Genomic DNA, 288,358 nt, shown 5'->3' with positions numbered 1-288,358 from the left:
CAGAAAAAAAGGATGCCCAGTTTAGTGCCAGACTATATTTCAATCAGGCAGCTCTGATGGCATTCTAAAACTGGAAAGTACAGTTTGAATGCGTTGTGAATAATACCATATTGTCATCATTGAATTACAGCTACTATTTTTACTTGAGGACTAGGAATACTAGGAACATAAAATAATTTTATAGCCAGTTAGCTTTGAGGTTGAAGGAGATGACAATTCATCACACCAGAGGTCTTTAGTGCATGCCACAAAGAAAAATGATAATATGTGTAGAAATGAAGGCTTACCATTTATTAGTCTGTGAAGAGAAAGATTTGAATATAGAGGACACAGTGGTCTGTATAGCATTACAGGCCTTGTGACATGAAGACAGGTAGGCTGTGCTTTTGAGGACACACAGGTCACTAGGGACATGAACCCTAGTCCACCTCTATATTCGAGTCAGAAAAATTCTATTGAGACTACTTTTTCAGGGAGGGAATATTATCTAAGCAGAACACAGTCATTTCAGCTGTTAGATAAAAAACTTGTATTTTATGAGCCTAGAAAGAAATGAGTTGAATGTTATCATAAGATAACATGCGGTCCCCAGGCCCCCGAGGGTACTTATATCTCATATCCCAGAACAAGCTCAGAAACCCTCAGCCTGCTTGATAATTGTCAAAGCTATTTTAATTTGAGCCATAACCAATTATTTATGTAAAAATATACTGTAAAGATGATAGTTGGAGAGCAAAAACATGAAAATGTTTTTTTTTCAGGCTTGTTGAGATTAATGAACCCTCAAAAATGTCATTAACTTTGCAGAATGAGTAGCAAGTCTAAACAGCTCTGCATTTAAAAATGCCTTGGTTTTCTTCTCAGAAGAATGAATTAAGTTGCTACTCAAGACTGAGTCAGAAATGTACTACAGGAAGGTGGTTGGTACATTCCCTCCTGCATGGCTAACCCTAGAGTTACCTTAATCTTGCTATGAAGCCTTTTTACCCTAGTTGTGTTCCTTGTCTTTAATTTGAGACCTTTATTCCCAGCATGGGAGTAGGAAGAACAAATGTCCAATAAGGTTCATTATTCCATTCCCTTTGGCATTGTGTTGGGTTTCACTATTTTTTTAAACTCAGGGATACATACTCTGCCTATTATGCTATATAGCCAGAGCCCTACTAGAATGTGGTTTCTAATCTCTCCCAAACCTGCTTAGTGGGGGCGTAAAGAACCTGAGAGGACCTTCCAGGGTCACAAAAGGGACTGGGGGCTGGAAAATAAAAATGGTTCGGAAGCGGTATTACATCAGAGGGGAAAAGAAAAGACAGTGGCTTCTAGGTTGTGGTTTTTAAGAAGGTGCAGAATTTATGGACAGAAGCTGGTGACTAGCTTTTGTTTGATCTTTCCTGAGAAGAGAATAAGAGTAAATGGCCTTAAGCAATGACTCCAAGGGTTCAGAAACTGGGCTGAGAAAAAGCTGCCAGTCTACGACACTCAGCAGAAGAAAATGAACGAGAAGTAGTCGTGGAAAGACAGAGAGGGGAAATACCTTGAACAAATTAGAAAAAGAAAACCAAAAATCCCTGAAAAAGAGGCATTAGGTGTGTGTCCACACGCTTTCAAGGGGATGATTGCTGCAGTGAGGATTCTGCTGTCCTGTTGGTCACTGGGAGACAAAAGGGCACTGCCAGGTAGAGGCAGTAATTCTGAAAGCTGCTGATGCCATTTGTCCCTCCCTTCCTTTTGCCCTTGTTCTGATTTAGTTCCTGGTGTGTGTGTGTGTGTGTGTGTGTGTGTGTGTGTGTGTGTGTGTGTGTGTTAGATAGAGGGAGGAATTTGAAACAGTCCTCCCTTGTTGAAAGGAAGCCCTCAAATAGAACAAGTCTATCTCTCAGAAAAATTTCCATCCTGGGAAACCCCTTTAAAGCAGGGATTTGGGCAATGATGAGAAAGGTGCCTTTAGACCTGCCCTGTAATGAGATGTTACAAGCCATTAATTTTACGAAATTCTAAAGAAACCACAGCCAGGCCATAAAAGGGGGGGGGGGGGGAAGAACAGATCTTCTAGGAATCATTGAGAGAAAATACTGACTTTCTAAGTTCAGTGAATGAATTTCACCGAGCCTCCCTTTTTCCTCTCTCTGTTGTATTTGAAGCAATTGTATTTACTTTTTTTCTCCCCCCCCCCAAGCTCTTCTAAAAATGCTTTAGTTCTAAGGTTTTCAAGGGATTATGGAGCCAGAAACTCCAAAAGGGCAAGAGGTCAAGGCAGAAGTAGTCCCCCAAAGCTTTTAATAGCTCTTCATTGTTCTGAAGATTAAGTCCTTAGTTTACAAGAGGCCTCAGAATGTGCCCTTCCCCTGACCCTCCTCCCAGCACTCTCTGCACCCCCGATTCTCCCAGATCTTTGACCAGGCCTGCTTCTCCCACCACTGGCCTCGCAACAGCCTGTCTCCTCTGCTGCAAACTCCTTTCGCCAGGCTAACACCTACCCAGGTATTGGTTTAGCTCAGGCTTCTCTTTCTCCAGAAATACGAGACCTCGTTTCACACGTTCCTCCTCCCGTCTGGCTTTCACCCCCGTCAATGTACTTCCACAGTGCCTTTTATATTGTGGCAGCCATCATGCTCTATAGTAATTGTGATGCCTATTTACTTCACTTAGTAATCTTCATTAGATTATAAACTCTCCATGATCTTCCCGAAGAAGACTCATACCATAAACTAGCTTTTGTGGAAAGATTATTTGAAACTCGGAGGCTCCGTTTCAGCTGTGGCAGTAGGTGAGAGATATGTATGGGGGCAGGACTGTACGTTAATTTTTTTCTTCCATCTTTGAGTATTCTTTAAAAACTGCTGTAAAATACAACCACGTATTTTTTAAGTGAAACTTTTAGTTTCATTGAGTACCTCGTTTAGTTTTTTGTTTAAAGTCTATCCTGAGGATTTATTTGAAAGCTTAGTTGCTATCAAAAGCCCTTGTCTTTTCAGGGTCATTGCTTGGTTACTCTCACAGAAACACCTAGACCGTGAAATACCTTTTGTGAAATGTGAAATGAAATGGTGGTGATACCTCTAAAGAAAGTGTCTAGTGCTTAGAACACATGCAAGTCATCCTTGAAGGCCTCTTCCCTCTGAACTGCAATTTCATTGTGAGAGGCAAAACACGTTATTGACTACTTTTCTTTTGTCTCATAACCAAGACATCTTACCCAATGGCATAATGTTTTTATTCCATTACACTTCATAACATTTGCTAATGTTTTTCAGTAAGTTACACACATACTGGTTTTAGAGTGATAAAAGGAAAAAATGTTACGCTTTCAGCTAGGAATGGTAATACAATCTACTTTTGAATTCCATAAGTGGTGTTATTGTTGTAAGTGGCACATGGTATTACAGAGCAGTGCCTCCTATGTCATAATTTACCTTACATAAGTATTTTCAATGTTTTCTCACAATCACTGTCTTCCTCTGTGCTAAGACAGTAGCCCCTAGCCTCATGTGGTTATTGAGCACCTGAAATGGGGCCAATCTGAATGAAATGAGCTGTAAATATAAAACACAAGCTACACTTAAAGAGTTAGTAAAATTTTGCAAAATAATTTCATTTGTTTAAAATATATATTTGTAGTGCAGTTACTAGAAATCTTAAAATCACATACATGGCTTGCATTGTATTTCTTTTGGGCAATGCTGGTCTGGACAGAGTCTAAATATTGAGGATTTTTGTTTTCTCTTTCTAGAAAAGGAGGTATTTAGTCACTGTGGCAAGTGAAACTTGGTGACTGGTCGACTTATAGGAATGGGATCCCCAAAGGCAATTAAATATATCTAATGTCTTGGGATTAAACCACTCCTCTTTAGATTTTATGTAAATTGAATAAAATAATATGTAGAAAGGAGGTAACCTAAATAATATTGTCATCTAAAGAAAAGAGTGCAGGTAAAAACTGTCAGAAATGAAGACTGTCAGGGAAAATTTTTGAAATTATTTTCAACATGATTTATAACAGTATGTGGCTCAGTTATCTGTGGATTTGATTAAAGTATCAGAGAATGGGCTTCTTTTGGTTTATGTGAAGGCTTGTTATGCCAGAAACAGTTTTTACCCAGCTATAAGAATTATATAACCATCCTACTAAATGGTATATAATATTTTGTATTTAATTAATTTACCAGCTTTTATATAATCATCCTATTCTTGGACTTTGGGTTGCTTCTATTTTTCCTCTATTATTAATGTTGTGGTCATAAATATCTATAAAACTCTTTGCATATTTCAGGTAATTTCTAAGAATGTCAGACTGATTTTAAAGGAGATAGTACACGACGGCCAGGGGGGGACCGCAAAAGCTCACAGGGCCCCCAAAAACAAAATACTAAAAATCCCCCTCCCGTTAGAAACACATCAAGCGATAGAGAAAAAAAAAATTAGCGCGTGCCCCACAAAAAAATAAAAAAGTCTTTTGGGTTGAAACCCTACACCCACACAGCGCTCCCTTCTCCCTCTGTCCCAACTCCGGGTACCGTAAATCAGGAAAAGAGCACACGTCTGTGTTGCAGGCCGCTGGCACCGTCAGCTGTGTCACCGTGCAGGCAGGATCTCGAGTTAATCCAAAGTACTGTGGTACCCTCTCATGGTCCACTGGCAAGAGTCCTTTGTACCCAGGTTCCAGTCAAAGTCTCTGTTGCTTTTCAGGCCCCGCGGCCAAAGGGGGCACCCCAAAGCCGCGTGGGCCTCTTCTACCAAAGCTGCAGGAGTCCGCACTCCACCAAAAGTATGTGGCTGTCTTCTTCACCTGGCTGCAGGGATCTCCATTCTGGCAAAGCTGCGTGGTTTTTCCCTTTCACCTGGGAAAGAGGGGTTCCGCACTCCGCCATAACCACGTGGCTCCCTCTTTCACCCCACTAACAGGGGGTCCTCACTCTGCTGAAACCGCATGGCTCTCTCTCATCTGCCCAAGCAGGGACCCTTCATGTCTTGGAGCCATTTTTTTTTTTCTGATTTTAAAGGGGGAGGTAGAAGAGGGTAAAGGGGGAATAAATGGTGATGGAAGGAGACTGAACTTGGGGTGGTGAACACACAATAAAATATACAGATGATGTGTAATAGAAATGTACACATGAAACCATATAATTTAATTAACCAATGTCACCCCAACAGATTCAATAAAAATAAAAATAAAAATAAATAAAAATAAAAACAATTACAAAAAAAAGGAGATAGTATATTTATGTAAGAATAAAAACATCATGTAAGTTTTTTGGCTGAACCTGAAGAATTACTGAAATAGGGGAGAGGTGAGGACAAGTGGTTTCCTCTTCTGTCTTGCATTTCTAGCACTGAAAAGATAAACTGGGCAAAGGTTTACTAAATATTGATATAAGCTCTCCTATTATGAGAGTATTGGCAATAAAAATAGTAATAAAACCAACAGAGATTTTGGATATTTCAAATTCTAGATCCTGTTACACTTAAATCTGGGAGGTAGATTTTTAGCCCCATTGAATAATTTTATCTAAAGCAGTTCAAGGAGCTATGAGTGTGCCCTGCAGCTGTATAAAGACTCATACAATTGACCAATGTCACATGTGAATTAGCTTAAATCTGCACATTGAGTTTGGAAAGAGACCATTATTTGTATTTCAGACCCTTTAGTTCCATTAAAAAAAGTCTTGGAAGAAAGGTTTTATTTTGCCCATGACTGTGTGTTTGTTCAAGTTTTACTTTCAGAGCAGATGTTTAAAGTCCCAATAGCTGCGTTTACATTTTGTGAATGTATTTATTGACTTAATCACACAGAGCTTCTGTTACCAGTAGTGGGTTAGAAATTGCAACTCATTCCAAATAAAGTTGGGCGGAAATAGGAAGGCAACCCCAAATTAAGGCACAGCAACTTAATAATCATCTCTTTTAAAATATGACTTTTCATTATCATAATGTTACAAACTCCATTTGTAACCAGAGTCCCAGAGTTCAAGAACAAATGTTCAGAGCTGCTGCAGAAGTGCTCGTTCATATGCAGAGAACAGCACAGAGAATGTATATTCAGTGAGACTGATTTGTGTAGTTTATGGAGCTGTTAATTTTAATAGAGTTGCCCTTATTCTGAAGAACACCTGCTACCTGAATAATCCAGTTATCAAATCACCTCTCTCAAGAATTAGTTTCCACTTATACTTGTTGGTTTAGAGAAATGCTTGAGCGCTACTTGTACATAAATATGTTTATAAGTTACAATTACGGTGGTATTTGGTTGAACATTTAAAAGGTCTTGGGTACTTTACACACCGTAACTGTTGCCCCTGCATTGGGCATTGCATATGCTAACGATGGTGTGCTGGTAATGTGACACTGCAGGTGCGGAAGGACAGGTATTCCATGTGGAGTCAAAGCACATGGGCTTGGGTGCTGGCTATGTTTCTTTGCCAAGTCACATAACTTCTGAAAGATAACAAGTTTCCTTGTTGAGAAAGTGTGTGCAAGAGTAGATGTCCTGATTGTTCATAAATCTTGATCTACCCAATTTGTTCATCTTTCCTAATCCTCAGTCAAATGAAGTGAAACTTTTAAGTGACATCCTCAGTCCCACCCACCTTGGCCAATATCTCCTTTTATGCTCCCCGTTTATCCATTCCCACAGCCTCAGCTATTCTGATGGTATCTAATTCTCTTTCACTTGGACTTCCCTCCAGAGCTCTAAACCTGTGTTACTTCCAACTGGAAGTTTCTGCTTGGATTTTTTGACAGGCATCCTCAAACTCACTCTGTTCAATTCCAAGCTCATCATTTCCACCAGTCCTTTGCTTTTCTTATTAATTCTTCATGTGTTTATTGAGTATACACTTTATGAAGGTACTGGACTAGCTCCTGGAAATGCAAAGTAAATAACATAGTCTCTTCCTTCACTAAGATCACAGACTAACAGAAGTAAATATAATTTAAACAAATAAACTCAACAATGTGTAATAGATATTTCCTTCCTTAACTTTTGAAAATTAACTGTCCTCCTTGATTTCCTTTCCCTCATTTTTGCACATTCCCAGTCAATAACCTCTTCTTAATTTGCCTTCCTAACCATCTCTCAAGCTAATCTCCATCGCTAATATAACTATTTTAGTTCAAGCTTTCAGAGTTTATTGGACTATAGTCTTCTAATTGTCCTCCAAACCTCCAGATCTGTCTCCTTCAAATGCATTATCAATATTCTTACCATAGTCATCAGCCTATCTTGTATGTTTATTCCAGACTAAAACTCTTCAGTAGTTCTGCATCACCTATAAGATTAAGCTTCAATTTCTTAGCAGGACATTAATTTTCCTTCTTTTGACCAAATGTTTGTTTCATGCTTTGTACCCCTGAAACACTGGACTACTTATGTTTAGTTGATATCCTCTATAACATGCCATTTATCACATCCAAGTTGCACTTCTTTTCTTCTGCCAAAAATACTTTTTCTAATTCCTATGACAGCAGCCTTTGGTTATGTCTTCTCATTCTTTATACTCAGCTAATATGAATCTTTTCTTACCTGACCTAGGGTGATTTAAGTGGCTTTCTCTATGATTTTAATTATCACATAATGTTGAAATTCTCCATTTATGTGTCAGCATCAGATTACAAATTTATTGAGATTAGGGATTGTGTCTTAGTCCTTGCATTCTGTGTGTGTGTGGTACATGGTAGGTGTTCATGATAGGTGTTTGCAAATTGACTCAGAAGATGTTGTTCCTGACTGTTCTCCAACTTTGTTTCCTGCTATTTACTTCCCGCTCTGTTGTTTTACCTCTTTGAATGTATATTTCTTTGAATGGTCCATGGTCTAGCTTCTAGGCTGTTTATAGGATGATGCCCTTCCATAGCCTGGAATACTTTTCCTCCTGCTTCTCTTTGTGGATTTTATTTGTTTTTTAAATACGACAGCTTGACTTCAGCATCTCCTCCTCTAAGAAGCTCCCATTCCTCTTCCCCAACACTCCTATTTTATTAGATGACAAGGTTGACTTTTGTTTTCTTAAAACATCCTCTCCTTGGATTGAGCATGAGCCTGTGAACCAGAGTATCATGGTTTGATTCCCAGTCAGGGCACATGCCTGGGTTGCAGGCCAGTTCCCAGCAGGGGACACACGAGAGGCAACCATACACTGATATTTCTCTCCCTCCCTCTTTCCCTTCCCCTCTAAAGATAAATAAATAAATTAAAATCTTAAAAAAAAACACCCTCTCCTATCACAGCACTATTTGTACCGATTGTCCTTCCAGGTTTCCTTGTCTTTCTCCCCTACTAGATTGAGACACCCAGTGTCTATCACTGTGCCTAGCATGTAGTAGACACTCTACAAAGCATTCTTCATGAAGTTAGAGCATGTTTTCCTTCTTGCATTAAAAGGAGGAAGAGAGAATTAATATTTTGAGAACCTACCATATGCCTGTCCCTATGCCAGGTGTTCATATAATATTTGAAGAAAAACAATTGGAGGTGAGAAACTTTGCAAACAGAAAGCATTCACAGTTTCATAATGTGAGCTCTGTGCTTACTCATAGGCTTGTGGATCTGCGTTGTATTCCCCATGTATGTTATGAAAGGAAGTGACTCTCATTGGAAAATGTGTGAAGCTATTGGGGAAGTCCACAGTTAATTAGTTTGTTTTATAATATTCTCTTTTATATTAGAGGAGAAATTCCATTAAAAAGACTATAAAGTGCTTCTTAAACTGGGGCAAGCATCCTCTTGGGGCTGTGAAGCCACAGAATAAACAGACACATCTTCCTGGCATGTTAACATTTTCTCATTGCTGCAAATAATTCTAATTAAAGATGGTGGAGGAAGCCATTTTAATGCTACTTTTCTCCCTGGCACTAATAGAAACAAACAAACAAAAAGACAACTGCAAACTCACCCTCTCCAAGTCCCCCAAAGAATAAAAATCAGGAAATAAAACTTTATGTTCAAGTAAAAACAAGAAGGACAAACAATAATGAAGGATGTCAGCCAAATGTAGTGAAATTTGGATCAAATATGCAAGACCACTGAGAGCCAAAATAAATCTCTGACCTTGGGTAGAATAGATTTCTATAAACATAAATGTCGCAGACAAGAAAGGCCCATTCAGTGATCCTTCTATTAAAGTGAATATAAATAGGGTCCTGAAAGGTCTATAGAAGTGGGAACATTTCTGTAGAATTCAATTTCTATACCCCAAGGTCAGGTCTAGTTCCACATTCAAGACCCCAAGGGAGTGGTTCAAAAAGGGGAGCCCCATAGGCTAGCTCTCCTGGTTAGCTCTGACCTAGAATCTCAGCTGTGGGAAATGGCTGGATGTGAGGTTGGGTAAAGGAATGAATAAGGGAAGCTAATATAAGAGAGTCTGTAATTCAAGGTCACTTGCAGTAAGCCAGGCCAGCCTTGTCAATATCTAAAGTAGAGAGGAGATATGTACCCAGGGAAGAGACACATCAGACATAGGAAGACGTTGTTTGGAAGCAAGCCACATTTGAAGCTTCAATTACAAAAATAAATGCATGAATACAAATAGTAACAAAATTACAGGGAGCTTTCACAGTATATAATGGATGATATGACATTGTGCGTGGCTCTGGGAAAGTTTCCCTGAGAAAGCAGTTTGAGTTGAGAACTGATGTATTAGTCAGTGAGGCAAATGAAGGAGGACATTCTTGTTACATGTACAAGCCAGTTCAAAATCTTTATGGCAGATGAGAGCATCATGTGGTTGAGAAGTAGAGAAGGCACATGTGACTGGAGTACAGGGAGTGGGAGTGGGGTGGAAAGAGGAGAGTAATGAGAGGTAAGACTAGAGGAAAAGAGGGTTGGCTATGTAGAACTTCAGCATTTTTGTTAATGATTCCTAAGAAGAAGCAGAGGCAATTGAAAGATTTAACAAGAGTTATAATGTTTAGATTTACATTTTAAACATCCCTTTGACTGTAATTAAGACAGTTGATTCAGGAGCAGAGGATTGTGTGAAGGTAGGGAGACCAGTTAGGAAACTATTGCAGTGTAACAGGCGAGAGATGATGATACCAGTGACAGTGGAGGCGGAGGTTAAGGGGCAAGTGTGAAGTGTTGTGAAATGTATAGGAGGTGTATAGACTTAACATGGTGATGGGATGGGTTTTAGGACACGTAGGGCAGAAAGCACTAATTGTTCCTAGTATCTGATTTTTTTCTTTTTTCTTGAGATAATACCACCTACCCCACAGGTGTCAGAGACATACACATGACCACCTAGCTAGTGTCTACATTTTCAGGCTCTCTTTTACTTAGATGTGACCATGAACTCAATTTGGGCCAATATCCAGGTTGTCTCCTAAAAGAGAAGGCTACTCCCCTTGGGCTATCAACATCTTCCATGGGCTGGAACACTGACAGGGTACTGATGATCCAGTTGTTACCCATGCAGACTTGTACATCATTTTAAGAGCTGGCAAAAGAAAAATAAGATAGAAAACACTAGGTTCCTGAATGACCTTATGGGGCATAGCCTCCCACTGGCTCTATTCTACTCACTTTTGCATTTTTGTGCATGAGAGAGGTCATTTTTTGTCTTGGTTGAGCCACTATATTTTTAGATCTCTTTGTTTCAGCAACTTAGTCTAATTATTCCAGCTGGTGGGAGAGACAGAACTGGATGAATGGTGATGTCATTGACTAAGATGAGAAACATTTATCATATCTTTCAGCTTTGAGCCATTTACATATTTGATTAAATATTATTTTTATATCTTAATTTGAGTAATTGATAAAAAAATGTTTCAAAGCTAGATGCTTCTCCCAGTGTTGTCACAGCTTCATTCCTTTTATAAGATTAAACTTTGCCAGTTATAATTTTATCTAATTGTGCCATCACCCAGCTCATATTTTTCACACTATTGGGTATAATGAAAAGCAAATCTGACTTGCTGAACCTTAGGTGTATTCATTTCTATACCCTTGAGCTGACCTATCACTGTTGATACACAAGCAAAAAAGAACAAACAAGGCAAGAGAAATCTCAATGGAGAGGTGAAGAGAAAAGAAAGAAAATGAGGTTAATTTAGCTTGAGTTTATTTTCTACTTCATCTATGAGGGTCTTTAGATATTATCGGTTCGATTTTAAAGAAAGTTTTATGGGCTCTACACTTAACAATCCATTTAATAGTTTTGTGTGGGATATAAGCCACACTCAATATTTAGAAGGCATTTTTTCTTTTGAAAATCAAGACGGCCACGTGCAGATTTTTAACTCCTTGTTTTCTACAGTGTCTCAAAGATTGCTAAAAATATTGTATTAAAATACTTTCTATATTATTGATCCAGGGGCATAATTATTAGAAGCTAGAACCAAGTAAAATAAAAGGTATATTATTATGAAAATTATCACTACCTTACAAAATTACATTGATCTCACTTGGAGTAAGATGGAACATTTTCCATAAGTTCAAATAGAGATACATAAAAAATCTCAATGCTTCTTGCAGTAATCTTAACTTAAAAAATATTTTATAGCTCCTATTTTAACAATTCCACTTCTTCATGCTTATCTGTAGGGAATTCATTAGCAGTATTATATAAGGGCAACTATTTCTATTTAACAGATGAGGTGGTAAAATTAAGTAACAAAGCTTTTCTAGGTTTATATGTTAATAAGACACTAAAGGGGGTGAATGCTTGAAGGAGAAGGTGGAGGGGGATAAAGGGGAGAAAAAATGGGACAACTGTAATAGCATAATCAATAAAATATACTTTAAAAAGACACTAATAAGGAATTTACTCTAAATGTTGTAATGTTCAGTCCAGAATGCCTTCCACAAGACCATGCTTTCTAATGGTAAATTCTGGAAGTTCATTATCAAATTAGGAGGTATTATAATCTATTTGAAATGATGCTGGTGAATGAACTAATTGCATCTAAATAGTGTTTTCTGTAGGTACTTTCAAATCATTCAGTGTTATTTTAAACCTTGGAAAATCAATTCAAGAAATGATTATTTTTCTACTAGGAAGCAAGCTGACTTTAGAGTGTACAGTGATCCATAAATCTATAAGCTTGATGCAAACAAAATGACTTAGAAGATAGATTTGGCAATTAGAAAGAGAGAATTTAGTTGTTATTTCCAAAGCTATTTGTAATGGGCTTGGACTCATTCAACCAACAAAGTTTTTTTGCCAGCCACTATTCACAGTCCACAACAGTGAGTAAGACAAAGTCTCTGCCTTTGTACAACTTTCCTGCTAGTAAGGGAGATACACAAAAAGTATACATAATGAAATGCCATCCATGCAAACAAGAAAAGACATAAAGCTGAATAAACAGATGAAGAAGGCAGTGGTCTTGGGATAAAAATATCAGCCTTAAGAGCTCATATTTAACTGAGACTCTAATGAAAGGAATGAATAACCTAAAAATTGCCGTGCCACCACTGAAAGCTGATGCAAAGGTAGAGATGAGTTTTGCCGCTCGCTAAGAGCAGTAAAAATGCTGGTGTGTCTGAGCAGTGATTTGGTGGGGGGAGTATGAGACTGAGGTTGTTGAAGAGCTAGCCAAGGCCAGATCATGTATTACCAGACAGGCCTGAGTGGGGACTCTGGGTTTTATACTAAACGTAATAGAAAGATTTGAGTATGAGAGTATGTGACCTGATTTATGTTTTTAAAGATCATTCTGCTTGCATGTGGTGAACAGACTTGAAGTGGGAGTGGAGCTTGTATGGAGGCAGGGAAGCTGTTGCCATGATGTAGAAAAGAGGTGATGGTGTCTTAGAGGCAGGGCAGTTATTGTGGAGATTGTGAGAGGAATTTGAATGGGGGCATATTTTGAAGTAGAGCTCATACAAGTTGCCCTGAATTAGATGTGAGGTATAAAAGCAAGATAAATAAAGGAAAAACAAAGTTTCTGCTCTGGGCAACTGGATGAATGGTGATGCCGTCCACTAGCTGTAGAAAGCTGACTGGGAAGAGGAATGGGCAGAAAAATAGTTTGTTTAAGACATGTTAAATTTGAGATGCTTTTCAGACAATCAATGTAGGCATCACGTAGGCAATTGGTACACAAGTCAAGTTCCTGGCAGAGTTAGGAGCTTCAGATACCAGTTTGTGAATCAGTAGGTGAGCCCACATAGAAATGTAATGACAGAATGTATCTGAAGACTGATCTCAGGCACTCCACTATTCAGAGGTCAGGAAGATGAGGAAAATCCAGAAAAGGATAAAAATAAAGATTGGTTAGTGAGGTAGGGAGAAAAAAGAGAATGTGAATCCATCAAGAAGGAGGATGTCCCATTACATTTTTAAAATTCAATTTGCTCTCCTACTCTCAAAGGTAACAATTTCCCACCTTCTTCTCTATCTTCAAATCACCTATGTTCCTTCCTTACCCACCCCACCTCACTATCAGCTTATAACCTTGACCTACTTCACAGGGAAAATAGAGCTATTCAAGAGAACTTCATGATCTTCCCATCAACAAATGTGTATCTACTCTGCCTTCCCTGCTGTTCAATAAGTGAACTTCCTCTAAGATGGACCCATCTACTGATACACTGAGTCAGATTTCCTCTTTTCTATCCAAGGACTCTGTTCTTGTAATTATTCTCTATCTCTGTTTCTGTCTCTACCCCTCTCTCTCTCACACACACACACTTAGCATCATCATCATCATCACCATCAATCATTCCCCTGTTGCTCGTATCATCCCTTTTAGCATAGAAGCGTGCTGTACTATCTCCCATGTTAAACAAAAATAAAAGTAAAACCAACAAAAACACAACTAGAGTCCTTCCTTTCTCCCATGTCCCCTCCCACTTTTTGCTCTGTTTCTATTCTCATCTCTAGGTAAGTTGTCTGCATTTGTTATTTCAACGTCCTCATCTCCTGTTCTTTCTCTTTGAAGAAAAAGTTATGCTATAATATTTGATATATACAAAAGACAAATTTTAACATATATGATATATGAAGCATGATACCAAACATCTAAAAACCTAGTGCACAATTTAATAACTAAAATTATTAATATTGTAGTATCTACCTGTTTGCACCTTCCCTATTTTGCCCTATACCCCATTCAAAGTAAGCTTTATCCTGTAGTTTTTGTTTATAATTATCTTCCCATTTTTTCATTTTATCTTATACATATTCATAGGTAGTTATATGTGTATTAATGTATACATTAATAGATATATGTGTAGACATATGTATATTAATAAATATATCATTAATAGATATATGAATAGATTAATATGCTTATTCATATATCTATTACATGTGCATTTGTATATATTTATATACATATGAATATACATATATCCACATGTATATTCATATATATATTTACATGTATATTCATGTATATTTAGTTTTGTTTACTTTTGAGCTTTATGAAGATGTTACAAACTATGTGGAGTCTTAATGTACCCTGTGTGTTTTCAGTTTATTGTTATGTTTCTAAGATTCATCCAGGTAGCAGGATTTTTCCCATTTCACTATTATATAATATTCTATTGTGTGACTATTCCACAGCATATTTACCCATTTCCTTATTGTTGTATATTTGGGTTGTATATATGCAATGTATGGCATATCTTATATATTAATTATATTATAATTATAATATAACCTTGACCTACTTCACATTGCATTATATACATATGCAATATATGTGTATGTGTACATGTATTTCTACACCTAATGATTAAAGGACACTTTTTTTACATAATCATCATCATTGTCATGCAGCTAAACCAACTTAACAAGACTCTTCTCCACTAGGATTCTACCTTGAGCTATGCCTGTGGTCCACTTAGTCTTGTTTTTTCAAGAATGCTACTGGGTCAATTTAGCAAGAATCCCCCACCCTCAGTATCTGATCCAATTCTCCATCCCTGTCCCCAGTGTCTTACCATCCTGGCCTGCCTTCAGCAAGAATCCTGTGAAATTGATTTAGCCAAAATCCCCTTGCCTCTTACTAATTTTCTACCCACTGATCCCTACCCTGTGTTCAGGGTTGAGTCCAATCTCTCTTCCCTATTGCAAAATGCCAGTGCAGTAGTCCTCTTCTTGGATAAAGTTTTCCTTGTTTCTTTAACAACAAGGAATAATTTTTTCTCTTTAACACAGTCCACATTCTCTTAACACAGTGCTATTTGGTTTAGAAGTCAATAACAAAAATATAAAGTTTTAAGTCCCCAATAAGTTTGGACATGTAAAGCATATATACATATATTCTCACATACCTCAAATAACTCACAGATCAAAGAAAAAATCATAATAAAAATTTAAAACTTGGAGCTGATTAATAAAATGCCGCATATTAAAAGCTGGGAATGTGAAAACAATACTTGGAGGAAAACATTAAGTAAATCATAGGGAAATGCCATTTTTTGAAAATCAATGGTCATCAAATGTTAGTAATTGCATATGATTTATGGTTTTCAATTTCTAAAAGTTTTATTAGTTTTTTTTAATCTGCTTCGTCATTTTTATGACCCCTCACCACCTGCTTACTTTATGCTTTCATCTATTTCTTAGTTTTTAGACATGTAGTTTTTTCCTTATGTTTTTAATGGTTAATCTCAATATCTGAAGTCTTTAATAGAGTCAAACTATTGCTTATTGTTTTGGTTGGTTCTTGCTCATGGTGTTTGGTGATTTTTTAATTTAATTTTAATTTAAATTTAATTTAATGCAATCTCATATTTGTTTGATCTTAATTTGTGGGAGTGCTGTGGGTCTAAGCTGGGGCTGCTTTCCACCAGTAGGAACTGTGTTTGCTTCTGCCCATAGCCTGGGGCATTCTCAGCCTGGAACCACTTCAGTCCCTTTGAGGCATTTGGATTGACGTGAGGGGCTGAAGTACTTTGCAAGATGTGGGTACAACCAGCCCAAGTCTTATTCTGAGATAGTATTGATGGTATCAGCATTTGTTTGCCTTTAGCATACCCTATTCTTGTTCTTATTTGGCATTCATAGTTTTAGCTCTTGGGTGGTTTTGTCTTGTTTGTGTTTTGGCAGTGGTGGTACAGATGCTTGGGTATTTTTCTTAGTTCCTGCAAAGCCAGCAGTTCTTTATGCAGTATGTATGTATTATTCATGAGCTACTTGGTTTGTAGCAAAATGGCTTTTTCAGAAAATCTGGTTTACCACTCTGTGGAAGCCATCATTCTATCTTAAAGCCACTCCAATCAGGCTTTCTTCACCATCATTTCAGTAAAACTAAACTTGTCACATTCATCAGTAACTTCTGGATTGCTGAATCCAATGATCAGTCCTTATTTCTCTCCATCTTTTAGCAGCTCTGGAATGACAACTTTTAACATCCCTTAACATAACCTATTGAACATCTGGGCTTTGAATTGCTTGATGTTCTGAGATACTTCGTTTGTATTACAGTGAATAAGAAGGCGGCTAAGGAGCTCTTCAATAATGGCTCACTCTGGGGGCTAATCCTACTCAGGCTTACTGCAGCACAGGGTTCAGGAATTCAAAAGAACAAATGTAGTACTAACAATAAATCAAAAGAAATATGCATTAATAAAAAGCCACTATAGTCATAGAATTTCTCTTTCCCCTTAGCTAACACATAACAAAGAAGATTAAACTTTTTTGACAATCTTCGCCCAGAAGTAGAGGAGTCAGAGAAAAAGATAATTACTATTCCTTTGTAATGGTTCTGGTAAAATTTCAGAAACTTATAAAAGTATTGCAGACCTATCAACATCAGTGGTGTTGGAGATGATACTAATTACTCTGGTGTTTCGTGCCACTGTTTTATTATTGCTGTAGTTCCCCAGAGGCCTTTCTACCCTAATCCTAATGCATATTTTATTATGTCACTGAGTGAATGAAACAACCCCTGATGAAATTTTACAATTCCCAGAAAAGGCAAGCTCTTGCAATAAATATTATCAAAGACTGATGCCTACATCAGGATTCAGGATAACATTTGTTTGTCCTGTAAATCCTCTATGTCAGGATGGATGCAAATTTTGAGATTATATTATGTCATTGGTTCATTGTTTGAATGTAAGGTGAATTGGTTCACTGTATTGAATGAAATTGCATATATTTGAATACCTATTAATTTCTGGTGCTGTCTATTGACTTTGTTTAAACTAGCAACATTGCTTTTATAACTCATGAATTAAATATAAAGTAGTATCAAGCCCCAAACCTAATTGCTTTATAAATTGATTTATATATATGATTATGTGCCTACTATATGTTTGAAACTTGCTAGGGTCAGAACACACAAATGTGAGTAAAAGTATCTAGATGACTTGGTCTCTCTTGTTTTGTAACTTTATTTTTTAATACAAATTAAAAAGAAGCAAATATCCTATCTCTTATGAACCAATGTCAAATTCATATCTCCACTAAAATAAATAAACTTTTGGAGCTTGCACATATCTGTGTGAATTATTTGATTGGGAGTATGTTTAAAAAAATTCTTGTGGCCCTGGCTGGTGTAGCTCAGTGGATTGAGCACAGGCCTGGGAATCAAGCAACCACGGTTTGATTCCCAGTCAGGGCACATGCCTAGGTTGCAGGCCAGTTCCCAGCAGGGGACACACAAGAGGCAGCCATACATTGATATTTCTCTCCCTCTCTCCTTCCCTTCCACTCTAAAGATAAATAAATAAAATCTTAAAAAAAAATTCTTGCCCTGGCTGGTGTGGCTCACTGGATCGAGCGCCAGCCTGCAAACCAAAGGGTCACCCTTTGAATTCCTCTTGGTCAGGGCATGTGCCTCGGTTGCGAGCTGGTCCCCAATGTGGGGAGCATGAGAGACAACCACACGTTGATGTTTGTTGCTCTTTCTCCTCTGTCTAAAAAGAAAATAAATTTTTTAAAATAAACAATAAAAATAAACAAAATTCAACTCAGTAAATTTGGAAATCTAATTGACTTTATTAAATGGTTCATGAATTTGGCAACATACATCTAGTAAATAGAAGTGAGTTCCATGAAGTTGTACAAAATGGGAGGTTTTTATAGGAAAAACTGGGTGGGACATAAAAGTTATCACTAAAAGGAAGGAAAGAGTTGTTTCAGGGTTGGGGGAAGGGTAGCAGGGATCTTATCAGACAGATTGCCTCACTAGGGTTGACCAGAAAATTCCAGACTGATTGGTTTAAGGTTACATTTCTGGGAGGGACTGAAACTGCTAGTTGTGTCTTAGTCTGCTGTCTTGAGGGCAAGTGACTCCAAGCCTGTTTTGTGTTTGTTTTTTTTAAAAGATTTTATTTATTTTTAGAGAGGGGGAAGGGAAGGAAAAAGAGAGGGAGAGGACATCAGTGTGTGGTTGCATCTTGTGCATGCTGCACTGGGGACCTGGCCCATAGCCCAGGCCTGTGCCCTGACCCAGAATCAATCTGGCAGCCCTTTGGTTCACAGGCAGGTACTCAGTCTACTGAGCCATGCCAGGCAGGGCCCAACAGCCTGTTTTTTTTGCTGTTGTTTGTTTTTGTTTTTTTATAGTCAGTTAAAAATCAGTAGCATAGATGATTAAGGTTCTTTAGGGAAGAATAAAACAGTGATCAGTGATATAAAAAGAACATTACAACTGGACATGTATAGAAGTTGTGAACCCTAAAATAGCCCATGTGTGATAGAGAGGACAGCTATATTTGTTCTATCGCTTGTATTCGTGAGGCTAGTTTTTAATAGTAGCCGTCACTCCCTTTGAACTACCCAAACCAAGAGGCTTTTGCACAGATGACTCGATGATTTTTTTTTTGTGGCATAGGCGGATGAGTTTACATTACTTGGATTTTAAAACATTACTATTTTTATCATGATAATTAGATGTTTTATAGTCAGAGAAATTTGTTAAAAATCAGTGTCATGTTCAGATATAATTTTTGAAAAATATAGCATAGCTCCACTTATGTTTTTGAATTCCTTTAAGATTGTGATACTGAATGAAAACTGATACAGGAAATCTACTTTTTCCTTCTTGTAGAAAGCAAGTAATAGATAACCTAAAACATGCTGTAAGACCTTTTATTTTAAAAAGCACTCTTATCTGTGATTATAATTTGTCATTTTATCTTTTTGCTTTTAAAAGGTTTAAATCTTTGAGGTGAAGGCCAGATCAGGTTGTGGTATTTCTGTGAGCAGGTGTGTGTGTGCACAAGCCTAAGTCAGAGGGGAGGATGATAAGATACAAAGACACATCTTTTGAAAGAAGGCTGAGTAACATTGCTAGTTATTTTATTATATTGTGTTAAATAAGCAGTATAGAATCTAGTTATTTCAATGCTAGGGATGAAGCAGTTTCTTAAAGAAAGGAAGCTTGTGTATTTACCTGACAAAGGAGTGAAGCGGGTCTTTTTTTCTATTGTTATGTATGGGGAATGTGAAGGCCAGCATAGTTTGTAGGTCATGTCTAAAATGCAAATGGGTCACTGCTAGCTGTAGCCTATCTCACCTGTCCACAGGCCTCTATGTGGTGAGAATATAGCTGTTATAGTTAGATGTTAATAGAAAGATAAGAAGAGATTAATGAATAGAATTTTGAGAACTTTTCTAGTTTTGTTGGTTATGGAACACTCTTTGTTGTGTAGAAAGAAGTAGGATCATTCATTGTACGAAGCATGGATAACAGCCACCCTTGTGATATCCTTTTGGTGCATCAGAAACTGGAGTCCAGGCTCATGGTAGGTGCTTTGGAGTGGAAATCTTGGACAAGGAGGCTCCTTTTTCTTCCAAGAGCCAAAAGTGATACTAATGTCAATGACTAATGCTTCAAACACAGATTCTTGACAAGATTCTTAATTTCCATGTTAGAACTACATGTATATCTTTGTTTTACATAGAAATTTTGGTGAATATATTAAAATAGTTAATTGACATATGTATTTAAGTTATTTAAAATTTTAGCACCTTGTATTAGCCATACTTTTGGGGGATGCAGGTTGCATGGGTGGACCTAATACATTTAAGTGTTTTGAATCAGATGTGCCTGTAGCAGAGAAGACAGTACTAAAATGATTAAACTGGGCTCCTGTAAAATCAAATAACATAAAAAAGGGTGACCTAGTTCACTTCAGTAATTCTTATATTGAATGCTCTCTGTTGTGAGGCACTGGCCCAGCATAGCAGGGGATCTATAATGTCCTTGAGAGCCCACTTCACTCTGGTGGGGAAACTCCTGTGAGTCCGTATCTGCAGTGCAGGGGATAGTGCCCCGTGTACAGAAGGAAGTGCAGTGTGCTCAGGTTCACTGAGTGCGAAGCAATTATTCCTTACAGGAAGAATTGGAGAAAAGTTTATTGAACAGGTGGAATTTTAGTTTGCCTTTAAAAGTTAAGTAGGATTTCAGAAGGCAAAAATAGAAAATAGGTATCCCAAATTGTAGGTGCAGGTAACAGTGAACACATTCTAGAAAGCAGAAAGAGTGAATAGTGTGTGTGCTAGAGTGGCAAGTGTATGGGAGACATAGTGGGAGATCAGACAAAGTAGTAGGTTCAGATCGACCACAGAGGGCTCTGAAAGTCATACTAAGGAGTTTTTCCCTTTATTCAGTAGCAGGAGTCATTGAAGATTTGGGGGCACTGAATTTATAGGACCAGATTTGTGTTTCAGGAAAATAACTGTTGGCAGTGAGAGCTCAGTTCCACAAACATGTATTGAGTGCTTGTGATGGGAATATAAAGATGACAAGGATATCCTACTCTTAGAGAACTTGATCTAGTGTTTTGGAAAACTATGGATTGGAGAAGGATGAGATTGGCAGCAGAGAGATCAATTTATAGGCTTCCATAACAGTCTCATTGAGAGAGAACATTTTATAGTAGGGCAATAGCAAGGGGAATGGAAAGTATGGGGCAGGATCAAGAGACATTTCAGGGAAGTATCAACAGGACATAAGCTGAGTAGAAGTTGTAGGTAAGGGGGTAGATTGTTTCAAAAAGCACTCTAAAGTTTCTAAGTAGGTAATGAAGAGAAGGATGGTTCTTCTATCTATTAAGGTAGGAAGATGCGCAGGCTTAGAGATGGAAGGGCAAATTGAGATCTTGTTTGGATCTACTCAGTTTGAGGTGCCAATGGTACATCTATGAAGAGAGGTGTAAAAGGAATTTAGAAAGGCAAGTCTGAGAGGTATAAAGAATGAGAACAAGAATTAGTCTGCAAGATGCTGATGGAGGAGGTTGTTGAAATTGTCAGTGACTGAGATCTCCTGTTGGAAGACTACAGAAGAGCATAGAGTTAAAAGAGGAGAGGGTTAGAAAAACGGGTCATCAATGAGTTGTGGGAAGATTAGTGATATAAGAGGAGACAGGATATTGAAAGAAAACTTGAGAAAGAGAGTATTAACAATGATGGTTGGTTAGCAATGGAGAATGCAGTATAGAGGTCAAGTAGAATGAAGGGTAAGGAAAGCTCATGGATTTTTCAAATTAGAAAGTTATTGGCCACCTCTGGAGAATGGTTTTAGTAGAGGGGTGGGCTCAGTAGTTTCATTAGATTGCAGTGAAATGAGGAGTAAATGTGAGATGAAGCTACAGGGAAATAGATTTCTTTTCACCCACTTATTCCATAAATATTTATTGAACATTTGCCTCTCATTTGTGAAGTGAGGGCGTGAGGAGAGATGGGATAGTTATTTAAAGGGAAATCAGGGTCAAAGAAAGATTATTTTTTAATGGGAAGGCCTCTAGCTAAGGAAAAGAGGCAGTGCAGAAGGAGAGACCAAGGTTAAATGATAAGGGAGCAATAATAAAGCCAAGAGGAAGACATGAGCTCATAGCACATGTGGAGAGATTTACTTTGGCCTACAGTGGAGTGTTCAGGTGGGTGGGGAAAAGTGAAATTCAGAGCTCTCAGTTTAATCCACACTAACAATTGCTTTCTTTGAAGCTGCTATTGTTTGTGATAATGTTTGTGAAATGGCATAATAATAGTATTTTCCTTTGGAGGTGGATCGTCATGTTTTTCAGGTGATTGGAGCTCTCCAGACAGCAGTTGAAATACGACTAGGGGTTCAGTGTTATTAGGGCTCCACCTAGTCATTTAAGTCGGTCTTACGAAATAGAGCTGGGTGTAATTTCCAGGTGTGCAGTCACACAGAAACCGTCTTGCAAGCAATAATTTACTTGCTATGTAGATCATAATGGCCCTTCTCCGGAAATGACTGCTGTCCGGGCCCACTGGTGGTCATGTGAAATAATAGCAGTGTCAGCTTCTGAATGTGTAATGATATACATAATATTTCAACATTTTTGAAAGCATAAGGAATGATCTATGTTTTTATTCATAAACCAGTGAGATGTTTGGAGCATTGAAATGCCTCGCAGAAGAGGAGTTTCCCTTTGTTTACATCTTGAGGCAAGGGTGACTATTTTCCCGTGTGGCTGCAGAACATGCTTGCGGGGGATTAGTTGAGAGTGGGATGAAAGGAAGCTGGGTGTATTGTAAAGAATATGTCCACTTTGACTTAATTTGCATCAAAACCGCTTTTGCTGTTAAGGTGTTACTTCACGAGTAATCATTTTAGGGAGAGTCATCAAGCAGCACGAGAAATGTGTTCCTGAGAGGGTTTAGAGCTCTGAAGGACAGAGCAGAATTGACAAGAAGACTTAGCCTTGATTTAATGTGTTATAAAAGTTGCTTGCTAAAATAAATGGGCATGGGTTGAGAGGAAATTCTGTTTGCATTATTGACAAGAACTGGTTTGACATTCATGTATCCCAAATAATAACCGTCTACACATAAGCAAGAATAAATTAAAAACAAAAACACTCTAGAAATTCTATATTGTGAAACAATTTCCCTCACAGAGGAATGTAATTTAAAACAGAGACATTCCTTTTTGACTGTTAAGAAATAAACAAACTTTGGCCAGGTGGCTCAGGTAGTTGGAGTGCTGTCTGTACCTAAAAGGGTTGCAGGTTCAATCCGGGTCAGAGCACATACCTAGCTTGTGGCTTCTATTCCTGGTTGCGGTGCATACATGAGGCATACATGTGGTGCACACATGAGGCATACATGTGGTGCATACATGAGGCATACATGTGGTGCACACATGAGGCATACATGCAATGCACAAATGATTGAGGTCTCTTCCACATCAATTTTTTTCTCTTTCACTCTCTTCCCCTTCCTCTCTCTCTCTAAAAATCAATAAAAACATTTCTTTGGGTGGGGATAAAAAAGTAAAATAAACGATCTCTCTCTCTCTCATATGCCCCTGCCCTTCCCCCTCAACTCCCCCCAGATGTGTTTTCTTTGCCTTACTCTCTCCTAAGCTTCCTGGGCCCTTATTTTGCTTCTGCAATAAAAAAGAGGAAAGAAATAAACAAGCTATACTTTTGACCATTTATTGTACTTGAATTATATATTTTCATCTAAAGTACTGACCCATTCATTTCCTTCCCTTCATATGGCTATTTTTATTGTTTGGTTCTTGCTACATCATCAAAAATCTTATGTATTTCTCATTGGACATGAATTAATAATGCTGTACCTGCAACACAAAGAACTATTAAAGTGATAAAGAAGACAATGAGTGGATTTCAGTTCTCCAATAAAAACAAATATCTCCTCTTTGTCCTCCCTGCTAGACTACTGAATGCTGAAAAATCTACAGGCTTTCTGCAAAGAGGGTCACAATAGCAGTCTATTAAATAAATAAGTTAATTAAACCTTGACATTCTAAAACAATTCTGAAAAGTTCTAATTAATTTTTAAACAATATTGAAATACCTCATTAAAATATTGTAACCCAGTCAATCCCACAACACAGTATGCCACAGTAGGCTGGTGGCTCTTCTAATGGCAGCGACACAGCTCATTGCTCTGGATAGCAAGCATGAGAGCGTGCCGGGGAAAGAAGAACCAAACCACTGAGGTTTTGCAGACGTGATCCGCACATTTAATGGCTTTATTGACTCTCTGAGCATTTGCTTTATTTCTTCCTGGATAGTATGTTAAGCCACAGAAATTCATGTATTCAATTGCAGTATATATATATATATATATATATATATATATATATATACACACACACACACACACTATTTATTTGTAGTATATATATATATACACACACCCTATATACTATTTATTTATTTATTTATTTATAAGCCAGTGCTTACATAACGTTATGGAATTGACTCTTTTCACTGGAGAGATGTTTCAATTTAATAAAATAGGTTTGAATTTTTCCCATGGAATTCTTTAGCGATGCCCCAGTCCTCCTGTGACTTGACTGCATAGTGTAGACAAAACCACTCCTTAATTACTGGTAATCATTCCTCTCATTACTTTGTTGTTGTCACCGCTGCTGCTGTCGGCGTGAGTTCTGGGTGTTTGAATGAAACTCTGTAGCTGAATCCTGCTGAAGCCTAGAAGCCTGAACTCAAGAACAGTAATTTTTCTAGAATGTGTAGCTTCCCTTGAGACTATCTTGTTTCATCTGCAGCAGAGTTTTTCACCACCTGTTTGAGATTTCCTGATGTGCTTATTAAAGAAGGCAGATCCGAGGGCCCTATTCCAACCAATTGCGTCAAATTCTCTGGGTATGTCTGCAAAGTTGCATTTCTAACAAGATTCGGGACTTTATAAAGTCTGAGAACTTGACCTATGAGATCTTGACACAGAGCAAAAACCAAAAACCCTCCCTAAGTGCTGTCTGTCATCTCTTGCCATTCCCACACACTAACATTTATCAGAAGGGAAAGGCATGCATTTCAGGATCCTCTGTCTTTTTATGATTTTGCCCAGAATTGCTCACCTGACAATTCTTATAGGTCCATTTGCATCAGGGAGTTCTGCAGAAACAGTAAGCTCCATGAGGACTATGACACTGTATTTTCACAGTTGTATTCTTAGTCATTAGCATAGTGCCAGCAGCCAGCAGTTGCTCAGTAAATACTGAGATGCATCAGTGCTTAGACATCGTAATACTCGTTTGCCTAAGAAAGATGTAATCATCTTCTGCTGTTTTGTCTGGATGTGGTTTTAACATGAACCTAGTTTGTGCCACTCAGGATCCAGATATACTGACCCTGGACCCTGTTCCTTAGTTTGTTAAGATACATTCCTTGAATGAGAACCACCACCTAACAACAACAAAAAAATTCTGGACATTCTTGAAGAAGTGCTTATTTTTTTAAATATTAGTAATGGTTATTGCTGAAATTGGCAGTGACTATAACTTGTCACCATGTCCCCTCTCCACTGTCAGAGCCTCTAAAGATGAGGCCCAGACATGCAGTCTCTTTAAAATCTGCAGAGAAGACCCTGATATTCAGCCAGGGTTGAACCACTACTTATACTGCATGCAAAATAATGTCTTTTGTGATTATCGATTACATGTATATTCTGTAAACTATTTGGTATTGTGGAAAAACTAAGTTTTACCTCTGGCACTAACTTTGTGCCTGTGGCCATTTATTTATTACTCACGGGCTTTAATTTTGTTATCTTTAAAGTGGGGTGTTGAGTAGATAATCTCTCTGATTCTTGACAACTGTACAGTTCCATACCCTCATAATTGTAAACCAAGATAAAATCAGAGGCCAGAATAGGGTTGCACGCACAGGTGGTGTGTGTACCTGGTGGCAGCTGTCATTTATTTTTTCTAAATAAGTTATTCTAAATTGGTGCTTGCACTGGGAATGCCTGTCAGGTTTAGTTTATTATGCTAAATAGTACCTTCTTGGATAAGCTAATTTAGCTCCCAAAGTCACATGGATTAGCAACTGCCAGAGTGAGAACATCTGATGGAATCACATTTTATACTCTAAAGCTTAATTTGGGTGAGCAAACATTTCCTGAGTCCCAACTGGTATATCATGCACTGTGCTGAGTTCTGAGATCTAAAGAGTATCATGTGATGTAGCCCCTGATTGCTAACAAGAATAATGCAGAAATAGGGAGGGTGTAAACAGGGTGATTGCCCATAATGGAAAACTGGTGACTTTTAATTTTCTTGCTTTTACCTGAGATCACTATATTTCAAGGTCTTTCCTTCGGTACAGCCAGATCTAATCATAACCTAGGCCTAGGAGTGTGAAGAATAGAGATTGCACAGGTCAGTCTCTTTTTCAAGAAGATTGGACATTGAGAAGTGGCTGTGACTGGAAGTGGGTTTTAGAATAAACAAAGAATAGAAAGATTTGGAGAAACATTCATTTCTTTGTATCTTACGGTTGGAAATCATGGAGATGTAGGTACTATGCCATCTGAGCAGGCAGTAGTGACTTTCTAAGTATGCACTGACGTGGTTTATTCAGAAAGGAAAATAACCCAGGTTTTCTAGACTCACCAAAAACCTGCCAAGATACTCCTCTGCACTGCGCCCAGCTCAAGTCCAGCCTTCAATGTGCTGTTTGCAGATTGGACTAATCTAGTATGAGGTTAACTAGATGGAAGATCTAAAGATCCAGCAACTGCTTAGGTGAGCCACTGCTAGGTTACCTTGGCATCCCAACGAAACTCTAGAAAGCGTGGAGACTTGCTCGCCTTAACTTGAAAAATCGTTTATGACTAATTTTTACCCACTCTTGGACACAAAGTTGTTAGTGCCCGTGGGATGCCCTGGCGAAGAGACTTCATTTGGTTTGAAAATAAGATGATGAAAATCATGACAGCACCTAACCTTCACTGTGTGCATGCTGTATGCTAGGCACTGAGCTAACGCTTGGCATTCATTGTCCTGGTTAATTGTAACAGTAATCCCTTATTATAATTTTACAGAGAAGAAACCCAAGGCACAAAGATGTTTAGTAAATTGCCCCGTTTCAAATAGCTAGGAAGTGGTGAATCTAGGAATTCAGCGTATAAACTAGTGAGGCGCCTTCTGATGGTAAGTAAAAGGTATACACCAAAGTTTGCTTAATAAGAAAAAAGGGAGGAAGGAACACACACTCAAAAAAAACAACACCAAAAAAAAAAAAAAAAGAAAAGAAGAAGAAAGAAGGAGGAAAACACAAAAAGAAAGCCGGAAAGGGGGGAGGGGGAAGGTACGAAAATAAGAGCTGCGGGAAGGGGGGGTAAGATAGGAATAAAAATTAAAAGGAATGGAAACAGGGAAAAAAAACTAAGGGGGAGGGGGGGGGGGGGGGGGGGGATGGGGGGGTACAAGAGAAAGGACACAGGGCTCTCCGATGTGACCCATTGATGGGACTGGGATTGGATTTCTGGCAGGAGCCTCTCTCCCCCTCTCTGCTCCTTAGTTCTTCTCCTTTCTGTATGTCTTTGTTGAGTCTTTCTTCAACTGTTCTTGGCTCCTTGCCTTAGAACTGTCAACATCACTGCAGGAGAGTGGTTAAACTCCCAACGTGGGAGTGAGACAAGACCTTTGCAATAACTTATCAAATGGCCTTGAGCAGGTCACTGAGTCTGTATTTAGCGGTACTTCCTGCACTTGGCTGGGTCTGACTTAATATAAAGTGAGCATGGATCTCAGATAATTGTTTCCGTAATTAAACAGCATCCATGATTTCCCCCCACACATATAGTTCTTTTTAAAATTATATATCAGGAAGACCTTCCGAGTTTATATTCCAGCATAATCTATGCTGCTCGATTCTTCCCAGAGATGGACTGAGTAAATGCATTCACTTGATGCCTAAAGATGTGATTATTTATGTAAAGAGTTTTTTTCTTTGCCTTATTGAAAGACACAACTTGACAGTGATTCCCCAAATACCTTCAGGATGAAATTTCAGGCCCCCCCAAAAAAGGCTGAGACAAGGCAGACATTTGGGGATGTGATTGACGTAGGCAGCATTTTTGGATTATTCTTTACTGGAATTACCCTGGGTCATCCTGAGGAGGTCATTCACTTGAATAGAGAATACTGTATTTACTGGAACTTTCCAGATAATTACCTTGCTTTCTGCCTCACTTAGGGCAGTCAAGATTATTCTGTGTAACAAACACCCTCAAATGCCAGTGGCTTCAAACAACAAAGGCTCATATTTTGCTCATGTAACACATTTATCTCAGGGCAGTAGAGAGGCTCCGCTCACTTTATTACTCTAATCCCTCAGGCTTTGCCATACCAAACGTTCCTAGTTGCCAGAGGAAAAGAGTGCTCTGGAGAATCTGACACTGCCATTTTAATGCTCTCATGTGTTCAACTGGTTCATTGGCCAGAGATAGAAACATGGGCCCCTTCCAACCACGTGGGAGGGAAGGAGCGCCATGAGCTCAGAGGAACGGGAATTTTGTTTGATTAATAGCACAAACGACTGTCCTGCATTCTAATAACTTTCCTGTGCGGGCAGAATTCTAGAATACAATAAAAAGCAGATATTTCCATGATATTTCCTAAGAGCCAGGTACCATCTTTATCACCTTGTGTGCACGATGTCCTAGTTAATCCTCACAGCAACCCTTTTGTTATTACCATTCGAAAGATGAGAAGACAGGCATATGGGACTCAATTGTAATTTGTCCAAGATCCCACTACAGTGTGGGATTTGATCTCAGGCAGGAGAGTCCATGCTGTTAACCACAAAACCATGTCCTCTACCTGGATTATTTACAAATAATTCGGTCTTATTGATACATGTCTAATTAATGACACATTTGCTACAGAAATTTGGAATTTGTAGGCAAACCAGAAGGGTGAAATGTAACTGTCGCTAGTACTTCATAAGTCCACCAAAACAGAAGTAGTCCAGGCCTGAGAGCATTTATTATGGGAAACAGTTCTCTATTTTAGTACAGTTTGGAATTTCAAAGCATGCCTGGTATCCTGATGGCAAGCTCTAATTTAGACGGATTTGTTTAGAAGAAATAAATGATAGCTTATTTATGGAGATCAATGTGCAATCTGCCTTTAAAACACATTTGCTTAAAAACTAGTGAAGGTAACATGTAGGGCTGTTAACTTTAAATGATGAGAATAATGAGGGTGCGAACGGAGCTGGGAGAACCTTACTGTGCTGTAGAAGGGTCCACCAACAGCCTCGCAAGCGTGGTGCATTTGGTGAAGGGGAGGGGTGCGAGCACCAGGACCAGACCCTGGTTGACCTAAGCAGGAAATAGAGTGATCGAATGGAACTGGTGTAGCTGGCAGAGCTGCTGGGTGGAGAACCAGCCCCAGGAAAGAGGCAGAACGAAGTGGAGCCTGTCTCTGAGAAACACAGCCTATGTCACGGGCACCAGTCCTGTAATGGTATCACTGCCACCAGTGCTGAGGACTGAATGCGACAGCTTGTCCTGCTGGCATGGATGCCACTGCTACACCTGGACACTAGGCATTGATGCTGCCTGCTTCTTTGTGCCAACTGCTCCACATTCAAAGTCCCAAGAGGCTTCAGCTGTTTGGCCCGGCCTGGGCCAGGTGCTATGCTCTTGTTGCCAGAAAGTCAGTCTCCTTTGAAGTTGTGTAGTGGGTGGGAGACTCTTCCTTCTTCATACATGGGGCGTTCTCCAAACAGAGAAGGGGAGCTCAGATGCTGAGCAGCCAGTAGGGGAAGAAAGGGGTGGAGGGAAGACAAATGTCCACTATAACTCATTGGGTTTGACTTTTTGCAGTACGTTTTTACATGATTTATCAGAAAACATTATCCTTGTTCCCGTGTCCATTTCGTTGTGTTCTTTCACAGACATGTATGACTAAGAGATTTTAAGGTCGTTTATATAGTGAATTAAAAATAATGATTGGTTCCCTAAAACACATGAAACCTTTTTCTAGGCACTGAGTTACAGAAACATTGACCCTGTCTCATTATTACTCAGACTGAATTGGGGAGGAGTAAGGAAGTGGTATCTCAAATTGGGATGAAGAGAGAATTCACAGAGACCGACAAGAAAAGCCTTCAATGGAAAAGGGGGTTTGAGCTGACAAGCAGACATGCAGAGATGGACAGACATTTCTTATGGAGGAAAAGACCAGAAAAGAAACGAGGATTGTATTTAGAGAACAGATCGTTTGGTTGAGGGCCATGGAGGTAAGGCAGGAAAGATGCGTTACGTTTAGATCGTGGATGTTTTAAAATTACAGACTGAAGTCTGAGTTTTGGTTTATAGGCACTGGGGAGCTATTGAGGGTTTTTGAGCAGAGGGAGTGACAAAAATTCTATTATGACTTAGAAAAACCAATCTAGCAATGATACATAAAATGAATAGATACAAAAGAAAACCAGAATCAGAGAAATTATTTGAGATATAATCCAGGGCAAAGATATCAAAGCCCTCAAAGAAATCAGTAGCATTGAGAATAGAGAAAGGAATGTATGTGAGAAATATTACACCTATTATACTTAAGGAAGTAATTGTTTTTGTATGTGGTCACTAGAATTAGAAAGAGTTTCTTAATATAAGCCAAGTATAGCCAGCTCTCGAGAGAGATTAGCAAGCAGGACCAGCCCTTTCCTGACTACTGCTTTAGGATGTTATCACCCCCTTTCTGGGTCTTGCTATCCCCATCTGGCTGTAAAAAATAATACTTCTGAAGTAATATTGGGATTTTTTCTAAAATAGTAACAAATTGCTACCAATATTTGATTGCCTATCACATGCCAAACATTTTTCATGCCTATTTCCAATCTTTACCACAACTTCGACAGAAAGTATTGACATCACTTTAAATATAAAGAAACTGGACATTAGAAAAATAGTTGGCAGAACTAACATTTAAATCAGTCTTTTTACCAGTAGCCAATATTTTTTTCTTGCTCTTCAAGCTGCTTTTCAATGAATTTCAACAACAACAAAAATCAGTAAAATGAAAATTAAATATATGAGAAAATTAAGGTTAACACTTAAGAGAAATGAAAGCAACATAAATCCACACATGGGCGACTTTCATAGTCACCTAAATCAAGTAAATCCTCCTATAGTTTAGCTTGCCTGCTAAAGCTCATCAGAAAGAAGGCATGCAGTCCGTCGTCTCAATGTACCTGTGTCTACATCATCTGAATCTCACAGTCCTGTATTGTTCATCTATGAGCCTTTCTCCTTCCTGCTGAGATGTGTCGGGAAGGAGTTAGGTGTATTGGCCACTCAGACACCTTCCCTTATTGCTAATTGTTACAGGTCACTTCTTAAATACTAGTGAAATTAGAGGAGAAAGCATGAGATAACTCACCTGAAGGAAAGAGAAGAGGGACACTAAAAGGGAAGGCTGGCTGGGTCTGAGAGTGCTGGCAGTGAGACCTGTCCTTGCTGTGGTGTTTTTACCCGGTGTCCTCAGTGTTGGTAGAACCGTGAGGTCTGAGACTGAGAAGGACCAATAATAGCCTGACCTGCTCATATCATTCGGAATACAACGCTGTTACTGCTGGTGGAATCCACGCAGGGGCTGCTGCTACCTGTGGCCTTTCCTTTCCGGAAGAATGGTGAGGACAGACTTTGTATGTCTAAAACAAGTTTCTCAAGTTGGACTGTCTGCTTGACAACCTTTGGGTTCCTGAGAGATAATCTTCTGTGCAGTCTCTGTGTGTTCTGCTAGGTCTCAGCCCCGTAATTGCTGACAGTGTTCCTTGAAAAGCTGACGCCACTGCTTACAGACACCCCGTCTCCACAGCTTTATGGACCATCTGTCACTTTCACACAATTAGTTTTACCCTTTCTTTCTGATTTTAGTTGATCTAGTTTACAAAGTTCTTTACTATTTACCAGTCTTTTCTTATTCAATCAGTCAACCACCAAATGCTTACTGATGTTCCTGATGAGTGCCTCACACAGTGCTGGGCACCTGCAGGAAAATGCAGAGAGCTCAGCAGGTTCTTCCCTTCCACCTAACTTTAAATTTTATTTTTCAATTACAGTTGACATTCAATATTGTTTGGTAGTAGTTTCAGGTGTACAGCTTTGGGATAGCTACTGATGTAATTTACAAAATGATCTCTCTGATATTTCCAGTACCCACCTGGCTCCATGTATATAAGTATTATGATATTATTGACTATATTCTCTATGCTGTACCTTATACCTCTGGGACTGTTTTGTAACTTACAATTTATACTTATTGGTCTGTGTTGGCTTTCTTCTCACCCTTCACCTGCTTAGTACATTTCGGTTTATGAATCTTGTCTCACCCTTAAGACAAGTTTTGCCTACGGCCATCCACCTTGAACATGCACAATCTTGTCTGATCTCGAAAGCTAAGCAAGGTTGGGTCTGGTTAGTACTTGGATGGGAGACAAGTTGTGCACAAAGAGCTCTAATAAAGATAAAAGTTTTAACTTGGAAAGGAAGCTGAAATGGTATGAAAAAATAAGCTTAATGAAACAGTGCTGTTATTTTTAATGCTTCCTACCAACAAATGTTTTCTGTTGTTGAGAAATCTATTTAGTATTACTTAAGTTGCTTGTACTTTTTAAATGAATCATATGTATATGTTTTCATTGTCTGCTGAATTGAGGAGTACAATTGGCTCTCTAAATTATTCACTTTGCATCTTCTTTCCAAGAAAGAAAGTATATAGTGATATAATATAACTTAAACCATCACATTCCTTGCAATGTGCTACATAGAATAAAATAAAACAAAAAAATTTTCTTGACATTTTAACATTGCTTTTTTCATCTTAGATATTCAAACCCAGAGAAAACTCCACAAATCCAGAAACCTTTTTTGTACGGACTCGCCGTTTTCACTATCAGTAGAACCCTGATTCTTATTACAAAGGACTTTGCTATTGAGGAGTATGACAATCATCAAGTATTTAAAACTATTTTAGGGAAAAAACTACATAAACTTGAGGAGGTACCCTGTTAATCTATTAATGTGGAGTTATAGACTGAGAGTTGTCAATACAGTCAGTGTTAGGTAACAGTCTTTGAAAGTGAGAAGCCTCTGCACAGCAGGCAGCAAAATAAATTACCCTGAACCTTTAAGCAATGAGATGTGTTAAAAAATCCTTCTCTGTTCTGGGGCTCCTAAACACTTGGAATGCCTGATTTCTTCCAGGAGTGGAAAGAAAGTGGCTCATACCAAAGCCAAGTCCAGATTCTCCAAGGACACATGCACTTCCCGTAAAGCAGCACCTTTTCTCACCACTTGATGGAGTCTTTGCTGCTTATACGCTGAGCAACAAACCATAGGAAACTAATGGTGTTTTAAATAGAAAACAGCAGTGCATTAGGATTGGTTAATAGGTTCCTGGCAAAATTTCAACTTAACACATACGCAAGTCTATCTGTGTGTGCTCAGCAAGTCTTCTTTCAAGCTTTTCTAATGGTGTCACTCTATACTATAACTTTACTTTGACAGCTGGTAAACAGATAAGCATGTCCTGGGAGCAGGGAGTGTGGAGTCAAGCCAGAAGCAATTTCCAAAAGAGGCAGGTCAAAGACAGGAACATATTAACACAGCAAACATTAAACTTTTCTTCTCCTCTGTTCTTTATGGGAATATTAGTAACATAGCAAAACATGATGCAAAAGCATCATTTGTTACAATTCAAACTCATAGACTTTAGTTAGTAATTGAGTGTTAGAAATAAATTAAGGAGGTCAGGGAGTGGAGGGATTGGGCAAAAAGGAAAAAGGACTCACGGACATGACAATGGTGTGGTGACTGCAGCAGTGAGGGAGGAACAAGGGGACTAAATAGTAACAGGAAAAATACAGCACAAATTTTTAAAATGAAGTAAATTATTTTTTTAAAGTTTTAAGGGAAATATCCAAGGGCCAAGCAATAGTTTGAAGATATTACCTTCCTTGCTCTGTGTTAGATCAATATTTCTGTTGGCAACAGTTGAGTTGGTAGAAGATTCATATAACAAGCAGACAATCATCTACTTTATTTCTACTGGCCATAGGAAACTACAGTAGGAGATGTTTGTATTTCGCTGTGTGCCAAAAAGGTGTGATCTTATGAAGCAGATTACTAAGCATTGTATCCACAAAATTGCATGTATGAAATTGCTGTGTGCATGAGAAATTGCTACAGGTGTGTTCTTTCCACAGAGAGTACTGTAGCTTTTCTGCTTTTTTTCAGCAGCCAGATTGAGATGGCCCACTCCAGAGAATACTTTTTTCCAATCCTTGCAAAAGATACATTTGAGGAAAATCAGGTTTTAATGTCAATGAATAAAAATAGCTTGAACCTTGGGAATTCTTGGAACAGAGAAAATGGAATGAAGGTCTTACTTATTTTTTGTTTGTTTTTGATTAGCACATAAATGCAGCAGAAATGTAGGAGGGCCAGAACCTAATTTTGAGTTTATAGCAGATAGCCGCTGAAGGTAATGGTAAGAGCACTGTACCTAGAGTCAAAATGTAGGACCAAGATCCAGTTTGGCCACTAATCATTGAGCTTTGTGGAGAAATTCTAATAGCACTTGCCAGCAAATGGAACAAATAAGCCTTCCCTTATAGGTTCAAGATGTTATACAACTGCCAAATATTTTGATAGCTTCTTAACATGCAAAACTTGATCCACACTCAATATCTCTGGTTTTGACTTTCCTATTTCTGTTAGTGACATTGGTATTTCCCTCAGCCAAAGCGTCTCTAACCACAACTATTTTGTATAGCACCCACTGGCCTGGGATACTCTTTATTTGCCTAAACTAAAGAAATTAAAGTTGACTAAGTTTTTATCGTTTCATTGAAAAGCTATCTTTTCAAGAAATATTTTTTCATTGTTCTTCGAGTACATTTATCTCCATACCAAACGCCCCCCATGCCCTCTGTGGCCCACCCATTCCTGCCTCCCACCCTTGAGCCTACCCCATTTGGCTTTGTCTGTACACAGAATGTTCAAGGTAAAACGGAGTGAGCTTGTTTTCATTTGTTTTTTGCGCAACTATTTATGGATTGCCTTCTAAGCACAAGACACTTTGTTCTGCACTGTGGTAGCTGGATGAGGACATGAAGAAGACTGTCCTGGCCCTCAGTGAGCTGGCTGCCTTAGTCAACGTTCAGTGCTCCAAGCTGACCCTGATTGCAGCACAGCTCTCAGAAGAACACACATGTAGATGCGTCAGCTCACAGCAGCCCATGCTCCAGAAAGGGCATTCACCTATCCAAATTTCACGTATCTCTCTAGGTAACAAGTCTTGCCTCTTTTGTAAAACATACACACACACACACACACACACACACACACACACACACACACACCCCAAATTCTTTTTCACCAAATATTTCCCAAATCTAATGATTTTACTGAATACTTGAGGGGGTCACAGTGTTATGAGCACATTGTACATTCACAGGTTTCTTCTCAAATTCCTTTCCTTACCCCATGGGGAGCAGTTTTATGACATCCTGGATACACAGCGGACTCTACACCACCAGCGGCTCGCCAAAGTACTTTCTCCAAACAATAAGTGTTCTTCTAAAGAGGCTTCTAGAGATTAAAAGGTTCTCCTTATTTGATTTTATGAGTTGCAGACAAAGTTTACGTAGCAAAAGCTCTTTTTCCATCTACATTTTCTTTCCTCTAATAATGTTTCGACCCCCCTTAGCAATGTGGCAATGAACTGATGACATATATGAAACAGATAACCAGTAATTGGCCCTTCAAGAGCTATATGCAAAATGGTGATCTTAATGAAAGAAGAAGAAAGCCTCAGTAAATTTCTCAGACCGCAAGGGCACCATTGAGTATAATTTTGAAACAATGTTTACACGCAGTCAGCAAAATGAACCACAGCACACTATAGTGCCGTGTGCCCTTGGCGATCCTTTCCTGATGAAAGGAAAATTAAAATGAGAAGAATAACCAGGTCCGTCACTCATTAACTGTTTGTACACGTGGCTAATGGCCTGTACTGAAGTCTCTAACCAGCTGGTATCATTCTCTACACAGTATGGTATAAGAAGCAGGCCCTTTACTTCCTCCTCAAGTTTGTAGTGCTTTTGCCAAATGAGATGTCTTAAAGATGACAGTGGCTGCTATAAGGACCTGGGGGGGTTACCGTTCTTATCACACCCAGTCTATGCTAATTAAAATTATAGAAAATGATTTGAAAACATATAGGTATATGTTTAAACTGACAGCATGTGATTCCCATTTTTAAAACTATTTCATGGTAAATAATTGTTGTGTTTCAGAAGGGCAAGAATTGAAGTGGACTATACTATTTTTGAAAATAGTCCTGTGAGTGAAATAATACAATTCTCCCTCTGAAACAGACAAACTATATTATATTCCAATGAGACCATTTCTTGCATGATAAAATACTTGCTGTTTTTATATTTGTAAAATGCATAAATTTATTCTATAGTCATTATCAACTATGGTTTATAACAGGCAAGAGTCAATGAAGAAAATTCTAAGGCATTGCTATTTTGAGAGTGATTCTATAATAATGGGCCACGAAATCTTCCACTTGATAGATAGACGAAAGCAAAGCATGGGAATAGAAATCTTAGCCTTGGCTATGCTTATATTTTGTAAATTCCTTCCTAAACTAGTCTGTATCATTATTGAGAAAAATATGTTTGATTTGGCAACAGAAAGTATTTCCTCTCATTAAGTGAGGAAAATTCTATATATCACAATAATCTGAAAACATATAGATTCTATTCAAAACACTCAAAGCCTAAGAAATTGAGGAACCTTATTGAAAAATTAATCAAACCCAGAATTTGTGTTTCTATGGATAGCAGGTGGTTGAGATTTGTTATTTATTTATTTATTTATTTATTTATTTATTTATTTATTTAAATTGATGGTCTTAGGGAAGGTCCCAGGTGATGGTGGAGTAGGTGGAAGCTAAACTAAACTCCTTCAGGACCAAACTGAAATTACAGCTGGATTATGGAAAAGTTATCCTGAATAACTAACTAAAGACTAACTGGAGAGAAGCCTTGTAACCAAGGATTTACAGAAGAAATCACATCGAAACTGGTAGGAAGGGCAGAGATGCAAAAAGGGCTAGCACTGCTCCCACGGGCAGTGGCTGAAGTTCCACAGGGATAGCTCAGCTCTAGGAGGTTCTCCTTGAAAAGCATGGGATCTAAACCCCCAAGTCAGGTCCCCAGCCCAGAGCATCAGAGCAGGAAAGAAGTACCCACATAACATCAGGCTGTGAAAAGCACCAGGATTTCTGTCTACCAGAGAGAGACAGGAGTCCTCTAGAGACACAGGCACCCTCTTAAAGGACCAACACACAAAATTTTGTTTGCAGCCACTCACTGTGGGCTCCAGTAGAGGGAGGGTGGATCAAACCAGAGTTGTGTGAAGACAATCAGGTCTGTGGCTCTGGGGAGCTGAAGAGATGGCTGCCAGCATCCCTGTGCTGAGTCATTTTTGATGCCTTCTTCTTGGGTGAAACACTTCACTTCCTGGGCATGAACCTGGGCAAAAGCAATGGCCTTATTCTTTGGACTCCATCTTGCACTCCCCTGTGGAGTGAGTTTTACCAAGCATTTAAAAAACACCTAAACTCCTCAAACTATTCCAAAAAATTCAAGAGGAAGGAAGACTCCCAAGCTAATTTTATGAGGCTGGCATTATCCTAATTCCAAAACTAGATAAAGACACTACAAAAAAATAAAATTATAGACCAACATCCCTGATGAACACAGATGCTAAAATTCTCAACAAAATATCAGCAGACTGGATTCAGCAATACGTTAAACATATTATACTTCATGATCAACTAGGATTTATTCTGGGATGCAGAGTTGGTATATATCCACAAATCAATATACGTGATACACCACAGAAAAAAATGAAGGATAAAAACCATATGATTATACCAACAAATGCAGAAAAATCATTTGATAAAATTCAGCACCCATTTATGCTAAAAACTCAGCAAAGTGGGAATAGAGGAAACATACCTCAATGTAATAAAGGCCATGTGTGACAAATCCACATCATCATACTCAATGGACAAATAAATACAAGCATTTTTCTTAAGGATGGGAACAAGATAGGGGTGTCCACTTTTACCACCCCTTTCTTGTTCCCATCCTTAAGAAAAATGCTTGTACATATGAATAATTTGTCCACTAAATTATTCAACATAGTTCTGGAAGTCTTAGCTATAGCAATCAGACAAGAAGAAGAAAAAAAAGGCATTCGAATTGGAAACGAAGAAGTAAAACTATCATTTTTTGCAGATGACATAATACTGTATATAGGGAACCCTAAACATTCCACCAAAAAACTACTGGAATGCATAAATGAATTCAAGTAAAGTAGCAAGATACAAAACAAATATCCAGAAATCAATTGTATTTTTATATACCAATAACGAACCATCAGAAAGGGAAACTAGGAAAACAATCCCATCCACAATTACTTCAAAAAACAATAATAAAATACCTAGAAATAAATTTAACCAAGGATGTAAAAGACCTGTACTTTGAAAATTCTATTCTTTTTATTCTTCTGTGCAGATTCAACATTTTATCTGCTATGATTTTCCTTCTAGGCTAAAGATCTTCCTTTAACATAAATACAAATCTTTTGCCAATTAATTCTCTCACCTTTTGCTGGTGTGAAAAAAGTGTTTTATTTTTATTTTTGAAAGGTTTTACTTCTAGATATAGAATTTATTGTAACAGTACTTGCTTTTTACTTTAGCACTTTCAAACTCATTGTCTTAGATCTCTGATAAAAGCCTACAGTCATTCATTCTTATCTTTCTTTTTTTTGTACATATATTATCTTTCTTTGGCTGCTTTTAAGGTACTATTTTCCATTAATTTGATTAGGATGGTTTCTGGTGTAATTTTTAATGTTTATTTTGCTTGTGGTTTGTTGAGATTATTGGCTCTGCAGGTTTATAGTTCTCATTAAATATGGAAAAATTTCATCCATTATTTCTTCAAGTATTTTTTTCTAACCTTTGCCCCCTTTCTGGAAGTGTATAATTAGATATGTATCAGACTACTTGATATTATGATGTCCTTTGATATTCTGCCCATAAATATGATACATTTCTGCCCTTTCAAACTCTGATCTCTTGGCTCCTATACCCAGTGAAATCACTTCCCATAAAGATCACAGTCTTATGCTCTGATGATATATATATATATATATATATATATATATATATATATATATTCTAGTAATTTATGGCAGCAAGGTAATTCCCACAGTGGTTATTCCTTCATGGGCAGAAGCAGAAGTTCCCTCTGCTTTATTTTTAATTCATAAAGTTCTCTAAAAAATTGTCATTGTTTGCAGATGACATGATAATATATGTAGAAAATCCTATAGACTCCACCAAAAAACTATTTGACCTAATAAGTAAATGTGGCAAAACAGTGGGATACAGAGTCAATATTAAAAAATCAAAGGCATTCTTGTACACCAACAATAAAATATCAGAAATAGAAATCAGTAAAAAAATCCCATTTGATATAGCAACAAGAAAAAAATAGCTAGGAATAAGCCTAACCGAGGAGGTAAAACACCTGTACTCAGAAAACTATACAACACTGAAGAAAGAAATTAAGGAAGACAGAGAGACAAATGGAAGCATGTACCATGTTCATGGATTAGAATAATTAACATCAGCAAAATGTCCATACTACCCAAAGCAATTTATAGAATTCAATGCAATCCCTATTAAAGTATCAGTGACATACTTCACAGATATAGAACAAACATTTCAAAAATTTGTATGGAACCATAAATGACCGCAAATAGCTGTAATCATTTTGAGAAAGAAGAACACAGTAGGAAGGATCACAATACCTGATACCAAACTGTATTACAAGGCCGCTGCAATCAAAACAGCCTGGTACTGGCATAAGAGCAGACACATAGGCCAATGGAACAGAATAGAGAGCCCAGAAATAAACCCATGTCTCTATGCTCAATGAATATTTGACAAAGGGGGCAGAGGCATAAAATGGAGTAAAAATAGCCTCTTCAACAAGTGGTGTTGGGAGAGCTGGATGGCTACATGCAAAAAAATGAAACTTAATCACCAACTTATGCCATACACAAACATAAATTCAAGGTGAATAAAAGACTTAAATATAAGTCATGACACCATAAAAGTCCTAGAGGAGAACAAAGGCAGGAAAATCTCAGATATTCCATGCAGCAATATTTTCACTGATATGTCTTCCAGAGCAAAGAACATAAAGGGAAGAATAAACAAGTGGGACTTCATTAAAACAAAAAGCTTCCATATGGCTAAAGAAAACAGCATTAAAATGAAAAGAGAGCCAAGTATATGGGAAAACATATTTGCCAATGATAAGGGTTTGAACACCAAAATATATAAAGAACTCACATGACTCCACTCCAAGAAGACAAAGAACCCAGTTAAAAACTGGGCAAAGGACACTTCTCCAAGTAAGACATACAGAGGGCCTAGAAACATATGAAAAGATGCTAAGCATCGCTAGCCATCGGAGGGATGACAATTAAAACCACAATGAGCTACCACTTCACACCACTGAGAATGGCCAATATAAACCAATCAACAAACAAGTGTTGGAGAGGATGTGGAGAAAAGGGAACCCTAGTGCACTGTTAGTGGGAATGCAGACTGGTGCAGCCACTGTGGAAAACAGTATGGAGTTTCCTCAGAAAACTAAAAATAGAACTGCCTTTTAGCGTGGCAGTTTTAGTTCTAGGGTTATACCCTAAGAACCCTGAAACACCAATCCAAAAGAACCTATGCACCCCAATGTTCATAGCAGCATAATTTACAATAGCCAAGTGCTAGAAGCAACCTAAGTGCCCATTAAGCAAATGAATGGATGAAAAAACTATGATACATTTACACAATGAAATACTATGAGGCAGAAAGAAAGAAAGAAAGAAAGAAAGAAAGAAAGAAAGAAAGAAAGAAAGAAAGAAAGAAAGAAAGAAAGAAAGAAAGAATGAAAGAGCTCCTACCCTTTGCAACAGCATGGATGAAACTAGAGACCATTATGCTGAGTGAAATAAGCCAGACAATGAAAGACAAATACCATATGATCTTATCTTTAAGTGGAACCTAATCAACAAAGCAAACAAGAAAGCAAAATATAAATAGAAACATTGAAATTAAGAACAAATTGACAGCAACCAGAGGGGAAATGGGAGGAAATAAAGCGGGGGAAAGGGAGATGGGTTTTCAGTAACATCTACAAAGGACATGTGGACGAAACCAAAGGCAGGTGGGATCAAGGGTGGGAAGTAGAGAGGACTGGAAGGGGGGGAATGGAGGGGATAAAATGGAGACAACTGTACTCAAACAACAATTAAAAAAATAAAACTATTGATGTACACTGAAAAAAATTCAGCCTTGTTTTTTTCCCTTCTCTTGGGTCTCTTCACTTAGTCCTCTTTACCTTTGCCCACAGCTTCTCTTTCAAATGTATATTTTTACTATTTTGTCTGGACCCCAGCCACATATATCTAATGCTAACATTACACCTCTACTTAGGGATCTGACTTATATCTATCCAGAAACAAACTCATCACCAGTCTTCCAAACTCATTCCATGCCTGTTGTGTTCAATCCCAGTGGCTGGTACAGTCATCTGCCTTGTTGTTCAACCCAGACATTATTCTGAGCTCCTCTTTTCGCTTCTCATAGCTGTGGTCAAATTGTATCACTTTCACTGACCAAATACCTATTGTGTCAATATGTTTCTCTCCATCTCCACTGGCATTTCATTTTCTTAGTCCGAGCTGCAATCGTCTCTTACTTCAGTACTCTGACTGGTATCCTGGAATGATTTGTATTTTCCTCCCTTCATTCTCACACTGCAGCCAGACTCGATTTTGAAAGATACGCATTATTCCCCTGCCTAGAACTCTTCAATGGCTTCCCACTGATGTTACAGTACAGAGAAAAATCCTAATCTACAATGCCCCACATAAAACCTTCTAGCTATTATTCCTGCCCTCTCTCTTCCCACTGTTTCTTTTGCTCACTTCTTCTTTCCAATTCTGTTAGACTTTTACCAGGTCCACTAATGTACATGCTTTCTTCTTCTTAGTAGGCTTCATATGTACTGTTCCTTCTGATTTGAACACTCCTCCTCCTAAACTTTTACCTATTTAATTCCTGCCTTTCAACATTTAACACAAGCCTTCCTTAACTCTTGAAACAGTACTTTATGCTTTTATAGTATGCTTTTATGCTTCTACCTCTTCTTTACAGTACCTTAACACAATTGTAACTCAATGATTTATTGTAAATTATTTGGTTATATTATTCTCTTACTAGAATATAAGCTCCATGGTAGCAAGGATGTGTCTATCTTATTTCTTGTTAGCTCTGAAGCTTAGCACAGTGTTTTGAATACAGTGGGTACTTAGTGTTTTTGGAGTAAAAAATCTTTGAGAGGATTACTGGTGTAGTCTTGCTTTCACAGAGAGGGATATGCAGTCTGAAACAGAGCACCCAAACTTGTATAACTAATTCAGACCTGATATTGACCAAGTTAGTGGTCAATGAGAGTCTCTTTTGGAAGAGAGTAGAGAGGATCAAGGACAACTGGGTGAAGCAAAGACATTCTGTGCACAGGATGTTTTTAACAACTCCGTGAGTTTTGGTTAAAAGCCAGGAGGTTGATGGAGTAATGAATCAAGATCTAACCCTGGAAGAAAGGCAGCTGATACAATAAAGATAAAAGAATGAGGATTTTCTTCTGATTGTTGTGCTCCATTAACCATGTTCAAAATGGGTGGCATTGGTATGGACACAAAGCAGATGCTAAGATAACAGATAAAGGAAGAAAAGTAAAACCAGACATACATGGTGGAAAGCTAAGGACTGTATAGTTTTTAGTTCATATAGGGTACCTTGGACTCTGTTTATTCCTCGCTTTCTGGCTTATTGGTTTAGGGCAACAGAGCATTCTCAAAAGCAACCTACTGTCTTGCTACTGGAAAAGGGATTTCTAAAAAATGTACCACTGGACTTGGGTCATGTTAAACCAGAGACATATGTAGAGTGAAATATGTAATTTGTAAGCAGCAGCTTTTATTGTGGGCTACTCTGTAGCATTTGGGACAGGCAGAAGCTGTCCCAGATCATCATGCATAGGAGGGTAAGTGTCTACAGTGGAAAGAAACAAGTTGTAGGACCTGAAAGTTTTATAATTCAGTTGATAAATATTTATTGAGTACACCATATGTGCCAGGTATTAGTGACTCCATAGTGATCTAGACATATAAATAAATATGCATCTCAGATAACAAAAAATGGTGTCAAATTTTATAAATATCAATAATAATCTAAGTGCACAAATTAATTTAACTTATGAAAAGGATGTCAGCAAAGGCCATCTTGTGCTGAATCTGTGGTCTGCTCAAAATTGATGGATACACCTAAGAACCTGTAAGAGAAGAAGACATAGTAATATACTACAAAGTACATATGTTCATGAATATAATAATTATTAGCCTTGTTTATGCACATTGATACCAGAGGAGAAATGTAAGAAAAACCTCCCCTGCTTATGGCTTGCATGACAGAGCTCTCTATTGCAGGAAAAGGAATAGATTTCACTTTAAATGCCAACTTTGGTTTAATAGGATATAGCTGACTGGACTTCTGTGCTGAAAAACATTCTGAGGCTGTGTCTAGACTTAAGGTATAGAGTACTGTGATTGAAGTATTTGACATAAGTCCAGGAAGTCATCATGGAAGCTCTCATGTCGCAAACTGGTGACAGAACTCACCCTCGCACAACTCATTGAAATAGATTATTTTATTAATTTATTCAGCAGGCAATTATTGAATGGTTAGATGTGCCTGGCATTATGCTAAACACTAGAGATATAAAGATAAAAGTGTGTAAACCTTGTACTTAAAGAACTTATATTCAAGTAGAATAAACTTACAATGTTATTGCATTTTAAAAAATGCCATGCCTCTCTGTTTGAACAGTATAGTGAAATGCTATCTTTTATTTCTGTTTTTTCTTCATCAAATCCTAGAGAATAAAATCTGCTCAATTTAATTAATACTGAAGGTAGGCTGAAAACTGTCATCTTTGACTCATTTGGGTTCCAAAATGAAAAGAAATCTTAAAAAATGTACAAATCATAGTGAATTGTCACCCAATAGGGAATATTCATTTTAGCATATGGGCTACACTGAACTAACAATTAACTTTGGCACATATTCCAAACCCCACAGCAGCAGCAGCACAACCGTAAAATACATCATTGTGGTGTGGCAGCTGTTCAGAATAAAGTAGAAAATAGCCCAGAAAAAACTGTTGTATTTAGAGTGTTTCTGTGCATGTATAATGATCTCTCTGCACTGCTTTGCTTTATTTTCCTCTTTCCTCTTCTCCTCCCACTGTCAACTCCCCTGACCCCACTGGTCAGACTAGATTTCTTGTTCTCATTGAGGATCATCCTGTTGTTCTCTTTGTAGGGTGACTGGGTTCTGTTGCATCAGTGACAGTGAAAGAGAGAAGTTCTCACTCTCCCCTTTTGTGACTGTTTAAACCTTTTCTGATCTTCAATACACCACATACTTGGTAACCTATGCTCATTTAGCTTGTACTATTTTTCTTCCCTTTATCAACTGTCCAGACGAAAATATGGCAATTGTCTTGCTCCTGACCTGTAGAGGTATAAACCTCATTGGATGTTCTCCAAAGGCAAATGAATGAATCTATGTGAAGTGATCATTAGACTAACGTTCAGATGTCTCTTGAAGGTTATGAAATTGACAAGTGTCTAACTAAGCACCAGAGAAGTTTTGCCTAACCTACTTCATGGGCCCTACTGAACTTCAATTCACTTGAGACCTTCTTCCTCTTCAACTCTGTAAAGATGCTTAGGGTAATGGAATAGGATGAGTGAGGATTGTTGAGCAGCATTAAAAGAAATTGAAGTAGCTTTTTAATCTCATGGACCCGTGTAAAACTCTGACATTGACTATGTTCTGACATTTAAAAATGGGCTATACCATTATGCCAGCAGTTAATTAAATTTGAATCTGCAACGTTGCTAACTTCCATACTCTGTATTTCAAATATCCCACCCATGTCTTATATGGTGACACCCCTATATACTGTCATTGCCTCAAAAGATATGGTAAAATTCTTATTCTTACTGGACTACAAATTATTCAAGAGAAAATCAGGGTCTTGCTCTAGTGCCACACTATTAGCAAGAAGCAAGTGCTCAAGCAGTTTTAGTTGAACGAACAAGAACGTACAAATCAATTTTAATTTAAAATAGTACAAAAATATAACAGGCACCATTTCTACAACCTTCTTCCTACAGAACATCATAGAGGAATTAGCAAAGTCAGTGGTGTCAATTTTCCACAAACTGTTGAGAATTCTTTTTAAGTTTGTGATCCTGTGTGTAGCTTTTAGGTTCTGTCTTCTACTCAATTTCTACATTTTCTTTCCTCACCTGCCCCGCCGTACACCGTTATGACATACTATAGAGGTTGATGTGGGAAGAGATGGCAACTCTCCTTCCTCAAAGGATTATGCTAACCTGCAAGATGCAGATGAATCCTAGAGGCATGGATTTCTTTAGGAAGACATTGCTTGTGACATCATATGGATCTTCTTCATTCAATGAACATGGCCTTTGGGGAGGGGCACAGAGAGAATGACTTTTCCTTAACCACAAATAGAAAGCATATGTTGAGAAATGTGACTTGCCTCATAAATAAGTGTAACAGGTAATTAATTGCATGAAAAACTCAGAAATGGCACAATTGTACTGCCAGACCTATTCTTTGCTTTACCTCTTCTTGTTTGCTTTCCATTACCTAGGTGCCACCTTTTATGCAAGGAATTTGTGCTTTATGTTTCTCTCCTTTGGTACACCTTTTAAAATGTAGTTAATACAAATATGGATAAATTATACAATTTCATTCTAAAATGTATAGCGTATTACACTAATTCGCACTACGACATTAAAGATATCTGTTATGAGAGGATTTCGAGTGGGACACATTGCATCTTTCTGAATATCAGGAACAAGGCTGAGTTAATTGGTGAAAGCATTTATGGGGAGGGATGGGTGAAAAAAAACGAGTTCAAGAAGTCTGGAAAAAATACATACAACCTATGTGACTAATGGATGTATGCATGTATTTGTGTGTAGGAGGATGTTCATCATAGTGGCAACAGCACTTAAACAATCAACTGGGTAAATATGGAAACAGCCTTGAGCCAACACTGCTTACTCGAGTGTTGGGAGAGTCCTGCTGTACATAAATGGCAATGACCATCTATTGTAATGTGGTTTTGGAAGGCTACCGTTGGGTCTGTTTCGAGGTGCACGTGTTTCTTTATAATTCAAGCTATTTTACAAAATATCACTGATTTTAAAAACAATCTTTTCTTTATCAATCACCTTTTATTTTCTTGTAATAGAAGCTTTCAGAGCTCCTGTGTTCTGTAAGGAAGGGCATTAGCATTCACTGAGTATCATGTGACAGACACTGTGCTGAGCATGTCATGTCCTCTCATTTACTCCTACAGCAGCCCTGAGAGAGCCCTGCCCACTTTGCACATGAGGAAACAGACACAGTAGACTTGCCCCGGGTCACAGAGGGAGTGGGGGAGCAGTGCCTGGCCAAGGCTCTCTGACTCCACCTTGGCCATGCAGGAAGCAGAATTTGATCTAATCTGTCTGAAGCCTATTTTTTTCCAGGCTATGAGTTTTCAAACCTTCTATATTCCATAAAAACACACACCATTTCTGATGACTGAAATGGAGTGTTCAACTTCCTCTTCCTTGCAACCATTGTATAGCTTTGGGTTTCATAGGTTTGGGCCATCTTACCACCACATTTTTCCCTGGGTGAAGCTCTCTGTGTATGGACCACATTTTCTGGTCCTTTCTCTCTTAATTTCCTCTGGACCTTCTCTAACTCCACTATATTTTTTTCTTAAGATTGTGTCTACTCGAACTGCAAAAAAAAAGTATTGATACATGGGATAATGAATTTTGTCTTGTTTCTTGTACTTGACCATGATGCTCAGGATACTGTTACATTTTTGGATTCAGCAGCAATTCCAGCAATTTTAAGGGGAGAACATAAAAGTTTACAGATGATACTCAGCAACCTCAGGTCCATCTCAGGCCTTAGGTGCTTAAGCATGTATCTTTATAAGCACCTCTAGGTGGGGAACTATCTGAGCCTTTTATGTGACAGTCACATTTATCCATTTGCCCTCCTACTCCCTCCTCTGCCCCTATCTCCAACCAGTCTGCACCCCTCTGAGCATCTTTCAAGCAAGAAAGAAAAAGGAAATAAAAGTTGCAGAAAGGCACAGCATTCAGATTCAGTATGGGAGCCCACTGCTCCCATCTTTAACTGCACATTTTTCCTACTAACTAGATGCAAGTAGGCAGAATGCATATGCAGAAGCTTATTTCACTTTAGATTCCAATCTTTGCAGCTGCTGCCAGGGTCAATAGAACTTGGCTTTGATGTCTGTATATACCACAAGGCAGCCTGCATAAGATATGAATATTCTCACAGCAGCTTTTAATAAAAGATGTTAGCTTAAATTGATCACTCCAAAAAAAGAACCTTGATTTTTTTTCACTCACTGTACAAAATCAGGGATGACAGAGTCAAAATTATATTGTATAATACTTAGTTTGGGAAATAAGAAACCAGTACCTAGGTCCCGCTTAATTTTTTTTTGCTTTGTTAAGCATTAAAACTTTGTCAAGTATTTTCATGCTTCTGAGTTTCCATATTCCCCATCTTTCAAATGGAGATAATGGCACGGTATATGGTTGTTGTGAGGACTGAACTATGTGTGTAAAACACCTCTGTTACAGTGAGTACCCACTTCCCTTCTCCCTCACTTGCTAGGGCTGGGGTTGCTGATCTGTAGCCCATTGTGCCCAGCACTAATTCCTGATGGGCCTCAGCTTACAGGTGGAGTTCATTAGTACACCAAACTGGGCAGGAGGTTGGCAGGAAACTGGGAAAGGTCAGACAGAGTAGGGGGCTTGAGACAGGATGGCCCACTCTTACTGTATAAGCTAGAATTTGGTAAGAATGGCACACCATAGAGCCTTTTATAAAAAGCACTGTAACGTGATATTTTAATATGACCACAAACCTCAAATTTTGTTGTTTTTTTAGTGCATTTGGATATCAAAGGTAAGTCTAGTCACTTAGAGCCCAGGAACAGGAATGAAGCAGTTAGAACTGGATCTTGATATTTTATTGTATCTTTCAGACACCAAGCCTTGCACATACATGCTCATAGTCTAATAAGACAGTGAGAGATGTCAGTCTTATGACATTTTGGGGGCTTTAGTTCGCTTTCCAAATGGTAAGTCTATAACCTATCAGTCCCCAGTAAAAGAGCTGGGAAGTCACATTGTGTTTAGCATCCCAATGAAGGTGACCCAGCACTGCTATTTTAGAGGGGACAGGGATGTCCTGAAAAATATTATGAATAATCTTTATTTTTGTCATGAGATGGATAGTTCTAGAGGCCAGTAGTTGTACTGGATACAAGTCAAGTCTAGAGCCACACAGACCTAAGTTTGAAGCCTGATCCCCCACTTACTAGCAGGGCGACTGCAAGCAAAGATTAGACCGTAAGGTTCACATTGCCCCTGGCAACCCCAGCTGTTCATTTTCAGAAGAGAGTTGATTATGGTTACTATGGCAAGGGCTTTTGTGAGTATTAAATGAGACAATGCAACTGAAACATGACACCTAATACATAGTAAGTGTTCAAATCGCTATTTTAATTATTATTATTTTTCCCAAGGGAATACTGTTTACAAATGTTCACTTTCCCTAGAACTTTTCCCCTAACTCTGACTCAATGATTTACTATTGTTAGATTGATGAGAAGCGCTGATGCCTAGTGGTTAATTTCTGCTGATCAGGCCTACAGTTGGAATTCTTTTCAACAGCTTTCATTAGTGGGTTGATGAGTCTGATAAAGCATGTTCACAGAGAGTATTAATATTTTTGTTTCACATGTGTAGGAATTATTTGAACCCAAGTCTTTATGGGGCTATCACTATGGAGCTTGCTATCTTCCCCCACCCAAAATAATCATAAATAATGTCTTCCCAATTGAACAGGCTATTTTAATAACTATCATGTGGGAGCTTCTGTTAAAACAAAAGGCCACACATAATGTAGTTAAAGTGTGGCTGCTGAATTCAAATTACATCTCTTTTCTCTGATCTACATTGGCTATTCTGCATGTAATTAAAGGTACTTAATGCATATAAAGTTTTTCATAATTAAGGGGGTTTATGTGGCCTATTCAATAACACAACGGGAAAGTAAACAAAGTGTTTCATTTCTTGGTGCTGAATTTTTTATGACTGTGCATATTTACTGCATTGTGCAGGGTGTGGGTAAAAATGGAAGAGTGAGTAACTTTATTTCAGCCAATAAATAAACCCCACACCAAAACCACTTACTTTCAGCACCTTCATGCAATTTTTTAACTTCTTAAGAGTAAATGCTCAGTATCAGTAACTTTGGATATTAAGCATCAGTTCAGCCAGTCCAATTGATTTTATGTTATTCTGTGTTCAAATGTAAGGAATAGGATTTTTAGGAAGGGGAGAGATGGGTATGGAACTCCAGAGTCAACAACCTCTACAAATGAAGGTGTTTGCTTTGTGATTTTTTTAAGAAGAAATACCAGGCTCTTACTTAAAGGACAATAAATATGGTATGTCATAGTCTGAGTATTAAGTGTTAACTTAGTCTAAGAAACCTTCCTATAGGCTATTAAGAAATACATGATCTTTCAAAGTCTAGGAACACCTAAATGTTTGGTTAGTAAAGACTAATTGCTGATGAAGTGTTTTTTGGGTCCTTCTTTCAAGTGGCTGATTTTTCCCACCTACTTTCAAGGAGAGATTGCTTATTTCTCCTTCTCTTTAAAGTTATAAAAGAATCCCCCAGGAGAAACATCATGTAGCTATCGATACTTCATTACCCCAGTTGACCCCAAACATCTTGTTTAGTTTCTATCCTTTCGTCTCAGCATATGACTTTGACACATGTCTTAACTCAATTTTTTCCTTTTTGATAAAGTTCTCCACTGTCAGGTTTCTTGGTTGTTTCATGACAATTGAATGTTCTCTCTGGTCCCCTTCTTTCTGTGACACCTGGTGTGCTCTTCAGTTAGTTCCTTACAGTTGAGTCTTGCTACTCAAAGTGTGATCTGTAGACCAGCAGTAGGGACATCCTCAGGGGCCTGTTAGAAATGCAGAATCCCAGGCCCTGCCCCAGATTTACTGAATCAGAATCTGCATTTGCTCAGAATTCTCAAGTGATTCATGTGCAAATGAAAGTTTGAGCAGTGCTGGCTTTAATAAATGTTCTTCCTGACTAATCATAATAATAATAATGTGCATCTAAATCAGAAAGAAGTAAAACTGTCATTACTTGCAGATGATGCAGATGGCATGATGCTATATAGAGAAAACCCTAACGACTCCAACAAAAACTGTTAGCATTAACAAGCAAATTCTGTAAGTTGCAGGATATAAATTCAATATGGAGAATCTGTGGTGTTTCTATGTACATATGACAATATCAGAAAGAAAAATCAAGAAAATGTCTCCATTTACAATTGCATCAAAAAATACCTAAGAACAAATTTAACCAAGGAGGTAAAATACCTGTACACTGAAAATTATAAGACACTGATAAAAGAAAGTCAAGACACAAATAAATGTAAAGATACTCTGTGCTCATGGATTAAAGGGATTGTTTTAATGTCCATACTAATCAAGCAATCTGTAGATTCAGTGTGATCCATATCAAAATTCCAATGTCATTTTATTTATGGACTTAAAACAAAAAATTCTAAAATTTGTATGGAACCACAAAAGCTCAGATAACCAAAGCAATGTTGAGAAAGAACACACCTGGAGATATTAGCATCTCCCTGATTTCAAACTATACCACAAAGCTATAATAATCTAAAACAGTATCATATTAATATGAAAACAGATTTACAGATCAATTGAATATAACTGAGAACCAGAAATAAATCCACACATATGTGGACAATGAATTTATGATGAAGGTGTCAAGAACATACAATGGGAAAGAAGAGTGTCTTCAATAGTAGTGTTGGGAAAACTGAACAGCCACATGCAAAAGGATACAACTAAACCACTTTTACACCAAAAAACAAACAAACAAACCCAACCATCAGAATGGATTGAAGACTCAAATGTAAGACCTGAAAACATAAAATTCCTAGAACAAAACACAGGTGATAATCTCCTTAACATTGGTTTTAACGATGTTTTGTGGGTTTGATGCAAAAGGCAAGGAAACAAAGCAAAAATAACCAAATGGATCTACACCCAACTAAAAAGTTTCTGCACAGTAAAGAACACAATCATCAAAATGAAAAAGCAAGTTACTAAATGGGAAAATATTTTTTTGTAAATCATACATCCAACAAGGGGTTAATACCCAAAATATGTAAAAAACTCATACAACTCACTTCCAGCCAAGATGAAGGCATAGGTGGAAACACTATACCTCCTCGCACAACCAAGTTTAAAGATAACAAAGTTTTAGTAACAAAAATGCAGCCAAAACACAGAAAATTGAACTGTATGGAAGTCCGACAACAATGAACCGTTCATCCAGAGTGGTAAGGGGGCAGAGTCAGCAGCTCTCGGAGAGGGGTTGGACAGGAAAGATCCGCCTGACCAGCCCAGGAGCTCGGGCGTAGGGTGGCAACAGGCAGACCCAGTGAGGGTGCAAGGCGGCTGGCTGACTGTGGTTGCACATTCGCATGCAGGTAAACCAAGTGAAGGAGCAAGCAGTAAGACAGATCACGCAGGCTAGGGCCCCAGCAATGGGAATTAAAGTCTAAAAGCACCAACTGGAAAAACTTCCTGAGTCGAGGTGCCAAGAGAAGCTCCCAGGCTCACAGAGAGTTTGCTGGAGAGACCCACAGGGTCCTGGAGGGTGCACACGCTCACACACTTTGGAGCCGGTACCAGGGGGGCCAGGTTTGCTCTTGGGAAGCCACAGAGGGGACCAAGATCTGAGAGAGAGCAGAACAAATGTCATTGCTCCTCTCTGACCCTGCCCCCACATACAGCATCACAACCCAGCCACTGGGCCACCCCACCATGGTGAACACCTAAGGCTCCACCCCTCATACTTAACAGGCAAGAACAGACCAAAACATTATGGCTCAAGAACAGATCAAAGCCCCAGAGCCAATACTTCCAAGCGACTAACAAATAGCTAAAACACAGTTCAAAACACTGGTGATCAGGATGCTCACAGAACTGGTTGACTTTAGTCACAAATTAGAGGAACAAATAAATGCTAAACTAATTGAAATGAAGGGAAATGTACAGGAAACCAATAGTGATGGAAAGGAAACTGGGACTCAAATCAAGGGAGTGGACCAGAAGGAAAAAAATGACCAAACAGAAGGGAATGAAGAAACAAGAATTCAAAAAAATGAGGAGAGGTTTACAAACCTCCAGGACATCTTTAAATGTTCCAACATCCAAATTATAAGGGTACCAGAAGGGGAAGAGCAAGAGCAAGTGGAAAAGTTATTTGAACAAATAATAAAGGAAAACTTCCCCAATCTGGCAAAGGAAATAGACTTCCAGGAAGTCCAGGAAGCTCAGAGAGTCCCAAAGAAGTTGGACCCAAGGAGAAACACACCAAGGCACATCATCATTACGTTAGCCAAGATTAAAATGAAGAAGAGAACCCTAGAAGCAGCAAGAGATAAAGGGACAATCACCTACAAAGGAGTTCCCATCAGACTGTCAGCTGATTTCTCAGAAGAGACCTTCCAGGCAAGAAGGGGATGGAAAGAAGTATTCCAAGTCATGAAATGCAAGGACCTACATCCGAGGTTGCTCTATCCAGCAAAGCTTTCATTTAGAATGGAAGGACAGATAAAGTGCTTCTCAGATAGGTCAAGTTCAAGGAATTCATCATCACCAAGCCCTTATTATATGAAATGTTAAAGGGACTTATCTAAGAAAAAGAAGATAAAAAAGATGAACAGTGAAAGGACACCAAACTCACAGTTTTTAAGAACCACACCTAAAACAAAAGCAAACTAAGAGGACAGCTAGATCAGGAATGGAACCATAGAAATGGAGATCACATGGAGGGTTAGCAACAGGGGAGTGGGAGGAGGAGAGGGGGGAGAAGGTACAGAAAATAAATAGCATAGATGGTAGGTAGAAGATAGATAGGGGGGAGCGCAAGAATAGTATGGGAAATATAGAATCTAAAGAACTTATGACACATGGACATGAACTAAAGGGGGGAATAGTGTGGGAGGGGGTATGCAGGGTGGAGGGGAATGAAGGGGGTGGAAACAGGACAACTATAATGGCATAATCAATAAAATATATTTTAAAAAACCTCATACAACTCAAAAACAACCCAATTAAAAACAGGCAGAGGATCTGAACCTTTTTTCAAGAAAGACATGTAGATGGCCAACAGGTATGTGAAAAGATGCTTAACATCACTAATTATTAGAAAAATACAAATCAAAACTATAATTAGGTGTCATCTCATGCATGTTGGAATGGCTATTATCAAAAAGACAAGAAACAAGTGATGGAGAAGATGTAGAGAAAAGGGAATCTTCATACACTGTTAATGGAAATGTGAATGGGTGTAGCTGCTGTGGAAACAGTATGGAGATTTCTGAAAAAATTAAAAATAGCTATCTGGAAGCTATTCCACTTCTGGGTATTTACCTGAAGAATATGAAAACACTATATTGAAAAGATATCTGCACCTCCATGTTCATTGCAGCATTATTTACAATAGTCAGGTTATGGACACAACCTAAGTGTCTATCATTGGATAAATAGATAAAGAAATTGTTATATATATGTATATATATATATAAATAATTTGATGTATGTATGATATGCACAACACATACATGTATGATATATAATGTAATATGTTATACATCACAATATATTTATTGGACTATATTATAATTATAAAATATATTATATTATAATTATTACATTATATATCATATACAATACAATATATGATGTATTGTGTTATGTATCATATATATTACTCAACCAATAAACAAGAATTAAATCTTGCCATTTGCAACAACATGGATGGACCTCCAGGGCATTATGTTAAATGAAATCAGTCAGGCAGAGAAGACGAATATTGTATATGTCAGTTATATGTGGAATCTAAAAACAAAAACCAAACTCATAGATACAGAGAACAGATTGGTATTAGAAGTGGGGGCTCGGGGGTGTGCAAAATAAGTAAAGAGGTCAATCGTATGCTAAAGGATGGTAACTAGACTTAGTAGTAATCACTTTGTAGTATGTACAGAGATCAGAAGGTTGTAAACCTCAAAGTTATATAATGTTATATATATACTGATTTTACCCTCAATTAAAAATTTGGAGAAAGCCCGAAAACAGAAGGAGACAAGGAGATTTGTGAAGGTTATGGATCTATTTATTACCATGATTGTGCTGATGGTTCCATGGGTGTATGCTTATACCCAAATTGATCACATCATATATACTTTACATATATGCAGTTTTTCTTTTTTTAAGAGTATTATAAAATTATTTTATTGATTATGTGATTATAGTTGTCCCAATTTTTCCCACTTTGACCCCTATACCCAGCACCCCAACTCCCTAAGGCAATTCCACACCATTGTTCATGTCCATGGGTCCATATATGCAGTTTTTCTATATCAGTTACATGTCAATAAGACTAAAAAAAAAACAAGAAAATAGAAGAGAAATAAAAAAAATTGTTTTTCCTTTATGCACTGTCATTGTTCCTGGGATATACAAACAAGCGTTTTTCTGCTGTGACTTCCTATATTACTTGGATTGCAAATCCTCAAATAAAATTGTGTATGTACTTTTCTGCCTCTGTTTTCAAAACTCCTTTGTTGACTCTTGCATTAATACTATGTATGTAGATTCTATGATTTGTTCTGACACTATAGAGCATTTTGTAGTTTTCAAAGTTTGTTCACACAGATTTTATTTGATAACATATGAACTTATAAGGTAACAAGGTAGGCAATATAATGTATAGAAGTTATTTTGTAAATTTCTATTTGTGATTTTCTAACATTAGGAATGAAAAATGTTATCAGCAGCTCTTTTTCTCCTATCTTGAGAAAAAAATAGAAGCCAAACCTTTTTGGGCTATCCGAAGTCAGGTAGTGTTATTCTAGCTCAAAATGTACCATGACTCAAAATCATGTTTTACTGCTCAGTATGATCAATTCTATTTTCATTCATAAACCTTGTCTACTTAGTTAGCATAAAGCAATTCGGCCTATGAGAAATCACCTTTCAGACAAGATTTTTGAGATAAGTGCGCCAATGAAGAATAAGCACTGCATTTTTGATACTGTAGCCTATGGGGCAAGCAGCCACTGAGCACTGCTTCCGCTTAGATGGACAGGAGTCACACAAAGGAAAAAAGTCCAACATTGCCACACTTGCCTTGAGACCCTGTGCAACTTTCTTTCTCTGAGAGAAGGTATATACAGCAAAATCCACAGCAGAACCATGGCCCAAGAACTGTTGGTTTTGCCTCTCCTGAAAATGCATTTACACTGGGGGACACTGTCCCAGATCCTAAGAGTGTTACACTCAGGAGTTAGGGGTGAATGGGCCAGAGGTGTTGCAGGTGCATTTGGTTCCATTTTTGTCTTTGATCCATTCACTCAGCATTCGTACTTCTTTTTAAGAGTCCTGTTAGAGAACACTTAACTTAACAATGTGGGCGAGCTTGTGAGAAGGGGAGTATTGTTGAGGTTAGTCCATTAAAAGCATTCTTCAATGGCCTCCTGTTCCAGAGAAGCTGAGACCCAGGAAAGCTGGCGACTGTTTCCCACATGCACCACCTCCTCTGCTCCTTCAGGGAAGAGGAATCCTTGTCCCTTCTCAGGCTGGTACCTCCGCAAGGACCTTGCTATGAAATCATCCCCTCTCTTCCTGCGCCATTCCCATCTACATGTAAACATACCTTAATCTCAGCCTCTGAATTCTGTAAAAGCCTTCATTGATCTCCTCATCATTTTCCAACAACCATCCTATTTCTTTGCTTACTTTCACATAAAACTTATCAAAAGAGTTGTCTACAGGCAAGGACTCCAGTTTCTTCCCTGCTCTCCCTCCCTTTCCCCACACCAACTGGAATTGTATCTGCACTGCTTTATGAAACAGCTTTTGATCCAAGTTTCCAAAAACTTACATCTTGCTCCCCCACTGGGGAATTATTCTTTTTCTCACCTTGCTCTTCTTCAGCAGCTCCTGTTCAAAAGCTGCTGAAGCACATCTACCTCCTTTTCTTTTTGAAATACTTTCTTCTGCTGCTTTCATGATACCATGCTCTCCTTGTTTGCCTTCTGTCTGTATGATGTCTCTCACTTCCTCTCGCCTCCTCTTGCCTCCTCTTCTGCCCAGTCTTTGACAGATAGAGTCGGAAGGCTGGATTGCCCCCAGGGTGCATTTTCTCTTTCTGCACTTTCCTAGGTAATTTCATCTAGTCCCATAGTTTCAAAGAGCATAAACATGCTGTTAACTCCTAATTGTATATCTCTGACCCTGAGCACTCTATCCTGCTTCAGACTTCTTTACCCACTTTTTATGCCAACAGATCTGCTCTTGTCTGCCTATCTTCTCACCTCTCAGAAGGACTCCAGTCTCTTCATCTCCACTGCATCACTTTATTCAAGCTACTGTTCTTCTTCCAAAGAGCCACTTAACTTGCTTTTATGCTTTAGCTATTGCCCTAAACACAGTTAAGCTTTCTTTAACATAAGCCATCCTCCACAGAGGAGTCTGTTTAAAACAACTTCTATTCCTGAAATCAAGCACTGCACTAAGCAGAAAACAAACTGCTATTTAAAATTTCAAAGCACAGATACTGATGATTTAATAGTACTTTTCTTCTTATCATCTCACTTTATTTAATGTACTAATGTAGCCAATTTTAGTTTATTCAGTACATCACAAGAGCAAATATTAGGTTAGCCTAATGGTCAGTGTGCTATTTTGGATGTTGGCTGTGTTGACCTCAGTCTTTTGACTCTCACATTTTGATTCTTTTATTTTGACCCAATTTAAACCTGAGCATATTTTGATGGTTTTTAAATACTAATATAAAAAACAGACTTATACCAACAACAATAAATTTGAGTCGATATAGTGTTTTAGGGGGAAGGGGATAAGTTCTATTAACTTAATTTCATTTTTTTATAGCAGTGTTAAACTGTTGATAGTTTTGCCCTTTTTATTCTACTAAATTTATTTTACTCAGAATACAACATTTTCTGTGTCAGTTTTAAAATAAAGATTTGATTCATTTGATTATATTTTATTATATTCATTTAATTAATTGATTATATTTTGTCTATGTTAAGATTCATTAATTTCATTGAATTTTTTGTGTCATTATTTTTGCCCACCCCAGTGTTCCCACATCAAATTTTGCTAGACAATATCATTGTTTTACCAATTTTTTGGTCAATAAATTACTAAAATGAGAATTTTTAGCTATTGTCAACTCTATTGTCTATAAATGATTTCTCTAAAAGCTTAATTTTTCCTAAAATTATTTTCTGAAGTTTTTAGGGTTACTAACAATATGTGTTTTTCAGACTATTTTTTTCTTATTGCAAAAAAAGGAAAACACAACTTCATATATGTGTATATATATGTATATCAGCATATCTTTATCATTGTTAGTTTATTTTGCCATAATAATTTGTAGCCAGTCTAATTTTACTTTGGGTCAAATTGTATTTTGTGTTAAATGTCCTCAGAGTCAAAATGTCAGGGTTAAAATATTCTGCTCTAATTTTAATTGTTGCTTATTTTTCTCTTCATCATGATATCAATGTTAGTTAGAGCTGTAGCAGTTCAAAATTATTGGGAAAAACATGTTGGACTCCAAAGAAAAATTCCAAAAACCCTAAAAACATTTTGGGGCAGAAAATGTAAATTTAAGAAGAAGAACAATTTTTTTTTGGTTTAGGCAAACCATGTTATATAAAGTTGACTTCTGATTCCTTATCTTGGAGCTCTTACCTCCCCTGGCAATCCAGCTGGCTCATTCTCTCTCTCTCTCTCTCTCAAGCAGTAGCAGTGACTGCCTCTTGGCATGAAACTTCACAATAAAATATTCCACTGTGTTCTATAGGACGCACTTTGCTTTTTGGTAGCTTGGTGTAAGTGACAAAGAAATGTATATATCTTCCAGTACCAATTCTTGAAGTGGTTTGGACTTTTCCTGATTACTCTTTAAAATTAGTCAAAACAGATAAATTTGGCTCTCTGGATTGGAGTTGACTTTATTTCCCATTTTATTTTGTTTATTATTATTTTTGAGAATCAGGAAGGCTAAATGTTATGTACCATAGAAAGCTATCTGGTTCTGTAGATGTGTCGTGACAACTACAACAACAATAATAAAATAGTTATTTATATGACACTATCTGTTGGGAACTATTCTAATTGCTTTAAATATGCTAATTTACCTGATCTATCTAACAACTCTCTGAGGTTGGTTCCATTTTCCCATTTTACAGATGAGAAAACTGAGGCATAGAGTGGTTAACTAACTTGAACGAGTATAGTAAAGATCTGACACAACTGCATAATTTTCTATTTTTAAAAAGACTTTGCATTCTGTTTATAATTGAAAGCCAATTTTTGATTTCCCACCTTAGGAAATGGGGTGAACCTCTAACTCCCCATTTATATATCCTTGCTCTGCATCAATAGATAGTAAAATTTGAAGTATTTGATGAAACTGGATTCAGCTCTTCAGCGTGTTTGGCAGCTACCGAATCCAACAGGAATCCTGAAGTGCTTTCTCCACATCAAACTGAGAACACTCCCCCATTCTACTTGCTCCTTGTTCCTCACATGCTTCTGAGTTCAGTTCTTTTTTTGGGCACATGCATGTTATTTCATGTAACCAGTAAACCTGGTCATATTATTGTTTGTTAGGACAAGCTGCATTCAACTGAGATTTATTAAATGCTAGGTTTTCTCTTACTTGGACAGGGGAAATTACATTCCCGCCTCCCATTCTTGCTTTTCTCTGTCTGACAACACTGATTTTTCTCACTAGCCTACCCTATTCCCACTCTGACCTTATACCTGCTTCTCTGTTGGGTGGTGTTCAGCTTCCTATTTAATCTCTGCAGGAAACCAAGATACATCTTCAAATTTCAGTCGAATGTTGTTAGTACAGCCTGTGTATAATGATCTCTTGCTCTGGTTTCTGCTTCAGAAATTTTATTACTTCTGCCCCCTGTCTGTAGCCTATGACACCTCTCTGAAGTTCCCTGGTGGTTCTTCACTCTCTCCATTTGGTATCAGAGCAGTCTGGGTAGGCTGTACCCTGCAGTCTCTGGCAGCTGTAGGCATTTTTACTCAATGAGCGTGTATGCAGGACCAATCACATGTCAGCTGTTCAGGGCTTGGAGAAACCATGGGGATCACCTTCAATCACCTATCTTATACTTAAAGCTCAGAAGGGTTAAAGGATCTGCCCACGTCACTCAGTTTGTCAGCGCTGGGCCTGGAATAGACCGAGATCTGAGAAACAGTGCTCCGTCAACACCATGCTTTGTTACACTTTTGAAGTTTTGGTCATACCCAGGCATTTATAATTTTCTTTAGTTTACCCTAAAAGTTTCAAATGTTAGTAAGTGTCCCTTAGCCTTTATAACCTACGAGCAAGGATGTCTTGTTCAAAATGGACCCAGATTCCTGCCTTATGTTTCCAATCAGAATTCATGACACGTGTTTGAGTACTAACAAAAGTCCCCATCCGTTTGCCTCTTTCTACTTCTGTAGCTACATATTTACATTTTATCATAGTTTAGTTTGCCCCCATAAGGTAAGGAGGGAGCAGAACACTTTAGCACAAGGACAAGAGATCAGGAATATTTAGTCTATACAAACTGCGTGGAAGAGGTTCCGATTAAGCATATATATGTACACATACTTGGTCATTTTCTCAATAGAGAGCAGTGCTTGGAAATATTCTGATCAATATGCTACCAGAGCCTGAATTGGTTCCAGTAGTTGGAGAGATAAAGAAATTACAAATGAGTGGAATTATTTTAAGTGAAATAAATTCTGGTAAATCATTAAAGTGATATTCTTCTTTCTACAATAGTTATTTCAGATGTGGAGAGGTATATGTTAATAGTCTATGACTACAAAGAGACCAGAAGTCCTTTGTTTCCTCCTGGAACTAAAGGAAAGTCTACAATGTTAATTTTAGGAGCTTGACATTCTTTGCTCCATTACCAGGCTTGGCTCTAAGCCAGGGTATGGAGCATTGAGGGATATAATTTTTCTATTCTTTGAAGAAAGCTCTTCATTTAGTCAGAATCACCCTAAATGGAAAAAAACACACTAACCTCTTCAACTTTATTTTTAAATGTAGATAAATAATATCTCGGCAGCTCAGAGCCCCCTGAGAAAGTGGCTTGTTTACATGGGAAGCTAACTGGGGCTTGAGAGTATGGCAGGAAGCAGTACCATGGTGAAGCATTTGAAACCAAAACCCGGTAGTTGGTTAACTCGGTTCACTTCTGTAATTTAGTCTTCTGGGGAAGTTTCACTTTTCCTCTCTTTACAAACTCAGCTAACTTCTTCAATTGCTGAGAAGGAAAACTATTTGATTTTTATATTGATGAAATGACAGGACTACTTTTAATTGGAAATGTCAAAAAAGAATGAATAAATTCTGATTTTTATTTAAAATAATTGTGTGCCCAATTATTGTTATGAAATTAAAAACCAACCTCTACTTGGAGACTGATTTAAATTGTTTTCAAAAATGAAATAATAATACCCCTTCAAAATAGAAAGTTGTCTCATGGCAGATTCTCTCTCTGACTCACTGTGATCATCTCAGTTTGATTCACTGCATTGAAAAGAACTCTTGCAGCCCTGGCTGGTGTGGCTCAGTGGATTGAGCGCAGGCTGTGAACTAAAGGGTTGCCAGTTTGATTCCCAGTCAGGGAACATGCCTGGGTTGCAGGCCAAGTCCCCCAGTGGGGGCCACATGAGAGGCAACCATACATTGATGTTCCTGTCCCTTTCTCCCTCCCTTCTTCTCTCTCTCTAAAAGTAAATAAATAAAAAATTAAAAAGAAAATAACTCTTGCACACTAGTGTTTTTTCCTCTTTATTTCAGAAGCCCCTAAATTTTAAAATTATCTTTAAAACTCAGAATACAAAATTAACATTATTTAAAAATATTTCTGATTTAATACTTAGCAGAGTATTTGCTTTAAATCAAAGTATGTAAGTATGCTAGGAAAGAATGAATCACCTTTGCTATCTTTTGCTATCTTTTATTCCATAAAACCATAAGAGAGATCTATGCCTGAGAAAGAAATTTTTATTGGACTGTACTTTAGTATTGTTGACAAATTTTAATGTGTATTTGACTAGTGTATTAATATTCCATAAAATGCCTCGATGTTTTCAAATAGGTTGTGGCAGAGTGTGTAAACACACAGAATATTCTCATATTTGCATATGCTTCAGGAAGCAGAATTCCCTTTGACAATAATAGGCATTATTTGGAAAATACAATTTCAGGATACTGGTGTTTGATTTTAAGCATTCAAAATACCAATTTGTTTTGAATTTGTGGGTATGTTGTGTGTGTATACATGTGTGTGTGCAAAGGGGGAACCAAAGTAGATTTTTTTTATGATATCAAGGGACTCACTTAGTCTTTACAAATATGTATTTTAGGCAAACTGAATTGATGCCACCTAAGTCAGAGCCCCATTAGGATCTACAGAACAAATCATTACCCAAGTCAGTGACTGTGATAAGGGCCTTGTCCTAAGTGGTCAGATGGTCTTATTAAGTGTGATACTTAGCAGAGAGCATTTCTTCGTGATTGATTTCTCTGCCAAATAGTTCTAGTTAAAGCAAATTTTTTGATAATATTGGCATTTTACTCCAATACTCGCCTTAGAGATGTGATACCAGCCTAAGTAAATATTGACCCAAAAATTGTGAGTTATTTGTTAAACTGTTATAAACCTAGCTACATACTCTTTTGCAAAATTACAAACTGATGTATTCTTTAAACATAAGAAATGTAATGTAGGAATGCACTGCCAAAACTTGGCTTTTTAGATAATGCACCCAAACTTAGTTTTAAATATACAAAATATAGCATTAGTACTACAGTTGCTAACAGTAATTTAAATATACCAGATATGACCTGCATGCTTGTCAAACTTCTGCAATTCATAACAGTTTCCCTTATGCTTTGCATATTAACTACATCTTGATTTACATCATTTCAAGCATTATTTTCTAAAGTATCAGCTGGAGAAACTTGACTGCTTAAACTCTTATTTGTTTTCTGTTCTACTTTTTGTATGTCGCTAAGTACTTAAACTATGAATCAGATATAGTTCCTAATATGAAATATAGTAGCTTATGGAGTAATAATATTTCCTAAAAAATTGGACAGAATTTTTAAAGTGACATTGAAGAAACATAGGACTGAGAAAGATTAGTGCAAAAGCCATATGAAATTTTTTGGCCAGTTGTTTTTCCAAACTTGTGCAGTTCTGGTGTGGGTTTTCTGGAAGCAATGTGTGACGTAGTAATAATTGAATTATACTTATTGGCTGGCTCTACTGATAAGATTTGAGAACAAGGTTTAATGCAAATTAGTAAGAAAGTTAAAACTAGCTGATTGAAAAAATCTTTAACTGTGACCATATTTACCTATATTTCTCCGGTGTGATTTACTATTTCCTTGACACACTGAATTTCTCCATCCTAAGTTTTCCTTTCTTCACATGCTAGGCCCAGTTTCTACTCATCTTCCAAAGTCTAGCTCCAAAGCCACCTTTTTAATTCGAAGGTTTTCCTGGTTTGTTCAGCTGAATGTGAACTTGTCTTCTCACATTTCCTACAGACTTTGTTATGCTTCCCCTGAGCCTCCTTGAGTTCTTTCTGTTACAGTATTTGTGCATTCCTGCTCCTACGCTATGGATTTCCATCACTACAGGAGTTGTTTCTTATTCATCTTTGTGTTCTTGCTGACGTCTCACAGTGTAAGTGCTCGGTGAAATGTGATCAGTTCTATTCAATACTCAGAAAACTGTTTGGAGGTTAAAGTTAACTTAAAGAGAAGTCTTTAGTCAGGACGTGTATTTTAATGGCTCTCTGTCAGTGAACAGTATCACAGGTTGCCTGAGCCTCTGAGTTTCAGAGCTTTTGGAGATGAGATATGTGAATGCACTTTCGCTCATGTTAGAGGCTGGAAAGGCACCAGAGGCTGAAGCCAAGGCAGGAAGAGGTAAGGCTGATCCTTTACTTTCTCTCAGTTCTCACTACAAGATAAAAGTGAGTGGCAGCGGCATGGGGGCTCAAAGTGAGTGGTGAGAATAGGGAAGGAAAAGGGAACTTTTTTATTGAGAACCTATGATGTGTCAAATATTTCACATATGTTATTTAACATAATACATTCTCACATTTATGGAAAGTTTTCATGAATTTTGTAAATGATTTTATATTATGATCTCATTTGATCTTTTAGCTCTGACATAGTATATGGATTATATCCTTTCTTTAACAAAAACTAAGAAATACGAAGGTAAAATAATTTGTTCAAAGTGATGTATTGAATTAATAAGTAGGACTCAAATATAAGCTTTCTATTTCTTGTTTAACTCCCTTTCTACAACATATTTATATGTTATAAACCCAACAATATCATATCAAATGTAATATGCAACATCCGGCACAAATAATGCCCCTTTCTATTACAAAGTCATAAACATGTAATTCTGTAACATAACAATATCACATTCAAGCACACCATGTAACATTTTAGGTGAAATGTTCAAATTAAAACTGTAAATTATTTTTACCCTACCAACCCCACTCCAGCAGGCATTACTCCTTCTGGACCCTGTATTATCTTATCATATCTATAACATATTATTACATTCTATGTACTTTAATATATATTAATGTACATTTTATAGACATTAATAATACTGCATTGGCCAAAAAGTTTGTTTGGCTCTTTCCTCACCACGGTTCTAGTAACACTTAGTCGTCTTTAGCTCCATTTGAAACAATTTTGTTACATTGTATTGTGACGGCTGTCATATCAGCATGCATTAAAAAACACTAAAATTGGTGAATTTTTGTGTAGGCATTATAATGTTGAAGATGGAAGGAAATAAGCAACACTTTTGGCATATCCTGCTTTTTTATTTCAAGAAAGGTAAAAACACAACTGAAACACATACAAAAAATTTGTGCAGTGTATGGAGAAGGTGCTATGACTGGTCGAACATGTCAAAAGTGGTTTGGGAAGTTTCTTGATACTATTGATATTTTGGTCAAATAATTCTTTACTGTGGGGCTGTTTTATGCATTTGAAGATGTTTAGCAGCACCCATGGCCTCTACCCACTAGAAGCCAATAGCATAGAGGAGATAGCTGACATACTCAAAATAACCAGATCAATAAAGTTATTGGTGAAAATAAAAAAATGTGTCTTTTATTTTACAGAAAAAAACCTAAGCAGACCTTTTGGCCAACTAAATAGACTGTAATAATACATTCCATTATTGTCAGGAACTTTTTGTTTCTTCATGTGCATCAGTACTTTTTCTATTTTGTTGTGAAACTTTCATGAATTAGAATGTGAGTGGAAAAATTTTGTTCATTAAACACAGAATACATGTGATTCGAAAGTTTTGATGACATGTATATTACTAAATAAATAAGCCCAACTTACTAACTTCTCATTTGTGGTTCTAATCACAGAGTGGGGATATATGGACATTAAGAAATCCACACAAATTTCAGGAGGAATGGAGAAATGTTAGTCAGTCTTCTATTGATTTAATGTTGGCCTAAATGGAAGTGGGTTCTTCTTGGATTGGTGTCACTGGAACATAGAAAAGACACCCAAAAGCTCCTGTTTACTTGAGAACATAGGGCTATGTGATAGATCCAAGTCAGAAATGAAGGTCTCAGAAATTCTGAAGAGTTTCTGAAGAAATGAAGAAACCTAAAAGGCTTTAGTTAAGAGTTCAAGAGTTAGTTTGACCACTGGCCGATCATTTGATTTTGTAAGCTCTTCTAGCTACCTTTATTCAGGTATCCCATGAATCATGAAGCCTTGGCAATAATTGGTCGGACTGTAACCCGAGTTATTTTAAGAATGCCTGTAGCACTTGCCTGTGCACAGCTGTGCTGACCTTTCTGTAAAGCTGCTCTAGAGGATGCCTTCTCCTTGTGTCCTCACATGACACATAGAGCTAGTTCTGGACTCTTTTCTCCTCTTATAAGGGCCCTCATACCATCATGGGGGTCCCACCCTCATGGCCTCATCTAAACCTAATTAGCTCCAAAGACTCTGCCTCCAAATACCATCGCATTGGGAGTTAGGACTTCAATATATGAATTTGTGGAGGACATAAGTACTCAGGTCATAATAATATAAATTACTTCATCTGGGCTTTTTCATTCCCCTGACTGTTCTGTTTATTTTTCTTACCTGATTTTGGATTGACTAATTATTGTTATTCTACTTTCCTCAGTATATTTTTGAAATAATATATGCTGATCTATTCTTTTAAAATCACAGCATGCATACTTATAAAAGTTTAAAATTCATTAATATTCCACCATTTACTACATAATACAAAAAAACTATACTGCTTCAACTCTTGGATTATATTCTGTTACTGTCATAATTTTCTCTGGTTTTATTTAACCCCGCAAGACTTTTTTATTGTTGCTTTTATATAGCTAGTGATCACTCCCTCTCTTTCTTCATTCAGTAGTTCTTCTTTCATCAAAGACCTTCCATCTGGCTCACTTTTCTTCACTCAGGAAAATATACTTACTTAATATATTTTAATGAGACCCTGTCATTGACAGCTTCTCTTTTTTTGTTTTATTGCCTAAAATTGTCTTAATTTCACCTCTTTTTCTTGAACACATTGTCACTAAATATAGAATTTTACATTGGCAGTGTTTTTCTTTCGTTGCCTCTCTCCCACAGCTTGATTCTTCCTTTCTGAGAATCTGATTGGCTATTTTAAAACTTTTCCCTCTATACCCAGTATGCTACTATTATTTAATGTTTTTCATTCTTAGTTTATCTGTGCTGCATTCCAAATAGTTTATATTGACTTGTTTTCCAGTTTGCCAGTTGTCTGTCTAGCTGTGTCTAATACAACATCGTACTTACTAAGTTGCGTGTTTCATTTATTGTATTTTTCACTTCCAGATGAAATGTTCTTTATTTTTGAAGTTTCTAGGTAATTTTTAATAATTCTTCACATTTGATTTTAAGTTTTCTTTTATTTTTGAAAAACAGTAAGCATAGTTGCACAGTTGTTTTATAATCTGGGACTAATAATTTAAATATCTGAAGACTTTGAGAGTCTATTTTTGTCCATTGATCATCTAATTATTTATTTATTTATTTATTTTTTCATCTAATTTTTTATACTGTCTTGTTTCCTTATGTAATTTGTTATTTGTAAGATACACCTTTTGGGAGGGAAATTATGTTTGATTATTTTTATAATATAGATCATTTCAATGGGAGTCTGTTGTTTACCTGTCACTTTCCCAGGAGCATCTATGGATTGACTCCACTTTAGATTGCTTGTCATACACTGAAAATTCAAAGGCAGGTGTTTTCTCCCATCTTTCTGCTCAGTGTGAAGGTGGCTTTCATAAGGGTGAGGTGGGTTGCATTCTGAGGTACAGCCCTTTGGAGTTTCAACTTTATGTAGGGAAGCTTCCTGTTTTACTTCTGAGCAGCCTCTGGGCTGGGTTCTCTGGCCCCCTTGCTCCTTGTTAATACCAAATTGGTAAATTTGCACCTTCGGTAGTATCTTCTCTGAGTTCTTAGTTTCAGTTAGAGTTTGACCTGGCATTTTTTTTTTGCTGGTTTGTCAAGTATTCAGTGGTTTTAAGAAGATGTTCTTTAAGCAAGGTATCTAGAATTTTTAGTTATTTTTGGAGAGAGAGAGAGAGAAAAAGAGAGATACAAACCTCTCACATTTTTGAAATTGGAATTAACAGGTAGACTTTTACTTACAGATTTATCTGCACAGTTTTATGTTATTACCATTATGGAAGACTATGAGGCAAACCCTTGTCTTGAGTGCTAGATTTTCCTTTCCTAGTCTTTCATTCACTCCTTTATATCTAAGCAGAATATAAAAGAAATAAACCCAAAGGTTTAATTTTTTTTACAGTGAACTTACCATGTTCCGTCTCTTTGTGAGAAATCCATTTTGTAAAAGAAAAAAATTATCAGCATTTCTCCCCCACATAGGCCAGCTCCATAGACTTTACAAGTTATTTTATCCTTGACTTGATCCAAGGAGGCAGGACTCCTGGACGAGCTGAGGTAAAACTTCAGGCATCCATTTCAAGAGATTATCTTGTTCTGTAACAAGAGCCCACTCATTCCCTGCCTCCCACTCCTAGCCCTAAAAAAGAATAAAGAATCTCATTCTCTCTCTGGTTTTCTCTCTCTCCAAATTGACATAACTGTTTAGGGTGGGTCATGCCATAAGTTGTGTGTATCCCTGCTGTCTGTTATTCTCCCATTTCTCGTTCTAAGTGACTAGTCTGAACCACTGGTGAAAGGCTCTACCTGTAATGTAGATTCCAATAGTGTACTGCACCTGCAGTTTTTATTTGTTTGATCATGATGCCTTGTGGGTAAAAATTATGTACTAAAATTGTTTTCTCTTCTATACTTCAGACCCATGAGTACAGATTTTCCCCCAGTGATTGTTACCATTCATCTTGTTAAGTTGTGGCAAAAGTCAGAGTTGTTAAGCAGTTTAATTTTGTTCTCATTAATAACCGGTGGGCAAATACGAGGAAGTAGGAGAGATGTTATCATGAGCTACCAAACTATTTTATGCACTTGTGATAAATTGACACATTTCTGGTATTTTTATTTAGTAGTATTTATTCTTAAGTTCAATAGAAAGTCTTTTACTCAACTATAACTTTAAAAACAATTTGTTCCTTATTTACAAAAGTTAATTTTTGTATTTATGTAATGGTCATTTTCAAAACTATCATTCTCCCCAACATTTATTCATTTACTCTGCTATTGCCTGAAATCTGCAGATAGAAAAGCAAGATGGGTCACTTTTTTATATTTAGGGTATGTAAATATGCTGTTCGTTTTCTAGTCTGGTTGTGAAATTGTACTTATATTTTCTAGGGGGTGAGGGAATATGGACTAACATGACAATGGAATACATAATCTATGAAACTGGAAAAAAACAAGAAGTCTCTTCAATGTGATTAGAGTATGTCATGGGTCTTTTAGAATAAAGTATTAGAAAACCCACACTGATAACCTTCAAACTCAATTCGTGTTCTCGTTTGCTTCCAGACTCTGTTTTTGAATCAATATTGATTCAGAATGTTATTTATTCTGAGCATGTGTGATTACCTAATAATTCGTGGCTGTTCTAAAGCACAAATTCACTGCTTTGTCACAGTAGTAAAGAAAAATCATCTTTTTAGAAGTGCATCTCCAATGCCCCGTAAACATGCATCTTTTAACATTGCCTATAAAATCAGTCTATTAAGAAGCACTCTGAGTGCTTGCTGTATATTTTCTTTTATCTGTTCAGAAGTTGACATTGCTTCTTTCAGATTATTACTTCTAAGGTTGACATTCTAACTAAATGTTAATGATTTGTGTTTATATAGGGTGAATTATTTCAAATAATGATGCAAACTATTTAGAAACCAACCCTGTGATTAGGAAAAAAATATCCTTAAAGCAGGAGATTTGACATTCTTGATGTAACAGAGTGATTTATCATCCCATATGTTTAGGAGTTACTCTAATGGAGAGAAAAACAACCACCGTAAGGTCATAATACCACTTTATTGTTTGATTTCAATCAGTGCTGAAAGAGTCTCATTTGCATTTTCATTAATCTTGTCATGTCCAATGTGGGGTCACGTCTCTGCCAAAGATGAGTTCTGGAATGCACATCATTTTCTGCTTGAGGAATTGCTGCCATTCAGTGATGGAGCATGGCGCCATGCCCTTCCTTTCACCCCTGCTGCATTAATGTGTACCACTGAGATGCTTCTGGAAGTGCCTCATCCTTTCCACAGCTTCAGTCAGGTACCTACCATCTCATGTCTGAAATACGACAACAATTTTAGTCTTGGTTCTTTGCCTTTAACTCTTCTATTTCTTCTCTATCAAGTGGAAACATAAACTGGTGAAAACTGTGGTATTTTCACAGAAGACCTGAGGAGCTTTGTAAATCCTACTCTACCTCCCAATAATGTGCATCGTCCTCCTAACTGCTCTCATTCCTCCTGCCCCAGGCATAGCCTTTGCTGTGGCTAACCATGTGCTTTTGTCCAGCTTTCTCATATGGCACATTCTTTCTTTGAAGCGTCTTCAAAATTTCTCTTTTTCAAAAAGTTATTCTAGACAATCTTCAAAAACAAGATGGAGGCATAAGTGGACATACTGTGCCTCCTCACACAACCAAAATTAAGGACAACAAAAAATTTAGAAATGAAAAAACAACCAGAACTGATCCAAAATTGAACTGTACAGAAGTCAGACAACCATTCATCCAGATCTGTAAGAGGGGTGGAGTTGGCAGCTGGTGGAGAGGGGTAACGGCAGGAAAAAGTGGCGGCTGGTGACCCAGTCGCACAGGTGGTGGTTGGCAGACCCCAGGTGCATAGGCAGCAGATAGCAGACCCCAGGCTTGGGGGTGCCAATGAGCAGACCCAGTGAGGCAGGCAAGGCCGCTGGCTGACCACAGTCATCACACATTCTTGTGCAGCTAAACCAGGCAAAAATGGGCAGTGAGACAAACCATGCAACCCAGAGCCCCAGCGTTGGGAAATAAAGCCTAAAAGTACCGATTGAAAACACTTGTGGGGGTTGAGGTGCTGGGAGAGATTCCCAGCCTCACAGGAGAATTTGCTGAAGAGACCCATAGGGTCTTAGAACATGCACAAGCCTGCCCACCTGGAATCAGCACCAGAAAGGCCCAGTTTGCTTGTGGAAAGCTGCAGAGGGGACTGAAATCTGAGAGAGAGAGAGCAGAGCAAGCACCATTGTCCCTCTCTGACCCCACCCCCACATATAGCTTCACAACCGAGCAACTGGGTTGCCCCGCCCTGGCGAACACCTAAGGCTCTGCCCCTCATACATAACAGGCGTGACCAGACCCCCCCACCAAATGGCTCAAACGGAAGAACAGATCAAAGCCCCAGAGCCAATACATCTAAGCAACCAAGAGATAGCCAACCCATCAGATGCACAGTTCAAAGCACTGGTAATCAGGATGCTCACAGAACTGGTTGATTTTGGTCGCAGATTAGATGAAAAAATGAAGGCTACACTAAGTGAAATGAAGAAAAATGCACAGGGAACCAATAGAGATGGGAAGAAAACTGCTACTCAAATCAATGGAGTGGATGAAAAGGGAGAAAGAAACAACCAAACAGAAAAGAATGAAGAAACAAGAATTCAAAAAAATGAGGAGAGGCTTAGGAACCTCCAGGACATCTTTAAATGTTCCAATGTCAGAATTATAGGGGTACAAGAAGGGGAAGAGGAAGAGCAATAAGTGGAAGACTTATTTGAACAAATAATAAAGGAGAACTTCCCCAATCTGGCAAAGGAAATAGACTTCCAGGAAGTCCAGGAAGCTCAGAGTCCCAAAAAAGTTGGACCCAGGGAGGAACACACCATGGCACATCATAATTATATTATTCAATATTAAAATGAAGGAGAGAATCCTAGAAGCAGCAAGAGATAAGGGGACAGTCACCTACAATTGAGTTCCCATCAGACTGTCAGCTAATTTCTCAAAAGAGACCCTACAGGCAAGAAGGGGCTGGATAGAAGTATTCCAAGTCATGAAATCCAAAGACCTACATCCAAGAGTGCTCTATCCAGCAAAGCTTTCATTTACAATGGAAGGGCAGATAAAGTGCTTCTCAGATCAAGTCCAAGGAGTTCATCATCACAAAGCCCATATTTTATGAAATGTTAAAGGGACTAATCTAAGAAAAAGATAAAAAATATGAACAGCAAAAAGATAGCAAACTCACAGTTATTAACAATCACACCTAAAACAAAAGCAAACTAAGCAAACAACTAGAACAGGAACAGAACCACAGAAAAGGAGATTACATTCAGGGTTAGCAACAGGTGAGTGGGAGAAGGAGAGAGGGGGAAAAAGGTACAGAGAATAAGTAGCATAGACGGTAGGTAGAAAATAGAAAATAGGGGAAGGGCAAGAATAGTAGGGGAAATACAGAATCTAAAGAAGTTGAGACACGTGGTCATAAACTAAAGGGGGGTATGGTGGGGGAGGGATGCTCAGGGTAGAGGGGAATGAAGGGGGGAATAGAACAACTGTAATGGCATAATGAATAAAATATGTATTTTTTAAAAGTTATTCCATAAATGCCATGCCAAGCGTAGTTATTGAAACTTTTCTAGAGTTATTGGTGTCACCTATAACCAATGTGACCATTCAACTAAAGGTGGATTGCATTGGTTCTACACTGATTTACTCTGGATATGACGATAATTTGCATATACCTTGCTATTTCTCATGGTCACTCTGAAAGCAGAAATTGGTTCCTCCATTTTTTATTTTTATTTTTTGCTGTTGTGAGGAAGGAAGAAATTTTTTCTACCCTTTAAGATCTTTTGGATAGTCTAATAATTAAATCTATATAAGATAGATTAATAAAAAAACATTTAATTACATATGTATATATAGAAACCCCACATATAGGAGAAAGTCAGACACCTCACATTACATGAGAAGTTTGGGGGCAGAAAATTAAAATGAGGTATATAAGGCACTCGGAGCTGAGGATGAGGTCAGGTGCCTTGGGACTTCAGAGGGAAGGGAGGTCATTGCAGGACAGTAAGAAGGGCAGATGTTCAGTACTTAGTAGTTGGCCTGCCAGATAGATAGGTCACATAGGTTATCTCTGATCATCTCTTATTATGGGCAAGGCCCCTAATTTAAATTCTAGGATTGGGGTGAGGGGGGCAGGCCAGATTTCTCTCAAGAAATCTCTCTCGAGCCCCAAGGGTCTCAGTTGCCTTGAGCTCAAAATAATCTACATACACAGAGACACATTTTAAGGTGACTTGTTCTGAACCCCTACACTAGTATCTATCATCTTTTAGATGATAATATGAAATTTTGGAGAGATAAAAAGTAACTTTCCTTGGGTTATAGATCTTGTAGGTGGCAGAGATGACATTTGATACAGGGTAATTTAATATCTAATTTTAATTTACCAGTATGGGTTACTGTCTTCCTTATTTTCTTTGTTTACTCTATCTGGACATTATACGTGAATGCTCAATTAGGGTTGGTTTCTTACCCTAATTATTTTTCACATCAATGCAAATTTTCACATCAATGTGATTCTGGGATTCTACTAATTTGCCTTTAACCCAGGTTGAAATCTATCTAAAATAATTACCTGGTAATTATCAAAATTGATTTTCTATTTGTATTTTTATAACTTAATTAAAGATACAAGAGTTCAAAATGACATTGACTTTTTAAAAAATTAACTTTATAAACATTTATTCAGTATCTGTCAAGTATACACCAGTAGCAAAGTAGGTAATAGCAGTAGAATAACCAAGGTCTAGTTCCTACCCTAAAGGAACTATTGTTTCAGCAGGAGAAATAGTAATGTGTATTAGTTTCCTTTTGGTGCTATAATGAATTATCACAAATACAGTGGCTTTAAATGATGCACATGTACTGGTATCTTATGATTCCAGAGGTCACACCTCAATAGACTAAAATCAAGGAGATGGCAGTGCCGCATTTCCATCTGGAGACTTAAGGGAGTGGAGTTTACTTGTTTCCCAGCCTCTACAACAGAGGTGTCAAACTCATGTTCACCAGGGGCCACATAAGCCTTGCAGTTGCCTTCAAAGGGCCAAAATAATTTTAGGACTGTATAAATGAAACTACTCCTTAACCGTTAAGGAGTTGAAATTACATTCAGTCCTTTGAAGGCAACCTTGAGGCTGATGTGGCCCCAGGTGAAAAGGAGTTTGACAGGCAGCCAGATTTCTTGGCTCATGACCCTCTTCCATCTTCAAAGCCAACAATGGCCAGCTGAGGTCTTCTCAGGTTGTTTTATTCTGACCTTGTTTCTGTGATCACATATCATTCTTTGACTATTCTGTCTTCCTCTTCTCCATTTAAGGACTCTTCTGATTACATTGGGCTCACCCAGATATCCAGGATAATCTCCCTGTCTCATGGTTCTCAATTTAATTACATCTGCAATGTCTATTTTGCTATGTAAAGTAGAATATTCCCAAGTTTGAGGAATTAGCATGTGGATATCTTTCTACCACAGCATGTAAAAAGGCCTTATGATACTAAGTGCAACTGTGCACATGCTAGAAGTATAAATATCTCTAAGAGCAATGGAATTAGCTGCTTTGGGATGGATTATATGAAAGTTCTCAGTGTTGGTCTCCAATCAAGTGGGCTCCACCCACTGGCACAGTGGCCAGTGAGATGTCTTGGTCCTTATTCTTTCCTCAAGGGTGAGCGGGGAATTTGTAAGGAGAACGGTAAGCTTATGTTAATCATTGCTAAAGCAACAAGATGGAAAAATATTATTCAGAGGGCACAGTGTGACACATCCGATTTTGGAGGGGAAACTCTGCAGTACAGAACTGCTGGCAGGTCAAGTTTGAAGTGAGGAATGGTAGAAGACGAGGCTGGTGGGGCCGGATGGTGAGAGGCCATGTGTGCCGGGCTGAGAAGTAAGAACATTATTCTCCAAGAAATGGCGAAGAACGTGGCTTCTTATTCTTAGTTGAGACTTGGAAGAAAAGGAAACCTTTCCTTGGATGAAGTGGCAGGACCTCTTTTATAGACCCACAATCATGAACACACTTGAAAAATAAAGCAAAACAAGTATTTAATTATTCTCAATTCTCCACTGGCTGTTGTTAAGACTTAATGTTATGATGTACCATTTTCTCACGCCCGGTGGAAAGTTATCTGACTTGCTGGCTCATAATAGTTCTAAGCACTAAAATACTTGTTTGCTCCACCTTAGTTCTCCTTTGACTCTTCAAATCACATTAGATTCTCTCAAGGAGAATATATTCAAGGAATAAAATAAAAATGTTTCAGATTTTTGTTTTTTATAAAAAAGTCAGTGGTAGTCACATTGTCATTTCCTTTGAGAAACAGATTGCTTTCAAAGAAAAGAGTCTTTCAAGCATGACTGGCTGCTTTATCTTGCCATTTGCATTCAACAGAGTCATGAATCTGCACCATGAATTGAATTAATTACCTGGACTCCTGTCCTTAATCTCTATGAGTTATTTCTGGTAAGAATAATTACATCATATGAGTGCAACACAAACTGTTAGCTACAATAACAAATGTGTGACTGTCTAATATGAATATTTTTTAGTGATTCTGAAGATATGCTTTTGGTGATCAAAGAGTCACGTGAACTTAAGAAGCTTCTAATGTGATCACCTAATTTTAAATCTTTCTTTTTAAAATATGAGAAATATGAATTATATTCAACTAGCTAAGCTTTATGACAGGGAAGCATTGTGGCTTTTTTCACTTGACTGGCTCCTCAGTCTGTTATTCCAGAGATGCAATTAGTGCTCTGACAAAGTGATGCCCTGTATTGATTTGAGGAAATAAAAAATTTGCATAACAATACAAATTCTGCTAGCATATGGGGCAGGCTGAAGTCATCACTCTCCAGCTGTCATTACTATATGGAATCAGCTAAATCTTACCATTTGACTGTGGTTTTAGTGTATTTTTAACTGAAATATAAAGCAGCCAGGATTTACAGTCAGAACATGTCAGCTTTTCAGACAGACTTGACAATAGCATTTTATTTACACTGCAGTCTGGTTTTTCACTTGGTGAGCTGCAAATCACACCAAAATTGAAAGCCAGCCTAGATACTTTTAAGCCAGTCTTGCCTATCTTTAATGTAAAAAGCAAATAATTATAGGGTCAGTAAAATTTCTAACCCCTTTCAACCTACCTCCTCTCCCCACTCCTCTGAGGACTTCCTCTAACATCGCTAAAGAGAAATTTACTGCCGCCTAGGGCTCAGCACAGGCTTTGGGGTCCAGGTTGTCTGCCTTACAACTCTGTCCGCCTCTTGTTAACCCAGTGGGCTAGGGTGAATTTGCTTAGCTTTCTGTGCCTCAATATTCTCATCTGTAAAATGGGATGGTAATAATTATATACATCATGGAATTATTGGGAGCATTATATAACATGATAAACATGCCACTGCTGTTGTACTGCACAGTTGGGGGGGGTGTAACTCACATTGTTCTATGTGGAATTGTGCAAAATGGCTTATCTGCGTATAAAGCACTCCCAGCTGTCTCTGGTACAAATAAACATTCACTTACTAATCCTTTTTCTTTTTCTAAGGAACTTATAATCTTCCTTCTTTCTTAAAATTCTTTGGCTTTCTTGAATGTCACTTTTCTATTTGTTTTCCTATAACTGTTTCATTTTACCACTTAACCTTTAATTGTGGTGTTTCCCAAAGCTCACACACATCCTCATGACCTGCTTTTCTCTGTTCTGCCAGGTTTGCTCTGTTATGAATCAAAGCTAGATTTAAAGACTATGTATGAATGAAGAGGCTAAGAGTGGAATTCAGAATAAATCAGGTAGACTAGTTCTCTCTAAGTCCAATTGTGCATCAGAATCATCTGATGGAAGTTTTAAAAGTACACATTTTCAGCTATACCCCAGACCTACAGAAATGTAATATTTGGTGTGGAGGGCCTAGAAACTTGTACTCCCCCCTCCAAAAAAAGGTTTGAGATATTTTAGCTTTTCAGCTAGTTTGGAGAACTGAAATCTGGACCAGCAAGAATATCAGCACTAGTGTCCCACACCAGCATGGACCAGACAAGTCAGAGTAAGCCCATGTTGAATGTCCGTCAGGAACTAGAGACACCCATCCATTTATGAGCCCCTCCATGCCCCATGTGCCACACCCTCTGCTTATCCTGACATGGCAACCACACAGTGTAGGAATTATAGTCTTGAGTTTGTACTTCTTCAACTGTGGTATTCGTGAAAGCTGGCATTGTCTCAAGAATTCATCTTTGAATCCCCACTACCTGTTTTATTGCAAGAATAAAATAAATGCTGTTAAAATGAATTATTGAAACCCAAGTTGAGATGAGAGAGTGAGTACAGTATAATAGTAGGACTTTCTGGATGCCTGTGATCAACATGAACTGGCAAAAAAAAAAAATCAAGTAAGGGAACATTAGTAAGAGGATACAGGTAATCTCATTAAGCTGAACCCTCAGCCTCAGGTCAGGACTGAAACTGGAAGCTGAGGTCCACCAGGACTTCCTTCTCTGCTTGTCTTTGTATATTTGCTTCAGTAATTTCTTTTTGAAAGCCAGCTTTCTCTGCTCTGATCTTCAAGCTTTATGTTTTGCAGTTCCGATCTCCCACTAACCAACTCATTGTTCATTCTAATTCTAAATTCCTGAGATAGAGTGGCCAGGAGTGACTGTCCCAGCTTGAGTCTTGTGTCCAAACCAGATCCAGTCGCTGACTGCCAGGGAACAGGTGTGTGAGAGAAACTTGGCGGCTAGAGACTCCCTCCTGTGCATTAGAGAGGAGGTCAGTTCCCACAGAAAGGGGGGTTAAACACCCTGAAATGTATTTGTTGCTGGGAAGCAGAGTCAGACAAGCAGTCATTAAAAAAGAAGCGGACAATGTGTCAGAGAACTTGACACTGAAGTATGTATGGACTACCGCACACAGGAAACATTTTACATACTTCCCCTTGGAGTAGGAACCAATGTTGGCTTTAGAGGGTGCGACTAACAGGATCTGCTGTGCTGCAGTGAGACTGGGTGGTGAGAATCCCAGGTAGACCATTTATCTCCTGTGTGACTGTGCGCACATTCCTTAGCCTCTCTATGCCTTCTTTTTATATATGTAAAAAGAGGCTAGTGATAGTTTCCAATCCACCTATGTAATAAGATTATTGTGTTAAGAGAAACATTGATGTGTGAGAGAAACATTGATAGATTGCCTCTCGAACACGCCCCAACCCAGGCATGTGCCCTGACTGAGGAAGCAAACTGGTGACTTTTTGCTTTGCTGGATGATGCTCAACCAATTGAGCCACACCGGTCAGGGCCCAATGTTCGTTTTTACAGAGCTCATCACTTTTTACAATACAAACTTATTGACTTCCAAATACTAATCTCAAGACTTGACCCAAGGCTCCAGTTTCTTAATGGCACTTGAATGCTGGACTTTTCAATTAGATGACACTTCAGACTTAAAAGAGCAAAATCAATCTCATGCTCTTTTTTCTTGGAACTGTTTTATAATTTCTTCCACCCATTAAGATTCCCAACTGTTTTAATAGCATCGACCTTTCCTTAAACCAACGTAAAATGCCAGAAGTTATCGACAAACAAAATTTCTAGGTCTGAAGTCCCTTGATTTGAAACCATGTTTGACTTCTGTCTTTTAAACCCCACATCTTAACACTCATCAAGTTCTATTTATATGTAATTTTATACTTATAATTAACATTGGCAGCATACTAAGTACCAGCCACTGTTTTTTAGCACTTTTACAGGTACCAGTTCATTTCATCCTCATAACAACTTTATGACTTAGAACACTCCTAACACTTTTTTTGTACCCCTCTTACCATATCTTCTTGTATTGCAGTGATGCGTGTACTTATTTTTCTCTGTGCTTACCAGTGTGTTAGCTTGTTGAAGACAGTGTGTTTCACTAGACCCTCAGTCCCCTGCAGTGTGTCAGAGAATGCAGGGCACACAACAGGTGATCAATAAAGAGTTACTGAGTTTAACAGAGTTCTAGTTTTATGCACTCAGAATGTTTCTCCTTTCTCTTTTGTTTTATTCCGGTCTTTTACAAAAAAAAATCTTTTTGGAATGAAACCCTCTTGACTCCTGTAGGCTTTGATGACACCTACTTTCTCAGAACTCTTGTAATACTGAAGGCCAATACCATGCAATTTAGTACTTTATTAATTGTTTCATATGGCACATTCATTGTTCATGTAACACAAGGCCCGGTAGATAAATATTCTCAAAAAATATTTGTTGACTGAACCGGTATGTGGATCTTGCCCACCAGTTGTAAGGTCTCCAAGGTAGGGACTGTGCCTGATCTACCGTCTGTATCCCTCAGAACTGCTTTGTGCAAGATCTGATCACTGGCTGGCTATTAGATTTCTGTCGCAAGTCTGTCCTTTCCTCCCTGTTGTTTTCCCATCTACTTGTGATTGCATTAAAGAGACTCTGAGTCCTTGGCCTGATGTCCCCATAGGGTACAGGCAAAGTTAGTTTACTGACATTGGGGGAGGGTGAGTGGAGGGGTCTTTTTTTCCAGTCCCTTTTGAAATTCCATTCTTAATTCAGTACCAAGCCTTCACCTAGGGACAAAGTCTTAGAGAAAGGGGTAACAGTACTTAGGTTGCGGGAGAAGAGTTATGAATTGGGGGTTGCAAAATGCAGACCTTCGGCCAGAGATTCTCTGATAGAAGTTATTTCTGGGTTTGCCCATGCCGTATACGTGCAGTTGGTGGGGGGCATTCCCAGAGTACCTCGTACAGTTTAAAGACGAGGGTAATTCACAGCAATCATGATGCAACAATAAATGACTAAGGCGTATTCCCAGATGGCATGGAGTATGGTAGTAGATCTTAAAAAAGCAATAAAAATGACATTTATGTATTATAATAATGATTTGTATATGGCATACAGTCAACATGACAAAGAACACCAGTGACTAATATTGCAGCTTCTTGAAGCAAAGCCTAATCTCCCAAGAAAACAGGGAGAACTGGGATAAGCAGGCATCTCTATTATACTGTGCACCCCACGAGTACTCAGCAATACTTGGCGATGACAGATGGCAAAGCGATTCTGCAGTCTGGAAGGGCTTCAAATTTCACTACTCGGTATGCACTCTATAATATTGCTACTCAGAACAGTGAGAAAATATGTGTACAGGGAGCATAGAATATGGTCCTCCACAATTCTGTTGAGTCTTGCTTCTAGCTGGAACGAGGGAGAAAGATTGACAGCTATAGCCAAGGCATAACCAAAGTCTCAGTGGACCGAAGAATGAATTCAATACTGCACAGAGCAGTGGACTAGCCAAGGAGTAGATTTTTCTGTACTCTGATTTTTTTGTATTTATTTGTCATTTCATTGGTTTATATGCTTAAGAATCTCTTTATTTTAAATGCAGGTGATTCAACAACATTTGATCCAGATTTCAAGGGACCTATTGCCGACAGGTAAGCAATTCTTTTCCTGGAAATATGTTCTTTTAACAAACAAAGAAAAGCTTGTCTTTTAGTACTATTTGCCAGTAAATGGAGAATTATGTCTACTGCAAGGAGAAAATTTTAGCCTAAATGTCACCTTATTTATCCAGGGAAATTACAGAGAATAAATCTTTCCATGAGTCATGCATATCCTCTCCTGTTCAGCAAACGAGCTGCTTTAAGTTATTAGAGCAAAGAGTTTAGATTTCTCAAAAAAGAGAAGCCAAAATGCTTTACAAGATTTAACCACTTTGTGGAGAAGTAAACACATTTGAGTAGTCATTTTATGTACCTGTTTACTGTGTGATTCACCATCGCAAATGCAGAGTTGCTATGCCAACTTCTTCATACCAGGTATTTGTGCTACTCAGTTTCTAGATGCAAAGAGCTTTTTTAGAGACAGTCACCAAGGCATCATGCATGCTTTAGGATCATTTAAAATGCTCTAGGGAAATCTGTGCTGGTTTCAACTGATGATTCTCCCTCAAGGTTGCCTGGCATTTAAAAATTATCAAATAACTCAAGGGCCTCTTTTATTTTTATTTTTTATCCTCTATTCCCAGGCTTCTTGCTAATCAAAGTGGGGGTTACAGGATAGAATAGCTAAAAATGAAGAGAAGATTATGCTGTTGGTAGCTGGTTTTAGCTTGGCTTTGACATTGATTTCTGGCAGTTACATGTCATAATAAACTGTGATGTGAAATAATGATCAGCATGCTTATCTTCATTTGCCAACCATCAGCATGTGCAGTAGCATTTACTGTTATGTCCCTATACCATCCCAGTTTTAAGCAAATGTGTGTTCAGTTTATTCTAATGCTGTAAAAACCGAGGTCGTCTGAATTGGGGTATTCATTTAAAGGTGTTCCTATGCCTTCTTTACCATAAGTCTGATATCTCTCCCATTATCTCCATGGTAACACCATGTATACATTTCGTTGTCTAGTATGCAAATAGCCTCATTAAATATGAAAGTTACTTCTACTGTACTTGCATTTATTTTACAATAAGTAATCTATGATAATTGAATATAGCTTATTGGCCAGAAGGGACCGCTAGATGGAATCCAGATTCTTCAACAGTAGTAGTGACAACAATATAAATAATAGGAGCAGCAGGAGGAGAAAGAAGAAGAAATGAGCTGTCACATTTGGACAGGTGAAATACAGATCACAGGCATGCCTTTTCTAAACAAAGAGAAGGAAGCAGAGTTAGGCCTGGCTGGCTTCATGTATGGGCCAGAAGGTGAGCGTTCTCTGTCTTCAGATATTTAGAACTTAATGATGGAACTAGGTAGCCCAGGTAAAGTCTAGACAATTGTTATAATTACTGTGAAGAGAGTAACTTACTTTTATCTGGGGCCTTTTTTGATGCTACGCACCACAAAGGCCTTCAGAGGTGAAATGGTCAGTCTGTGGCCATTCCTCCCCCACTCCTCAATCCAAGAGCAGGGGAAAGTATCGTAAACCCACAAGGGTAACTACAGAAGCTGCTAACTTTTCAGGCTACAGGGTTCTATAATGTCCTTTCTGGGAGAATACTTGGGGTGTTTAAGGAGCAAGTGAGAAACTCCAGATTTTTCCTATTACCTCCAGTAGCAAGACTAGCCTTAATAACACCTTTTGCTTATGTAATATAAGTTTCCTTCTAAGAGAGCCAAAATCTTATCAGATGTTCAGGCAGACCCTCACAACACTGTCTGCTTGCTGCCCGCCATGTTTTATATACCTCTCTAAGTTCACAAGGACGTCATTGTGTGCGTAATGATCATCCAAGTGTAGTTGTTTCTGAGAGAGGTGAAGGAATGATGGTTATGCCACATGAGAGATGAACTCAGTTTCTCGTTTGTTCTTTTATACTAAAAATTGGACATATGGAACTGTTGCACCATAACATTGACCAAAAAAGTGGGGGAATTTTAATAGTTTAAGGTATTTTTCCAGCCCCTTTTGGAAAAGTAGTTATCCAGTGTTCATGCTTTGTCTCCTATATTCAACAAGTTTTTTTCTAAACATTGGTTAATATTGGGTTGAGGTAGTATGGTTTTAATTGTTTAAGGGTCTATTTAGCACTATTCTTGGCAGTACATTAGAGTGCAAAATAAATGCACGTAGACAACTAAGAAATAAATCTCTTTTTATAAGATGCTTACATGAGAAATTCCTCTTCGTACTTGAAACTCAAAAATTTTCACTTATTAGTATACTTTCTTCTGTTAGATAAGTATACTTTCTTTTATACAATCCACTATATCTCCTTTTATATTGACTTGTAGAAAGCCCATGAGCCAATTTAATTTCAGTGCCATCAACTGCATTAGCCTTTGAGTCAAGAATTTCTTTTTAGGACTTTGAGTCTCTATTTCTATTTTAATAACTCTATTGCATCCAGGTGTTTTAAGTCATTTCATTCAAGATCTTTTTTAGAAAGAGGCAGCATCTAGGCAGACAGGTAAATAGAAATGAAAGCCTTGCTTATTTCATAATTGCCTTTTTCCCTTTCCTTATACACAAAATAGGTGGAAGACATATAATTCACACTAATCACATTGGTAGGTTTCCCAATGCTGAAAATAACTATTCTTACTGAAGGTGGAAAATCTGTCTAAAGTGTAATAAGATGCATTTATTTTTACCTGGAGCTTTTTGGGGAGGTGGTAAGCTCATTGTCCTGAAAAGGTTCAAGGAGAAAATGAAGAGGCATGTATTAGGAATGTTGTAGAGGGTATTCAGTCGCATAAAGGAGTTAGACTAAATGACCTCTGTGTGCTTTTCAACCATAAAATTCGACCATGACTTTGTGATTCAACTTTTAATACCAAAGCACAGGAGGGAGAGTTCAGCTTCTGACCTAGCAACACACATAAAGCACTGTGCTGATGCTCACCACGTGCTCTTGTGAACTGTAAAGTGTCACGGTCAAGTGGACATTTCAAATTATTGAGAACACAGTGCTGTCTCCTAAATTTATGCTGTTCTCATATTTGCTTCTTGCTGAGGTCAAGTAATTAATATGCTTCTTGTCATTGTAGAGGAGATTTAAATATCTAAAGGCAAAGCCTGTTGTGGAAAATATGCAGAAAAGGTTATAGAAAAAAGCATACAAAGTTCAAGAAAAAATGTAGATCCTATGTTGTAAAAATGTCTGGGAGAGGCTACAAATCATTTTGACTTATAAAATGATTTGACATAAGAAGCCTATATTCATAGCCCTTCTTTTGAAAACTTTTAAGTGGTCTCAAAATATGGAGGGACTATAGAAAATAAAAAAAAATAATTGCCTGAATGGCTAGTTCTTTGCAATGCAAATGTGAGCTGAAAATATATGCTCTAAACCTGGCAATATTTCACCTCATTCTGAATGGAGCAAATGGCCTAACTAATGAAATAAATTATTTAGCAGTGTGCCTTCTTTTCACAGGGAGATTTAGAAAAACACACATCTTTAAAATTTGCAGCCTGCCCCTATATTCCCCAGTATGTGAACTTCCTCTTTTTCTGTTTGTGTACCTTAAAAAGTTGCTACCTTTCAACTATTTGTAATAATGATGAAAATAATGATATAAGGTTTAAAACTATTTTAAAGTTTAAGCCCCTTAAATCAAAGGATTTAAAGAAAAATATTCATTAACTGAGTGTTTCTTATGTGCCCAGCACTGTGCTAGGTGCTAGGAGTACAAAGATGAACTAAGCAACGTTCCTGCCCAATGGAACATGCAGTCTAATAGCAAAAGGAGTTAATAAAGGCATTAGTGTGGTAAGTTCAATAATAGCATTACTGACAGGGGCTCTGGAAAAAAAAAGAATAGCATGTCTAGCATTGCTATGAGTAGCGAAAGAGGAACATGAAAAAACTTCAGAGCAGAGGTGACCCTTGAGCTGGTTTTTAAAGACATTCCAAGAAACATCAGCAGAGTGCATAGGAGTACAGAGGCCTGAGAACAATTGCCCTGGTAGTGGACTGGTGTAAGCCAAACACCCAGTGTGTGCCTGCGTGAGTGGTAGGAGGCATGGATCAGTCTCAGGAGGGGAGAAGTGGTGCTGGAGAGGTAAGAACAAGCACAGTCACCAACATATACAACATATTAGCGTGCTTGGTATTTTATTCTATAGGCTCTGAGGACACATCACAGAATTTTAAGTAAGAAATTGACAGAATCAGTTTTGCATTTTAGAAACTTTTGTTTAGCAAGCACTTAGAGAACACTATGTACAAGATCTTGTGGCAAGACCAAGGACACATGCCTCCTTGATAGGATCCCAAGCTTGAAAATTTGCCCTTGTCCCGATATGTATGTGTGTGTTGGAGGAGGGAAGGGGGCATTGTTGTGGTGAAACCAAAGGCTGCGATGCAGTGAGGTAAACACTATGTCGGGATGCAGGTTGCAATGGCAGCCCTGGGAAGAGTGTAAATTATGTGGCAAGGAGATGGTTCTGTTCCCCTGATATGATAATGCTTTGAAGAACCCGTAAGAGTTGTGCTTCATGTCGGAAGGAGCAAAGAGTAACCCAGAGAGAGCTGATGTCAGAAGGAAGAGACTCCGCTCGACTCAAGTAGAACACCACGCTTGCCTGGAAGGGCGAGGCTGGGTGGGAAAATTCCTTAGCAAGAACCCAGTTAGTGAGGAGCATTGTGTCCCAAGGCGAGGAGTTTGAATTTATTCTAAAAGGCTTCAAAAGGATGCTGAGCCCCTTTTTTTGCTTTCACTTGGGGGTTTACTTAGTTACCATATTTTGCCATGTATAACGCACATTCAAGTTTTTAGCCCAAACTTTCAGGGAAAAAATCTTTCATTTTAATTTTTTAATTCAATTTTTTACTTCTTTACATTTAGATACCTGGGGTTTTTTTTGTATTATAAAGGCATTTTAGCATTTATTTTTAACATATTGTGGTACAAGAAATTTTATGTAACAAATAATTATAAAACACAAGAACAGATACAAAGTATTTCAGGTACTACCCATGTATAATGCACATCCTTACTTTTCCCTCAGAAATTTGGGCAAAAAAGTGCTCATTATACCTGGCAAAATACATTTGTGTCCCTGTTCCTCCTTTTTCTTTTCACCTTCTCTCCAGCAGAGATTTACTCCCCACCACTCTCTTCAAACTGACATTGAGAAAGTCACCAGTGTCTCTCCTCTGGCCCAGGACAGCGGGTAACATTTTTTGTTTTAATCTTGCAGTAGCAACTGACAAAAGCGACTACCCTCTTCTTTTTTAAGTGTTTTTGTTCTCTGGACTCCCTTGACATCCTACTTATCTGGAGCTTCTCCCACCTCATTCCTTGTCTTTTTCAATCTCCGTTTCTGGCTATTCAACCTCAGCATGGTGTTCCAATGTTGGCGTGCTGGTTCTTGGCCTTCCACCCTCCTCTTTCTCTAGTCTCCTTTTAGACTAGGCCAGTGACTTTTACTGCTGTTTATATGTCAGTGACTCCCAAGCTTACATTGCTACCAATGACCTTTCCCTTGACCTCTGTATTTCTGTATTCAACTGCCTATTTGACGTCACTATTTGAATTCATAATACTTATTCAAACTTAATTTGGCCAAACAGAATGCTTGAGTTCTACTCCCACCCCAGAGCTCTAAAACTCCCCGCACAGTCTTTTCTATCAGAAAAGGAAATGGGGCCAATATCCACTTGATTTTATCCAGGTTACAGATCCTTACTTTCTGCTTCTCTCTCATCTCCCACATACACTCCAGCAGCGACGCACGTCTTTGTGGCAGCTGTGCAGTGTACCCCCAGGCCAGCTGCTGCTGCTTTCCTACTGTCGCCCTCCTCTGTGGCACCACATGTCCTGATTGTACTTTTACATTGGACTCTAGAACAATCTTTCTTCTTTTACTCCTGGTTTTCTTGAATCCACTTTCCAAACAATACCCTGAGTGAGCTTTCAGATCATAAATTACATCTTGCACTCTTCTACTTACATATTTTCAGTAACTTCCCATTGCACTCAGATTAAAACTCAAACTCAAACCAGGTCCTACATAAATGCCCTCTGTGCAAGGCACTGACTGTATCTCCCACCTTCTCTGTCTCTTGGCCTGTTGTAGTATTGCCTTCTTTCCATTTCTTGGACTTTCTGAACTTGGATCCATCTTGGCAACTGTTACTTCTCTGCTTGAAGTGCTTTCCCCCAGTCCTTTGAATGGCTGGCTCCCTCTTATCTTCCAGCTCTTAACTGCTGTTGCCTGACACCACTTCATGACAGCCTGACTTCATCCCCAGTCACTCTATCATTGTTTAATTTTATTCACTTTATTGTATTACCGGTACTGAAAACTGATGGATTTTTTTTTCCTGCTTACAAATTACATAATGTTGTATGAGAAATAAGATCCTTGTGTGTTTTGTTCATCAGTGTATCCCCTGGGTCTACAACTGCTCCTGACATATAATATGCCTTTTCTGAATGACTAAATGAACTATCATCCCAGCTTCAGAACAGGGATATACTGGAAAGTACAGGAGCTAGTTGTGTTAGAGGAAATTGGCAGTTATTTTAAAACATAGCACAGCACCCAGGGAATGACTTGTGTATGGTTTGTTGTTTTCCTTTGTTTCTTGCTTGTCCCTGTGCACCAGAGATAACAATTGCCCCTGGGTGCTAAAGATAACATTTTGCTTTTTGCTTCTGTAAGCTGCTTCTTGCTTTCCCACCAGAAGTAACGGTCTAAGTGACAGACTACCCCTCACCCTATATAAGCAATTGCTCCCCACTGATCGGGGCCCAGAATTTGGAGACTGCCTCCTCTGGGTGCGCATGCATAATAAAGGTTCCACTTCGCTTCCTCCAGTGTTCGGTCTGAGTCTTTCCCATAAGAGTTGGAAGGGAAGCAGGATGCCATGTAGGAAACTATTTCAATAATCCAGCTGAGAAATGATTAAAGTCTAGAATAAGGCAGTGGCCCTGGGAGAGAAGAAATCGAGGAGGTAATAAGAAGACAAAAATTTACAAGGCTTTAGGGCTGATTGTGTGTTGGGGGCAGAAGGAAAATTTTAGCATAACTGTGTCTAATAATTACATGGATTATGGTTACATTCACCAAAGTAGGCACATATGAGGAATGCCAGGAATGGTTAAGAAGGGCTGAGAACATTATGCATTTAGATTTTAAGTCTCTAATTTGAGATGCTTATGGCATATCCAAGTAGGAATAGTTAATAGAAAGCCAGAAATACACTTCTGAAGCTTTTTGAAATTTTGATATATTTCTTTTAACTAAAAAAGTATCCAAATAAGGGGAAACCTGAAGGAGTATTAAAGTCTAATTTTAAAATATGTAAGTGTTCTCTTCTGAGAAGTGCTCCCTGATCATCTCTGGAGTAAACTATAGGTACCTTCTTTTGTGGCCTCAGAGTGCTCTGTGCACTTATAATAGTGTATGGTGATTCACTGTTTGCTTGGCTGACTCCTTAATTAAACCATGAGCTCTGCTACATAGAGCAGCACATACTGGACCCATGAGTAACAGTCTTGATCATCTCACACACCCATTCATATTCCACCAATGAATTCCCATTTTCTAAAAATTAACTCCAAGTGCCTTAATATGATAAAATCCCTACACAAATTGTCTTAACATCTGCCTAAATGGCTCTTCCTCTCTGGGGTTGCTAAACCTTGAATGAACTCTGTTAAGTCAAACTAGCCATGCACATTTTTGCAGAGTCTGAAAATTGATTTTGTCAGTGACCTAGAATTACTCCAACTCGAGGGTGACGACTGGCACTAACAAAGCACACAGGAGAATGATGTATAAAACTAGAATGCTAATGCAATCATTTACATTGAGAAATTTAATTGTTGAGAAAGCCTAGTGTTCTTGTTGGCCCGACAAGTACATTGCTCCCTTTAGGCAAACTATACAAGAAATCTAATTATCAAAATGTTGCTGGATGAGTATATAGTGAGAAGGAAATTATGTAAGTCACATGTCTAATGGATCAGGTTTTGCTAGCCTGTTCTATCTATTAATGGAGCAGAATCCTCACATTCAATGCTCGTATTAATTTGACTTGAGGCCCAATCTAGAGAAAGCTTGGATGGCAGAGAGCTTGGAGGCTTGATCACCATGTGCACTTCTCTTTAGAGATGTTAGTGAATTTGAGAAGTTTAAAGTCAAGGCTTGCTACACCGGGAAGCTCATAATCTCCGTGAGGTGGCTATATACATGTCTGCTTTAATTATGTTTGGTTTCACAGTGTAACTCTCAGAAAGCAGTATCGTTTTCTATTCCCTAAGTTTTGGGGAAGCACCTTACTGTCACACAGACTTGTAGCCTTCCTTGCTCCAGGCTCCTGCTCTGGATCTCTATCTCCTCTTACTCTAGCCTCAGAGCACCTTCTCTCTACCAAATTCCTGAACTTTTGCTGTGGATGGTATATGGTACATGTCACTTGTGATTCTTTCTGGCCTTTGGTACTCATTTACTCTCTTGTCATCTGCTTTGTAATTCCCTTGGAGGACAGGGATCAGCATTTGTATATGTGTACATACTTAATGATGAAGCCTGGCTTTTTTCCCTATCAGTACATCACTAGTTAGAGCATGTACTCCTGGGATGTAGAGTATGGGTTTCCCCCCCTCCCCATGGTTGTGCTTTAAAATGTCAAGATACTTTTTATTTGCCTCCTCTTTCAGGCGAGTTTTTCTATGAAAAAATTAAATAAACAAAGGCATGCTATTTCCATGTCCTGAGAAGATAATGCATGGCTTTTATCACAGGGTGCCAGCTGTAGCAATTTGAACTTCATTTTTCTAGACTTGGATCACAGGTCAAGCAAATAAATGGCCATCACCTTTTAATGACTGCTCTGACATAGAGAGAATGAGGTAAACAGAATAAAAAGAACTATTTGAACTGGGATCTGCAAATCTTTGACCTGCTTTGACACGGCATACATGGCTCCACACTGTACAGCATCTTGTCCTCTGAGGTCACTTGGATTGGAAAATAGTATGAGATGTATTCCATAAGCCTTAGCAATGCAAATTGTTCAGAGAATGCTGGTACTACTTTCCTATTAGTTGAGCAGCACATTTAGAATTTGGAATGCTCAAATGACACTAATGTCATCTGAAAATGGTATAGGATTTGGGTGATATCTCAGCAAGAACTTTAAATAACAATTTTAAAGTTCTAGAATTCAAACCTGTCAGTGAAGCATCACTTATATGTGGTCACTCTTTTGCCCCCAATATGCTAGTGCTATGACCATTATTCAGCCTCTTTTGAGGGTCATCCTTGTGTGTATTCATAGGTTATATCGCCCTCCTTCCTCCCCATTCTTGTTTTCCTTTATTTCTTGAGCAAATATTTATAATACACCTCACTATGTGAAAAGAATTGTGCTAGTTGGTAATAATACAAAGAATATCCTTTGTGCTAGTTGGTAATAATACAAAGAATATCCTTTGTATTATTAGAATATCCTTTTTCTCCAGGAATGAATGAGTAATAGGAGAGACAGATGATTTGAAGAGACTTTCCAGCTCAGTGAGGGAGGTATAGCTATGGAGAAGAGAACAAAGGGTCTGGCTCTCAGTGGTGGGCATGGCTGCCATTATGAAGATTAATATTCATTAATTCTCACTCAACAAATATTTGTTGACCATGTATTACATGCCTTATTCCCTCCAGGCATTAGAGACACAGTGAGGAGAAAGATAGAGAAGGTACATGTTTTCTTGGAAAAGAGAAGGGACAGGGCAGACAACATGTGAGAAATGAACAGGAGAGTTTCATGAGATAAGTACAAGGGGGGAAAATAAAACAAGGTAAGGTGAGTGTCTAGCTGGGTATTTGTATGAGAGAATGAACAGATTTGATGGTGAAGGAAGATGTCTCTATGGAGGTGACAATGGAAATCATACTCAGATGATAAAGAGGAGCCAACTATGAAAAGATTGAGCATTTTAGATAAAGGGACAGCGAAATGTGAAGTCTCCAAGGTGGAAACTGAGGCTTAGTATGCTGAAGGAATAGAAAGAGGGACGGTGTGGCCCTGGCTGGATGGCTTGGCTGGTTAGTGTTGTCCCTACACCAAAAGGTTGTGGGTTTGAGCCCAAGTCAGGGCATGCAGGGGAGGCAACTGATCTTCTATTTCTCCTTCAGGTTGAAGTTTTTTCTTCTCTCTCACTCTCTCCCTGTCTTTTTTTTCTCCATTCTTCTCTCTGTAAAGTCAATAAATATATCCTCTGGTGAAAACTTTTAAAAATGAAAGGGCAGTGTATATGCAGCATGGTGGATGGGGACGGGGCCTGGGGAGTGGGTTGTTGGGAGACCCCTGCAAGCACATTATAGTAAATGTGATAAAAAAAAAAAGCCATGGGAAGATTTTAGTAGAGCAGTGGGTTAATCTGATATATGTTTCGAAAACCTATCCCAACTGCTGGGTGGAGAATGGCTTTTAAGAATCAGGTGCAGGAGCAGGAAATGTTTGCAGTCAACTAAGTGAAGAGTGGCCTAGACTAAGGCGATGTTAGTGGAGATGGAGAGATGTGGGTAGATTCAAGGTCTGCCGTGTGGTAGAGGCGTGATATACTTATTGATATAAGAGGTGTGAGAAAGCAAGGAGCCAAAGATAACTGTTAGGTTTATGACTTGAACACCTGAGCAGATGATGGACCTCTATGTGAAGAATGAAGAGCCTGGGGGAGAAGCATATTTTTGGTGCAGACTTCTGTTCTGTCTGTGTTGTTTGAGATGTCAAATGGGTATGCTTGTGGCGATGCTATATATGTCGGTCCTGAGCTCAGCGAAGACTAAGGTGAGGGACAGAGATTGAGAGTCAGGGGTCTTCGACATATACATAATATATGAAGTCAAGTGTCTGGATGAGGTCACGTAGGAGTGTGGAGATGCAGCCAAGGACAAAACTTAGGATTTGACATCTGGAGGTCAAGCAGAGGTAGAGGATCCAGCCAAGGCAACTGAAGGTGCACCCAGTGATTTTGGAGAAAAATCCGAAGAATAAAATGTGGAAGCTAAAAGGGGTGTTACAAGAAGAGCTTGTTTTTTATTTATCCTTACAGTTGTATTGTTTAACACTGTGTTGACTACTTTAAGAAGTCAACCAATATAAAAATTTGGCAACATGAAAGTCAGCAGTGACCTCATCCAAAGCTATCTCAGCAATGAAGTCAGCACCTGGAGGTGGCCAGTAAGTTTCGTTAGAGCATCAGGAGAATCTGGGATCAAAATAGAGTTTTCTGAAGAAAGAAGATACTAGAACTTTGTAGTGAGTGGTGCTGGAGATGACCCCCTTTTTATTGATGATGCAAGAGGAAAGGGGTAATGCATCCAGGAACATGTGGAAAGGACCCAGGGACAAAGCCAAAGGAAGGTAGTGTTGAGGGGGGAGGTGGAGGTGGGTGCAGTGGGGGAAAGTGATGGTGGGAACATGTAGTACTGCATTTGAACAGCAATAAGAAATAAAAATTTAAAAAGTAATAAGGTACAGGAACTAGTATAAAGGACACATGGACAACAACTAAGGGGGGTGGAAATGGGAGGGAGCTGGGGAGTACTTGGGGGGTGGGCTGGGATGGAAGTAAAAAACAGAAAACTGTACTTGAACGATAATTAAATAAATTAAAAAATAAAAAGTAATAAAGTAACAACAACAACAACAAAAAAGAAATAAAATCCTGAAGATGGAATCCAAAACACAATTGGACAGTCTGGGCTTTGGCGGGAACAAGGGCCCTTAATCCATATTGCGAGATGCTAAGCAGGACACAGGGTAGAGGTGCTGACTGTCAACAGTTCAGGTGATGAAAAGACAGATTCTTATGGCTTCCTCATGTAATGCCTCAGTGCTCTGGGTCATCTCCACACCATTCACTGCCATGTTCTAGTTTCTTCTTTCTTCAGAAAACTCTATTTTGATCCCAGATTCTTCTGCTCCTCTAACAAAACTTACTGGCCACCTCCAGTAAGGTGCCCACTTCATTGCTGAGACAGCTTTGGTCAGGTCGTCAGATAAGGATGGCAAGTGGTGGAAATGGTGGGAGACCCAAGTGTATGAGGACTAAGAGGAGAAGGAATTAAGCAATCATTATGGAAAGTGGGGAAGTGAACATTCATATATTATTAATCTAGAATATATACCTTATACATTTCCTATATAAAGAATATTATTCTAGTCTTAAAGAGACTTAAGGGAACCTAAAGAGTGGCCACTGTTCTGATGGAGCATAATGATTTTTAGACACAAATTAGATACCTAAATTAAGTGAACCAGAAGATTCTGAGATAGCTAGAGCTGGGGGGCCATACCCTGGGCATTCCACACATTAGGAGGATCCTGAACACTATTTAAGAAGGAAGGATCATGCCGTCAAAGGAGGCATCTTTTATGTGGCAGCTTAAAGACAAGATCACCATTACCAAGCAAAACCAATTTGTTCAGCTAGACTGGAAGGAGGAGGCTAGAAACAGCATGGAACATGGAGCTGAGAGGAAAGGGGGCTGAGCAGGTGTATGAAATATTGGCAGGATTTTGTTTCAGTTATAACAGAGAAGGCAAAGAGGTGTAGACAGATTCCAGATCATAGTTTATTCCTTCATTCATAACTCTTATCTGTTACAGATGTGGGCATACTGAAATGATTAAGACACAGACTATGCTGTCAATAAACTTAAAATGTAAACCACTGACTAATATAAAAAATGAAGGGCTCACTGAATAGAGATGCAAGCATCATTCAGGGGGACAGAGTGAAATGAGTAAAATGAATAGTTTTTTCTGATTGGAAGGATCAAGAACTATTTCTTGAAGGTGTTATTTAAGCTGGACCTTGGAGGAGGAGAATGAATTCAGTAAAGAATGAAGAGAGTCTCTCTGAGGCATGTTGCAGATTGGATTCTCCAGAAGCAGATGCTGAGATGGAGTCTGGGGTGTGAACTCTTTTTTAGGGATCAGCACCTGTGGAAGTAGGGCAAGGAACTGGGATCACACAGAGGGAGATATCAGTCTGCTACCAGACCACACAGAGCCTCAGCCTATGCTGCAGAGAGACTGGAGTGAGCACTGCTTCACCCAGGGGTCCGGAGTAACTCTGAAATGGCCACACCTTTATGAACCCGCCTGGCTCAGTCCTGGTTTATCAGCGGTCCTGCAGGCCATGAGCCAGGGTGAAGCAACTGGGGCAGATCCTGAAGATGCATGTGGCTAGTGGCTGTCTGTGACCACACTGGCCATAGTTGGGCAGCAAGTCCTTCCCTGAGGGACCCGGGTTGTGCATATCTCTGTGTGGACTGCAGCATGTAAGTGTAAGGCATTTTCCATCGAACTTCAGAGGGGCTGGAACAAAGACTGGAGCAAACACACTTTGAGCATGACGCCAAAGAGATCATTTGAAATTATGGCTTGAAAGGCATGGTAAGTGTCTGGGATTTTTTTTTTTTTCCTGTTAAGAGATTCGTTAAGGGAATGAAGTACAGCTATAGGATCACCTGATGCTCTACTTTCCGGAGAGAACTCCAGGCAGTGAACCTGGGGCAGCAAAACCTCTTTGCAGCAATTGTTACTTAATGAATTTGCTGGGGCAAGGGGAGGAGATCAGCCATACATTACATTGTGTCCATTTTTGTTTGGATCTCTTATTCTTGGCTAACACTGTCTTTCATGGTTCATCCAGCACAGACATCTGACCCTTCACCTTTACCATGGTAACAACTAAATGTATCTAGGAGACCCATATCCTCTCTTTTCTGGAGAAGCTAATACTTATCCTCATTACCATATACCTATAACAAAAAAAAACCATAGCTGTGTCAAAAGAATATATTACCACATATTCTTCTAGCATTGTTATGCTCAGTCTGTTTTGCTATTTAATGGATTTGGTTTTTACTTGCTCTAAATCAATAATTATATATAATTTACATATAAATTCTTTTGGTGTGGAGATGGGAAGGGAGACTTTTTCTTTGTATTTAGAAAGTAGAGGTAGTTTGCGGTCAGATGGAACAGGGGACCAGTACCTGGGCACAGCTGGAAAGCCCGTGGGGGTGGGAGGCAGCAGGCAGCTTCCACGGCGTGTGCCCTGGGGTGCGGTGCTCACTTTGTGAGCGGGCTGTAGAGTCTGAAATGAGGACTCTGGGGGCAATCCGAGTAGCAGCATCCCATTCTTGGGTTTCTAAGTCATTCAGAACCAGCAGAGTGGAGCCAGGTTCCGGAGCCTAAATCGAACCACAGACGATTCAAGAAACAGAGAGCATAACAGGAACCAGAAAGGCCAGGCCTGGAAGTATTTGCTTCACTCACCAACAAACCACGTTAGTTGCTTTTCCTAATGTAATGACTGTGCAGGCCTTTGAGGTCAAGGTTGTTTTCTGGTCAGCCTGTGAGAAAAACTTAGTGAAGAACTATATCACATTTTATCTGAGTATTGGCATCTAATTTAGGTCTTTCCCAGCTTGTGTACTAGTTTTTGGATGATTATTTTGCCTGGTTAGTTCAATAAAGAATCATTACATAAACAGTGGGTGTGACAGTCAGTTGAGTGACACCTGTGGGGCCTTTCTGTTCTGAGGATGGAGCTGCCAACACCCAGGCATGGCCCTCACCCGACAGGAGTCCGCCCGCACGCCCTGTGCAGGGTCTCGGAGAGAAGGAACGGTTTTGTGCTGCCAGCCTGGTAAGCCCAAATGGAGAAAGTGACAACAAACTTCACAGCTTTACATTTTAAAACTCTGGATATGATCAAATTAGATGAAAACTTCCTGACACACAGTATGTTGTCACTTTGATTTCAGTTACTTGTTGAAAATTTATCTGAGAGATCATTGTGTTTCATGATGTACAACCATAGACATCACTTTATGTGCTCTGGACTTTTGGATTTAGGTCCTTATGAAGTCATTTCATACCACAAGTCTCCTAGTTATTTGGTGAATGTCTTCAAGAACAGCTCCTTCATGTTGACAAAGTTGTGGCCCTGTGAATTATTACTTATTTTATGTTTTTGTAATTTGTTGTCTATTCTTCACAGGGTACTTTCTGTTATAGTCAAAAAACAAAGCTTAAGATCCATTCTGAATATTAGAAGAAAATAAGTTCCACTCAAAATTTGAAGTAAAAAAAAATCACACTAGAATCAATGGTCTCCATGGGTCTTATTTATTAATACTTCCTTCCTGAAAACACTCTTTTGTCATGGGAAATTATGTTACTGGGGAGACCCAAGATAGGGACTCCCCCTTCTGTTCTTGCCTTGATCACAGGGGAAGAATTCAGACGAGAGACAGCACATGTAGTGGAAATGGGATGGCAGGTTTATGAAATACACTTGAGCATGAAACTATGGGCAGGCATCCAGCTAGTCTGAATGCCCACATATAGAGAAAATAAAGTTGTTAGTAAGTTTGTTCTATATAATTGGGCACTCAGCTAATCTGAGTGTACTGACTATTGGGGTTCAGAGGTTACATACTCAAGTCAGCTTCAAGGTTCCCTTCTCCCCTCCCAGACCTTGGTATCAATACAGTTTTAAGGCTTTTCTTTCCCATCTAGTGGAAACAATACACACAGAGTTTCAAAGGCTCCCCTCCTCCTATATTATCATAGTCCTTTTGGCTACTATAGTTTTACTTACAATATTCAGAATGCCTGGCAATCTTATTGGACTGGGCTAAGGACTGCTAAATCGACGGGTGAGATGTGTCTCCCTTTTGATGCAGTCTCCTGTTTGAAGTCTTTGTTAGACTGCACTGGGCAGGGTCCCTGATATATTTCCCCTCTGGCCACTCAGTCCTAGCTGCCACCTAATATTTATACTTTATAGGCCCCTCTTGCATAGAAGGGAAAGTTTGTCCTGTGCAATAAGTAGAGAAGGTACTGTTATTTTACAGTCGTACATTTGATCTCACAACTTGTTTCTTCAGATTTGGGACACCAAAAGTACAACCACATAATCTATCTATGCATTACCCATAATGAAATTTTCTCCTGTTCAATAAAAGAAGGAATGACACTCCATCTCTTCCTTCCTAGAAGAGGTTTGATTTCCCATCATATTGTCATCACCTTCTTCTTGATGTTTGCGCATAATATTTGTGTTGGGTTTATGAATTTACTCAATGTTCTTGGTTTCCCTAAACTAGCTTACGATAGTGTTGGTGTGCTGTTTATTTGACTCTGTCATTTATTTGGATTAGTAAACCATGCCTGCTTCCCTAACTTTATATGCCATGCATATCATTTACAGTTCTATTGGGAAATTAAATTGACACACATCAACTTTAGAGAGTTGTATATACTAAATTATGTGGTGGATTATAAGAGCAATAGGATTTCCAGCTACAGAAGAGAGAGCTGAATTAAGTGCTAAAGATCAGATTTAATGCAGGAAACAGGTTTTGAACTGAGCCTGGAAAGATGGGTAAAATGAGAAAGAAAAGGACAAAATAATCTGAGTTTAGAAAGCATCAGGAGTAAAGGCAAGGAGTCTTCTTTCAGCACATGTAATACAGTCCTGCACACAAAGCTGCATTTCTAGTAAGCTTCCTGAATGTATATATGTATGTGTGGGGATAGAGATGGAGAGAGAAAGAGAGAAAGGAGTTGGGGAGAGAGAGAGAAGGGTTGGGGGGATAGGGAGAGGGGGTCTGTGTTAGGAGCTGGGCCCAATTATTGACCAAACAACTTGCTTGACTGAGCTGTACCTGCTTTGAACTGGCCCAGTCTTTCATTGGATTGATCATATTGACTAACTGTCTTGATATTGAGTTGACATAGTCTCAGCATCCTTAATGAGGAGCACGGTATTTTCTCTCAATATCTCTAATTAACTTTTGTTGCCTGAGTGTGCCCAACTGTCAGAAGTCCTTTGGCCACAATGTTACAGTCTGCGACTTAAATTTTAAGTACCTTGAAAATCAGAAGTCCGTTTACCACATGCTGAATGGTTTTTGCACATGTGTGAATGTTCAGAGTCAAATAAGATTATGTTACTTACTAGTAGAAACAGTCATAGAGAGGATTTAGTTTTAAGGAATCTATTTATTTATTTAATTAGGTAATAGATTTTTTAAATGATGCAAAAAGTACAGAAAAGGCATAGAGTCCCCAGAACCACAAAATCCTGCCTCAGAGACAGCAAAATTTATCAGTGGCTTGTATATCCTTTCAAATAAGTGTATGAATTTAAAAGTATATGTTTGTATTATGGAATTGTACACTTGAGACCTATATAATTAAAGAAAAATAAAAGTATACTTGTGTATATATATGCATATAGACCCATGTATTTGCATAGTCATTCCTTTATATAAATAAAACCATGCTATTGTAGCATTATACACCTTTTTAAACCTAACAATGTATCTGGGAAATCAATACACCATTATATACAAAGCAATCATAGGAGTTTGAAGAGGAGTATTAGAGGAAATATATTAGATTTGCAAAAGTATTATTCATACAATTTGAAGAAATAATGTTCTAAACATACTTCTCTGTCTTCTACTCACACATAAAGGTCAAGTCCACATGTCTGTCTTCTCTCAGTCCTAGCTACTTTGACAGAATTAATTGCTCTCTTGTTTGTGTTCTGTAATACTTTATACATACTCCATTTATGACCCTTTTCATGTTGAGGTTTTTTTCTTGTTCATATCTATTTACACATGAATAGATTGTGACTTCCTTAAAGCCTTCTTTCTCTGGATTCTTATTCCATAGTAGAGAGTTTGGTATATAATAGGTGCTGAAAACACATTTGCTTGATTTTAAAAGTGAACAATGTGAGTTCATTAACCTTTAGTATTTATAAAGTCTATAACTTTTTTCTTGTTTTTCTTATTTTTGGGTATTTGGCTTGAAATCCTTATCTCCCCAACAGTAACTTTTTTAACCATGGAGGAGAAAAATTATTGTGGATGAAATATCAAGCAAATAATCCATTCGGAAATATTTATACAATGCACCTTTTTATAAACTTTTATGATAAAAATAAATAGTCCTGTCCATTTGGTGTTACAAATGGCTGAGGAAAGGCCGACGTGGCCAAAATAAATCTGCAGTGTCCAACCTGAAGCAATTTCCTATAGAGCAATTGCCTGTCTCTGTGTTTGCATACACGCTTCTTGAACCTCCTCCATGATATATGTATGCATTTGTGCAGCGCTCACAAAGATTCTTCATCTCATTACTTAGAACATCATGTTTGTCTTAGTCAAGCAAAGCCTGCTTTAATAGCATCATGGATTCTGCTGCCATGCGATAAAACTACAGTGCTATATTTTCATTAATCTGTGCTCTGCTCATGTATATCATTCTCCTTCACTTGCGTTATTTAATAGAACTTTTGGTGTAAGTGCAAACAGTTGAAAGAATTATTTTTATTTGTTCATATTATGGAACTTGTGGGTCTGCTTTAACCATCCTTTCTCAAAGCATGCGCATTTCTCTTCACTCTGCTTTGAAGAGTGGAGATCATTTAAGACTCAGCTTTCAACTGCCTCATTATGTTTTTCAGAAATACAGTTCTCATATCACAACTAATCAGGAAATTCAAAGTATTTGAAATATGTTAGGGAAAACAGATGTTTGCTATTTAAAGTACTGCAGATGATTGTTATTTCTTTTTCTAGTCAAAAGATGTACATAGCCACTAAACAAATGTATTGTCTTTAAGTGCTCATCCTTCTGTGTCTCAGGGGTAGGAAGTTGCACGGCTAGAGTCAGAAATGAAACCGTTCTGCTAATGTTCTGCTTCGCTATTTATTTGCACAGTAGGAAAGCTTGGTTTAGGGAAACATCAGTAAATTTCGCTCTTCTCAGTCTAACATGAAAAATAGACAATGGAAATGGCAGTTTAGGGCAGTTTTTTTGAAATATTAGCATGTAGAATACATTTAATAGCCTTTTTTTAACCCAAAGTAAGATTAGCTGATTTTTCAGAAAGACTAAACATTATAGGCAAACATAGATAATAATATGTTAAGCAACTGAAATATGAGCCAAACTAAAAGGGCAGGAATAGGAGTAGGAAGAAATATCTAACTATATCTAATTATCCCTTAAATTTAATGATAGAATTTAAAAGATTTAGTATCAGGTGGTGCTTTTATCGAAACAGGAGCATAATAATTATCCCTTTACTTTGGAAATAAATAGCCACGTCTGTTTGGTTCAGCATTCTCTTTTGGGGTGGGTGACAGAGGCCTGGAAACCTGGAAAGGCTTAGCCAAGACCACCTAATAATTTGGTGACAAAGCTGGGGATTGAACCCAGGTCTCCAGGATATAAATCTAGAGTTCTTTCTTCTGTAATCCTCTGAAACCATTTTTTCAGTAAATCTGTCAGTTTTAATTTCATAGGTGCATTTTGTTTGTTTGTTTGTTTATTTGTTTTGATGAGTGAGGAAGCAAGCTGGGGGTGAAAGGAAAACCATATCTAAGCAACAGATATTTCATGCAGCAACATTTTTACTGGTATATTCCCTAGAGCAAGAGACTCAAAGGAAAGAATAAACAAATGTGATCTCATCAGAATAAAAAGCTTTTGCATGGCTAAAGAAAACAGTATTAAAATAAAAAGAGAACCAACTATATGCGAAAACATATTTTCCAATGATACCTCAGGCAAGGGTTTAATTTCCAAAATATGCAAAGAACTTACACGACTCCACTCTAAGAAGACAAGCAACCCAATTAAAAAGTGGGCAAGGGATTGGAATAGACATTTCTCCAAGGAGGACATACAGAGGATCCAGAGACACATGAAAGATGCTCAATATTGCTAGCTATCAGAGGGATGCAAATTAAAACCACAGTGAGATACCACTTTACACCAGTCAGAATGGCCATTATAAACAAAGCAACAAATGACAAGTGTTGGAGAGGTTGTGGAGAAAAGGGGACCCTAGTACACTGTTGGTGGGATTACAGACTGGTACAACCACTGCAGAAAACAGTATGGAATTTTCTCAGAAAACTAAAAATTAACCTGCCTTTTGACCCAGCAATTCCACTGCTAGGATTATATCCCAAGAACCCTAAAACACCAATTCAAAAGAACCTATGTACTGCAATGTTCATAGCAGCACAATTTACAATAGCCAAGAGCTGGAAGCAACCTAGGTACCCATCAGTAAATGAATGTATCCAAAAACTATGGTACATATACACAATGGAATTCTATGCAGCAGAAAGGAAGAAGGAGCTCCTTTGCAACAGCATGGATGGAACTGGAAAGCATTATGCTGAGTGAAATAAGCCAGGTGGTGAAAGACAAATACCATATGATCTCACCTTTAACAGGAAGCTAAACAACAAAACAAGCAAGCAACCAAATAAAAACAAAGACACTGAAATAGAGAACAGGGGGACAGTGCCCAGAGGGGAGAGGGGAGGGAATTTCAGGGGAAAAGGGGAGGGATTTAGAGGAACAAGTATAAAGGACACATAGACAAAAACTAAGGGGGGGGTGGAAATGGGAGGGAGGTGGATAGCACTGGGGGGGGTTGGGAGTAAAGACAGGAAATTGTACTCGAACATTTAAATTTAGAAAAAGAAAAATAAATAAATAAGTTAATTCAGTAGTTAAAGAAAAAAATGCCAGTAAATAAAAGCAAGTGACCTTTCTGAGAAATAAATGCTTTCTGTCATATTACAAAGATAAAAATAAGCATCTTATTATTATATGATGCTAAATTCTAATTTGCCATTTATCCTATATATGTATATGATAGTATATGTGTGTATGTGTCTTACTATAGCAACTGAACAATAATAAATAAGAATTATTGCTTAGAATCCCAGCCTGATTTTCTGAAACAAGGTCTCATACCACTGGCTTGTTTGTGGTGCCCTGACTTTATACCAGAAGGCTCTTAAGGAATTTGTGAATTAAATCTTTGAATGCCTGTTAAAGCTTGCCTAGTAGTTGGACAGAAAGAGACATTTCAGTACAAGTGTCTCTTGTCACTTACGCAAAACCATTATTTAAGTCACATATTTCTCTAATATTAAGCAGTTAGGAAGACACACATATAATTAAATGACCCATAGTATTTAATGAATATCAGTTTGTCATTCAAGATATTGCTCCCATTAGGAAAAGGTGGCAACTACTAATAGTTAGTCCTTGGGATATAATTTAAACATAAATGTATGTTTTTAAGCATATAGATTGGATTTGACCTCCCTCAACTTACCAGAGAAAAAATAAATATATTTTTGGCTTTTTCTTTGGCTTAGTGTTTTGGAGCACAAAATGTGGGTATTTCTTTCCATACAAACTAATGTGATGTCCCTAAAGACTTCTCATATAATATTGATATTTGCTACAGGGCAAATGAATTATAAAATCATGCTTTTAAAATATCATTTCTAGGTTTTGCATAAAGAATTCCCTTGTCATTTATTGTTATTTTCTTTTCTATGAATTCCTTTGATTGCTCTTATGGATTTTTTCCTCATCAAATATAGCTTGGGAGCATTCTCTATTATGTTTTCAAGCATCCATTTCTCTTTGCTGCTGTGGGTAGTGAGCTTTTACTGAATGTAAATATAAACTTCTCTGTAAACTCTATCCTGCTTGAGATTTAGATGTCATACATTTTTGAGTTTCCAGAATATTTAAATGACAAATAATTAACTTTCTTCTTCTGTCTATAAGTAATATCTCTTCTTTTGGCTGGAAGAGTCTAAAACCTTTGAAAAGGATCAGACAAAAATGCTGCAGAGAAGGGGACTTAGGAAACAGAAGGGAGCAGGTTTTCCAACTCAGATGCAAAAGCCGCACTTTTAGCAAACTCACTAGGAAGATGGCATGGGAAAGCTTGAAAGTGTTTTCTGAACTTTAGTAATTTATTTTATCATGTGTCTTCTTATTTAAAGATATCTTTCCTCTTCTAGGATATGTGATTATTTTACCCATTATATTTTGGAAGCCTTCTGTAATACATAATCATTTTGCCTTCTATTCCCTGTATTCCATGCTAGTGTGAGAAAGCAAGGACATGCATAATCCAGAATAGTTGAAGCTGAACCCATGGTTAGAGTTAAATGCACACACCCTCTTCTCTCTTCACTAGAAAGACAATAGGAGGGAGGCAAGAATGCACCCGTAGGCTTACCTCTTTTGGGGGTCTATGGAATAAAATTCAGGAGAATAAAGGGTAGATCTTGAGTCTTGGACCTAAGATCATTTTCCTTAATTGTTTTTAAAGGAATCGATAATGATTTTAATATATCTACAATAAAAATATTCTAATAGTGTTAAGAATTTTCTTCACATGTTGTTATCACCTCTGAGGAGTGGATTGAGAGGTACTATTGAGACCCATGCTACAAATAAAATCAAACTAAGAAGGCTTTATAACATTTTCCAGAAACCTATCAGCCTGGGGTTATGTATATAATTTTTTATCATCTAGGTTGATATGGAATCTAGAAAAGATGATATTTCCTGTCCGTAATTCATATTCAGAGATGTGTTTGTCCAAGAATTGGGGGTAGGAAGAGGAAGAAAAGATTGCATTTTTCTTTTATACAAATATTAATGTATCCCAAAACAGAAAGAAGTCTCTACAGAATCATATGGAGCTAAATATTATAAAAATCAACATAATGTACTGTTTACCAGCCTAGCATCTAAATGTCATCTTGGCTAGATTTCTGTGAGGGCCTTCTTATTTGGTAGTCTTGATGTGCTTTTGTCAACTAAGCATGCCTCTGTAAAAGATCTGCAGATTTACAGATCCAGAAAGGCCTTAAAAATGTGTAATGGGGAGGTGTGAGTCAGGGAGTGAGATTTGGACTGCATATCTGGAATGAAGAAGGCTAGATTAACTTTGAGTGCTGGCACTGAAGAACAGGAAGCAGGCTTTTGCCCTTCACTGTATTCTAGTGCTCACCTATCCAGACAGCTGCCAAGGCTACCAAGGAGACTGTGCAACAGGGGAGCCACAAAGACTGATGCTGGCCAAAGCTCTGAGCCGGAAACGAAAAGCTTAGAGTAAAATATTCAAGAGCTAGCCAAGGTGATGCTTCTGCATCGAGAGCCAGAGGGCAATACTAGTTAACCTGGTGTTTGTATCTGGCAGTGCTTTGTCTCTTCCAGGATTTCACTGATTCCAATGGTCAAGGACGTGCAGCCTCATGTCACTGTATAAAGCCTATACATGCATATCATGGAGCTCCATCTTAATATGACATATTTACCTGTGCTTTCACATAAAACCAACCCAATTATCTTGCTTAAAATTAAATATATACTCACAAAATTCAAATGTTTAAACATATATTTTACTTTTAGTTTACATGGCAGTTTTAAATGGCCTCTTTCTACTGTGCTTTTGGAAAGAGGTTTTAATATATAAAATGGGCACAGCACACCCAAACTAGAATAGGCTCTATTCTGGCACCACGTCGTGAGAAATGCTATTTACCTGGTGTTATGCACTGAATGTGTGTGTCCCCAAAAATATGTGTGTTGAGGTGAAGGTTAAGTATAGTATGGGGAATGGAAACTAATATGGATGACCCATGGACATGAACTGATAGGCAGAAATGATGGAGGAAGAGGGGTACAGGGCAGAGGTGAATAAAGGGGAGAAAAATTGGACAACTTTAATAGCATAATTAATAAAATGTATTTTTAAAAAATATGTATGTTGAAGCCCAGACCCTGAGTGGTATTTGGAGGTGGAGCTTTTGCAGGTAATGAGTTTCAGAGGAGGTCAAGAGGGTAAGTTCTTTGTGATGGGATTCGTGCCCTTAAAAAAGTGTCCAGAGGCCAGCTCGCTCTTCCGTCTCTGGGTTGTGAGGATACACAAGAAGGCAGCTGTCTGCTTGTCAGAAGAGAGCTTTCTCCAAAAGCAGACAGTGCTGGCGCCCTGATCTCAGACTCCCCAACCGCCAAAACTATGAGGAATAATTACTGATTGCTTTAGACACCCTGTCTATGGCATTTTGTTGTAGCACCTGAGTTGACTAAGACACCTGACTGCTTATTCTACCCACCAGAATGGTTTTTAAATGACGTGTACATCCTGCTCATTTAAGAATCTATCTTTAATGGTGTGTAAAAGGGGTTTTATGACAACCATAGAAACATTAGTTGAGAATAAGTGACCGAATCCAAGCAAGGAATTTGCTACATACAATTTTCTAACTAATCTGATCCATTTCAGCTATTGCTTATATGTAGGCATTAGAGCACTATGATTCTGGTATGGATTTCCAGTTTTTTTTCTCTAATGTTTGGGAAGCCTGGCTGGGAAAGGGTTTCTGTCCTGCTTCTGGATGAGTCCTCTCTAGGCCTAAATCTTTCTGTGGTCCTGGTCTTTCCTGGGTCTTCCATGAATCTGCTTTGTCCTGTACCTGCACCTGTACCCATTCCAGCTAAGTAGCCACTTTTTCCTTATCAGAGATGATTGAAAAAATGGAGCATTCACAGTCTCTCAGCCTGAAATCATATTTTGAATATGTAATATCCTAAGTTCTAACTGAGAAGATCTAATATTAGATACATGTGAGGTTCCAGACTTTACCTCTTCTATTCTTATTGCTCTTGAGATTTGCTTTACTGAATCACTAATTCCACAAATTTGTAAAATGCTGGAGGTGCCACTTCTCTCAACATAAGTAGGCTCTGCAAAGACATCTGCTCTGAAATGTCTCCTGTACACTTCACAAAGCCTACGACTATCCTCATGCATTTTTAGGGAGGGGTTTCACTGATCCCCATGGCTTTTGGTGGGTGGAAGACAGTTTTGGTTTTAATGTTACCAGAAGCAGTCCTAAGATTGCTTAAGAATCATTTACCTTATGGCTGCTGCCTATGTCTGCTTGTTGCTTCCTGGAGTTTTGCTGTTTGAACCTCATGCACCTATTTGTATGGATGTTATGTACACATAACAGGGTTATATACACATAATAGGGCTCAATGTGATGATGTACTCTGGTAGTATATAATCATTTCTTTCATAGCCACATTAAACCTACCTGGTAAAAATAAATACATTACCAGTAAGAAACAGAAAAGGGAAGGAGATACAAAAAGAGGAAAGAGGCATTCTCCAATATACTAAATCAGAGTAGGCATCCTCCTATTTTTAACCAAAATAATTTACCAGCTCCTTTGCTTTTAAATTTCAGAAGGAAGTCCACTCATTCATTTAACAAATACTTGTTAACTCTTAAGGGGACATTGTAGTAGAAGTAAAGTTATAAAGATAATTAAGTCCCAGGTTCTTCCCTTACGTTTCTCCTGTTGTAGTGGCAGAGACAAATCATGAAAACACAGTGCTGTGGCAGAAGTGTGACAACATAGGAAGGCACAGAGGAGGGAGCTGGTCCTTAACCGAGTATGACTGATGACTGCCCCATGGAGGAGGTTATGTTAAAGTTGGATCTTGATCTTTTGACTGGTCACAAGGGTGAAAAGACATTCAAGGTGGACAGAAGAGCATGATTAATTGAGCCTTATGATATTTCCATGTTTAAGGTCAAAAGCAGTTAAATAAGAGCAATTTCAGATGGTTCCCCTGAATGCAAAGCCATGAAGATTTGCAAGAACACAAGTTGTTTGTAAGAGTGGATAGAAGATAGAAAGTAATTTTGAGCAACTTAGTAAGAGCCAGACTAAGAAGTTTGGGTTTTATTTTGTAAGCAATCGAGAATTGTAAAAGTTTTGACCAATGGATTTATATGCCAAGTTATGTATTCTGTAACGTGTGGATGATATGTCAGAGAGAACAAAAGGCTGTTTGGAGGCTGTGGAATTGGTACAGATAAGAGATTGATGAGGCTTCAATCTAGTCAGTGGCAGAGAGATTGGAGAGAAAAGAAGAGAACATTGCAGGATGGAGAATAAGTAGGAATTAATCAACTGGACATGAAGGATGAGTGAGGAGTCAAGAATGACAGCCTTTTTAGATTGGGTAAGAGTGGGTGGTGGGTAGAAATAGACAAAGAAAAGAAAGTAAATTTTTGGACTTCTGGAAGCAATAGGTAATGAGTTTAAGTTTGCACATGTAAGGTTAAAAATAAGAGGCTGAAACTGAGGCAAAAAGTTAGGTTGTTCATGACTGAAGCTGTGGAAACCATGAACTAGATAGATGAGATCACCTCATATTAGCAGGTAGAGTTGGAAGATGAGGTGAGTCAGAGGAGATCCCTGCTGAGAACCAACATTAAGGTGCAGGTGGAAAAAGAACAGTCCACAAAGAAGACTGAGAAGGAGCAGAAGAGATGAAAGAGGTGTGCACATGAAAGACTTTTTCTGGAAGACCAGATAGAGAATTTCAAGGATGGAGTGGCCAATAATTATGACTTCCTGGGAGACTCATGGTTGGAGTTCATTGAAAGTAATCAGCTGTTGAAGTCTTCTGCCTTGTAAAATGAGAATCTCGATTAAATATCATTGGGAGGTTTTAGACCTCGGATGTTGGAAAAATGATGTTTCACACTACAGACTCTTTCCAGCCCTAATGCTTTTTAGTTAAGTTTCTGTATATGAATGTATATTTAATACTGATGATAATTTACAGTTCAGTCTATTCCAAAGTTCCAGTTTTCTGTTTTTTTTGTGCTTCTCTAAACACATGTTCAGAGACACACACTCCTAACTCACCCTTTTCTGTGGAGAATTCCATCTGCTTTACAGATGTTGCCTAATTCATCTTCCATCGCTCAACTCTGTGCTGTAAACCAAAGGTAAAGTGGTGTTAAGAGACCTACCAGGTGTTAACTGTGGATAGAACCTAAATTCCCCGACTGTGATTCTCAAGGCAATCTTTAGTCTCAAGGAGAAAGCCCAGACTGAGAAGGCACTATTTTTTGAGGATCTTCACCTCTGTTTACAGCACGATGAAGCAGAGAAGAGTGACTAAAAGCTGCAGCTTAACTACTTAAAATTGAAACTACTCTTCTGGGAAAACTTTTAGTGAACACAAACTGAGATGAAGCGATCGTATTAATTTTCCATCTAAATTTAAGATCCAATTTAATGGATCAAGATTCTCTAAAGCTACCACTGAGGTCAGCAGAAATAATGATCAAGAGTTAGGGATGGTTATAGGAAACTAACTATAAATGTTTAAGGAAGGGGACACTAAGTTACAGAGATCAGGTGTCCTTGGATTTTGCTCCAGTGGACAGCCTTTGTTGTTTGACTATTAGAATCACTTAAACTATAAACTACAAGTAGAGAAATTAAGTTAATTTAATAACCATCACCCACCTTTTCTCCTTTGACAAACTTATAAAATACTGCTACTACTATCATTGAACGCGTGTATTTGCTTTTAGATTTTCTCCAGACCCAACCAGATTTCAGTAAGTTTTCTCATTACGGCCTCTATTTTCCTTTTCTCATCACTATCAGTAGTTTTTTCTCTGCATTTTTTCTTCACCTGGTTTCTCTGATTTCTTCTCTTTTGCCTTTTCCCTTCTCAGCCTTCACCATACTACTTCTGATGTTCATCAGGAACCCTACTTCTTCCTCTCAGTGTTTTCTTTAAATCTCTTTTCAGCTTTTATATCTCTCTTGGTTTTGTCTTGCCTTCATTTGTCACTTTTCTCTTCCCCTTCGTGTCCTCTACCCTGTCTTTGCCCATTTCTATGCAGCTGACAAGAGCTGGAAACAACACAATTCAGTGACTTGTCATATATATTGTTAATAATAGACAGTCTACATCCAGGCGGATTCCAGGCTGGCTTTCTTTTGATGTGCCCCTTGAGGATTGAAATGAACAATGGAGCAACCCTTCATGTCCATTACAGAAAAGACAGATGTCAGCTAACCGCACTCATCGCAGAAAACTAAAAAATAGGATCTTTGATCTCCAAAAGCTCAGAGAAAAAATATTTTTATCAAGTCGATGTAATAAAAAAAATGCAACAGAGTGCTTTGAAAGCTGTAGGAGAGATAAATATAAAAGTTCGTGCTCAGATGATAGGGGTGTGTCCCCTTTCCCCTCCATGTTTAAAACCATTGAAGAGAAATTCATCACATTCATTCCAGTCCATGAGGTATCTTTCTGGAGCTGTAAACTCTCTCCGTGCTGTGACATTTATCTTCATGATATCCTGGCAATCCAAGAAAACAGACATGCATGGGGGGCTGGGGGCTGCTGAAGTGGAACTGACACTGGTTTCACTCTCTTCTGTCTTGCCAGCATCCTGGTTCAGCCCTCATTTCCCTCAGTCTCATCTCTCTGCACTCACTGCACACTTCATCCCGAGTTGTTCTCCAACCCGCTGCCAAGTAAATTGAATTAAATACTGCTTTTGATAGATTACCCTCTATTCAAGAACTTTCAGTAGTAAATGAGCTGAAATTGTGGTCAGGAGTTACCTAATTTGCAAAATGATTTGTTAGTAATAGTTTTTTTTAATCAACTACACAGTTGGCAGGATTTCCTCCAAATGAGATGATGATACATGTCACTAGAGCCATGAACTGTCCAATCCTTTAAAGTATAAAATAGTGTAGCTGTGGACTTCCCCGACGGACAAGTCCGACCTGAGGGCTGCTCAGTCATTCCATTGTACCAACCTCCCCTTGTACCGCTGTCTTTCCTCTGCCTCTCTGTTTTGTTTTGCACTGACCATCTGTCAGTTCCTAGGGCAACTTGAGTCTCCTCTGCCCTCAGAACCTTTGCATTTGTTGTTTTTTACCTGAAATGCAGCCTTCACCACCTCTTTATTTTTCTTTCTTTCCCCAGCTTTATTAGGATAATTGACATATAACATTTTGTATGTTCAAGGTGTATTAATTTAATACACATGTATTGCAAAATAATTACCACTGTAGTGTTAGCTAATCACATAATTGCCATTTCTTATTGGTGGTGAGAACATTTAAGATCTAGTCTCTTAGAAATGTTGAAGTATGTAATAGAGTGTGGTTTACTAAAATCACCATGTGGCACACTAGATCTCCAGACTTATTGCCCTCACTGAACAACATCTCTTACATCCCTCACCACCAGCCCTTTTGTAACCACTGTTCTGTTTACTTTCCACAAATTTGGCTTTTTTAGGTTCCACAAGTAAATGATATCATACACTATCCGTCTTTATCTGACATTTCTTTTAGTGTAATGCCCTCAGGGTCTAATCATGTTATCACAAATGGCAGGATTTTCTTTTTTCTGATGGCTGAATTTTATACATAATAGAATATATTATATTCATTATATATTTTATTTTATATAGGTAATATATACTTTACTGTATATTTATTATATATTACACAATATGTTTATTACATACAATAAAATATGACACAAATATGTTTCTGTTATTATAAATATAATATAACTCATAAACATAATGAGTTATATATAACTCATCTTCTTCCATTTACCTGTTGACGTATTCTTAGGTTATTTTATATTTTGGATATTGTGAATAATGCTGCAAAGAACAAGGCATGCAGACATCTCTTCAATATCCTGTTTCATTTTCTTGGGATTTATACCCAGAAGTGGGATTGCTGGATTATATAGTTCTATTTTTTAATATTATGAATTTGAATCAAAACAGTAAGGTACTCTCCACCTCTTTGGAGAGCCCTTCACTATGTACCCTATTCTTATTATTCTCTTTCATAGTATCATATCTGCTTCCTTCCTAGCAGTCATCACATGATTTGTCATCATTGTATTTGTTTATCTTTTTACTTATTTATCTTCTGTTTGCCACACTAAATTGTAGGCTCCGTGAGAGTAGGCATATTGTCTGTCTGGTTCACCATTGTTTGTATAGAACGTACCACAATACTTGGCACAGGATGGATACCAAATAAACATGTAAATGTGTTTTGGATAATTTTTAAAAAGAATAGGATTTTTAAAATAAAAATAAAAACCATGTTGGGGGTTTTTTGGGAGGGTGTAATTATTTAATATTAAAAATAAAAAATAAAAAAAAATTTATGAAAATTGTAAGTAGCTATAAGGGGTTGTTGTACTGGGGTAGTAATTTATTATAAAATTTGAAATATATATAAAAAAGGGTGTGCGAGTAAATTAAAATTTTAAAAATAAGAAATGGAATGATGGTGGGGTAGAGGAGTAAAAAAAAAAATTTTGTAAAATTATATTTTACTAAAATAAAAAAGAAAAAAGAAAGAAAAAAAAAAAATAAAAAAAAAAAGAAAAAAAAAAAGGGGGGGAAGGGGGAGGGGGGGAGGGGGGGAAGAGGAAGGTGGGGTGATTGGGAGGAATAAAGAAAAAACAGAAGAATGAGTTAAAATTTTGGTTCCACGATGCTAATATTATCTATTTTATAGTCTCTACCCAATAAAAATTTTAGCCAGCCTTCCTGTTTCTCTTTCCCATCAGCTACATTTAATTTTGCACCTTTGTTCTTGTGCCGCCTTTCGCCTAGAACGGACCTCTCTTCTCTGCCATTCTTCTCCCTAATTCAAAACTCTAACCCATCTCTTATAAAGTGTCTTACACACTCTGACTCACACAGAACTTTCTCCACTCTAAATATCTAAATCTTTCCTAATCGTGGTACTTATTTTTACCTCTGCATTTTAAACTGTTATTTTTTTAATGTCAACGTTTTAAGAGCATTTTTCTTTTTCTGATTTTGAAATTAGAGTATTTGACTTTTCTGCTTTATATGTTCCTTAGTCTTGATTTGGTTCATCTTCATCTTCTCTCTCTCTCTCCCTCCCTCCCTCTCCCTCTTTTATATGCACGGAGCTTACCATAGTAGCAAATAGTACACACCTAACCATGGGGAAAATTGCTAAAGAAGCTTTGCGAGGTCCTTGGAAGGAGAAAATTACATCTAGGTAAACCTTGGAAAATATGGGTTCTACATGAACTGACATCTCAGAATGGCAGGAAAGAGCATAATGATCGGAACTGGGACTCATTATGTGTATTACACTGCACTGCTTAGTTACTAAAAAAACTGGAAACATTCTTGGATGCAATTATATGATGGCCTAATGACTCCCAGATTCATTATTAAAATGTTATTCTGGCCCAGGCTGGTGTGGCTCAGTGGACTCAGTGCTGGCCTGAGAACCACATGTTCGCAACCCATGCCTAGGTTGTAGGCCAGGTCCCCAGCTGGGGGCGTGTGAGAGGCAACCACACACTGATGTGTCTCTCCCTCTCTTTCTCCCTCATCTCCCCTCTGTCTAAAAATAAAATAAATAGAATCTTTAAAAATAAAAATAAAATATTAGTCTGAGTATCTTGTGTTGAAATGAAAGACACTTACTGGCATATTGTATGATACTTTTTATGTCTAATGACTTCAAAAAGATTTATATTAACTGAAGAAAGACTTATATTTCACTATATAGCTTAGGACAACTGCAATTGTATATATTTGCAAAGGCTGCATTTAAATTTCAAACTCCATGCCACTGAAAAATAATGTCAAGAATGATTTAGTAGATTGAATATGAAATATAAAATTACTCAGAAATAAGGCCTAACAACTTGCTTCTTCACTGTTATTTATATTCATTCTGGAATATGTTTCTCTGGGAAATAAATCTCAGCTTGCCTTAAATTCTGTAAAAATATACAATACTCAGTTTTTCTATTTCAATCTTATAAAATGTTTAATGTTTACTAATAATAGCTACAGAGAAAACCACTCTTTCTTTGGAATAATCCATTTGGGCTGACAAGAAATTGTTAGACTAGGAAAATATTATTTTTCATGATTATTTAAATACATCTCACTAATGGCTGTGATATATTCTGTAATTTTTCTCCCTGAACATCCATTGCCAGCTATCTTTCTCTTGCCTGTTCTATTATAGAAGCTCAAAAGCCACACTCAATTTTCCTAATCACCTTTCTCCATTTGACTTATTTCACTTAGCATAATGCTCTCCAGGTCCATCCAAGCTTTCATTATTTTTTATGGCTGAATAATACATGCATACCTATTCATCTTTATCTATTTATGTGTGATAGATACTTAAGTTGCTTCTATATCTTGGCTGTTGTAAATAACGCTGCAGTGAACTTAAGGATGCATCTGTCTTTTTTAGAATTAGTGTTTTGGGTTTCTCTGGATAAATACCCAGAAGTAGGATTGCTGGGTCCTTCTTTGTCTCTTATTATATATATATAGCTTTTTTTTTAAGTATGTTTTCTCTGATATAAGTATTTTTAGAAGATCAATTCTTAACTTATCTTTTGAGGGTATCAGAAAGAAATTAGTATAATGAGATAACTTAGCAGCAATTTATTTGTAGTTGTCAAATGTAATCTGTCTTAGATTTTTGTTCCTATTATAATTGCAATTAGTGCCCATTATAAAATTTTTGAAAAAACAGAAAAAACAAAAAAAGAAAATCAATCATATGAAATCATACTACCCAGAGATAATGACCACTAATACTTTTATATATTCTTTTATCTTGTTAATAATTTCATACATTATGAACACATGATTATATTATAATATGTTCAATAACCTATTTTTTACTCACTATATCATGAACATGGTTTCATATAATTATCATTCTCAAAATTGTTTACAACTTTTGTTATAAGCAATAGAGTATTTTAAATTTTTATAAATAAGAGACTTCTACCTAGATGGAGGCGTAGGTGGAAAACCTGTGCCTTCTCACACAACCAAGTTTAAAAACAGCAAAGTTTTAGCAACAAAAATGCAGCCAAACCGCAGAAAATTGAACTATATAGAAGTCTAACAACAACGAACTCTTCAGCCAAACCAGTAAGAGGGGCAGAGCCAGCAGCAGAGCGGGGTCGGGCAGGAAAGATACACCAGATCAACTAGGGCATGCGACCCAGGTGCGCAAGCAGCCGTGGGTGGATCCCATGTGTGGACAAGTGGGTAGATCCACTGAGGGCGCAAGGCGGTGAACCCACTGAGGGATGACCGAGGTCACACATTCATGTGCAGATAAACCGGTGAAGGAGCTAGCGGTGAGAAGACTGAGCAGGCCCCAGCGATGGAAAGTGGCAGAGGGGACTGCCATTGTCCCTCTCTGACCCCACCCCTACATAAAGCATCACAAACCAGTGACCTGGGTGGCCCCACCCTGGTGAACAACTAAGGCTCCGGTCCTCATACTTCACAGGTACAAACAGATCAAAACATGGCTCAAGAACAACTCAGAGTCCCAGAGTCAATAAATTTAAGTGACGAAGAAAAGCCAAACTTTCAGATGTACAGTTCAAAACTCTGGTGATCAGGATCCTCACAGAACTGGTTGATTTTAGTCACAAATTAGAGGAACATATGAAGGCGAAACTAATTAAAATGAATGGTAATGCACAGGAAACCAATAGTAATGGAAAGGAAACTGGGACTCAAATCAAAGGAGTGGACCAGAGGAAGAAAAAAATGACCAAACAGAAAACGATGAAGAAACAAGAATTCAAAAAAATGAGGAGAGGCTTAGGAACCTTCAGGACATCTTTAAACACTCCAACATCAGAATTATAGGGGTACCAGAAGGGGAAGAAGAATAGCCATGAGTGAAAAACTTATTTGAACAAATAATAAAGGAGAACTTCCTCAATCTGGCAAAGGCAATAGACTTTTAGGAAATCCACGAAGCTCAGAGAGTCCCAAAGAAGTTGGACCCAAAAAGGAACACACCAAGGCACATCATCATTACATTACCCAAGATTAAAATGAAGGAGAGAATCCTAGAAGCAGCAAGAGATAAAGGGACAGTCATATACAAAAGAGTTCCCGTCAGACTGTCAGCGAATTTCTCAAAAGAGACCTTACAGACAAGAAGGGGCTGGAAAGAAATATTCCAAGTCATGAAATCCAAAGACCTACATCCAAGATTGCTCTATCCAGAAAAGCTTTCATTTAGAATGGAAGGACAGATAAAGTGCTTCTCAGATAAAATCAAATTCAAGGAGTTCATCATCACCAAGCCCTTATTTTATGAAATGTTAAAGGGACTTATCTAAGAAAAAGAAGATAAAAAAGATGAACAGTGAAAGGACAGCAAACTCACAGTTATTAAGAACCACACCTAAAATAAAAGCAAACTAAGAGGATAGCTAGATCAGGAGCAGAACCATAGAAATAAAGATCCCATGAAGGGTTAGCAACAGGGGAGTAGGAGAAGGAGAAGGTGGGGGGAAGGTACAGAAAATAAGTAGCATAGACGGTAGGTAGAAAAAAGATAGGGGGAGGGCAAGAATAGTATGGGAAACATAGAATGTAAAGAACTTGAAACATGTGGTCATAAACTGAAGGGGGAATGGTGGGGGAGGGGGTGTGCATGGTGGAGGGGAATGAAGGGGGAAATAGAACTAATGGTATAATCAATAAAATATATTTAAAAAATAAAAATAAAATAAATTTTTATAAATAAATTCTTTCCACATCTCTACATATTTTTATGGTATAAATTACTAGAAATTACTACAACACAAAACATGTGGCTTTCTTAGTCTCCTATCATAAGTTGGCACAATTTTTATTTTAAAATTTTGTGTAACAAATAGTAATTTCCTCACTTTAATATGGATACCTTTGATCAGTAAAATATTAACTCTTTATCATATAATTATTAGGAGACATGAGTATTTTCATTTTAATAGCTGAAATTTAATAGCCATCCAAGACATGACACTTTTTAGCACTTCATTATTTCAACAAATATTTTTGAGCACCTACTCTGTGTTTCTGTGTAGAAAGAATTCCAATGTATTCCAAGAAGTTCAAAGGGCACTCTAAATTGATCCGCATTCCCTGCAAATTTAGTTAATAACTTTGGACTGACATCCCAGCACTGTTCTAAGGTGGATCTCCTGGCATTTCTCCTACAATTTGATGCATATGTAATTTGGGTAAAAACTGTGATCCAGCTCTCACTTTACTAGCAATATGTAGAGTAGCATCCACCCACTGACAGGTTCTTGAATATTGTGCAAGTTTTACAAAGATGATGAATAACATAGTAAGACCAATTTTGTTTGACTTAGTCCCATCTTAAACAAAAGAGACATTTATATAGGCATCACTTAAACTTCTCTATGTAAAAAAAATGAGGTTATCTTTCCCCTTTATAAGTAGAAAATATAAATCACAACCACTACTTTCTCAAGGCAATGGAAACCCAAATGCAAACAGGATAGAAGAAAAAATTAACCATAGAGGAAAGAGAAGCTATAAAAATCCAATTATTCAGAAAACCTTAATAACACATGTACAATACTCAAATATCATTATATGATCTAATCAATCTGAATAACATTAATATCCTATAATTTTGAGGGTATGGAGTTATTTGGTATATTTTATTTCTCAGCACCAGTTTAAATATGCTAAGAAGCAATAATTCCACATAATTAACACTTCTTGCTCAATGATTGAATGCCAAAATCATCTTCTAAGATAGATGTAACCTTGAAGTAATCCTTAAATATTTTTAAGAGACTTGAAAAACTTGCATTAATATTGAACACTTGGAAATACAAGGTCATGTTATAAAAAGCTCATTTGTGCTTTCTTATTAAGTTTCTGATTCTAGTAACAGCAAAATTCTTCAAGGTGATCTTTAACCTCTTATTAAACTTGTAGAAATAGCCAGTGTAACTTACTCATTTCTGAAATGTCAGCTTCCACAGACACAAAAGGGCTGTATGGCCTGATCTAAATCTGTGGGAAAGGAAAAATAGAGAACTTTTAAATTTTTGTATTTTTTATTGATTTGAGAGAGAGATCAATTTGTTGTTCCACTTATTTATGCATTCATTGGTTGCTTGTTGTATGTGCCCTCACTGAGGACAGAACCCACAACCTTGGTGTATCAGGATGATGCTTTAATCAACTGAGCTACCCAGCCAGAGCCTGGGTACTTTCAGACAATGTGTATGAGAAGGGGAAGAGAAGCTAGAACAACAAGGAGGAATACAATTAACTCTTCAAATACAAGCTCTTAGAGAATGCTCCTGTCACAAAATCACCAGATTCTCCACACAACTGGTCAGGAGTGGAGGAAGAGACCTACAGTAGTTCTTAAACTTACATAGAACTTGACCCTCAAACAGCCCCAAGTGTTTTAGTCTGATTAGTCTAATTAGTCTACTTAGTCTACTTTAGTCTTATTAGTCTGCTGACTAATTAGCATCAGCTCAGGTAATCTGTCCAATTCAAGGCACACTATAGTTTGCCAAGTGTATTTTGGTGAAGATTGGAAGAGGGCCCCCCAGTGCATTGTCCTATCATAAAGCCTCTGGGAAATGAAGCAGTCATTCATTCTACATGCTGGAGCAGACTCTTGCCATAAGAACCTGAGCAGCAACAAATGACTGAATGGCATCAGGCAGGTGCCAGCAGAAAACCACAGAGGAGCGTTGCTTCTGGACTGTGGATTGTAAATGCTGCCGTATCGTAGACAGATGCACCCAGGTGACACCAAAAACTTTCAAATGAGAGGAGATTGTTCCACGAGAATCACTAGCAGTGGACAGTTCCTAAACTGACTCATTAGGCAGAATGGATGATCTGTCAGGCATAATGACTTTTAGGACTTCTGTTCTCGCCCTTATACTTGATATTAATGACCTTTCAGGAAGGTTGATATCATTCGAATTTTATCTGCCAAAAAGAAAGAAAACCAGTAAATGAATCAATTTCTGAGTGAAGGTAAAAAGCTGTCCCTGAAAAGGAAGCAAAATGACAGTTGTTAAAAAATAAGAACTAATGTGGAATTGAAACATGCACTTAACAGAGAAAATTCTCTTACTACCTCTGAATTGCATGCATCTAATGGCTTTTTTTTTTTTTTTTGATGATTTTACTGGAGACAGTAAAGTCCAGATGGCAGGCTTAAGCTTGACCAAAAATTGTGTCTCTGGATCCTCTGTATGTCTTCCTTGGAGAAGTGTCTATTCAAGTCCTTTTCCCATTTTTTAATTGGGTTAGTTGTCTTCTTAGACTGGAGTCCTGTAAGTTCTTTGTATATTTTGGAGATTAAACCCTTGTCTGAGGTATCATTGGCAATTATGTTTTCCCATACAGTTGGTTGTCTTTTTATTTTAATACTGTTTTCTTTAGCCACACAGAAGCTTTTTATTTTGATGAGATCCCATTTGTTTATTCTTTCCTTTATGTCCCTTGCTCTAGGGGACATATCAGTAAAAAAGTTGCTGCATGAAATATCTGAGATTTTCTTGCCAATGTTCTTCTCTAGGACTTTAATGGTTTCATGGCTTATATTTAAGTCTTTTATCCACCTTGAATTTATTTAAGCCAGGTGGTGAAAGACAAATACCATATGATCTCACCTTTAACAGGAAGCTAAACAGCAAAACAAGCAAGCAAGCAAAATAAAAACAATGACACTGAAATAGAGAACAGGGGGACAGCAACCAGTGGGGAGAGGGGAGGGAATTTCAGGGGAAAAGGGGAAGGATTTACAGGAACTAGTATAAAGGACACATGGACAACAACTAAGGGTGGTGGAAATGGGAGGGAGGTGGGGGGCATGAGGGATGGGCTGGGATGGGAGTAAAAGAATACTGTAGTTGAAAAATAATTAAATAAAAAAAGAAAGCTTGACCAAAAATTGAATTCCCTAGACAGAACATTTACCATATAAGGCCCCTCTGTCCCTAGAATCTGAAATTTGAAACAGCACTATGAATTTCAGCAGGGTCTGTTCATGATGTATTAGCCTATCAGCTTGAGGTGTGCTTACTAATAATTCATGGGATTTAGATGTCTGTATGTCTTTAAGCATGTAAGGCTCTGTGCTAAATGCTGCCATAGAGGACTATATGGTTTAGGTTAGAAATCAGCAAGCAAACTTTTCTCTAAAGGTCCAGGTAGTAAATATTTTAGGCTTTGTGGCCAGATGGTTTATATCACAACTGCTTGAAACAGCTGTTGCAGCACAAAAGTAGCCACATGAATATATACATGGACAAGTGTGCCTATTTAAAAATTCATTTATGGACATTGAAATTTGAATTTTGTATAATTCCCATGTCAAAATATTCTTCTTTTGTTTTTAAAACCACTTAAAAATGTAAAGTTCATCTTTAGCTGTCAAGCCATACAAAAACCAGCAGCGGCAGGCCAGATTTGGCCCATAAGCTATAGTTTGCCACTTGCTAATCCAGATTATAATAAATAAAAGGTAATTCCCTTGGGTTATAATAAATGGAAGATAACTGCTAAGATATGTACAAGCAAGTTTCTGTAAGTCTACAGAGATGAGAGGGATCTCTTTTAGTTGGAACCTTAGGTGTCATTTGAATTGGTTTAAAAGATGATATTTTAAATTTTTTTAATTTTAAAAAATTTAAAAATATTTACATTCACTTACTTGATACCCAAAATTTTTCATTCATATACCATGTGGCATCAAACAGTTTACTATGTTTATCAAGTTGTGTGTATTTTTTTATTGTGGTGAGAACACCTAATAGGAGGCCTACCCTTTTACCCAAATTTTCAGCAGTCAAGACAGTTTTGTTAAGGGTAGGCACACTATTGTATTATAGACCTTCAGAACTTACTCATCTTGCATAATTGAAAATTATACCAATTGAACATTAGCTCCCCATTTGCTCCTCCTCCAGCCATTGGCATCTACCATTCTACTTTTTGTTTCTATTGCTTGTGACCACTTTATTTTACTTTTTTGAGCTTGACTACTTTAGTTATTTTATGCATGTGGGATCATGCAGTATTTCTCCTTCTATGATTGGCTTATCTCCCTCAGCTTAATGTCCTCCAGAGTTATCCATGTTGTCGAATGCAAAATAATTGTAGTCAGGGTCTCAGATAGATATCTGCACTCCCACAGTCATTACCTGTGATAGCCAAGATATGGAAGCAGCTTAAGTGTGCATTGAAAAATAAGTGGGTTTAAAAATACAGCATATACATACAATGGAGTATCAGCCCTAAAAAAGAAGGGAATCCTACCATATGAAGAATGGGATTTTAGTAGATAGAGATCCACACTGGGGTGCTTTTGAGAATAAAAGGGCTCATTGTTCATGGTTACAGCAGGACAATAATGTAAACCCTGGCTGTTCCTTAGAAATTAGGATATCTGGTGCTGACCAGTGTAGCTCAGTTGGCTGGGTGTCACCGGCAAAGCAAAAAGTCCCAAGTCAATACCCAGTCAAGTCACATGCCTGGGTTGTGGACCCCCCTTCATGGTTAGGGCATGCCGGAGGCAACTGGTCATTATTTCTCTCTCACATGGATGTTTCTCTGCCTCTCTGTGTCCCTTGCTTCCTTTTTCTCTAAGAATAAATTAAATCTAAAAAAAAAAGAAAAGAAATTGGAACATATGGCTATTTCAGAGGCAGAATCTGAAGGGGCCATGAGCAAAGTGTCCTGAGTGCCATTATAGGAGACTTTATGGTGTATTCAACGAATAAAAAAGTTCAAGTTGGTTGAAATACATTGAGAAGAATAGAGGGAGATGAAGCTAGAAAAATAGCCTGGGACTGGAAGTAGGATTGAACTTGTAGGCTCTTAAACAGACAGGTAAGACATCTGGAGATTTTTCAAAGGTGAAGAAACACTGCAGTTTTTAAACAATAAAGTGATGTCATCCCATATCAGTGATGTCCAAAATGGGCAGAATGGTTTGGACCAGGCTGAGACTGCATGCAGGGGCCCAATTAGGAGACTGTGGCAAGAGTTTGAAGAGAAGAGAATCAGGACTGAGTCCAGGCAGTAGTAAGAGAAAAGAAGGGATGGGATGAATGGAAGCCACATCAAAGAGATGGAGTCAAAAGAACTTGTCGATTGAATATAAAAGATAAGCTAAAAAAAGGGAAAGTCAAAAGAAGCTCTGCAGATTTTACGTTGAGGTGACTAAAGGCATTCTGTATTTGTGGGTTAGAAAGAGGAGGGGAAGGGAAGTGTGCAAATGAATACATAGTTGTGATCCTATTCTTACTATACTTTGGAAAAATATATCTAAAGTATTAATGGTAGTTTTGTAGTTTGACTTTAAAACTGCTTTTATGCCAGGGTACCTCAATCTGAATAAAGGTTGTTAGTAGAGAGTGAGCAGCTTATTTTGAAAAAATTGGACTTTGATTTGGAGGGAGAGGTTTGGGGGCATATTTCTCTGCAACATGTTCTTTCTGCCTTCTTTCTGGGACCCAGGGGGCAGTAACCCACTTTTGTACAATGATTGGTACAGTGGTTCTTAGTGCTTGCTATGAAAGAAAAAAAATGAATCTACCTGAGGAAAAGGTATAACAATGACAAGCCTCTAGCTGGAATAGGATTCAGAATGATTTTCAACCAGGTGCTGTGTATCACTCAGTTGCCTTAACAGCTGTCTTGAGAGACTTGAAGATTTAACCAAATGAAATCCTTGTTTTTTAAAATAACCCATTTCTTACAGAACACATAGGATAGTTACAGATGCCCTGAAACCAAAGGCAAGGAACAATGATGAGGCGTTACAAGTTCTGAAAACTTGAATTAAGCTTCTGCTATGTTCCTGACTCACAAAATGGTGCCTAAGCTACTTTTTATATTTTGTTAAAATTCGATATTCTAAGCAAAATTGTTTTCTGAAGGGCATATGTCCATGGGAAGGGGGAGAAACAAATGGATTAATAGAGAAAATGGCCACTAATTGTAGTTACCTGAAAGTAAACACATACACACACGTGCACACATACACCTATTTTCAAAAGGAACATTTTAAAGTAACAAAGGAAATCCAATCACTAGAGGAACAAAATAAGAAACACAAATGTTTTATCTAGAATAACTTTTCTGATTTTTGAGACACTTGAATTTCCTATTTATAATTTCACTTTGTTCAACATTCTTCTTTTTCTAAATAAAATAAAATGAACCAGTCTGGCCTTGGGGTATTGTCTGCTGTTTTTCCAAAGCTGTGCACCTGAAAAGCAAAACAGACTTGACTACATTATCCTCCCTGGTCCCATCACAGACTCTCAGACACCTCAGTGTGTGAATTATTGAGAAATGCTATCCCACCACTGTGAGAGACTTCTGGGGGGAATGGTTGTGTGGGCGCCTAGCAGTCCCGGGTAGTGCAGTGTGTCCTTGGCACCAAAAAGAAGTAGAAAGGGTAGTGTAACACCCCATATGGAACCATAACTGCAGCTGGGGCCCATTCATCAGTGCCTGAAGCTGGGGAGTGTGGGTTTTATTTTTGTATCAACTTCCTTTTGTGCCCTGCTGCTTTCCTGGTGCTCATTCTATCGAAATTGGCAAAGTTTCTTTCATTCATCTTCCTAGTATGCATGTTTATCTCTTCCTGTGCTTAATACATAATGACATTACACATACATAACATTATAATACTATGTCAAATTAGGTCATTGTAAATATGCATTACAGCCCTGGCTGGTGTAGCTCAGTGGATTGAGTGTGGGCTGCGAACTAAAGGGTCTCTGCTTCGATTCCCAGTCAGGACACATGCCTGGGTTACAGGCCAGGTCTCCAGTGGGGGCCACATAACAGGCAACCACACATGGATGTTTCTCTCCCTCTCTTTCTCCCTCCCTTCCCCCTCTCTAAAAAAGTAAATAAATAAAAATTAAATATGCATTACAGTCTATATTATATATAATGTAAGTATACAACTATAAGCATGTGGATATATAACCTGGCTCGTGCGTCTGGTCTCATCCGTCTCGCCCTCCTCCTGGTCGTTATGATCACACACAAAGGCCTTGACAACAGGAAGACTTCTAATTAAAGCACTCTCGTGTTCTAGTTTTCTCTCCTTTAGCTCCTCACCTGCAGGCACTTCTTATTAGGTGCTGAGCTATTTAACAATTGTTCTAACAGAACAGAACAAGCACCTGATCTTGATTAGCATGTTTGAGAACGCAGGTGAGCCAGAGATACCTTTTTCACCCCCACGCTGATTTTCGCTTTCAACAGTTGTTAACAAAAAAACAAAACAAACCAAAAAACCCTCCTGTAACTGGGGCTCTGTTTTCTTCTTGTTTTATTATTCTTCTTATAATTTTTAAATCCAACCCAAATTCCTGGTCGAAACTGGATTTCAACAAATGATAGTTTGTGTATGCATTGGCCATAAATACCTTTCTCTGTGAAAGGTGCATTTCCTATTTGGGGTAGTAGGGATGTGTGTGGACTTTCACCTACGGCTAATTTGAATCTTTACAAAAAAATTTAATCATAACAACTAAATGAAAAAGGTTCAGCATTGGAGACCTAGATAGTTGCCTGCCTTAGTAACTACCTCTCTCGCAGGCCTCAGGTAAATTAACTCATTTTAACACCACAAACAACCTAGTGGTATTCTTAGAAAATTTACAGTGAAAGCAATAAAGGCACGATAGGGCTTTGTCAATGTAAGATATAACTGTGTCTGTTACTGTACAATTATTATTTATTATTATTACTACTACACTGCTAAAAATAGTGTGTAACTTCAACCTGCTTGTGCTAAATTAGTAGAGCATGTCCATTTGCCCTGAAGAGAAAGTTTTTGCTAAGAGATTTCTCATGTGCAGTTTTTAATCCTGTCAGACACGTTGATTTTTTTCTTTACTAATAGATTCTTCATGAAGTTTCAAATACAGAATGTTGCATTGTTTCTCACTTTCAGGGTGGAGCTTTTACTTTCCAGGCCATTTAGAAGCTGAACAAGCTATAATTTGGGGATAGGAAATACTGTAGTTGAAAACCTCAAGTATCCCTGCTGGATCCTGGCAGATCACTGAATGTCTATGAGCCAAATTTTCTCTAAACCTAATCCGATGGTATCTAGATTATAGGATGGCTGTAAAAATTAGTTCTGAGTAATAAGAATAGTTGTAACTACTTCCCATAGAAAATTCATGTAGTTAGTCCTTCATTTAACAACCCATAGAAAATTCATGTAGTTAGTCCTTCATTTAACAATAGTGTCCTTAAGTGTGTATGTAGGAAAAAATAGAGACAGGAAGGAATAGAAAAGAGCTGATTTTTAAAACTATTTTATTTATTTATCTTTAGAGGGGAAGGGAAGGAGAGAGGGAGAGAAATATCAATGTATGGTTGCCTCTTGTGCATCCCCTGCTGGGAACTGGCCTGCAACCCAGGCATGTGCCCTGACTGGGACTGGAATCAAACTACTGACCCTTTGGTTCACAGGCTTGTACTCAAACCACTGAGATACACCAGCCAGGGCTAAGAGCTGATTTTTTAAAAAATATGCATACCATAGCTTAAATCTCAGTTTCTGATAAAAGATCATTGCTTGATGTTGGTATAATCTTATCTTTAAATACATTTTTACAAATAAAAACCAGAAAGAACAAATACTAAGAATTCTGGCGGAGCTGCTTTAGTCATGAAATTATGACCCCTTGATTGCTGTAGAGTCTTTGCCTGCAGAAATACAAGTGATCTACCTTTCAGAATTATTGGATGTAAAATGCCATAGTTATATTTTGTGCAGTAAACAAGAATTCATCATGTACCTCTTTTAATTCTTTATTCTTTCTTTGTCTTTAGGGGTTGTACAGATGTTCTGTGCTGCATAATCTTCATACTGTTCATCATTGGCTACATTTTTTTAGGACTGATAGGTGAGTAAATGTAGGTATAGGAGATTTTTTAACATTTGCCAATGGAGTAACTAAGTCAATGTCATACTTTTAACATTAATCATTTTCTCCCCAAAGCCATCTTATTTTCGACTGTTATCTTTTCTGGAGAGAATGTGGCTTACCAGGACTCACTGGGTAGCAGATGCAATGAAAATAAATCACAAAATAGTTTCTCCAAGGAAAGCCCAACTTGGTTAAGTAAATACAATGATAAAGAATGAAAGAAAAGCTATGGTTTCTTTTGAATCATTTTTACTTTTGAAATTCTTTTTTTCTCTCATTTTTTTATTTAGTTATTTTTTAAGTACAGTTTTTTGTCTATTCCTCCCATCCAACCCCCCCCCGTACCACGCTCCCCACCTCCCCCCACCCCCCCAGCCCTCGTCCCTGCGTCCCTCACATTTGTTCCCCCAAATCCCTCCCCCTTTCCCCCTTAAATTTCCTTCCCTCTCCCCTCTGGTCACTGTCCCCTTGTTCTCTATTTCAGTGTCTTTGTTTTTATTCTGCTTGCTTGTTTATTTTGTTGTTTAGCTTCCTGTTAAAGGTGAGATCATATGGTATTTGTCTTTCAGCACCTGGCCTATTTCACTCAGCATAATGCTTTCCAGTTCCATCCATGTTGTTGCAAAGGGTAGTAGCTCCTTCTTTCTCTCTGCTGCATAGAATTCCATTGTGTGTATGTACCACAATTTTTTGATCCATTCATTTATTGACAGGCACCTAGGTTGTTTCCAACTCTTGGCTATTGTAAATTGTGCTGCTATGAACATTGTGGTGCATAGGTTCTTTGATGTTGATGTGTTAGTATTCTTGGGATATAATCCTAGCAGTGGAATTGCTGGGTCAAAAGGCAGGTCGATTTTTAGTTTTCTGAGAAAATTCCATACTGTTTTCCACAATGGCTGTACCAGTCTACAATCCCACCAACAGTGAACTAAGCACCCCATTTCTCCACTCCCTCTCCAACATTTGTTGTTTGTTGCTTTATTTATGATAGCCATGCTGACTGGTATAAAGTGGTATCTCATTGTGGTTTTAATTTGCATCTCTCTGATAGCTAACGATATTGAACATCTCTTCATATGTCTCTGGATATTCTGTATGTCCTCCTTGGAGAAGTGTCTGTTCAAGTCCTTTTCTCATTTTTTAATTGGGTTCTATGTCCTCCTAGAGTGGAGTCGTGTAAGTTCTTTGTATATTTTGGAGATTAAACCTTTTTCTGAGGTATCATTGGCAAATATATTTTCCCATACAGTTGGTTGTCTTGCTAATTTAATACTGTTTTCCTTAGCCATGCAGAAGCTTTTTATTTTGACGAGATCCCATTTGTTTATTCTTTCCTTTATATTCCTTGCTCTAGGGGACATATCAGTAAAAATGTTGCTGCGTAAAATATCTGAGATTTTCTTGCCGATGTTTTCCTCTAGAACTTTAATAGTGTCACGGTTTATATTTAAGTCTTTTATCCACTTTGAATTTGTTTTGGTGTATGGTGTAAGTTGGTGCAGCTAATTATGTTCATGTTACTATTTACTAATAAGAACTAGGGCCTAGATCATTTGAGATAATAGATAAGTAACTTTTTGTAAAAAAAATTTAAAAGAAGGAGAAATTATTAAGAGTTCTACCAGACTAAGAGAGAATATGCATAGGTTATATGCAAATAATACCCCATTTTATTCATGGGATTGAGCATCCATGGGTTTTCTTGTGCGTGGGGTTCCTGTAAGTAATCCCCCAGGGGTGTGGGGGGAGGGATGTATTATGATAACAGTAATAGAAAGGAGAGTCTGAAATGTAAAGAAATACTGATAAAGATGTTTAATGTAATTTCAGTCTTCTTTCAAAGAAAAGTATTTTGTGATATGATGAAATAAATCTAAAGGTCATGTAGCAGAATAAAAAAGCAGAAAAAAAATAATTTCATCAGAAAATGTATTGACAGGTAAAAAGTGCTATTGTCTTTGCCTACCAGAAAGAGAGATCCTGTTGCTTATTGTTAGGTTAAAGATTTTTCTGTGAAAGTGAAAATAAAAAGGAAAAATTACAGAGATCCTTTATTTGGATTTTTAAAAAAATTACCAAAGGAACTGTATGAATATTTTCTATAAAAAGTTTTTTTGCAATTGCATATGAATTTATTACATTTTCCCCCAGGGACTCTAAGCCCTTTCCTTTGGATGTTGACCTAGGAAGTTTGAATATTATTATTATTAGGGTGGGAGCTATATAAGTCAGATAATAGCTTTAATACCAGGAACTAATGCCTGGACTTAATGTGGATAAAATGTATTGGCAGAAAGAAGGCTGTGCCTACCTAGGGAACAATGGAAAATACTCTTCCCTGCTTTTTCAGTCCCATCTTCCACTAAAAGAAATACTTCGAGAACAGCAATTGAAAGTAATTTCCAGAAGATCATCTCAGTAATACAATGCAAAAACTACTCTGAACTGGAAAATTAAAAAAGCACAGCAGGAAGATAAGGAAGGAGAGAAGACTAAAAGAACATAAATCACAAAACTAATGTACTCTAGGGCCTTTTGGAAGGTTCCTTTGGTATTTCTTTAAACCATTTTAATGTCTAAACAGCAATGTAGTTTTAGCATAATACACCATCCGTAAATTGAATGTTATAATAAAATGAAATTTTCTATTATGCAACTAATGGCATTTTAGCTTCTCTAACTTTGGGACACATTTTCTTGTCAATGTAATTTTTTTGTTTGTTTTTACTTTTTGCTATAGAATTGAAATTGGTTGCATAAGAAAAAGAAGCTACGGGTGTCAGGCAGCTGTGGGGTTTCCTCAGATGAGTTGGCAGACTTGGGCTAGTTTCTCCACCTCAGATTTCTCATTTGTGAAATACAGAGACACTACCTACTTTGCAGAGCTATTGTGAGGAGTAAATGAAATAATATTCAGCTACGCCAATAATGCTACATAATAGTACTAGACAGTACCTTTGCTACCTGTGGTTCTGAATTTTAATAAATTGCTTTTAAATGTAATTTACTCTATTGTTTCTATGGCAACCCATAATTTTGGGTGTTATAGTTTGAATGCATACAGGAACTTCATAAGGATCTCCTACTGTGCCCAGAATCTTTTCATTAGGAGGCTTTATGGCATAATCAGATAAGTGTCTTCTCTCTATTTCGGAGCCAGTCTGCTCAATCCACAGAGAAATTCCTTCTGTCCTTACAGGAGCCCCGGACAGCCACTGCCACTCTCTGTTCTGTGGGGACAGGGGAGGCAAGGGCTGGGAGCACTACCATTATCCCTCTGGTACAAGATACGAAATGCCCCTTTCCCTTTAATGTCTCCAGATTCAGTCTGTAAATGCCTTAATTCATGCAAGGAAATTAGAGGATAAGTGTTCCTTAAAGCAAAGCTGTGTTCCATATAGAATTAATTTAGCGATTCCCCCAAATTAATCCTGAGGCCGCGCATTAAAATGAGTGGCTCACCAAGTTTACTAAATATACATACTTTGTTTACCTGAAATGCAAATAGACTTACAAGACTGTTTCGAAGATGAATTTAACTCTTTGGCTATGTCCAATGTTGGACTAAAAGAAGAATGAAGGAAAACAATTGGCAGAGGTCACCAGGAATATAAAAAAATTTTTTTAAGATTTTTTAACAAGTTACTTTATTGTTGTTCAGTTACAGTTGTCTGCATTTTCTCCCTAAAGAAATTTTTAACATGAAGGAATGTATACCTTTACCTGAGAAAAAATGTTGCTAAGTCAGTTTCACTGGTGTTACAAGTTGTTTGGCATCTTTAGCTATTTTGTTAGGTCAGGATCTTCTTAGGCTTATGTTTAATCCATGTTTTACCCTAAGACAGCTATGTTTCTCACAAATTCTGCTGAGGAAAAACCGGTTGTTGCCCTTCATGTGGAATATGGCTAGTGAGCATGCAACAAAGGCACTTGACATTTGACTGATGAAAAGCACAAACTCTATTCAAGTGGGTGAAGTGGATTATGGGTAGAAGGTAATCAAATCTCCTTGTAAGATCTAACAAACATTTATAATAATAGCCCTTTTTTGTCCTACTTCACTGATGGTTGCTATTAAATTATTCGCTAACTAGAAAAAAAGAATAGGAGTATTTCTTATGCAAATTGTCTCTTGCTATCCTTGTGCTAACATTATGTATACAATAATAGCACAATTTTAACATGCAATAATTCTTTTTTCTCTTCAAATGGATTTCCAGTTGAGTGAGTTATTTTCTTGTTGTATTCACTTAGAAAGCACTTTGAGTTCAGCTCCAAAGTTTGTTTTGTTTTTTAATTCTCCTTAGGAATGATTATCACTATTAGTTGAGACACTAGGAAGTTTAAAAAAAAAAGCAAATCAGTGCAAACTAGATTAGAACTCTGTCATGCTATGAGAAGCCCAAGCCACATGAAGAGGCCATGCATAGGGGTCTTGGTCAACAGGCTCCTCTGAGCTTCCGGGGATGGATAATTACTATCAGCCCTGTAGGGTTTTGAAATGGTTGAAGCCACAGTGAACATCTGACTGCATGAGGGATCCCAAGGGGCCCACCTAAGGCTTCACCAAATGTCCAGCTCCCAAAATCATGAGCAAAATAGAATTGTTGTATTCAGCTAATAGATTGGATGGCAGTGGGGTGGCGGGGAGGGGGTGGTTGGTGCGCAACAACAATAGATAAGCAGAGCAAAATTTAGTACCTGGTTTAACAAAACTTAAACACAGGCATGGTTCTGAAGCCAGGTTCGGAAGCACTTTGGGTTGTGAGGAGAGTGTTGAGAGAATTTAAAAGAAAGGGAGGAAAATGGAATTGGAAGGAGGAGGGAAGGGCATCTTGCTACATATTCGTAAAATGTTTGGCACACTGATGCCAATGGTAATGTGGGAGATAAGAAATGTACCTAATGAATTCAGTGATATAGCTATGAGATAATTTTTAGGAGAGGAACCGACTTTGAAGGCCTTCATCTGTACCCAGACCTCACGCGGGTGAGGCGATGAGAGCCAGACCTTGAGCCCGAGCCTCCCGAGGACCCCTGGAGAGGGTCAGCCTGCTGAATTGGATTGCGAAGGGGATGTAAGAATGTTCTTGTCAGGGGCTGGACTCTGGTAATGTTGACACATGCCTGAAAATTCTCTCCCATTCCTTCCTTTGAGAAGTCAGGGCTGTGCCGCTTCCCCTTGAATTTGGTGAGGCTTGGGGTTGCTTCTCCAAAAGAGAAATGAGCTAAAACAATGTGGCCCAGCAAAGATTCTTGACATGTAGGTAATTTATAGATCAGTAAGAAGAATTAAAGAAAGGCCATCACGGGAACCTGGAAATAGTATGACTGAAAGTCCCAAGTACAGAAAGAAGTAAGTTTATATAATTCAGTCTTAAATACTTCAGGAAATGAAGAAGAAGAAAGAAAATAGTTAAAATGGTAATTAAATGTGGTCAAACTTGACCCTATCCTTTCTGGTATTAAAGTCTATATTAATTGTTTTGGGGTAATACTGCAGTCACATGTCTACTTTTCCATTTATCGCTTAATGAAGTCCAGCCTTTCATTCTCTTCCCTGTTGTAAGTAGCCCCCAAATGCCAAGCAGAGAACAGTTTATTTCCAGTTCTAGGTGGGGAGAGATACCTTATAGTCTGCTGGAGCTCCGACACTTTAGTTGATGCCATTGGTATCATTTCTCTGCGGATTTCTCATCAGGATCGTTCCATCACTGCAGTGGTTTCTACGCTAGGATCCAAGACTGTGACTTTTTACCTCTTCACACTAAGCTCGGTGAGAGCTCCGCAGAGTGCGACTGGTATCGATAGGCAACCCCTACTCTCAGGCCCTGATGTGAAGCCAAGGTCCCAGCCCAGTTTCTGCTTTCAAGGCAGCTTCCCTTTGGGGCTTTTATATTTCATTTGGCCTACAGATCTAGTTCAGGGGCAGTCGGTTCTGTCCTAAGTTGAAATCTCAGAGAGAAAAGTTAGGGATCTTATCCTTTCCTTCTCAGAACAAATTGGTTTTCCCCATTCCAAGGGATATGAGAAAGGGAGAAACCATACTTTTAAAAAGGTGATCTTTTGAAGTACACAGATAATTCCAAGATGACGTTTTGATTCTGTCTATCCAGAGAAGCAGTTAATAGTTCCTCTAATAAACAAATCAATAAAGTTGAAAAAATTAATTTATGCTTCACCAAGCATCCTGTTGTTGTAGTTTGTGAGCTTGGTGTTATGATTCTAGATTTCACTCTAAGGAAAGCTGGTGATGGAGAGTGACTATGGCAGGAAGTCACACACTATACTTTTATTTATTTTTTGAAAGATTTTATTTATTTTTTTTGAGAGAGAGGAAGTAAGGGAGGAAAAGAGGGAGAGAAACATCAGCCCTGGCTGGTGTGGCTCAGTGGATTAAATGCCGGCCTGCAAACCAAAGGGCTGCTGGTTCAATTCCCAGTCAGGGCACATGCCTGGGTTGTAGGCCAGGCCCCCAGTAGGGGGTACACAAGAGGCAACCGCACATTCATGTTTCTTTCTCTTTCTTTCTTCCTCCCTTCCCCTTTCTAAAAATAAATAAAATAATTTTTAAAACAGAAAAAAAGCAATGTTTAAAAAAAAAGAAACATCAATGTAGGAGAGAAATATCAGCTATCTTGGCCAGTAACCCAGGAATGTGCCTTGACCGGGAATGGAACTGGTGACCCCAGGCCCTCCCTGCAGGACAACGCCCAACCCACCAAGCCACACCCGTCAGGGCACACTGTTCTTCTAGTCTGCTCAGGAACTGTCACATGAGCCAACCTATTAGATTCCAGCTCGGAAACATTGTCTTAGCAAAGTAAAATAATTTCTCCCAATAAAAATGTAAGAAATTTAAAAAACTTTGGTTCCATCATTTTTTAAATTGTTCTAGTCAACGTCTCGAAAAAAATTATTGTATTTGTAGATAATGGAGCCAGCATTAAATGTCCTTTTGCCTTCTTTAAAAATGTGTAATTGTTTACAAATTAAACCACATATCTACACTTCTTTGGGGTTTGGAAGTCTTCACTGTAAAAAGGAAGCGCTTCATTTTGACTGTTGCTTGAACAGGTTTCTTTCAGTGCTGAGTGCGATTTTTACTGTTGTATTTTGCTGATTCCAGATGATTTCAAGTGGAATATTGCTAGCATGAGAGAGACGGATTTGTGCTCAAGGACACGACCCTAACCTCACCGTTGGGTGGCAGAGGCCACCTGTGAAGTGATAAACAACATTTTTCTTATCCAGGCAACTGGGTAGAGCACTGCTTCCAAAAATGCTTCTACGGCAGCAGGGTCATCAACACAGATTTTCAAATTCGCTATCGTGTGTCCTATTATCCGCTTCATTGCATTTGTAAATTGCGTGTGTTAAAAAGCCATAAGCACAATTTGGCAGGCCTGTTCCTCACATATTAAAACAGTTAAAATGTACCTTTAAGGGATACAAAATAATGATTTGAAAGCCAACATTCCCAATCAGCAAGTGTTCAGGGAATGCCTTAGCTGCCCCAAACAGATTTGCAGTTAATTTTTAAGTGTCAGTGCAAGCAGTTGTTCTAATCACATTTTCTCCTTGACAGAGGGCCTTCTAATGGCTGCAGCTCCTCACTCAGGCCCCCGAGCATGACAGGAACATGCTCTGCAAGTGTTTGAAATGAGAGATAATACTAGATAATGGTACTTGCTCTTGGTACTTCAGTGATGCACATTTCCTTGATATGAGTGAAAGGAAAATATGCCTGAGTAAACTGTTTACCCATCTCTCCCCAGTCTTTGCTTATATGCTATGATTACCCAAACAGGAGTGTTTTACAAATAATTTTTCTTTTCTCTTTTCTTTCTTACTTACACACACGCATATGTATAACAGTGACAAAATTCAAGGGATAAAATGACCAGTCCTCATTGGTACTGACTGCTGTGTAACTTTGTCAGTTTGGTTTTATTCACCAGTAACCCAGGCAGTGTAAGTCTAGAGCTTGTGCTCTTTACTGCTGTGCAGCCTGCCTCTGTGTACTAAAGAAGGTGAACAAGGACTCTTAAGTAATGAGAGTCACTGAGAGGGCTCAGACCAGAACCCTCTGATCTGGGGCTGATGCTTTTCTCTCTCTCTTTCTACTCCCTCTACTCCCAATTACACACAGAGTTGGCTTAAAGCAGCAAGTCAAAAATGGCACTAGGGGTGTGAGAAGCAGGTGTTCTTTTGTAAGCAAAAATCACAAACAATCTGATAACTTTAGTTTTGCCTGTGTGTGTGTCATTTATGTTCAGTAATTGTTTGCAGAATTAGCCTGTATTATGTACCCACTAAAGAGAAGAGCACATCCTGGATCATAATCCACACCTATTAATACAGGTTTAGTGTTTCCTTCAGTTAGTGTTTGTAATATAGAATAAATAAAATTATGTCAGATAGTAACTCCCTTGGGCTTTTCTTGGCCAGGAAGATCTCAAAGAATTTTATGGATCATTTTTTAAAAGAGTGTGTTTATGACTCCACTGTAAGAAGACAAGTAACCCAATTAAAAAGTGGGCAAAGGGCTTGAATAGACATTTCTCCAAGGAGGACATACAGAGGATCCAGAGACACATGAAAAGATGCTCAATATCACTAGCTATCAGAGAGATGCAAATTAAAACCACAATGAGATACCACTTTATACCAGTCAGAATGGCCATAATAAACAAAGCAACAAACAAGTGTTGGAGAGGTTGTGGAGAAAAGGGGACCCTAATCCATTGTTGGTGGGATTGCAGACTGGTACAACCACTATGAAAAACAGTATGGAATTTTCTAAGAAAACTAAAAATGAATCTGCCTTTTGACCCAGCAATTCCACTGCTAGGATTATATCCTAAGAACCCTAAAACACCAATGCAAAAGAACCTATGTACTGCAATGTTCATAGCAGCACAATTTACAATAGCCAAGAGCTGGAAGCAACCTAGGTGCCCATCAGTAAATGAATGGACCAAAAAATTATGGTACATTTACACAATAGAATTCTATGCAGCAGAAAGAAAGAAGGAACTCCTACCCTTTGCAACAGCCTGGATGAAAATGGAAAACATTATGTTAAGTGAAATAAGTCAGGCATTGAAAGACAAATACCGTATGATCTCACCTTTAACAGGAAGCTAAACAACAAAGCAAGCAATAAAGAAAAACATAACCAAAGACACTGAAATAGAGAACAGGGGAACAGTGACCAGAAGGGAGAGGGGAGGGAATTTCAGGGGAAAAAGGGGAAGGATTTACAGGAACTAGTATAAAGGACATATGGACAAAAACTAAGGGGGGTGGAAATGGGAGGGAGGTGGGGAGCACTGGGGGGGTGGGCTGTAATGGGAGTAAAAGAAAACTGTACTTGAACAACAATTAAATAAAAATGAAAAATAAGATTTTTAAATGCAGAAAAATAAAAAATAAAGGGTGTTTACTAGTAGATATTACTAATGAACCCTACGTGTAGCATTTTCAGATATAATAAACTACATCCATTTTTAGGAATGATGAGAGCTCTTTTTTCATTTAAAGCAAGGGAGTGTTGCCAATTCCAGAGCTACAATTAAGCAAATAAACACTAAGATGAGTGACATTGGATACAGATGACCTTGAGTGTTTCAAGGAAAATTTGAATAGACAGAGAAGGACCTACTTGAACAAAACCTTTTCTGTGGATTGCATGGCTGGAACTGGCAGCAACATTATGCTAAAACAATCTTCCTGTAGTTCATTATAGAAAATACCTAAGATACTGCCTCTCCATCTGCATCTGGAACCATACTGCAGCCTGGGCATGTACCACATGGGTTTCCTTTCTATCCCCAGTACCCATCATCACCCACCCCTCACAAGGCCTTTGTCCAAGGGTCTTTCTGATGGAAGTCTCTTTGTGCCTCCATTTATTTTTCAGGCCCCTGCTCCTGCATTACTTCTTCAGGGACATCATGCCTTACCTCCCTCATTTGGTCATTTGCCTTGTTGTCCCACAAACTGCTCCTTGATAGTGCTTGTCAGGATTGTAATAAATATTTGTAGAATGAAGGAAGAAAAGAATGAATATATTTTTGTCATCATTATTTCCAAATACCTTTTTACCCTAAAAATACTATTTTCTAATGTGAATAAAAACTTTGAACAGGTTGTTAATAGAGGTAGACTAATATCGAATTAGAATAACTGGAATAAGAAGCAGTCAGCCCTTGTTGGTGTAGCTCAGTGGATTGAGCCTGGGCCTATGAAGCAAAGCATCACTGGTTAAATTCTCAGTCACGGCACGTGCCTGGGTTGCAGGCCAGGTCCCCAGTAGGCAGTGCACTAGAGGCAAACACACACAGATGTTTCTCTCCCACTCTTCCTCCCTCCCTTCCCCTCTCTCTAAAAATAAATAAATAAAATCTTTTTAAAAAGAGGAAGTATATTAAAATAATCAGCATAGAATCAGTCTTTTATTAAAACAACAAAGATGTAAAAAGCCTAATTTAGTGTCTTAGTTTATTTATTTGCTTATTTCTTTTCAATTCTATGTTAGTTTTTTTATAAATCTGTTTTCAAAATATACATTGTCCCATATTTTGCCTACTACTCTGACCCCTTCTGTTTCACAAACTCCAAAATTTAGAATGCATATCTTTCTGCTCTTTTTTTGCTATCCTATGTGATAGTAAATTGTGATAAAAACAAATCTGAAAATCTTATATTTCTAGTTATTTGTTGTTTGTTGTTTTTAATAAAGTCCCATATGTCTTGCTGAATATATTTAAAGTTCTACCCTTCAATAAGCTGGTCATTTGTTCAGACTATAGGCTGAGCATTTTTCATTACCTCCCCCATCTCTCTCTACCCTCTCCTTACCCTGCTCTGTCCCCTGAGAAACTGGCATATAATTTATTAGGGTTACATCAACAGGTTTTTTGTCTTGTGGCTTCTAATTTGTTTTGGTGAGAAGCATCAACAGTAGATGGAAGGCTGAGAGAATGAGTCTGTGGAGTTTGTTCATCTGACTCTTGCTGGTGCACCCTTCTACCTAAGGCTCCAAGTCCTGTCAGTCAGCATTTTCCATTTGGCTCGTTGCCCTGGATACAGACACCTCCTCCCTCCCTCACCCCTTCAGGCCTGAAAATGGCTCCAGGTTGTTGCTAGCCTCTGCACCAACTCTTCTCTGTGTCCCAAACCTCTATCCATATCTTTGTAAATATTTCTTTATTAAAGTCTCTCTAATCATTATGCATGAACAAACTGTATTCTAGATGTGACCTGCACTGATCTTGCTGTATTCTAGACAATAGTGACCTGTACTCGCAAGGTATTGCTGCCTAAACAGTGCTTTAACTAGATCTTTAGGTGGAATTCCACTGTCTCACAAAGCTGGCTGCTTCTGGGAAGCTGGGGTCAGTGTCGGCCCTCAGCTTCTGCTAATTTGTCACATAAGCATTGTTAGGAGCCAGGCCAGCCTTTGTGAGTAAAGGTCCGTGTTATGAAAACCCAGTCATAATTTCATCCCTGTGGTCACGATTACTTTTTCATAAAATTATTGAACGTGTACATTTCCATCTGATGACAAAAAGATGCCACTATAGAAGGGTCTTTACTATAAGCGGCCACATGAGACATCAGTATCTTCATATTCTGGGGTCATTTTGAGGTTGGTCCTTCCAGTTATTTAGCCAACTTTCTTGCCATTCATTATTTAATAATTTTCTTTTCTGATCTATGATAATGTGGTCCAACAATTGGCCTCTGTCAATGAATAGGTAAGTGATTCAGGTTATCTCTTCTTCCAGTCAAAGTAAGTAACTAGAAAAATGTCCCCTGATTGGTGCCAACAGATCTTCCTTAGCCACCTATAAATCTGGGACCTTTCCATGAACTCTAGGGATGTGTTAAAGCAGTGCCTCAGGAATCAACACACTGTTACTGTGAGCAGCCTTCTAGCAAAAATTTCTGCTGCCTTTTCGACCTCACAAGCACTGAATGAATATACCACGTTGGCTCAGTGATGGTGTGCTGCTGGGCACCACCAACTTTAGAGCTGATGGATCAGATAGCACTCAGTTCACGATGGGCTTCTTCTGTCACTGGGTGATCATTCAGGGTCCAGGAGCTGCTTCTCAGAAGAACAGTTATTTGCTGAAAGAACATGGATTTTCTCCAGAATCCCAGGGACCTGCAATTGTGATTCTGTAACAGGCATTTACCACAGGCCCCATACAGCATTCTGCTCTCTGACAGATATTTTAAGCACCATTGAGTCCATTCTGCCATATAGACCTAGTGGCAGAACTGCTTGTGCAGCATTATGTGAAAAGCATTTTATTTCTCTGGGTCCTGCTCAAATCCGGCAGGCAAAGACAGTAAGTGTTGAGCCTCTTTCTCAATAGCAGCAAATAAAGGTGCGGCAACTTACCTTTTACTTTGGAGGAGATACCACCACTGGGCTCCTCAGGTCTTTATTGAAAGACCATTGTATTTTCATGAGATTTATTTTTCACCCATTAACATACGTTGTTTGGCTAAGGTATGAAGATTACACACTATCCAGTAGTCTCCAGATCTTTTCGGCATGATGCCATCAATGTAAAGAATCGGTGAGGTATCCTGTGGAGTGGGATAAGAGTATTATCAAACTCTACAGACTGAATTGTGGCAAAGAGCTGGGCGGTCATACAAAGTTGAGGGAAGGTAGTGAGGATGCAGTACTCTCCCGGCCAGAGGAAGTAAATGCCCCTGGTGTTTTCTCTTTATTGCGAATGGCCAAGATTTTGTTAGATAAACTGCTGCACCCAAGGTGGCAGAGGCTGCTTTTATTTGTTTTAGAGAGAGACTATAACTTAAAAAACAGCTAAAATTAAGGTCATGGCTTGGTTAAACTTGAAAGAATTCATTATCATTCTTTCTTCAGAAACCATTTCCTTCTGCACTGACCAATCAGCATGATAATATAGTTCCCTCAGGGAGAATGTGTCAATTACAGAATAATTATTACACTAAATACTAATGTGGTCACCTCTATATCCTCAGAGTCTTTATGTGTCCATCACAGGTAAGTTCTAGTGAGTGAATGGCAATGAATAGGAAGATGATGATTAACAATTAACAATTCAGTATGAGTGACTAGGAACTTGACCTTATTCTAGACTGGTACTTTAAGATAATGCTTTAATGTTAACTTTCTTTTAAGAATTAAGGTATATAGGTATCAGATACTCTATAATTGGTTAGGCCCTAAGGAATATTTTAAATCAAGTCAAGGGCAATACATATTAAATTATACCATGAAGAAACAAAAATTACTAAAATTCTACAATTGTAGCTATAAGTTAAAAACATAAAGAGAAAAAATATTTAAATATTATGAATATTTTTTTTAAAACTCTATGGTGTTTTGTGTCATGTAAGATAAATTTATGTAGGCAAGGACAGACCATCCAGCTTATAAACAGGTGGTGTAAACTTATGGTAAAAATAAATAGAGTACAGTTCTGTAAAAAAAATAAATGTTATGAATATTTATATTGACAAGAGATGATTTGACTGTTTCCCTCCAGTATATAAGAGATTTTTGAAAACTATAGGTTGATTAGTTGTCTATTGTTGCATAGCAAATTACTCCCAAATTTGGCAGTGTGAAATAAACTTTTTACGTCAGTGCCTGTGTTCAGAACTTGAGAACAGCCTACCGCACGGCTCTGGCCCCGAGTTCATCCTGAGGCTTCAGGCAAGATGTAAAGCCGGGCTGCAGCCAGCTGAAGGCTTGCCTAAGGCCTCCAGTCAAGAGGGCTCCCGGACACCGGGTGGGCGGGAAACTTCAGTTCTCACTGACTGCTGGCAATCATGTGGGCTCTTCTGTGGGACTTTCTTGTCTCACGTCAGATGGCTTCCCCCAAAACTAGTGATCCGAAAGGGAAAACAGAGAAGCCGCGATGCCGTGCATGACCTACTCTTAGAAGTCACCCAATGTTGTTTCTGCCACATTCTATTCATTAGGAACTAGTCGCTAAGTCTAGTCCACACTCAAAGGACAGGATATTTGATAGTCACTACAGATGGTGATAAGCTGAATAATACTAAATAACATTAAAATACAAGAAAGAACTCCCTGTTAGCACATACTCCAAAAAATCAGGGAGAAAAGACAGGATGATATTTTGTCTGTATTAAAAACTATATATTTTTTGACAGTTTTGAGAGTGTGAATAAATCAGTGACTCTCAACTGAAGCAATATCACTGCCCAGGAGGTCTTTCAGAAAATTTGAGTTGACTTTTTGATTGTCACAATGTTTGGGGACACCCCTGGCTTTTAGTGGATGGAAGTCAGGGAGGGTAGATGTCTTACAGTCCCTGGACCATTCTGCACAGCTGAGAATGGCCACTTTTTCCACCCGACTGTCTCATGTTCCACTCATGTAGGTGATGTGATTTTAACTACTTGAATGTAGAACTTCTGTTTTAAAATTAGAAATGTTATTTTTTGCATAGTTTTAATAGATACCTAAAGAATATGAAGATTGTACATTTTGTTAGAATTTATTAAAATGTGTCATTTTAGAAAACGATATTGTTGACAACAGCACTTGTATTACTGAGTCCCCCACACTATACACCTGCACCCCTGCAATTATTGCTGCCACATTCAGTGATTCTATCTATAAATGTGAGCACCTGACTTATTTCCCTATGTCTTCTAGATTAATCACAAGTGAGCATTTATCTATTTATATGCATACTGCTTAATTAAAAATTGTTCTCTTATTATTTCTTATTTGCACTATAGTTAGGGCATTTTGTTCATTTTTAAAAATTATATGTATGGATGACTTATGGTATATGTGTACACTATTTCAAGATCATAAAAGGAGCACTGTTAATATTTGTTATAAAAATATTTGTGGCACATGGTAGGGTTGGAGAAGGGCTGACATACAAACCCACGATGCTATGGTACTATTAATCCCTGTATATGAGAGACCTTGACATGTGCAGGGAAATATTCCGGGACAGCTCTGTCCAGGAGAAGCATAATGTGCATTACACATGTAAGTTAAATTTTCTAGTAGCTCTACTGAAGAAATTTTTTAAAAATATGAAATTAACTGTAATCCTGTATTTTATTTAATTAACTATAACTATCCTTTTAAATATAATAAATATAAAGAATTATTAAGCTATTTTCATTCATTTTTTGTTTATGCTGGCTTTAAAATCTAATGTGCATTTTGTAGTTACAGCAGGTCTAAGTTCAGATTAGCCACATGTAAGCGCTCGGCAGACACACGTGGCTAGTGGCTACTTTATTAGACAACCCAGTTCTAGAAGTTCCATGAGTAGAGAAATTCCAAGAAAGGCAGTAAAATATAAGAGGTCCTCTAGATTCATGTGAAAAGCCCCTTAGTTTACTAATAGGCAGAATAACTCTTGCGGCACACCTTTCTTTCCTCCTGTCTTATTCCCCCAGTGGAGGTGGATGAGATGTAGACTCGCTGGAGCAGATAAAGCAAACTGAACACCCTTGACTGGGGGATGTAGCCGAGCTGGCCCGTGCAGCTTTCAGATCAGAGACTTGGTGTTCCAGCTCAAACACAGACCATCTGCAGTATGACTTCTGTGCCAGAGGCTGCATGAAGAGGTGTAGCAGCAGCTGGTAAACACAGCCACCTGTCACAATTCAACACTGCAAAATTAAGAAGGATCATTCCTCCCTCGACACTTCTATCTTTGTCTCTCTCTCCTCTGTCCCCGGCATCCTTTCCCTCCCAATCACTCTCCCACTCCAGCTAAGTACAAAGCTCTTCTTTTCAAATGACAAAGGCTCCTAAAGTACCTGTGGCGTCTCCTTTCCTGGCATATGTGCCCAACATACTGCTGATCCTCAGGTAGCTGATATCCTGTCGTTTCCCACTGTTAACAAGCTCATTCCTAATTTATCCTTTAGTGGGCAGCATTAGAGCTACTGGAGTCTAGTGGTTCAAGCACAGGCCTTAAAGAGCAACACACCTGACTTTAAGTTCTCTTTATGCCACTCAAAAGCTGTGTGATCTTGAGAAGTAAATAAAAGTCTGAGCTGCACTTACCTATGAAATTTAGTTATCTACTTTGTAGGGTTATTGCGAGACTCTGTTTTAGAGTTACTGTGAGACTCCAGTGAGATAACGGATTTAATCCACTTAGCGTGGTCACAATTGTGGGCAATTAAATAAATTGAAGCTTTTGCTAGTGTGCTATTTCCTCAATCTATAATTCTCCCCTACTCCTGGATGCCTGTCTAAATTCTAGGCATTTTTTTCAGTATTTCTCAGATCCCACTTCTTATCTAAGCCTTCTACAAACTTTATTCTTTCCTTTTTATGTGTTTCTTGAGAACGTTGAGGTAAACTCTCCTGGAATTGACTTCTAGTACAGGATACATACCTGTCCTGTCAAGTTCTTTGATTAATGGATTGATGATGCAAAGGGAAAATAAAATAATAGCAGGTGCTGCTGATGCCCCCGCCCCCCTCAGCCCCACTGAGTTGGCCAGCGGCTACAGCAGACAGTTGTACCTTCTGTAGAGTATGTAGAACATACTCTAGAACAAGTATGTTCTACCTGGTTCCTCCACAGGTCCCAGCAGGGTGGACGTAGTGCTGCCCACAACAGTATCCCCCTCATTAGCATGCCCTTTATTGGCTTCACTCCTTCTCTGGCTCCCTTTCCTCATTCCCCCTGAAGCTTCCTGGAATCCCTTCCTAAATTAACTACCATCATCAGAGTCCTTGTTTCAGTGTTTGGTTTTGGTGAAACCCAGATAAGACAGGAACTAACATTACTGAGTTCGCACTGTATGTCAACCATTCTGCTTTCACTATCTTCTTTCAAATTCTCAACATTCTTATGAGGCTTGGTATTGTTTTACCTAATTTTCAGTAACAAATTAGAAAGCCAAGACAAAACAATTGAGTGGTTTGTTCAGGGTCATAAATATATTAAGTAGCAAACCTAGCGATCCAAATGCTTAAGGGTCCGTTTCTAAATGAATAATTATATGAAAAAGCAATAGAACATTTCAGGGTAAAGTTAAACATATTATAAGAAATAAAATCAGATAAAATTAGATCTCTTTCTTTGGTTTAGCCAAAATGTGATGAACTGAGATTTAAAACAGAATTTAATAAAATAGTGTCTGGAGGCATAGATATTAAATGCTTAGATGTCATTGAAATGACTTATTTATCATCCACTTTTCTTTATTCTGGGAAATAAGAATGAGAAGATGTGGCAGTGGAGAGCTGCCTGAGTCAGATTTTATAAGAAGGTATTAGAAGATGGAACCAATTTGGCCTCCATGACATTTAAGGAAGAATTAGACAAAGGGGACTTTCCTGGGTACTTAGATACTAAAAGGAAAGGATTGGATGGATGATAAAAATTATTGAAAAAATTTCTCTACCATATTAAAATTCTCATTCAGAATTGATTTTTTATCTTTCCAAGTCACACTGTCCATTTATGTAAGGGTTATTGAATCATAACATGAACTGTCAAATCCAATAAATGTGGGTAAGGAGATAGCTGAGTAAATGTTAAAGGAACAAAGGACAAAAAAGGTATATTTTCCATGCCCAAGTATTATATGACCATACATCCCTTAGATTTTTAGAACCTGTATTAGTCAAACTGAAGAAGTCTGAAGCATTCAGTTATAATTAGGGAGTATTCCCCAATTTAGTTCATGCATGCTATGTTCTTTGGTTCTGTAGTCTAGCTGTCAAGTTAATAATTTTTGGAAATTAGAGTGATGAGCTTGTATGAGGTTGAGCCTAGTGTCTTCAGAGAAAATAGAATGGAATCTTCAGTTTTCATGAAGTTTGAAAACATTTGATATTTTTAGTAAGCTTTGAGATGATCAGACAAAATGTACTGTAGATATTTATTGTTATATTGTCTCTGAAGTCGCTACTGTTTACCTTCTTTAATGTCACATAAAATCATTTAAAAAAGCAGTCAATTGGCATTGGGCATTATAGTTTCATTTCTTTGAATTTTTAAGGACATTTAACTTATGCATAACCCAAAAGCATTACATCATATTATTTACCGTAAATTTATTAGCTCTACTATGAAGTCATTCAGTTTTGAGCCCTAGGAAAAATGACTTCCAGCCAAGCAAGCTTTTGTAGTGTGCCCTCTAATTCACATTTTAATACATGCCATTTTCTAAGTACATTACCTCATGTTTTGGCTTTAGCCCAGATGAACACTGAGAGAATAAGAGAAATGTGCCTTCTGACTGATTCATCCATATTTTATTTTATATTCATTAAGAAATTACTCTTTGGAGAAAATCAATAATCTTCTGTGACTGAGGGGAGAGGTTAGTGTGTGGCAGTGGTGCATTCTAATTTCTCAAATCAGACTGCTTTCAGCCAGTTGTTGCTGATGGAGTTCTTGTCCTTTCTTGTTTCTGCAGCCTGGGTACATGGCGACCCCAGAAGAGTGGCTTATCCGACAGACAGCAAGGGCCACTTCTGTGGCCAGAAGGGCACCCCCAATGAGTGAGTATGGCCACCTTTGCTTTGTCTGATTTTACAGTTTAAGCTAGAACCTAGAAACCACTTTTACCTTAATTTTACTGGACTTCTTAAATAAAGGGGAAGAAAAATTGGGACAACTGTAATAGCATAATCAATAAAATAAAATTTTTTAAAAGAAGGAAATTCTTAAGAAAAGCCTGCCCTCTCCTTTTCCTAGAAACAGTTTATAAGCAGTTGGGGAATTTCATATATATGACTGAAGACAAGATATCATTGTCATGCAGCATTTTATTAGATTGCATAAATATACTGATTAATGAAAACATAACAGATGAATAGAACCAGTGATTTTATCAGAAGACATATTTTTAAATGTCTTATGAAATGGCTTTGGAAGGCTGAGTTCTGAGTAGCTGCTAAAAAGCTACACATGGCAGTCGTGAGACTTGCGTTTGCCACAAATCACTCTGATGAATCACTCCCCCTTTCAGAGCGAAGAGCACACCCAGAAAGTCTTTGGAATGTGGTAGACTTTTCAAGGCAATTCAGCTTCTGCAGACACTGACCTAAAGCCCGTTAGCTGAAACAAACAAGGACAAAGTTCCACTGAATTCCTTTCTAATGTTAATCATAATAGAAGCTTCAGGTTCTGAAAACAAGGTTTTTATTTCTTTACTTTAAAATATATATATACCTTACATTGTAAGAACAATTTCCCTTCTTTCTCACTAGCCCATTTCTTCTGTCAGTACATGGGGTTGTCACTAGATCTGGTTCTTAATGACCAGTTTGGCTTCTGTAGAAGCTAGCAATGAGTGGGTAAAGGCCAAAGCCTCGATAGTTCCCCAACATTAACCACAACAGCCACTGAGGCTCGGGACACTGGGGTGTGGTCCCTATGATGCCCACCCATAACTGTGGAGATTCACTGATTTAAAAAATAGATTCAGGAAGTGGTTAACAAAATTCATGCTGTAGAATTGTTACAGGCAATCAAGAGAGAACAAAATTTTGGTGGGGGAGAAACCCTCATCAGGGCAGGATGAGTTTATAGTGGACAGACTGACTTTTACAAAAGGTTCCCGTTGCCCGATAGAGACAACTGGACTAAATTCTGACCTGGAGTGGTAATTTTTATTTTAACCTCAATAACAAAAAAATCCTAGACATTGACAACAAAATCTACATTTTGAAGAACAAATAGAGCACCAGGTGGTGAAAATCATACCTCTGTCTCTAGTTCTTTAAAATAGGTTATTTTTTAAAAGGCCCCTGTGACAGTAAGTTTTCCAGTCCTGAGCCAATGACCCACTTATTTCCAACAAACATCCTATAATCAAGAGCTGACTGTTGATTTTCCTTCATAGTTTCTTAATTTTGTATTATGACCATACCGGCCTTTAATTCTGAAAATTATACCCACCCATATCTTTTTAGGTTTTTTTATGGTTTCCTTTCTGATAGTTATATTTCTAATCCATTTGGAATTTATTTGTGTATATGGAAAAAATAGAAATAACACTTTCATTTTTTCCAGTTGTAGAATCAATTTTCTCAAAATAGTTTGATAAATAATATACTTTTCCCTACCCCCTGATTTCTGATATCACAATTATCAAATGATAAATTTATATATTGTTTTCATTTGTGAGCCATCTATACTATTATGGTATATATCTTTAAACTGTCAATTGTTTTAATTCTTAAAGTAAAAGTATATTAATTTGAAAATTAAAAAAAATATTTTATTTATTTATTTTTACAAAGAGGGGAAGGGAGGGAGAAAGAAGGAAACATCAATGTGTGGTTGCCTCTCACATGGTCCCCGCTGGGAACCTGGCCTGTGATCCAGGCATGTGCCCTGACTGGGAATCGAACTGGCAATCCTTTGGTTCACAGTCCATGTTCAATCCACTGAGCTACACAGGTTAGGGCTAATTTGAAATTTTAACAGGAAAGTTACTTTAAATTATGCTTAGAGTTTTTAATAGTAAGGGAAAATATTTATAAAAAATCAAATTTCAATCATCAAAACACTGTGGAACTGTAATAGAACTGGGAAGGAATAAATAAATCTCATTGTAAATTCTAGTATGAAGATAGGATTTTAAGTCAGTAGCTAAAAGATGTATTATTAAATAAATGGTATTGAAGTAACTGAAATGCTGTTTATAAATACAAAATAAAATTAGATATTTATCTCATACATTGCAACCAATGAATACTAAGATACTGAAGATTTTGTATATAAAATATATGACCAAAAAAAGTAACAGAAGAAAATGCAGGGGTATATTTACAGACTTGCAGAGTGAAGAGACCTCTTCTATATGACACCAATGGAGAGGTCATCCAGACAGAAACTCACCAGGAGAACACTGGACTTAACCTGTCAGAGCAGGTAGACTTAACGGGTCTGTGCACAACAATCCTCCCCACAGCAGCCAAATACACATTCTTCTCAAACACACGCAAAACAGATTCCAGAGTAGGTCACATGTTAGTCCACAAAACAAGTTTTAATACATTTAAGAAAAATCGAAATCATATCAAGTATCATTTTTTACCGTAATGGTATGAAACTAGAAATTCATTACTAGAAAAAAAAAGTTAAAATTCACCAATATGTAAAGATTTAAAAAGCATGCTAGAGAATAACCCATGGGTCAAAGAAGAAATCAAAAAGGAAATCAAAGAGTATTTTGAAAAGAGTTTTATATGTTTATTGAAAATGCAGCCTTGGTTGGTGCAGCTCAGTGGATTGAGCATAGGCCTGTGCACCCAAGTGTTGCTGGTTCAATTTCCAGTGAGGGCACATGCCTGAGCTGCTGGCTAGGTCCCCAGTGGGGAGCATGTAAGAGGCAACTACACACTGATGTTTCTCTCCCTTTCTTTTTCCTTTCTTTCCCCTTTTGTTCCCCTCTGTCTATAAATAAATAAAATCTTAAAAAATGAAAATACAGCATACCAAAACTTCTGGGATATAGCAAAGAAGTTCTAAGGAAAAATTCGTAGCGATAAATGCCTATCTCAAGAAACAAGAAAGATAGTCACATAGCCTAACTTTAAACCTTAGGAAGCTAGAAAACTAGAACAAAATAAGCCTGAAGTTATGACAAGAAAGGAAATAGCAAAGATCAGAGTGGAAATAGATGAAATAGAAACTAAGAGGAAATGGAAAAGATCAATAAAACTACAAGCTGGGTTTTTGAAAGTAAAACAAACAAACCTAGACTTATCAAAAACAGAGAGAAAAGAGCCATTACAGCTTACCATGACAATACAAAGGATCATAAAAGACTGCTATGAATGATTAAGTAAGACCTGAAACCATCAATCTCCTAGAAGAAAACACAGGTGGGAAGTTCCTTGGCATTGGTGTGGGCTCAGGGTTTGACACCAAAAGCAAAGGCAAAGTGAAAATAAACAAGTGGGACTATAGAAAATCGAAAAGCTTCTGCATAGCAATGGAAACCATTAACAAAATTAAAAGGCAACATACTGAATGAAAGTATTTACAAACTATGTATCTGATGAGTAGTTAATATAAAAATGTACAAAAACTCATACAACTTAATAACAAAATTAAAACAAAACAGTCTAATTAAAAATGGTCAGTAAAACTGAATAAACATGTTTTTAAAGACATACAGATGAGGTAACTCAAAATCACTAACTGTCATAGAAAAGGAAATCAGAACCATAAGAAGGTGTCACCTCACACTTAGAACAGCTATCACCAAAGACAGGGGTTGGTAAGGATGTGAACAGAAGAGAATCCTGTGCATTGTTGCTGGTAATGTAAATTGGTGCAGCCACTGTGGAAACAACATGGAGGTTCCCACAAAAATTAAAAACAGGCTCTGGCTAGTGTGGCTCAGGAAGTTGAGTGCCTACCTATGAACCAAAGGGTTGCTGAATCCGTTCCCAGTCAGGGCACATGCCTGGGCCGTAGGCCAGATCCCCAGTAGGAGATGCTCAAGAGGCAACTACACATTGTTTCTCTACTTCTCTTATCTCCCACCCTTCCCTCACTCTGAAAACAAATAAAAACATTTAAAAAGATTAAAAATAGAACTAACATATGATCTAGTATTTCCACATCTGGCTCTATATCCAAACAAATTGAAGTCACCATCTTGAAGAGAAACCTGCACCTCCATGTTCTTTGCACCATTATTTAACGTAGTCAAGAAAGGGCCTGTGTCCATCAACAGATAAGTGGCCAAAAAATGTGATATATAATGGAATGTTATTTAGCCATAAAAAGTAAGGAAATCCTTCCATTTGTGACAACATGGATGGGCCTTGATTGCATTATGCTAAGTGAAATTAGTCAGAGAAAGACAATTACTGTTATCTCACTTGTATGTATGATCTGAAAAAACTGAACCCATAGGGGACAGAGAACAGATTGGTGACTGCCAGATGCAGGGGTGAGGCATGTGATCAATAGATTTAGGTGGTCAAAATGTAAAACCTTTCAGTTATAAGTGTTGGGGCTGTCATGTACGGCATGGTGACTATAGTTAATGCTGCACTTTTGTATGTTTGAAAGTCGCTAAGAGAGTAGATGTTTAAAGTTCTCATCACAGTAATAAACTGTAGCTATATGAAGTGACAAATGTTAACTAAACTTATTGTGGTAATCATTTTGCTATAGACCTATATCAAATCATTATGTTGTACATCTTAAACTAATGCAATGTCATATATCAATTGCATCTCAATAAAACTGGAAACATTAAATTAGGGACTAGACAATAAAAAAAAGAAATCATGGATTTCAGTCTAGTGTGCTTGGTGCAGTGTGCTTCTTTCGGAATAAAGTAAAATGCTGACAGTCTCACTTGAAGTATTTCACTTACCCCCCTATCTCTTTCCCTAGTCACTTTCTGGTATAAGACCTTGATTTATTGTCTTGGGTACTTATCCACTGCCTGAATCATCCTGATTATAAATTTGTTAGCTTGTTTATCCCCCCCTACTAGACACAACCTTTCTTGAGATCACGGATTCTCTCTGTCTTTTCTGCTCTTTATATCCTCAGCCTCTATAACACTGGCATTGCAGTAGGTGTTCATCAAATTCACTGTTAACTTAACTAAATCAGACTAAAGGGATAGCTCACGTAAGAGAGTGATTAGGTCCCACAGAGGAGGTCAGCATGAAAACCTAACCGAATTCTCATAACAGCACTGCTAAGTGGGTATCATTATTATGGTGATCATGATTATGATTATTCTCATTTAGAAAACTAGCAAACTGAAATTCAGAAAGGTTAAAGTACTTGTTCAGGTTCAACTGACTACTAAGTGGCCAAAGGAGCCCATTCTAACTCCAAAGCCTGTGCTCTGCAGGCTGAACATTGATAGACGTGCAGTGAAATAGGTTTTTCATGTTACATGTTTGATCTAGTCCTAAACATCTTGAATGTAAACTGGTAAAAATATCATTACATAAAAATACTGTCTGTTGCCATGTATAATGTGCACCCACAATTTTAGCCCAAACTTCCAGGAAAAAATCTTTCATTTTAATTTTTTAATTCAATTATTTATTTATTTATACTTAGAAACAAAGCAGATTACTGCATTCCGGGGTATTATTTTGCATATGGATATCATCATTGCTTTCTAGAGTTACACTTTTAACACATAAGCATAAAATGAAAGAATTAAAAATATTTACACAGATACAGCATTAGTACTGCCCATGTATAATATACATCCTTATATTTCCCTCAAAAAATTGGGGAAAAAAGTGTTCGTTATACATGGCAAAATACAGTAAATAAATAAATGAGTGTGTGTTTCCATTCCAAAATGAAATGTATTTTGTCAGGATATGTAAGCAATTTAGGCACCGCAAAAGATTTAGTCCAGAAAATAGTTGGGAGACGGTAACAATTGGCGTATTTGTACTTGTTCATGCCATGATGTCATTAAAGCAACCCTCTGACTCAGCTCTCAGAGGCATTGGTAACTGAGCTTAAATCCCACATTTGGAGATGGTGTCGTAGCGCTGGGAATGTGGAGTTTGGCCATGATTTGCTTTGTTTCTCCAGGCCTAACTTAACACTGGGAGGTTTTAGAAACAGTGGGAGATTTCGAAAATGTCAAAACAGATAAAACAGAGCCCTCAAGAGAAAATGAGGTGCTTTGTTGACATGCAACTTTTTCCCACCTTTTGAGTTTCAGGGAAGTTATTCATGATACTTGGGTATGGTCCTTTTCTTTGGGATTTCCATGAAAAAGCAAGAGCTTGGTTGATTTTGATGCCACCTTCTGGCTGCTACAAAAACTTCAACTTAAAAAGATTGCATTAAAACAACTAAACATTGTCTAAGGCAGCACAATTACCCAGTATGAGCTTTTTGGGTAGAGAAACAGGAAAGATGAAGAGAGCAAAGCTCTTCCATTTAGGTTTTGCATCAATTTGGCAGCTAAGTGAAGCCAAGCTTACAAGGAAAGATGAACCAGGTCTTGTGTGAATTTTCTCTACTGCTATGTGGGTAAGTCAGTTTTGCAGGGAGGACTCTGTCCTATTCAGGGTAATGGGCTGTGTTGGCCATCAGATTTCACTACAGCATGAGCTTGGGGGAAGCTGGCTACCAGGTGCTGGCTTTCAAAATGCCGTAGAAGCTTTTGCTATCCCCAGAAGGTTAATTCAACAAAAGAAGTCTCTCTTTTGCCTGCTTTTTCTAGATGCTAGAATTCTAAGTGCACATGTATAGGAGAAGCACAGAGCTGCTGATCTGCACCGTCGATCTGTGTATCAGCTTTCAATCAATCTTCTCATTTCTTGTCAGATTTCTATTTAGCTCCGAGTCTCATGATTTCCAACAGGCAAAAGCATGTCGCTCCCTTTTTGTGGTCACTGTGGTGTCTCCATCACCCAACACACTCTCTGATGCTCTCCATCTTTCCAAATTTGTTGAATTCTCTTGTGTAATTGTGAGCGGAACCCCTCCACACACACACACACACACACACACACACACACACACACACACATCCTCAGCTGAAATGGTGACGTTTATTCCTTCTTAAAATTTTATTCTTATATTTCCATGAGTATCAAGAAAGAAGAAAGATGGGCTGAAGTGCATGGTAGGTTATTTTAAATTAGTAGTTTGCAGTTGCTTCTATTTTGTTGTTCCTAGGTGGAAAATAATTCAAGTTAAACAGTGAATTGCTTTCTCAGTCACTCCACAGAATGGGTCAGCTTCAACCACCACCATCTACTTTGTATCTAAGGAATCCGAGGTCCACTGATGTTTAAGGATATCGGTCAGACTGTAATAAAATGATGATGAATTTGTGCTGAAAAACTATGGATTTTAAGGATTCTAAGATTTTGAAAAAACTTGTGGAATTTGTTTATTCATTCTATATTTGATAACTACCTAGAATGGGCCAAGTGCCAGGCTAAGTGTTACTAAGGTAAGGATATAAAAATGAATAAGATGTAAACCTTACCCTTGAGAATAACATAATCTAATGAATAACTTTAGTTTATGTAGCATTTGCAGGTTATAAATCAATGCTACCCTGGGGGACTCTTGACACTTACTGATTTAGCATTCATGGTTTTAACCGCTCCTAAGAGACTCCAGTGATCGATGACATGCATTAATTTATTCATTTGCTCAGGTACAAATTTCAATCACATGCACCATGAGTCTAGGTGGATGACGCAGCTGCTTGGGTGGCGAAAGAGCCGAGCTGACTCTTGTGGATCCCTGAAGTAGCCTTGTGTGTATTTTGTCCCAATTTATAACCAGATCTTGAGCCATCTGGACTTGATGAGATTACCCACATGAAATCTGTTTATTCTCCCCATTATTGCCTTTAACAATGTTCTTTCAAATTCTCTCTTCTCACTTTGGCATCTCAGGTAGATTCTAGTACTTTCTGGATACTCTCTGTTGTTAGCAAATTCAATGTAGTCTACACTAAAATTTGAATTTCATGTCTTTTAATCTCCTGGCTCAGGTTTTAACTCTGCAAGGGAACTTACAGTAGAAGACAGGGCCTGGTCTATGATTTCCTTTTTCTTCCCTCTTTTATGGTTCTAGCACTTTCTTTGTGTTATGAGGAATGGAAAGAGAAGGAGTGTCTGTCACTATTTGGGCCATATGGTATTGCTCCTGCAGCTAAGATACAACTAAACTAGCTATCCATCATTCACAGCATCTAAACCCTGGTAGCAAGTGGAAATTCACCGGGCAAAGTCCTCACTGAATAGTTCTGTCATTTGAGAGGTCAGCTTAGCTTACTCTCCTCCCAACCCATTTAGTTTCATCTCTGATGATTCAGCCTCTTATTGTCAGATGTGGTACCACCAGAGTAATGCAAGCCCATGTCTATCTTCCCATAACAGGCTACATCAACACTAAGACTTTCCTGCCCCACTGGCTTTTTCAACTCTCTGTGATCTCTTTGGGTCTCATTTCTCCCGGCTAAAATGGGCAGAGAGAGCCAACTAGTAAATCTGCCACCTGACTTGGAAAATGAGATGCTGGGCTGCCCTTTCTACAGGTACCCCCAGTCTTTATGAGAGGTTCTCTCAGAGCCCTCTGCGATTTGTCATTGGGAAGAAACAATCACCCTTTTGATGAGAAAGGGATGGAAAATCCTCTTAACTCTGATCATTGTATCCTGCCAACCCCACTGTCTCCAACTCACCAAATTCTCCTCATCTTTTGCTTATGTACATGGGCAGGAAGGGGAAAGAAGTAATACAAGGGTTTGGCCCACATGTTTTGTGGGGAGCTTTCTTTGTCCTTAGATTTGGATCCTACTTGATGATTCTAAGTAGAAAAGGTATTATTCAACAGCCTATCATGTATTTTGTTATGTGTGTAGTCACATTAATTAATTGAGGACTTGATAAGGTGCTGGGAACATTCTTCTCAAATATTTAGGGGTTCTCTCAAGGTATGGTTTATATGTGATCTGTATCTGAATCTACTGGGGAGCAGAGGGCAAAAATCTGTATTCCTAGGCTGCTCACCCAGATATTTGGGCTCTTGAGGGCTGTGAACGAGTCAGGAACCATGATTTTCAACAAACACTACAAGTTTCACTGATACATACTAAAGTTGGACAAGCACTTACTTGTCTTGAGTTCACAGCAGACTGTTTTATGTTTTACTAACAGCACTGTGAGTTGGGTAAGGCTGGTATTATTCCAGTACACTGCTGAGGAAATTGAAGTTCAAAAGTGAATTGTGGCTTGCCAAATGGCAGAGTTAATGCTTCATTCACTCAATGCTAGTGAATATCAACCTGCCCTATAACTATGCTATTAACCATAATTTTGAACACAGTGGAAATGTTACTCAGTTTACTTATCTTTGTTTCAGAGTACCAAAATAATACATGTTTATTTCAGAAGATCCATAAAAGTACAAAAAATTAACTAAACAAATATAATTACACCATTCAGACATAATAATTTGTTTTTGTATATCATGTTATACCTATTTTTGCAAAGTTAAAATAAAGTCATATCTTAATACTCTTTAGTAACATGCTTCCTAAAATTAATATATTGGGAACTTCTCCATCCATTTAATAATTTTTTCAACATTATAATGACAATGCAGTGTTGTGTTTTACGGCAGTAGAATTTTTATTTAACCAATTCCCTTGTTGGACAGTTTGATTTTGTTTCAACTTTTTACTATTACCAAATATTGCTTTAAATGTTAGGCACTGTAAAGGGAAGTTGCAAAGTATATTGCAGCTATCTAAAGAAAACGAAGCCAATTTTTAAAAGGTCATATTATATAAACGTATACAGGGTCTGAAATGATATGGAACATTTCCACACTTGCTGAAAAATTATTCTATGTTGTTTTCTTAACAGGAACAAGAGCATTTTGTTTTATTTTAACATTTTAAGCTGCACCAATCCCTCTGTTTTGATAAACCTACAGTGCCCTACTACACAGGTAAGGCAAAAAAAAAGAGTCTCTCTGGTGTTGTTAGCCACTTTGACTATTCTCAGATGAAAGAATTCAGAAATTTCCTTTGTGTTGTGTCTGTGTGTTATTGAAGATGAACTTATGGACAGTGGGAAGACATGAATATGAGCTCATCTTGGTTCATATACAATCAAAAGGAAACAGTGATTAATCAATTTAGCATCACTAAAGAACCTTGTGATTACCTCATCCAACTACCTAATTTTATAAATGAGCAAACTACAGCCCAGAGAAGTGGAGGTATTTTTCTCCAGGTTAGTATTACAAAAAGTAAAGCTGGCTACTGTAAATAATAAACCTCAGTTTTTCGCTGAGTTAACACAATAAAGTTTCTTTTTGGCCACTGAACAGTATAAGGCATGGTGGTCAGTGGGGACTCGCCTGCGGCTCCTTTCATTTAGCAGCTCTGCCATTCCTTTAGTCTTCAGTATCTACGGCCAGAAGGAAAAAAAGAGAATGAACAAAGCACCCCTGCTCTTGAAAGCCTTGGATCAGAAGTGTCACACATTGCATTTCTATTCATATGCCATCGGCACATTAGATGTATATGTTCATATCTAGATGCAAAAAAAAAAAAAGGAATCAAGCAAAGTAGTTGTGGAGTTGTGGGCTGAACAGCTTCCTCTGTGCCATGGAACAAATGGAACAAGAGGCACAAATTTTAATGGCAGTTAGTAGTGTCTTCCAGAGTCTAACTGTCTGTTTTCCAGAACATCCATCTTCCCCAGGAAGACAATAAGGGTCCCATGTAGCACTGTCTTTCGCCCAAGTCCATGGTCTATGGGTGATGTGCCGTCTTTCTGTCAGGTCTTAACACTTAATGCACAATGGGGATTGGGGCTAAGAAAATTAGAATGCAAACACCCATTCAGAAATGGAGGAGTGATAAATGCACAGCAGTCTGGTGCATGGCATTAGGGGAGAGCCCTTTATTCGATCTGGACTGTGTTCTTCAAGAGGAACTTCCTCATCTATTTTATCCAGTTGTCCTTTGCTCAACCACTTGGAAGGTTATTTCTTGCTTATTAGCCTCAAGGCCATGCCACTGCTGAGCACTGGAAATTTGCCCTCTTGGGGGCCATATAGCTTTGAAACTCTCTTCCTGTTGTGCAACTTCCTAATTTTATAAATGAGCAAACTACAGCCCAGAGAAGTGGAGGTATTTTTCTCCAGGTTAGTATTACAAAAAGTAAAGCTGGCTACTGTAAATAATAAACCTGTTTTTTGCTGAGTTAACACAATAAAGTTTTTTTTTATTTTATTGAGGTGTTTAACACAACACCTCAAACATTATTTTGTCAAAGGTCTTTTCAGGTTAACTCATGAACTCTTTGTCACTACAACTACCTCAAGAACTTAGAAGCTACTGACTTGCCTCTTTTTGGTTCCATACGATAGTAAACTACACCCAAAGATTTTTCTTAGAATATGTTTTATAATTCTTTCTCTCTTTCCTCCCTCCCTTTCTTCCTTCCTTTTTTCTTCCTTCCTTCCTTCTTTCTCCCTCCCTTCTTCTATTTCACTTTTTTTGTTCTGCCCTCCCTCCAAAATTCCCTCCCTCCCTTTCCTTTCTCTCTCTCTCTCTTCTTCATCTCCTTCAAAGGTTTTCGATATCGTATTTCCTGCTGAGACTAAAACCAACTTGGCATATTGACATCTTAGTTCTGTGACCACCACCTCTACCACAGAACCTGTTTTCTACTAGAGCCACTCACTGCCAAGGTCAAATCCTTGATCTTGTCAGTACCAAGAGTTACCACCCTTTGTAATCTCTATTTCAAACATCTCACTGTCTCATCATGTCAGTCCCTCTATAACATTCCAATGATTTTTCTGCCTTACCAGGACCTACTAACCCTGATCCTGACCCCTTCACAGTATTCCTCAGCTCCCTCAGGCTTCCATCTCTCTCTTTACCTTACTCCATGGCCCCACTTTAAAATCACTTTTTATGTAAATCCTCAGTTTTTTGGTCCCCCTCACTTAGTTGTACTTCCCTGGCAAAACCTCATGCCTGGCTAAATGCAGCTCTCTGCCTATTCCATGCCTGAACCCAGGCAGCTGTGTTTTCTTGTAGAAAATATATACAAGTCCTTTAAATTCAGGACCACTGACCTTGAGGGCATCCTCATTGCTGTCCTACAACCACACTAGAGACCCCTTGTCCATTTGCTAGCCTACTGCCTTAGAAAACAGTTTCACATCTTTTCCTTTCACTTCAAACCTCCAACCCTGCCAGTACTCATGGCAGATTCTGACTCTGCCTCCCTTCTCACTGAGAAAATATAAACATCCAGATCACTTTTGAAAGCTCCCACACTGACATCCACTTGTGCCTTAGAAATTATCTTTTCTTACACATTCAAGCACACCACTGCAGACATTTCCTGTTTTTTCTTTTTATTACCAATTTCCTTCTCGACTAAATCATTCCCATCAGTATACAAACATGCAATTATTTCTTACATCTTAAAAATTATCTCCTCAATCCCACATCTTTCTTCAGCTACTGCTCTTTATCTTTGTGCCTCCTCTTCCCCGCCCCCCCAAACTTGTCAAAAGAATATGTCTAAATCCTTCTAATTTCCATTCAGGCTTTTGCTGCTACTCCAATTTTCTCCAGATGAAACCATTGACCTCTGTATTATTAAATCACTGGTCAATTCTCAATTTCCACTCACTTGATCAGACAGCATTGTTTAACCAATCTCTTCTTCTTAAAGTACTTTGTTCACTTGGTTTCCAGTGCAGAGCATTCTTTTATGTTTCCTCCCAACTCTCTGGTCACTCCCTATTAGTCTCCTTTGCTAGTTTCTCAGCATCTTTCCAACATTGTCTAAGCAGTGGCATTCTCTCCTCCACCAAAATCATCCTCTTTGACATCTACATTTACTCTTTTGGCGATCTGACCTAGTCTGTGGTTTTAACACCAACTATATGCTGCCTTCCCTAATTTATATCTCCAAATACGTCTGCTCCCTGATCTAGAGATCTTTATATGCAACCACCTGAGCAATGTCTGCACCTAAACATTTACTTGGCATCTCAAATTAACATGTCCAAAGCTCAATTCCTAATCTCTGACTTTATTCTTAAAATTGTTTCCCCAACCCAATGGTCTCTCCTATTTCAATTAAGAACAGCTCCCAATACCATGGAATGATTTTTGGTTCCTTTGTCTTTCACACACATGTTTGAACTGCCAGCCAATTCCTCTGGTCTCCATTGAAAACATACCCTAGATGAGGGTGTCCAACCCTATGACATCTCTGGGCCACACTGGAAGAAGGAGTTGTCTTGTGCCACACATTAAATACACAAATACTAACGAAAACTGATGAGCAAAAAAAAAAAGGTTTTAAGTAAATTTACAATTTTGTGTTGGGCCACATTCAGCATTCACAGCCATCCTGGGCCCCATGCGGTCTGCAGGCCACAGGTTGGACACCACTTTACTTGGACAAAACTACTTTTTACTACCTCATCTTTTTTCAAGGAACCATGATTATTTTTCAAGGAACCATAATTATTTTTCAAGATGAGTTCAGTGACCTCTTGGCTTGTCTCTCTGCCTCTATCCTTGGCCCCCACACTCCAACCCCTTACAGTCTTCTTTCCATCCTGCAGCCAGTACGATCCTATTAAATACATCACTGTGTATCTCCCTTGCTGATCACTACCCCATAGCTTCCCAAACTGCTCAGATTAAAAGCCAAAGTTCTAACAATGACCCACAAGATCATTCACTGGCTGCCAGACTCTCTGACCACGGAGTCTGTTATTCTCCCTCTGATCACTGCACTTGGATCCTGCTGGCCGTCTATTGTCTTCAAAGGACCCAGGAAAGCTCCTCCCTCAGAGCCATAGGTTTTGCTGTTCTCTCTGTCTGCAGTCGTCTTTCTTCAGGTGATTATGGCTTGATCACTAGTTTTCTTCAAGTCTTTCTTCAGATCTCACCATTTTAGTGAGGCCTTCCTTGGATACGTATTTAAAATTGGAACACACAGCTATTGTCCTCCAACCTCCTTTCTAGTTTTATTTTTTCATAGCATTTACTACCATCTTATAACAAACAATTTTATTTATTTGTTGTTACCTGTCTCCCCTTACTAGAAGATAAACGGCTTGAGGGCAAAGATTTTTATCTGTTTTCTTTTTTTCACTGTTGTATCCCTAGCCACTAAAACAGGCTCAGAATAGATGATGGGCAAATGTTTGTTGAAGAAAGAAAGGAAGGAAGGAATATCTTCTTACTCCCAGTCTTAGAATTTTTCTGCTTTATTATACAAATCTATCATGAAACCCCACATGAAACAACAAAACAAATCCTTGTACATTATGCTTTGTTATTTCATAAATTATTTACTAAATCATTCTTTCTTTATAACAAATGTAGTGTTTTAACCTTCAATGTAACTCTCACTTCCACTCACCAAATTCTATTTGTACTAGAATGTTAAACCTATACCAACTGAAAATATGATAAAAATACTGATGAAAAACTACATCAAGTGCTCCTTTGTGGTTACTCAAAGAATCAGAATTGAGTCAGAATATATATTTAGCTGCTAGTAATGCAGACTTACTTTTAGTTTGCCAGGCAATAGTTTATCTACTTGATCCAAGCCATATTTTTATGTACTATTTTTTGTTGTTAATTGTCAGATGGTCCAGACACGTGTCATACACACTTACAGCACAGAGTGTGATCAATTAGGATGCCCAACCTCAATGTGGCCTTCATTTTTGGCTAATCATATGTTGATTGCTACTAATCAGCATCCTATTTGAAGTGAACAAATTGGGCTGATAAGAGAGAGTAAAGAGCAGTTGGTACGTTGTATTTTAACAGCTCATTTTGTGTCCGGAATGAAATTTGATGCCCTTCTCTTTAACAAACCACTTCTAACTTGTATACCATTTTAATTATTGTATGGGTTGTGTACACAGGGATTTTATATGTAGACTACACATTGTATGTATTTTTAAATATAGAATCATCATGGTCCCCACTGAGTAGTTCCTACCACCCTTAAAGCCTGAGAAACATCAGTATTTTCAGTATTTATTTTTACAGATGTATTTAAATGTATCCAGTAGGGGAACTAGTTTAGTTATCTTTCAGAGTCAGTTAGTAAACTGTCAAAGGTGTTCATCTAGTTACCCACCTTCTGCCTTAGTTTTGAGGTCGACACCAAATGTTCTTGGGCACAGCAGAAACGTGACCCAAAGGTGGAAATGAGGTGTGAGCTCAGTGGCAGTGTTTCTACCTAACTGCCTATGGAGATCCAGCTAGAATCTGGCCAGTAAGAATCTTTAGGAGACTGTACAGTCAGGAGATGGAGCAAGTCAGAGTGGAGAGCACTTTCACAAGGGGGCACTAAAGGTGGAGGAGTGAATGTACAAGAATTGACTGCAACTCTTACAACTTAATACGATTTTTTTTTCAAACAAAAGCAAAACCCATAGAATGTTTCTTTTTCTGAATCTGCTTTCTCTCTGTGGAGTTGCTAATTGGATTTCAGTCACTCCACAATGGCTCTGTGGACTAGCAAAGGGATTTGGTTTGGCATTAATAGGTCTCCAAAGTTCGTTAATGCAAAGTAATTGCATCAGTGACCTCTCTGCCCACATTTGACTGGTGTTGCTAAAGACTATAATAATGATTGATTGCCACCAATGGCCCTCATTTTGTTAGTTTCTTATGGTAATAAAACCCCAATTATGTTTTGAGAATTATTGAGAATTCACTGGAACTGATAGTTATTAATGGCATACATAAATTATTAATGTTTGGAACTTTTTAAATCACCACTTTATTCAAACATAGGAAAGGAAGCAAGATTCTAACCCTGAAAATATATACACTCACAGGCAAAATTAGTGAAACCTGAATAAGGTTGATGGATTGTAACATAATCGATTTCCTGGTGGAGATATTATACTATAGTTATGTAAACTATTACTGTTGGGCAAAACTGGGTGAAAGGGCAAAATTGGGTGAAAGGGCAAAACTGGGTGAAAGGTATGTGGAATCTGTTATTTCTCACAGCTGCACGTAGACCTACAATTATCTGAAAATCAGAAGTTAAAAATATGTGTAAGTCTATCATTGTATAACATCTTATTGTTTTTAACAGAACATCAATATCAAAGGGCAAGGAGTAGAGACTGATAACCAGTATCTGAAATTTCATTTTTTACAATAATATTAGAAAGTTGATTTGGTGCCTTAGATGGAAAATGGTGTTTGCTCTTTATCATGGTGGATGATTTAGAAGGCTAATCTCATAGATAATTCCTTGGTTTGTTCAACTCATTTCCTACCATTATGTTCCTTTCCTTCACAGATCTGTGTCTCCAAGTGCCCAGAAAAATTTTTAACTTATGTGGAAATGCAATTTCCATACAAAATAAACAAAAAGTCTTGGACATATTATAGCCAGTTCTGCAAGTCCCCCATTACTCAGCCTGCAAAGGTATGTGTGTTTAAGTTTCTAAATCTAGAAAAAATTTAATTTTTGTTTTAATCTGAAGTGTAATATGAACATTTGTAACTGGAAAGAGCTCCCAAATGTAGGAAATTATTACTGAATGCACCATTCTGTTAAAATGTACACAAATGCACATATACATACAAAAAACACATACGATTTTCAGTATATTATTTTGTAGACTTGGGAGGTTATGCAAGATTATTAAGTGTGGTAAATTAGCTTCAATTCTTCCATGACATCAACAAATTTTTTACTGCGATGCATGTTTTTGGTGTCAAGAGCTAAGAGCTTACTCAGAAAACAGTATGGTGATTGCCAGAGGGAAATGTGGGTTGGAAGAGATAAGAAAGAGGGGGTAAAGGGGGAATAAATGTGATGGAAGGAGACTTGGCTTGGGGTGGTGAACACACAATACAGTGTACAGATGATGTATTATAGAATTGTGCACCTAAAACCTCCATAATTTTGTTAACCAATGTCACCTCAATAAATTCAGTTACAAAAAGAGTTAAGAGCTAATGTCATTTTTTGCCACCATTTCATTAATGCAATGATGAAGCCCAATGGCTACTTAGTAACAAGTATAATTTTACTTCCAACTCCAGTTCATAATGATTTATTTTTTTAAAAAAATCCCCAAACCCTACCTAGGTTTAAGATTTATAAGGGAATTCTAAAGCTTCATTGTATAAATTAGTACTAATGGCTTTCAAATTAGAGAAGAGCTATTTTTCCAGAAGAAAATGTAAGGATTAGAGATTTAGGATGTAACTAAGATAAAAATACACACTTCCAAAGATGTGCCTTGGTTTCAGAGGGTCTGGTTTTATTATTGTGGGTCTGACTTAATTGCACTTAGGGCATTTCAGAGCATTTGTATGTGGGTGAGATAATCTTACAGTTAGTTTTATTAGGGGGGGTAATTTGAACAAAGAGATTATTATGCAACTGAATGTTTAAAGGACCAAATTTCTATATTGAGGGTGTAAAAGTTGTCATCACAAAGCCTTTAAAATGCTAACGTACTCGTCCTTCCATTTTAGACTCTCTCACAAATAGTAATGGATGATGACTGTCCAACGGTGATTTTCCCAAGCAAACCTTGTAAGTGATTATTATTTTACCTTATAAACAAAGAATCTGTGAAGGAGTTATTTAATTTAATTTCCTCATTTCACCATGGGTAAAACTGAGGCCAAGAATTGTCCTATGACTGGCCCAAGATCTCAAAGTTAATTAGGAAGGAAGCCAAAGCTAAAGCCCAATGTCCTGACACTAGCCAGGGATATTTCCACCGGACTTCTGTGCATTGCGGGTTTTTGCTGCATAAATATACATTAAAAAGACTAAAAAGTGATTTTTGAAAGCCCCATCAGATCAATTATTTGGTGCTCTATGAAGTCACATAAGCACACACAAAGACATACTCCTATACACTGACCCCAGAATTCAGACAAAATTCTGTTCAAAAATTGCTTGGGAAGTAAGCGTAGAACATATACTTGTCTTTATTTCAAATATTTAAAATTTGAAATTTAAAATATTTATATGTCTCCTGAAAGAATCAATATCTTATATCTTTAAAATGTATAAACTTTATTTAACTATGTTTAGAAGAAAATGAAATAATCTCTCATTTTTATTCTTATAGATATAATTCTAACTATAGAGAAAAAACTTTACATAGAGATGTTCACCACAATGTTATCCAATAGGACCCTCTCATGAAAAGAAAGAAAAAGGAAATACTGTAATGCCCAAGAGCAAGAGAATGCTCAAATAATCTATGATATATTCATTAAATGAAATATTTTAGAATTATTAACTATAAATATGTTATAATGTTTAATAAACTGCAAAATTCCATATGTACTAGAATGACAAGCATGTGTAAATTAAAATAAAAATAAAGAAAAAATATTCAGCCCTGGCTGGTGTGACTCAGTGGATTGAGCGCCAGCCTGTAAACCAAAGGGTCATCAGTTTGATTCGCTGTTAGAGCACATACCTGGATTGTGGGCCAGGTCCCCAGTTAGGGGTACACAAGAGACAACCACACATTGATGTTTCTCTCCCTTTCTTTCTCCCTCCTTTCCCCTCTCTCTAAAAGTGAATAAATAAACTCTTAAAAAATATTCAAAGAAAAAGATTGGAAAGAAATATGCCAAAATATTAAGTGGTTGTTTTGGAGATGGCAAAACACTGGGTATTTTTTTTCCCTCCATTTTTCCACAGTAAGTGTGTGTTTCTTTCAAAATAGAAGAAAGTCAATATTTATTCATAAGGTTTGAGTAGAAAGTCTGGCAAAAACTGAAATAGGTACCACCAAACACAGTGTCTGATAGACCCCTGTCACTCTCCTCTGGGTCATTACAGACCCAGGCAAAGACCTAGGTTTTGCAGGCATTTGCATTTTCCCAGGAAGTCCTAGGCAGCCAGTGTCTGTAGATGAAAATAGTGTTACAAATTTTTATGCAAAAAAGTAAAAATGACTCATTAGTCACTGAAGATAAAATGGATATAAAAGTATAAGACAGAGTCCCTGCCCTTACAAGTACTGTTTGGTTAAATCTTACAATATAAAATGTATGTTGGTGATACAGAAATGGAAAAAGCTTAGTCCTTCACAGGCCAGTGAAGGAGACATTAAGGTATACATTGCAATCAATGTGGATTCCCCCTAGTATGGGATTAAATATAATTACTGAATAGAATAGTATGCAGCTAATAAAATTTACTCATTACAGGGTTTATATAAGGAAATGAGTAATAGTAAAAGAAAAAAATAAAGCAAGGGAAAGCACTGCAAGTAATGTATGGTTATAACTCAAGCAGAAAAATTTCTTGTTGGAGAGAAACTGAAAGGAAATTCACCAAAACATAGTTCATTGTGGGTGCTAGAACTAGTATAGTTTTGTATTTTCCTTCATATTTTCTCTAAATGTATAATAAGCATATTTAGTAATTGAAGCTAACAGATTAGATGAGTTATTGCCTGGAAATATTTAGGATAAACCTGGGGAACGCCGTAGGTGGGAATAGTCATGTTTAAGCAGTGGAAAGGGAAAGAGTGTACAGAAAGGTGAGGGAGGGCAGGAGAGAATCGGGGCAAGAATCTGGGCAAGGAAGGAGATTTCTGAAAGACATGGGTTGTCTACCATGTCAAAAACTCAGGAAAGTTAACTCATTCAACAGCAAATACTTACTGAGTTCCATGTAGGATGAAGACTAAAAAATATTGTAGGTTTTGGCAATTAGGAAGTCTTTGGGATCACTGGGAAGATAATTTCCATGCAATGCTGGGAAATGGAAATATGATTGGGTTAAGAGGGAATAGAAGCAGCTGGTAGAGACCACAATGTCCATTATGCCAGGGAATGGGGAGGGGAAAGAAAGAGAGGTTAATGTAAGTGCTACAGAAGATGGAAGTAGGTAGTCAAGAGATCGCTTTCAGCCAAGAAAGTCAGGAAAGGCTTTTTAAACACATATTTCTTCCTTTCCTGCATCAACTGCTTTAATATGTCTAGGCCTAAACTCTATATGAACCCTTGCAAATCTGTGATGCTTTCTCGGGTCACCACCTCCTGGGAAAGTTCCCAAGTGAAATCTGAAACCAGCTGCCATGCACAGAGGACGGAGAGAGACTGAAAAAAAATTTAGGTTTAATAAGCAAGGGATCTTACTTAGCAGGCTTGTCTTGGACAACCTCTAAATTAATTCTTTGCTCCCATGCACCAAAATGTAAGAGTTTACTTATAGACGTTCACTGGGGTCAGTCACAGTCACAGAAGGTCTTAACAGGGGTATCACATATCCACTCCAGATCCTCTCATCATCATATTTCTAGCTCAAGGTTGTGTCCTGGGGCAGCTTCAAGCTTGGAAAAGGCAAGCAGAGAGCACACTTCAAGCACAGAGACAGAATGAGGAGACTCCAATTCCCCGAGTGCAGCCAGTGGTTCAAAGCAAAGGTCACATCTTTCTGATGCCCTTCCCCAGCTTTCTACCCCTGGTGGCTATGACGGTCTCTTCTTCTGCACTGAGCCCTAAGGAGTCAGCAGGCGGTTTCACTAGCATGGAGGTGGCTCCTCTGGTTCTTATCTGGCAATGTATAAAATATATTATGTATTTATAGGGGATATATATATATATATATTTGGCAGATGGGTACAAAAATCTACTCATCATACAGCTGCCCCAAACAAGGCTCATCACCCCCTTTCTTACCGAACCTGCCACCTTCCAATCGGGAGTGATCTGCCTTTTTCTTCAGCCTTCCCCTACCCTCCACATTGAGGGACTCGTTTTAGATTTATGCCCTGGAAGCTCCCAGCCGGGCTTATGAACCAACATGTTTCCTGCAAGAAAAAATATAAAAATGATCTATTTCTGATTGCTTTTCTCACTTTATTTAAAATTGGGGTTTAAAATATTTTTAGTAATACAGATTTGTAAGACGTTAAGGATTCTATTTAATCAAAATAGAAGGTTGAACAGGGAGGTAACTCTTCTCAGAAACTGTGCTAGTAGACAAAGTATGGGACATTTTTAATAGCTAGAGTATTTCCATTTCCAAACTCTAAAAAAAACATGTAAGCAAGAAAGGTAGAAGGAAGACAAACTACAGAGGCTTTACAAATAAAAGTTTTGTTGTCTTAGTAGAACCAAAAGCTTGAGCTGTTTTTTATTTCCCAAGAAATTATTCACTAATGTCTAATTTTCAAGGATTCACTCAAGAAGTACCTAAGATTTTTTAAAAATAACAAAGCTAAACTCATCCAGTCATACAAGTAAATGAAGCACTTAAAAATATGTTTACCATGAGAAATACACTATCAGTATTTTTTTACCACCTGTGCTGTATGTCTTACTTTGTGAATGTACCATGTATAGAATAATCAAGTTTAGAATGTAACTTTAGATGGTCAACCTTTTTGCTTTCTATGTAAGTCTTAGAACAGACAATTTTCTGATCATCAAATAATGGGCAATTATTTACACCAAGCGCTGAATACACTGTCTAACAAGAACTTAGTTTTAAGTAACTGAAAGCTTAACAAAGGGAAGACATCATGTAGGAAAAAGTAGAAAAGTGATTACCACCATTTTATCTTTACAGTTTTTCGGAGATGTTTCCCTGACTTCTCAACTAAGAATGGCATTTTAACAGTAGGAAATAAGACCACATTCGAAGATGGGAGGGGAAGGATAAGAAACACGGAGGAACTCAGGGCAGCCGCCAAGTATGTGTGTTCACATTCCCATTTTCATTTTTGATGCATCCGTTATTGAACCCAAGACTACAGCTTCCATTAGGTTGTCATATGGGAATAATTATGTATTATGAAATATACATGTCCCTGTGGATTGGGGAGTTTGGTATATGTTCATGAAGAAAAGCATCGAAAGGAGAAATCAGAATAATTAGAAAGAACAACCATGTTTATCAAAATGGTTAAATCTTTCACTATCATTGGGTATAGAAAGAGACATCAGGAAATGTACCAAAAGGTCATCATATAATTTACTTTTTGAATAGACATAATTTTAAGAAAAACTATGCTTTTTTAAGTAGCATTTTTAAAATGTGACTGAAATAATGAAATTGCCCAATGTTTTAAGGGAAAGAGCCTTAAGGAAGGTGAGATGACCAGTGCTGTTCCAGTGCTGGACCAAATTTCCACATACTAACTGCAATGAAGTGAATTCACTGTTCCCCCTGGCTGTATACATCCCAGCATTCCATGTTACTGGAAAATGTGATTCCCGGGGTGCACAAGCAAAACACACAAGAGTATCATTGCATTGCTCAGTTGTTGAATTAAAAATGAGATATAAAAATATCCTAAAGTATAATTTCTCTTTCTTAAAAAAACTTTAGCAGTCCAAATAGAATAGTGAATTTTCTGCATATTTAAAATATCATAGCTACATGGGCAAACTTTACAAATACAAAGCTGTGTGACATAATACAAGTATAATTCCATTAATAAAATTTGAAAGTAAGTACCACTAAGTTAAATTATCCTGTGATGCATATATAAAAGTTAAAACTAATTTTAAAAAACTAGGAAATTGTTATCATAAAAGTTGGGATGTGGTTCCTTTTGGGGAAAGAAAAGTATTTTAATTGGAGCACGTTGGAAAGGGGATGATGTAGTTGTAGTTATGTAAGTGTGTTCACTTTGATATTCGTCGAACTGGACACTAAGGATGCATGCACTCCTCTGTTTGTGCCCCATGAGCCTCCTTGCTACAGAGTTGTCCAAGGTTTATGAAGGTGAATTAATGATGGTGTTCATTTATTCATTCTTGACTCTGGATTTTGCAAGTTAAAAACTGATCTTTCCATTTAGATTCATTTCATATAGTGAGCCTTCTACATTATTGAAGTCATGCCACCTATGTGAGAAAAGAATCTGTTCACCATTTTGAAAGCCATGATCTTTAATGTGTGTAGATACAGCCACTTTTGTAGGTTTACCAAAGTGACATTTCATGAACTGTTTTGTCTAGGGAGTCGTGCTGACAGATGGTTTCTCCAAATACGCTTTGGATGGTGGCTTGCAAAATTCTTTTTATCCTAACAGGAATATATCTGTTTAGTGGTACTTGAAAAATAACTGATATTTCTCTTCTTTGAACTTAGTAATATGAATAAAATGCTCAGTGCAAAAGCAATAGGAATGAGAGTGTTTGAAGACTATGCAACAACTTGGTATTGGATACTCATGTAAGTGAAAACACAGATGGTTTTCCCCAGCCTCATTCTGATTTGTCTTTGTAGAATTCTTTCTTCAAATTTCCTATATAATCACGAATTCAATTTTGGCTCAGATCTCAGTTCCTCCCATTTTCTTTTTCATGTAGAATAAAAATGGAACAAAGGTATTTGGAAATATGTCAGTGTTAACAGAAAGTTATGACTAGAAATTTTATCTTAAAATACTCCTACAAACATATACTTCAGGTTATGTGAAGGTAGCATCTGTTGTATCTTTGCTTCCCACCACATGTTTTAGTAGATGCAATATTTTTGTGGTCTGTTCTCCCATTTGTTCTTCATTGACTCCAAGAGATTATTCTTACCTTTTTAATATGTCTCTTCCATATAATGTTTATTACTATCATCCACAAAGGTTGCTTATGAAAAAATATGTAAAGAGAGGAGGAAGTTAAAATTTTTCAGACATAAGATTTGCAGTCCTGAGAATGCAGCCACACTACCAGAGAGGCACATGTGTTTGATTTATCTAAGAATATCATTACTCTCTGGCTGTTGTGTCACCTTCTTGGGTCTTAAAAGCATCTATGGTTTCCTACTGATGAAAGAATAAAGTGAAAACTTCTTTAGATACTGACAAGGTCATTTACAACCTAACCGGACTTAAGTTTTCAGGTTCATCTCCCCCAAGTTTTTTTTAATTAACCCTACATTTTAAACACATTAAATACTATGCCCATGATTTTGCATATTCTGTTCTCTTTGCTAACATTATCATTCCTTGTGCCGTAGGCAACTTTATCTCATTATTTAAAATCAGCTTTCATGTCATTTATGAAGTCTTACTTGACTTCTGCAAATATAATTAGTTATCTCCCCCTCCATGTTCCTCATACCCATGGGGGTGTTTACACACCTGTACCCACATACACATACATACCTATTTTCTACATAGCACAGAACATTTTGTGTTTTATTTCCTTCTGATAAACTATGAATTTTTTACCATGGTAATTATGTATAAGTCATCTTCATTTTCCTAACTTCTATTATGGTTCTTGGAATATAGAAGATGCATTGAAAATGTTAGTTTAAACATTTATAAAAACACTAGGGGAATAAGAAAGATATATACAACCTTTAGATGCTTAATCAAGTCAAATTTTGTGTAAAATAGTATTAACTTTTAGATCTGCAAAATTAGTTTTATGAGATTTCAATGCTTTGTCTTAAATGACTGCAGTAACTATTGTCAGTGCATATTAGGATTTCAGGATATATCTCCATAGCAGAGATTATAGTCTAGACTTGACAGTTGACTGGATCACCTGTTGTAGGACCCAAATATCACTACACAATTTCCATGTTTCTTCTTTTATTTTGGCTTCTCCGCTCTTGTCTGAAGCAGCATATGTTATGACGGACTCTCTTGCCCACCTCCCTTTCAGCACACACACTGGAACCCTCTTCACCACTCTGGCCCCACTCGTAACACTAGAACATAAGCACCTTCCTTTATTTTCAACTCTCTGCTCTAGTCTAATTAATGAATATAAAGCCAAAGATTGATATGCTGTGACTTAGTTTATTCAGGTAGAATTTTTTGCAAGAATAAAATACAGAGAATAAACATCTATATACTTCCCCTCTCTGATGTTTGTAAATATTTCCCTTGGACTACACAATAGAATCATCTTTTAACCATATTGAATATTTAAGCATTAAAGTATTTGTGATTTTTTATTTTTTCATTTTTATTAATTTTTAAATTACTATATTGTTGTTAAATTACAGTTGTCTCCATTTTCTCCCTACCACTCCCTCCACCCAAAGTATTTGTGATTTTTAAAAGGAAATGGCTTAGGGAGTTAAAACCATAGGTGGTACAAGACTATGACCTGAGAAGCTACTTTGATACCATGCTATTATCAATGTGGTGACAGTAATTATTAAGATTCTGTTTATTTGTGAAGGTAAAGAGCCTAGCCAAAGAACATATATGCATGACGCATAGACACAGACAACAGTGTGGTGATGGTCTGAGGGAAGGGGGTGGGGGCCGGGTGAAGGTGGGCAAAGGAGAGGATGAGGGTATCTGTAATCCTGTAAAAGATAAAAATTAAAAAGAAAAAAGAAAGGGAGAGAGAGAAAGAGAGAGAGAAGAGAAAAAAGAAAGAAAAAGAAAGAAAGAGAAAAAAAGAAAGAAAGAGAAAGAAAAGAAGGAAGGAAGGAAGGAAGGAAGGAAGGAAGGAAGGAAGGAAGGAAGGAAGGAAGGAAGGAAGGAAGGAAGGAAGGAAGGAAGGAAGACTGATTGATTTGGGTTATAAAGATAACACTTGAAGACAATAAAGCAATAAAGCCAATAAACTACCAGGCTCTATCTGTTGCTATGTTTAGAAACTTGCAGATAGCACCAGAGGTGTTGGTTCTTAAAGAAGCATCAGCCAAATTTCCAATCTTAATGAGTTCTCTTTGATAAAATTACCTGAAGAAATCCAATATAACTTTAACTTGGGTATAGTGGGATGAAAGAAGTATCTCTACTAGCTCACTCAAACTTCAGGAAGAAATTAAACTGAAGGAAAATAGTCATGCTGTTGATTGCTTGATGAAGTCACATGGCCCACGTGACACAGAAGCCTGCCTTACCATGGTTCCAAATAGTGGCCTAAAGATCAGTGGGAACCTGAAATAGATATCTGGTGATGCCAGATATTATAAACTATTAGAGATAATTAGTCCATAGTGAAATGGTCTATAAAAATCCTGAGTTCAAGATCTGTGTAGGACAGGTCCTGTTTTTTGGTCTATCCTAAGAATCTTCTCTTACTGCTTGACAGTTATTTTGCATAAGGCTTTCATTAGTCACCAGGTAGGTAGAACAGCACACATTCATCATAGATAGGTTTTGCAGTCTAACACTTATTGGGTAAGTGTAAAGGGAAATAAATAGAACATAGCAACTTGGGCAGATAGTCCAAAATTGTAGCTTGGAGAAATAGTGTCTTTCCTTGAACAGTGGTTGACACTGGCCTTCACTTTAGCTTGGCACCTGAAGATGAGTTATGTATAAATTCCCTGATGGTCCTACTCTTCCATACAAAGTCTTAACAGAACGTTGTTCATACTTTTTAATGTTATAAATGTTTCTATAGCTAGGTAAAATAAAATAATCTGAGATTTATTTTTAAGAGAAAAAGAGTGTTGTCTTGCTGTTTTCATTATGTTATGTTTGGTACACTTGACCCTGTGTTTGTCTTGTGTTTTTTCCACCAGCGGCCTGACAATCGCCATGCTCCTCAGTTGGATGTTCCTGCTACTCCTGAGGTTCACAGCTGGACTACTCTTCTGGGTCTTTGTTGTGGGTGTGATTGGAATTATAGGTTATGGTAGGTATTACCCCTCTTAAAATCACCAAATGTCAAAATTGCTTCTTTCTTTTCAGTTGCAATTATCAATGTGCAGAAAACATTTTCTTGTAGCAAATTTAATTATTTTTTGCTCTCACAAAAAGGGGTTAAATTTAGAACAATTATTTAATTTTGCACACATGGTCTCTATAACTTTTTTGTTCTTTATCATGAAAAAAAGTGCTTTCAATATATTCTACTTTTCTCCAGCAACCTTTGGTGTAATGTTTCATGGGTACTAAGACAGAAGTAAAAAGAATCCTTTTTAGGTTAGTGAAAAACATTTCAGACAACTTCTTTTATTCCTTTAACTTTTTATTTAATAAGAGGCCATGTCTGCATAGTTACCGAAACATGATCTATTTTTCTTTTTCAAATAAGTACCTTTAATCCGGGTACTGTCACTCACGTTAATAATTAGCCAATGCTCCATAATGATGCATCACCCTCTAGAGGCAAGCATTCTAAATTACACTTATTAGATGCAGAATTAACTTTATTTCAAGGCTGAACTCCATTCACCAACTCAGTCCCCTCCAAAACAGTACAGGTACAATGTGAACCCTAAAAAAGCAATTGAAGTCTCTCCCAAGAAACAGTATAGTACTTAGGACAGCTTCCTTTCAGAACAAAAAGAAAAGAGAATCCAAAAAAATGAGGATAGTGTAAGCAGTCTGTGGGACAACTTGAGACTATCCAATGTTTGCTTCATAGAGGTGTCAGAAGAATAGAAAGAGCAAGAAATTGGAAATCTATTTGAAAAAATAACAAAAGAAAACTTTCCTAATTTGGTGAAGGAAATAGACACACAAGTCAAGAAAGCAGAGTCCCAAACAAAATTGATGCAAAGAGGCCCACTCCAAGACACATCATAATTAAAATGCCAAAGGTTAAAGACAAAGAGAGAATCTTAAAAGCAGCAAGAGAAAAGAAGGTAGCTACCTACAGGGGAGTTCCTATAAAGCTCTCAGTTGATTTGTCAGTAGAAACTTTGCAGGCCAGAAGGGATTGGCAAGAAATATTCAAACTCATGAAAAGCAGGGACCTAAAGCCAAGATTCCTCTACCCAGAAAAGCTATCATTTAAAATCAAAGGGCAGATAAAGAGCTTCCCAGGTAAGAAAAAGCTAAAGGAGTTCATCATCACCAAACCATTATTATATAAAATGTTAAAGGGACTTATTTAAGAAAAAGAAGATCAAAACTATGAACAACAAAATGGCAAAAAATACCTATCAACAACTGAATTAAAAAATCTAAGCAAACAACAACAGAGACAGAATCATGGATGTGGAGAGAAAACAGGAGGGGGTATGGGAGAATGGAGGAGGAGGTGAGGGGATTAAGAAGTATAAATTGGGCCTGGCTGGTGTAGCTCAGTGGATTGAACGTGGGCCTGCAAACCAAAGGATCATGGTTTGATTCCCAGTCAGGGCACATGCCTGGGTTGCAGGCCAGTTTCCAGCAGGGGATGCACAAAAGGCAACCATACATTGATATTTCTCTCCCTCTCTCCTTCCCTTCCCCTCTAAAGATAAATAAATAAAATTGTTAAAAAAAAAAAGAAGTATGAATTGGTAGTTACAGAATAGCCACAGGGAGGTAAAGTACAGTACAGGACATGAAATAGTCTAAAAAATTATATGCATGACCATGGACATAAACAATGGGGTCACTATGGCCTGAGGAAGTAGAGGGTGCTAGGTGGAGAAAGGGCAAAGGGGAAATGCAGGACAACTGTAATAGCATAATCAATAAAATATAATTAAAAAAACAAAAATAACAATTTTCTGTTTCTGCCACTCAAAGAAGAGCTTTACACATATGAGTACAAGAATGCAGTTGAACCTTATGACCCAGCAATTTAACTTCTGGGTATTCATCTAAAGAAACTCAGAACACTAATTTGAATAGATACAAACACCCCTGTGTTCATTACAGCATTATTTATAATAGCCAAGATATGGAAGCAGCCCAATGTCTATCAATAAAAGATTGGATAAATAATATACAGTGGAATATTACTCAGTCATAAAAAAGAATGAAATCTTACCACTTGTGACAACATAGATAGACCTAGAGGGTATTATGCTAAGTGAAATAAATTATACAGATGGAAAATATTGTATAATTTCATTTATATGTGGGATCCAAAGAATAAAGTAAATGAACAACAACAACAACAAAACAGAAACAGACTCATTGATAAAGAAAACTGATGGTGTCCAGAGAGGAGGAGGTTTGAGTGCAGTTGAATCCCCAACTTCTGTAGTTAGCCTAACTTCTAATCCCAGCTTGTTCCATAATGTGTAACTGGGGAACTTTGGGAAAGTTTTGTGATGATTGTAAAACCCAGTTTCCTTATCCATAACATCACTGCGATAATATCTCCATCTCACAAGATTGTGAGGATTAAATGAAACGAGTATGAAGCTCTTAGAACAGTGCCTGGAACACGGTAAGCACTCTGGGTAATGGTAGTGAGTTTCTAGACAACCATTCTGGTCTTTAGGGTGTTCCTCATCTGCTCCTGCTGTGCAGCTGCCCGCAGAGAGGTGTGTCAGTCTATTGGAAAAACTGCTGTCCCTTAATCAGACACTCTCAAGAAACCTTTTTGTTTAAAAGCCTTTTTTTGTGTGTTTCTGCTTGGAGCTCAAAATAACCTCTGCTGTTTGCCAACATAAAGCCTGAGCGTGTGATTCAATCACTCCTTTATTATTATCAAGAAGGGAAAGGCAGTAAGTTTGCTATTGATTTCACTGACTTGTCTTAACAAGCAAGAGGGAATCTGCAATTGCCTACAGTCCAACTTTGACAATGGAAAAAAGGAGAAAGACAATTAATGTCTAAAAAGTACAGGTAAAGCCAGGCATTTTAGCTTCCTATTAACTTTCTGTATAGTGCTAACTCAGCAATTCATGGGGTGGCAAGTAAGCTTGAAGCTGTTCATTTGGGTGGAGAAATATACAACTAGAATGGGAAGGGTAAGTAAATAAGACTGTGTAACTGACACCTGCTTCTGTCTTAGGAAACTGACTAGTGATATATCATAGGAATCTAACCATTTCCTATTGACAGCAGTCTACTCACTAGGGCAGAGAACAATGTGGATGTGTTATACTAACCAGAGAAAAAGTCAGGCTATCGGTGGGCAAATGCCCATGAACAGCAGTGGAACAATTTTCCTTGGCCAGAACAAGTTAGGAGTTACACAGGAGAGGCCATTGGTTGCAAGCATCGATTTGGAGACTGAAGAGGCACAATTACAGACTCATTACATGTTAATGATGTGATCCTCTGCAAGTACATAGTCTCTTTAATTTTGTTTCCTCAACTGTATAGTAAGAATCTGTATTACAAAAAATAATATACATAAAGTACTTAGAAAACTGCCTACCACATGGTAATTGTTGAGTAAATAATATCTGTTGTTATTTGTGAATATTACTGAGGAAGGAGGAGTTGAAGCCCAGGAATGATGTCTTAAAAAGAGAAAGAGACAGAGACAAAGCAATAAAGCAGTATAAAAAAAAACAAAAACCGTGAAACACTGCTGAGACTTTCACAACCACCATTATGAAGGAACTAATTAGTCTGAAGGGCTTGCTTGCTAATACATAATGGCATAAAAATAATATTGTATTGTATTATATAAGGTATTGTTTTGGTGAGATTTCAGAAAATGAGGACAATCTCCCTACAGAAACAAAAATTAAACCCATGAGCTAAGAAAGTGGGGCACTGAGCAGAAGGCGCATGTGAAATGCTGAGCAGCCTGTGTGAGTGCTACAAGCAAGAGCTGGAGAGCACAGCCAGCAACAGAGCAGTGGGGCCGAGCTGAACCTGCTTGAGTAAGGCGATCCTTGAGTAAGGCTTGAGATCCTGGAGATCACCTAAAGCAGCCCCAGTCTGGTAGTACCCGTTGGCTTGTGCCAGACACAGATACAACTCCCCTCTAGATGAATGCATCTTCAATTCAGATCACCAGGTCTCCACAGATTAAGCTGAATAAAGCAGGAGTGGCAATCAATCAAAGATTATTAAACATGCAAGGAAATGATCTTTTGTGAGAAAAAAAGTTGTAAACATCACATTGCAGTCTTTAAGAAATTAGATATGGGAATTAGTAGATGTAAAACATGAAATAACTGTATAAAATGTTTAAGAATAGAATTTTTTAAAATCAGAAATTATCAAAGATGTTTGGACATACATGAAGTGAACCCAATAGAATTGCTCAAAATAAAAAAAAATTCTTACATTAAAATAAAATTGTTAAGTTGCATTGCAAATTAGAGAATTAATGAACTGAAAGATACTCTGTGTTACCCAAGTTACAGCAAAATGTTACAAGAGGACAGCGGTAAAGGATAACTTGAGTAGGGCCTAGCATACATCAGTCATATTTGAAACATATTGGATGATATTTTTCTAGAACTGATGAAAGATATGAATTCAGAGATTCAAGAAGCTCTAATTATACCAGCAAGAACAAGGGAAAAGACATCCATATCTAGTCATGTAGTCTTTTATTTGTTCATCTATCAAATATTAATTGAGCAGCTACAGTGTACAGGTACTCTTCTAGGCTTTTGAGACAAAACAATAATCAGACAACTGTCCTTGCTATCCTGATGCTTAGAGCTTAAGCAAAGTATCTATTAGAAAATTATATTTTTATGGTAAAAATAAAAAGCAGAGCAGGTAAAAGGAGATTGGAGTGTATCATGATAGGGCAACATTAGAGTAGGCCTTTTTGAGAACAGATCTGAGAAGACACTTTACAAAGGCAATGGAATTATCATTGGAGATAAGGGTAAAATTCAAGATAGTGGGTACTGCTAGAGGAAATGCCCAAAGATAGGAGTGTGTGGGAGAAATGGCTAGAAGGCTAGTGTGGGTGGGTATACTGAGTGAAGGGGAGAATAGTAGGAGGTGAAGTCATAGAATTTTTGGAGGGATGTTGTTATAGTTATACATTAGTTATTATAGTTAATAACTAATGTATAATTATAGTTATTATAGTTGATAATAACGATAGTTATTATAGTTATTATTAAAGTTATACAACACATAAGGAATTTGACAATCAGGACATGGATAAAAAGACACTAGCAATCATTAACAAAAATAAAGCTGTAGTAGCTATAATAATATCAGACAAAATAGATTTTAGAACAAAAAGCATTATTAGTTATAAAAAGGATCTGATTCACTAATAAGATATACCAATTCTAAATACATAAACATCTGAAGAAATATCCTCAAAATTCATAGTACTACAAGAATAAATAAATAAGCCAATGCATGGTAAATCTGTATGAGATATAAATCTCCCTTAGGGGAAAATTTCAATGCAGTTTTCTATTAAAATAGAATAATAAGCACAAAATCCAGAATAGTTGCTCTTTGTCAGGAAGAGGCAAATAGGTATGATAGAACATAGAATAGAATAACAAATTTTAATTTGTTTAATTAAAGCAAAATCTTCAGCTAAGTGATACATTCATATGTGTTCATTTTACTCTATGCTTTAAACCTACTTCTGTATTGCATGTAATTTTTATGTATCACATATTTTATAAAATATTTTAAAGGAAAAAATTTAAATACACTGGGAAAGCAGGACCTGAAAGAAAGAAATTTGTCATATCTTTTTGAAAAACAAGTGTCTTTTCTAGTCCAGCTTTTTCTCTCCATTGGCCTCACCCTCACCTTATGTCTAAAAAAAATTAAAAAACAACCAACCAAACAAAATTTCATTAGTTTAAAAAACCAGAACATTTCCAATAGACCTAATCCAGATCCAGCAGTCATTAAAATGGGTGGGCCTCTTAACTGTAATTTTTACTAGTACCTTGTAGACCATGTAAAAAGTCATCATGTAGTCTGAAATACAGAGTTTGGAGGGAAATGCAGCTGGTCCATATTTGCCTTGCCTAGACACAAGCTTTGGTAAGAATAGGCTTTAGGTAATCCCACCAATACATGATTTCACCATAAAAAAATGGAAAAGGGCTTTTTTGCAATATAAATGAATTTTTTAATTTACTTTTTAAGTTGACTGTACATTCATGTGCTTCAAATTTCAAAAGGTATGACATTTATATAGTTAAAATTTTCCTTCTCATTCTGTTCCCAGGTCACTAATGTTCCATCCCTGAAAGCGCAAAATATTACATTTCTATGTTTCCTAACAGAAATACTTTATGAGTGTATAAGAAAATATATACAAAGATTGTTCTTATTATACAAATTACAGCATATTTATTATGTCATTTTGTAGCTTGCTTCTTTTACTTAACAAAATATGGTAGAAATTATTTAATATCACTCTAGTCTTTTTCCTTCTTATATGGAAATATAGTATTCCACTGTGCAAGTATTTAACCAGTCCCTACAGATGGACATTAAAGCTGTTTCTAGTTAAAAGGAAACTTAAAGCCAAGTGTTGCCACAGGCATCCAGACAAATGCTGAAAACATTTATATTGAATACAGTAGCATGTTTAAGGCTATTAGATGAACATAAAATATGTTCTATGTAAATATGAATCTTGCTTTTGCAGAAATGATCATGCTGGTCAAATATAAGTAAACATGTGTGATAAGGGAATAGCTTATATTTCAGAAAATAACATTTAATATGAGTCTTTTTCTCTCCTTTTCAAGGAATCTGGCACTGTCACCAGGAGTACAACAGCCTTCGGGAGCACCCAAATTCTCACCTAACCATTTATGACATCGGGTTTCGGACCAACATAAGCACGTACTTCCAACTGAGACAAACATGGTTCGCATTTAGTGAGTGGATTTTCAACACTGGTTTTGTTAAAATTGTAATAAGGAGAAAGCATCTTTCTGTCTGAAGGAAAGCTTGGATTGGTGTGACCTGTTAAACACAGTTAGTGCTACTGACATCCTTGAAGTAAATGTGTTTCTGACCCTACTAGTAAGTGGAAAAGTCACTGAGCGGAATCTATTATAGAACCTAAGAAAACATTATTTTACAATAATTTTAAACTTTCAAATTAAAATATTTTGGGTGTGGATATTGATAGCCATTAAACTGATATCCAAGAAAGGTTTTGTAAAAGGAGACAGTGCTTGATATTTCTAACTTGTTTTATTTTTTAAAAAGTACAAAAAATAAGAAACAATTTTTATAATAGGAATTTTAAATTTTCTATTATAGGAATTAGAATAATAAGTCACTAAAATAAATTTGTATTTTGAACTCTTTATTCAGGTTATCAAATTAGTTAAGGATAAGCCTAACAAAATGTTTAAATCAAGATGATTTCAGAGATGGCTTTAAACCTATAGTCCTAGAATGGTTTTATTTTAATATTCCATGCAATTCACAGAGATTCATGTTCTCTAATCAAGTCTTAAAAAATAATCTCTAATTATGTGTTGCTTTAAAAGAAAATTCATCTTCATATGGTTGAAGTTCGAAAGCCAGGTGAGACATGTTCAGGGAAGCCTGGCAAGAGAGCCCAGCAGAGCTGCACGGGGGTCGATATCTTGGGGAGCATCATAATTCCAGGGACAGTTCCATCCCCATAAATTTGAAAACTTGATTTTGTCACTTCAACCAAAAGTCACCAGGCTTTCGGGTCCAGGCTCACATTATGTCACCAGGGTGCCATTTTATTTGTTTGTACTATCAGTTTTATGCCACCAGACACACTATTTGTTTTACACTCACCCTGATCAGAATGCAGACATATCCTGTGTCGGACACCGATTTCCTGGGATCAAAGCCTGTGAAGCACAAGGCTACTAATGAGGAGCCTTTTTAGCAGAGGGCCTCAGAGAGTTTTGAGAGCTGTTTTCTTCAGGCTCATGCCAAGCTAGCTGACCTGACCTTCTGCACAGCCAGCCCCGCCAGATGCCCTTGTTGACCGAATTCAGTGGTTCTCTTTTCCTTGGATAGTGCTGGATCGGAAGACCCAATCCTTGCTCTCATCAGACTAGTTCTCTTCACAAAACAAACACATTATTTTTTCAAATATGTTGCAGAAGAATTATTTCATTTACAGCCATTTTTAACTCTAAAAATCAGACATCTTGGAGCTACCATCCTGATGTAATCACTTTTCCTGAATTGGAAGTGATTTCTTATCTGCTCAGCAATCCTCTTACTGTTAGCTGTCATTTCTAAAGACGACAAATCCCATCCATTATGCCTTGTGACCTCTAGTTTTACTCTCCGATGAATCTCAGTTACAGGTTCTGTGGTCACCCACTGCTGTCTCTGAAGGTGCTTTGATACAAAAATCATTGAGATGATAAGAATTTGCTATTGGGAAATTAAAAAATGTGCTTTGAGGAAAACGCAGAGCTTTCTTTTATTTTAAAGTCTAGAAATACTAATTTTTTCTCAAATGAGCCTCAGCTTTTACAACCCATTTATCAGACATGAATTGATTACTTGCACTGTGTATGGACCATATTCTAGGCCCCCAAGACAAGTACATACATGTGATTACACTCATCAACAGAAACACTGAAAATAAGCAGAGTTATATACGCAATGATATTTTTATGAGTCTTGAATTGTGTTAGGAGATGGTTGTATTCTTATTTCTGTTATTAATTATCCCAATCTCCTCCTCTGTGAAGCTATGGTATACTAGCTTCTCTGTAAGGTCTTAAAAAATTCTATTGTTTGGAGGAACTTCCGCCAAGATGGAGGCATAGGTGGAGACGCAGTGCTTCCTCACACAACCAAGTTTAGAGACAACTAAATAATAGCAATAGAAAACACAGACAGAACACAGAAAATTGAACTTTTCGAAAGTCTGATAACAACAAATTCTTCAGCCTGACCTGTAAGAGGGGCGAAACCAGCAGCTGGCAGAGCGGGGTAGCACAGGAAAACTCCATCAGACACTCAGGCGCGTGGAATCCAGGCGCAGGGTTGGACCCGGTGGGCAACTCAGCGAGCGACCGCGGGGAAACAGCGAGGGAGCAGGGCTGCGGTTTGACTGTGGTCAGCATTCGTGTGGATAGACAAGCGAGGGAGTGGGCGATTGGATGAGAGCCAGCAGCCCCAGCAGCAAGCGGTGGAGGAGGGCACCACCATTTCCCGCTCTAACCCCGCCTCCACATACAGCGTCATAATCCAGCGACCTAAGTGGCACTGCCCCGGTGACCAACCTAAGGCTCTGCTGTTCACCCAGCTGCGAGAAATAGCAGAGGGGGCTGCCATTTCCCCGCTCTGACCCCGCCTCCACATATAACGTCACAACCCAGCCCTCTGCTCCTCATAACAGACCAAAAATAGCTCAAGAAGATCTCAAAACCCCAGAGCCTATAAATCTAAGCGATGAATAAATAGCAAAACTCTCAGACGCACAGTTTAAAACACTGGTGATCAGGATCCTCACAGAACTGGTTGATTATAGCCACAAATTAGACAAATATATGAAGGCTAAACTAATTGAAATGAATGGAATTGCACAGGAAACCAATAGCGATGAAAAGGAAACTGGGACTCAAATCAATGGAGTGGACCAGAAGAAAGCGAATAATGGCCAAACAGAAAAGAGTGAAGAAACAAGAATTCAAAAAAATGAGGAGAGTCTTAGGAACCTCCAGGACATCTTTAAACACTCCAACATCCGAATTATAGGGGTACCAGAAGGGGGAAAGGAACAGCCACCAGTGGAAAACTTATTTGAACAAATAATAAAGGAGAATTTCCCCAATCTGGCAAAGGAAATAGACTTCCAGGAAATCCAGGAAGCTCAGAGAGTCCCAAAGAAGTTGGACCCAAGAAGAAACACACCAAGGCACATCATAATTACATTAGCCAAGATTAAAATGAAGGAGAGAATCCTAGAAGCAGCAAAAGCTCAGGGGACAGTCACCTACAAAGGAGTCCCCATCAGATTGTCAGCAGATTTCTCAAAAGAGACCTTACAGGCAAGAAGGGGCTGGAAAGAGGTATTCCAAGTCATGAAATCCAAAGACCTATAACCAAGATTGCTCTATCCAGCAAAACTTTCATTTAGAATGGAAGGACAGATAAAGTGCTTCTCAGATAAGATCAAATTCAAGGAGTTCATCATCACCAAGCCCTTATTATATGAAATGTTAAAGGGACTTACCTAAGAAAAAGAAGTTAAAAAAAAACATGAACAGTGAAAGGTCAACCAACTCACAGTTATCAACAACCACACCTAAAACAAAAACAAACTAAAAGGACAGCTAGATCAGGAGTGGAAACATAGAAATGAATATCTCAAGGAGGGTTAGCAACAGGGGAGTGGGAGGAGGAGAAGGGGGGAGAAGGTACAGAAAATAAGTAGCATAGACAGTAGATAGAAAATGGATGGGGGGGAGAATAGTATGGGAAATATAGAATCTAAAGAACTTGAGACACGTGGTCATAAACTAAAGGGGGGTAATGGTGGGGATGGGGGGGTAAGGTGGAGGGGAATGAAGGGGGGAATAGAACAACTGTAACAGCATAATCATTAAAAAAATAATAAAATAAAATATGTATAAAAATTCTATTGTTCTTATTCAAACATAAAGAAGGACTATAATATGTAAATTCAAAAGGCATTTAAATTTCTCTAATACTACCATTTTGAATATGTAATTTTATAAAGATACGATTGATAGGCAATATTCTTATCAATGCAATTTCAAAATATAAAGCAGTTCTAGTATATCTCATATTCTTAGGTTTATCCAAAAAAAGATAATGAGTTTAGCGTAATATGACTATATACTTTATGATTTGGGGCTCAATTTTCTGTTTTAAGAGAATCAAATGTGCATATAAACATACATGCACAGTTTAACTAAAAAAAAGACAGAGTAGCAAGATGGCACATTACTGAGATCCTCCCACATGTCTGGGCTGACTGATTTCTGCTTACTTGGAAATCTTAAACGACATGTGGTGAAGCATGGGTGGGTCTCAGTGGTCGCACCCTGGCAGTTAGCGGTGGACGTGTTCGTGCACCAGCAAAATAACTATCCTGGAAGCAGGCTATGGAATGGATTCTTTCACAGGCAGAAATTTAATTAACTTTTCATTAAGTTTTTTTGTAATCTTAGATTGTTATTAGCAGTGGTATATTTCCTTAATTTTCAAATCATTCCTGTTTACTTTTGAACATCTCTGAAGTCAGGATGCATCTTATAGTTAATGAATGGCTATTTAATGAAGGATTTCTTTACTTTTCCTAAGAAGATACTAAGTTAAAGGTATTTATTTTAGAATTGAGGAAATCAGTAATTAGGACTGTTTGGCTTCAGGTAAAAAGAAACTAATTCAAACTAGCAGAAAAGAAAAGAAAATTGGAGCAAGCTGGGGCCAGGGCAGAGGTATTTTGACAGGAATATAGAAGTCTCATGAAACTCAAAAATAAAACAGGAAAGCAGCTGGGCTTTCAAAGTGTAGCTAAATCCAGGAAACAAAGGCCAAATAGGACCCAAGATTTCCTCTCCTTGCTCTCTCTCTTTCTACACACATAAACTTTATCCTTTCTTTACAGATTTATTTACTCCTCATGAAGATGGTTTTGATGCAGTTTATTATGTTTGTATAACTCTTAGTTCAAGAGGTATATAAACTTGAACTCAAAACTGACCTGGAATACCTTAATTCTAATTCTGAGACTTCTATTAGACAACTTGGGCTATGTTTAAACCCTGATACCATTGTCGGGGGCCACGAGTGTGGAGTCACAAAATGAAAAAGGGGGTTGCCAAGGCCCTATAGCCAGGTCAGTTCATTAAGAGGTATTGTGAGCAGGGCAGACAAAAACTGTCTTCTGTAGCAATTCTCTTACTCAGTGAAGGAAAAGTGAAACATTTAAGAGCTGCCTAAAGCAGTCAGCCCATCCTCCTTCCTTGCCTGTTTTCTTATTTCTACAGATGATGTGAAATGTTTCCATAGACAAAGCCTGTCCACCTGAACAGCTCGAAATTAGCTAAAGGTTTTAATCAAGATTCCTTAGCATTTCTTGAAGGTTCTGAAAGTAAATTTCTAAGATTGGCTAAAACTGTCAAGTGTCAGAATCGGCAGCAATAATCATGAAGTTCGTTTATAACTTCTGCAGAGAAAGTCTGTCTTTCAGGTTGATTTGTATCACACACTAATTTTTTCTTTTCTGTTTAAAGTGGTAATACTCTGCATCCTGGAAGTGCTTGTCATCCTCATGCTGATTTTCCTTAGGAACCGGATCCGCATCTCCATAGCCCTGCTGAAGGAAGGGAGCAAGTAAGGCCCCAACGGAAACACTCACCGAGTGTGTATGTCAGTCCAATCAGCCCCTGCCTGTTGTGTAGATGCCCCAGGCTGCTTTCTATTCAAGAAGGCTTGTTCAAGTTTAAATTGCCAGTTACCAGAAAGGTCATGCTAACATGTTCTTCAGTGTCCCTAAAACCTTAGAGATCATTGGGTAATGTTAAAACCGGTGTGTCTACATATTAGCACTTGTTTAAGCACTAAAGGTATGTTAGGAGAATAACATGTGAAAGTAAGTAATGAAGTTATACTATATGTTTTATTATTCCCATACTGAGTCATATGTTAATATTAATGGTTCAGACCATTTGCAGAACTTTAAAGCACCATAATTCTCTAGAGTCGAGAGACTCTACCATTTACTATTACCATTTCTGTATGAATGACAAATTTTGCCAATAGAAAGAATAATTGGTTCTAGCAGCATCAATATATATTTTGTATCCATACCTCTTAATTCAGAAACATTTTATACTGTGAGCCATTTTATTAAAAATACTATAAAATAAACACTAAATTTTTCATAAATTCATGCTGGGAGGTAGTAACAACTACAGTTTCCAAACTATTCCAAAAGGTCACTCCAGGATAATACTTCAAACTTTTGAATAATGCATGGAAGAAACAAAGAAAGCATTACTATAAAGACAACAGACCATGCTCTCCATTTAGAATGACAGACGCTAAGTTGTTAAAGACCAAATTACTTTAAACAGTCTTTAAGAATTATTTTAAGAAAATTGTCATTTATACTATAACAGTGTTACCAAAGCCCATGGTTCAAATGGTTAACAAGCAGTTTGTCAAATTAAACTCTCCTTCCCACAATAACTGAAGCCCTATCATTAGCCGTGGAAAACTACTGATTTTCTGGATTGTTAAAATAATATGATATTGTGCTTTTCACTGTAATGTGCCCCAGTGCTATGCCTTTAAGTATATGTATGAGCGCATGCACATGTGCGTGTGTGTGTACAAAGGGCCAAGACAGCTGTGACGGGTTGATAGTGTGCTTCAGGGACAATAAGAGCTGAAGTAAACGGGTGCAAGAATACAAGGTAGACAGTGGGAAGCTCAATAATTCACTTATACCAGCAGCATCTGGAGAAAGGAGACAACAGCATAGCTCAGTGAAGTGAAGAAGGTGACAACTTCCAAAGGTATCTAAGGTGTGTCTGTTCCTCAGGAGTGGAATAGTTCCTTCAGAGAGTCCTCAGCAGCTAAGTCAAACAGTATTGGGTTTCATCCAGCATCATATGCTGAAAAGAACATTCAAAAGAAGTTCGGGACAGAGCAACTAGGATGGTGACCATTTCAGAAACCACGTCTCATGAGGAAATATGAAAAGAATGATTATTCTGCAGAATAAAAGGAGTTACTTTGAAGTGTTGCTGTGTTGAAAAGGTGGTCATTTCTTTTCCAGAAGGTAGTGGATGTGAATTGTAGGCAGGCAGTTAAGAAAGAAATTTCTAACACATTGGTAAGAAATAGAATAAGTTGTGCTATATGAGAAGGCCAACCGATGTGGTCACCAGAGCCTTATGAATGTATTTCGAAGACAGTGCAGAAGATCCTGAATTGGGGGGGGATTCTCACATTTGATCAGATAATTGTTAAGATCTTTTCCAATTTTAAAGTCTAAGAATCTTAGCAAAAGGAAGAAATTTTATGATTATACAATATCGAGTATTTATGAGTCAGAATATGCAAAGGGGAGAGTTTGAGGAAATCTGGGCAGGAACCAAACATGAGCATTGAAATAATGTCTCTAACTTACAATAAATAAAATTCAATGACTAAGTATACGCCAGCACGATCAGCAAAAAAAAGTCTATGGTTATTACTACTGTTCTTAGAATTAATTCCGTCTATGGCTCAGTTCTAGTTCGAGCAAATAAAACTTTAATTGAGAAATAACACTGGATCATTTTGAATTTCAACTCTTTGTTTTATTTCAGAGCCATTGGATATGTTCCAAGTACGTTAATGTATCCAGTTCTAACCTTCTTTTTCCTCTCGATCTGTATTAGCTACTGGGCCGTGACGGCGGTGTATCCTTCCATGTTTCCCTCGTTGAGCCTCGGGTCCCTGGCCCTGTTCTGGACCCCGGACCGCAGTGCTTTTCATCCTGGGGGATTGGGAACATCCTAGAGAAACACATGATTTTTTTCCCTGCTAAGCTTTAAAAAAAGTTTCAATGTACTAATTAAATTTCCCCTCATCTAGATCATATAGCAGAGTTTGTTTTACTTTGTCTTCATATATGGTACTTCTCCCTCATAATAACCTTAAAAAGCTTCAATATATTTTACTGTTTTTAAGGGGCTTCTCAGTGCAGCTGATCCATGTTATATTACTCTGGGCCTGAAGAATGGAAAAATTATTAAAAGATTAGAAGTTTTCTGAAGTTAATCTGTCAAAGGAATTTTAAGTTATTTGCATTATTTTCACGTCTGTGTATTTTAAACTCACCAGCAAATAATTTATCCTTAATAGAGTTTACTCAGTTACTTGGCTACATCAGGGGTACCCATATACAAAATCGTAACCCCAGACGGAAAGTGTAAACATGAAAATAGAACCTGTAACCCAGAGGTCAGTAAAAGGAACTGTCTTTTACTTAACGTCACTACAGAACTCTGCTCCATTTCCTCTAGCGGTTGGAGCAATCATCTGAAATCGAGACCCTGTGTATTGACAGGGATCACGGTAGAGAAGGGGGAGTTGGCCAGGTGTTAGCAGAAAAACACAGGAAGTGGTGGGAGAATAGAAAGAAAACTCTATTATTTCCTGAGCTCATTTGTCTTACCATATATCCAAGAAGCAGGCATCATCAACAACAGCACTAATAAATGTGAAACTAAAGGGAGTGAAGAGGGATGAACACAGGATAGAAAATAAGATACAGTGTACTTTCCAGAGCTCATTAAAGAATTATATAAAGTGATGTGATGGAAAATGGCAGGAGCTCAGAGAAAAAGCACAGGACATGCAACTGGGAGGCTACACAAAAGGAGAAGGCAAGGAGGGTGTTATCTTGGAATAGCATTTAATACAATATTATCCACGTTTTTTTCTGAGTGCAGATTTTTAACACAACTGAAATTTCCAAAGCTTGCCCTGGTGCTCAGTGTAACTTTGCCTTCTATGGTGGAAACAGCCTGTACCATCAACATATCACTACCTTCCAGATATTCAATCTATTTGTCTTTCTCTGGCTTATAAACTTTGTCATTGCATTGGGCCAGTGTGCCCTTGCTGGTGCCTTTGCTTCTTATTACTGGGCCTTGAAAAAGCCTGATGACATCCCACCACATCCACTTTTCACTGCATTTGGACGAGCCATACGGTAAGTTCCATGTTGCCCCTACCTCTGTCTTCCAAGTTCCACTTAGTATACTTATAACTCTATTTTGTGCTTATCATTCAAGTGGCAAACTACATATGAGCTCAAGGGTATGAGTGAAGAGTCATGGATGTTCATTGGCTCTGTCTGGTTTAATAGCCACAATTTTATACTCTCTACCCAGGCTAGTATTCATCTAAAAACAATTATCTAGGTTACTAGAGATAGGGAAGGGCACTATACTAAAGATTAAGGATTAACTTGGCTTTCTCATACCATTGCTCAGCTCTAATATCCTATTTTATGCTGAGAGACTATTAGTATTAATTTGGTAGCTGAAGGACAAAATATGTATGTATGGTTTAAAAATCCCTAAACCTTTGTCAATCTGAATAGGAGTCTGCTATCAGTCATTCTGCACTTCCCTTTTACCTATAAAACATGTTTGACTAACATCCTTTTAGTTAATAATAAAGATATTTTAACCTTTACTCTCACTTTATCTTTGCCCAGATATCACACGGGATCCCTAGCATTTGGATCTTTAATTCTTGCGTTAATTCAAATGTTTAGAATAACCCTAGAATACTTGGAAAAACGTCTTAAAGGTAAGGTTCCAGAATTCATCTTTTCTGACTTCCTGACCTCTGGGAAAAGCAGACTGGGACAAGTTGTTTCAGGAAACATGATGATTGTAACAAGGGTAATGAGAGTGGAGGAGGCCAGGTGGTGGATATATTTGGAAGGTAAAGCCAACAGGACTTGGTGAGGATTTGATATGAAAGGGGACAGGGAAGAGAAGCAGTGGTAAGGAATAAGGGAGAACACCTTGGCCAGTGTGGCTCAGTGGATTGAGTGCGGGCCTGCAAATCAAAGAGTTGCTGGTTTGATTCCCAGTCAGGGCACATGCCTGGGGTTGAGGGGCTGGTCCCCAGTAGAGGGCATGTGAGAGGCAACCGAACATTGATGTTTCTCTCTCTCCTTTTCTCCTTCCCTTCCCCGTCTCTAAAAATAAATAAATAAAATCTTTAAAAAATAAAATAAAATAAAATAAAAAAGAATAAGGGAGAGTAAGTGTGTGATGTTATCTGCTAAAATGTAAAGACCAGGAGAAGCAAATTTCAAAAAAGAGATTAAAAATTGTTTTTGACATTTGGTATTGAGAAGCATGCTGGAGTTGTCTGGAAGTTTCAAGTCTAGGGCTTGGGACAGGTCAGGCTTAACCTACAAATATCAGTGTCATTGGCATAAATCTTCATATATGACAGGTAGTTTATAAATATATAAAGTCTGTTTAGAATGCATTTAAAAATATTATTAATTGCCAACAAACTTGAAACAGAAGAACAAGTTTGGAACATTTATATTTTCTGATTTTAAGACAATACAGAGATATGGTCATCAAAACAGTGTGGCTCTGGCATAAGGATAGACACATGGATGTAGAATAAAATAGAGAACCTGCAAATAATAGCTCACATACAAGCCCATTCAGTGAGGAAAGGACAGTTTCTTCAACTAATGTTACTAGTAAAACTGGGTTTCTATATGCAAAATAATGAATTGGGACCCTTACCTTACATCATATGCAAAAATTATTTCAAAATGGATTATAGGCTTAAACATAAAAGCTGAAAATATAAAACTCTTAGAAGAAAACATAGGAAGAAATCTTCATGACATTAAATATGATGATTTCTTAGGTATGACAACAAAGGACAAAACAAAAACTAGACTTCATTAAAATAATAGAATATAATTATCTAAGGACACTGGCAAGAGAGTGAAAAGACAGCTCACAGAATGGGAGAAAACATTTGCAAATCATATGCTAAAGAAGTGGCCAATATTTAGACCATATAAAGAACTTCTGCAACTCAACAATAAACCCAATTCAACATGGGCAAAGGATTTTTTGATGACATTATACTTTTTTAGCTTTATTGAGATATAATTGACAGATAAAACTGTGGTAAGTTGAAAGTGTACAACATGATTTTTTTTTGTACATACATACATTGTAGAAGGCTTCCCACATTTAAGGTAATGAACCCACCCATCACCTCACCTCACATATTTACCTTTTTTTTTCTTCTTCCTTTTTTGATAAAAACACTTCAGTTCTATTCACTTAGCCAATTTCACTTATATAATATAGAATTATCAACTATATTCACCATGTTATACCTTAGATCCTAAGACCTTATTTATCTAATTACTAAAAGTGTATACCCCTTTACCACCCTCTCCCTATTTCCTCCATCCCTCAGCCTGCAGCTACCTCCATTCTTTTCTGTCTAGATGAGTTAAACTTTCTTTTGTATTCCACATATAAATGACACTATGCATATTTGTCTTTCTCTACCTAGCCTTCTTTCACTTAGCATGATACCTTCCAGGTCCATCTCTGTTGTTGAAAAAAGTGGTATTTTTTTTTCTTTTTTTTAAGGCTGAATAATATTCCATTGTGTATCTATACCATATTTCCTTTATCCATGGATCCATCAAATGATATGTAGGAAATTTCTGTACATCAGATATCATGAACAAGGCTGGGTGAACACAGGAGTACAGACACTTTTCTGAGACAGTGACTTTGTTTCATATACATACACAGAAGTGGAGTTGCTAGATCATGTGGTAGTTCTATTTTTAATTTCTTGAGGATCATCCATACTGTTTTCCACAGCAGACACATCAATTTACATTCTCATCAACAGTGTACAGGGTACCCTTTTCTCCACACCCTCACAAACACTTCTCTTGTCTTTTTGCTGTAGACATCTTGACACGTGTGAAGTGATATCTCATTGTGGTTTTGACTTTCATTTCTTTGATGATGATTAGCTTTCAATGCACCTATTGGCCTTTTGTATGTCCTCTTTGGGAAAATGTCTACTCAGTTTCTTGACTATTTTTTTAAGTCGGGTTATTTGGGTTTTTGTTTCCTCTTGTTTTTGCTATTGAGTTATGAGACCTTGTATATTTTAGGTATTAAATTATCACATATGTGGTTTTCAAATATTATTTTCAATTTCATGGGTTCACTGTTCATTTTATTGATAGTTTCCTTTGCTGTGCATAAGCTTTTTAGTTTGATGTAGTTCCACTTGTTAATTTTTGCTTTTGTTGACTTTGAGTTTAAAAAATCATTGCTGAAGTTCCAGCCAAGATGGAGGCGTAGGTAGAAACCCTTCACTTCCTCACACAAGCGAAAGGAGGATAACAACCAATCTAAAATCAATAAACAATCAAAAGCACCAGAAAATCAAACTGCATGGAACTCTGACAATGGAGGAATTAAAGAAAAAATCAACCAGAACAACCAGACTGGTAAGGTGGCGGACCAGCGCGAGCCAGCTCAGAAAAACCTAGGCAACCCAGCAGACCATGGGGGTGAGTGCAAGTAAGGGAAAAACTGAGACTCAGAGCTGACTGTGGACTATAGCAGTTGCCCTGGTGGGAGAAACTCCAGCCTCACATGAGAGTTTGTTGAAAAGTGCTCTAGAGACAAGCAGGCAAGCTGCACTGTTCCCTCTCTGGCCCCTCCCCTGCAGCACAGCAAGGAGGTTTCCCTGCCCAGGTGAATATTTAAGGCCCCACCCCCTTATAACATATTAGCTGTGCCAAGACAAAGAGATATGGCCCAAATGAAAGAACAGAGCAAAGTTCCATAAAGAGAACTAAGCAAGAAGGAGATCATCAACCTATCTGATGGAGAATTTAAAGCCCTGGTAATCAAAATGTTCACACATCTGATTGAGCTTGGTTGGGAAGTGAAAAAACAAATGAAGGAAACCCAAAGTGAAATAAAGCAAAATATTCAGGGAACCAACAGTGACAGGAAGGAAACCAGGAATCAAGCAATGATTTGAAACAAAAGAAAGAAATAAACATCCATCCAGAAGAAAAGGAAGAAACAAGAATTCAAAAATGAGGAGAGGCTTAGGAACCTCTGGGACAACTTGAAATGTTCCCACATCCAAATCATAGGGGTAACAGAAGGAGAAGAACAACAGCAAGAAATTGAAAACTTATTTGAACAAATAATGACAGAAAACCTCCCCAATCTAGCAAAGGAAATTGACTTCCAGAAATTCCGGGAAGCTCAGAGAGCCCCAAAGAAGTTGGACCCAAGGAGCAACATACCAAGGCACATCATTATTAAGTTACCCAAGATTGAAGATAGAAAGAGAACCCTAAAAGAATCCAGAGAAAAGGAGACAGTTATCTACAAAGAAGGGCCCATTAGACTATCAGCTGATTTCTCGAAAGAAACCTTGCAGGCAAGAAGGGGCTGGAAAGAAGTATTCCAAGTCTGAAAGGCAAGGACCTGCATCCAAGATTGCTCTATCCAGCAAAGCTTTCATTTAGAATGGAAGGGCAGATAAAGTACTTCTCAGATAAGGTCAAGTTCAAGGAGTTCATCATCACCAAGCCCTTATTACATGAAATGTTAAAGGGACTTATCTAAGAAAAAAGATAAAAAATAAGAACAATAAAATGACAATGAACTCACAACTATCAACAAATGAACCTAAAAGAAAAGAAAAACAATGAAAACAAAAACTAAGCAAACAATCAGAACAGGAACAGAATCAGAGAAATGGACATCACACAGAGGGATTTCAATGGGGAGGGGGAGGGATTTCAGTAGCAGGGAAAAGGTACAGGGAAGAAGAAGCATAATTAATAGGCATAAAATAGACAGGGAGAGATAAAAATGGTGTAGGAAACAGAGGACTCAGAAAACTTATATGTACAACCCATGGATATGAACTAATGGGGAGAATGCTGAATGGTTGGGGGGACAGGGTGAAGGGGTGATAAAGAGGAAAAATTGGAAATACTGTAATAGCATAATCGATAAAAATACTTAAAAATAAAAATCATTGCCGATACCAATGTCAAATAGGTTACCCCTATTTTTTCTTCTAGTTTTATGGTTTTAGGATTAATTTCAAGTCTTTAATCCATCTTGAGTTGATTATTGTATATGGTGTAAGGGTCTAATTATATTTTTTGTATATAGATATCCACTTTTCCTAGCTTTATTTATTGAAGATACCATCTTTTCTACATTGTATGTTTGGCTCCTTTGTCAAAAATTAATTGACCATACAGGGTCTGTCCAGAAGGTAATCAGCCATGTGATATGAAAAATAGAGACATTTACTGAAGAAGATACGAGACACATCGTACACAAGACAATGACACCTCAGGACCTCACACAGTTCTCCCAGTCACCATCAGCTGCCCATCATATTTTCCTGAGTGTCATCAATGGTCTGAAATCTCTTTTCTTTCAAAGGTGGTTTTAGTTTGGGAAAAAGCCAGAAGTCACAGAGTACCAAATCTGGGCTGTAGGAGGGCTGAGTCACCTGGATTTCCCCAAAAACACTGCACGAAACTTGATGCATGAGAGGGCACATTGTTGTGATGAAGCTGCCAATCACAGTTGCCCATAGCTGCAGCCTTCTGAATCATCAGAACAGTTTCCATAGAGGAATATACAAGCTTAACACAAAATTTGATGCAGATTTGGTGCTCTACTCACTCAGTCATTAGGAATGCAACAGCCACACAGTATACATGTTTACTGCATCTACTGCCCCTGCTGACTAGTACAGTGAAGTCATCATTGGTCACACAGGCACATGCCAGTTCACTCTCCTGGGCTGCCAGGTTACACTGATGTTGCACATACTGTTCTCATTATGTTAACAATGGCTGGGCTTTTTCCAGACAGACTTTGTATGTTCATGAGTGTATTTCTGGTCTCTCTACTGTGTCATTCATGTACGAGTCAATTTTTATATCACTACCACACTGTTTTGATCACAATAACTTTGGAATATAGCTTGAAATTAGTAAGTACAATGACTTCAGTTTTTATTTCTCAAGTGCTTTGGCTATTTGTACTCTTTTTCTTTTTCATTCAAATCTTAGAATTTTTAAAAATTTCTTTGAAACATACTATTGGAATTTTGATGGAGTTGCATTGAATTTGTGAATTGTTTTGTATACTATGAATATTTTGACAATGTTAATTATCCTATTCCATGAACATTTCTCTTTTTATATTTATTGTGTCTTCTTTATTTTTTAAATTTAATTCTCAGTATTGTTTTTGATGGAATTGTCAATGGAATTGTTTTCTTAATTTCTCTCTCCAATAGTTAGTCATTAACATATAGAAGTGCAACTGATCTTTGTGTATTGATTTTGTTTTCTGAAACTTTACTGAATTTGTTTGTCCTAATAGTCTTTTGCTAAAGATAGTTTTTTAAATATATATAACGTCATGTGATCTGCAAACAAAGACAAATTTACTTTTTCCTTTTTGATTTGAATGCTTTTTTTTCACTTGCCTAATTGTTCTGGTGAAGTCTTTCAGTACTATGCTAAATACAAGGGAAGAGAGTGGATTATTTCTACCTTAAAGGGAAAACTTTCAGTTTTTCACCATTGAGTATAATGTTAGGTGTGAGCTTGTCATGTATGACCTTGATTACGTTGAGGCCTACTATAACCAGTCAGTTTGCTAATATTTTGTTGAGGAATTTTGCATTTATATTCATCAGGAATATTGGCCTATTATTTTATTTTCTTGTTGTGTCTTTGACTTTGGTATCAGTATAATGCTGACCTCCCTGTACTTATATTTTTTGGAAGAGTTTGAGAAGGGTTGATATCAGTTCTTCTTTAAAAGTTTGGTGAAATTCATGAGTGAAGCCATCTATGTCTTTTCTTTGTTGGGAGGTTTTTGATTAGTAATTTAGATGAAATTCTATTTCATTATGACTCAGTCATAGTAGATTGCATATCTATAGGAATTTATCTGTGTCTTCTAAGTTATCTAATTTGTTGGTGTAAAATTATTTATAATAGTCTCATGATTGTGTGTCTGGTATTAGTTGTAATGTCTCCTCTTTCATTTCTGTATTTGTTTTTTTTTTTCTTTTCTTCATTACTGTAGCTAAGGGTTTATAAATTTCACTTATCTTTTAAAAAATCTCTGATCTTCACTATTTCCTTTCTTCTACTTTGTGCTCAATTTGTTCTTCTTTTTCTAATTTCTAGAAGTGTGTAGTTAGATTGTTTGAGATTCTTTTAACATAGATGATTATTGCTATAAAGAATCGTGTCCCCCTTATAACTGCTCTTGCTGCTTTCCCTATTTTGGACATGTTGTGTTTCCATTTTCATTTGTCTTAATATACTCTTTGATTTCCCTTTTGATTTTTTTCTTTGACGGATTAGTTGCTCTGTGGCATGTTGTTTAATTTCCACAGATTTGTGAATTTTCCAATTTTCTTCTTGTTTCATATCTCTGGTCAGAAAAAATGCTTAACATAATTTCAATCTTTTTACATTTACTAAGACTCTCCTGGAGAATATTCCACGTGTGCTTGAGAAGAATGTATTCAGCTCTGGTAGGATAGAATGTAATGTAAATGTCTGTTAAGTTCTTCTGGTCTCTTGTGTAATTTAAGACTAGTGCTCCCCTTTTGATTATCAGTCTGGATGATCTATCCATTGTTGGAAGTGGAGTATTAAAATGCCTTGCGATGCTTATGTTGCTGTTTATTTTTCCCTTCATAACAGTTTATATTTGCTTTACACATTTATGTTCTCCAATGATGGATGCATAAATATTTACAATTTTATATCCTCTTACTGAATAGACCCTTTATTATTGTATAATGATCTTTGTCTCTTGTTATAGTTTTTGACCTAAAGACTCTTTTGTTTGATATAATTATAAATATTTCAGCTTTACTTATTGTTATTCATTTTTTTAAAGAGAGAGAAATATCAATTTTTTGTTCTATGTATTTATGCATCCGTTGGTTGCTTTTTGTATGTGCCCTGACCTGGGATCAAACCCACAACCTTGGTGCGTCAGGAAGATGCTGTACCCAATTGAGCTATCTGGCTAAGGCTACCTGCTTTTCTTTTGTTTCCATTTGCATAAAAAATTTTTCTCTAATACTTCACTTTCAGTCTGTGTGTGTCTTTAAAGGTGAAGTGAAACTCTTGTAGGTAGCAGGTAGTTAAGTCTTTTTTTATTGGAAAATTTTAGTCCATTTATATAAAGTGCACTTCTTGATACCTATGAATTTACTATTACCATTTTGCTAATTGTTTCTTGGCGGTTGTGTAGATGTGTGTTTTTCTCTTCCTCTGTTGTAATTTGATTACTTTTCTGTAGTGGTGTGCTTTAATTCCTTTTTCTTTATGTTTCTGTTTCTACTATTGGCTTTTAGCTTTGTCGTTATCATGAGACTTACATAAAACACATTAGAGTTGTAACAATCTATTTTAAGCTAATAACAACTTACCTTCAAACACATGAAAAGCTCTACATTTTTATACTCACCCCCACATTACAGGCTGCAATATTTTTGATGTCACAATTTGCATATGTTTATATTGTGTATCAACTGGTTATTGTCATTAGAGTTATTTTTAATGGGTTTTCCTTCCACCTTCATGCTACAGTTGTAAGTAACTTACCCACCACCAGTACAATTTTAGAGTATTCTGAATTTAACTATATATTTTCTTTTACCAGTGAGTTTTACACTTTCATATATTTCCATGTTATTAATTAGCATCCTTTCATTTCATCTTAAAGAATTCCCTTTGATAATTCTTGTTAGGCTGGTCTAGTAGTAATGAACTCTCATTTTTTGTTTGTCTGAAATACTGTCTCTTTCAATTCTGAAGGACAAACAATGCCAAGTATTTTCTTGGTAGGCAGTTTTTTTTTCTTTCAACACTTTAAATATATAATTCCACTTCATTCTTGCCTTAAAGTCCCTGCAGAATAATTCGCTTATTTTTTATGGACATTCCCTTATAATTAACAAGTTGTCTTTGTTCTGTTGTTTCTAACTTCCTTTTAATTTTCAAGCATTTAATTTTATGTGTCTCAGTGTGAGTCTTTTTAGATCCATTTTTTTCGGGTATTCTTTAGGCTTTCTGGATATGGGTGTTTCTGTCCCTAGGCTGGGCAAGTTCTCAGATATTATTTCTTTGAATAAGCGTTCTGCCTCTTTCTCCTGCCTTTGGGATCTCTAGTACATGTATATTGGTTTGCTTGATGGTATCCCACTAGGTACTAAAGCTAACTTCACCGTTTTCAGTCTTTTGTTTCTTTTTGCTCCTCTGAGTGGATGAATCCCACTGCCTTATCTTTGCATTTGTTGATAATTTTTTTCCTTAATCTGGTCTGATATTGAACCCCTCTGTGGATTTTTTTTCAGTTCAATTATTATAGCTCTATGAATAGAGCTATATTCATGTAGCTCTTCAGCTCTATGAATTCTTTTGATTTTTTTGTGTGTTTTCTATCTCTGTTGAAATTCTCATTTTGTTCATGCATTGCTCTCCTGACCTTGACAAGCACTTTTATGACCATTATCTCTGTTTCATTAAGATCAATTTCTGAGATTTATCCTGTTATTTTTCTCTGAGACATATTTCCATGTCTTTTAAATTTTTTCCTTGATTCCCTGTGTTGGTTAATGTGCATTAAATAAAAAAGCCACCTCTCCTAGTATGTCAGATTGGTCTTGACATACTAGGAGATGAATGTCATCAATCAGCCCAGTCCAAGCTTCTGGTTTTCTCAAAACTTTGTGATTATCCTAGCCACCATTGTTGTTTTTGGTGGTTCCCAATAATTGAAGATGGGCCAAGACCTGTCAGTGTCTCAAAGGGGAGCATCACAGGCAAAACCTAGATGCAGGCTGATTAGGTGCCAGGCACTCAGACAGCAGCTAGGAAAATGTGTAGTTCAGCCCTTTTCATGGAGAAACTGGGAGGTGGGTGTTTTTTCTGCTCCCTCTGCCTAGAGACAGGGTGTGTAGCTCTTTGTGGCGGGAGTGGGGAGTGTGCCCCTGCACCATTTAAAAACTGCTTCTTTGTTTGCTGTAGTCTCAAGGAGACCTGCATGCAAGACCTGTTGGCTATCAGGGCCAGAAGAAATGGGGATCACCCCTCAAGCAGCAGCCGCAAATTCTGCGGCATCAGGCATGTGTACAAGCTCCTCCCAAAGAGATGTTGGTGACTTAGTGTTATAAATGCAGTGAGCTAGAGACAGAAGGTGGTGGAAGTGCTCACCAGCTTCCCCAGGGTCCCTGAAGCACCATAGTTAGCTTCTACATGCATACAAATTAGACCCTCGTGCAGCAGGTTATAACGTATGCAGTCAGACCCCTTCCTTAGAAAGACCGGAAAATGGCTGTGTTTGCTGCTCTCCATGTGCTAAGCCCTGGGAGGAGAGCCATAGTGAGTGCTAGCACATGTGCCTGTACATAACTGCTTCTTTGTTTTCCAAAGTCCTATGGGGCTTGTGAATGCAAACTCTGTTGGCTTCCATGGCTTTCAGAGTTAAGCGTTTTGAGGGCTTGTCCCTTGGGTGGGAGTCTAAAAAGTTGGAATCCTAGGTGTGCTGTCCAAACCCTTCATTCTTCAGGGAAAAGAAGCTGAGAATTGGATCTATCATCCCAACTGTATGGTGTTGTGCAGGGGGTGGGGTTTATGGGGTGGTGCACCCCAGCATTTTCTCCCATTTCAGTGTGGGTATTTTCTTGGTTGCCGGGTCATCTGCCTTGTTGAGCTAGTTTTGGGATTTCTCTCAAAGGAGATTACTCCAGTTGTAGCTGTATGTTCAGTACATCTGTGGAAGGAGGGAAATCCCGAGGCCTCCTGTATCATCATCTTGGTCTCCCACAAAGTATTTGCATGTACATGGCTCCAAACAAGATATACAGATGGTTAATAAGCACATGAAAAGATGCTCAATATTAGTCTTTCTGAAAATGCAAATCAAAACCATAATGAGGTACCTCTTCACGTCCATTAGAATGGCTGCCATAAAAAATGGAATATAACAAGTGTTTGTGGGGTGAGGATAAAACAGAATCCTTGTATATTGCTGGTGGACATGTAAAATGGTGTAACCACCATGAAAAACAGTATGGCAATTTCTCAAAAAGTAAAATAGGATTGTCATGCTCAACAATTAGTCTTCTAGATAAAAGAATTGAAAGCAGGGACTCAAAAAGATATCTGAACACAAGTGTCCATAGCATCATTATTCATAATAGCCAAAAGGTAGAAACAACCCAATTTCATTAACAAATAAAGGATAAATGCAATGTGACATAGACATACAATGGAATATTATTCAGCTCTAAAAAGGAATGGAATGATGAGCCTTAAAATCTTTATGTTAAGTGCAATAAGCAAGACACAAAAGGACAAATACTGTATAATTTCACTGAGATGAAGCACCTGGAAGAAGCAAATTTATACAGACATAAAGTATAAGAGAGTTAACCAGGGGTTGGGAGCAGGGGAGACTGAGGAGTTACTTTTTTAGTGGGTACAGAGTTTCCATCTGAGATGATGAAAAGTCCTGGACATGGATGGTGATGACTACACAGCATTGTGAATGTACTTAGTGCTATGGGGTTGTACACTTCAAATGGTTAAAATGGTAAATCCTGTGTATATTTAATTCCATTTTTAAACATAAAAGCCATTTAAAAATTTTTAATTTATTTTTTGATTTGTAGAGTTTAGTTGCAAACCATTAATTGATTTAAATATCTTCTCATAGATACCCAGAACAACATTTCTAAATTTCTGCAACACTGCCTGAAATGCTGTTTATGGTGTTTGGAAAAGGTGGTAAAGTTTTTGAACAGAAATGCCTATGTTATGGTAAGTAGATTATTTTTTATTTATTAAACTTCTTTGCACACTCAAGCCACATGTCCACATTTGCATCTCTAAAGCATTTCCTCATCATGCAGTTGAACCTGTGGCCGAGTGGGTGCAAGGATTTGTGATTCCACTGCAAAATGCAGGGTCCTGCTTTCCTCATTGAGATAGCCTGTTAACTGTACTTCAGTATTACCTTCAATATCTCTTTGGAGAGGAAAAATTTATTTACCTTAGAAGTTTTTATTTTATTTTTTAAAAGACTTCATTTATTTACTTTTAGAGAGAGGGGAAGGGAGGGGAAAAGAGAGGGAGAGAAACATCAATGTGTGGTTGCCTCTCACACGCCCCCTACTGGGGACTTGGCCCGCAACCCAGGCATGTGTCCGGACTGGGAATTGAACCAATGACCTTTTGGTTCACAAGCCCGCACTCAATCCACTGAACCACACCAACCAGGGCCTACCTTGGAAGTTTTTAAATATGCTAGATTGAACATGGTTTTGTGTGTCTTTGACATAGTTTATTGGAAGGACAGCTTACTTAGTCTATGTTTCACTCTGAGATGAAAATATCTTTCTGAGATTTATACATTTTAAAGGAAGTGCCTAATGAAATTTGTTTCTTATGTTCTGTGGGAATACAGAAGCTTCTAAAGAAATTTTTAAACATAGGGGAACCAAAAATATAAATCTAAAATTTAGCAACTACACTTACTTATTATCACAGTGACAGAGAGTCTATTGCAATGATTCAAACAGTGATAGAGATTCAAGTACTCATTAATTTACTTCCACTGAGAATACTGTATTGAGTCCTTTAAGCAGTAAATCAAGTGTATTGAAAGGCACTGGATTTCTTGAGAGCAATTTTTAATATGAACTCTAACATTTAACCCATTCGGCAACAAACCCCTGTCACACACTTCAAAGACAGAAACCATGTCCTGAGATTTGAGGAAAAAATCTACTGTTTGAAGTTCTCTAATCCCCTCAGAGTTCAAGGGAATACAGCATCTGAAGCAGACCTTATCGCCAACAACTCTGAGAGTGGTGCAGAGTTGAGGACACTGAGTCCCCAGGCCTCCCACAAACCCACATGTTAGAAAGAGTAATGAGAGTATCTGTACAGGTGACAGAGAATGAATTCATCTTCCTGTCATAGGATTGTCTCTTGGTCTCGTAAGAGTACATTACTGACTCTGGAATAATAACTGTCTTCCCCAGATTGCAATATATGGCCAAAACTTCTGCAGGTCAGCAAGAGATGCTTTCGATCTGCTGCTAAGAAATATTTTAAAGTGAGTAAATTGGGTGAACCTCACAACAGAAGATTTGGTGAACCCTGAGCATCGCGTACTTCCCGTGTTGTTTTTGAAGTGTTAGTGGTCATTTTGGATATGAATATTGTCTCTTAAGGTGATAGATTTAAACCTCTGTGACATCAGTAATTTTTTTACATCTTAGAATTGTTGCTTCTACCATCCACTGATGTCTTTATTAGATCCGCTGGCATTTATTTATTTGTACTATCCACTTTGCTCAAGAAGTTCCTCACATGAATGTTATCATCATGTCTCTGACCATTTCCCCCTCCCCGAATCAGCACGGCCTCAGTGAGTAAAGTCAGGGAACAAATGCAGCATCCTTAGGATTCAGGGCCTCCAAAGGCCACACACTGGAGAGAGAGGCTGACCCCACTAATTGTGCCGGACAGCTCTGCAATGCCATCTTCTGTTCACTTCATTGGAAACGTCAGAAATTAATCCCAGAACTTCCATTCTTGTATTTAACAAATACCACATAAAGCTGCAGCGAAACACATCAAAATGAAGTGATAAATTATTTGTTCTCGGACATTTCAAGTAATGCATGTAATTTAAACACAAAATCGTGCTTCTTTTTTTCTGATTCTTAGAGTTGCCATTATGGATAAAGTTACAGACTTTGTACTAGTCCTGGGAAAACTTCTTGTTGCTGGGTGTATAGGTAAGTAATAATAATAAAAATGTACAAGGTGCTTAGGAAAACTCCTTTACTACAAAAAAAGCTGTATTCCTTTACTAATGCATAACATATATATCCTGCCTTTTCACTGTAGGTGTCCTGGCCTTTTTACTCTTCACACAGAGAATTTCAATCATTATAGAAGGACCAACATCTTTAAATTACTACTGGATACCTTTGCTGGTAAGAGCTGGTGTCTTAGTCCAGGCTGCTATAACAACATACCACAGACTGGGTGGCCTAGACAACATAAATTTATTTTTCACATACTGAAGGCTGAGAAGTCCAAGATCAAGGTGCCCACAGATTTGGTTCTTGGTGATGACTCTCTTCCTGGTTTGCAAAGGGACACCTCTTTGCTGAATCCTAACTAATGTGGTGGAGAGAGATATTAATCTCTCCTGCTTCCTCCTGTGAGGGCACAATCCTATTCTTGAGGGCTCTACCGTTACAACCTAATTACCTCTCGAAGGCCCCACCTCCAAATACAGTCACATCGGGGATTAGATTTCAACGTATGAATCTTGAGGGGACACAATTCATTCCATAGTAGCTATATAACATCTACTCTGATTTATCAGAGATGGCAAAATAAAAAAAAGAAATGAGAAATAATGGTAGCTAATTTATTTTGGTCTTCCTTTGTGTCAAGCTTCACTCTATTTTAAAGGTTGGGTTCCTTAGACACCATCTCTGAGACGGAGGGCTGAATGAGAAGGGTTTATTAGGAAGTCTTCTCCCGAGATACACTTTTAAAGAAGTGCAGAGGGCAGACCCCGGGCAAAGGAAGAAGCTGACCCACGTTGCAGTTAAAGCTGAAGCCTCAGACATAAATTGCAGGAAGTTCTGACTAGGGGGCTGAGCCTTTGTATGCCATGTGAAGTGGCCATTGGCCAGGCTGTGCTCTGGACGGGGGTGTAAGCTTGCCTGAGGCAGTTCCCCGCCAGGAGGGCAATCTGTACTGAGGGAAGCAGCCTGCGTTCCCCAGACGTGGAGGAGGACCTGGACGGAGTCCTGTGGTATCTACTACTATACATTAACTCACTCGATCCATGTGTCACAAATACTGTTATTATGATCCTCGTTCTCCCCTCTCCTGCCAACAATGTGGTAGAGGAGGCACAGACAGGTTAGGTCACTTGTTGAATGAAAGCTTGGGCTGTGATTCAGACCTTAGTGGTATGTGCCTTTAACTCCGATGCTACTGCCTCCATGTGCAAAGTCCTAAATGTGGCATATATTTAGTAGGGATTGGGAATAGTGGTAAGAAAATTGGCCAGTTATCTAGTACATTTTGTTTAAATCCCACTACAGAGTACTGAAAAACATATTGAAAATGTTTTTTCTCTATATTGAAATCTTTTTCAACACAGAGCACATCCAAGCTTCCTCATCCTGACTTTCATGTAAAGCTGAACTCTAGTTCTCTTAGACAACTTAATGACTTCGTCACTCTCTTCCTTACTCCTTTACAGACCGTCGTTATTGGGTCTTACCTAGTTGCACATGGGTTCTTCAGCGTCTATGCAATGTGTATCGATACAATTTTCATCTGCTTCTGTAAGTTTTCGGAATATGTGTTTGCCCCCTTCAGTGGATAACCAAAAGATGAGGTTAAGACCCACATCCATAGCTGGCTTGTGAATACTCTATTACCTGGCTGAAATCACAAAGCAGTGTTTATTTGTAAAGAGGCAAATTTGCTTAGGTGCTCTTTAAAACTTAATGCCTGAGAGAACAGGGTTTGCAAAGCACAGGAGAGTCAGCTATTGAAATGAACCTCAGGCTTCATGGTATGGAGTTAGCATGAAATGATTTTTTTCTGTCCCCCTGTTTTTAAATGTATAATGATTGGCTTCTATAGTGCTTTATTAACAGCACAGAGGACATAAGTGGGCTTTGGAAACTCTTTGAAGAGAGCCTTTATAGATTCTGATCAAGCCAAGCTGGCAGTGGTTTCAAAGACACACAGGGGCAAATTCACATTAGGTAGCACATTGACAAATGGGACAAATGGAAAGGATTCATAGAAGAGCATGTCCAGGAAATGGCTAGATCAATTCCAATGCTTAGAGTAAAAATATATGCTGCCTTAGAGATTTCACGCTGACTTATTCACTGTGCCTCTGTGTGACACATATAACGTGCATACACAAAAGGAATGTTTTCTGTTAGCACTTCATTGTAAAAGTCCTGGTGGAACATAGTGCCCTCAAGAGTTTGATCCGGCTCTCACCTTCAGCCTAGAGAAAGTAAGGTCAGCAGGTGAAAGAACGGAACCTGTGTGCCCTACAGCTATCCCCTCTGAGAGGTTATTTCTCTGGCACATTGCCCGTAAGAGAAATAAAGGAAACATTCTATAACGGGGCATTACTGAGTGATCCACTCCATTTGTACACAACTAAGTTTGTTTTTTTAGTATAACCCACAGTATCAACTTCGTGCTGGGGTCAGGAGAGAAGATAATACTTTAGGGAGAAATATTCAAGGCAAACCTCCTAGAAAAATGGTTCGACCTTATTTTTGTTTTTTCCTTCTGAGTATTTAAAAATTGATTTCCAATGACTGGATAAAGAAGTCAGGAGAACTTTGTGTACTGCTTAGCTCTTCCTCTGGCTATAAATGGAACTGGAATGTTTCATCTTTTTTTAGTGCCTCAGTGGTTTGTTAGGAAAAGCCATTTACTAAAATACCGCTGAACAAATCTCATGCCTGAGCTGGAATCAGAAGCTTGGGAATAAGATAGCGCCTCAGACACAGCAGAGAACTCGCGAATGTTCCAAGGTCTCTTCTCTCACCTCAGACGCTGATCATGGGAACCATTCCAGGATATTCCACTGGGACAGTCCCCATTCTCATAAACTTAAAAAGTTTCCCAAAATGTATCTTAGGAAATGTCCATAACCCACTAGTTCCCAGTGTTTGGAAGCTTTGGCAAATTTTGCGCATTTTAAATTTTACAGAGGATTTTAAATTTGAGCAGTAAGTGTTTGCTCAAATTTAAATTAGTAAGTAATTGCCAACTTGGAAACCAAGTGTAATTTCAGCTTTATTCAATACATTGTGTGTTGAACATGAATAGTTTCCTTTTAGGGACTCTCCTCTCTTCCCTTCAGGCACAAAGAATAAGAGAAACCAAACTGTATTTCTTTACTCTTCCCAGCTGTTACTATGGGCAACACCTTACTTTGGAAAACATTACTTTTTAAATGATACTCTAAGCCAAATTATGACTGTGTGGAACTGTACCTTTGATTTTTTATATATATTTTATACTTAAAATCCTAACTGCTGGAAAAACTGGTGTTTTTAATAATGCAAACTATTTATAGCACTTTATTTATAGAAAAATAGCATTTTTATCATTATAGGGCACTGAGAGTTTTGGTCCCAGGATCAGAAAAAATAATAGTTGTTGATTATTACAGATGTGATCCATACCAGGTCTTCTACCAGCTCCTCAAGGGTGATAGTGACGTCACTATACGACATGTGATGTGAAATATGGAAGTATGATTAAGGAAGAAATAACAAAAATATTAGGTGTCTATCATGTTTTCCTCCTTAGCTTTTCAGGTTGTATGTGAGGAAAGTCACTATGAGATATAATAATATAAAACTCTACTAAACAAATAATCTAATCATTTCCAAAGACTGTGATGGAAAATTATTTATTTCACAAGCTATCATTATATGGTTTTATGTAAGTAACACTTTATCCTTCATATTATAATAAATAAAGGCTATAGGTATCAAATCTTTCTAAATGTGCTAGCCAAAACCTAGGATGAAATTGCATTTATATATTTACTAGTAGATATTATCTGCTGTGCCTCATATGTATCTGCAGGAAGCCTAATTCTCAGCATCATTCCGGTACTTCCGCCCAATATCCAACAGTGAACACCCCATCATTTTATTATAAGCCTAGGCAAAGTAGGAAGGTAAATTAGAAAGTTAGAAAATGCTAGTATTAGCTTTAGAATGTAATTGGAGACGGGCTGCAAGGATTCAGGACAGGATGCCAGAGAGTTAAGTAGGACCTGAACCGAACTAGGTGTCAAGAGACTGGGTGCTCTCTTCATCCTGACAGTCCAAGACCTTTTGACTTTGGGAGAATCATCTTACACTTCTGGGGTTCAGTTTTTTCACATATACTGTTAAGGTGTGGTACACCATTAAAAGTGGCTTTGAACTCTGAAATTCAATTATTGTTCTTCATTTATCACAAGAATAATATACTTTTTATCCAGCTTTATCTCAGATGTAGCAATTTACCTTTCTGAAATAACCAATCACAGAACTTAAAGATAACACTTTTGAAAGCACATGAAAGATTTTATTTACCTTTAAACTATCAAAATAAACCTCTTTGGGCGTGGGTGGAATTCAGGAAGTTTCAGGGCTCCCTGGCAGAGGTTGAAGTTTCTTGCTTTGTCCAGCATCAGCAACTAAACTGAACTAATATGTCCTGTACTTGACTTTCTAACACTGATTTCTCTGATTTCTCCCTGTTCGACTCTCCAATGTATAAAAACGCACATAACTGTTCTGCCGCCGCTCGCTGCTTTTGCCTGATTTGGCTGCCGTACATACAGGTGAAGATCTGGAAAGAAATGATGGATCTACAGAAAAACCCTACTTCATAGCTCCTACCCTGCACGGAATTCTGAACAAGAAGCAACTAGTTCCCCAGAAGCAGAAAGTGTAGAAAAGCTCCAAACAGTGCCACTCATTTTTAAGTGGAAGTTTTGTAAATTAGGTTGTTTGTAATTTGAAAATGATGCTTTTGAGTAATGTGAAATTTCTGTGCTTGCTCCTAGAAAGCCAGAACCTGGTACCATCTGAGGCATTTGTTAACAGCAGCCTCTGTGAACTAGGGTACTCCGTGGACCAACTGTGGTCCCAGCTGAAGGGCACATTGTAAATGTCCAGCATTTTTTAAAAGTCTGTAGCCGAACGAGTTTGAAAAACTTTTATAACTCGGCGTGCTGTTGCTCATTGCAGCACTTTGATAGCCTTTCTTTTTATACTTGTATATTTGTAAAGGATATTCAGGCAATTTTTGAAAGTGCTATAAATGTATAATGGATTAGCCATAAAAAGACTGATTTATAGTTAACCAGCATATGGTACTAAGTTTGTAAATATGGTGCTATGGTCATATTTGTACTGTTCAAGCTAGTGAACAACTCTCTCAACTGTGACTAAATCTGTATAATGATTCCCTAGGAAGGATATTTCAGTAAGTGATTCAAGTTTATAGCAAACATGTAGATATTAATGTTTTACAGGGTCCATGAAGAGCATTACTAGGTAAATTACTGTGGAACCTTCACAGCCCATTTTGCTTTAGTGATATTATATTTATAGTGAAGTTGAATCTGAGTCCTGGAATGTCATTGTCAATAATATGAACCTCTGGCCACCATTAAAGTATTCTAAGCAGAACTGAAATGGCCACATAACTCATGACTTTTGTCTCAACCTAAATGGAGACAGATTCTTATGTTCCTATTCCCACTATATAGGAGATTGGTATGGATTCGTTTTGGAAAAGTGACTGTATCTTTTCATGAGCATACCTGTTTTTCTAGATTAAAGACATTGGCTGTCTTCTACAAAAGGTTTGGTTTTAGCCCAACTTTCAGAGAGGAAAGACAAAGGATATGACACTTCGGACTTTACCCTGAGGAAATGTACTCTCAGTCCTCCATAAACACCTCACGGGGGCGTACTGTGGGTTAGAAAATCCATCCCCTGAGACTCTAGGAGGAACCTTAGCACTGTATTCTGCCCCGCTGGCCAGAGCACCACGCCAGGTTCCGGCAGCCACGCCTGAGTCTTTTGAATGGCAGAGCAAAGCGTGAATTGGACATTCGTGTACTTTGCTTACCCAACTGCGTGTGAGTGCATATGATACAGCTAACAATGTAAAAATGTACCCCCAAAAGGAGTATCAAATCAAGTAGTATTCTTCTGGCTTTCACACTAAGCTTGTATATAAGGATTATTTATGTATAGACAGAAAAGGACATGCTGGTCGAACATTTTGATCTGAATATCATCCCTGTATCCAAGGAGAGAGCCAGAATTGCATCATCGTGTTACAAATTAATACAAATACTAATTTATTTAATGATCCTAAAGTGTGAAAACCTACATTTAGGTTGACTCCGTGGCAGTTAAAGCAAGAAGCCAATGAGTAGGGAAGATAATGCAAAATGTTAGCCCTTCAAGCAGCCACCAGCTTGTTCTTGGCTCACTTTCCTGAGATTGTCGAAAGTGCTGATTGGCTTCACAGTTTGACAATGGGCTTTCTTCATTTTCATGCTCCTAGAAATATAATTCAGAGAAGAGTGACAACCTATCTGTCTAGATGGTTCTTACTGTTATTTTATTATTCAACAGTATAGGGATTATAACATCTATTGAAGTAGTTACCCCTATCTTAAGTGTTGAAAATGATAAAGAGTGGCTGAAAGTTAATAATGATAAAACAGAACAATTTTTAGTTTTTGTACGTATCAGAATCACCCTGAGAACTTGTTATAAACATGGATACTTGTGCCTCACTGTAAAAGATTCTGATACACTGTGTTTGTGTGTGGGGCATTTTGTGAATTATTATAAAGTTTTCTAGTTGATTCTGATACATATAAAAGTTGGAAAATCACTTGATTAAAATATAAATCAAAGTATGAAACTACTTGTCTATTTTCTCCTTATATTCGTGGCTGTTTTAAGAGGTAGAAAATTGAGAAAGACAACTGAGATTAATTTGGAGACTTCTGATGATCGTAGCTTCTTCCATGTTTCAGACTCATGGTGCTAGATGGGACCAATGTAGTATATGTTTAACGTTATATCTACTGATTAGGCCAGAAAATTGTCTAGAGTAAAAGTTTTTACTGAACTATATGGAGGTTCATTCTAAACTTGGCTATATTTTAAGGATGTAACCATAGGAAAAGACATGCAATTTTATTCAATATTTCTAAATAATTTCTTTACAACTTAAAGGAAAAAATAATTCTTTCCTTTAAGTTTTAACTATATTTTGATGGGTTTATTTCTGTCAGAAAAATATTCTCCACTAATAACTCCTTTGTGCAATCGAAATGTATGAGAGTAAAAATAAGCATTGATTTTAAGGAAAAAATTTAGAAGCCACTCTTTTACAAAGAAAAGCTAATAACTGAAAAGTAGCGATATTTCTTAAAATCTGCAGTTTAAGGATTTGAAATATACCAAAATTTGTAAATCTTATTTTTAAAAACTATACTATCTGAATTGTGTATGGCCAAACAAAAGAAAATTCAAACAAATACGGTCATTTAGAAAGCAAACTGCAAACATAATGCTTCTTAGGAATTGAAAGGTGAATTTAGAGATTCCCATTGACTCTTTTAGGTTTTCTGTAATTAAGTTTGCTGTCCAAAAGAAGGTAAACATTATTACCTCAATCACGCAGCTGAGAGGCATAAACTATTGGCAGAACCTGACCTGGTACACAGAGTGAGACAATGTCTTACTGACATAATAACAAGGGCTGACTGTTTTGTCATATTGTTTGCATGTTTACAATAATGTAGATGCCAAACTATGCTGTTTCTAAAAAAAAAAAATTTTAACTGCTGTAAAGCAAGAATGCAGCAGATGGCGGTGTTACTTCTCTTACAGTTTTGCTTTGATATTTATTCTGTGCCGTCCTTCCTCCTAGTGGAAGATTTAGAAAGAAACGATGGTTCTGCTGAAAGACCCTATTACATGAAACCCTCTCTGCTGAAGATTTTGAAGGGGAAAGGCACAGGAACTAAGAAGCAGTAGAAGTGCAGACTCTGACCGTCCTGCCGCTGTGTGCTTGTGACCTTGTCCTCATCTGCTGTGTTTGCGCCACACTCCTTTCATACGTGCTTTGGGTTTGGAACACTAGTCACGACCTTGTTGGCTTTATTTGCATGTTTTATACCAAAGCTTATACTGTAATATGTGAAGCCATCAGAAGTCACAAGGGAATTGTTAATAACATGGAACATTTCTATACTAGGGTCTCCTGTTTTGTGATTCATTTTTAAATAGAGTGGCTTGGATGGTTCAAAAATACTAGTGAGTATGTCAATACTCTCTTAAATATTAGATAGAAAAATGACACATTATTGATAGCTCCTAGTATATTTTTAAAATTACAACTAAAAAAAAAACTTCTGCAGGGAAAATTGGTACACAAAGCAATGCAGAAAATTTTAAACTTTTTCCCACTCCTGTTTGACAGTAAATTGGTAAAAGACCGCCCGGCTCCAGATTTTGCTCTAAGTATAGAATGTTTCCTATTAAACAAATTGCCAATCATCCAGCCTTTACTACTTCGTCCTCTCTGACAAAGTGCCTTACTGGCTGTTTAATATTACCCAGCTTTTGTGGGCAAGTTTACAAACATTGTTTTAAAAAAATACCTGCAATGTTAGTGATTCAAACAAGTCTTCTTGCATTTGTTCTCCTCTTAGCTCACTGGTTGGAAACCATTTGTCATTGCAGTATGTTTGATATGCCTGCTACACAGAGTACAGTTTGCAGCATAAACAAAGTCCTTTGCGCCTAGTGGACACTCTTGAATGTGTGCTACATGCTGAAAGGACACTGGTTGGGTTCCTTTTTTTTAACTAAAAGTGAGAAGTTTAAAAATGTAATCTTTTCTATAATAGATCTTTGAAAATACAGTAGGTATAAGACTCCATTTCTCCGTGTTTTACACAGATGAGGAAGGGAAACTTTGAGAAATTATGAAGGAAAACTTGGCCGTGAGAAAGGGTGCTCCCAGCCTCATGTGCTGAATCGCTCCATTTCAAATGATTGTTATTGCCATCGAGGAGTGTTCCATGTATGTTATTTTATGTTCTAACTTTTGATATAAAATAGTCAGGTTACTTACATATGTTAATTTTTACTGTGCCAATATAAATAGGAACACAATTTCTAATTCAATTTTAACTGAGTTTACTAGTACTCCTAACTTTAAAGAAAATGCGTTCAGTTTGTTGCAGGAAGAGTCCATAAAGCATTCTCCCAAAGGGATGTCAGTCACACATGATAATTTGTGAAAGCTTTGAGAATCAACAATAAGTTGCTACCAGTTTCTCTGTTATCGCGTTTGTTTAAACGTGACTTTAGATATTCTTTTATGCCAAAAACAAACTCACAAGAGCACATGGCACCCTGAGCTCGATGATCACTGTGTTTCTGCTGTGCAGAAATATTTAGGACCATATTGTCTGAATACCTTTGATAACTAAAATATTTAATCTTTAACGAAATTTGTTGTTACTCATTGTTTTAATTCTATTTGTTTTTTCTTCTAATAAAGATTTAGATAAGAAACAACTGTCTGCCTTCTTATTTCTTGAAGCTAGAAAGGGAAAAAAGCTTTAGTTTTCAAAACCCACTCTACTATGACAGGATCTTCCTTGTATCAAATATCTAGATTTTTTTAACAACCAGATTTATCTTTTTTTTAAAATCCATTTTTCTCTAGCTGTGAATTGATTGCCAAATGGATAAATCTAAGCTAAATGGATAAGGGATGAATTTTTAAAAATCCAAACAATGGTCTAAATTAGTTAGTTGGTCTTGGATTTAATTTGCCACAGGTTTACTCAGTCCCTCATTAGTTTTTTCCAATATTCATTTGAAGCAAATCTCATCATTGTCAAAGCCGGGGTAAATTTACAGAACCTAAAAAATGTGAACACTAATTAATAATAGTTCTCCAAGGCGAGATTAAATGTACCTCATTTTTAGCTTAAAATAAACCAGGTTAAGATTAGGTTCAGAGACACCTTACTAACTGTGTGAGTCTATTTTTAAATTGAATTATATATTATACCATCAAACTTAATTTTTAAAACAATTAAATAGATTTCTTTAAATAAAAACATAAAGCAATGTTTGTGCAGTTTTCAGTCTTCTGTTAAGATGTTTTAACTCTAATAAGATGTTGGCTAATATAGCTAATGATTTCTTTCTTATTTAAAATAAGAACAGTTTGGTTTCCAGAAGAAATCCAAACTCTACTTTAGATACTAATAACTCTTAGTTTTAAATGATAAAGCACTGACTATACTTGTACATAAACTGTTTGAATTTGGACTGTGATTGATTTGATGTTTCTGTGTGCCCAGAAAGCTCCAAAAGAGTCTGTGAATCCACACAGTGAAATCACACTATTAAAGGTTCTGTGGGATCATCAGTCATAATGCAGTTTATGTTGAAGCTGATATTGAAACACGCACTCTGTGCAACAATTCCTTATTTTTTTTTTACTATATAGCTGACCAGCACTCATTCCAATGTATGTTATTTCACTTTTACAAGTGGTGCCTCAGGAAATTGCTCTTGAACTCTAACCAGGCATAGTAATTATCTCCAGTATTATCTGGTTCTGGACTGTGGAACATGCTTTATGAATCAGTCTTTGTTGGCATAAGATATGGGACAAAACTGAACTGAAATCATTATTGCAGACCATGGTCTACGAAATGGCATCCCGACATCTCTTCCAGTTTCTTGCAAATCATCCTTAGATGTTTGCAAATTTTTTTAATAATACACCTTTATATTAGAAGAATACAATTCAATAAATCACCGATAAAAATAAATATCTTACCAATATAGCAGGAGTAAATTACTTTTCCAAAGATATTTTCCATATACCATGGTTTTAGTCTTGGGGTTAAAATGGCTTTTGGAGACTTCTCTCAGGACCTAGTTTGGTTACCTCTGCTCCTCAGTGAATCTGTCATCACCCAGAAAACAAAGCCAATACCCATTAAACCAAATGTGAAATCATTCATTTATGAAAACAGGAAAAAGAAGCCAATATAGTGCCTGGCAATATTTTCTGTAATGATTTCTTGTGCTGAGAAGAATGGGGACAGTGTGACACATTTCAAAGCAATCAATTCAATCTTACTATTAGAGGTCACTAGCTTTTTTTTTAAATGCCTTGGCTCTTTTCCAATTCTTTACATACCCTGTATGATTCAGAATAGCTTAAACAGGAGAAAACAACAATCTGTGCCCCAGCACGGCTGCCCCTAACACACGGGCATCTTCACATTCTGGCCTCAGCTGTCACAGAGCAGTGTGTTAACAAGGGCAGGAGAAGCTTACCAAACAAAAAGATGTTTCCATTTTGCATATCCATTAAACTGAGCCTGGGCTTGATCTGCTGTGAGATTAACCTTGAAATCTCCCCATTCCTCCCACCAAATGGATGTATATACTGCTGCACGTGTGTCTGCAGGACCCAGAGAGGAGAGAACAATGGGAAGATGTTGGGAAAGCAGTTGTGTCCAAGAACAGAATGGGAAAAGCTCAGAATATATTTTTTAAATCTCTAGCAGGATCTAAGAGGTCAATATTACAGAAAGTAGGATGTCTTCTGAAAGCGATTCGTAAATCTATAGAAAAAGAAACTCAACAAGTTAGAAGTCAGTCATTAAAAATATTTTTCAGTCTTCCAGTAAACAACATTGAGGCAGAATGTTACAATAAAATTAATCACGTAAATGTGTTTAGCCCAAACAAACTAAAAAGAATAATGCCCCAACATGATTTATGATTAAGGAATTTAAAAACATCTGCCTTTTTCCCTCATTGCTTTCGCATGAAAACCAAAACTTCACCGTCCTGGTGAGCTGTGGTGTTCTCTTTTCCCTCTCAACTCTGAGCTGGGTTGGAGTCCCTTTCAGAACTTCTCACTTCCTTTACCCCATTCAGTCTCCTCCTTTATTTCGTCTTCCCTTGCCTGTAAGAAACTGATGCTCTTATAAGGTTTTAAAAAAATTTTAATTTTAATTGAATTTATTGGGGCGATATTGGTTAATAATATAGGTTTCGGGCATACAGTTCTATATAATACATCATTTGTATATTGTTTATGTGTTCACCACCCGGAGTCAAGTTTCCTTTCATCACTTCTCATCCCCCTTTTCTCTACTACCTGTCCCATCCGCCTTTCCCTTTGGTAATTATCATACCATTTTTTGTGTGTTAGGGTTTTTTTTTTTTTGCTTAATCCTTTTACACCCAGCACTCCAGCACCCCACCTTTCTGACAGCTGTCAGTTCTCTGTATCTATGAGTCTGCTTCTGTTTTGTTTTATTTTGTTCATTAGATTCCACATGTAAGTGAAATCATATGATACTCGTCTTTCTTCGATGGGCTTATTTCACTTAGATAATACTCTCTAAGGCCCATCCCATGCTGTCACAAAGGCTAAAATTTCGTCCTTTTATACAGCCAAGTAGTATACCATTGTGTCAATGCGTCATGCTTTTTTATCCACTCATCTACTGATGGGCACTTGCACCGTTTCCAAATCTTGGCTATGGTAAATAACACTGAAATGAACATAGGGATGCACATATTCTTTCAAATTATTTTTTCAGGTTTCTTTGGCTATATTCCCAGGAGTAGAATCACTGGGTCAAAAGGTAGATCCATATTTAATTTTTTGAGGTACCTCCTTACTGCTTTCCATGGTGGCTGCACCAGCCTGTATTCCTACCAATAGTGCACAAAGGTGCCCTTTCTCCACTTTTCATCAACATTTGTTTGTTGATGATACTCTGACAGGTCTGAGGTGATATAGCATCGTGATTTTAATTTGTGTTTCTCCAAATACTAGTAACACTTTCATCTCATATCTATTGGCCATCTCTATGTCCTCTTTGAAGTGCCTATTCAGATCCTTTGCCCATTTTTAAAATTGGATTGTTAGTTAGTTAGTTAGTTAGTTAGTTAGTTAGTTAGTTAGTTTATTTATTTTGATGGTGACTTTTATAAGTTCTTCATAAATTTTGGATATTAACCCCTCATCAGATATATCATTGATAATTGTGTGCTTCCATTCAGTGGGCTGTCTTTTCATTTTGTTGAAGGTTTCATTTTCTGTGCAAAACTTTGTAGTTTGATATAGTCTGATTTATTAATTTATTTTGTTTCCCTTGCCCGAAGAGATACATCAGAAAAAATATTGCTATGAGAAAGGTCCAAGATTTTATTGCCTGTGCTTTCTTCTATGATTTTTATGGTTTTGAGTCTAACATGTAAGTGTTTAATCTATTTTGAGTTTATTCTTGTGTGTGGTATAAGAAGGTGGTCTAGTGTCATTTTTTACACATATCTGTCCAATTTTTCCAGCCCCATTTATTGATTAGACTGTCTTTACCCCATTGTATGTTGTTGCCTCATTTGTCAAATATTAATTGACCAGAAAGATGTGGGTTTATTTCTGGTATCTTTATTTTATTCCATTGACCTCTCTGTCTGTTTTTATACCAGTACAAGGCTGTTCTGATTACTATAGCTCTGCAATATAGTTTGATATCAGGTTCCTTTAACTTAGTCCTTTTTTCTCATAATTGATGTGGTTATTTGGGGATCTTTTGTGGTTCCAGTTCTAGTTCTAATTCTGAGAAATATGCCCTTGGTACTTGATAGAAATTGTGTTGAATCTGTAGATTACTTTTGGATGTGTAGACATTTTGATGATGTTACTTCTTCCTATCAAGGGACACAATATGTGCTCCCACTTATTTGTATCTTCTTCAATTTCTCTCTTCAGTGTCTTATAACTTTGAGAGTATAGGTCTTTTATATCCTTGGTTAAATTTATTCCTTGGTATTTTTTATGTAATTATAAATAAGATTGTTTTCTTAGTTTCCTTTTCTGACAGTTAGTTATTGATGTGTTAAAATTCAAGTGAGTTCTATATATCTATTTCGTGTTCTACTACTTTACTGTATTCCTTTATCAGTTCTAGTAGTCTTTCTGGTGGAATCCTTTGGGTTTTCTACATAGAATACTATACCATCTGCATTAGTAACATCTTTGGATGGAAATGGAGATGGTAGAAGAAAAGGAAGAATGACAATGACTTCAACTAGCAGCTTGTGTTGTATTATCAAGTGGTATGTTCAGGTATGAGTTCTGAGCAACACTAGGGCATCAGAAAAGGCAGATGACAGAGCCTAATGGTAGAAAATAGTGGCCCTTAGGATGGGCTTTAGAACCAGGTAAACTGATTCCAAATCACCCTGTTACTATGTGACCATGAGCAAGGTATTCAATTTCTCAGAGGCTTTTTTAGCTAAAAACTAAAGCCAACTCTTTCCTCACCATACTACTGGGAACATGACAGGGAAGCACCTGTACCTGGAGGTCCTGGTACATAGAGGCCCCTCTATGGTACAGGGGCCCTGGTACAGGGTCCCTCCCTGTATCTGGAGGGCCTAGTACTCATATCTGATATTAGTGCACGGTGATGTTCTCTTGACTGAGGGCTTTTGGCGCCCTTCATGATTTGACATTACCACCCTCTCCTATCCCAGAAGGAAGCTTATTTGGGCCTCTCTGAGAAGCTAGCGAAGGGCAGCAAAGCACTGGGAGCATCCTCCCATCCACTGCTGCACCCAGGCCAGAGCAAATGTTTTCAGAGCATGGGTGGCTCTTCTTCCCTGGAACTTTATTCCACATCCCACATAAGGTTTAACAGAGCTTGAATTCTTGGGTCAGTGATGACACCCTTTTTTGAGTAGCAAAATGGAAACACACCAAGATTTCAGCTCTTCTCACTCATACTTTCTTACTATGTTCCTCCTCCTCTTCTGCCTCCTCCTCCTTCCCCCCTTCCTCAGAGAACTATGCCTGCAGTATTTGTGGCTATGTAAGTGTAAGATGTGACAATGTGCGTGTGTTAGGGAGGTGGTATACTACGTATGTCCAGCACACAGGAGAGTACTGAGTAATTCTCGTCTATTGCTACTGCCCCAGGAATACTAAATACAATCTCTCTTTACAAGAAAGTTAGCCAGATACCAAAATTACCTTAATATTAAAAACAGAAATAGCAGCTGGTCAAAACATTACCCGGTACGTTCTGCCATATACCCTCAAACCACGGAGCACCCTCCCCAAGTTTACCACATGGTGATGTTGGAAGATCCCTACTGAGGCAATCCTCAAAGTGAAGATTCACAACTCTGACAGTGCAAGCTATTTGGCTGTCATTTGTTTCCCAGCCAGGTTCATTTAGCTGAGTTCATATTAAAGTCTACCATGTATATTTCATTCCAGTCCCAGAAAATTACAGTTTCTGCCAGTACTACCCAACAAAAGAAGCAGCTGCTTGATCCAAGCTGTACATACTCATATATCCATGCAGAACCGCTCCAAGAATTTTTACCACCTGGGACTGACCGCTTGATTATCAGCCACCTAGGAGGTGTCCTAGTCCACAAAATCCCAGGGTACTGGCAAGGACACAGGACCCAGATGCAAATGCATGTTAATAGATACTGCCACCTGGCCTCTCAGAGGACACATTTCCATTGATATTAGAGACAGAGGAAGGGGGAAGACAGAGTGAGAGAAATATTAATCAGTTGCCTCTGGGAATTGAACCCACAACCTAGGCATTTGCCCTGACCTAGGATCAAACCAGCAACCCTTCAACCAACCAACTTAGCCACACATCCAGGGCACTAAAGTTTTTCATAAAGGAGGCAATGTGGAAGAATTAAAAGTCTATTGTCCCTACCCTGTGCTTTTCTTTCGGAGCAGACATTATGAGAGCTTGGTTACTTATTTACAGCTCCCACTAGACTGTGCGCTCCATGGGGGTGCAGACCGCGTTTTATTTTCTATTGGGCCTGTCATATGGTAGGCGCTCATCAAATGCTACTTTAATAAGTTGGGGGAAGACTTCATGAAGAAGGTATGATTAGCATTGTCTTTGGAAGGATAGTGAAGGTGAAGACAAGGTTTTGAAGAAAGATATTAAAGAAATGGAAATTCTAAAAGGGAGGCAGAGTAGGAGAGAAATGAGTCCATGTTTCAGAAATCAGTTTGTGCTAGCAGGCAGCTGCTGACGAGTGCCTACAACTAGGAAGACGGGTTTCGGCTTGAAAACAGTTAAGTCCTCACAAAGCCATCAACTTTAAGCAGGATGACATATACCAAAACCAAGTTTATCCTAGGTTAATTGATGTAAACAAGTGTTAAGTTCCTACAGTAACTCGTCAATGTGAGAATGAAACTACATTGAATGAAATGACGTTATTCAAGGACTTGCAATGTAGCATAACAAGTGTCTGAGGCAGGCAGACCGTGAAGGCCCTGGAGTGGATACCATCTCAGAGGTGTGTGAGCCAGGAGGCCAGAGGCAAGGAGGCAGAGAGCTGGAGTAGCCTCTTGGTGTGGAGTCCTCACGGACTGAGCCCTACCATTCAGAAGGAAGAAGAAAGAGAGAGTAATGCGAAAGGTGGAATAATGATATCCTTATCACCTAAGGATAAAAACTATTGCCTTTTTGGCCCTCTCATGCCATCAGCTGGCAAGGCCCCTTGCTTTCAGTCCCCAGGCAAAGTCTGCCCTTGAGCAAGGGCTTGGGAACGTGGTGCACCACCCATACACTTGACAAGCTCCATCACCTCTCTGCAGCTCAGATTTCTCATCTGCAAAACTGGGGTGATACCTGTTCCTTAGAATTGGGGTAATGTCATCAAGATTTAGTGTGACGAAGCATCTAAAGCACCGAACACACAATACCTGACATGTAGAGAAGATACACACACAGAAATAGGTAAGTAAATTGGCTAGCAAGATAGCTAGAGAGATCGCTAAGTGGAAAAGTTACGTAGTTTGCTGCCTCCCACTTAGCCACTCTGTCTCTATCACCTGTCCACCTACTCGTCTACATTATTCTCCCTCTCTACTTGGTCACATAGCCCTAGTCTCAGAAGACTTACGTTCAAGGCTTCATTCTGCCACTAATCTAATGTGTAATCATGGACCTCAGTTTCCTCACTGAAGAAAACACGAGGGAATGAACTTGCCTCTCTAAAAACTCCCTTCAATCTGTAAAATTCTATGAACCATCATAGTATAAGAAGGGATGCTTGGGAATTACGCATTTATGGTTGAGAACAATGTAATCTTTTAGGAAAGGTGGAAGTCATGAATGAACTAGTCTTCACCTGGCCTCATCACTAAGCCTGAGGACAACACCCATCTGTCTCACACAGTCAACTGATGTGCCCATGAGATGCAGTTCTCTCGAGGGTCACTCCTGGGTGAGTAGGGGCTTAGGCTCAGGAGAGACACTCCCTGTTCCCTTTGCATCTCTGTAAAGTGATGTGTGTCAGCCTGAGGCAGGGACACTGGAGTGAAAAATGGAAGCACAGGTGGCGGCTATAAACATTGGAAAAGGAGACTGTCACATGCAGAGACAGAGTTACATTGAAAACATATTCCTAGACAAACCCTCACAGCGTTTGCTTAATAAGTATGCTGTCTCCAGAGCCATAGGCATTCAGAACATAATAGTGGTTTCAGGGACCAGAATCCCTGCTCCTCCTGTCCTGAACCTGCCTCAGGCAGGGGCCCAAGTGCCTCATGGTGGAAGTCCTCAGCAGTAAGTACCCCCTCACTGTTGCTCCCACCGGACAGCCAGGGCCTTTAAGATACTGGCCTTACCCTTTGGGTCTTGGCACAGCCCACAGCATGGGGTCTGCTGTAGGGGCTGCACTCAGAAATATGGGGTAAATAAATGGAAAGTAGGAGGTATGTACTCAAAACCTAGTCACCCTCAATAATGGCTAATAGTACAGTGCTGTATGAATCTATGCTTCTTTTTAAAATTTGTTTCATATTTCAGCCTGTATAAGTTCGGATAATTAGTGATGGAGTATTTCCAACCACTCGCTCTAAACAGCTCTTCGCTGCTTTGAAGCATCATCTTAAAAAGCCCTGTGTCTGATTGGGAGAGGTGGCAAATACATAAATATATAAAATTACAAAGCAGAATGCTGATTATCATAAAGAAAGTAAACAAGGCACCATGGACATTTAAAATAGATGATTAATTTCAGGAAATAAAAATGTGAGAAACTGAGTGGTATTTGTATATATAAGGAGTTACAAAATTTCGAACAACAAATAAAAAGAGGAAGAGGGCATTTCAAGCCTGAGCAAGGAGTAGAGGCTAAAAGAAACCAGTTAGATTACAAGTAGGCTAGTTAGAAAAATTAGATTAAATGTAGCCTAGGGATTGTAAATGTTAAGGTGGCAGAAGCACCGGTTGAGGTTTTATTGTGAAGAGATTTTATTTACTATTGAATTATGTGAGCCATAATATTTGGGGTGGAGGAAGAACAAGATCAAGGCTGAGCAACACTAACCTGAAAATTGGATTAAACAGAAAACATCTGGATTCTGGGCTTCTCACTAGAAGACATGCCTTGTTCCGGAGAGTGTGGTGGGGGGCCAGCAGTTTCGTCACCATCTGGGAGCTTGTTGAAATATGGAAACTCTGGCTGTCCCTGACCTGCAGAGTCGGAATTTGCATTTGAAAAGGATCCCCAGGTGATTCCTGTGCAGGTTAACCTGTAAGAAGCACTAGTCAAAGGAGACCTAGAAGAGGCTGACCACAGCCCGGACTGGTATGCCTCACTTGGCTGGATGTCATCCCTCAAAGTGAAAGGCTGCTGGTTTGATTCCTGGTCAGGACACAGCAGGCAGCTGATCGATGCTTCTCCCCCTCTCTTTCTCCCTTCCTCTCTGTCTAAACTTTTGTTGTTTTTTTAAGAGGCTGAACATGGGTGGCCGCTTAAGGATGACAGGGAGGAGATGGACAAAGGAGATGTAAAGAGACGATGAAGATGAAGAGGCATCTGAAGCTTTGTGCTGGGGACTAAGAGAATGGTGGGGTTACTCTCAGGAATCTCAGGAGGGAAACGGTGTAGGGTGCATGAGATGATGGGAAAGGGGGAGCTCTGCTTTCACATACAGAGGTGGGGGAGCCCTGCAGGGAGTAAGTACCCAGGACAGACACCCAGAAGACCCTTGGAGAAGCATATCAGATCACAAGAAAAGTCCCCTTATACTTCGTTTCAGCAACAAAGATATTCAAATGAAAAATGTGAGAATCACCTAAAATGTTGTCATTGAATAAGCAAATGTCACAACTCAAAGAAAGCACAGACATTACCCTGGTCCAATCCTCTCCCATGATGGAAGGAATCATGAGCTCACGAAAAGAAAGTGACTTTGACAGGTGACTCAGGCAAATAACTAGAAATCAGGTGATCAGACTGCCAACCCAGGATTTATCCCACTGCACTGTTATTCTAATATAAGGGTTTGGGGAACTAGCAATACTGGAATTGGGTTCGAAGAACACATGGCCAAAAATCTCAAAACAATCAATGGAAGTCTTAGTAAAAGACTCAGCAAGAAAACTCTAGGAATTTTATAAATGAACTGTATGTTTCACAGACCTTGGTCAGCTTTCACGGTTATTTTAGAATATACTCAGCTGATAAATGATATTTACATCTTACAACTGGCACACAGAGACCAACTCTTATCTAGAATGTTTATTGTATGACAACCATATTAAGTAACATTTACACAGCACTTACTATGTGCCAGGAATTGTTTAAAGTGCCTTACGCAAATTATCATTTAATACAATGACTCTATGAAATATACACTAACATTCTCACCCATTTTATAGATAGAGAAACTGAGGCACAAATACAAAAGTAACCTCCTAAGATCTTGCCACTAGTAAATGATATAGGATTCAAACATGCAGCAATTTTTAAATTTTTGTCTTGAAAGATTGGCTATATATTTTTTTTCTCTTTTTAATGCAAAACTACAGCATTTTCTCTGAGAATCAGTTCTAACTCTGCACGGACCGTTGGGCTAACAGAAGTGTTTGGCTTAGGGTTGTGCATTAATCTATATCCTCTTTGGCTAATCCTTGTGTAGGCTTGATCTAACACTGGCTTCTATCCAGTGATGTTAATCCACTTCCATATCCTTTTTAACGCTTTTCAGTCCCATTATCTTTAGGTCATTTCTAATGACCATCTTAATGTGTTTGCCTCTCACTGTGCTTTAGGAATGGAAAACAAGAAAAGACTGCTTCTATTGTTTTCAAAGAACGAAACCTTCTCAACTGGGTTTTCTCTTGCTCAGCTTTGGGGCTGCAGTATCTGTTCAGCAGAGTTGAGTTTCCTTAGACCAAGATCAGGGGCACTGGCCGTGGTTGCCTCCTTCTTCCCTTCCCAAGGAAGCCGCTTCCAGCATGCCACCTGTGCCTCCTTTGCAGTATCGCCCAGTAAAACGTGCTCCGACTGTGTTTCCCTTGGAAGATGCTGGCACAGCTCCTCTGAACTAAATCCTCCCAGCTGGAGAGAGCCAGAGCTGAGGGCGGGGTGCAGAGGCAGAAGCTGTCTTATGGGGACCTCCATTAATGGCCTTGTGGGTTGCCTTGATTTTCCACGCGTCTGACCAAGTCAATTTCCTGTCTTGGATCTCTTTCCTTCTTGTCAAATCCCAAGTTTTCTGCTCTTCATTCTTGGCTTGGCTGTGTGGGTAATTGGTTTTAATTTTTCTGGTTAAAATGTACCCAGTGTTTGCCTTCTGGAAAGGAGTCCAGAGTGGTGTCAGGGGAAGAACTCAGAGTTTAATTTTCTCCAAATGATAAAACTGTAAGCCCAATTTCTCGCTCCCTCACTCTCATCTCTTTTTAAAATCTTATGTTATTTTATTTTTTAAACTTACATCCAATAAAATTAACCTTTAAATATATGAGTCTATGAATTATAACAAATGCATACAGTAATGTAAATATCACCATAATCCATTCTTTTTTTAACTCTGACTCTTTGAATAAAATATTAAGAAAACATGCTAATGCTCACACAACATCATATAACTTTTATTAGCACAAGACTTGGGGGTGTGTTCCCCCAGAAAAGGATTATGTTATTCACTAAGACATTTTAAACATAGCAATGTTTTGTTTATCTCTAAGAGGAACTTCTAGCTCTTGAATATACAGATATAAATGAACAAGATCAACATTTTCATGGTCTAATACAATTGATTTTACCAAGTGTACTTTTAAATTTATTTTTTCCCTTCAGACTAGTATAAATTATGTTTTGATTGTTTGTTTTAAAGAATCTTGGTTTTATTTCTTCATTTGAGCAGTTACTTTTTTGGAACAAGATAAATAAATGATACCAGCTGATAAATGGTATTTATGTCTTACAATGTGGAAAACAATGTTGTGAAAACAAAATAAGCAGAAAAACACAAATGTAGTCAAGGCTGACTATCACTTCAAATCACAATTTTCAGATTTAGGAAAAAGTAATCATCACGTGAGAATGTAGCTAAGGGGAACAATCAGTCTGCAGCTTTGTATTTGAAGCCAAAAAATACAGGGAGGAAAAAAATTTGATTAATGGAGAATAATTTGTATGATTCTAAATGTCAAAACAAAACAAAAGCCCAAAGAGTCCATTTAGATAATAATAACTTTAAGTTCCTGAGAGAAAATACTCTTTTTCTCAGATTTCTTTATTGAGGAGTCTTTGTATACTCCACCATTTCTCTCTTTGACCTCTCACACTTCAAGAACCAGCTAAAAGGAATTCTTCCCTGAAAAGCTTTTCCGATTAGGTTCCACTTATAGGTGAGATCATATGGTATTTGTCTTCACTGACTGGCTTATTTCACTCAGCATAATGCTCTCTGGATCCATCCATGCTATCACAAAGGGTAGGAGCTCCTTCTTTCTTTCTGCTGCATAGTATTCCATTGCATAAATGTACCAGTTTTTTGAACCATTCATTTAAACAGGAAGTGGGAGGGGATAATGGGGGAATAAGGAGGGAGAATTTTCAGGAACCTGTGTGAAGGACACATAGACAAAACCAAAGGGGGATAGGATCAAGGGTGGGAAGAGGGGATGGCTGGGGTTAGGGGGAGTAATGGGGAAAAAATAGAGACAACTGTACTTGAACAATAAAAAATGACAATTAAAAAAAAAGAATTCCAAACAGAAAAAATAATGAAAGAAAGAAAAGCTTGTCTGATTTCCAAGGGTATAATTAGACACTCTCTCATCTGTGTTCAGCTCAAACGTCTCCCAGAGCACTGACTTCGTCACAAGCATCTATTTCTAAGCCTGTCTTCCTCGTTGGGCGGTGAACTCCTCCAGGAAGAGGCCACGTCTTATTCTCCCTTGTTTTGACAGAGGCATAGAAGAGAACCCACTTCTTTATAAATGAAAAATGAATAATAGGTATCACTGAGCAGTTGATTAAACAGCCACTGTTCATACCCATTCAGGTGACGGTGTGAGTTAGGCACAGCAAGGTGCGGGGAGAACAATAATGAACATGTTGCTTTGTTCTTTGCCCTTACAGTCTGGTGAGCAAGAAGAACACTATATATCACATCAATTTTAGTGAAGGTGCTTTTTTCTGGATTGATAGAATGCATTTTAAATCAAGTCAGTTAATATATTTTTCCTTATTTTTATGATACTACGAACATTCGACTTTGCTCTGATGACATTTTAGTTCCAGTAAAGGGCTCCTAAATATGGCATCAACATAAGTAGAAAATATATGTGTTTTATTTCTTGAGTTCTCTTATTTGAGTTACTGTTGCTATATATGAATACTTAGGCATTTATACATATATAATATTAATGGAATCTGGGAAAGAGAACAAATGAGTCCAAGTTAGGAGATAATGATTTTTACTCCAGACCCACCCCTAAGCAATTCCATGTACTGAAAGATGAATAAATCTCTCTCTTCTGAGTGTTCAGGGCCTCAGGGATGTGGTGAGGCCTAAATAATAAGTGTAAAAGCTAATACATTTTAAAATACAATAATGTTGCAAATATTACACAGGTTTTACAATTCAGGCAAAGATGCAATTACTGAGCACCTCCTGTGTTAGGCATGCTGGAACAATCAGTATGAACTCAAAATTGAGGGAGAAGAGCTGCTTTGTAGAGAGAGGATGAGTTTGATTCTAGATTTTTCTATTATTGCTTATTCAATGGCAATTTATATGGGAGAAGGGAAGGAAAGAGAAGAGATCCAAGTGACATTTAATTTTTTTATTTTAGTTCTTCACGTTTTTATAGGAGAATTTTGAGATACCTCTTGACATTATCTACAGTGTTTACAGCTAAAGGGACTGCCCAGTTAGAGTTAGGAAATCCTGTGGCAGATACACTCCAAGGGGATTGTAATTCGTTCTTTGAGGCTGTAAGAAACTAGTCTCAGCATTGGTCCTGTCAGCAGCAGTGGGTAAATGGGGGCCTTCAAACAGATCATTCAATGAGGAGTGTAGGCTGCTCAGGGTGGTGCTTGGTAATGGAGGGAGGGAAAAATAAGCTCTAATCATCAAAAAGAATTTAGAGGACTTCCACCAAGATGGAGGCGTAGGTGGAAACACCTTGCATCCTCGCACAACCAAATCTAAAAATAATAAAGTTTTAACAATAATAAACATAACCAAACCACACAGAAAATTGACAATACGGAGTCCAAAAACAACGAAATGCTCAGCTAAACCGGTAAGAGGGGTGAAGCCAGCATGGAGCAGGTTGGCCAAAAAGATCCCTGACTGGGGTGGTGCGCAGGCAGCCGAAGGCACGGATTCCAGGTGTGGGCTGGCTATGGGTGGGCACAGGGAAGAGGCATGGCTGTCTGTCTGTGGTCATTTGAGCATTTGCATGCAGATAAACCAGTGAAGAGGCAAGCATTGAGACCACAAGGCACAGGGCAGCGAGCTTGCACGTCTCTGCTCAGATAAACAGGCGGGGGCGAGAGGTGAGACGGACTGGGCCAGAGGAGAGGACTGCCATTGCTCCCTCTCTGACCCCACCCCCACATACAGTGTCACAAACCAGCAACCTGGGTGGCCCCACCCTGGTAAACAACTAAGGCTCCACTCCTCATACGTAACAGGCACAAACAGATAAAAACATGGCTCAAGAACAACTCAGAGCCCCAGAGCCAATAAATCTAAGTGAACAAGAAATTGCCAAACTTTCAGATGCACAGTTCAAAACACTGGTGATCAGGATCCTCACAGAACTGGTTGATTTTAGTCACAAATTAGAGGAACATATGAAGGCTAAACTAATTGAAATGAATGGTAATGCACAGGAAACCAGTAGTAATGGAAAGGAAACTGGGACTCAAATCAAGGGAGTAGACCAGAAGGAAGAAAAAAATGACTAAACAGAAAAGAATGAAGAAACAAGAATTCAAAAAAAATGAGGAGAGGCTTAGGAACCTCCAGGACATCTTTAAACATTCCAACATTAGAATTATAGAAGTACCAGAAGGGGAAGAGGAACAGCCACGAGTGGAAACCTTATTTGAACAAATAATAAAAGAAAACTTCCCCATTCTGGCAAAGGAAATAGACTTCCAGGAAATCCAGGAAGCTCAGAGAGTCCCAAAGAAGTTGGACCCAAGAAGAAACACACCAAGGCACATCATAATTACATTAGCCAAGATTAAAATGAAGGAGACAATCCTAGAAGCAGCAAGCGATAAGAGGACTGTCACCTACAAAGGAGTTCCCATCAGACTGTCAGTGGATTTCTCAAAAGAGACCTTACAGGCAAGAAGAAGCTGGAAAGAGGTATTCCAGGTCATGAAATCCAAAGACCTACAACCAAGATCGCTCTATCCAGCAAAGTGTTAATTTAGAATGGAAGGACAGATAAAGTGCTTCTCAGATAAGGTCAAGTTCAAGGAGTTCATCATCACCAAGCCCTTATTATATGAAATGTTAAAGGGACTTACCTAAGAAAAAGAAGATAAAAATGATAAACAGTGGAAGGACAGCAAACTCACAGTTATCAACAACCACACCTAAAACAAAAGCAAACTAAGAGGACAGCTAGATCAGGAATGGAACCATAGAAATGAAGATCACATGGTTAGCAACAGGGGAGTGGGAGGAGGAGAAGGGGGGAGAAGGTACAGAAAATAAGTAGCATAGACAGTAGATAGAAAATAGATGGGGGGGCAAGAATAGTAGGGGAAATACAGAATCTAAAGAACTTGAGACACGTGTTCATGAACTAAAGGGGGGAATGGTGGGGGAGGGGTGTGCAGGATGGAGGGGAACGAAGGGAATAGAGCAAATGTAATGGCATAATCAATAAAAAAAGAATTTAACTTGTATTTTTGTTACATTCTGGAATTTGGCACTAAATTAAACTTACATGAATATATTTGAAAAAATAAAACTATTGTATCAACCTAATACCTGTTATTCTACAGATTCCAGTGAAATATGATCATCTCTGGAAGTTTGGGGGATGATGGCCTTGACACTGACAACTTGCCTTTTGATACCCAACCATAAATCATTTCATGCACACCAGCTGCATGTGCCACTTTGTACTGAAATTGCTAGAATAGGCTGCTAGGTCCTTTCTCTGTACTTTAAGGCTTGAATTATATTTATAGTGATTTTTTTCATTTGAATTAATGTTTTGCTTGGCTGATCTACTAACTTGCATTCACATCATTCAAATTTTGTTGGTAAACTTTCTCTTTAGAAAACGATTTGATTATATACAAGAAAGCAAGAGAAAAGAAAGCATCATAATTTTCTGTTTTCTCACTAGTATTTTGTTTTCCCTCATCCCAAGAAAAAAGAAGCCTGCTTAGGTTTTGACAGTGCTGTTTATCTGTCAGATGGTGCAGGCAGGGCCAGCTGTTTCTCATAAAGATATCTTGGGAAACAGCACTATTGCTGTCTATGATGGCAGATGCTATCTGATACCATTTCTAGGGGGTAGTTCCTGTTGAAATGTTGTACAAGGTTTTTTCTAAAGAACAGGCCAAAATGTCAAGAGCAGTTAACACTGATACATGCCAAAGTCAATGCAAAATAAGTAGAGAGTAATATAAAATTCTCTTTGAAGGAGGAGAAAACAGTTCAGGAGATGGTTAAAAGCAAGCAATGTTGAGAGGGGGATTGGTGAAACTGTCTGGTAATGGGACAGAAAGTTGAAAGCTGTGGCCACAGTCACTGGTACCCAGATCTTGGTAGATGTTTTTATAGCAGAGCTTATGGACCCAAGCTTGACAATTGAGGGAAGAGAAAGCAAAGGTCAGAAGTCCTCACATGCTCAGAATAAGGTCATTTTACTATTGAGGACCATTAAGAATTCTTCTTGCAGTCACCAAAGAGAACAGAACTTCCACAGTTGGAGTGATAGACACAGGCTTGGGCTTCAGATGGATGAGAAGCAAGACCAAGGGCAGCAGTGATGGAGGAGGGAGCCCAGGGGCAAGGGTACTGTGAAGCCATGGTCTACAGAAATAAGCATGGCTAGAAGGAGTTCCAGAGAGACAGAACAAGCTTTTGTCAAATGTTCCAAGAACAGTTTTATAGAAAGTTTTGATCTGTGAGTTCTTGAAGGTTAGGTTAGAATACATAGGAAGAAGTCAGAGTATATAATTCATCACATAACAAAACCAGTGTGTTAGATAAACAGAATGTGTGAGTACAGACAAATAAAAGTAGATTTTGATCACACACCGTCTCTTAAAATTTGGTCTTTGAGAGTAGTAGTCTTTCCCTACCCTGAATGAAAATTTGGAGAAGCCCATGACTTATCTGTTTCCTTTTATGTAAAAGAGAGTTCTGCAGCCACTTAAAGTCAAAAACACAGCCTTAAATCTCACCAGGGATGTGTAAGGGTTGTGGCCCTTCTCAGTTCCACTGCCTCTTGCTGCTTCTCTTCCTCCAGCTCCATCGCTGCCATGTCTCACCCTTCCAGGAGAAACGAAGGAATGGAGGAGGGATCAGGGGGCAGCAAAGGCTGTACTGGGATGATCTGTGGCAATGGACTTACGCCCCCATTCCCTCCATCGAGTTCAAATGCAGTTTAGTCTGATGGTTGCTTCTGTCACCTCTGCCCCTATACATCTTCCTTTAGTTTCTCTTCTGCTGAGGTTTTAGCTCCCTTTGAGTGGCCACTAAAGAAGATCTTTTTTAAAAAAACCCAACACAATTTACTTTTACATACAAACACTCTGAAAGTGCAGGTCCTTCCCAATGTAGCATTTCTCCTCTGCTTCACTGGCAAAGCAGCTGGCCACGCCTTTCTCACTTCATCCTCCCCCGGTTCCCTGTGACTGCCAATTATGGGATGCAGGTGTCCAGCTCTCCAAGTGAACCCACTGAATTTGCTCTCCCTTGAAGTGAGATAATGGTAGGGAAAGGACTTTCTAAACTTTTCTACACAAGATCATTTCCAATTCCTATCAATTTGGCCTTTTTATACCCAAAATGCTTTAGATAAGCTATAGCAGTCTGTCTCACATTTTTTTTTTAATTTGGCATTTATTGTGAACAGAACTGAAGTAAGAAGAGTTTCATGTCAACACCTTACTATCCTAGGGAGGACTTCTTTAGACAGATAGTACACTCCTGATCATGGTGAGCTGGTGGCTGGGGGCAGGTGTCAGTTTCCAAACGTTGACCTTGTTTTGCAATTTTATAACAGTGCCTTGGAGGCTGTTGGTGGATACAGGAGGATGTCTCAGGTGGTACTCTGGCTCTTCCATCTCACATCAACCAGAGCTGTATAAGATTTCTTTGAAATAGGATCATGCTGTCAAATAAAAGCTGCTTACCCAGTGACAACATCTCACCTGAAGCCCATTACCCCATCTGCTTACTCGAAGTGAGATACCAGTCTTGGCAGGCTCAGCCCGATCCTTACGTATTCAGAACGACTATCACAACTAATTGGTAGTTTCCAACTCCAATTACAGTAAAAAATAGCTCTTTTTAGGTCAGCCTTTTCTCACTGAGGGAACTTGGGTAAGTTAATAAAATTCTGTGTATTTTAATTTTCTCATCTGGTAAATACCCATCTTGTGGTAGGGATTTGAATCCTGTATGTTGAGTGTCTACCCTGATGTTGTAGTCATTGTCGGTACTCAGAGGGTCACAGCTATCTGGCCTTTCAAAGCTGCCTCGTTCCCAGGAACCATGTCTACTATGCTATCAGTTTGAAGGACTTTGCTCTGATGATACCTGTGCCAAGGAAACGCTGTGGGGGGAAATATTTTTCTCCTACTCCTTATGTGAACAAGTTAAACCTCTCAGAGAGTTTCTTTAAGGTTGTTTATCATTAATATAGGCACGAAGAGCCCCTCTGGGCAGACACCTGAGCAAACCGTGTTACTGGAGAGCCTAGAAATGTCTTCCCCAGCTTGAATGCAGACCAGCCTCAAGGCATTGGGGGGATGCTTTATTAAGATAAAAGAAGTAACAACTGCAATAGCTTCTGCTTGGAAATTTCAGTTTCCTCAGTCTACTAACTTTTAAGTTCTCTTAGTACCTCCAAGGAGCAATTCTTAATACTGTGTAATTTCCAGGTGAAGGATGGATCCTGTGAATTCTGTGTGCCAACTTGACTAGGCTATGGTGCCCACTTATTTGGTTTTGATCTTGCTGCCTCATCCAATCATTTGAAGGCCTGAAGAGCAAAAGCTGAGAAGATAGAATTTGGCCTCACAACTGTAACATAGAAACCCTGCCTGTTTTTTGCCTACTTGACCTGGCTTGCAGACTTCAGACTCAAGACTGGAACATCAACTCTTCCTTGAATTTCCAGGCTGCCGGCCTCTCCTACAGATTTCAGTCTTGAAGCCCCATAGTAGGTTGCGTGTGCCAATCTCTTAAAGTTCTCTCTCTGTCCAAATCTATCCTGTTGGTCATTTCTCTGGAGACCCCTAACTGATAAAGATTCCATCTTGGCCCTACTCCTGGTAACCAGCACAGTGTTGAACTGACTTTTCTTGAGTGAGGTTGGTTATTCCTTGAATGTGAACTATAGCACAAGTGGCCACAAGATTAGGCCCTATCTAGAAAAGCAATGTCGTGGGCTTGACTCTGCCCCGCAACTTTCTACCTGTCCCAGGCTCATCTGCTGTGCTTAGCCCAGCAGGCTTCATGGCAAGTCAGCCACAAAAAGTCCAGGTCTTTCCCTGTGATCCCACCAGTGGTCTCTCCTCTCAATGAGCCCTTTGTAGCAGAAGTCACAGTGACTTCAGCACCTAAGACCAACGGACAGGATCCAGGAGGCTCTGCTCTCCCAAAATATTTGCTGATAGGGGACAGGTGACGTAAGCTGAAAGTGCAGGAAAATTAACACCATGTGGGACAGCCAACAAAAAGAAGGACGGGAGATAGGAAGAAGCTTGCAGAGCAACTGTGTGCCCCTCTCCCTGAGACGGTTTGTTCTCAGACTCAGCATTGCATGTGGATGTCCAGACTCTCCAGAGAATGCCATGCAACCAAGCACACAGCTGCAGAGAGAAGCTCTCAGTACAGCACCACTTGGAATCTGCTTTCCTTCCTTCCTTGCCTCACTTCTCCTTTTCCTTCATTTATAACTCCCTGGAACTGCACACACACAAAGATCCCAATAAATTATTGGTATGTGAGTTTTGTCCAAGTGTTGTTTTGTAAAGACGTGAGCTAAGACATTTACTGTATGCCTTTGGTAAATCACTTGGCTAATCAAACTCCAGTTTTCTTCATAGGGATGTTTCAAGGCTTGGACGAGATACCGCACAGGTCTTGAGGACACTTGGTGAATGACAACTCTAGGTGTTCGTGCCCCCATAGAGTAAGTGTGCAGGAGCAACATTGCATTGGGGAGGGATTAAACCTTTCCATTGTTGCCTGTGACTGAGGGCTCAATTTGTCTCATTCTGGGGCCCATTAGTAGGAGGCTTACACACATGAGCCAAGTTCTGTAATATCAGAGATGCCTGTTCCCTAAGGGCAAATGGCTCTCAGCTGAAAGTGGAGTAAGGAGCTAACCATTGCCAGCACTCCTCGTGACCTAACACACCTACTCTCTCTATGAATGTAGGGAAGAGTAAATGGTGGGGCGATCAGCCAGAGTGTTTAAAGAAAGTTCCTTCTCCCAAAACCCAGGAGTGGCGAAGACATATTCCATTTGCTACCACAGTAGCACCTTATCATGTCCTACCTTGAATGAGGAGTTGTTAGGGAAGAGTTGAGGGGATTTCTTTTGAGGAAATGTCATTTACCCTGAAACAGGAAATAGGATGGATTTTGAGGCTGAGATTTCAGGGCTAGAGAGCACAGCTAGGGGAGGGGGCTGGTCCTAGGCTACAGGCCCTTGCAGAAGTGTCTTGGGGAAAATGGCTACGGGGTATATGTGTGGGCATGTGTACAAAATAGAGAAATTGTAGATCAAACATGCCTGTAAATGACTGTGAACTTGAGTTTATGGAGGCAGGGAGATTCTATAGGTGAGCACACACAGAGGGGGATCAAAAGAGAGGCACTCTGTTCTCCTCTACACCTGGAGAACTCCCAACAGTCCCAGGACAGGAACAGGGGGCTGATATCACTGCCCTTCTTAAAGGGGCAGGGATTGTATCAGGCTCCAGGACTGCCAGGCTGCTGGGTGGAGTTCATGACCAAGTCTTTAGCCTGCCAATGTTTCACTGAAACCACATGGCACAGCAGCCAAAAGAATGGTAATCTTCAACAGACAACCAGTGTCCTCTCTTCGGGGCCATATGAATAAAGAACTTCCTGGAGTAAGGAAATGTAATTGAGATTCCAGTAGCCAGCATGATAGGAAGCAAGAAGGACAGACTTGTGCTTAGGATAAGGTCTCAGAGTTATTTCAGGAATATATAAAATAATCAGGTCCTTTTTAATTACCCGAGTTGGTAATGTGAAATGATATCTTGTTTACACCTTCTATTTTATTGGAGACAGAATAGCATAACAATTAAGAATATACAGGGGTAGCCTTGGCTGGTGTGACTCAGTTGGTTGGAGCATTGTCCCATGGACTGAAAGTTCACAGGTTCAATTCCCCATCAGGGCACACACCCAGCTTGCAGGTTTGATCCCTGGTTGGGATGCATACAAGAAGGCAACCGAGTCATTGTTTCTCTTACATATCAGTGTCTCTCTCCTTCCTCTCTCTCTAAACGCAACAAAAAATGTTTTCAGGTGAGGATAAAAAAGAGAAAAATATAGAGAGGTTGGAAAAAGTAGGCTTACAGTTGTGCGTATAAAACAATTTTATTCTGGTAATATTTATTTATTTATTAATTACTGTACAATATTATTTATTTATATTATTTTTCTTCTTGTTATTATTATTTCACATCCTTGCTTAGGGCTTATCTTTTAGGTAATGATGGCTGGTCATTTAACCTGCTTTTGCCCACCTCTGTGTATTCTGGAGCTAAACCGTGTGGACTAAAATCCTGGCTCCACCCCTTCCAAGCTTTGTGACCTACTCTTGTGTCCCTCAAATGTGAAACAGGAATGGTAATAACTATTCCTGGGATCTAAGGAGGATTAAAGAAAGTTAGCACATGTAAGTACTCAGCACAGTGCCGGATACTATTGGCACATAGTAATTGTTCACTAAATGTCAGGTAGTGCGGTTGCCTCGTTTTCCTTTTTTCCCCCAAGAGAAGAAGGCTGAGCATGCTCACAATGAAGTCTTAGTGCTGGAGCTCTTTCACAAAAGGAAAAGACTGAGCTCTAAAGAAACAGAATGCCAGAATTCAGAGGTTGAGGTTTCCAGCTGTGAGTTATTTTAAGGTACGAGCAGGTAGTGTCATGAAGACTTGAAGCAGCTTGGTGATGCCACAGAGGAGCTGCTGGCAAGCAAATCATTTGGCAGAGCCCAGGGTGTTCTTCGGAGATTCAGGCCAGGCGCCCCAACTGGATTCTTTTTGTTTTCATTTCTAAGGAGACGCTAGAAGAGAGGGAAACTTGGATTCAGAGATTAAAATGAGGGTATTGGATGAGATGATCTCTAAGGACTGTTCCAGCATTCTGCAAGGCGCTCAGTCTGTGAGCATGACTAAAAGAAGAGAGATTTTAAATATTTAAGGCAGGAAAATTCAAGCAGATGCTCAGGAAAATATGTCCCAACCAAATTCCTGCTGAGCCTCAAAATACCCTGGAAAGGGAAATGATGTGTTTCATACCCAGAGTTATGGAAAATAAGATGAAGCACATGAGGTTGGGGGGAAATCTTACACTGGCAGAGAGATAAGCTTCTCTATCCAGCCAGTCTCTCCTCATTTCACCATGGCTAGAAGTTATGTTTTGTCAGAGGAAGCTTTAAAAGGATTTGGATGAACAAGCTCAACGGTGGCTACGATCAAATTATCCCTATTCTCTTTTGAAATCTCCTGTTTGATCAATGGTTATTAGGCCCAGACTTACAAGGTTAAAATAATTTATGAATTATATTCGTGTGACTGTCTGGAAATCTCAGGGCTAATGTAATGGCCTCATATGTCTCTATGAAGCAGCTCAGATAGTTGCAATATGTAGAATGAGTGTGCTCTAAGGCCATAAAATTAGACTGTAAAACTCTCTTTGATGGATAAGGATATTAAAGTGGAATTAAAGTATTGTTACAAGAGAGGAATTCTTGTGCTTCGAGAGATGAAAGATGGGGGAAGCTTTGAAAAGTCCAAGGATGAGACAAGCAGCTGCTATATAAATCTCTGCTATTATTCTACCAAAGCATCCCTGAAGTTTCTAGTCCAGGATCTTTTGTCCTACACAAACACCAATCATTCTGCCAAGATGTTGGCTCAATAGTCAATGTAAGGGCTGAAGCTACTCTATTAGTCCATCAGTAAAGCCTCAGACTTGCCACGCTACTTCCCTCTCGGCCATTCAGTCTCTAAGATGGCTTTTGTCACCCTGCTCATCATTCTTCAGAGGAAAGAAGAAGGGAAGGGGAGAGAAATTATGTAAGATACCAACAGAAATCTGAGATGGGACAGCAGTCTTCTCCTAGAGCTGTCTTCCTGCTTACCCCCAGCTTCACCATCTTAAAAGCACAGCAAAGTTTTAAAAAGAAAATCAAAGCATTAATGTTATGGCTCCAGCTTGGCACTTTTTTTTTTTTTTGAGGCACAGAGGACTTGTCTGTTAACACTGATTCCCTGTATTTCCCGCTGCCAGCTGCTTTGGGAAAGAGATTCTCACATGGTAATGACCTTAGACAACACCAAGTATGTTGGGTCCTTATCATTTTTGGAAAAAGCGGTTCCATTCAGGCAGGTTACAATACCAGGTGGGGAAAATATATTCCCTCATCCAAAAAATAAAATTGGCCCTGTCTCTTGGTGACTCAGATTTTCTACCTAAAAATTAGAAAACTAGGCTCAAGCCGGTGTCTCCGTGACTAGCCAAACTGTCTGAATATGTGAGAAGTGGGTGCGGGGCACCAAGTACATGCACCCGGGGGACTGACTCACGCTTTGGCAACCGTGTAGTGCCAAATAGCAGCTCAGTGAAAGGTTTTCACGGAATTCAAAAAAATCAGCAAAAAAGAATTTTTGGTATAAACAAAATAGACCCAAATGTTTGTTATAATGTTTTGAACCCTCCTCAAGGCTAGTTTAGGGGGAAAAAAATCTAAACCTTCGGTTCACGTTCCAGGCTACCAGAAAACTTTTTTTGCCATCCTGAACCTCAATCATATCATCTGCAAAGTGGGAATGAGGATAACTTCCTCTGTGTCATTGTTGTGAGGAGTAAACATAATGTACTTTCAGCCCCTTGCTCACAGAAAACCCTTGATGAATGAACAGTAGCTTAATGAAGGCACACATTATGTGAATTAGCACCTGCAGAGGTGAAATCATTCATTATGAAACTGCTGTTTAATTTTCCTGCTACTGTCCCAGAGTTTTTCAAAAGTGTAATTTCTAATCATTTGCTGCAGAATCCCTCAGGGTGCTTATAAGAGACAGATTTCTAGTCCTCATCTCAGATGTGGCAAATCAGGGTCTCTGGCAAATCAGGGTCTCTGGGAATCAAACATCTCCCCAGTCTCAGGGTAACTCTTGAGTATCTTAAAATTATAGAACCACCGAATTAGACAGCTTATTAAAACATTATGTTTTCCAGTCATTGCTTTATAAAGAAATATTTGTAGATGGGTCATGTGTTTCAATTAGTTTAAAGCCCTCTGCAGTTCCTGACTCCTGAGGTCCACAGAGCCGCCAGGAGATTCAACAATCTGGGGGGAAATCTACAAAGCCAGTCAAGAGAGCTCACAGGGAAGCTCTCTCCATATTTTGCTCGACTTGCTGGCCAACAAATTTGGTGCTGTTATTTAGGCCCAATGGATAGCACTTACCCAATTCCCTGAGCTATGAAACACTATTTTACATTATTTGCTCATTTAACTTAATAAAATTCCAACTACTCTAGAAGATTCTGGTCCAACATCTACTTATTCTGAGACTCCATAGCCCAAAAGAAATTCTTGACCCAGGAACACTGAAGTCTTGAACCTACCACTGAACAAAGAAAAATATTTAGCAGACATCAGACCTGGGCTAGTATGGATTTGTGTAAGAAGAAAGGTGAGAGTCTGAACAGTAAACACTGGCCGCTTCCTTGGCAATGGAAAAGTGTGGGTATCTGCTCAAAGAGCAAAAAATGGACTTGGCAGAGTCGTCGGTCTACCAGTGTTCATTCAACAGTGAAACCAGGCAAATACCATGAAGCCTGAAAAATAAGTGAGCCAATTTTGCAGGCAAAGACTGACAGCTCCCCCTCAGTATGAGTGGAGCCTTTATTAAATGGAACCCATGGCTGAGTAGTGATAGGAGAACTTGGAGTCAGGGCATGAGAGGCAGTCAGGAGGAACTGGGCTTCAGAGGAATAAGTTCTTCCAGGCACTGGCCTCCGTTAGGCCAGAACAATAGAGCTGTGGGCTGTGCAGGCGAGATTAACAGGGCATTTAGATGGCTAAGTGATAGAAAGGAGTATAAGTATGTCTGCTAAGAACATCAAAAGAAAGGACTTGGGCTGAACTTCAGCAGAAATTGGCTTGAAACTGAAGACCTGGTTGTGAGGAAGGGTGTTACCCTGTGTCAGTGTTTCAGGGAACACTCCCACACTGCCTTCCCGCTTCAGACCACCTGTTCCCTTCCAGCAAGTTGCCTCACCCCTCACTCCAGTAGCCACCACTTCTTGATTTAGGGCCAATTGTATTCCAGTTCCTGGGCTATCTGCTTTATATTTTCTATATCACTTAACCCTCACGGTAACACTGCCACATAGGTAGGTAGTGGTGTGTTCACTTTAGAAGACAAAACTGGCTCCATGAGATCAAGCGGCTTTCCCAGTGTTACACAGAAGTGGCAGAGTAGATGTGTCCTGTCCTGAATCCCTAAGCATTGTTTTACCTCACCCACTTTCCCATAGACCAGGAGGCCAGTATGGTTGGAAGTGAGCAAGCGAGTGAGTGGGGGCAAGTGCAGAAGATGAGGTCAAAAATTAATGAGGTGGGGGCTGGGGGTGGCCACCTGATGACAAAGTGCCCTTCAAGGCCATCCAGGATGTTGAATTTTCTTCTGAATGTGAGGGGAAGCCACTGAGGAATTTTAAGCAGAGAAGTGCTATCCTGGGTTTTAAATAGAGCTCTGTGAATACATTTTGGGGGAGAGAAGGGATGGAAGCCAGGATGACAATTGCGGAGCTATTGTAACAGTCCAGATGAGAGGTGGTGGCTTCAGTAGGTGTTAGTGGAAAAGATGTGGGGAAGTAGGTGGATTCTAGAGACCTTTCAAAGGTAAAACAAATGGCATGTGATGAATTGTAAGTAACACGCCCAAGGTCACATAGGTAATAAGGTTGGACTAGGATGGGTTTGGAACGAGGCTCTTACTATCTGAGACCAAGCTCTCTGATCACTCCCTAACTACAATGAGCCGTGGTGAAGAGTTACTGAGAAAGGAATTTCCTGAACCTGAGGCCAAAGTATGGAAAGTCTGCAGCATGTGAACTTAACAACTGAGTAGTTTGTGTGTGCATGCGTGTGTGTGCATGCGTGTGTCTGTGGCTTCTTCTCCTCTCAAACCAAAAAAAGAGTTGACAGCAGATTAATCAGAATACAGGTCTTAAAGACAATTTAAAATGACCCCCCATCGAAATATTTCAGCCCATGTGGAATACCAATGGAGCGAGGTCCACTGACAGCCCAGAAGCACTACTGTGGACATGGCAAGAGGTAAATGTTATGTTTTAAGCTGTATTAGGTAGATGATGGGAGGAGCCGCTCAACAGAAATGAAGGACTGCAACCACATTTACACACGCGAAAACCAAGTGGAAGATTGAGCAGTTACCCAGTAACTGCAGGCCAGGGAGTCAGCCAATTTGGGTAACTAAGATACAAACATGTGCCTTGGCTGCTTCTCTTGCCTGTATGACTGGATAATAGCCTAACCGTCTGTTTTGCTTAGTTGAAGAGAACTAGAAGCAGGTCTCTCCAAGTCGGAGACCCTCCATGGGCCACGGCAGAGCCCAGGCTGAGGAGCCAGCAGGGACAAGGGTGCCCCCAGGGGTCTGCCCCTTCGAGCAGGCTGGATGTCGTTACCCTCAGTAAGAGCCTGCTCTGTCAATGACCCTCAGATGAATAGTCCTTATTCTGGTCTTTCTCAAAGACTAACCTTGGGACAAACTTGAGAAAGAATAAATTATAATAAAATGTGTGAAGTAGAGATATCCTTTGAGGAAATGATGGGACACAAAGGCGGCACCTGAGCCACACTGGGCTGGGGTGTGAAGTGGGAACAGACAGGGAAGATGTCCTGGGGAAAGATAATGCCCGAGCTGGGTCCTAGAAGATGAGTACTCACTCACCAGGAAGAGAGAGATGAGGAAGGGAGAAGAAAGGCTATGTGAAAGCTAGTGGCATTTTCCCCTCTGATGGGAAGAGTAAGTTTACCAAAGAATAATAATTAATAGATTAATATTCAGGCTTTACTATGCACCAGGCACCTTCCTAAGCACTTTCTAGACATTATCTCATTGTGTTGTCACAGTAACTGTTTGGGAATGGTGCTAGTATTATTCTGTTGTGTGGATGAGAAAACTGAGGCACAAGAACAGTTCAATAGTTTACCCGCAGTCACTCAAGGGGGTGTGGCAAAACCAGGACTTCAAACTGCATGATTTCAAAGTCTTTGCAGTGCTTCTCCTCGTCTCTGCTTTGTCTGGAATACAGCTTCAGCAGCCCTGGGACCACCACAGCTTCCACATGTGCCCATGACAGATCAGAATGAAGTCATGCTTCTCAGAGGCTGGAAGCCTGCTCTCAGAGTAGTGCTCTGGCAGGTGAATCGCGCATGGAGGTGGCAATTCCACTTCTGACCTGCTTGCTCCTAGGCCAGCTCGGAATCACCGCAACTCTGCCCTCTTTGGTGCTTGGCACCCTGCCCCTGGACCTGTGTGAGCTCAGAGCACTCCTCAGAACCCAGGAATTCCCTGCAGACTCTGGCTGCATCCACTTCACGCTGGTCTGTCTCTCTTCTTCTACCCTAACATTAGCACAAGCCTGTCAGAGGGTGGGATCCATGTCTTTGTTAGAATTTTCCTTACCCTTCTTCCATCTTCCTTCTATTACTGATCTTCTGCAAGTTGCAAGCCATGATGAGGAGCTAGCTTTATGTACCAAAATTCCCAAGACGTGTTTAATCATTGTCATGACTTGTACCAGGCCATGTTCTAAAGGATGAACAATAACTAGGAGAATTGCACATGGCCTTACGTGGAGGAGTTTCAACCAAAGATGAAGTTTTATGGTTCAGAACCATGCTGGCAAAGCAGCAGACTCATCCTAGCGCATTTGAAAGAAATGAGCTAATAACTAGCATTGGTTCTCCAGGGACTTCACCTTGTTTCCAGGAAGTAAATATTTTTAAATTAAATTTATAACAAGCATTTCCCTCTCAAATCTTCTGGATTACAAAAAAACTTATTTTTGCAAACATTCAAATCACCTCTGTAAGCTAAATTATATAGAGATTGTTCTATATCCAAATTACAGACGATGACACCACCGCTTGCCTGAAAAACTCTTTAAGATCAAATGGGAGTTTGTAGATAGCAAATATATGTTTTCCATTTGTTTTGACATTGGGATAAGAAAAGAACTTCATTTGAGAACATGGAACGCATTACCAGCATAGATGCTCGAACCTCTGACTTATTTAAAGAGTGGACAAAGCACTGTCCTCTTGGGTTGCCTAGGGTAGGACCGGGCTTGCCAGACTCCTGGTGCTCCAATAGCCCCGCCTCAACTTGTCTCCTGCTACTATCCTCCTTTATTAATAGGGTATGTTTTCATCATGTCTCTTACTTACATCATCTCACTTTAGCTTCATAACAAAGTCTTCCTTTTAATGTTAAGAAAGCTGGCATTCAGGGAGGCCTAGAGTCCTTGTTGCATAGTTCAGTGGTGTCAGAGAATGTGCTAAAAATCCAGGTGTCCTGAATCTCGTGCTAAACAAAATGCCACAGGCATATTGAAGATATTTGCTGTACTTCTGGCCAAGAAGGAGGCGTAGGTGGAAACACTGTGCCTCCTCACACAACCAGAATTAAGGACAACAAAGATTTAGAAACAAAAACATAACCAGAACAGACAGAAAATTGAACTGTACGGAAGTCCGACAACCATTCATCCAGACCGATGGACCTGTGGCAGCCCAGCAGTATCTCCTATATCTCAGAGGGAACAGTTACTGATGTCTGTATTCCCCAAAATGGTTCCCAAGTTTCGTTAGCCTTCTTACAGGAAGCCAACATCCCATACAAGATCCTCATAGAAGATCTTCAGAAAGCACTAGAACAGGAAAGCAGTTTGCAAGCCCAGAGAAATAGAAGATCCCTCTCTGAATATAATTATGAAGTTTATAATCCCTTAGAAGAGATTCAAAATTGGATGCATCATTTGAATAATACTCATTCGGGCCTCATTCACATGTTCTCTATTGGAAAATCATATGAGGGAAGATCTCTTTTCATTTTAAAGCTGGGCAGGAGATTACGAGCTTACAAAAAGCTGTCTGGATGGACTGTGGTATTCATGCAAGAGAATGGATTGGTCCAGACTTTTGTCAGTGGTTTGTAAAAGAAGCTCTTCTAACCTATAGGAGTGATCCAATCATGAGAAAAATGATGTATTTCTATATCATGCCTGTGTGTAACATTGATGGATACTATTTCAGCTGGACCAATGATTGATTTTGAAGAAAAACAAGATCAAGGAACTCAAGGTTTCAGTGCCATGGAGATGATGCCACTCAGAACTGGAGAGTGAAATGGTGCACTGAGGGAGCTTCTATGCACCCATGTGATAATAAGTACTGTGGACCTTTCCCAGAATCTGAGCTGGAAGTGATGGCTGTAGCTAACTTCCTTCAAAAACACAAGAAGCACATTAGAGCTTACCTCTCGTTTCATGCATATGCTCAGATGTTGCTGTATCCCTATTCTTACAAATATGCAACAATCCCCAATCTTAGCTGTGTGGAATCTGCAGCTTACAAATCTGTGAATGCACTTCGATTGGTATAGATATGGACCTGCCTCCAAAACATTGTATGTGAGTTCTGGTAGCTCAATGGATTGGGCCTATAAAAATGGAGTACACTACACATTTTCTTTTGAACTACATGACACTGGGCATTCTGGGTTTTTACTCCCAGAGGTACTCATCAAACCCCCCTGTATGGAGACCATGCTCACTGTGAAGGATGTCACAGTGCACCTACTCAAGAAGTACCCCTACTCAAGAAGTACCCCTGACAGGACCTGAGGGTCAGGTCAACCGCCAGAGAAAAAGCTGATTTTGCACAAGAGCTACTTGACAATGGATGAAAATTGTTTTTAAAGAGAAGGACAACTGCCTGGAGTGAACCTATCTCTAGACTTTTAAAGGAATTTCTCATGCAATTCAAGTCTCTGTAGCAATTTTTAAAATGGTAAAAAAAATAACTAAGAGCATAGCCTAGTTATTTGTAAGCAAAAGCTTTTATTTTATATCCCATTAGAATCTCATTGGATTAAGGTGGGGAATATTTTCCAATTATTCTTTTCTCATGAAATGTACAAATTGAGAATGTCACTTTAATAAATCACCTATTCTTGATTCAGATCTACCAATGATGTTCAATCACTTGGTTCTTTTCAAATGGCAAGAACCATATTCCTTAATTTTAAAAAATTTCAAGAAAAAAAGATATTTGCTGAAGTGAGAAATAATATTTTGAGAATTTTTTTTATTTTACTTATTTATCTTTAGAGAGGAAGGAGAGAGGGAGAGAAACATCAATGTATGGTTGCCTTTCATGCATCCCCTGCTGGGAACTGACCTGCAGGGAACTGGCTTGCAACCCAGGCATGTGCCCTGACTGGGAATTGAACCGCGATCCTCTGGTTCGCAGGCCTGCGCTCAATCCACTGAGCTACACCAGCCAGGGCATATTTTGAGAATTTAAGGAGAGCTCTTTTGGAATTTGAAGTTCTCCTAGGGTGCTCAAGCATGAGCATTATTCTGATTATTTTCCTATCAACTTCATTCAATCAGCAGAGTGTTTACCACATGACACTGTGGAATGTAATGGAAAGCAAGCTCTTCCCAGGATTATTTCTCCTCTTACTTTTTAACAGCCTTCTCTCGTCCTGTGATGCCCCCATACCCACACAAATACACCATCCACACCTAAGCGCTGCTCTCAGTCCCCACCACCTGCAGGTCCTTGGTGGATTCTTGGTGAGTACTGCACGTGTTGGCACCGTGTAGAGAGGCAGGGGGGTGTTTCCTGCAAGAGTCTTCACATCCTCTGAGCACATGGAAGTCTGTCTTTTTTAGAATTGCTTATAAAACCCAAGCAATGGGGAAACACTCATGAACTTATACTCCTGAGAGCTCTACAAATTTACAAAAATAATCTGATGCTCTGGAGAATTCTTGTATATTAAAACCAAAGGCTTAATTATGTAAATCAAAGTTTGTTTTTTTTTTCATTTTAGTCCCCTCATATATTGAGTGGAGACATGATGATGGACAGAAATGCATTTGAAATGTGTGAAGGGCCATGTACATACATAAAGGTTTCAATATAATCACCAACAAAGCTAATAAAATATGATAGTATTGAGTGCCAGGTACAGAAGCAAAACATCTGATATCAAGTGAATGACACCTTAGCTGAACAAATCCTAAAAAATGTTCACTTAGCCACTTATACAGAATAACTGAAGCAAGAAAGATAGCAAAAGTGGTAGCTTGTGTTTCTATAAGCTTTTGTCAAGAAATTATTTTTCTGAAATGTAAATTAAAAATTTATATCAAGTAACAAATGAGACATAAGGCTTTAAAAGCTATCTTTTTGAGCATCAAATTGGAAAACAATTAAGATTCTATTAATTCCATTGGTAGGCACAATAGACAAATACTCTGGAAAACACCTTGGACACTGTTGGTGGAAGCACAGATCGGTACAGAATTTCTGGGGCAATTAATGAATTTCAAGAATCTTAAAACTATGCATGCAAATCAATTCCACTTCTAAGAATTTGTACATGGGAAATAGAATGTGAATAAAAAGGCAGCTGTGAAGAGGCTCACGGTGATGTTACTTGAAACAGAGAATGCTTAAAGCACACAAGGACATGGTCTCTCGGGTCATTGAGCTGCAAGGTTCAAATACGGGCTTTAGTCATCCTCACTGAAACCCTGGACATATTACTTTTTAATTTCTACATTTCTAAAATAATGGTGATCACAATAGAATCTGTTTCATAAGGTGGCTGTAAATAGCTAACAAAATACATCTAAGACTGTGCTCAGAGAGGGCACACTGAAAGTTCTCACATTGTTAGATTATTATAGTGAAAGATGAAAATAACCTACATATCTAATAAGGTTTTATCTCAGCAATGTAGTACTATCTATTAAAATGGTGTTATAGATAAATATTTCACTTGAAAAAGTGTTTATTATATTAAAGGGGGAAGCAGACTACAAAATAGTATTTACTATGTGATCAAATTCAAGCAGATGTTTCTTCGACATTATTTAGTGTACTTGAACTTGTTTTGAATTCAAACCAATTTCTCTTTTCAAAAATTTAGTTGTGCTTCAAAAGAGCAAAAATCAAATAGTGTTAATTTCGGTTCCTTTATTTACTGGGGTGGGGGTCATTGAGAAATTTTCCTGAGCTAATGTCCTTTTGGCAATTCAAATGATTCCTGTTCTGTGTATTTTATTAAATAGAAGCATTTCTTCAACTACCAGGTAAAACCCTCCATGCCATAACAAAGTCCCAAGATCCCATCTAGTCTCATAATGCTACTAGAGTAATTACATGCATAATTTACCAACTCAAGAAATACTATGGCTATCTGCTTTCAAATACTTGCAACAATATTTAAAAGCATGAACTATGATTCTAATTGTGTTTATTATGATACACTCAAAACAGATGTACTTATCATTTGAAAAAGTAATGTGACCTTGTAAGAATGACGTTTGCATAATGTGAAATTACTGCTAAATGTTCATGCTACCTACTAACAAGAATCACTTAAAGGTACTGACTTAGTGCAACTTCAGTGTCAATGTTTGAACTGGTGACTTAATTGATTTGCATAGCAAACCTGTTATTTTGCCCTCGTTCAGCTCAGGAATCTCTGAATGCCTAAGAGGTAACTACTTGTTATCCAGGGCTTTGCTAGTCCAACAAAAGTCTACCTACAATACTCATAAAAATTGCTTGATCACCGTCAATTTTAAGCAAATAAACACTGCTGCCTACATGCTTACACTGATCATTACTAACATGGAAATACTTCAATTCTTTCCTAATTTCAAGTTGTAAAATTAGGACCTCTGTGTTCCACCAATTGAAATAAAAACATAGTTATATGTTTGTATCAAATAAATTTTAGTTATTAATATTAACAATTTTCATAATTAATATTAACTATTTTAGATGCAGGATAAATAAATCTCATTTTGACAGCTCTGAACCTCTCTGTTATGGAAGATTTGCCTCAACTTTGGGCATTCATCTCTGGAACTATAAAGGGTAGTGATGTGGTTTGTAAAAACTTTCTTAACAGTCAGAGGGCGGTGAGTCCAGGAAAAAGACAAAAGAGAGAGAACGCGCCCTCACAATCAAGCACCTCCTGAGCTAAATGATGCCAATTATATCCAGCTGGGAAATGCTATCAGCCGCTAACAGTGCAGAGCTTGGCTAGACTACAAGGGCTTTCCTGGACATCTGGTAAAGGTAAAGCTGACCGCACCACTTTGTGCCTGGGACAGGTAGACTAAAACCCAAGTCATTAGCATCAATTTCACCAGATTAGATAGAGTGACTATAGTCAACAGTCACTCTTTGTTTTTGGCCAAGTGGAGTAGCAGGTTAAAACAAAACAAAACAAAACAAAACACTTTTTTCCCCTTTCTCTCTTTGTGAGATGTAGTTTTGTTGCTTCTGGTGTGAGGCAGATAGTAAGTTACTTACATCCACATGAGTGCTTTCTGGTTGCATTTATGATTACCAGAATAGAATTACAAATACTCCACTATTACTTCCAGTCCTCAGCCAGATGTAAATCTGCTAAGTTAAACAAAGACTTAAAAACTTAAGATTCTTAAGATTTTTTCCTCATTACCTTTTTATTTTTCCTGACTGGTATATGAAAGACAAGAAGTGAGTACTGATTTAGTTCTTTAAATCGCATAAATGAGTGAGGGTGCACTGCTTCCTTCCATAAATTCTGAGTCAAGCACCCACTGTGACTTAGGATCAAGCACTGAAGTTCAGATCTCAGGTCTGAGTCACAATCCCTACAGAGTGTTCTCCAGGGAGAAAAAGCAGAGTCTCTGCTCCAGAAACATAGCTCAGAAATTCCAAAGACTTCTTAGCCTCCTTTGTCACCCCTGAAGAAACAAATGCTGGCAGCCCATTTTTCATTTCTGACATGAGATACCCCAAAAGATCATTTTTGAAAAGTGCTCTGCCTTTCCTTTCACATTACTTTTATTAGTGAGCCCAAAAGAGACAATTTGCCAAATTAGATGTTTTCATGAGTTCTTTTGTTGAGTAAGTGCAATAATCAACAAATAAGTTTCCTATTAAAATGTACTCCTGACACAGCTGAGAACAAAATGAAATTTTTTAAATTAAGAGTTGTTATATTTCAAAGACATTAAAGTCAACTTACTGTCGAAAACACACACCAAAATGACAAATTGACTGAAACTTTCACAATAATGGAAAATGTTTAATAAACTTAGAATGGTGGGCTTTTAAACTATAGTGTTATTTACAGCCATAATTCATCAACCACAAACACAATAATGTGTTTGCATGACATGCTACAACAGAAGCTTTATTCAGTTCATCAGAAAACATTGGCAAAATAAATTTCAGTTGCAAATTCACAGATACAAGCCTCAAAGTATAAAGTTGTATGTAACAAAAAAAATACAGATAATATTTATAACAATAACTTACAGATACTAACTAATGATAAACTACAATTTCACAAAGGATTGTAAACATTTTGCACACTTGTCAGTCCTTTCTTTTAGGCAAAGTGCTCTTTTGATGACAAATAAATTAACAGATACACACTAGAGTGAACTATTTCCAGACAATACAAAAAAAAAGTTTTGACTTGTTTTCTTCTTGTAAACATAAGTTTTACAAAAAATGAAAAATCAATAAAAGTGTCTTGCAGGCCAACTGTAGATACATACCTGGGCAGCAAAGTGATGTTGGAAATGCTTTGGGTGTTAAATAAAAAATTCACTAATCTTTTCAATGGTATTTTATACATAATAAATGACAAGTTTATATCCATAATCCTTTCTATCCCTGAAAACAGAAATTAGGTATGACTTATTGGCAGTTGTGTCATTGAATGGGGTAACAAGGGCTGGAGTCCAAGAGTTGTTGGTGAATGAGCTATAAAATAGAAAGAAATTTGTGGATCAGTTTTGCAGGGTGAGTAAAACTGATTTAAAAACAAAACAAATAAAAACAATCCAAGGCAATGTGCTTTAATGTGCTTTTATTACTTGTTATAGCTGAGGACACCAAGCTACATTCATTCCACTGACCTCAGCAGAAGAATGAACTTATTCAACATCATGAGTATATTATTAAATGGGAATCTAGGAATGGCTCACCCCTAAATCTTTATTTTGTGCCACAGCTTCTGCCACTTTACTGTCCTCCATCCATACCCCATTCACTGCACTTTACCCTGCCCCTAGAAAGACACATGAGCTTTGTCTGCAAATATGTATGTCGCTAGCTTTCATATGAAGGTGTCTGTAGATAGGATGACCTCCCAAATTCTCACTTATGAATGCTTAACTGCCTCTTCCCTACACATAGAGCAAAACACATTGGACTCAGGCAACGCAACAGTCATTCATGTGAGCACACCCAATGTTGGTACTAGCATTAAGTAAATGATTGCAATGATACAGGTTCTAGTTTTTTATTTAACCTAAAATGAAGATTCCCCCCCCAGCAAGGTCTACGTTGCTTCAAACACAAACTCCCTCTGAGAGCAAATAGGAAAGCTGGACAAAATTTTTAAATTTTGTCTGAAGGCATATGAAAGAGACCAAGGTAGTCAACTCCAAGAAGAGGAGAGAGACAAAATGAGGCTACTTTTCCCTAGGTTAGTGATGATTTTAAAATAAATGCATGAGAGGCTGAGATGTACAGCAGAGTTTTCAGGAGTTAGACTTTGGCAGGGTGGTGGAAAACAAATATAAAAGGTCAGGGAGTGCTGAAGAGATGCCATAGTTAAAAGTGACAGAAACAAAATAAACAACACAGGCTTTGTTCGGGAGCTTAACAGGCCAAATCTAAGTTGTGGCAACCCAGAAACACACCACACCCCTGAGGATGGATGCCTGATTGGATTAAATTCATCTTCCCCTAGCCTATTCCCTGCCAAAGGCAAAACTAAATCCTCTCTGGTGGAAGGTTATTACCCAGAACCTCAAATTATTTCTAGTCTTTCATGCCCAATATCTGAAGTACAATAAAAAAATAACAAGGCAAATGAGAATACATGGCTTGACTGGAAAGAAAGAGGAAAAAACAAAAACAGTAGAATAGACCCACAAAAAACCCAGGTATTAGAGTTATCATACATGGACATTTTCATAATGATAATTAATAAAACAATTTTATTAAGGAACAAAATGACAAAATAGATTATTTCAGCTTGGAAGTTGAAATTGTATAAAAGAATGGAATGTAAATTCTAAAACTGGAGTTAAAAGAACTAAAATTAACAACTCGATGGACGAGTTTTACATCATATGAGAGAGAGAGTGAGTGAATTAGTGAACTGAAAGGTTAGAAGGGAATATCTAAACTAAAGCATGGAAGGTCAAAAGGCTGGACAATAGGAAATTTTTTATAAGGGCAGAAACAACAAACCAGGTATTGAAGAAGCATCTCTAGTACTGTACATTATAGTAAAACTGAAAAGTGAACACAAAGAGAAATGCTGAGGAAAAAAAGACATTTGCTTTCAGAGATGCAAAAGTAAGACCAACGCTGACTTCACCATGAAGTGGTTTCAGGCTAATTAACTATCCATATTTTAAACAACAGAAACAATGGAAGTCAGAAAAAAATGTTATCATATCTTCAAAGTGATGAAAAAAGATAGCTGCCAACCTATATTTCCACATACGGATGAAATATCAGCGACAAGTGCATCCATCGGAACAAAGACTTATGAATAAACCTAACAGAAGATGTACAAGGTCACTAGACTATGCAAGAACATTTGAAGATGACCTTAACAAAAGCACAATGTTCATAATGTGAAAGACAGTTATTACCCAGTCTTTCCTACAATAGTTTTAGGAACTATTTAGGAACTACTTAGGATGGTAGTTTCCTACAATAGATTGTAGAAAATCTCAATTGTTCTCCTTTTTGACGGGTAGAAATTGACAGCTGGTAAAATTCAGGGTAAAGGATATGCAACAGACTTGAATAACAAGGAAATAGGAAGACTTATACTATTGAATATCAAGAACTTTAGGCCTAGCATAATTAAAACAACTAGGTATTAATATAATAAGTACACCAATAAAACTGACACATATGGACATTTGATTTATATCAAATATTGTGCTACAAAGCAGCTGGGAAATTAGTATTTTCAACAATATAACAATAGGTTTTATTTTTTATTTCACATCACATACGAAATTCAATCCCAGATGGACTGTAAACCTAAATGCCAAAAGTTTCTAGAAGATACTGCAGGAATATCATTATTGTTGAGTAAGGACAATTTCTTGAACAGTCACAGGTAAGCACTGCCCATGAAGGAAAAAACTGATGAAACAAACTACATTAAAATTAGAGCTGGCACTCAACAGAACATTCTCTTAACAGAGTAGGAAAAGGCAAGCCACTGAACAGGAGGAAGCATTTGAAACACATAAAATCTTAAAAAAAAACTTTATATGCTGAATATAGCAAGAATGAAAACCAATCAAGAAAAAAAAGCCAATAGATCAGTAGAAAAATCATATAAATAGGCTTTTTATAAAAAAAAGATATAAAGATGCCCAATGAAAAATGCTCCATTTCATCAGTCACTGAGGGAAAAGCAAATTAAAGTAATGAGATAGCACTACAGAACTATCAATTGGCTAAAATTGAGAAGTCACGCCACGTCCAGTGTTAGGATATAGAACACTTGAACTTGCATATGCTGCTGGTCCAAGTGAACACTGCTTCACTCACTATGGGAAACGGTTTGTCAGAATCAACTAAAATTTAAATATATGTGTAGCCTATGACCCTGTGTTCCATTCTTAGGTACATACCAAACAGAAGTGTGAATTAATGTGCACCAAAAGGCAATCACCATAAAGTCCACAGCAGCATTTCATAAAAGCCCAAACTGGAAGCAGCACGCATGTCTATCACCCGGAAAGTGGGTAAATTGTGGTGTACTCCTACAGTAGAATTCCATACAACAATGAAAACCAACAAATCTCCGATCCTTGCAACGATACAAATGAAACTCATAAACAATGTAGTTGAAAGAAGTACGACACACAAGAATACATTTCTGTGGGTTTCAATTTGCATAAAGCTCACAAAAAGGCGATACTGAAACATGATTTTAGAAGTCAAGACAATGTTACTTTAGAGGAAAAAGATAATGATTGGGAGGGGACATGAGAGAGGCTTTGGGTGCTAGTTATGGCCTACTACTTCATCTGGGTGGGATTTACATGGATATGTTCATTTTATTAATTTATCATGTGTATTTATTATGTGTGCACTTTACTATATGTATGTTTATTTCAATAAAAAAGTTTCTTTAACAAAACTAAGTCAACTCCAATCTAAAAATCTGAGTGTGAATATTTTCTCTGACCATAGGAAAATAAATTATTTAAATATTCATCAGGTGAAAAAACAAACAAAACATTTCTTTCCTAAGTAGAAATCAAGCACTAAGAGTCGTTATTTGTATTTTTGCTGTAAAGTGAGTGTTAAACTTGTCCCTCAAAATACAGTCACAGAAATAAGAATGTTTGGGTAGTTTTGCTCCCTACTAAACCTCGTACAATGTTTTTCAGCTGCGACTGATGTAATACTTCAAAAAGTGAATCTCATCAGTGGTCTAATACTAGAAGTTGTCCGTTATTGACTGCTTGGGAGACAGCTGTTAAATGTTAGGATACCTACCATCCATATAACTATGCAGCGCAGTTAACATCGTCCCATCTTGGGGCACGTAGGCAGAATAAGCCATTTCTTCTAACATGGGTGGAGACAGCCTGGAGGGCGGGACAGAAGAGACTGGGGCAGAGGAGGAGTGGTTAGGACTGACGTGTTTCTTGTGGCGCGCTCTACAATTCTGAAACCACACCTGAGGGAGAGAAGCAATGTAGCCATGTCACATATCAGCTCCTGAGCACATACAACTCAGTTTAAAAAGGGTGCAACCTCAGCTACTCTCCCCTACGAGCTCAGCGTAAGTCTAAGTAAGCTTTTGAAAAGGTCTGTAGACAGAAGAGAAATAATTTCATGCAAATACCAATGGTCATTTCCTTCACTCAAATAATAACTACTTGAAGATTTACTTAAAAACCAATTCTATACTAAATCAGCATCGTCTAAAATAAAAAAAGGAAGGGGCCTCGAGAACTCCAAAAAAGTTTCCTTGATTTTACTACTAGTGTTTGGGACAAAAAGAGAAACAGAAAGAGCCTTTTAAGCAGAACTTCAGAAAAAAATACACTACTAAATGTGTTCTTAGACACCTGCCGGACTTATTTCAAATCTCTTTTTCAAATGACTAAAATCCCTACTGAGAATGTAAAGCTTTCTACAAATACCTTGATTCAGTTATTCCAGGCACATTTTAACCTGCTGGCTTCGATTTGTCCAGGTGAATACATAGTCTGTTCCCTGGGAAGCATGTTAAAGTCAGGCTTATAATAAGCAAAAAACCCAGTAATATTTAAGAAGAATAAAATATGAACACTGGTGAAACAGCTCACAAAATGTGAAGCACTAACCACTGGCTTGTCCACTCTTCCCCAGGAATAAAGGGAGCAAATTCAGGGCAAGCAGAGTTTTACATCCAGGTCCGATAGGTATGATTACACTGCCCAGAATGCTTCCAGCAACAAACCTGCCTGTGTTTCAACTCCATACCATAAAATAAAACTCAACTGTAGAGTGTTACTCTGCTAAAATAATATAGCATTTACATGCCATCGTCCCAACAATTCCGTCATGAGAAGTGGAGGAATAAAAACTTTAAGGAAACTAAGATAAGAAAATTGGCGTTTCGGGCAAAAGGTCAAGGAAAGGCTGGGGGCATAAGTCTCTCTCTGCCCCAGGCTGGCAAAAGAGAATCGAGTCTAAACAATGTGGAAATGAAGGAAGCTGCAAAAATGTTTATATGAAAAATGTGGCTTCATTTCTAAGACACACCCTGCCGTCGGGATTCAAAAACAGAGCACTGGTAAAATATAAACTGAAAGGTTTAAAACTAACTAAATAAAAGTGGATAATGGCCCTGATTGGTGTGGCTCAGTGGATTGAGTACTGGCCTACAAACCAAAGGGCTGCCTGTTCAATTCCCAGTCAAGGCACGTGCTTGGGTTGCGGACCAGGTCCCCCCAGTAGGGGGCATGTGAGAGGCACAAGAGAGGCACTGATGTTTCTCTCCCTCTCTTTTTCCTTCCCTTTCCTTCTCTAAAAATAAATAAATACAAGCATTAAAAAATGAATAATGTGCAGCCCTGAGCAGGTGGCTGAAAGGAAGCACCAAGGAATGTTTCAGGAACAAGACTTAGGCACACATCAAAGAAAAGGAGGGGGAAGGCACAGCCTTCTCCCTCTTCGGGAATGTGGAGCACTAGACTCCTAGACACCTATATAGAGACCATGCCCAAAGTCTCCGGCCACAGCCCTCTCCACAGGCTCCGTATGCCACTACTGTCACCCACCCAGCCAAGAAGATGCACTCACACATCCTTCAACTGATGAAAGAAACCTGCCGCCACCTGCCTTTTCCTGAGCAGCAACTAGAAGACATACAGCCAGAGAACTGAGTACAACCTAACACCCGTAACACTGGGGTTCCCAGAGTTTCTTGAAAGTATCTTATGTGTCCAGTAGATTATATATAGGGTGGGACCTATGCAGTTGTTTTTAAAAAAGCCCAGAGTTTGGAAGTAAATATAAAGAAGGCATGACATAAACAGCGAAATAACTCCCTTAATGCTGATTCAGAAAGCTCCTTGGACAAATCAGACAGGCAATCAATCAGCAGAGAGAGGTTTGTAAACACAAAGTGTCATGTAATTTGTACAGTAAAGTATAGCTAAGGACACCAGACTTCAGAAAATAACTTCTGACATGAGGGCTCCCTAGCGTCAGAATTCAAACACAAGTCCTCTGACTCTCCTCACTGACAGAATTTCTTCCTTCTTCTTTGCAAACCTCTAACAAGAGTTAAAATTTCTTCTAAGCAATATACTTAAAATTTTTTGAGTTCCATATTGTAAACTATATAAGCTAAAAGCAGGCCATGTAGACATTCTGCAAAAAGAAAAGACTAATGCATAAAATTAATCTCTTTGGAAGTCCAAAAGTCAAATATAAAAACTTAGTGTATGAAAAGATGAAATTTTAAGTTACTGAGAAAGCAGAATACTGATTTAAGAAAGCTGGGTAGACCTGGCTGGGTAGGTTAGTTGATTAGAGTGTTGCCTTAATACACCAAGGTTGCAGGTTTGATCCCTGCTCAGGGCACATACAAGAATCAACCAATGAATGTATAAATAAGTGGAAGAACAAGAAAAAAATCAATAAATTAAACAAATAGAAAAATAAGAAATCTAGGTAATCATTTGGGAGGAAAAGTATAGAAAAACTCCTACCCAACATTAACCAATAGTCAATTCCAATAAAGTGGAGGTGTAAATAACTGAAACCATGTTAAAGAAAAAGGCCAAAGCTATGAGAAAACATACTGAAAAGTCTGAACATATAAAAATATAAACAGTTCCATATGGGGAAAAAATAAAATTGATAAAACTATAAAAATTAACATGGAAAATAGAAATCAGTAAAAGTAAGATGGTGAGAAAAGAAACAAATCAATAGAAAAGTGGACCAAAAAACAACTTATAAAATGACAAAATAAGCAAATTTGTTAAAGTTCCCTGATAATGAAAAAATATAAAAACAAGGCCATTTTCTGATTATCGAACCAGAAGGGATGTTAAAGAATGGCAGTACTTCGGACTCACAGGGTTGGGGAGGAGGAACTCTCATAAACAGCTCCTGGCAGAATAAACTGATAGAAACTTTCTGAAAGTGATTTCTGTGCTATCAGTTAAAGGCCCTAAAAATGCTTCATTTTTGACTCAACAATCCCACTTCTACATATCTATCCTATCAAAACAATGGAACGAGCACACAAGGTATGTGTACAATGTTGCTCACTGAAGCATTTATGTGATAAAAATCTGGAAAGAGACTAAATAAATTATTCTATGCTCAACAGGTGCAGCAATAAAAATGATGCAGCTCTTAATACGAAAAGGTATTCCCAGAATAGTGACTGAAAGAAAGAGCACTCTTTTACCCTTTATCTGTGGAGTACACAACTTACATAGTTGCCTATCTGAAAGGGTATGTGAATAGTGACTTTATCCAGGTGAAGAGTGTTGAAAGTAAATCATCCACTTTTATTTTATGATTTTAGTACAGTGACAATCTTACTAATGTTTAAGAAGATTCAGTAAGAAGACACAGAGAAGACTCGTCTCTGTGTGTCAGACCATTGTTTCTACCTAATCTTTGCATATAACCTCATTTGCATATTTGAATCAAGGTCTAATCATTAAAACTCTTTAACTTCTGTGAAGCATATGCTCAATGCTAGGAAGTAGGCTGGGCAAGTAGATCATGGTTACTACTTCTTCAAAAATACTGTGAAGAACTATACATTTAAATTATGTATACACATGTATTTATACAAATAATATACTGGGTGAGGAAAACATAGGTTTATACTTGTGAGTATGCCACCCTGTGTACACATATTTGCATGCTGATATTCCTTCCTCTGCTATCTTATCAAAAATATCTAAATTCAATCCTCGTGTATTTTTCCTTTTTATTGAATGCACTGGGGTGATGATACTGGTTAACAAAATTACACAGGTTTCAAGTGCACAATTCTACAACACATCATCTGTATACTGTATTGTGTGTTCACCACCCCAAGTCAAGTTTCCTTCCATCACATGTATTCCTTCTATACCCTCCTCCACCCCTCTCCACCTCCTTCAATCCTCACATATTAAAAGCCACCATCCAACAATAAATATATTCTCCAAGTTCTGGGGTGTGGAATCAAGTTGACTTGCTCATAGCACTGGAGACTGAAATACATGGATATTACACAAGAGATGTCTATCTGAGGTCCTTGCTTCTTCAGAGAATCAGAAAATGTCTCAGAAGACACAGTAGTCATGAATCTGACAGCTGCTACAGAGTCTCAGATTAGAAGGAAGCCTCAGCCCATTGTGTCTGAGTGACCTCAGCGAAGAAGGAAGCTTCACTTCCAGGCATAGGAAACTTTCTGCCTTCAATGGAAGACCATGACATTTTTGTAGGCTTTCCTACTGAGAAAGTTCTATGTCATGAGTGAAATCTATTTTCCTGCATTGCCTTGCAGAGACCAGATTCTGCTTGCATTAATTCCTTAATCTTTTGAGCTTTGAATGTTATTTAAAATTATTTTCTATTTCCCTGATCTCCCCAGATGAACCTGACAATCTTCATCCTCAGCTCACTCCTTCACCTTCCAAGATGCTCCTACCTCCAACTCACCCATTCACACCTGCTGTTCCTGATTCTCACTCCAACAGCACCTCTTACCCTGCTCTCTCCCTAAGATCCGTTCTTCACTCTTTCCTGTCCATAATCTTTTTGTAAAGGGTCTTATCCAGTTTTGTAGCATTAGGTCTTTTTGCCTGAGTTCTGTTCATTCTTGAAAATACTGTTTATTTGCTGATGGCACCATTATTGTGTAATTAGCAGAGAGAAATGGAAATCCATCTCCCTACAAGCTACAAAACTACTTTATTTTGATCTTACTGTTTCTGTTCATAGCACCATTTCCTTGAGTACTTTGACTTTCAATCTCAGAATCACTTTTGACTTCCCTCTGCTTCCCTGTTACAGTGTCTGGTCCTTTTCTTGGCTCTCTGGCCTCCAGCACCTGCCCTCACTGCACAGTCATAGAATGGTTCTCAAATCCCAGGCCACTACACCACTTAGGTTTTGTTTCGAAATTACTACTTTCCTGGACATCCGAACTACTCTGTCTAACTCCATCTATCCTCTCCCGACTCCGATTCTTCCCATGCACTGCCACCAAACTTTCCTTCCTAAAACTACATATCATGGCTTTCTCCTGCTCAGGAAAGAACTCTACCTTTCCAGGCCCCTCCAAGCTCAGCTCCAACAACTTCTGCTTCCGTAATCAGCAAACATAAATTTGCTCTTACTCAACCGTCCCTAGCTTTGTTCAGATTACTCTATCTAGACCTTTATACAAAAGCCGTCAACACCCCTTACATGCACACACACACACTCACACACATAATCACGGTGAAATAAAAAAAAATACTGACCTCAGAATCAGATCTAGCTTGGAACTGAAGTTGTCTTTTTTAGCCTGAGGATCTCAGGGTCACTCTGAATGAAGTAACTTGTACAATAAATCATTTAACAAATGATAGCCCAGGTCAAGCAGGCTAATTATCAGGGTTTTTTAAAAATTATTTAGAGTGTGAAGAAAACTATAATGACAAGCTAATGCTTTGACAAGTCTTCACAAAACAATGCACACTCATAAAGACCTAGAATAGAAATTTAGTATCTCTTAATTAATAGTTAAAATAATCACCTGTATCACACGCCTGCTCAAGCCTGTCCTTTCGGCCAGTTTCTGGAGGGTCTGTGCGTCTGGGTTGTTGTCCTGAGCAAACTGTGCTTGCATAACCTGTTGTTTAAAAAATGTGAGTAGTGAGTGGCTAAAAATAATAAATTTTCTGCATTTTGATGACTGGAGAGAAGACATGCAAGAAAACTGGATACCTGTATTTTATTACTTGAAGATCAATATGGGGAAATATGTATAAATGAAAAGAATGTATATTTTATAAATTTACATACAAGTTGCTATGTTAAGATCTTTTAAAAATCATGAGTTGCAATATAAAAAGCTTGTCTCTCAATTTTTCTTTCCTTCCATTCTTTCAACTTACAAACAAAATGCATAAATAGTATTAAGTCTATTTACTGTTTTTTCCCATTCTGTTAAAAAGTGCTAGCATTAGAAAACTTTTTAAAATACAAAAATCACATCACTACTATCTCCAGTCTCTACTGAGCTAAACAGATTTAAGGCCCCCACATTATTTTTAGTCTACAAATGGCACACAGGGCAATGAATGTATTCCACGGAATTGTAACCATTCCTTCATTAATTGTTTTGAGCACTTGCACTGTGCAGAGGAATGTCTGGGACCTTAAAAAGAGACACCCAGTAGCTCAGTGAAGGAGAGTTCCCTGGAATCTAACATCTATATATTAAAAAGTCCCCAGGTGATTCTGATGTGAACCTTCATATTGGAGCCACTGTGCTAAGTTCTATGAGACAGTAACCCATGAAAAACTGTCCCTGATTTCAACTTCCCAGGAGAAAGATACAGACATGCCAATAACACACAAGGTTAAGTGAGAGGCAGGAAGAGAGGGAGGGAGGACCAGAATACAAACACAAGCTAAGGTTTTTGGATTCTTTCAGAAAAGGTTAACCAGAGGTATCAAGTGAGATATTCGTATTTTATTAGTTAAAAGTCAGTCAATGAGGGAAGTGTTATAAAATATAAAGAGAGTATTATAAAGAATAAGAGAGAGAGTCTGGCATTCAACATGGTTTTGCATGTCCATGGGCATGGGGTGGAGGTGGTGCAACCAGCCCAACTAAAGACCTGCTCTGCTAGTCTGGACACCATGTGCAGCAGGCGACACTAATTCCATCCTCCGCTATGATCTGCCTGTGACACTGTCTTCTGCCACCGCACTACTCACAGCACAGCTAAAATCTCTCCGGCAAGTCTAGCTCTCCTTAGTGGAGAGTGAGTTTCCTGAGGGCAAAGGGAAAGTCTCGGTCTTCATGTCCCCCTTCTTGTCAATAGTGTTTGTGACATAATGAACTTGATGATGTGAAGAACATCTGAGGACAGTGTGGTGAAAAAACACCGAAGCTGTTCCAGGAAAACTTAAGAGGTTTACAAATTATATGTTTGTCAGATAAGTTCTCTCTGATGAGTGACTCTTCCAGGATAAGGTATTCCTGGCTTCCTGTCCAACTATGCCCACGCACTCTCTGTAAATAGCACACGTATTTTTGCTTTAAAAAGTGGGTAGAATCAACCTAAAAATTTATCATCTCACTTAGTTCACTTCATTCTTCCTTTCCTGCTTCACATGTGCTATTTCATAGGCAAATACGGTTGTATTTATAGAAGCCTGAGCATGGAAATTGCAAGGAGAAAAAACAATGAGAAGACTGTCTTTGCTTTTTAATTTTGAAGAAGAAAAGCACTTGCTTTCAGAACCACGAGTGATCATTTATAGGACAAAAACAGCATGCTTTTCACAAAGGTATTTCAAATTCACAAGTTTAATAATGAAACCAAATTACATTTGATAAGGCAGTTTTTCATCAAAAAATAAGGCAAAATTTGAATCATCACGGATGGTTTAGGATTGGACTGTGCTAAAGGAAAAGTAAGATGTACTTATCAATGTTTAGTCTCACACACAATAAAAACACTTCCCATTTTAACTCAGTTTTATTATTCTCCTGTCGCTAATGATGTCAAAACCCAACCTACTTCCGTTCTGAGCTCTTTTAAAATGGTCAAGGAGTAAGCCTCTAGAGACACACATCATTTTTAAGGCCAGAAATTCTGCCAGAAATGTCATGATTCTGCATAGTAGCAGCTGACTACCTCATCCTGAAAGTAGACTGAAGTATGTGCTAACCCTAGCACGTAATCATTAGGCAAATGCATCCAAATACAATAAGCAAACCATTAATATCAGCTGAAATTTCTTAAATATCATTTCTACAAGTGAGACAATATTTGAAATATTCGTGGCAACAGAAAGCAGTATTTTACATTGTAAGTAGTAATCTACTTTTTCTTGCCATTGTTGGTGTGTGGTTCAGTGGACTGAGTGCTGGCCTGTGAACTGAAAGTTTGCCAGTTCAATTCCCAGTCAGGGCACATGCCTGGGTCAAGGGCCAGGTCTCCAGTTGGGGGCTGGGGACATGAAGGAGGAAACCAAGCCTCTCACACATTGTTTCTCTCCCTCTCTTTCTCTCCCTTCCCCCCTCTCTAAAAATAAATAAATAAAATCTTTAAAGAAAGGGAAACTACTTTTTCTTCCATAGGTTTCTAAAGAAGAATTTTAAAAAAAATTATCTTGTTTATTCCTCTCATTTTAACTCTCCTGTTTAAAGCAGGTACTCCATGAATAGTCTTGACTTACTGATCATCACCCTATTTTATTATTTTATTGAAGGTAGGACAATTTGAAAATGAGGATACATCACTTGATTTATTAAAGCTTCTGGCAAAATATAATTATTCAAGTTTTTAAAAAATCTACAGCTATCCCAGATTCCCAAATTATAAAGAACCACTTGAGGACAAGGCTCGTGTCTCATTTGTTCCAGTCAACTCGTACTAATAAGTATTGAATAAGTGAGAACATGCTTTGAAAACATCATTTCCGCTTTCATTTTTCAAAACTTATGATTGTAAGTTTTTTAAAAAACATGATTCACAGCACATTTTCATTTCATGAAGCATGGTGAAATAAATAGTTTGTGCACATTTGCAGTTAAAACTATAAGGCTATTTGCAGGATTCAGAATCTCACTCTTGTTCTAGCTGTTGCTACTACCATCACGTGGAGTGTTGTTAGGCCCAGAGACGCCACACAAAAAGAGAAGACCAGGCGTGTGGAGAGAAGGTCCAAATCTCTTCTCTCGCATTGCTTTGGCCCTCTACCCTGAGGGAAGTCCCTGCACCTCTGCGTGAGGTGGCCTACATCAAGGAATTGTTGTAAAGGTTAAAAGAGATAATGTAGAGAAAATTCCTATCATATGACTTGGCACACGAAGTCCACCACAAATATGATTCCCTTTTTATTAATTAGTATTTATCTTCATATATGAGATTGTCTATGTACCTAATGTGACTTCGAATTTTCATAATTATAATTTTAATAATAAATTCCTACATCAAATCAGTTTTATAATTAAAACCATAGCCAGCCCTTATGAGAATGGCCTATTTAAAAAACAGTAAATGATCCTGGCTGGGTAGCTCAGTTGACTGGAGCATCATCCTGATCCACCAAGTTTGCTGGTTTGATCCCCAGTCAGGGCACATACAAGAATCAATCAAGAAACAACCAATGAGTGCATCAGTAAGTGGAACAACAGATTGATGTGTGTGTGTGTGTGTCTCTCTCTCTTTCCCCTCTCTCTAAAAACCAATAAATAAAAATTTAAAAAACAATATTTTTTTAAATTAAAGATTCTATGTTTATACAGTCCTTTACTTATTCTCACACATCTTTTAGGTATTGGGCATTTTCTGCCAGGTCTCTTACAGGTACTCATATCTTCTAATTTAGGGCTTTATATAATCTGCTATAAAGTACCCAGAAAATTGGGGCTCGAACAGAGATATTTCTTTCCAATGCCTTAGCTTTCATTTATTACTTATTGACCATTTATTCCATGACTAAGTTAAGAAATTTAAAATACTCACTTGAAAAATCTTCAGAACAGCTTTAGGTTTTAATTCTAAATTGCCTTCCAATACTGTTAAGTTAGGTTGGAATATTTGTGTCCCATCAAGATTTCTTTCTTAATCATTCTCAAAATAAAAATTCTTATCTTGAAACAGTTGTATTCATCATAAATACTGGCAGGTCTTAGAATATTGTATGTGATTTTTCAAAAATTACTTGCACTTATTTGTTAACATGGTATAAATGTCCTTTTAAAGTCTGAGCTAAGATGGCTACAATGTATAGAGCACCCAGCAGTGGATGGCAGGTGCTCAATAAATATCACTTTAGCTTAATATAAAATACCTCAGCCACATTAATCTTTTAGAAAACATGACTTTATCTTTTGAAAAAAATGCCAAAAAGAACCATTACATGTGTAGATTTTAATATAATGCAAGGAGTAATTATATAATAATGTTTTTGACAATTACATAAATCAAACCCATGACAATTATATTTAGGGCAGCTAAACTGAAAATAATCCCTCCCTTTTCAGGGGACATAATCAACCTTCTCAGAAAATGAATAATCTTGTCCATTGAAAGACTCATTGCAGCTTTTTAAAAAGATTCACAGATTAGTGGCTCATAGACCCACACCCACACTGTATGACTCTCTTTGTTGAGTCCCCAAATATTTTGTCTTCTGTCACAATTATATGTAGTAACATCAATGCCAGGATTAAAGTGATCTTATCAGGAAGTCAGGAAAGACAAACATTTTGGTTCCACTTTGATACCAATGCCAACAGAACCCAGAAAACAAAGTCTGAATGACTGGTTTGTACATATAACTCTGGGAATATTGATCAATATTTTAGGGCAAAAAGTATTAGTTCATACATTCACCAAGGTATTTTTCAGAAAAAGCACAGGTTAGCCTTTTTGAAAACATAAAAATCATTTTAGACAACATAGAGATTGATTGTTTGGTTGGTTGGTTGGTTGGTTGGTTGATTTTGGTAGGTAGGGGCTTCAAAAATTATAAATTCAGTGTCATGTCTACCTGGAGCTGATCTGCTGTAAAGCTGGTCCGGGCCCTTTTTGCTGGTTTTGGATGATTAACGTCTTGCTCTGTGAGGAGGGCGCCTTCAACACTAATCCCATTACCTATATTTAAAAAACACACCACACATGTTTGTAACACAGATGGGCCTACCAGTCATACAATAACAGGCTTCTTGCATCTTTTGGCTGGGAGTGAAATTGTATACATCTTCTAGATTGCCAAACCCCTTGAGTCAAGTTTTTAAACACACTAGAAAATACTGCAGAAATAATCTTCCATTTGTAGGTTTGAATACTTAGTAACAAGTACAGAAAGTTGTAAGTGCACATCTAAGCCTCATCCTTAGGAAGGCTAAGACAGGGAAATGACTGGTACCAAAAGCAAAACCAGATCCTAAATGCAAGGCTGTTGACTAAAAACATGGCACACTGCTAATACACACAGCATGGCCTTCCCTGCAAATAAACAGATGGACACCATCACAAACAGTCAAGTGCTTAATGAGCTTTACCACAATTACACTGCACAAAATAATGCATTCAAATGACCTGAAGGAAAAATTGTTTTTATTCCTGTATTCACTGTTCCAAAAGACTCAAAAGTATTTTAAGTATATATTTACCATTTTCCACTTCTCTTTTTAAATTATCCAGCATGCAATCATAATGTACTCGGCACAGGACTTTCTCTTCCACCAAAGCAAACTCCTCTCCTGTGGAAAGTTGCCTTTTGCAAGAAAAGCAGGCAAAGCATGCCAAGTGATAGACATTGCCCTTGGCCCTCCGGACCCAGTCAGTAGAATGGATGTGCCTCCCACAACGAGAGCAGCGGGTTCCATACCTTCTGCATAAATAGAAGGAAGGGAGGTAAGAATTTGAGCGCTTGGTGAAATATTCATCAGTTCCAGATTAAACTAATGCATTACATTACTCACTGGACTGAGCTAAGTATTTAAATCTTTTGAAAATAAAACAGGAATCAATTATTTTTCTAAAAGTCAGTATGGTGAGCAATCAAGATAAGATATGGCCATAATTCAAACCAATTTATAAATCAGAAACTTCTCATTGTTACTTTAAACAAAGATTGGATTCTTTCCTTTTACAGTAAATGAAATGTTTCAGTATCTCTCTTGTCACGAATATCAGTGCATTTCAAATTACCCAAGACAAAAGATACAACACAAACACACGCACACTACAGACTGAAACCTAAAAGCTCAAAAGCATACCACTGAAGTTGTAAACGACTTCTTAAAACCAAGCTAAGTAGAAAATGCTTTACATGTCTTTTTAAAAGTTAAAACATTTAAACATTTGAAACTGATATTATCAAAGAACCAGAAAAACAGAGCTTGTTCACACTGGGAAGAAGGAAAGGAAGAAAAACTCCAATATGTCCTTAGGTGAATAAACTGTTGCATTGCTAACCACAGAAGAGGGGTCATACTACCTAAAAGTTCTGAACACACATCTGAACATTAAATGCAGATTAATCACAACAAAATGCCATATACAAATATATCTTTTCTCTCTCAGTCCAAGTGACTGGGCACTCTTTGTCATGTGCTCTTTCAAAATCTTTATCATGGCTCGGCATGTACACGTCAGTCTGGGGACGTGTGTCTATCTATTCATGAATATTTCTTTAGAGGTATTACCATTTTAAAAAATAATTCTGAAAAAAATCTAAAAATATTTCAGAACATGATCAAATATGGAGTATAAACATGTCCTGAGGAACTAGACCTTCAACAAGCCTCTGAAACAAAATCTTACAAGTCTTTGGATTACCTAAAAAATTAAGTTTAATATATCCTAAGTAAAACACAAGGCACATTGCTACTATTTTTGAGGAAATGAAGAGTGTATCTGATGAGAAATATAAGTTTTTGGTAATTATAAAATTCTTGACTTCATAAAATAAAGGACTCCGGATTTCATGAAGTGTTTTAAATTACCTAGCAATTTATTCAAATCAATCATTAAACTCCCTGAAATCAGCTTTTGAAATTGAGTATAAACAACATAATTAGTATTATAAACTTCATTATATAATATTAACTTCCCAATTTCACAATGAACATTCTTCTTTATTTGGAAATGCACATAAGAAAAAATATGGCAATTTTTAAAAGTCAGGCTTTCAAATGACTTTCGATTTCAATATCTAGATAGCTATCCATTAAGAATTGAACTATACTAGAAAAACTGCACATTTAAATAATTACAAAGAGATCACACAGAAAATGTTGCATTTAATATCTTAGGCAAATATAATTTGACAAACTAAAGGTCAAAGAACAGGCAAAGAAACAGGATTTTTAGGCAGACTAATTAGATTTGGTGTATTTCTCATAATGCAATAGTCAATTCTGATTGGGTTTATCAGTTGCAATCTGCAGGCATTTCATAGGTGTGTAACTAGGGATCGCTCTACAGTAAATGGGTAAAAGCTTAAACAGAACTTGGACTTCCCCCCTCCATAGTTATTTCCTCTTACCCTTCCCCCAAACAAGGGGCTTTGTCACAGGAAGTCATCTTATATCCCATACTTTATACCTATGCAGAGCAAAGGTGTGTCCCTGTTTTTAAGACCTAGAGCTTTCATTTGCTAAAGTGGGAATAATTATTTTAAATGAGTTTTGTATACTGTTGTAAAACACATAAGCACGCTTATTTTATTTGGTTTAACACATATATACCTCAAAAATATGAAGCATTCTTATTTTGAAATATGTAAAAAGATCTGGGCTTCCATAAATAAAACTGGAAAAGGAAGCCTATTTACAAAACTCTCTTTGTGTAATAATTTCTTGGAATATCGACTGACTGAAACAAAAAGTCACAATGTACCTGAAATAATCAAGTTTGCAGAAAATGTCTTTGTCTTTGATGTAACAGCTGGTGTGCCTTCCCAGGGAGGTTCTGCAGACACTGCAGGAGAGGCACCGGACGTGCCAGCACAGGTCATTCACCTGCGAGGGAAAGGGGGCAGGATGAGAAACCATTCTGAGACTTAAGAGGATATCCACTGGTTTTGTGTGTTAGGCGATTTAAAAAGTTGGCCCCTTACTATTTTACTACACACTCTGAATGCTTCCATCTAAAAGGTGCCATTTACATAAATATGTGTGTAGATCTATTCTCTTAGACCAAACCAGAAAAATGACAATAACATATTGTACATTTTGTGTTAAAATGTTTTTTTTAAATTTCTTTGAAGACGTCATTTTAAAAAAATGGAACTTCTATGAACACAGCAAAAATTGTTGTTGAACACTTCGAAGTCCTATATATTGGTTTATCTTTTCTTTTACGAAGTTCTTCCCACCATGAAACATGTTGTTAGCTAAAGAAGTGAAACCCCGTAACTTCACAATCTAATTTTTGGCCAAATTATTATAAATTGTACACCACTTAAAATGAGAGAGAAAGACAGTGAAAATGAAGTTTTTAAAGATCCTTATGTTGTAAAGAAGCCAGACAATCCATTTTGCTTACAAAAGATAAATGTTAAGGTAGATTTAAATGTCGATGTGGCAGAAGCCCCAGCTCCTTTCCAAACTGAGTAATGGGATCAAGGGCTGAAGTATTGCTAACCTTACTTAATGATTTGGCTACTGGAGAAAAAAATAAATCTAATTATAAGTAGTTCTAAAAAGGCACCCAAGCACTGTGGCTTGTCATTTATACTTCAAGAAATGAGGCAGAAAATGGTGCTTTAATACAGCACAGCACTTTGTATTTCCTAAGTAGGACTATGAAATATCATCAGTTCAGGGAACACATCATAATTACCCTCACCTTAAACAGTTGCCATCACAGTATAAGCCTTCAAAAATAGATGTGGAGTGGACTGAACCTGCCTGGAATGCAGGCTCCTGAAGTTTGCTCTCACTACACTGACTGGAGAACGAGGTTTATGCTTAGTTAAATTTCATGTAAGAGAACAGCAGAGACATTTGAAATTGACATTATACAAAAACAAAAGTTACACACTAAAAATGGATCTAAATGCCTAAAATGAGAATTAAATGATTTGGAAACATGGTAAATTGTGAAATATGCCCTTTGCTACATTAGTTTATAATAAAGATCAACTGTTCAAAAATTCTATCAGATTAGCACTACTGTTCATGAAAGATAAAAGGTACTTCGAAGCTGGAAAAAAAGTTTCACTGGCTTCCGATCACAGTTATGTACCTCTTTTGGTAAAATTTAAAAAGAAATTGCTCTTGTTACAAAAAATGTACATGTTTACTCTACAAGAAAACAAGTAAAATAGCAAAGAATAAAAAATATTAACAATGGTGAATACTGTCCTGAAAATAGATATATTTACCTTCTATTTTTTTCTACAAATGACTCCAGTGAAGTTAAAATTAGAAGTAGGGCCTTCTGATGCATTTCCATCTTATCTAGCCCGTTTTTATTTTATTTTTTGGAAGCAAAGGTAGATTCAGGCTTCAGGGCAGAGTTACACGACCACCCCTGGAACCCTCTGAAGCCAGATCTAAGAGCCTGATTTTTCACATTTCCTCAAAGTTCACTAGAAACAAACAAACCGATACACAACAACAACAATAAAAATCCTCTTTCACCTTTCATTTCCTCTCCAGGGAGGAAACTAAGGTGAAGAGAGAAAATTCTGAAGCATTACAGCCGTCCCTGATGGCTGATGCTGACTCAGTCTGTACAAGTGTATGTATGCAAGGGCAGAAAACCACCCAAACTCTAGGGCACTGGAGTACTGGGTGGAGCAATAGATATACATCTACCTCATCTTGTGCTTTTTGGTTCTAACTCCATTTTAATTGCCTCACGATATGGTGTTTTTCTATATTAAAAATTATAGCCTCAAATACTGTACTAGGTCTAACTTTTTTTCTTTTTTCTTTTTTCTTTTTTTTTTTTTTTTTACCAGTGATGTGAGTTCAAACTTATCTGGATGAATAAGGAATTAAAATGGAAAAAGTTAAGAATTTAGAATTTTTATATAATCATATAGCAATAAACTTTTGTTGAAGCTAACATACTAATATGGATAAGAAAGTAGAATATGACTAAAGTAGAGGACTCCCTGGGAGGACTCCAGCCCTGTTACTAAGGACAGGTCAGATAACTTGGATATTCCATGTCATACAAACATGTAACAATATACAAACATTTTAACATATACAAAATGAATACTAGAAACTACTTTATTTCAGAGGGTGTGTTAAAAGTCATTGTACAGTAAAGTTTTTTTATATCCTCTCTGCTATGAAGTGTTAAAAGTCTTCCTAGATCCCTTCAGAAACATTCTTAAACAGTATGCTAATTACTGAGAGGAAGTGTTGAAAATGAGCTACTTTTGATCCAAAAGATGATTTTCAAATATTTTTAAAAGCCCAGGTCTAGAAGCATTGAAAGGAGATTCTTAGAATTTAGATTTGAAGAGAAAGCCAGTTAATCTGTCAACTTTAAGAATTACTAGTCAATAAAGATTAACTCAAGTCATTTTTAATGTTTTTACCAAAACATCTTTTGGTGCTTTATCTGGGTTTTATCTATAGGGTATCATTTCCACTTTACAGATGAAGCAGCTTTGTACATTGAGGTGGACATTTGAAGAACCCCACCAACCTGCTCTTCAAACTCATACACTCCCTAATTAATTCTTTTGAAAACTGGAATGGGTGGGGGGGTTAGTGGAGAGGAAAGAGAAAGTGAACTGGTTTGCTACTAATTCAGTGTAGGAGAGATCATTAGTTTAAATAGTGGTTTTAAAGAGGTATTGAAGTTGAAAACCCAGAGCGTTAGGATTAAGACACAGGGGACCATGCGCCTGCAGGCAATGACATGAAGAACGGTGGCCTGCCAGAACTTAGACTCCAGAACTCCCCCACACTGTTTTAAGACGAGTAAAACAAATAAATTAAGACAGACAATCTACTCTCACGCCTCCACTGGAAGCACTTCTTACCAGGCTTTTTTCTTATCTTCATAAACTCACATCAATTTCCATTTCCCCCCAAGCACCGGAGATAATATTAAAAAAAAAAAAAAGCAATGGATGGCCTTGAAGTATTAAACCTTAATGAGAGGAGCAAAATACTGAAATGATTTGTATTTAAATGTTCCTAGGGACTTTTCCTTTGTAAATAAACACAAGACTGTGTTAACATTCTGTCCAAAAAGAGCCGTTGCAGCACTTAGAGTGGTCCTCACCCAAAAGAGACTCTGCAAAGGGGAATCGGTCCGCATACACCGACCTGGGACTCTCCAAAGCAGGCCCGGCGCGCGGGCGTTATGGGGGGTGGGGAGACGCTACCTAAGCCGGGGCTCAGTGAAAAGAATCAGGCAGGACGGCGTTTCAGAGCCGGCAGAAGGGGTTCTCCACTCCCGCTCCTCCTCCACGAGTCGGGGGCTGACCCCAGTGCACCCACCCGGGGCATCGGCACTTCCAGACCGTGACCTGTCCCCCAAAAGCTGTTTTGCAAAAATTCGGGGGACTGTAGGATTTCTTCCCTTGCCCTTCCCACCGCAGGCGTTGCCCTTGATTGGTCTGTTTTGCCTTGAAAAGTCTACAACCTCAAGCGAGAACTTGAGTGGAAAAGAGGGGGAAAGAAACTTTTCTTTTCCCGGCGACCCCAGGGGCCCAGCGGCTGCTCCCTACCTTGAGAAGGTACTTGTCCACTATCTCCAGGCCGCAGCTGTTGCACACACACTTGCCAGGGGGACAGACGGAGCCCGAGGCCATGGACCGGGGCGAGGACGACGGGGACAGCGGCGCGGAGGAGGAGCACGAGTCCTCGTCCCCCGCTCCCTCGGGGCTCACCTGCGGGAAGCCAAAGGCGAGGTCGCGGCGGCTCCCGCTCCCTCCCGCTCCCGCCCCGCGGATTCCGGGGCGCCCCCACCGACTCCGCGCCCTTTCTCTCGCAGCCAGCACCCCTTCCCGCCCAGTTCGTGGGGTCTCTCTCCTCGCGGTCACCCAGAGTCCAGAGTCCGCGCTCCGGGCGCCACCCACTGGGCCGCGACCCCCGACCTCCAGGACCCGGGACGCCCCGAACCCTGCCCAGCGCGCCCGGCCGGCCGAGCCCCGCAGGCCGCCCCGCCCCAACCCTCTCCCCACCCGCCCCGCGAGAGCCAGCGGGGCCGCGACGGAGCACGGGGCGGCCGCCCACGCGCGGCCGGTCGCGGCCGCCCCCGGTAGCTCCCCACTTACCAGTCCCTCTTCCCCGGCGCCTTTCCGAGTCCTCCCGGCCGCCAGGGCAGCAGTCCGCCCGCACTCTTCCGACATGAGCCCCAGGCACTGCGGGGTGGAGTGGGGGAGAAACAGACGAGAAGTCCGGACCCGCACACGCGGCCCGGAGCCTCGGCTTTCCCGCAGGCCGGGCGGGCTAATGAAGGCCCCGGCGCGCAGGCCGCGCGTGCGGCCGTCAGGGCTCCTCGGCCCGGCGTCGCGACCCGGGCCGGCCACCCGCGCGCCCAGGGCTCGCCCGGCGCGGCGCGGCGCGGAGCTCTCGGGGCTCCGGCGCCCCAGCTCTCACCGGAGGACGTCGGCTCCCCGCCCCCCTGCCGGGGATAACAAGTTAATAACAATCTTCCCGGCACAAAGCATTTTCTTTCCAGACGTCAATCACGGCGGTGCGGGGATCGCGGGGCTAAAGGGGGTGCGCGAGGGGGAAGGGGCAGGGTGGGAGAGAAGAAAAGAGGGTTGAGGAGGGGATGGGGAAAGAAACTTGATTTCTTTAATAACCTCAATTAAAAGAGCAAGACATTTTTAAGGGGGCTTTTTGAATTGGATAGCCCGAAAGGTGAAGAGGTTTAATAGGATACTTGAAAGCTAATTACGGCGGGATAAATCCCGCCTGGTGCTTGTTCCGATGACAATTTGAATGAAAATGCTTCAGATTAAATCGAGCCAGCAGCTCTTTCGTAAACTTGCAGCAATTAGAGCTGCGAGTGATTTACACTCGTTTCTTTAAGGTGTAAATTGCCACTTATTGCTCAGTAAGTCAACATTTGAGCTACTAAAGGATTATTTTTAACCAGCGCAAAAAGCGTACGGAATAATGGAAAATATCCAGCTGAATTTAATTTGTGCCATTAAAAAAAAATCTCACCCAACCTCGGTCAAAATGTTTTAAAGCAACAACGCACATTACTCAAGTGTTTGCAAGCCTTCGCTGGAGTTTTGTTGTTAAACGAAAACGCAGCCTCTCTGGGCGTTTTCTGCCTTCTTTTACAAAACCTCCGGCCGCGGTGCCAGGCGGGATGCTGGCGGGCGGGATGCTGGAGGGGGCGCTCCCGCGGCCCCCGCCGTCCCTCCCGCCGGCAGCCCCGGGCGGGATTCGCTGAACCGCCGCAGCGCCCGGGCCTCAGCGCGGACCCGCAGGGACGCTCCCTGCGCGGGACCCCGCGCAGCCGCGGGGGCCGAGTCCTCGCCAACGCGGGGTTTGGGCAGAAAAGCCCTGTGCTCGCCGGGTGTTCCTCGCCAGCGTCGGAGCAAAGTCAAAGTCAGCGGGACCCGATGTGGGGCACGCACAGGCTGCAGCTGATGTTCTAACTGGAAACGAGAGGCTCTCCTGGGTCCTTATTCGGGAGTGAGATGAGAGCCGGCCAGTTTTCCCCACTCCCTCAACCCACGGGTGACTCGTACCCCGGGGTTTGCTTCTTTTGGAATTTTAAGTAAAATAGCGCTCGGGGCCGCCCTGGGACGCCCGAAGGCCTTCGCGACGCTACGCGTCTTTCCGTTTTCGCTCTGGGCCCGCCCGCCCCGCAGCCGGAGGCCCGCCCGCGCCCGCGGGTGGAAGCAGCCGCGCCTCCGCCGGGTCCCCCCGACAGCCCTCCCGCCCTCCCGCCCCTCTGCCTCTCTCCGCAACCGCCACGATCGCCTCGGCAAATAGAACAAAAACACGACTCACATGGACCCGAGAGCGCCTTAGGCTCGAGGCTTCGGCTCCCAAATTACAGTCTCCAAATCCATGCCTCAGGTTAAGTGAGCTTGTGGGGAGGGAGGCAATGATTACCGACTAACGCTACTACGTAACAAAAAAAAAAAAAAAAAAGCCAGGTCTGAAGATGAGGCAGTTACAGGTAATTTCTGAACCTCGTTTAGGAGCCCCAACAGCTTGCGTTTACAGGCAACTGCGATTCAGCGGGTCCGGCCCGGCGCCGGCTCGCTCACCTTCTCGGGGGGAACTGCCAGCTGCGGCACGTCCTTTTCTTCTCGTTTACGCGCCAACATCTGATCGCTTTTCCAATACATGGCACTGCTGGGGCTGCTTATCTCATACCGGCTCCAGAGGGTCAGAGGCTGTCCGCGCCCGCCGGCCCCCCACCCCCTCCCCGGCGCTCGAATAAAAGCGGACGCCGAGCAGGGGAAGAACGCGGCGAGTCACTCTCCGTCCGGGGAGGCCGCTGTGGCCGCGGCCGTTCTCGGGTGGACTCTTCTTAAGATTTCCCGCCCACCCCCCAACTTCGCTGAGGTCTATCCCTCCAGGAAAAGAAAAGGAAAAAAAAAAAAAGTTTGTTTTCCAGAGGGTGGAACCTCGCAGAAAGGGAGGGAAGTGTATGGGGGGCGGGGGGGCGGGAGTCTTTTCCTGGAGGAATAGTCTCACCTCCTTCAAGAAAACCCGCCTTCTCTACCTGTTAAGATCTTTATCAGGACTAGCCAACTTACTCCGGATTCAGTATTAAAGAAAAAAAAAAAAAAAAAACCACTGGGAGAGGCCCTGTTAACTTTTGACTTGGAAAAAAAAATTGCTCTCTGCATTTGCCGTGGCTTTTTAATTCTCGCTTCCCAACCAAAACCTAAACAAAGATTCAGGTTACATCTCGCTTCGCAGCAAGCCGAAGGGGAGGCCGCGGTCTGGACGACTCGGACTTTCTAGTCATTCCCCCCAAACGCGTGGCTCTGCGGGCGGGCGGAGCAGCGCGGACGCGCCGGGGCAGCCGGGGGCGAACTGATCTAGCGGAGGGCGCTCCCTTTGCAAAGTTTTCTCATTGAAACAGGGAACATTTGGGCAGCGCAAAAGCTAATGAGTACGAATAGACTTGAAACCAAGGCGACAAGGCAAAGAGTATTGCTCTTTCATCTTGACCTAGACAAAAATTTAAGCCCTCATGCGGTCAGGTTCTGCCTCAATTTTTGGCTGAGGGTTTGTGGAGGGAGGGGTTGGTCTCCAGAATACCTTAATTATGATTAGGATTGGAGGATGTGTTGGTCTAGATGGCTTCTTTATAGTATAACTTTTACTTCTTCACTAAGTGTACGAAGGAGAATTTGATGATACTATTTAACAATAATTTTTATTTCCAGTTTTCCCTTTATAAGAAACAAAGCAAAGCGAACTTGGGGACCATAAGTAATACAAGAATACTTAGTCTGTTTCCAAAAGGCCTTTCACAAAATCATGCGATGTTGCTCCAATTAGACGGATATACCGTATATACACACATCTCCTAGCTGTGCCTGGTCTTTGTGGAAGAGAGCGATGGACGTGTACTCTCTTCCAAACCGTCGGCAGCGGGCGAGAGGAGGGGCAGGGAGCAGGGATTCAGACTTCCCCGCGAAGTGAGCCGATCTAACCGAAGATTGCGAATCTACTTTTTCCCAGATTACACTTTTCTCTTAAACGAGGGTCCTTAGAGTATTTTCCTATCGCCATTGTTTTCTTTTTTGCTCAGTTCTCACTCGTTAATATTAGCCACCCCCCGCGGGTCCTCTCTGGGAAATCTTGCTCAAATTTGGCAGGTAGGGGGAGGGGAGCGCTATGCTTAATAGGTGCCCTCTTACAGAAATGAGGGCTTGGGATGGACTGAGTTCTCGAAAAGCTAACCTGTGCGTGGAGAACAGAAAGCTTTGTTTTTTTCATCAAGTGCAAAAATCAGTGTTCTGGGGCAAAATCGACATAATGCATTTTCCATAAAATAGCATCGGTCTTGGGACGGCTCTTGCGAATGGAAAGACGGTCGTGCAGAACGTCGTTGGCTCTGTCCGGCCGTGCATCCGGCAGGATTGAAAGTGGAATTAAAGAGCCAGTTGGGAGACTTAGTTACCGTTTCTATTGGTTAGGGTCTTCAAAATGAACCTGGGGTACCGCTTGGCTACTATGGGGAGAATTAATCGCAAGGGTCATTTGGAGATAGAGAACGCTGGAGCTGTTTCGGGAAGTGGGGCGGGGGCGCGGGTGTTTATGCGGTCTTTCCACCCACCCTCGCCTAATCAGGCGGCTCTCAATCAGGTTTTCAAAATACTAATCTTGATCTAAGAGCTCCTATCAGTGCATAAGTGGAGGCAATGATTCGTTTTTAGAGGCTTCTGGCCTTGGAAAAGAAGAATGGTCTTCAGACAGAAAAAGAAGACCTAAAAGCTAGTCTGGCGACCGCTTTACTCTCGGAGCCCGGCCGGACGTGGACCTTTCCCGCCTGGGTAACTGCGCGCACCTTGCCTTGCTCTGTAGGCCTCTGGGCGGTGAGTTTATTTATGAGTTCCTGGCGGTGCGTAGGCTTTCGGCTGGGGGCCCGGTGTGGGGGTAGGAAGAGGAGAATGTGCAGGTATCTGCTGTGAATGTTGGGACTGAGCACCCAGCGGGGTCCTGGGCCAAACGACCTCCCGACTGCTTGGCAGAGGCCAACACAGGAGCTAGGGGTTTCTCCTGCTCAGTTGCCCGGGTTCTTGGAGGCAGTGTCACCCCTTTTACCCACGCACCTCCTCCGCTGGCTCTGGCAAAGGATGTTCTACTACTGCTTTGCAGATTACCTCTTCCTATGTTAGGTGCTTGTGCTGAAAATCAGGACTCTTTTTGTGAACAACGTAGTGAGGGTTTTTAGCCCAAACTCCAACTGAGAACAATTTTGGTAGAAGAGGACAAATTAAAAAAAAGAAGACCATCATTTCACGTGTCTGCAGGAGGCAAAGGGCTCGCCTACTTTGGGGCGATTCTTACCTACTAACGTGAAATGTCTAGATTCGTGCACCTCTCTCTTAAGGGAAAGTTGGAGATCGCAAGTCCATCCGGGCGGGACAACCAACGCCTCTGGAGGTTGTTAATACGGCCAGAGAGACTTAAGAGTGCATCCCGTCCCGACTGCGCGGCTCCCAGGCCAGTGGGGAGGCGCTGTGTGTGTCCCCCCTAAAGCCCGAGGCGTTCGGGAAGGGGTCTGGGTTCCTCAGAGCCGAGGCCTTGATTGGAGGTCCGGGGCTGGAGAGCGGGAACACCAGCCCGCCCTGACCCCCACAGTTTCCACTCACCTCGAAGAGCTGCCTAATTGGGCTGCGAGCAGCTGCGAAATTTGTAATCGCCTAATAAGCCTTCCACCTCGGTAATTCTTATCAAAAGGCATAAAACTGATGTTTTCACACTCGGCTTGCACCACAGGAGCCGTTTATAAACATCCTTCATCAGTGGGATGAAATTAAGCCTGCATTGACAGAGGTCTCTGCAACTCGATATTTAAAAGCAATAGATCCGAATTAGCCAATTATTACTTAAGTAGGGAAAGTCCCCACCAACTTGACTATTGAACACTTTGCTTCTGAGCTCCTTGCGGTGAGTAACCACAGGTTTGAGGGAACCTAACCTGGAGTTTCCGCGGTACTCAAGCAACCTCTAAAATATCGATTCCTGACCTGCTCCCAACCCTCTCCAGCGGCCCTCGGGGACGTGCCTGGCTCGGACTCGTGCAAACCGGGCTGAGGCGCCGCTGAGGCCTGGAAAACGTGGCCACACGAGAGATGCGTCCAGGACTCCGCGGCCCGAAAGCACAGGGTCAGTACCAGCTTTTGGGGCCCTGCGCTTTCCTGGGCTGGAGGTCGTCGCTCACTGCCCCCCAGGTATCCGTGCCAGAGGACTGTCAGAGGATGGAGTTGGGGGGAGACCTCTGCGCGGGTCAGAAGGTACAGCTCCTGGCTGATTCTTCTGGAGACTTCTTTACCTGTGAAAGTAAAGCCTCGGGGCAGAGCGCGCTCCGAAACCGCTGCGGTCACTCTTGGTTTCGGGACAGGAGAGAGTATCCTTGGATTTTTGCCCACCCCGTCTAAGCATTATTAAATATTGATGGGAAAGTGAGTGTAAGGGATAGCTCCCAGAAGTTTGTTCCACGAACTTGCACAGCTCAGAAGCCTCGTCAAGCTTCAGTGATCGCGGAGCGGGGAAACGCGCTCACCTTGGGACTTACCGGCCCCAGGGTCCTTCTCATACCTGTTACCCAGTTTCCGAGGGAGGGGAAGGAGCGCGTTTTTTCCTGCTAGTGGAGATTGCCCAGATATAGGAGTCCAGGGCCTTTGTCTGGGACCCACTGTCTCGCTCCCACTGTGCACCAAGGCCCAGGTTGGATGGCTAGCGCGCAGGTCCCGGGGCTGGCGTTACCCAGTGACGCGCAGACCCAGCCTGGGCACTCGGCCCCCGCCTCGGACTTTTGTTTCGCTAACTGCTGTCAGATGCGCCCGCTGGGGACATTTGTCTCCAGCGGTTCCAGAGACCCAAAACCAGAAAACCAAGTTCTGCTCTAGAGAAGATTTACGAGTGGACTCGGTGTTTCCTTTCAGCCAGTACCCGGTGTCCCCTCCTCCCCACCCCCTCCCCCGCCCCAGAGCCGAAGTAAACTCGCCAAGCCAGCTGAGCAAGCAGCTGAGGAAGGAGACAGCTACGGACTTCTCGCCTGATGGGAAGGGTGATAGGGAAAAATTAGGAGGCGTACTGAGGCCAAAATTAGTCAGGGGGCAGTCAGGGACGCTCCTGGGCTAAACGCTACTGCTCAAAGAGTGGAAGTCCATTACACCGTTTACTCATTGTGACATTTCCAGGCCGACACTCTCGCCTTAAGCACGCTTGTGGTTTGAAGCTGCTGATTTTATGGCATTTTGTCATTCAGAATGAGCAACGCGGCAGGGCCAGCAGAAAACTGATTCTAACCTGTTTCTACAGATCTCTTCCCACAAAACTGTGTAAAAACCAAACTACGATGTGGAGAGAGAAAAAAAAAAGAAACAAAAAATGAAAAACCGAAAGAAAATCCCAACTGCTCTGTGACCCTCTTCTCCCCTGCCGGGAGTTTTCCTATATGTCCTAGGCTTTCTGGGTGGATTTAGCCTGGAGCTCATTCATCTAGAAAGAGGACATTAACCCAAGTCCCGAAGGCTTCCCCTCCTCCAGCCCCCTCTTCCCCAGGGATCTCTGAGAGTCAACTAAAACCCAACCAGGGAAGCAAGAAAGCCAAACTTGATCTGAGTGCAAAAACATGGGCACCAGACCGAGTTTCTTGGGTGGAGTGGGGAGGGGCGGTGGTGGCATGGAGCTAGCTGTGTGGGCCTCCGGTTTGCAGGCTTCGGGTTGGTTTTGATAAGGGAACAGGCAGCTCCTCTTGGCAGCCAGTGTGAGTGCTTCCCACACAAGTCTGAGTTGTCCCGCCCACAACCTCGGAGTCCGGCTTTCTCCCCTGCAACAGTTGTTGCTTATCCGATGTATTTAATAAAAGGATGCTTTTTGTCTGCAAAATAATCCTGAGACATAAGTTTGTAGAAGTTAAAGAACTTGTATATGGATTTCTGCTCTAGGAGACCGGTTCTGGTAGCTGCGGCCATGTTTCCTCCCCCTTCCTTCCTCCCTCCTCTCCCTTCTTCCTTTCCCCCTTCCCTGCCTGCCTTCCTTCTATCAGGGAGCTCCAGGTCTAAGAGGTGTTATTACAGTAAGAGTGCAGGATTTGAAGTCAGTCACACCTGGAACGGATTTTTTATTTAACAAATAAACACTTCGGGCTTCACCCATAACATGGAGATGGTAGCACTAATGATGTTGAAATGTGTTCCAACATACATATATCAGGCTCTCAATGAATGCAGTCTTCTTCAGCTACCCCTGGGTTCTCTTTGTCACCCTAGAGAGGTCAGGATGCAGAGGCACCACAAAAGGGGACAGGCCCGTGTCCCTTGGCACGGACCTGGAGATTCCAGTTGTCTGTTTCCAGGAGCTCACTAGTGCTGGTCTCCAGTGCCGGAGGAGCCTCTCAGGGCTGCAGAAGCCCTGGAGGAGACAGTGCAGCAGGGAGCCACCTCTACCAGGGCATCTTGGTGCAAGCACCTGGGATGAACAACTTTCTCTCTTCCTTTGTCACTGGTTTGTTTGGGAGTTCATCTGGTACATCGAAATACCTACTACCCTGACTTTGGTCAGTTTGTGCAAACACCTAAATATTGTGAAAGTGGCAGTAATCATAGCTGTTTGCTTATTTATCAATTATTTGTTAAATGCCCCACTGGCACAGAAGTGCATAACCCTACTTCAGTAACTTCCCTAAGGCCATCTTACAAATGTGCCCAGGCCTATCTTTCTTTTTTTAAAGGCCCACCTTTTAACCATTCAGTTATTTTGCCTTCTTTCCAGTGAGTTCAGAAACAGGTGCTTTCAATTAATAGATTAATTTCCCCCAACTCAGGGTGGTTCTTTATGTAGTCCGTTTGGCCTGGGTTGTGACTCAAGCACAGGTAGTCCACCTGCCAGCCTCTTGCCGGTGCCAGCTTCAGTCCCAGCTGCAGGCACCTGATATCCGGAGGGAAAGAGCTCCCTCTTCCCACCTCCACTCTTGCTATGCGGACTTCAAAGAACACCGACGGGCTTGGCGTGTCAAATAAAACAGCCACAAAGGGAAACAAAAAAGAATCAAGCATTTCAACCAGCAATAAAAATCTTTCTGCCTCTCCTTTTCTTTGCAAATTACAGAATCCATTGACTAATCATTAGTGAGTGAATCAAAGCTTGGATTGAACAAGTGACCACGTCTCTCCATACCTCTAGTGGTGCAAAGATTTGCACTCACTTCTGGAACTTCCCTTTTGGCAACAGAATTTTGGTCAATGCTAGGCATCTGAGGAAGCAAGCTGTGGTGCCCAGTTTGGGCGGTGCACAGGTTGTCTCCTTGCACCCTCTGTTCATACTGCAGAGAAATCTTTAGAATAGGTTATCCAATTCAAACAGGTGAATAAGGTTGGCCCCAACAGATCTTCCTGCACCTGCAGGCTGTGAACACTCCATTTGGCTGTTCCAATTCTCTGGAACCCAGGGCAGTGCCAGGCATAGGGCAATAAAGGATGACTCTTTGAATGAAAGAATATGCTTTCAGGGTACACAGAGGGTTTCACACCTTTCTGTGTATTCTTTGTTCTAGCTTCCTACTTTTGTACATTGACACCTCTTGCCAGGAATCAAAGCTCTTAAGACCTAGAAAGAGCTAGGGAAGAAGGGCACTGAGATTCTCACAGTTTAAATTGTAGAAATTCCCAGGCTCCATTTTTCTTCTAGGGTAAGGGACTTGTAACCTCCAATGAATCCTCAGGCACAACAGTTCATTTCAGTCCCTCAGAAGAATTCTTTAGACCCCAGTGTTCACAGTTAAATTGGAAATCCACTCTAAGAGACTTCAGTTATAAACGGGGAGGCTATCGGGAATCAGAGCAGAAAGGTGTTGGATCCAGAAGTCTGGGTAAGCCTCCATGGATCCACTCTGGCTACACATGTGGAAATGCTGTGTGTGTTGGCCAGACATAAGTTAACATAAGTTTTGTCCTGCCTCAGGGCAAGAATGGAAGGACACTCAGGATGGGAGCAGAGGTCACTTAGAGGTAGATGCTGGTGCTCTCGGGTCTTCCTGGCCTAAATGGGATGCATCACTATTTACAGTCTGCAAAACAGCAGAGGAACATAGAGGAGACCCAAAGATGTAGATCAAGTGTTCATCTGGACAGATCCCTTGCTCTTTGCCAGGTCATAACCATGTGTTCTGGGCGTCTCCGTGGTTCTGCCAAACCCAGTCCATCCCAAGCAGGAATAGGTCTCAATCAAGAACAGCAGCAATGGGACTCTGACCAAGGTCCTGGAAAAGGGCTGGAAGAGGTCACTCAACCTGGAATAGTTGTACCATCCCTTTGTGGTGCTGAATTTACTTGGACACTAAAGGGGAAAGTACTAGGCTTTATCTTGAAGACATGGGGTCTTTTGGTAGAGGCAGTAGGAAGGTTTGCAGACTCAGCTGCTGCAGGCATACAAAGGTGGCAAAAATTGTTTTAAAAGTGTTTAAGATCACCAGCTTCCTTTAAATAGCTGCCCCTTCCTCTGGAGGGACTGGAGTGGTTTTTCAAAGGGTGCCTTCATATTCTACCAACTTTCAGGAATAACACCTTGAGTTGGCTCGGCGCTTCATAGTTTGCATTTATTACTGTTTTGAGCCTCAAAGTCTCCAGAAACCGTAGAATGCGGCCTCTTGTGAAGCTTGTAGTACATACAAAGCCTTTCCAAAGTTGCTTCCTCCTCTTCCTTTCAAAATACTTCTGCCCTGCTTCAAAAATTAAATTTAGCAATATTGTGGAGGAAGCCTCTCCTATGAAAAAGTATTTGGACCAGTCCATGCAAAGCAGTGTTTTAAATGTAAAGGTCGCGGTGGAAAAAATAGTTGGGAAACTGAGTCATAATTCCTGATTCTTTCCACTGCTCCCCCAAACCTTATTTATACCTTTCTTTTTCTTCTTTATTCTAAAAAGGCTTCTTGTGTTTTTAGAGAAGAATGTGTGTGCGTATGTAGTTACCCCTTAATATGAAGTACCATTTATTGTTTGGCATCAACCAAATTTCAAATGTTGCTACCTATATTTTTCCCAATCACCCATGACCTAAATAATATTCTGTCCAATTCACAGACGGGAAATACAGAGCTCACAGACCAGGCCCATGTTCTCACATCCAATTGCTGACAGTCTGAATACAAACCCATTACAAGGTCTAAATCATTGTGCTATATACAAAGGGTATTTTGTGACCCCCTGCTGCAGAGTAAGAAGGGAATTGTGTGCCGGGTCAGCCCTCCCCGCCATACCCCCACCCCAGCTGGACGAGTGGCTCCTCCCTTTCTCATGACAGTCCCAGAGGCGAGAATTCTCTCAGGAGGTCTGAGTGGGGGTGGCAGGAGTGGGCTGAGGGGAAGGGAAGGCTTGAGGGACTTGACCGCGCTGTTCATTTTGTAGGGGTCAGACGCATGTGTGTGGCCGGAGGAGAGGACGAACTAGAAAGATGGGAAGCTGCCCGCGGGAGGGCGGTAGATCGCGTGCTGGGCGAACATTTTCTGATTTCCTGCTGGTCATAAATATTGTTGCATTTCCTTGGTAACCTCGGAGCCCTAGGCGGAGGCGGGCAGGCTGCATCCCACGGAGGCTGAGACCCTTGCCCCCCGGCCGCGGCCTGAGCTGGCTCGGGGAGCGCCAGCCTTTGGAGGTCCTGGAGGCGCGCACCTCCGCGTTGTGCAGGGCCCGCGGCCCCGGGGCAGGCCGGTGCGACCCCCGCGTGCACGGTGCCCTTCTGCTGGGCTCCCAGGCGTGTGGTGTCAAAGGGGGCATGGGGGCCAACGTCCTGGAAATGTGCTGTGGTTCGAAAGCAGGCGGGAGACCCCCGCGGGACCCCGCAACCACTAACTCAAACTCGAGGAGAAGGGGTGGCCGGCGCGCCCAGGGCCCGAATGAATACCCGCCCCCGGCCAGGCTAGCGGTCGGGCTGAGCTGGACCACCTCCCGCTTCTCGCTCTTTTCCGTGGGCGACGCTAGCAGGAGGCTGAGGTTTCAAAGGCGAACTTTCGGCTTCTGGAATCAGACCTGCTTCCAGAGCTTGTCCAGACTTTCCTTTCCCGAGAAAGTAAGAGCTTGAAGGAGACCCGAGGCCCGAGCCCTTCCTCCCCCTCAGCCGTTTCTAGGTAGGTAATTCTTGCTCAACCCTTCAAAAGTCCCAGAGTGAAGGACCTCAGACCAAGCCAAGGACAACCAGGGTTAGGTGACGAGGCCTGACTGGGCCGGAACGACTGGTGCCTGCGCTGCTTCGTTAGGTGGACAGGCCCGGGGTCCAGAGTCGGGAATGAAGGCTGGCGCGGGACACGTGCGCCCAGAGAGCCCCTTCCGGTGCGCGGCGTCCACGCCACCCGCGGGGCGGGAGAGCTCGGGGCTGGGGGCGTCCGGCCTGACCTGCGGTCCCCAGGGGCAGGGCTGAGCCTCAGGAGGGCCCCTCCTAGGACTCCAGTTTCTTTTACTTTTACCTTCTCTGCCAGCCACAGTCGTTTGGCCCTTGGTACTTCTAAAGCAGTTGTGCAATACTTGGATAAATGCTTGTAACTGACCAGGTACTTGTATACAGCTCTTTTAAAAAGTGTGTGTTTGTGTGTGTGAGAAAGAGGGACCCAGAGAGAGATTTTTTTTTTTCTGGGCTGATGAGAATATTTTCAGTTCTAAATAATGCATAGGAGCCCTTAGATCCCCTAAATTTCTAAATCGAGAGCTTATTTTCCTTTTATATGATTAGTTCTTTTGAACGTGCATAAAAATTATATTCTTGATTTTGGCCACCCTGATAAAGTTTTAATACCAATGTATAAGAGAAAGCCACAGGAAAAATACTTGGATGCCAATCTTGGTCTGGAAAAATATCAGTAGCATTTCTTATTTGACAAGGAAATGCATTTGTTCAGTCTTTTTCTTTCTTCCTTTTCTTTCTTTCTTTTTTTTTTCAGTTGGCAAGAGCATCATTTTTAATGTATATCCCATGTTTATTGTTGCTGTTTGGTACTTTGGTCATTTGTAGCACATCTGCTTCTCATATTATTCCTGTGTTTAAGCACACACTATTGTGTTAGCGAGATTTTACACCATCTGTTGAAGAAAATTCCTGCCAGTGCTATTTGATGCCCAGTTGAACTTTAGCCAAACTTCATTTTATAATGTTCTCTCAGTCCTGAGCATATATAATACACTTTAATGAAATTATGCTTTTATACTTGCTGACAGACATCAGAAACACATTTGCCCAGGTCAACAGCAGACTAGCTAAATGTTGCATGGGAGAAACAATATTAAAATTGCAAAGATGTGAAAAAAAAGGAAAAATATTTAGAAACCAAACAGTTAAATTAAAATAAAATAATTACCCAAATAAACAACTGATTTAAACACCCTCCCCCCTCCTCACACTCCCCCCCCACAGAAATTTGGATGTGGCTAGTGGGAGTTAATGTATAGTTCTGATGATTTATGTATTTCTTCATTATATATATTAAACTTAGGAATTTATATTTTTGACATTATTCTCAAGGGTGTAACAACTGGTTATAAAAAATAAAGTAGAATAACATTGTAATGTAACTATATCAAATATATATTAAATGTAAAACATACAGATGAACTTAATTATTGAATCTAACTAAAGTGGTGTATATATATATTTTTTATCTTGCAGCCACTCATAAGGGTTTTCCACCGTATTATCCAAAGCTAACTCCAGGCAATGTTTCCTGCTTCTGAACTCTTTGGAAGCAGAGCTATATGTGACAATTCAAAAATTACTCAAGTATCTATATGTGATATCTAGCATATATTTCTAATAGTGGCATGACCACCGACTAGAATGGGCTTGAAAAAGTGAATACTTTTCTGCATATTTTCAAATATCTTTTCTAGAACACCCCTGTTGATCGATTGACCCATTTTGTATACTTGCAATGTGTGTGCACCAGTGTAAAGTCTTAAACTAATAACTTTGCATAATGTTTTATAAGCCCAGAAATACAAACCTTGACACTTGGTTTAGTAACCTTCTAACATTCATTCCCAGAAATCAGTATTCTTCAATGGACAAAGTAGTTCCCTTTGAATGGGTTCTGCCAAAAACAAGTTGCCTCATTCTTTCATTTGTTACCTGCAGGCACACTGCTTTTGTTGCAGAGGCTGCGTTTGAAAGTGTTTCCACTAGATAACTACTTAGGGGTGTATAGTCTCTTTCTCTCGGTTTCTTTAGGAAAACAAATCTTTGTTTTAGTGTATTTAATTTCTAAATAAATGTATCCATGGTAATGTGGGTAATTTATTATTTATTCAAGACAGTTGGAATTTAGCACAGTGCCTTTTTAGTGGAAGATAAATCTGGTTATAGAAAGGAAACCTGTCATAACATTTCTGCTTACATATACCTCTAAAAAGTTATTTATCAAGATCTATATTTTCCTTAAGCTGTTAATTTAGATGTGCTTAAATATAACCTATAAATTTCTCTTTTAATAACTGATGGTACAAAAAAAGCAAACCTTATGAATCTTCACATGTCTGGTTCCAATTAATCTGCTTAGACTAATGGATAAAATAACAAACCTGATTTAGACAATCTGGAGTTCTGCACCAGTTTTACATGTGTCTCTTTAAGGTTTCATGCCTTTTCCTACACATGTTTAGTTCATAGATAGACCCATGTAAAACCTGGGATTAGGAGAATAATCAACTAGATGCGTTTTCTTAAAAAACACTTCATAGTTTACATCAGTATAAAAGGGAGATAGTCTCAAAATGAGTGTCAATGATTATTGAAAGAAAACTAAATACCTTTTTGTGAGTTCAATTCATCCAACACCTACAATGTCCCAGGTGCTGAGGGTACAAAGAAGAGTAAAATATGGGTGGTCTTTGCTCTCAGAAAATTCCCATTTCAATAAGGAGACTGGTAAAAACACAACTAGCTCATCACTGCAATTCTATAATGATTTCATTCTACTCCTTGGGCTTTGAATCAGTAAAGTATCTGATGAACTCATCACAATACTTTCTATATGTTTTTAACACTTTAAAGGCTGTCATTTATATGGAACAAAAGTGAGCTACCTCTAGAAGGTTCTAAGGCTTCTGAGATAACGTGCACTTTCTGTACTTGTTCAGTTGTGGGAAGGGGGATGGCATTAACATGCAGTTTCTGAAACATCTGCTCAATTCTTTTGAGTCTTGCATCACAATTATTCCTTTGGTCTGTTGTAGAATCTGTTGAAAGAGTGGTGATGAGGTGCTGTAGTAGAGCTAGAAAAATTTTGAGGTTTGTTTAGTTCTAAAATCTTAAGCTAATCTTTTCCTCTTGCCTTCCTCGGTCCTGCAAAATAATTTTATATTTTTATGACTGAAAACTTTATAGGTGATTGAAAGAGAGGAGGATTCTACAAAGACTATTGTCTATTGAAGACAATAGATGAATGAAGCCAGTATTTACTATTTTCCCAACATCTATTTGCTAGTTTTGGGAATTAATCATCCCCAAACTACAAGGCTCAGTTTATTTTTTTATACAAACAAATTTGGGATTGTTTAGCAGACTCTTTTTAAAAAGTTGAATGTTTTTGTTTGTGGAAAGTTTTGGTGGGAATTTAGAGTAAAAAATGTAGACATAAAGTTTCTTTAGCGCTATCAAGAATTACAGCCAAGTTAAATTTAATGACTGTTTCTAATACTTTTAGAGGTTGAAGGATACTTTTCTTCATTTAGATACATTGATGAAAAACATCAGGAGAGAAAGGAGGAATTTGATTGAATTAATCGAGTACCTTTCACCCTTGAGTAAACATTGCATTTTCATTTCTTCTGTTTAATTATGGTTTTTGGATTAAGTCTATATTGTGCATAATCACAGATCAGTTTATTTGGTCAACTGATTCCTTCTGTTGTCACACATTTTTTAAAAAAATTTTATTTACTTATTTTTAGACCGAGGGAAGGGACAGAGAAAGTGAGGGAGAGGAGCCTCAATGTGTGGTTATCTCTCGTGCGCCCCCTACTGGGGACCTGTCCTGCCACTCAGGCATGTACCCTGATTGGGAATCTAACCAGTGACCCTTTGGTTTGCAGGCCTGAACTCAGTCCACTGGGTTGCACCAGCCAGGACACACATTTCAGTTTTGATACTCTCTATTTTCCTTAACCCCAAGCTTTTCAGAATGGCAGGAATGCTGAAGTGAAAGTTCTTACAGTTGGAGTCTACTGACCTGTATTGCAGTTTCCATGCATTTAATTTTTACCTGCATGGGGATCTTGGGGAAGTCACATCACTTTCTGAGTCCCAGTTTCTCCATTTTGGTGGAGGGAGATAAAGGTAACCAGAGTAAGTTATAATTAAAGATCTATCTAGCTTTTAATCGAAAAGCACTACTCACAGATTTTCAAGAACCTTTCTCAAATAAGCTTTGAAATCTTAGTTATGACAGTCCTTCCAAAGGAAATTTTTCTTCAGGTTATATCCCTGTTAATAGTACTATCACATTATAGTTTTATTTGCTCAAATCAAGTTGAGGCTTAACTTTGGTCTCTGTTCAGCAGCAGTTCCTTCTCCAACGCTAGACAAAAATCATCTCAAGAGAAGTGAAGTCTGACTCCAGTCCACAGTGTGAATCCAAGTCTAACAAAATGAGAAATTCCAAATAGGCTTCCCGAGTCTTCCACTTCTCCCTCAACATTTCAAGCCAGCTGAAATACTGCCTTTCCCCTGAGCATTTTCATTCAGGCTAGAGGTGATTTCTCTTTTCTTTGAGAAACCATTTTCACTAAGTTGGGCGGTTGCTAGGTTAATTGCTTACCACCTACTACAGGCACACCAGAAAGTGAGCCTGCTATTGCTACTGCTCTGGCATCTTATTTTCAGTGATGGAGCCTTGGAGTTTGGTGTTAAATAAACCCCACCAGTGATCCCAGGGAGGCAGTGCTAGAAACTGGTAAGAGGATGTAATAGGTCATTTGTTAATAAACTCAACATATTCTATTGATACTTTACTTCAAGAAGACTTAGCACCCATCATGAGTATAGTGGGTTTTTCTGGTAGTCATAAGTAGTTTGGGATGAAATGGTCATCCTCTTTATTCAGGTCTTCTTAGGGGATAATTGCAGGGCAGTGGACTAAAGGCAAAGATGAAGACCCTAGGTGTGGAAGAGATTATGGGAATCTAAGACCGTAGCTTCTCCTGGAGTGTGGTGATACTTTTCATAAATATGTTTTTTAAACAAAGTTATCCAACAAATTTCCTGACATTAATTATGGTGGTAAAAACATTGGCATGGCATGTTTTTTGTTTGTTTGTTTTGTTTTTGTTGGTCAGCATCTCAACAGCAGCTGGGCAGAACAGAAGTTCTGTCATCCAGCCTGGCTAGGATCTGCAGCCCATTTGACATCTGCAAGGAATTATGTCCATTCACTGCAAGGTATTGATTATTTCCGTACAAAATAATTGGGTATGTATCTTCTATTCAGTTCATATAGAATTGTGCGCGAATTGATCTAGCTGATTATTAATATTATTTGGTGAGAGTGAGAAACAATGCAGTTGCCTTATGAACATCTATTCTGTTCCTTACACCATGGTGCAGTAGCCATGCTGTCTGGTTAGGGTTGACCCTAACCCTCGCTCCAGGAGTGGCAAACTAATGAAGGTAAGCCAGTCCTCTCTGTGATTGATTTAGGGATGGTTATAGGAACTTAAGCTGCATGAAGATAGGGAATCTGCTTTGTTCATGTCCGTGTTTCCAGTGCAATGAATAGTACCTGACACATAGTAGGTGATCAATAAATAGTAGTTTAAAGAATGAATGAAGCAAGATTGTCTGATCAAAATGACTTTTGGGAGTTTCGTTTGATCCTTAGAGTGTTGTAGAGTCCCTATTTTCTCTAGATATGACCCATGGAGCACGTAGCACATACATCTGGTTGTGGCCATGAAGAAAATGCCCAAGGGTGAGACCGAAACACGGAGGATGGAGGAGGGCAGAGGGCAAAGCTGAGAAAATGCATGAGAAACAGCCTCTGTGTTAACCTGTATCTCTACATTACCTCTACGATTTAAAATACCTGGAATTAGCTACTTTTGGTTCAACCAAGAGCACCCTAAATGATATAGTGAGAATAGGTTAAGGTGTACAACAAAGAACAATTAGCACATTTATTAGCTCTTTTCCTGTACACACTGATTCCTGAAGCTAATGAATACAAAACTACCATATGACAACTGTTGATTGAATTAGGGTTTTCAGTGGAAACTCTAGGACATGTGAAAGCTAAACAGTTTTCATGTCGTGGTTGAGCCAGAGCCCCTTTAACAAGTCAGCAATTGGTTTAAAAATATAATTCTGTTTTTTCAGATCCAGGGGCATAGTAAGTATTGATAATACATAGAAAACTAGATATGTTCCTTTTAAGTAGATTTTGGTTACATAGCTTTTTACCTTCCCTGAATTTGATATAAGAGCATGTTTCTTTATAATGCATGGTATACATAAATACAACATTTGAAGTGGCTTGAATCTAGTTATAATATAGGCTATAATTTTCTTTCTTGATCAGAAATAGGTATTTCTCTAATCCATGTTTTCACTGTATATTGAAGATCTATTTGCAAAAAAATATTAAATCTGTGGTAGAATTGTAGCCTTAGGCTCTCCTCCAAAACATGAATACCATTTTTAAGACAAATTAGTAATGATTTGAGCTTACCTTGAAGCTAAGTTATAGTTTTTATTCCATATTACAGGATGTCAGTAAGAACTCAGAATTAAAACCCTGAAAGCTGCACTCTGGAATGCCATTTGAAAACCAAAGTGAGAAAAGTAATAGAGATGTAATAGCCAAACAATGATTAGCTCCATGCACTGATCCCTCATTCTGATTTAAATACTTGACCTTAGTATTTGGCTGGCACTTTTGTACACTCTCTGTCTGCTATCTGGTTGTCCTATAAGCTCACAGTATTTTTTGGACCATAAGACACACCTTTCCCCCCACCCCCGCAAATTTGGGAGGAATAGTGATTGTTAATGCTGCTGTTGAGTTCTGTTTACATTTACATTGGTGAAATATTATATTATTTGTGTTATTAAATATTTTACCACATTTTTTGCTTCAAAATTTTTTTCCTGTTTTTCTCCTCTAAAACCTAGGCGCGTCTTATGGTCCGAAAAATACCATACCTGACTTCCTCACTAGCTTAAAAACTTTTTGAGAGCAGTGACTATATCTTATTGAGCTTGAGATTCCTCGTGTCTCAAATAATGACTGTACTGTGTTTAATGAACAAATAAATGAATTAATGAATACACGAATTGCTGTTGTTTTTAATGGGATCTCAGTGAAAATACTGATAGTGACCAGGTAGTAATACGAATGTGGGAAGGGGCCCAACAAAATACAACAGAGAGTGGTGGGCCTATGACAGACCTTGCTTATGTACATTCAAATTAATTTCGGTTTTAAAAACTTGAGGGTCAAGACACTAGTGAAGATTGCCAGTTTGAGATCCCTGCATTGTTGTCTTCTTTAAAAAAACAAACTGAGCTTAGAGTTGAAAGACTGCGGCTAACTGGCCTTGTGACCATTCTATATTTGCTGTTTTAAAATTTAGAAAATGAAGATAATGCCTTCTTTGATTAATGTAGATTGTCATTGTGATGATCAAATGAGATAATGTATCAGAGTTGCTTTTAAAACATAAAGCGATAAAGACAATCTTAGGTAACCTGATGAATTCTGAGAGCATAATTGCAGGGAACATTCTTAATGCAAACTAACAAATATTTAAACAAATAAGAAGCCACAGTGATAAGGGCTCATAAGCACTTTGGGAACACAATGAGGAAGTCTCATACTGGTTTCTATTATAATTCGTATCTAGAGTGAAATGACTTGACTTCGGTGGGTAGTGTGCAACCTAGAGATTCAGAGCTGCTTGGGACTTTCTAAAGAGTGTAGACCATAATATGAGATCTAAAAAGACTTCCTAAGAGAAAACACTTTGGGAAGTGTGGGTGGAATGGCAAATGGGACAGACACTGCCTGAACTGTTACATCCCTGCAGGTGTTAATTACATTTCTCCTCCTAAATTTGTCCTGACTGTTGCTCTTCCTTTGACAGCCAGGTCTTTAGGAAGGTCAGGTCTGAAAGCCTTCTGTGGGAAGGAAACAGCCGTGGCACTAAGGCTCTTCTTCTCCCAAGAAGAAGAGTCAGTAGATAGAACTGGTTTTTAAAAACACTTGGAGTGTAGAAAACCTAAGTGAAAAGCAGAGCAGCAGTAGACTCTTCTGACAGCAAGAGCATGGAAAAGACAGCCTGTGGTCATTCACTCAAATACTTACTGAGCACCCCCTTTGCATCAGGTGATGTGACAGGCACTGGGGACACAGTGATGGACAGAAGAGACACAGCCCTTCCTGATCCCTTGATTCTTACAAGCAGATGCCTAACATAGACATTAAAACACTTATCCTACAAATAATTTTTCTCATGATGGGAATAGATATTAGTATAAAAATATTTATGAACTAGTTCTCTAATGTAGAATAAAACAATTCTTTCAACTTTTCTCTCCAAACTAATTTTTTTACATTCTTCAAAATAAACTTTAGAGTACTTCATTTTTTTTTCTTCGAGGTTACTAAGTTTGATATTTAAGGATGTAAAATTTAATTCAACTCTGAAAGTAGACAGTGAATTCTCCAAAATCTCAAAGTAAACAAGTCAGATTATTAAAAAGCAGAAGAACCCTGGCTACTGTGGATCAGTTGACCGGGCACTGTCCTGCAAAGCAAAAGGCTGCCAGTTCAATTCCGGGTCAGGGCACATGCCTGGGTTGCAGGCTCAGTCCCTTCTAGGTACATGCACCAAAGGCAACAGATCAATATTTCTTTTCCTCTCTTCCCCCTTCTACTCTCTCTAAAAAATTAATAAATAGTAAAATAAAACTTTAAAAAAGAAAAAGAATTATGAACAAAACTACACTATAATAGTTTAAGCAAACTTTTAAAATAAGTATTAATTGATTGATTTTAAAGAGAGAGAAAAAAACATCTGATTTGTTGTTCCATTTATTTATGCATTCACTGGTTGCTTCTTGTATGTGCCCTGACCAGGGATTTAACAAGCAACCTTGGTATATACAGGTGACACTAACCCATTAAGCTACCCAGCCACTGCCACAAACTTTTTAATTGAAATAAATCTTAGTGAGTTTTTAAAGGTAAAGCATCCATTAAAACATATTTTCTTATTTATTTCTAATTTATCTCATTCATAGCAGGTACTCAATAATATTAGTTTAATCAGCATTTTGTCTTTGGAAAAAACTCTAGGCATCTGGGAGGACGGGAGAGATAAAATAAAAATACCCTTGCCTTGGCTGGGGTGGCTCAGTGGATTGAGTAAACTGAAATGTTACCAGTTCAGTTCCCAGTCAGGGCACGTGCCTAGGTTGTGGGCCAGGTCCCCAGTAGGGGGGATGTAGTTGGCAACAGACTGATGTGATCGATGTATCTCTCATACATTAATGTTTTTCTCCTCTTTCTTCCTCCCTTCCTCTCTGTCTAAAAGTAAATAAAATATTTTCAAAAACAAACATATAACTTCCAGTCAAGATGGAGACTTAAGTAAATGTGGCTCACCTCCCCACACAACTATAGCAAAAATTTCAACTGAAATACGAAACAACTAGTACCTAGAATCATCAGAAAAATCAAGCCGTATGGAAGTTCCACAACCAAAAAATTAAAGAAGTCACATTCACCCAGATGGGTAGGAGGGGCAGAAACATGGAGACAAACACAAGTGGTCCTATACCTACATGTGGTGGGAAAAAACCAGGAGGGATATTTTGGGAGCAAAGGATCCCAGCTTGACAGCAGACCACCCAACCCCAGATCCCAGTGCCGGGAAAATTAGTCCCCATAACTTCTGGCTGTAAAAACCAGTGTGGGTTGGGGCAAAGGAAGAAACTGGGGGGTTCTCAGATGCTTTCTTTTAAAGGGCCTGCAATGGACTTAGGAGTTACACAGACTCACTCCCTGTGGGCTCCAGCACCAGGGCAGCAGCTGGAAGGGCACCGGTGGCATATGGGGAGAAACTAAAGTGTCTGGCATCAGGGTGAGTGTCAGGGGACAGCTTCCTCCTGGACAAAATGCCAGAGTCCAGGCAGTGGCCATAGTTCCTTTTCTTAGCCCTCCCCCATAAGAGGCACGGAGCACTGACACTGTATCTGAGACTCTGTCAACCTGGTTCACACAGGTTGTCCTGACATGGCAATTACTTAAGGCTCCACCCCATCCAACTTACAGGTGCACTTTTCTACATTAGGCATACTACTAAGAGAGTCAACGAGGCTCTACCTGATGCATAGAAACAAACACAGGGAAGCTGCCAAAAAGAGGAGACAAAGAAATAGGACCCATGTGAAAGAACAGAACTAAACTCAGAAAAAGAATTAAACACAATGGAGATAAGCAATCTATCTGATGCAGAGTTCAAAACACTGGTTAATAAGTTGCTCTAGGAACTCATTGGGAACTTCGACAGCATAAAAAAAAAAAGACCCAGGCAAAAATCAAGATCACACTAAGTGAAATAAAGAAAAACTTACAGGTAATCAACAGAGGAGTCAATGAAGCTGAGAACCAAATCAATGATTTGGAACATAAGGAAGAAAAGAAACATTCAATCAGAACAGCAAGAAGAAAAAAGTATTCAAAAAAATGAGGATAGGCTAAGGAGCTTCTGGGACAACTTCATATTTGCCAACATTTGAATCATAGAGGTACTTAAAGGAGAAGAGGAAGAGCAAGAAATTGTAAACTTATTAAAAAATATAATGAAAGAAAACTTCCCAAATTTGGTAGAGGAAATAGACATACAAATCCAGGAAGCAGAGTCTGAAACAAGATGGACACAAAGAGGATGACACCAAGACAAATCACAATTAAAATGCCAAAGGTTAAAGATAAAGAGAGAATCTTAAAATCAGCAAGAGAAAAGCAGAAAGTAACCTACAGAGGAGTTCCCATAACACTGTCAACTATTTCTTGAAAGAAATTTTGCAGGCTAGAAGGGATTGGCAAGAAGTTTTCAAAGTGGTGAAAAGCAAGGACCTACAATCTAGATTACTCTATGCAGCAAAGCCATCATTTAGAATGGACAGGCAGATAAAGTGCTTTCCAGACAAAGTAAAGCTAAAGAGTTTATCATCACCAAGTCATTACATGAAATGTTAAAGGGATTTATTTAAGAAAATGAAGATCAAAACAATGACAATCAACAATTGAATCTAAAAAACAAACTAAGCAAACAGGCAGAACAGAAACAGAATCATAGATATGGAGATCATTTGGAGGGATATCAGGTGGGAGGGGGGAGAATGGGGAAAAGTTACAGGGATTAAGATGTACAAATTGGTAGGTACAGAATAGGCAGGGGGATGCTAAGAACAGTATAAGAAATGGAGACGCCAAAGAACTTATATGCATGATTTATGGACATGAACTAAGGGGTGGGGATTGCTAGAGGGTTTAGGGTGTACTGGATGGAGAGGGGCAAAGTAGAGAATATTGAGACCATTGTAATAGCATATCAATAAAATATATATAAATTAAAAAATAATAAAAATAATTAAAATACCCTTAATACTCAAGTATAACTTATTTTTAGCTTCTTTACTATGTATCTATTGTATGTATGTCTTATTTTTGTTTTAGGAGAATACCAAACCAAAAGTCAAATAAAGATTTAAATTGTAAGTAAACTATCTCTAATTTTAGGGCATTTCTTTCTTACTCTTATCCTTGGAAAACAATAAAATGTTTAAAATAATACTATTGACAAAACATATTGCCTTAAATTATCAAAGAGGTATGCTAAGTAAAGATTTATGAATGACTAAAATGATAGCAGGAATAGCCAAAGTTTCATTTAAATTACACAAATAGAGTTGATATTTATTCAATTTGGGAAAAATGTCTTGGAAACAACTGCTTCAAAGCAAATATGTTTTAAGAAGATTGGTCAGTAATATCTTGAATTTATTATCCATAAGCATATAAAAGTAATCCAAATTAGAATGTAAATAAGATGGATTTTAGTAGACTCTTAGTTCTTGGTACAATTTTATTCTTTATTTTTGATAAACACTTTGGAAAGTGAGACTTTATTTCAAGTAAAATAGCAAGGAGTTTCAGTATTTTTTGTTGTTTTACTAGCATAATGTTTCTGCATATTAAGCTGTTATTATGGTTAATACTGTATTAAATACAGTATTAAAGCTGCAAAGATTAAGTTCTGTTACCAAAATAGCAAAGGAAAAAATGATATTAAAACAACCACTTTAAAAATTTTGACATACTTCTTTTGGTGTTTTCTGTATAGACTGTTGAAATTATTATCTAAAAAATGTGAAAAAGAAACAAACACTTTGTAGAAATCATAAGTTTATTTTTCTCCTGATAAATTACATATTAAACAGTTTTTGTATTAAGAAAATAGTGCTTTTAAGTTTAAACTTTTCTTAAGGTAAAATAAATATTAATATGCTAGTTTATATTTTAAATACTATTAGAATATGCAGTTTCATACTTCATAAGCAACATACTTAAATAATCATAGTTCAATTGTATAGTACTACACAATATTTTAAATATGGCAGAATAATAAATACAGTTAATATTTATAATTCTTTTAAATTATATTTGTGTCTGGTTAACAGAATATTAAAAAATATTCATTAATTATAATTATATGTTATTATAAATACCTTGGCATTAAAATTTAGGTTTACAATTTAAGCATTCATTTTATATGAATTCCTCTGTGTGACCACAAATGAAAAATGAATCTGCTCCAAAATGTTCAAAGCCAATGTCAAGGGAAAAAAAAAAAAGAACCAAAAATTTGACAAAGGCATTTTGAAATAATTGATGTGTTCAATCAAACTACAAAGACACTACAATGAAGAACATAGGTTATTTTGTTTTCTTTCACATTTCATAAGGTATGCCAGCACTAGAGATATTTTTACATTTTATAATTTGAGATAATGAGGTATGTTTAGACAAAGTAACAGTGCATTCAGAGTTGGAAACTTTACTTTTTATTTTCTTAGCTGCATTCCATCTGTTTCGT

The 288,358-nt window shown here is 38.6% G+C and overlaps 2 protein-coding genes and 1 pseudogene across 2 annotated transcripts; 2 read left to right on the top strand and 1 right to left on the bottom strand.

Moving 5' to 3' along the window:
* Window positions 1-78,843: 78,843 nt before the first annotated feature.
* Window positions 78,844-205,202, top strand: SLC44A5 (solute carrier family 44 member 5). The gene is made up of 22 exons (XM_037132819.2): window positions 78,844-78,931; window positions 79,193-79,241; window positions 122,735-122,808; window positions 141,295-141,379; window positions 151,235-151,319; window positions 157,703-157,831; window positions 158,893-158,953; window positions 162,968-163,091; window positions 164,498-164,581; window positions 167,849-167,961; window positions 174,653-174,784; window positions 180,128-180,227; window positions 182,213-182,305; window positions 182,762-182,849; window positions 183,341-183,603; window positions 184,114-184,208; window positions 195,236-195,339; window positions 196,566-196,639; window positions 197,257-197,327; window positions 197,440-197,528; window positions 198,821-198,905; window positions 205,069-205,202. Exons 1-22 carry the CDS (start codon window positions 78,844-78,846, stop codon window positions 205,173-205,175), a joined length of 2,193 nt encoding a protein of 730 aa, XP_036988714.2. The 3' UTR covers window positions 205,176-205,202.
* A 30,598-nt stretch (window positions 205,203-235,800) lies between these two features.
* LOC119040014 (carboxypeptidase A6-like) lies at window positions 235,801-236,928 on the top strand (annotated as a pseudogene).
* Window positions 236,929-241,736: 4,808 nt separating this feature from the next.
* Window positions 241,737-265,882, bottom strand: LHX8 (LIM homeobox 8). The gene is made up of 9 exons (XM_037132825.2): window positions 265,796-265,882; window positions 263,831-263,917; window positions 263,282-263,443; window positions 259,477-259,598; window positions 257,244-257,464; window positions 256,619-256,722; window positions 251,637-251,732; window positions 245,882-246,065; window positions 241,737-242,095 (listed from the first exon to the last, which is right to left on the bottom strand). Exons 1-9 carry the CDS (start codon window positions 265,874-265,876, stop codon window positions 242,019-242,021), a joined length of 1,134 nt encoding a protein of 377 aa, XP_036988720.1. The 5' UTR covers window positions 265,877-265,882; the 3' UTR covers window positions 241,737-242,018.
* Between the last annotated feature and the right edge of the window lie 22,476 nt (window positions 265,883-288,358).

This window comes from Artibeus jamaicensis, unplaced genomic scaffold, assembly GCF_021234435.1.
Source record: "Artibeus jamaicensis isolate MK-2021 breed Jamaican fruit bat unplaced genomic scaffold, CSHL_Jam_final scaffold_1019, whole genome shotgun sequence".
NCBI lineage: Eukaryota > Metazoa > Chordata > Mammalia > Chiroptera > Phyllostomidae > Artibeus > Artibeus jamaicensis.
The sequence above is the reverse complement of the archived record's forward strand: the minus strand, read 5'-3'. Positions and strand labels throughout refer to the sequence as shown.

What these genes read in the sequence shown, in the direction of transcription:
- SLC44A5 (XM_037132819.2), top strand. Translation starts at nt 78,844, where the DNA reads ATGACAGATGGCAAAGCGATTCTGCAGTCTGGAAGGGCTTCAAATTTC. An exon ending in GAACTCAGGGCAGCCGCCAA is followed by an intron (nt 163,092 to 164,497) that starts GTATGTGTGTTC and finishes CTTTGAACTTAG; the next exon opens with TAATATGAATAAAATGCTCA. An exon ending in GATTGGAATTATAGGTTATG is followed by an intron (nt 167,962 to 174,652) that starts GTAGGTATTACC and finishes CTCCTTTTCAAG; the next exon opens with GAATCTGGCACTGTCACCAG.
- LHX8 (XM_037132825.2), bottom strand. Translation starts at nt 265,876, where the DNA reads ATGTATTGGAAAAGCGATCAGATGTTGGCGCGTAAACGAGAAGAAAAG. An exon ending in TGGCAGTTCCCCCCGAGAAG is followed by an intron (nt 263,918 to 265,795) that starts GTGAGCGAGCCG and finishes TCCACCCCGCAG; the next exon opens with TGCCTGGGGCTCATGTCGGA. An exon ending in GCGCCGGGGAAGAGGGACTG is followed by an intron (nt 263,444 to 263,830) that starts GTAAGTGGGGAG and finishes GGCTTCCCGCAG; the next exon opens with GTGAGCCCCGAGGGAGCGGG.